The 288,358-nt window shown below is 38.1% G+C and overlaps 1 protein-coding gene and 1 pseudogene across 1 annotated transcript; one reads left to right on the top strand and one right to left on the bottom strand.

Annotated features, from left to right (window-relative positions):
* Positions 1–49,141: 49,141 nt before the first annotated feature.
* On the bottom strand, positions 49,142–268,265 carry MAN1A2 (mannosidase alpha class 1A member 2). Its single transcript, XM_072644497.1, has 13 exons — positions 267,914–268,265; positions 203,731–203,986; positions 191,570–191,666; positions 172,580–172,698; positions 155,921–156,001; positions 129,626–129,720; positions 111,675–111,798; positions 111,254–111,347; positions 77,131–77,246; positions 71,571–71,790; positions 62,509–62,681; positions 55,491–55,606; positions 49,142–50,493 (listed from the first exon to the last, which is right to left on the bottom strand). The coding sequence occupies exons 1-13, from the start codon at positions 268,219–268,221 to the stop codon at positions 50,361–50,363; spliced, it is 1,932 nt and encodes a 643-aa protein (XP_072500598.1). The 5' UTR covers positions 268,222–268,265; the 3' UTR covers positions 49,142–50,360.
* LOC140530436 (proliferating cell nuclear antigen pseudogene) lies at positions 156,909–160,283 on the top strand (annotated as a pseudogene).
* Positions 268,266–288,358: the final 20,093 nt, after the last annotated feature.

The raw sequence follows: 288,358 nt of genomic DNA, 5'->3' as shown, positions 1-288,358 counted from the left end.
CAATTTTTAAAAAATACTTAAGCAGCATCTACTATAGTAGATGCAAGGTACTATACTAGGTACAGGGATGAGATACAGACCAAAACTCTCAAGGACCTTATAGTCTATTGGAGGGATGGAATACACTACGCACAAGTATATACAAAATGAAAGAGAAAGAGAGAGAGAGAAAAACAGAGAGAGAGGAGGAGGAAGAGAGGAAGGAGGGAGGGGGAGAGAGAGAAAGAGAGAGGAAAAAGAGGAAGGAGGGAGAGACAGAGAGAGGAGAAAGAAGAGAGGAGGGAGAAAGAGATAGAGACAGAGAAATGAGAAAGACACAGAGAGAGAGAGAAAGGAGAAAGAGGAGAAAGAGTGGAGGAAGGGAGAGACAGAGACAGAAGAGAGAGAGAAAAAAGAGAGGAGGGAGAGAGACAGAGATAGAAACAAAGCAACTAACATCTAACAGGGCATTAGGAGAGGACTGGCACAAGTGATCATGTCATTTCACCTCTCTGAGCCTCTGTTTATTCATCTGTAAAATGGAGCTAATATTTACACCCCTGAATTCACAGAGTTGTTAAAGAAAAATAGCACAATGACCTTAAAGTATCATAGAAACGTGAGCTGTTGCTGCAGCATGGTGCATGGTCTTGAGGGAGGAAGTCGGGACAAGTCATTGAGCTGCATCTCCTGATTTGTAATATATTCATCCTCAGAGCTTGTTGGAAGGGCCCTCAGTGGGCATCGAGTCCCACCTCTCTGCCAAAGGAATCTCCATTTTCACATACCAGACAAGTAGTCATCACCCTTTGCTAGAAAAGTTCCCAGGAAGAGAGACTCAGGCCCTCTTGAGGCAAGCCACACACTCCACTTTTGAACCTCTCTAATTGTTACGAAACATCAAGCCTTAAATATTCTTCTTTGTAACTTCCATTTAGTTCATCCTGGTCTTAGCCTTATAGGGCCAATACAGAATAAATTGAATCTGTCTTCCTCATGGCAGCCCTTCAAATGAGGACAGCTGCCATGTCCTCCCTGGATCTCCTCTCCTCTTCTCCAGGTTAAATATCCCCAGTTCTTCCAACCAATCTTCATATAGCATGGACTCAAACCCCTTCACCCTCCCAGTTGACCTCTCCTTGAAGCTCTCCAGTTTTTCAGGGTACCTGTTAAATTGCTCTTTTTCTCATTCCTTGGCTTTAGAAATATAGCTCCAAAGTGAGGGCAGCTAGGTGATGCAGTGGATAGAGGACCTGTGAAGGAGTCAGGAGGACCCTGGGCAAGTCACTTAACCCCAATTGACTCATCCTGGGTCATCTCCAGTCACCCTGATGAATATATGGTTCAGATGGCTCTGGAGAAGAAGTGAGGCTGATGACCTGCACAGCCCTCCCTCACTCAAAACAAAGTCAAGTGCAAGTTATGTCATCATTTCTCTGATGGCATGGTCTTCTTCAGCAACAAAGGATCAACACATAGTTCCAAAGTCCTTTCTAAACAGATAGTCAATAGGGACCGAAGGAAGAACCATCTTGGGAAAAGATAGCATAGTACAAGCGGTAATGAGAGAGAATAACTAGAGGCTATAATATTCAAGTGGTAACAGGAGGAACATTGCCAGGGTGTGCCCACATACCCAGAAGATTCCCTATACATACCTATGATCTTTTTCCCATCTTCCACTTTGCTCTTTTCAGTTTAAAGGTCAATCCTCAGGCCATGATTTGCACCCACCATACCCTCTTTCTACAAGAGGGCTTTTTCTATAGGCCATGTTAATTGGATCTATTCATGTGCGTAAGTGAGGTCTTTAGTATTCCCCCAGAACTCTGGGTAGAGCAGAGTCTGGTTCTTCTTAAGCCTTCCCCCAGTAAACCCTAGCCTTTATAGTGAGGGGAGCAGAAGCCCCCTTTCCTCTCTCTGCTGTTGTCATCATATTGACTTTCATAACCCCAGCCACTTTCCCAGTCTTCTTACACCTTACTCCCTTCCAGGCACTCTGCAGTGATACTGACCCCTGTCATTTCTCACATGTGACATTTCGTTTCCTGACTTCAGAGTTTTCCCTCACTGTCCCCTATGCCTGGAATACTCTCCCTCCTCATTGACTCCTATATTTCCTGGCTTTCTTCAAGTCTCAGCTAAAGTCCCACCTTTTTCAGGAAGCCTTTCCCAGTACTCAATTTCAATGCCTTCATTTTGATACTGCCTTGGTCCCTTGGGTCCCATGCGATTTCAATTCCCCAGAGAGCATCGGTGTTCCATAATTTGTAACCACATAGATTGATAAAGCATTTATTAAACTAAAAACAGTATGCCAGGCAATGTGCTAAGATGTGGGGGTACAAATACAAACAATAACAAAGTATAATGTCAGTGCTTGCCCCCAAGGAGCTTACATTTTAATGAAGAAACACGTTACAGAGAGGGATGCTGGAAAGGGGAGTAAAGGAGGACTCTGATGGGCATCTGGTGAGAGGATGGCTGAGAAGTAGCCTGGCAAGATCAGGCAAAATCTCACCTTTCAGAACTGGAAGACCCAGTGGCAGAGTCCAAGATTCTAGTGGGAAGAAGGTAAGAATGATGGCTAGAAGCAACAGCTGGATAAGAAGAAGGCTTTAGTATTAGGTAGCAGTTTGGGAGAGTTGAAAGCACTGTATATTTGTGATTCACCTTTTTTTTTTTTTTTAAGTTTTAGATGTCTGTCCATCTTCAGGGAAATCCAATGTGCCAGTGCAGATTCTCCACCCTTGTATCAATGGATTAATTCAATGAACTGCCCATCCAGCTGCATGCCAGAGTCTTACCAATATCCATTCTTCATCTATTTAACAGCCAGTGGAAACAGTCCCTGGATGCCTTGTTGCTGAATGACAGCTCAATCAACCAATGACATGGGTAGACAGAGGAAAAGTAAGTAAAGTAGTCTTCTCTCCTTACATTTTAATATATTTTACAAAACTCCACCATATAACTCTATATAAGGTTGATGGTTTAGAGCTTACTGACCTTGCTGACTACCTTGCCTGATGACACCTATTCTTGTCATATCAGATAACCTTAACCTAGATACCCTGAGGGCTTCTGGCAAGTTATGGAAGCTTTGCCCTAGTCTGAACCAGGTCTCTTCATCCCTCACTGCTTCGCATCCTACACCTGACCTGAATGCTCATGTTACCTATAACTACAGAGGACATCTATATTTGTTATAGAGGCTAACTATAAATGATATAAATAAATTATATATGTATATTTCTATATGTATATATAAATTAAAGAGGATATCAAGAAATACATGAGAACAGAGAGGGAAGGAATAGAAGTCAGAAAGCCTTTTACTAACTCAACTCCATTAGTTGCTATTAGAAGCTGTTTTGAAGCAATAAAGCAAAGTGGTAAATAAAAGCACTGTGGGAAAGACAGATGTTCCAACAAGGTCACAGAGAAGAGATGTTTTCTTTTCATGGCAGTCCTATGCGCACCTTACCATTATTACCTCAGCTCAAGGACTCTTGACAGTCTATGTATTTTTATGTTTCATCTAATGGACTATTTGGAAGGTCATGGGGTTTATAAATAGCATTTAGAGTTGGAAGGGATGGGGAAAGTTCTACAATTTAACCCCTTTGTTTTGAGGTTAAAGTCTAGGTTAAAGTCAGCTAGGTGACTCCATGGATAGAATGCTAGGCTTGGAGTCAGGAAGACCTGCCCCAGACATTCATTAGCTGTGTGACCCTGGGCAAAGCATTTAACCTCTTTTTGCCTTAATCCACTGCAAAGGTAAATGGCAAACAACTCTAGCATTTTTGCCAAGGAAAACCTCACAGAGGGTCACGAAAAGTTGGATACAACCAGAACAACAGTCTGAAGTCAGCCCTTCTAGCACTTTAGACGAGAGCACAGGGAGAGAATAATACTGAACCCTAAGGAATGAATTTCTAATAGTGGGATTTTAAATACTTGAAGTTATTCTTGTACAGATCCCTGGAGACAGAGACTCTTCCAACAGCCCTTTGGAAGAGGGTAGGAGGAATCTCCTAAGAGGGAAAGGCTAGTTATACTATGGGTTCGTCAGGTAGCCATTCATCAATAGCTGTGATTGACAGCTGCTAGAGACTACCCCTTGTCCTGACATTCCCCTCAACCATGAACCTGCTGCAAATAGGCAATTTTTCATCTGTGTTACCCCAGAGTAGGAGATGGGGAAAGGATGTATATGGAAATGAAGGCATTAATTGTTTTTATTTTTAATGTTCTACAATCACTACCATAAAACTTATATTTTTTCCCCCTTACCTAACCCCCCACCACCCCCCTCCCTCCCCAAGATGGCATACAATTCTATATAGGCTCTACACATACTTTCCTATTGAATATGTTTTCACTATAGTCATGCTGTGTAGATGAACTAAAATAAAAGGAAGAAATCATACAACAAATCAAAACATAATGCACACACACTAAAATGATCTGCTACATTCTGTGAATGAATTCCCTACTTCTTTCTCTGAGTGTGGAAGGCATTTTGCCTCAGAAGACCATTGGGAATTTTTTTTTTTAAGTTCTTGCATTGTTACGAAGATCCAAGTGTACTAGAAAAAACTCGCACACTGTGGTCATTGCTGTGCACAAAGTTCTCCTGGTTCTGCTCCTTTCACTCAGCATCAGATCATATAAGTCTGAAGGCATTATTTTTTAATCTATACCTTTGAAACAAAGAATCACGTCATAAGAGGATCAGGTGAAGAAAATGAGGAGAAGATTTAGGAGGTATATGACAGCTGTCTTCCAGCATTTGAGAAACTGTCATGAGGAAGAGGGATTTTAGACTTGGTTTTTGTTTTGTTTTGTTAAGTTTTTGGTTCTAGAAGGCAGAAGAAGGAGCCAGTGAGTAGAAGTGATAAAGAACAAAGGTTCATAGATCTAGACAAGGAAGAGACCTTAGAGGTCATTCAATTCAACCCCTTCATTTTAAAGATGGGGAAAATGAGGTCCAGGAAGGTTAATTGACTTGAGAAAAGCCACACATTTTGCCTAAGATGGTGAACATCTTGGGCAAAATTGGAATCCAGGTAGCCCTGAATCCAAGTCCAACATGCTATCTACTCTACCATAACACCTCTAGTAAATTTCAGCTTTAATAAAATAAAGAATTTTCCAATAACTAACATTATTCAAAAGTAGATTGCGACTCTGGGAGGTAGCAGGTTCCCCCTCAATGGAAACCATTAAACAAAGGCTAGATGGCCATATGTTGCATTTGTTGTCAAAGTGATTATTTTTCATACATGAATTGATCTAGATGCCCTCTGAGGTTCCTTCTAACTGTGAGACTGTGATGGCAATAGTGTACAGACTAATCTGGTCTCCTTGCTTCATCTCCTCTCCTTGGGCAATTTACTCTGTACACTTTTAAACTTTCATTTTGGGGGAAAATTTCAATTTATCTACCTCTCTATGATGGTACACAAGAGGCAATGCGTTTCACATTCAATTCAATTCAATAAGCATTTACAAAACACTCACTATGTGCCAAACATAGGACTAGATCCTGGGATCACTTGAATATTTCAATAGATCTGTGATCTCATTGATCATTTCCAATGATGTACATTGCATCCCATCCATCGTTGTTCAGCCTATGTGATTTTTGCCCATGTATTCATAAGTTTGCCAAAGGAGATTCACCCAATAGGATGGGGGGGGGGTGGAGATGGTGCAATTTCTCCCAACATCATGAGATTGCAAAAAATAAAAATGAAATTAGTTCTTGCCCTCAAAGAGTTTACATTGTACTGGGAAGGAACATTAATATTGTTGTTGTTCAGTCATTATTCAGTTGTATCCAATTCTTTGTGACCCCTTTTGGGGTTTTCTTGATAAAAATATTGGAGTGGTTTGCCCTTTCCTTCTCCAGTTCATTTTATAGATGAGGAAACTGAGGTTAACAGAGTTAAATGGCTTGCCCAGGGTCACACAGCTAGTTAAGTGTCTGAGATTAGATTCAAACTTAGGAAGATGAGGCTTTCTGACTCCAGGCTTGGCACTCTATCCACTGTATCACCTAGCTGCCCTCTCATAACATTAATACAGATTAGAAATGTATATATACATATATATGTATACACACATGTATATGTATATCGTATATATGTACTTATACATGTGTGTACATGTGAAAGGTGTGTGTTACTCATCCAGGTTTCCTGTGCCCAAAGGGGTTGTATAAATGTGACTCACAGGAGACATTAATAGTTATCTCTGAAACCTTGCCTACTGTTTTCTAAGGAAAACTGTGATTCCTGCCTTGATGGGAAAAGGAGATGGGACTGTGAGTCTGGCTGTGCTGTCTTCCTTTGAAAGAAGTGATATCAGAGAAGGGGAAAGGGAATAAGCATTAATTAAGCACCTACTACATGACAGTCACTTGCTAAGAACTTCATAAATATTATCTCTTTTGATCCTCACAACCACCCTGGGATATAGGTGCTGTTATTATCATGCCTTTTTTATGGTTGAAGAGACTGGGCAGACAGAGGTTAAGGGATTTGCCCAAGGTCACACAGCCAGGAAGCGCTTGAACGTGGATTTAAGCTTAGGTCTTCCTGACTCCAGGTTCAACACACTTTTCATTGTGCTCCTTGGCTATCTTCAGGGCACTGAGCTGTACCTTATGGGTACAAGAATTACATCTATCTATTTCACTAAATATTGATGCTGTAGGGACATGCTTCATTCAGAAAAAAAATTCCCTACCCTGGCCATTATCTCTTAAGGAATAAGAAGGGTCCCCCAAACCTGCAGGTTTGACTCTTTCCCACAAAATGCTCTCTGCCCCAAATATCATCACAAATAGTCAATAGAAAGTAAGTCCATTTGCTCAAGCAAACAGAAATTGGCAAAGTTACATAGATTAGAACATACAAGAACATTTCCCATTTGTGGCAGTGAAATGAGTTCTCAAAAGAAAGACTTCAATCTCATTCAAGGGGAAATTCTCTGAAGTTTCTAGGGAGGTTAGCTGGAAATCAGGGACACTAAATAGTCAGTCAGCTTCCCCTACATGTCTTAAGTTGGAATATTTCCCTTTTTCTTGAGTAGGTTCTAAAGAGATTCTGGAACCTCATGTCCCTCTAAAAGAAGGTATGAAGAACATCTGCCCTCTCATTCTTGTGCCAATTCTGCCCTTATATTAAATATAAACACAAAGTAATTCAAGGAGGTGGGATGTGAAGGAAGGGTTGACCATTGTAAGGATAGTGAAAGACCTCTCAAAGGAGTTATGGGAATTGAGCTATGGATTTCAAGAGATGGAAAAGAGAAAAAGGAGCATTCTAGGATGTTCTCTGACAACAGAAACATATTCCATTTCCATTCCCTTGGAATGTTCATTCCTTTGACCAAAGAGAAAACCTCAGGAAAGTCGAGCAACATATATTCACCTAGAAAAGTATAATGAAACAAACAACATGTTCTTGTTAGTGCTGATGCAAGTTAACACAAGTTCATTTGCTAAAATTGCATGTTGGGATATCAGGAAACACTGCTCTGAGCCTACAGCTGCTCTGGATAAAGCCTCTAGTCATGTCCACACAAAGTGAGCAGAGCTTTCTCAGTCTCCATTTGTGTCTTGCTGGATGAAGTCATTCAGAGACTTGCCATAGATCCTCTTAAATTCATTCTCAATTTTCTATATGTCTGTCTCGCTATGGGAGACCACCAATTATTTCAGGATTCTGCCTACCCTTACCCTTACCCTTTATGACTTTCCAAGTTATTGACATCTGCCCTGTCTACTCACTGAATCATAGTATATTTATTTTGTATGTAACCCCACCTCAAAACCCATTTGCATGAGACTGATCATTGGTTGAGATTGATTATTCAATGTTCCATGCCTTCATGAGGAGGAGAGTCAGGGAGAGTTGGAGAGAAGGAAGATCTTGGTCTTCTAGCTTCCAGCTTTGATTGAGAAGAAACATGGCACTTTCATGCTGCTTCTTCAGCAACTCGAAAAAAGTTTAGAACTCATGTTTATTTTTTTCTCTTTTGAAGACCAGGATCTCTCTTCCCTCAAGTGCTCATCAGTTCAGCCCCTAACATAAGTATGGAACATTGAGTAATCAATCTCTACTACTAAGGAAAAGTCCCATGTAAATGGACTTGTAGGTATGGGTTACATATGTATAACTTGCTTTTACTTATCTGTGAACATACTATGTTCTCTTCCTCTTTAGAATATACTCCCCTTGAGGGCACCTCTGTAATGACAGCCTCAGCAGTTAGCAGGTGGTAGACCTGCTTACTGTTTCCCCTTACCTAGCATTGTTTCTCCCACCTCTATTCCTTTGTACATGTGTCCCCTCCCCTTTGTCACCTCTTCCCTTTAAATTCACCAGCTTCTTTCAAAGTACAGATCAGGTACCAACTCCTAAGCAAGATTTTTCTTGAGCCCCTAATCTTTAGTATACTTTCACTTTTGAAATTATACCACATTGAATGGGATAGATAGATAGATAGATAGATAGATAGATAGATAGATAGATAGATAGATAGATAGACAGATAGATAGATAGATAGACAGATAGCTAGAGATAGATACATAGATACTTAGATTAGATACATAGATAGATGATAGACAGTAGTTGGTCAATGAGGGAATTTGTTCTGCTTGATTAATTATTTTCAATGCAAGGATTGTGGGGAGTTTTTTCCAGTGGGAGAGAGGGATATGGGAAGGAAAGAAAATTGATTTTTGTTCATTGAAAAAAATGAAACCATTTTCTAAATTGAGATGTATTGGACAAAAGAAATTTTACTGTATTCCCTTGTATATGCTTTGTATTTACTTCCTTTTGTACATGCCGTACCCTACTGCAGCAGAATGTAACTTCTCTGAGAGCAGAGAATATTTTGTACCAGTCTTGCTTAATAAATGTTTGTTCAATTGAACTGAATGCCAGAATTGCGTAGTGAAAAGAGTGCTGGACTCGGAGTCAGTCTGTGTCATTGTGGGCAAGTCACTTCAGCTTTCTAGACCCGAGTTTCTTCATCTGTTAAGTAGGAGCAATAATAGGCTACCTCATGGTGGTGTTGTGAAAAAAATCCATTTTGTAAGCCAGAAAATGTCACAGCTCTTACTGCTGTGGGTGGTTTTGGTTGCTGTTATGGCACCTGAAGGATATTCTTGAGAGAGGGAGAGAGAGACAGAGAGACAAAGAGAGAGACAGAGAGAGAAAGACACAGAGACACAGAGAAACAAGACATAGATTGAGACAGTGATAGAAACAGAGAGAGACAGAGAGAGAATGTGTGTGTGTGCATGCATGCATGCGTGTGTGTGTGTGTCCTGGGAATAGCTATGCCTGGTTTAAGGTACTTTAAGAGTCTGTATTCACTAAAAATCATAGCTCACAGCACTCTCTAATATAGTTTCTTTTTTCTTTTGTCAGAGAAATCAATTTTTTTCAAAAGAAAAACATCTAATGAAACAGCATAGTAGGAATTAGAATGCAGAATGAAGCAGACTATTTTCTCTTATGTTACGCTTTGTTTAGTTTTGGGTTTTCTCATGGTTTCTCACATTCAATTCTTCTATGCAACATGACTAATATGAAAATGTGTTTTATAAGAATGCATGTGTAGAGCCCATATCAGATTGCACACCATCTTGAGGAGGGAGGGGAGAAGGGAGGAAGAAAATTTAAATCTTATGGAAGTGATTGTTGAAAGCTGAAAACAAATTAATTTTTAAAAAACAGCATAGTAAGCAAAGTCATAATAGAACATTCTTCCTATTCCTGGGGAATTGTACTCTCTCACTCGTATATCTGTTATGAGGGTTTTATTTTTATTTTCCAGTTAAGGAGAAGGTTATGGGAGGGAGAGAAAATCTATTTTTGTTCATTGAAAAAAACAGAACAAAATTTTTTAAAATGATACACCCTAGGAAAAAGAAATTTCACTGTATCACCCTATGTATGATTATTTTTTCTTGTTATTAATTTATCTTATTTATTCATGATCATATTTATGATCAGTGGGGAGAATGTGTCATATGTTAGTGATCACATGTAGAGAGGGAACATATGTGTAGCTTGTGATACTAGTGCTCCAGCAGTCCAAGAAGATCAGTGTTTTCTGACACTATCACCACACAAATCTCACCTCCCTGTGGATGTGCTGTCTTCCCTCGGTATGTTGCTTATCTGGTCCCTTTTGTCCTCTGATGGGCACATGGTCTTCGTCACGTACCATTCTTCTTAGAGTGGTTGCTGGGCACAATTGGCTTTGTTGAGCATTGCTTTCCTGGTTGTAGATGGTTCTACCATGGCTTCTGGGCTTGTAGCTTCTGTTGGATATTGCTTCCTGATTCCAACTTTTCATCTTTTCAAGGCTACCTGCAAGGCATCTCAGCTCCAGTCTCCTAGGATACAGTGAGTGGCTAGAATCTTTTCTCTAATATAGGCACGTGGATAACTCTTTAGTGCTGCCCACCAGACCCAGATCGTGAAAGCCGGGCAGAGTACTCCTAGGTTAAGATTAAGTCTTCATTAACCTTATGTCTGAGAGGTTGAGCCCTCTTCTTCAGACAACTATCTTACCTAGGGTTGGACATTCCTAAGTTTCTCTTTGGTTTAATATGGAAATGGATTTGGACCAGAAAAAAAAAGTTAAAATAAGGGAGAAAGGTCATCATATAGAACCAACCTAGCCTGTATTCCTGCCTTTCTTATGGATAACTGTTAGCAGCAAAGTCCCTTTGAGTTTGATGCTTGTATTTTAGCCAATGAAAAACCTCATTGTCTCTCTATGTCATCAGGCCTTCACTGCCCTTCTAAATCTCACCTCATGATTACAGTATAGGTAGCCCTATGGTTCTAAGAACCAATCTCTGGCCTTAGAGAGGAACAAATCCTGCTCCATGAGTGCAGTGGGAGTTTATAAGCTCTCAGAAAATCTTAGAGGTCACACTGGGACATCATGGTTCTTTGATTCCTATTGAAAATGAAGCAAATTATGCTTACCTGAGATTATGGTAGCATTTCCCATATGTTCTTCCTCTATACTCCACGTGGCTTGAGTGACCAAAGTAGGCACTGCCAAAAACAGTAGGAAAAAAAGCCTTTGATGACGGTGAGGGAAAAGGATAGTGGAGGGGAGGAGAGAATTCAGTTTTATTTATTGACTATTAAAATGTCAACTCCATCGGCCTCATTCTTAAGTAAATATTTGCTGTTCTGTGGCTAGTTCAAATACCTACTAATTCACTCTATCAGGCTCATTCTTCCTTCACCTGAGTGAAGTCCCTGGTCCATAAATATTAAGCATTGCCATTATGTTTGGGAGACATGGGCATCCTGCCCAAATTCACTGTGATGTTTCTGAGTGTAGATCTTTCAACAGCCCATTAACAGGCATGGTGATTGCCTGTGGGAATGGATTCTTTTTTTGCCCCAGCAGTGAGGCAGCTGTGTTGCGCTATCTGAGCTATGATCAGGAGGGCGTACAGGTCCAAGGGCACTTTTCCTCTGGAGTTTTGCCTCTGTACCCATGTGCTTTCACTTTCCCACCAGAGAGAATTCTCTCCACTTCCCTAAATGGGATGTCCATTGGATTATATGAAGAGGAGAAAGGGGACTATTTTTGAGTCAGAGGAACTGAGTTCACATCTTAGCTCTCTCATTTATATCTCTGTGACTTTGGGCATGTCCTCTCTGGGCTTGATTTTCTCTTCTTTAAAATGAGTAGATTGGACCTGAGGTTTCTTTCAGCTATCACCCTATAGGGGAAAGAATAGGAAATGGGATGTCTTTTTTTCTAAATATTTACTTATTTAATTATTTTAGATATTCTTTCCTTTTTAAATTGAGTCCAAATTCTCTCCCTTCCTCCCACCCACTGAGAAGGCAAGCAATATGATATTAATTATACATCCAAAGTCATGCATGTTTCCATATTAGCCATTTTTTTAAAAAAGCAAGAAAAATAAAGTGAGAAAATAATACTTTAATTTGTTCTCAGAGTTCAACAATTTTCTCTTTGGAGGTGGAGGGCACTTTTTTAAAATAATGAATCTTTTGGAATTGCCTTGGATCATTGTATTGATCACAGTAGCCAAGTCTTTCACAATTGATCATCATTACAATATTGCTGTCACTGTGCATAATGATCTGGTTCTTCTCACTTCACTTTGCAACAGTTCATACAGATCTTGTCATGCTTTTCTGAAACCACCCCCCTCATCATTTCCCACAGCATAATACTACTCCATCACAATCATATACCATTATTTGTTTAGCCATTCCCCAGCTGGTGAACTTCTCCTTGATTTCCAATTCTTTGCCATCACAAAAAGAGCTGCTATATTTTCATACAGGTGGGTCCTTTTCCTTTTTCTTTGATCTTTTTTGGGGTACAGAACTAGTAGTGGTACTGATGGGTCAAAATGCACAGTTTTATATCCCTTTGGGCCTAGTTCCAAATTGTTCTTCAGAATGGTTGGACCAGTTCACTACTCTACTGACAATTCATATTTTTCTCTCTGACATATTTATTTTTCTCTTGTCCCTTCCAGCAGTTGTCATTTATGTGAGGTGGTTAGCGAGCTGTTTTAATTTCAGAACTGTTTTAATTTGCCTTTCTCTAATTGATAGTGATTTAGAACATTTTTCATCTGATTTTAGCTTTGATTTCTCCATCTGAAAACTGCCTTTTTCCATCCTTTGACCATCAATTGAGGAATAGCTCTTATTTTTATATATTTGACTCAGGTCTATGCTCAGTATATATTTGAGAAATGAGGCTTTCATTAGAGAAACTTGCTGTAAACGTTTTTGACATTACTTCATTGTCTATGGTACTTTTTCACAAAATGTAGTTTTAATTAGGTCTATTTTTGTTTTGAATTTGTCTGAGATTGTAATTATCTCTGCTTTTTTCTTTTTTAAGTTTAGCTGAAGCATATTAGATTCTGCTCCAGCCCTTTATTTTAACTCTACTTGTGTCTTTTTTTTAAAAAAATGTGTCTCTTTTAAATGGCATATTGTTGGATTCTGGTTTCTAATCATTCCGCTATCCATTTCCATTTTATAGGTGAGCTCATCCCATTTACATTCACAATTATGATTACTGTGTATTTCTCTTCATCCCACTTTCTTCTGTTTCTCCTTCTTTCTCTGTTTTTATCCGTTCTCTCCTCTAAAGTCCATTTTGCTTCTAACTACTGCCTCCCTTAATCCATCTACTCTTTTATCATTCCTTCTCCCTTTTCACTTATCCCCCTTCCCCTCCTATTTCCCTATTGGGTAAATTAGATTTCTATACACAACCAAGTGTACACACACACACACATACACACACATATATATACATTATATATAGTCTTCTCTCTTTGAATCAATTCCAATGAGAGATTTAAACATTGTCTGCCACACCTCCCTTATTTCCCCCTCCATTGTAAACACTCTTCCTTGCACACCTTTTATATGAGAAAAATTTCTCCATTTTACCTTTCCTTCCTCCTTCTCCTAGTGCATCTCTCTTTCTCACCACTTCATTTATTTTTTTGAGATCATTCCAATATAATCAACTCACATCTATGCCTTTTTTCTATGTAAATTCCTTTTAACTGCCCTAACAATGATAAAGTTCTTAGGCATTATATGTATCATCATCTCATATAGGAGTGTAAATAGTTTAACTTTATTGATTTCTCTTTTATATTTACCTTTTTATGCTTATCTTGAGTCTTGTGTTTGAATATCACATTTTCTATTCATTTCTGGTCTTTTCATCAGAAATGACTGAAAGTCCTCTATTCCATTAAATATTTATTTTTCCCCTGAAGGAAAACAAAATCCCCAAAGGATTATAATCAATTTTATTGGGTAGGTTATTCTTGGTTGAAACCCTAGCTCCTTTGCCTTGCAGAATATCATATTTCATGTCCTCTGCTCCTTTAATATGAAAACCACTAAATCTTGTGTGATCCTGACTGACTCCACAATATTTAAATTATTTCTCCACCACAAACCCCTCCCATGCTTAAAACATTTTCTCCTTGACCTGGGAGCTCTGAAATTTGGCTATAACTTTCCTGGGAGTTTTAATTTTGGGATCTATTTCAGGAGGTGATTAATGGATTCTTTCAATTTCTGTTTTACCCTCTGAATCTAAGATATTGGGACAATTTTCCCTGATAATTTCTAGAAAGAATTTTTTTTTTTATCATGGCTTTCAGGTAGTCCAATAATTCTTAAATTATCTCTCCTTGATCTTTCTTCCATGTCAGTTGTTTTTCCAATGAGATAGTTAATATTTTCTTCTATTTTTTCAATTTTTTGATTTTGCCTTATTGCTTCTCAATGGAGTTATTACCTTCAAGTAGCTGAATTCTAAATTTTAAGGAATTATTTTCTTCAGTGAGATTTTGTACCTCCTTTTCCATTTGGCCAATTCTGTTTTTAAGTTGGTATTTTCTTCAATTTTTTTCTCTTTTACCAAGCTGTTAATTTTTTAAAATTGTCCTTGCATTACTTTCATTTCTTTTCCCAATTTTTCCTCTAATACTTATTTCTTTCTTAAACTCTTCTAGGAATTCTTGTCAGGCTTGAGCCCAATTAGCATTTTTCTTTGAGGCTTTGTTTATAGCTATTTTCAGATTGTTGTCTTCTTTGGAGTTTATGTCTCAGTCTTTGCTTATGTCTCAGCCTCCCACTGTAGTAGCCTTTTATGGTCAAATTCTTTTTTTTGTTGTTGTTGTCATTTTTCCAACCTGTTTCTTGAACTTTATATTAAAGTTGAGCTTTACTCATCTAGGGGTGGGGAGGGACCGTCCCAAGTTTCAGGCTTTTTTGAGATGTTTTCAAATCTGCAAGTCTTCCATGCTTGTAACGTAGTGTGATCTGAGGAGAGGTGTGGTCACTGCTCTCTCTCATGCCCCCCATTCTGGTCTTTACTCAGAAATGGCTCCTGCTTCCCCACAGTCACACATGTTAGCATTCCTCTTTGCCATGGAACTGACCCTAGGGCCTCTGATCCTTTGTGTTCAACCTCTAGCACTCCTTTCCACTCTGGAAGAATGACCCAGAACTGCATACCCGGGCAATAGAGTTGCCAGTCAGTGCCAGCAAAGGGTCCCCTGTAATTAATCAGTTGTCCAACTCCCTGTATTTGGGCTGAGAATGCCAGAAGCTGCTGCCACTGCCACTACCACTGCATGTGCGGATACCCTACAGACTTCCACCCCAGTGTCACAAACTTCTCCCGTTGATACAAGTTTTCTCAGGCCAGAAAAATGCCTCACACTTACCTTTTGTTGGCTCTGCTGGTTCAAAATTTGATTTGAGGCATCATTCTGAAGTTATTTGGAGGGGAATATTAGGAAAGTCCAACTGGGTTGCCTCTTATCCACCATCTTGACCTGCATATGTCTTGCCCATGTTTTACATTATCTGACTCTGCCAGAGAATAGTGGCAGTCATCCCTAAATCATTACCTCAGACACAAAAGGAATGCTCCAATCCCCTGTGAGCATCTTTATCTAGTTTACTCAGGATTGGTATATAGATAGAACCTGGGGATTAGACTGGTGCTTTCAGAAACAGCTCTAGCTCCCTTTGTACTTCTAGGATAAAACAGTCATAAGGAAGAATAGAGAAGCATTAAGGGCTAGGATGGCGTGCAGTGGCAAGTCCATGCCAGAACTTCAGGGAAGCCTGTTCTCTGAGACTGTGCTCATTATCAGCCAGTATTATTCTCCATACCCCCTGGATGTTGCTATCTCAGTGAGATAAACAAGAGAACTACAGAGTACAAGGGATATGTAAAAATGAATGCCCTCTTGGATAACATTCCTGAAGACAATAAGACTAGCCAAATTACTAGGACTGAGAAGGAGCAAATTGTCACGTAGACTTGCAGTTTGTGTCTTTTTAAACCCGGACCCTCAGATCAATAAAGCAGAGTTGTCCTATCTTCTTCCACCTGCCCATGTCTTTCTTCTTCACTGCTTCAATGAGCCACATGGGGATGCCAGCAGTCCACAGATCAGCTAGGTGGCTCAGTGAATAGAGTGCAGGGTCTTAAGTCAGGAAGAACCAAGTTCAAATCTAGCCTCAGGCACCTAGCTATGTGACCCTGGGCAAGTCATTTAACCCTGTTTACCTCAGTTTCCTCATCTTTAAAGTGAGCTGGAGAAGAAAATGGCTAAACTGCTCAAGAAAACCCCAAAAATGGGGTCATGGAGAGTTGGACATGACTGAATAACAAATAATAATAAATAAAAAATAGCTGTAAAACATACATGTTAAATATGTACCTGAAAAGAAAAGCAGTTGCACACAACAGAAATTTGCAGTCTCATATAATCCTTTTTTCCTGTTCTTTGTATATGAAAATAATCATCTGAATTGGCTTCTAACATCATTAAAAGCAATTTTTTTTTTAATTAAAGAAAACAGTGTTAACTCCAATCCCCTCTGGGCTACTCACAATCAGTCAATTCTGGTTAGGTTTGGTTCCCTAGGACTATTGTGTATGCTGCTTCATCTCTCCATACCCAAACCAACATTGAGATACAGGTGACCACAATTGTTTTAGTACATGTCTTCTTGTATCCTTTTTGGGTGTTTGTACACTCTCAATAAACCTGGCATGGAGGAAAGCAACTAGGTGGCCCCATAGTGGATAGAGTGCTGGGCCTGGAGTCAGCAAGACTCATCTTCCTGAGTTCAAATCGGGCCTCAGACACTTACTAGTTGCGTGATCCTGAGCAAGTCATTTAACCCTGTTTGCCTCAGTTTACTCATCTATAAAATGAGCTGGAGATGGAAAAGGCAAATTACCCCAGTATCTTTGCCAAGAAAACCCCAAATGGGGTCATGGAGAGTTGAGCATGACTGAAAAGTAACTTAAAACAGTATCAACAATAAACCTTGAGCTTAGATTCTCTGAATGTGGGGCTCTGCCTCTTTTCCTTCTTATAATCTCACCAAAATAAGCAAAAACAACTCTCCATCTCCATGCCTCTATACAGGCTTGTCCCCATGCCTGAAGTGTACACCATCCGTCATCACATCTGACTCTTTGAATACCTCATTTCCCTCCAGGCCTAGCTGAGATGCCAGTAAGAACATAAAGTCTTTTCTGCTCCCTCACTTCCTAGTGTCACCTCCCCACCCATTACACTGTGTTTCGCTTCACATGCCTCTACTGGGCTTGCGGTCTTCCCAGGCTACTCCCTGGGGGCAGGGGATGTTTCCATTTTGTCTCTGTTTCCCCATTAACCTAACACAGTGCCTTGAATCAGCTATTCCAAGGAGAGTGTGTGTGTGTGTGTGTGTGTGTGTGAAGGGTTTTCCAGATGCCATAAGAAAAATAAATAACAATAATATTTGTTTAATAAATATCTATTGATTCATTAGAATCCAAGACTGGACTGCTATAGAAGTGACACCTGACTTTTACTAAAAGACAAAAGATTATCATAAGACTTAGAAAAGACTTTAGGCCTCTAGACCAGTCCCCACATTTTATAGATGAAGAGACCGATGGTCAGAAAAATTAAATGATTTACTTAAAGTGGCAGAGAGGGGATTTGAACCAAGGCCTTTTGACTCTCAATTCTGCAGTCTTTCTGCAACACTTTTGATTTAGTCCAGGGGGATAATGTGAAATGAAGTAGAAGTATAGACACTGTCATGCTATGAATATTTACGTTAAAAGTGATAAGACTACAGAAAATATTCATAGGCTACCCACCAGTGGTCTGTGTGCTATATTTGGAGAATTACTCAGTCAACTAGTTGAGCTAATGATAATCTCACTCTAAACTGGAGGGAGAGCAGGTGGTACAGTGGATAGAACACTGGACTTGGAGTCAGGAAGAGTCCTTTTCAGGAGTTCAAATCTGACCTCAACTGGGTGACCCTAGGCAAGTCACTTAATCCTATTTTGCCTCAGTTTCCTCATTTGTAAAATGAACTGGCAAAGAAAATGGCAAACCACTCCAATATTTCTGCCAGGAAAACCCCAAACAGGGTCACGAAGAATCAGATATGACTTGAACAACAATAACAAACCAGTGGTCAGTAACAACACAGTACTCCTATAGGCTTCAAAGGTTTACAGGTTTATGGATGACAAGTAAGAAAAATATGGATGTTTCACTTGGATCACAATAACTATTGAGGTTATCAGCAAAAAGCACTACCATGGTATCCCAGAACATGCCCCCTGGTACATAACCTACTTCAGAAATTAAACACTAACCTGGGTGAGAGTACGGGAGCAACTCAATGTGTTAATTCTTATGTCACTGAAAACTGCCTAACTTTACTCACTAAGTATATGCCAGAGAGGGCTTAAATCAAGCATCCTAAGTGGCAGGCCTATGTGGAGTGCCCAGGACATACCACCTTAGAGCTCCCCTTAGCTGGGGCTGTGGGGCCTGCCCCTGAAGGCTAACTACACCCTTATTTGTCAACATTCAGGATTTGATTGGGAAGATAGATGGGGTTTGGGTGTAGGGGAAATGAGGGAATGCAATAAAAACCTCTGGTAGTTTCCTAGCTCTCAACTAATGTTTGCATTAAAATAATTAGTTTTCACAATATACAAAGAATATCCATACATCTTCTTTTTCTTCTTATCGAATTACAGTGACAACTCTGTGATAAAATCATACCTACCTATGCTGGATGAGTTTGGTCAGTTGTGAGATTTTACTCTAGACTCATCTACTCTTAAGCTGGAAGGCCCATCGGAGATCATTCAGCGCAGTTTTCTCACTCAACCCAGGAATTTGCTCTAATATTATCTCTTATAACAGGTCACTTCTAGACCCTCCTTGATTGCTTCCAGTGAAGTAAAATAGCTCACTTTCCACTGGTAGCCAGCCTTGCTTCTTCCTCTTCGACAGAGAAACATCTGTCCCATCACTGTTCCTCTGAAATATCTACCCATTGCTCCTAGTTTCTCCGTCTAGGGCCAACCAGAAAGATCCTAATCCATCTTCTGTATGATAGCCCTTCTAGGGCTCAAAGCTAGCTATTGCATCCCCCATCCCAACCCCAAGGTTTTTTCTTTTCTCAAAAGAAACATTGCCTGCCATTGACCAGCAGTGGGAAAATAGAATTTCAGCAGCAAAGGACCTCACAGCCCTGCTCTCTATGAATGTAAGGTCCATGAAAAGGTGGAGACTCATCTACTTTTGCATTTTTTTATCCCTAATCCTTATTTCAGTGACCTGGCACATGGTAGGCACTTAATACATGTTTATTATGCGATTGGTGGATTGAACCAGGAGTCAGTTAGGGATGCCTGCAGCCCAGGGACAGCCACAAAGAGGACAGATTGCTGTACGAGAGGGAATACTATGAGTCTCTCTTCCTTCTAAAGGGTGTGCGTGTGTGTGGTCAGGAGAAGCATGCTGGTTGCATTCCCTCCCCCACTTAAAGTGAGCACCATACTGAGATACCCAGTTCCTTAAACCCTCCCTCACATAACATATTTTTGAATATCTACATCATCCTGGTAGATTCTTCTGGACATGCTTCAACTGTCAATGTCTTTTCTGAAACAGAACTGAGAAATAACTAGAGTGCTCTGACTGAGATCCAAACAAGGCAGTGTACAGTGGGCCTGTCACCTCTTGTTCTGAACACAATACTTACAAAAAGATGTAAGATCAAGCTGTCTCATTACACTGCTGACTCATATTGAGCTTGCAGTCAATTATAACCCTTATATTTTTTTCACATGGTAAGCCAGTTATGAGATTATATGACTTTTTTTTTTTAATCTTTCCGTTACATTTTCCTTGTATCTCATAAGTAGGGTGAAATACTTGGGTACAGAAAATAGATTCTCAAATGGCCATGTTAGAAAAGTTTCGAACTTGACACATTGACAACCACCTTCCAATTCACACCCCTCTGAGAGGAGGATTAGACCTGATCCAGCCTACCCACTCCCCAACCCCTCCAATCCATAGAGGTTGAATTCCTAGAGTTCCTTCTGGGGAAGAGGTCATCTTGAAGGATTCTCTGTACCCAGGCCATAGTAGTTATATTTCCTCATCTTGGAATCAGAGCACCTCCATATGAGAAAGACCTTCAGAAGTCATGTCTTCTGACTCCTTCCCCAAAGCACAAACTAGCTGTACAGAATTTCCCCATCAAGTCATTGGTCACCCTTCTCTTGACGGGTTCTATAATCTCCATCTGTTGTCTCTTAGTATTTTTAGCAGTTGGGCCCAGACTTGGATGTCTTTTCCTTCTTATCTCTGCCTCTTGATTTCTTGGGTTTCCTTCAAGTCAGTCAGTAAATTAATAAATATTAAATATAATTAATTAATTAATATTAAATACTGAGAATATAAATACAAACGAAAACAATGAGAGTCCCCGCCTTCAAGGAACTTAAAATCTAATATCGGAAGACAACAAAAGGAAGGGGGGACGAGTTACTCATTAGAGGAGGGAGAGATACTCAGTGCTGGGGGGATGGTGGAAAGTTCCAATAGCAGCAGAAAAACTGTGCTGAGCCCTGTCCTTGAACAGAGGCCCTGTAATCTATGGACCTGCCCTCTAGATAGATGGTTGAGTCAGAGGAACAGTGGATATTGAGGAGCTGCGAGTACCAGGCAGATTTCATTTTGTAGGATAATGAGATTTCCCAATGATGAGTTTTCTGGGGAGGACGCAGAATCCCAGATAAAATCCTATCCTTTACAACAAACCTTTCCCAGTTCCCCTAGTGCCTTCCTTCTGTAGATTATTTCCAATTGATCTTACATATCTATTGTTTTTAGCTAGTCATTTCCATGTTATTTCTCCCATCAGACTATAAATTCCTTGAGGGTAGGAATTGTTTTGTTTTGGGTTTTTTTGCCTTTCTTTGTATCCTCATCCCTTAGCACAAGACCTGGCACATAGTTGGTACTTCATACATGCTTATTGACTGGAATGCTTGAGATATTAATTTCTAAATGTCCAAGGGCTTAACACCCTCATTTAGGAGGATGACATCAACTTTGCCCTCCTCAGAGTACCCAGAGATGTTTCTGCTGGTGATAGGCAAAGGCCCAACTCACTGAGCGCTCTCAGCCAACCTGCAGTGGGGAAGATCTGGTTGGTTCCCCTTGTGCACCACTTTACTGAACTAAGGAGGTAAAGGCAGACTGGTTGAGAGCTATAGGCAGGGATTCTAGCTTAACTCAGCAATCATTTGGTCTGTAGGGTATTTCTCTGCTCTGAGATGATTCTCTTTCAAAATTTAGCTTCATGGCTAGAATGACCATATGAGGTCACATAGTCCACTCTCTTCATTTTAAAGATAAGGCCCAAGTGACAGTAAGCAATTTACCCAAAGTCACAGGCAGTGTCAGAGGCAGAATTAGAACCCACATCCCTTGACTCCAGAGACAATGTCCTTCCCACTCAACTAGGTTACTTTCAATATCTGTGACTTCATTGGTGAGGATCTTGGCCATCAGAGCTCAAAGACTTAAGATTGTTTCTGAGTTTCTTTGGTCAAAATGAGTCATCCCTTGGTGGCTAGCTTTCTGTTGAAGAGTTTCTCTGCTCCTAGCCAGGCTGATCATTGGGCAACGTTGTCTGTCACTGGCATCATATTTGAAGCCTTTTTGCCTGGGCAGGATCTGCTGGTGTTTGGACTCTGCTGACCTGAGAATCCAGGGGTCAACTCCACAGCACAAGAAGGCATTCAAGGAGTGCTCCAGGGAAGGCCTCATTAATTGTAGGAAGCAGACAAGTTTGGCTTTGATGTACAATTTCATCCATTCAATAACCAATCATTATTGCCCGAAAATGCTATGCTAGGCACCATGGATACGGAGACAAAAAAGGTAGTTCCCTGTTCTATGGAAGCTTAAGGGGGATGGAGAGAATGGGAGAGGACAGGAAGACACACCTATTCACAAGTAAATACAAGATAAGAGGGTGGGGAACAGGAAGAGACACGTACTTATCAGTAAATACAAGATAATTTGAGGAAGGAGGGTACACTAGCCACTGGAAAAATCAGGGAAGGCTTCTCAGGAGATGTGGCACCTAAGCTGAACCTTGAAGGAAGAGAATAAGAATAAGAATGATGAAGATGATGATAGTATTTATGTAGAGCTTTAAGATATATAAAGCATTTTTACATGTTATCTCATTTGAAACTTAGAACAACCCTGGGAGATAGGTGCTGTTCTTATCCCCATTTTACAGATGGGGAAACTGAGGCACAGCCAGGCTAAGTGACTTGTCCAAGGTCACACAGCTAGTAACTGTCAGTGGCTAAATTTGAACTCAAGTCTTCCAATGAGATGGATAAGATGAAGAAGTCACTGAATGCACATGAGTATGAGTAAGCAGAGATGGGGGTAGGGTATAGAGTTCAAGTCCCTTAGGAAAAGAAGGGCACACACAGAAGACCATTGTAGCTTTGTAGTCTTGGTCCAATGGCATGTTCAAGGATCAATAGTCAGATCCTCCCCAACTCCCTGACAGAGCTTTTCAGGAGTGATCTTCAGAGAGGACAGAATTGTTTAACCAATCAAGGCAAATTAATGGAGAGTTGGAATCAGGAGACTTGGGTTTGAACCCTGGCTTAGGTAACTTAGGTAGCTTTGGGTCCCCAGGATAAGCCACTATCCTCTCAGAGCCTCAGTTTCCCATCTGTAAAGTGGAGATAATAATGCCCAGAGTCTATTTCACAGAGCTGCCATAAGGGTCAAAGGAGATCGAGGACAGGGGCTACACTTGTGATTTCATTGGTATAGGGAATTCCCATGGGAGGAAACTCTACCAACACAGGTCTGCACCCTGATTGAAATGTATAGTCCTTGAGAGCTGCCCAGAGCAATGAGGATTTTGGTGATGTACCCAAAGCCCTTTTTAGCCATTCAAGTCTTTATCTGTGCTGCTCATTTTTGTCATTATTTTTAGCTTATTCTCCAGTTCTCTCCTTCATACTGGAGAGCTGTCCTTGGTCCACTTTGAAGCCCGTCTAACGGTGAGCTACAGCTAATGCAGCCTCGATTAAATCTCTGCCTCGGAAGAATTCTCATCTCTGCATAGGCCACACAAGCCAATCATGGACTACTGCAGCAGGAGGGAGGAGGCTGAACCCCGGGCCTCCCAGGCTGCTGGGGGGCCTCCCTCCCAGCGCCTTTTCTGCCCTTGATTGCTGTTTCCCTAATTACTGTTTCTCAGCAATTGACAGGAAATTAAATGACAGTACTTACTTAGCCAGGGAAGGAAGCAGCAGGTCTCTTGTTGTTTTTAAAGAAAATATTGACTAATTGAAATGCCTTTAATGTGGGTTGATGAGTTGTGACTGTGGAAAAAGCTCAAATACAGCCACTCAAAGGCTGGCACAAGCTGCCTTGAGGATGGAGACTTCTTTTTTTTTTCCCTAATAGTCCTCTCATCCCCTTTGGGGGCCTTCAGCCCCCTTGGGTCACCTGCCAGCTACTCAGGTCAGGCTTCATTCCCTGGACCTTTCCAACCCTTCTCTGTCCCCCATCTCCCAAACCTCACACTGACTGGTACTGCATTCCGTTTTAAGGAGGCAGCCAGTTTTGTCATAAGGGGATCCAGTACTATTGTAACAGATGTATTTTAACTTCAATTCTGCCTCGTACATAGTAGGAACTTGATGAATGTTTATTGAATTTAATTGAATTCTAAACCTAAAAATGTATCCCCTAGTACAGAGATGTCAAGTGTCTGCTGGGCCACATTCACCCCTAAAAACCCCTGAGTGTGGAGGGAACCAGATTAAGATGTAATTGGAAAATGTTTAACAAAATAAATTAAAATACAGCAGAACACAGATAATGTTAGTATGTGGTTTTCAGAATTAATCTATGGCCCATAGGGATCCTTAGGTACTACTTAGTGGTTAGGGGGCGCTATAGTGCGCAGAGCACTGGGAAATCAGGAAGACCTACATTCAAATCCAGCTTCTGACACTTCGCAGCTTTCTGACTCTGGGTAAGTCAATTGACTTCTGTTTACCTAAGTTTCTTCTTCTGTAAAATATGAATGACAATATTTGTGAGGATCAAATGAGTTATGTGACCCTGGGCAAGTCATTAACTTCTATTTGCCTCAGTTTCCCCAACTGTAAAATGAGGATAATAAAAGCACCCACTTCCCAGGGTTGTTGCGAATTTCAAATGAGATCATATTTGTAAAGGGCTTCGCACAATGCCCAGCACAGAGTACGTGCTATAAAAATGTTAGCTATTAGCTATAAGTGACATTTTCCAAAGAAATCAAGAGAACTCTGTTTTGTTCTCCTCAATGACATTTATTAGTTAATAGCTTACTGTGAGTAAACTGCTTAACCAACCACAGCCTCAGGTACTTCATCTGTAAAATGGGGTTAATCACATCTGCACTACTTACCTCATAGAGTTGCTGGGAAACCAGAGCTGTGTGGTAGAGTGGAAAGGGCCCTGGATTTGGAGTAAGAAGACCTGAATTCAAATCTCAACTCTGCCAGTTACTTGTTTCTCTGGACCTCAGTTTTCTCCTTGAGAAATTGGGGGTGGGTTCTACAGTTACTAAGGTCCCTTCCAACTCTAAAGCTGTGTTCCTAGTGTACTATGCTTGACATGAAATGTAACTTAACTCTGGTAACAGAGTGGCCTGAACATCTTTGCTGGGATTCCTTGAACTATTAACAGTTGAGCCTTTCCACAAAGTCACCCTTAAACAAATAAGGTTTTCTTCTCCTGGGTAAGTAAATACCCTTTCTCCACCCAGTGAGCCTCAGGAGGGCAGTGACCTGGTCTTTACCTTTGCATCTACCCCCCAGGGCTCAAGCTTAGTGCCATATATAGAGAAGGTGTTTGTTGCCTGATTGTTAGGATCAGAGAGCCAGCAGAAATAGCCTAGGGTGGGAAACCAAAGTGGACAAGGGAGGGAGGTAGGCAAAGTGTGTATTTGAGCATTGGGGAGCCCTGTGTGCCCCAGACTTAGCTCCCAAACTCACTGTTCTAAGCTGGTGACTTGTGAGGTCCAACCTGGTTAATACACCCTTATCATTTCCTTTTTCTTAATCAAAGGATATCAGAATTCGAAGGGGCCTCAGAGGCCATTTAGTGTAACCTAGAGCTCAATTAGAGTCCCCTCTGTATATTATTCATCCTCCATTTTTGAAGAAGACCAGAGTGATGTCTTGAGTTTTGAGTGAATTGGATTTAAGTGAGGCAAAGTTGTACAAAGCCATCAGCCTCACTCTGTCTTCCTGAATCATCAAAATTCAGTGGCAGGACAAGTCAAGATGACTGGTCATAGCCTGGGATGCAGTGAATGACCTTCACATCTTCAGTGTCCCAATCAAGCTCTAAGTGCTCCACAGGACCTACTTCAACCCCTTTGTGGCCACTGGAGGAAATTGTTCTCATTCACCCATTATGCCAGAAAAAGCCTTCATATGCTTCACTCACTAACAGATTTGAGGCCTGTTTGTTCTCCTCAGCCTGGTTTAGTCTGTCTGCTGAGACAGTTTACAAGGGAGGCTGCTGTGTATGCTACAGCTTCTTGGAGCCACAGGTGACACGTGGACACCAAAGGTGGATGAGCAGCCTGAAAGAGGGCTCGATATACCAGTGGTACTAGTCCTCCCTTAACACCCCATATACCCCCAAATAAATACATAGTGATTGGAAGGGCACTAACAGACTGGGGCTATGAAGAAAGGCCTTTCAAAGAAGGTGGTATTCAAATTCAGCTGTCAAGGGAGCTAAGAGATACCAACTCATAGAGCAAGACCGTTCTAGGCCTGGGAGACACTGACTTTGCAAAGAAGTATGGAAGCAGGCGAGCAGGCAGCAGACCCATCTGGATGGAATGTGGGGTACATGAAAGGAAGTAATACACAGAGGGCCAAGATACAGTAGAAAAGCTAGGCTGGGGTCACATTGGAAAGGGCTTTGGATACCAAACAAGAGTCTATATGTTGTCCAAGAGATGATGCAGAGCCCCTAAAGCTTCCTGAGCAGGGGGTGACATGGTCAGATGTTCACTTTAGGAAGGTCATTTTGGTAGTTGTGCAGAAGACGTACTGGGAAAGGGAGCGACCAGATGTAAGGAGATCAACTAAGAATCATTGCAATAGGTCAGATGAGAAGGTCATAGGGCCCTGTATTATGGGTGGTTGTAGTGAGTAAAAAAAAAAAAAGGAATGAATAGATTCAAGAGAAATTAAGAAGATGGTGCCATCCACATGATTTGGATTAGATGTGCGAATGACAGGGGAGTGACTTTCTGTTGCAAACCTGGACAGCTGGAAGAATGGGGGTTTCCACAATAGAAATGGGTAAGTTAGGAGAAGAGATGGGGTGGGAAACCTGTGACCTCGAGACCACATGTGGCCCTCTAGGTCCTCAAGCACAGACCTTTGTTCTATGAAATTTAGATTCAGTCAAAGGACCACACTTGAGGACCTAGAGCGTCACATGTGGCCTTCAAGGCTGCAGGTTCCCTACCCCTGGTTTAGGAGGAAAGATAATTGAGTTCTGTTTTGGACAGTTGAGTTTGATACACCTATTGGAGATGTAGCGATGTGATATTCAGAGAAATGATGCTGGAGCTCAGGAGAGAGATGACATATGGATATATAGATTTAAGAATCATTGGATCTGTGGGAGCTGAGGAGATCCCTGAGAGCGTGTATAGTGAGAGACAAAGAGAACTAGAGCACAGATGTGGGGTACACCCAGAAAATGGGACATGCTCCTGTTGTAATGTGACAGGGAGGAAAAAAAGAACAACCAAGAAATGTCAAAAAAAAAAAAATCCAGAGAGAGGAGTAGTTAGAAGAAAGGAGTGGTCAACAGTGTCACATGATACAAAGAGGCAAAGAAGGATGAGGACTGGAAAAAGGCCACTGGATTTAGCAGTAAAGAGGATCCATGGTGACTCTGAAGAAATGGGATCATTGAATGGTAGGAAGAGAAGTCAGATTGGAAGGCACCAACAGGTGATTGGGGAGGAGAATTGGAGGCAAAAAATGGAGACAGCCTCTTTTTGGTGTTGGGTCCGGTAAGAGAGGAGAGATGATAGGATAATAGCTTAAGGGCATGTGAAGGTCAAGCGTAGATGATTCCCAGGTAGCCCTGCTCTTTCTGCCCGGTTCCTGTCCCACATTATCAAATGTCTATGGATCATTTCCAAACTGGATGTCTGTAGTCAAATCTGACTCAATGTGTCCAAAACAGAACTCACTATCTTTACTCCAAAAAACTCATTCTTCTTCCTAACTTTTCCATTTTTGTAAAGGGCATAAGCTTCCTCCTCACTATTCAGGTTCACAACTTGAGGGTCATGTTTGACTCCTTCCTTGATTCTACTTGTATGATATCTCTTGAACTCATAAACCCTTTTTGTCCCCCTTTCCATGACTACCACCCTAGTTCACAGATAAATTGATAAAGGATTTTACTTAGACTTCCTATGTGCCAACCCTTGTACTAAGTGTCAGGAATACAAATACAAGCAAGCAAGACCTTTCCTGCCCTCAGAGATTGATTCCTTCCTTCCTTTCTTCCTTCCTTCCTTCCTTCCTTCCTTCCTTCCTTTTCTTTCTCTCTTTCTTCCTTCCTTCTTTCCTTTCTCTGTCTCTCTCTCTTTCTTCCTTTCTGTTCATATCTTCCAGGCTAGAAGTGCAAAGATTCCATGGCCAAATTCCATGACCTTCTCAGTTTCCAATCTGAGTCTCTTTAAGTAGCCTGGTGGCACCCCTCTCTTGAGGATTCATTATCTTGGTGCCAGGACCCAGAATGGTGCCAGGTTTAGTGTAAACACCTGATCACCATTAGCTCATCTTCAGCTCAGAACTTCTGAGCTCAAGGGACCTGACAGCTTCCTCCTTCCCTGTAGCAAGGAGTATGGGCATATGCCACTATTACTGGCAGGACCCTACATTCTAATGGGAGATGAAAATACATAAAGGAGTATTGAAAAGGGTGAGGGACTATCAAAGGAATCCAGTAAGGAGATGGCCACAAAGTGGCACAGAGGCTTAGGCCTCAGCAAGATAAACTGAAAGCTCACCTATTAAGATGACTCTGGGATAGGGTCCAAGTCTCAGGTGAAAGGGGTAGGATATCTCAAGAGCCGATGACTGAGCAAGGAGGTGTGGGGAAGTAGGGGAGCCCCAACACTCCTCACCTAGTCTTTTGCCATAGCCACTCCATATTTACATTCTCAGCACCTAGCACAGCACCTGGTATATAGTAGGTGCTTAATAAATGTTTGTGGATTGGATTGGTTTCCCTGCCTCAAAACTCTCCCTATTACCCATCTATTCTCTACTCAGTTACCAAAATGATATTTCTAAAATATTGATCTAACCATATTTAGGACGTATGTCCAGTGCAATGGACCTGCTGGTCATACCTGGTCAAAGGGAGTTGGTCTCCAGCCTCCCAGCTGTGCACAGGCTACCTCTTTCCCACTCCTCAGGCTCAGAATGCACTCCCCTGCTCTGCTCCAACTCTTAGAATCACCACCAGCTTCCTTCAAAGCTTGGGTTAAATGCCACCTTCAAGAAGCCTTTTCTGATCCTCCAAGTTAGGAAAGTTCTCCTTCCAAAAAAATTGGCTAGTATTTACTTTGAGTATCTTTTCTATTTGTTAAATGAGTAACTTTATTTTCCACAAATAGAATGTAAGTTCCTTGAGGGCAGGAGATGTTTGTTTTTTGGCTTTGTATTCTCAGTGCCCACCAAACCCGCGCTTAGTAAATGTTTGTTGGGTAAACAAGAGGGAATTGGCAAATCTAACTTGTAATCTGATGCTGGCTGACCTTCCCTAAGCTCCTTTCCTGGTCCAACAGTATCAGCGAAGCTCAGATGTGACCAGGTGAAGACCCTGCTCAAAATCTTCCCATACCTCCCTATCGTCTCTAGAGAAAATATCAACTTCTCAGCTTGACATCTAGATTTGTTCCCAGTCTAGGGTCAGTCTACCTTTCCAGGTGTTCTAAACATCACTTTACACTCTCTGTATTCCTGTGAAACTGGCCTGGTGCCTGGTCCTTAGAGAGGACAGTCTACCTCCAGGCTCCATGCCCTTGCATACACTGTGCTCATACCTGCAAGATGTTCCCTTCTAACCTTCACCTCTTCAGATTCTAAACTTCTTTCCAGGATCATGCAATCATAAATAGAGGTCAAAGGGACTTTCAGAGACCATCTCAATCAATGTTCTTATTTTCACAGATGAAGAAACTGAGGTCTAGAGACTTGCCCAGAGTCACACAGGTAGTAAGGATCAGAGGCAGGGCTCCTAGAATCAGTCCTTTTTTTTTTTTTTTAACTGTTTCATATTAGATAAATTCATATGCCACCTCAGGAAACCTTTCTTGATCCCCTAAATTCTTTCAAATTATCCCATACATACTTTTAATGTTGCATGCCCTCAGTGGAATGTAAACTCCTCAAAGACAGGGGTTATTTTCATTTTGTTTCAATAAGCAAGGCTGCTTAGAGGTAAAATAGGGAGATCAATGGATAAAGTGCTGGGCTCAGGAGGATCTGAGTTCAAATTTGGCCTCCAACACCTCTGTCTCTGTTTCCTCTGCTGTAAAAAGAGGATCACAATAACACTTCCCTCCCAGGGTTGTTATGAGATTCAAATGAGATATTTGTAAAGCACTTGGTACATAGCAGGCATTTAAAATTAGCATAATAAATGCTTCCTTGTTTTCTTCTAAGTATATTCAAATGCGCTCAGGGCCTTGTACATACCAAGAAGTTGATGTTTGCTCTATTGGAATGAATTGGAGAATCTAGTCTTAATCTCCTCGTCTTTCAGCTGCCTCAGATAGAATTTCCAGACCCAGGGGGCCTCAAGTCAGAGCAGCGAGCACGGAAGGAAGGTTCCTCAGGACAATTCAGGGATATTTTCTTGAAATGGCCACCTCTTTGGTTAACACATCCCTCTGGAAATCTGAGAAAGGTTTTCTGCTGGGAGGGGAGTTGGTGTGTGTGATTTCTGCAATTCAAGAACCAGACTGGTTTGTAAACATTGGCAAATTAGTTGACCACAAAGTCAAAGGCTTATGAATTAAGAGACGTAGAGACCTACCTCCCATTTTGCAGATAAAGGAACTGAGGCCCCAGGAAGCTAAGTGACTTGGCCCTGATCCCAGTAACAGGAATAGCAGTAGTAGCCCTGGCCCCAGGCCTTCTGACCCTAATCGCAGCAACTCTTTTGCTGGGTCAAGCTGTCTTTTCCAATGGTGGTACAAAGGAAAATAACAGAGGCTCTGCTCTGAGGAAGGGAAACCCAGATCTCTTTATCTGGCCCCCCCAGGAAGAGATTTCTCAGAATCTTCAAATGAAACATTCCAAGTGTTTTGTATTTTTCCACTTGGCAGACCTTCCTGTTTTCCCCCTTCACAATTTATAAGGCACATGGTGTTCCTTGATTCCTTGATTTCCTCCCTCCACCCACACTGCTGTCAATTCAGCTTAGAGAAGAGACAGAGGCTGGGAATTCACTGGTGCCACCTGAGCTAAGGAAGGCCACTGGGGTGGAGATGACCATTTTCTCAACTGTGGTCAAAGGGGAAGATGATAGAAACAGGACCCATGGTCTGTAAAAGGTGTGACACCACAGTGCCTCCCACTGGCCTTGGGGTAAACTCCTTGTGATGCCCTAGAGCCATCAGCAAGAAACCACTTCAGAGCTGGGGCTCCAGCATTTCTGCAACCAAGACAACGTCAGGTCCTAAGGGACAGGACTGCTCTGGGTTTCACTTTGCATGCAAACGCCTAGAGTACTGTGGGGTTGTTCCATGATTTTTCAGTCATTTCTCACTCTTTATGATCCCCTTTGGGGTTTTCTTGGCAAAGATACTGAAGTCAGTTTGATATTTCCTTCTCCAGCTCATTTTACAGATGAGGAAACTGAGGCAAACAAGGTTAAGTGACTTGCCCAGGATCATACAGCTAGTAAGTGCCTGAATTCATGAAGATGAGCCTTCCTGACTCCAAGCCCAGTGCTCTATCCACTGTGCCACCTAACTGAGTATCTCTTTATACTATCACATTATAATCTGAATTATAATGACAATAATAGTAATGTTACTGGAGTGCTTTAGGCCTTGCAAAACTCCTTCCCCATTGCCACCCTCAGAGCCCTGTAAGTAAGACAGTTACTCCCCATTTTATAGATGAAGTTAGAGTTAGAGTTCTGAAGTTGTTTTGTTCTTGGAATTGTAGCACATGACTATACCAAGGTAACTTGTCCATACCCACTGTGATAGTTGAGGTGATGTTGAATCCCCCACCTCCTCACTTCCAGGCTCATGCCCTGTGCATTATATTATCTTCCTAGTCAAAAGTGGGCCAAGATGCCTCAGGAAGTAATAGGTTCACCTAGGATTAATATCTTCAAGCAGAGAATCCTCCAACACTTGTCAGGCAATGTTATAGAAACTACTTCCTGTTCTTGCGTAGATTAGATGGTCTGTGAGGTCCCTCAGATCCCTGAGATCCTGTGATTCTATGAACCTATTTTCCTTTAGGGAAAGGCTAAGATGGTTTTATACATCAAAAGAATCTAAGGGATCCTAGAGGAGGCCATCAGTGCCCATTTCTCCATGTTTCTGCTCTCTTAGTTTCACAGGGGAAAATGGGATCCATCAGTCACCATTGTGATTACTGATCGCCAACACCAGCATGAAGACCGTGCCAGAGGGGTCTCGGTACCATTTCTTTCTCTGCTTTTCAAGAGACCCTGTTTCAGTCACACACCACTCTTGCCCCATCTTTCATTCAGCAAATATTTGTTAATGGTAATGCAGAGGCATGCTGCAAACCACTCCAGAATCTCTCCCAAGAAAACCCCAAAAGGGGTCATGAAGAGTCAGACAGAATGAACAACAAAGTGATAAGAGGGAGTCATTATAAAACTATGACCTTTAAGAAGTGTTGTTCATATTCAGCTGAACCTGCCACTGACACATCTGCCCAACTCTGAGGTCAGGTAGAACAAGACCAACCCCTTTTACCATCTGACAACCTTCCAAATACCTGGGAACAACAAGTCCTACCTGGGCTTTGCTTCTCAAAGCCAAACATTTTGAGTTCCTTTAAACAAATTGGAAGGTATCTGAGAGACCATTTAGTCCAGTCCTCTCATAATTAAAGAGGAGGAAGCTGATGGAAAAGATCTAGCTCTGCTTAGCACAGTTCTAAAGGAAGGAGGAGTAGATTCTTCATCCAGTGTGGAATAAAATGAAAGAAGGTTCAGATCTGACACTTTCACTTTTGAGCGAGAGATGAGGATTCATCAATAGAATGGGGAGAACCCTTGACCTCCCTACAATAATAGCTATATATTATATATATATTACATATATATATTATATAGGTCTTACTATGTGCCAAGCACTGTGCTAAGAGCTTTACAAACAGGATCTTATTTGATTCTCAAAACAACTTTGGGAAGTAGGTGACTTAATTATCTAAATTTTACAGATGGGGAAAGTGGGGCAGACAGAAACTAAGTGACTTGCCCAGGGTCACATAACTAGTAAGTATCTGAGGTCAGATTCAAACTGAGGTCTCCCTGACCCCAAGTCTGGTCCTTTATCCTCTAGGTGAAGGAGAGATTGTTCCAGGCATCTTTGGGAACAGCCTTGGAAAGAGATAAAGCGTCTTGTTTAAGGAACAACAAGGAGGTCAGTATCACTGGACCATAGAGTATGTGGGGGGTAGAGTGTAAGGTCTAAGAAGCCTGGTAGTGTGTGTGTGTGTGTGTGTGTGTGTGTGTGTCTGCATGTGTGTATGCATGTGTGCATGTGTATGCGCGTATGTGTGTGTGTATGCGCGTATGTGTGTGTGTATGTGTGTAGCAGATTTCTAAGGACTTTGAACGCCAGACAGGATTTTCTAGTTGATCCTGGAAGAGATCTGTACACAAGCAAAATTGCTTTGGCAGTTGAAGGGGGAGAAAGACTGGAATGGGGTGAGACTTATGGCAGGCAGATTAGCCAGGTAGTCCACATGTGAAGAGCTGGGAGCCTGCACCAGCATGGGGCAGTATTAGAGAAGAAAAGGAGGTGCACATGCTGAAAGATGGCATTGATAGGCAATGGCCATAGATTGGATATGGAGACCAAGAGATGATGAGGAGTCCTGGATGAGGGACTGGGAGGACAGAGCTGCTCCACTCATTCACTAGGGCTGTTTTTGAGGAACAAATGAATTTAATACACAGCATGTCCCAGAAGTCTTAGTGCAGTTTGAAGCTCTACCAGCTTACTAGAAGCTCTGACTGAATTTAAACTTAAAAGCTTGAAACTCTACTAAGACTTTTGTGATACCCTGTAAGTAAGGCATTCTATCTATATAAACATAGGACTTGGACTTTTCCTCCAATACATTCCAAAGCCAGTTGAGACCTAAAATTTTCACAGTAGGAAAAAAAAAGGCCCAGAAAGCAATCAAACTGCAGATATTCAGATCAGGAACATGTTCTTGGAGCATATATAGGCATACGTTAGCTGCACTCCAGGAAAACCCAATCCACAAGTATCCAAATTTACAAAAGAGAGACTCGGTAGAGGAGACACTGGGGTGGGGAGAATGGGCTATTCCTACAAAAGGAAGCATAACAGTTTTTCTTTCAATTATAAGTTGAACCACAGAATCTTAGAGATATAAGAAATAAATGTTAGAGATCCTCTAGTCTGACCTACGTGTTTTACATACATGGAAACCGAGGCCCAGAGAGGTTAGAGGATTCACCAGAAGTGATACAAATTAGTGGCAGGGTGAGGATTTGAATCTGGGTCTCCTGACTTCAAAGCTTCGTACCATTCATTCCATTATGCCATACTACATTACTAATGCATTTACATTTACAATGCATTTGATAAAACCTTACCAAAAATTCAATATACATAATTTCCCTAAAACACGCCTGTTATATAGAACAGGTTACACCTTTATTTAGTATATTTAAGCCACGAGTAGAGTTGAAGTTAGAATTTTGAGACTGATGCTTGCAGAGGCATTCTCTGATGCCTTAGAACAGGATTGGGGAACTGGGGCCTTGAGGCTACAGGCAGGCCCTCTAGATCCTCAAGTGTGGTGGTTTCCCCACTCCTGTCTTAGAGGAATTATATTTTCATCACCAGATGCACCATAGCTGTCAGCCTCTTTGTTTTGGAAGATGGCTTGTCTTTCCAGACAAAAACTATTTATGGCAAACCACATTTATGCAGCACTTTTATTTTATAGTAACAATAGCTAACATTTATGTATCACTTTTATATATGTTATCTCATTTGGTCCTTACTAATACTCAGAGAGGTCAGTATGACTATCCCCAATTTACAGACCACAGATGAGGAAACTGAGGTACAGAAGTTAAATGATTTGCCCAGGGTCACACAGCTGGTGTCTGAGGTTGGGTTTTAACTCCAGGGCCAGTTGCCTTAGCCATCTGTACTGAGCTATAGCATGAGAGGTGGTAACAAAGCTTGCCTCAAAGCCAGGAAGCTTTGGGTTAAATTCTATCTTTGATACATACTGACTTGGATAAATCAATTAACCTCAGAGCTATAAGGAAACATTCTAACACAAATTGAAAGAGAAGAGCTGACCTACACAAGTGGGGGGAGTTTCCTTACCTGGGAGTTCCCTATCCCAATGAAATCCCAAGTCCAGTCTCTCTTCTTGAGCTTTTACAAAGCACTTTCCTCACAACAACCCAGTCACACAGGTGGCTGAGTTCACATTTCATCCGATTCCTTTTAAAAATCTGCACCATTAAGTTAACAAGATGTAGGGGAAAGAGTCAGAGGGTCCTGGGTTCTAATTCCTCCTCTGACACTTGTGGGCTAACCTAAAGCACGTTCATCTCTGAGCCTCTGCATGCATGTGTAAAAGATTGGAGATAATGCACGTTGTGCTCTTTAAAGGAGAGTTACGATTGTTTATGACTGCTGGAGGTGAGACCTTTAAATTAAGTAGAGCTCTGTTCCAACAAACCCGCCCTTGAGTGGTGGGGGCTTCCCCAGTTACAGTGAGATAACTGTTCAGGATATCTCCAGGGATCCAATGGACGTGGCTGAACTTCCCACAGATCATCCCCAGTAGAAGGAGGTGGCCAATAGGAGGTTTTGCCCTATCTCCCTGCTGGAGAACTGCCCCTCACCCAGATCCCAGGCTTTTCAGGCTCATTGTACACTATTGCCCTCTACTGGCAGAAACACCTTATTGTCTACACCTTATTCTCCCCAAGTGTAATCTCTTCTTTAATCAGCTTTGCGCTCAACTAAAAGCCACTTTTATGATTTTTGTTTATCCCTTTTTGTCCCTGGAATGTGATCCTATTGTTCCACACCACTCTCTCAGGGGCTTTCCCCCCATCCTATTAGATTTCAATTCCATTCAATAAACACTTACTAAGTGTCTACTATAGTATATGTTAGGCTTTGTGCTAAGGGCTGGGGATAAAAAAAGAAGCAAAAGACAGTCCCTGCCCTCACTGAGCTAATGGAGAAAATAACATGCAAACATATGAGATATATATATATCAAGCTATATAGATAGGATAAGAGGGAAATAGTAAAAAGAAGGCAGGCACTGGAATTGAGAGACTGAGGAAGGCTCCCTGTAGAAGGTGGGATTTTAGTTAAAGTCAGGGACTTGTTAGATAATATATGTAAAGTGCCAGAGAAATCACATCATCATCATCGTCGCCATTTTCATTATCGGCCAGGACGGTGATTCACAATCTTTTTTGAATCGGACCCTTCATTTCAAGAGGACTCTTGCTCAGCTCTGGTTTGAGCTGGAGGGTTTCTGAGCTTCCTTCAACTTGGGATAACAACATAACCATGGAAAGGTAACTCAGTCTTCCTAGACCTCCCTTTCCTCAGATGCAAAAGAGGGAACTGCCTTCCCTAACTGCAGTCGTGGCAGGACAGTCTATGAGGCTGTGCTGAGAGGAAGCTGGGGACTTGTCTGGGGAGGAGGAGCAGAAGAAAAATTAAGGTGAAGGGGGAAGAGGAAGAAGACAACGGGGGAGCTGCTGGAGCAGGGGCTGAGAAGCAGCAGCAAGGGGGAAAGGACAGATACAGCGGACAAAGCATTTGTTTTTGTTTGGACCTAAACCAGTCTTTGGGTTTGGTCTAAGAATGGGAAACAAACAGAAGCAAAACAGTGAGTAGCAAAAGAGGAATCAAAGAATGGAGAGGTGCAAAAGTCCGTCAATAAGAGTTTATTAAGCATTTACTATGCTAGGTGGTGCAGTGGATAGAGTTCCAGCCTGAAATCAGGAAGACCAGAGTTCAAATTCAACCTCACTCACTAGTTGTGACCCTCAGCAAGTCACTTAACCTAGTTTGCCTCAGTTTCCTTATCTGTCAAATGAGCTGGAGAAGGAAATAGCAAACCACTCCAGTATCTTTGCCAAGAAAACCCCAAATGGCGTCACAGAGTCAGACATGACCAAAAAAATGACTGAACAAAACAGTATATGCCAGACACCATGCTAAGCACAGAAAGAGCTGAAGATGGAAAGGGAAAAGTCGTTGAAGACAGAGGCAGTACTTCTGGGTTTTTCTTTCTTTTTTTTTTTTTTAAATCTCAGAAGCATACTTGTTAACTGGAAAATAAACTGAAATGAAGACAGTTTGAAGCAAAGCATGGTTTGGTCTTTGAAAGACAGATCTATAATTTCAGTTTCATGCCCCATGTACATCATATAAATGCCTATTTTAGTGAGTCAATAAACATTTATTAAAGATCTACTATGTGCCAGACACCATCCTGAACACTGTCCCTTTGCCATGAAGGGCAAAAGACAGTCCCTGCCCTTGAGGACCTCACAATCTAATACAGGAGAGAACACACCAATAGAAATGTGATAAATGAGTGTAAAAATGAAAGTAGAAACAATATAAAAATCAATACGATAAATATGAAATAATCACCCAAAGGAAGGCACTCAAATTAAGGGAGAAAATGATAAGCTTTCTGTAGAAGGTAGGATTTTAGCTGGGACTTGAGACATGGGGAACAGCCACTGAAAACACCTGGAGACAGGAGATGACATTTCTTGTCTGAGTTATAGTAAGACAACTAGTGTTACTGGAGCACAAAAGACATGGAGGCAGATTATGGGAGGCTTTGAAACCCTACGTAATTCAGGATAAGATTAATGGACATCATGATATTATGGTATAGGTGATCATGGCATCACAGATGTTAGAGATAAAAGTCAGAGAGATGGATAGATGGATGGATGATATAGATAAGCAGACAGATGTGTCAAGAGATTGATAGGTTGTAGATACAAAGATAGATGAGTGGAGAGATTGATTAGAAAACTGATATCTTGGGAAATGGAGTGGCTTGTAAACAACATTCTTGGAAAGGTTGAACTTGACTTGAAGGTTGAAGTTGACTTGAACTTGGGACCCTGGACTACAAATGAGACTTGACTGAAATTTCAGATCTGCAACCATGTCAGTGAATTCTGCTTTATAAAGCAGAGATGGGCAGAATCTATTGGTGAAAATAAATACTGCAAAGATTTTTCAAAAAATGCGTTACTCGGCATCTAAATTCAATCTGTGGCAATAAATAAATGAGATTCCTGGAAAGAAAATTTAAGGTTCTACTTACATAGAAAAATATTCACAGAAACATGCTTCTGCATAATTTCCAGGAAAAAAAAATTAAGATGCATGTGAGTAACTGTTATTGAAGTGACCTTAATATTTTACATTGATCATAGCTGGCACGACTCCCATAGACTCCTAGAGATCACCTAGAACAAATTGCTGTTTTACAAATGAGGAAAGAGGACTAGAGAAGTTATATGACTTATTCAAGGTCATATAGCTAATTAGTAGAGCCAGTTCTGTGACGCCGAACTAGCGCTCTTTCCAATACACCACACTGGCTCCGTTCCTCACACGTGGTACACTACCTCCCACCTATATAGATTGTTATGGGTAACACCAAGGAATTAAATAGCTCTATGTTGGTAGACCTCCATTGGATAGGTCTCTTTCTCCCCATTTGGCATTTATTTCCCACTGGCAAACTCCTATTTCCTGAACTTTGATCCTAGGGATTCAGGTCATCCTAGGCCATCAGACCATCCCCTGCAATGCACTCTCTTCTCATCTTTACCTCTCAATAACCTTGTAGTCTCTGAAGGCTCAGGTCAGGTGTTAACTTCTTCTAAGCCTTTCCTGAAAGCTCTAATTGAAGTTCTATCTCCCTCAAATTTTCTTACAGCATTTTATCTCTCTCCTTATTATGCCTTACTATGTATTACTGTCTGTCTACTACCCTCCATTCCCTTCCCCACCTCAGAATTTACAGCTCCTCCCCCACAATATACAAATTCTTGGGGACAAGGACTGTGTCATTTTTATTTGCTTGCTTAGTGTAAGTGGTGTAGGCAGGCACTTAATATTTAATTTGTCAAATTTTATTGTCAAATTTATTTAATAACAACCTTTTCTGAATCACAAATTTCAGGAATAGCTAATAGTAGGAGATTGAACAGCAATAACTTATGGGGGGGAAAACTGCTTAATGCCAATCAAAAATCTAATACAGAAATATTGAAAGAATAAAACCACTTATTTGTAGAAAACTTTAGATCAAACATACCTCCCACTTGCTAGCTAGGCCACCTTGGGTAAGCCTCTTCAATTTTTGGACCTTGGTTCGTTCATAATAAGAGCTAGCATTTGTACAGCACTTTAAAATTTGCAAAGTGCTTTATAAATATTATATCACTTTATTCTTTATTTTTTTGGAGGGAGAAAGGCAAGGCAATGAGGGTTAAGTGACTTGCATAAGGTCACACAGTAGTAAGTGAATGAAGCCACTTAGTGAACTCAGGTCCTCCTGACTCCAGGGCTGGTGCTGTATTCACTGCACCACATAGCTTCCCCAGTATCACTTTATTCTCACAAAAACCCTAGGAGATAAGTGGTCTTGTTGTCCTCATTCAACAGAAGAGAAAACTGAGGCAGACAGAGGTCAATTGACTTGCCCAGGATTACACAGCTAAGTTGGTGTATGAATCTGAATTCAGGTCTTCCTGACTCAAGACCCAGTACTCAAGACTCAGTACTTGTGCTATTTAAATGAGCTGTTGCAGGAAAAAATGAGATTAACTTGTAAAGTGCTTTGTACCCCTTAAAGCTTTACACACATGCCAACTGTCACTACTGAGGGGCTTATAACCATGTTACTGCCTTGATGTAATTTATATATCTGGGACTTCAAGACTAACAGATAAATAATAATGAGAAAATACCAGGTAGGAAATGCTCCATAGGTCACATTTGAGAGAATCATAGCTAGGAGGGACCTTGGAGTTAATCTAGTTCGGCACTGTAATTTTACAGAGAAGAAAACTGGATCACTGAGAAATGAAACAACTTTTTCAGAATCATACAATTGATAAGCAGCAAAGCTGAGACTAGAACATTTGCTGTCAATTGTTGTATCTGACTCTTTGTGACTCCATCTAGAGTTTTCTTGGCAAAGATACTGCAGTGATTCACCATTTCCTTCTTTAGGTCATTTGATAGATGAGGAAACTAAGGCAAACAGGGTTAAGTGACTTGCCCAGGGTCACACAGCTAGTAAGTGACTGAGGCCAGATTTCAACTTAGGTCTACCTGACTCTAGGCCCAGCACTCTATCCACTGGCTCTGCCACTTACATGTTTGACTTGGGTAAGTCATAACCTCTAGGATTCAGTTTCTTCCTTTGTAAAATAGAAAGGTCAAGATCAGATAAGCTCACTTTTAGACTAAAACCTAAATCTCTTAATTCCTGCTCCTATAGGTGTTCTATACTCCTAACTGCCTCCCTATACACCTATAGGTGTATCATATCAGTGCTACTGTTCACCAAGGTTTGAGAAAGTAAACAGCATTTTTTCAAGCTCTAACCTTTCCCCAAACTTACATTGCTCCACTAACAGAATTTCTCTTTTGTAAAGAAGAACCAAGAATAAGATACTACTTTTAATTGGAGCAGCATAAGTGGGGGGGGGAGAGGGGGGAAGAAGCACAGACCTGAGAGAAAGGAGGCTTTTATTACTTGTTAAGACTTTTGGAATGGACAACTGTTCACCTGTTCATTTAATCACTATTCATTACGCACCTGCATGTGCAGGGCACTACGAGTTCCAAAGGGAAATAAGACAATTCCTGTTCTCAAGGACTTTATATTTAAGTAGGAGAGATAAAATAGGTAGATACATGACTGGAGAGGTATAACTAAAATTCCATGGGGGTTCAGAGGGAGAGCAGACCTGGCTGAGGGGAGCAGGAAAGGCTGAATTACCTTTTCCGGGACTCAGTTTGCTCATTAGTCGAAAGGGTGGAATAGGACAGACGTTTTCTCAAATTTCTTTTAGTTCTAAATTCTATGAAAAGAGAAGCAAATTTCAAATAGGTGGAAATGAGAAGGAATTCCAGGGAGAACAAATGGCATGAGTTACAACAGAAGCAGGATATCAAAGGAGATAGTTGTTTAAGGAGACTCTACATTTTAAGCGGGAGCTTAAAATATGTGCAAGGGAGTAGAGAGATGTAAGATTGGACAGGTGTAGTCATCTGGTCAAGGAATTTAAAAGCTGGAAGAGATCCTGTAGGTCAGTGAGTCTATATTTCTCATTATAAATGAGGAAAACTTAGAAGGCTAAGTCACATCCAAGGTCACACAGTTAATTAGATGGCTGAGCAAGGGCTTAGAATTTAGATCTTAGGGCTTCTAGTGGAGGCCCTTTAAAGCAGACCCGTGGGTGTCAAAAATGAGGTTCTGAACAGGGAAATGACATGGGTCATTTAAATCCATAAAACATGAGTTTTAGGAAGATTGATCTGGCCATGGTGAGAAAGGAGGCTGTAAAGACTGGATGTTCAAACACCACTGCAATTAAGTCCAGGTGAGAGGGAATAAGGATTTGAACTAAGATGGTGACAGTGGGATTCTCCAAGAGGAAGTTATGAAATTCACCTTGGGTTGTTTAGGGGTGAACTACTACACACATGGTCTGCATACTGGAATGATGATAAATAGTTAAGAGTAATTTTCAGCTTCACATCAGCCTCTACAATGGCTCCACCTCAGTCAAGTTTTCTATCAGTCAACCCCAAATCCTACCTCCAGACTTTTCAAACTGCTCGAGTCATCTTACTTTCCCCAGTGGATTTAGTTTCTCTGTCATATTAATTTCTGACTGTAGGGAACTAATTTAAGTATGCAGAACTCCAATATTTCTTTATATTTTAAGAATGGACTTCTAGTAAACCAAAAGAAGTTTAGCATGGGAATTTCAGGTACCTATTCAGTTGGGTGAGGAAAATATCTGACAGTTGAGAAGTTCATATAATCCAACCACTTCTTAATTTTCTTAGTGGTGAGCAAGATGGGTTGGAGGGAACCAGAGCTTTGATTTCATAAGCACAGGGACCTTCACAGTCTGAAAACTTTCCCCATTAATAAAAACCAACAACTCTACTGCAACTTAGTCACAAATAGCTGGTTAGGGGCACTGAAAGTTTAAGTGACTGGTTCATGGTCTCAGAAAGAGTTAGGTAGCTCGACAGAGTTGAAATACTGAACTTGAGGATATGGGATCCGAGTTTAAATTCCAGCTCTACCACTTACATGTTTGATTTGGGAAACTCATAAACCTCTGGGTCTCAGTTTCCTTCTATGTAAAATGGAAAGGTCAGATTAAGTCACTTGTAAATCTAGAATCTTATGGGTAAGAGGAAAGGCTCTGAAACCAAGTTCACCTCATTTTAAAGAGGAGAAAATGGAGGCCTTGAGATGAAATTACTTGTCTCTAAAATGAGAGGCAAACCTAGGTTCTCAGTCTCTAAATGTGTTGCTCTTACACATACAACAGCAACCTATAGGACTGACTCTGCTCTTTTTCGAGTCTGATTTATAGATGATTCAGGTAAGTTATTTGGAAAGTCCTATAATGTAAATTTAAAGCTGTCATAAACGTGAAACTTGTTGTAAAGGATGAAACATTCTTCTCAAACAATAGTCAAGCAGAAACATGCAAATTTTCAGGAACATGAAATTTTCAGGAACATTTTGTCAGGTTTTATGTTTTGCTCAGAGAGCATCCACGTACACTTGAGATTTTCTCTAGGTTCAGTTTGATCCTATCCTTCTGGCCCTCATTGTAGTTCAACAAGTGATTATCAGGCCAGATTTGGAAGTGACAAAGGAGTGTAGGGATGTGCTGGGGAGTGGGGAGGAGGGGGAGAGGGTATCTGTTGAATAGCGATCTGTTTATTTGTTAATAGTCCAATCAGACGACCCATAAGTTGCTATAAGTCAAAGCTAGGGCATTTGTCCCTAGTTGTTTTGTCTTAAAATCAGTTAACCATAGAGAATTTTTTCACCTCCTCTTAAGTTCTTAGTAACTTCAATTATTATAATGAGTTAAAGAGGGAAGCTAGGTAGCACAGTGGATAGAGTGCCAGGCTTGGAAATGGGAATTCATCATTGTGAATTCAAATCTGACCTCAGTTACTTAATAGCTATGTGACCCTGGGCAAGTCACTTAACCCTGTTTGTCTGTTTCCTCATCTATAAAAGGAGCTGGAGAAAGAAATGGCAGACCCCTATAGTATCTTAGTCAAGGGCTGCAAGGATTCAAACACAACTGAAAACAACTGAATTAAGACAAATTTATCTCAATTTGGGAGAGGAAGACAAGCAAACATTCTTCGAACTGGAAAAGGCACTATTGGCAAACATAATTGTGATATGAATGAAGGATGAACAATTTTTTCACTTAAAGAACATCTTTATTTGATCTTTTATATACAATATTACTTTTAATCTGTAAAAATTACACGTGAAGGACATGACTGGAAACCAGTTTTGGAGCAGCCAGTAAGTATCTCATTTAGGTTAGAATCACAGAATCCTAGAATTGGAAAAGGCCCTTGGAAGTCATGGAATATAATTTCTTGTCCTAATGGATAACCCCTTCTTTGATATCCTTGAGATATGGTAAATTTTCCTCTAGTTGAATACCTCCAGTGATGGAGAATATGAAACTCGTTTAGTGGCCCATTCCATTTCAGATAGCTTTAATTGGTAATAAATTCTTCCTTGGACTACTAAATGTCCCACTTATATTTTGTGGGAAAAATGTATTTTAGGTAGCAGGGCTGCCATCCCACTAACTGATAGTGTGCACTGGCAGTCCAACTCACAAAAGCAGTCATTAAAATTAAGGATCCTCTTTTAAACCAACCAAATATTAGTCACCAGATCCATGATGACTAATTCTTTCTTGACTAAGCACTTGGTCTCTCCCCACCCAGTTCTAGGCTGTGTAACTTGCAATGGATTGTTGTGAAGCTTATTCCACGTGTGTGTGTGTGTGTGTGTGTGTGTGTTTAAGCACCCACAGGCTGACACTAGAGGTAGACCATGAGGATCCCAAACACCAACTTATTAATAGAAAGGGGATGGTGATACCCTGCTCACTCTGAAAACAAACTTTTACTTAAGAAATTTAAGAAAATAGCAAAACATTTGCTACATCTCATGATGAAAAATCTTATCTCAAACACGTTGTGCATAGAAAAGTATGTCCTAGCAATACAGCGATCAGGCTATAATTTTGCAATGAGTGCTGCAATTATTGAAGCCAAACCAAGTTAAAAATGGGTCCATTTTACACAAGGAAGATATGATGGGTAAGGATGGTAGGACCTCTCTTGGACCAACTATATTACCTGGATAACGATGAGCATCAACAAAGCAAAGGCTGAAATGAGTGGAGGAAGATGGAAAGGGGGAGACTTTCTGAAGGATATGCCTAAAGAGGGGTCATCAGGTAAACTTAAGACACAGCAATTTCTCCAAAGTTTTTAAAGTCAAGCTTATTGCTAAAGACATGGGGACCAAGTCAACCTTTGCAGCTCACAAAATATCAATATGCTGACCAATAGAAAACAAAAACAGATGTCACTCTCTTCCATGAGCATTGCTCCCTTCTTCCATCCACAAGGCATCTGTTTCTCTGTAACACTGAGATCAGAGGTTCTCTGGGACCCATGTATTTGGGTTCTGAGAGCAGTCACAGGGTATGGAAGTCTGAAAATGTGAGCTTCCGGGGGGGGGGGGGGGGGGGGGGGTTAGTTCAAAGAATAAAAGACATTTTGACACTGGGAGAGCCTTTTCTTATCAAGAAGGATTGAGAGATGTGGCATCAAAATGACATCACACTGAAAAGGACAATATGGTCTTGTTTTCATGAACATCGGAAGTGAAGCTTTGGGGAAGGAGTAGTTGGCAGTTGGCCCCACCCCCACACAGTTCAAATGGCAGCCACACCTAATCACATGACATCAATGGATTCTGTTCTGAAGACAAGGCAAAGTTTACCTGCAGAAAAACCATACACACAGATATTCCTTTGTTTAAACACATACACACAAACACACAAATTAGGCGAACCAATGATTAACATAGGTGTACGCTCTAACAAAAAATTTCAGCTGGCTCTCGATATAGTTCAGCAGAATAATGTCCATCCTGCTGATCTGAATGAGCTGAGGTAATGAAATCACCTTGAAAATGTACTTTATCCAGAAGGCCTCCCTCTCACTATTTGGTTACTGTAAATATGCTGCTTGGAGTCTATGTAGTCAAAATCAATACTTCTGTGATCAGTATGCCAAACACAGACTGTAGTTAGCTTAAAACCCCACATACTTATGTCTACACACATATACACACACACAGATGTATCCCTATGCAGTCAGCCATGTACAGTTTGTTTTATGAAAAGGACTATACATTCCAGAGTAGATTAGGCTGGGAACTACTGAAATGGAGAGTAACTAAAGATTAAAGTATTTCTTATAAATTTTATTTAAAACAACTTTATTTCCATGCTCAAAAGAAATGGAAGTACAAGGCAGTTACCGAGAGGTTAAAATGACTTATCTGAGATTGTGGACTGAAAAGCTAACATTCTCAGTAGTATTTAACATAGTTTGATTTTTTTTTTTTTGAGGACAGACATTTTAGTGAAGTTTCTCCAATAAGAATCATATATTATTCCCTCTTCACCCCAATCAAGGTATCTGTCCTTAGGTTAAAAATAAACTACTAGCCATTTCTTAACTTCCCAGATCTCCACTGGGAGCCTGGTGACTGGTTTGATGAATATGCTTCACTTGCTTAAGTTATATTTCTATAGAGAAGAATTACAGCATAGGTCACATCTCATGTCAACCTTCTATGGGAATCCAAATATACAGAATTATTGGAAATAGATTAATAACGTTATGGAGTAGCGCTATATTACTAATCCCTCCATTAGCAAACAGTCATAACTGTCTACTAGATTAAATAAAGTTTTGGGTTTCTCCTATACTATTTTTAGTCATAAATCTCTTTTACCCCAAGACAAAGAAATCAAATGATTCTTATTTGAAGAGACCCAGAAAAATTTCTTACCAAAGGAACATAAGATGATCAGATCTGAGTAAGGAAACCCTTGGAAAGAAACAGACTGATGCCTAAGACAGAATGGGCATCTTTAATCTAAAAGAGGATAGATCATCCCCGAGAAAATGAAGATTTCGGTGTAAAATCCCTCTTGTTCTTCACAAAGAAGCAAAAGTTGGGATTCACAACGTCACTGAGAAAGAGACATAGGAGTTGTATGAGGCATTTCCAAGCCTCTCAGAGGCATATTTGATGACATGAAATTTAAGGGGAGGACACAAATCAGGGTTTGCTCAATAATGGGGCAATCTTACTGTAATAAAGAAAGCTAGGAAAGAAAATTCCCCTTTCAATAAGTCAACAAGAAATATAACTGATATTGTATTAAACAAGAAAAAAAAAAACCAAAACCTTAGTCTGTAAACCCAAAGGAGTGTGTGATATTTGAGCAGTTGCCTTGGGAAGCAATGCCCTCCCTCATTCATTCCAATAGTGCAGTTACTGCTGAACACATTTCTGAAACCTATCTTTTAGAAATGCCTTCTGAGACAATTTCTTGTCTTGCTGTAGCCAAAAATAGTGCCAGTTTCATCAACAAACCTTTTCACCAGACTTGGCTCTGAAAGACTTTTGGCTCTTTCTGAAAAACCTACACTCAAAGGACAAAGCTTGTTCACCTCAGAAGACAGTCAAAAGTCATACCTTGTATCAAACTAACTTAATTTCTCCTGAGTCGATAATGAAAGCCTTTTATAGAAATATTTTGATAGGCATCTTACTGTCTGCCTAGAGTTTATAGTCACCTATGACTGGTATTTCATAATGGATTAATTCTATAGAGGTGCCTGAAAAAATGAAATGATAAATATACAACAGGTTTTATTTTTACTATTTGTTCTTTACAACAAAGGATTATCACATAGACACTATTGGAAAAATATTTCTCACTGTGCTTAATTAATTATTAGCAGAGTTTAGTTACAACCAGGCCAATGAAGCACATCACCTTTGGCTAGCAGCCGAGGCTTAAAAATATTTGAAAAATATATTCACTTCAGTTGTGCTAGAATTGAACTTGGTGGGGGTGGGGGTGGGAAGGAGGAGAAACGGAACCACTTTAAACTATCAGTTTATCCATGATTATAAGTAGCTAGTTAAATTTATTTTTTCAAGGAAAATTTTTCAAGAAAATTAACTGGTTATATAACTAACATGGAATGTTATGATAAAGAATTTTTTTCAGCCAATTCTATGATCTGAACAAAAATTACTAAGATTTTATAAAAAAATTTTAAAGTATGAGCTGTAAATTATAATAATCATTACCAGGATATGGTAATGTTGATACATTTTCTTAAATGTATTATAAACTTTTGTTTCTCCAAGCTGCAAATCTCAATTAATTATGGGGAATGTTTGTTTATACCAACAAACATTTAAAAGGATAGAAATAGCTTCAACATAGGGAATATTCAATGTATCCCTATGCAGAACAATTAAAGAAATGCAGATTTAAGGAGGAAATTACATAGCAAGAATCACAATCACAAGACTTGAAAAGGGGTAAATTTCAAAAAGCTTTGGCACTGGGTACTGGAGTGAATGAATCCTGGATTATGAAATACTGAGACCACAGTGAAGAACCAGGTAGCACAAAATGTTAGAATGAGCCAAGTCAACTAACTATCCACGAAAGCTTTCTCTTCTGTTCTGGAGCGCCGTGGTGCTTGCTCTGTGGCTCACTTGGGCACTTACTTTCTCTCCCCCATATTCCATGTGGCACATATTAAGGTAGATTCATGCTTCAGATAGGAATTGGACCGCATAACCTCTAAGGTTCTTTTTACCTCTGAGATGCTGTGAGTTGTTTCATTCCATATGAAAAGATCTACTCCCCAAATCAGATGACAGGCACCTAAAACCACACATACATGCAGGTCAGTGCAGACACATCACCTCCTGCAACAGTCCTTTGTTTTCTCAGTCTGCATTCAGTTTATTGATTCCTCATTGAATAGTAGCATTCCCCTGGTTTTTAGGATATCAAATTGGCTGGGTCCAAGAAAATCCTACAACCAAATCCTGGTTTGTTTTGTGCCCCAACTGATAGCATCATCTGTTACACATATCCCTGGAAAAAAGCTCTCACCTCTAAGGAGGCAATACATGGAGAACTACTGATCTTTCCCCAGCAAGGACAAAAGGACAGGATTTTAAAGTCAGAAGAACTCAAAGATCATGTAGCTCAAACCCCTCATTTGATGAGGAAGAAGTGTAGGCCCAGAGAGGTTTGTTAACCTATTCAAGGTCGCATAGCAAAGTGGCAGATGGCCCTGACCATTGCAGGATGGTTAGCCTGAGAAAAGAACTTTTCTACACAGGAAAAGTACAGAAAAAGTCAAAGAGGAAAGCAGGGAAGTCACTAGTGAGCCAAGGTTGGGAGGAAAATATTTTTGTTTGAGGAAACAATTTTCAAATTCACAACAAAGCAAAACATGAAACTGGAGAAACACTCTGTAATTGAGTTTAATTGCCTTTGGTATTCCAAGAAGAGAAAAAATGAAAATATGTTTATGATCTCTATTCTCCCAAACCTTTGTGGTCCCTCTTCTATGCTTACACTAAGCTCAGCCTCCTGGCAGGGGCGATGGGGAAAGGAGAACATCACAGAAACTCCTATCTGTGCCCAAAGAGGTGGGTGGGCAGGGAGTTAGGGAGAGTCTCTTTGTAATCTTAGGAACTTCTGGTGAGGCCCAAAGGTATATTCCCTCTCTTACACAGCAGAGGGTCCAGGCACTGCCATATGCTGATCCACTTTGGATCTAGGTAAGGTCAATTTTCATATCCATTCCATGACTTACATATGGTAATTGTCATATGTTTAGGAAGAATAACTTGGAAAACCAAATATTTTCCCCCAAATCTTCTAAAATCACTCTTAAACAAGTGTACTTAAATTACACTAATAGTACCTGGTGTTCATGGTATTTCTTGACTTTCAAGTAGTAAAACAACAACAACAAAGGAAGGAAGCAAGATTTCAGAATCTGGAAGTATTCCGTGCACTAAAATTAACTCTTATATGAGGGCTTTAATTGTCTTCCTCACAATATAATCTTAAATGCATACTAAAAAAAACTGTCTAAAAAAATATATATCCAGTATTCTGTGGACTGATACTCTATGACTGAAGGTAATCACACAGGATTGAATTAAAATGAAGAACTGAAACACACATTATTTTCTTGGAATCTTTTCCACTTAAATTCATCACACATTAAGTAGGGAGTTTAAAAAGAAAAAAAGATTAAAATGTTTTAGATCCCAATACAGGCTTGAGCAGGTAGTTTCAAAACCTAAATACTAATAAAGGTAATATGAAAATGTCAATGACACTAACCTCATCTCTCAAATGCTTAATGGGAGTTATTTGTAAAATAAAAGAGTAAAAAATTATGTTCTGTAATGTGACAAAAAATCTGTAATCCCATGATAACATTTATCTTGTTATTTCACGGATAAAATTTATATTCTCTCTCAGAAACAAACAGGGCCGACTAACAATATGATTATCAGTGCAAAATCTTTCATGACTCAGTGAAAGGAGAAGATGCCACAGACACATCTCAAATCGAATTATTATATGCTTATCTGCACCACACCTTTATTGTTGAATTTTGACAATTTTTGGCATCCCATAAATGTCTCCAGAGAAGGCTGAAGTGATTTGTGGTGGGACAGTCCATCCAGCTAATTAGACAGGGGCTAAGAGGTGGGGGGTGAATATCAAATAAGTTTTGGTCTTATTTTTTCATAAGTTAGTTGAGTTATAATAATAATTTAGTTCATTCAAGGCAATGAAGAGAAACTCAGAACTATAGAAGAACATTTTGAACAAAACAATTCACAATCGTCAAAGGCAAATGACTGATTGTACTGAGTTTATCATGGAGGCTAAAGATATTTACCTGATGGATTTGCTGCTTGAGGAAAATCCTCCCCCCAAAACGACAAAGCTTTCTCTTAGAATAGGTTTCAAGGAAATATGGAGCTTTTTTAGTCATGCTACCAATACTTGACTGAGCTACATGCACAAAATTCCCAAACCTAGGTTGTCAAAAGTAGTGAATATGAAAAATACTGCAGATTTGATGACTCCACATGAAGACAAAGATGGGAAAAGTGTTTCCATGTCCCAGAAAAAAATTGACTCAATCAAGGGGTATTAATGAAACAGATGAGATGCTCGAAATGGCTGCCAGGCTGGTCACCGAATGGGGACTTGATAATTTGGAAAGACGCAGGGACCACTTTTCTTTCCATTTAAAATCCTGCAGTTGTTGCTATTGGTGCAGTTCTGCTGCGCTTATTTCATGGTTCCTTCCAATATCAAAATAGGGGAGGGAGGGAGGAAAAATAAAGTATTTAGGATCCATTCCACGTCAGAAGAAAACAAATCCATAACTTGCTGCAAAGGCCACCAGTAACTCCACAGCACAGAGCTCCGTGTTTCTGCTCATTCTCAGGAGGCCATCCTCCTGATTCCAGGATTCTTAACCAATACAGTACCAATAGGCATTTCCCCCCATATGACCTTCTCATTAGGATTTAAAGCACATGAGGTCTCTGTCCTGCAAATAGTGGAGAATATTTTGGTCAGGTATAAAATGGAATAATTTCAAAGTTAATTTTCTATAGGTTGAAGAGCTTCGAATGGAGTAGTCACTTCTCACCCTGACTTCCTGACTTGGAGGCCCAGGTTTCCAAGAGTCCCCCTCTCCAGCCTAATTTCTGCATTGGTTCATGTAAACAAAACACAGGTGAGTAAAGTCTCTCCTCTTGAGCTGCTTTTACCGTAAATCAAGACTTCCTGAAAGTGTGGTGTTGGCTAAATGTAACACAGGCAGAGGGTGGGCTTCTGTATTGAATACCCAGTGGTCTAAAGGTAAAAGGTCATCATTGGAGAAAAGCAGATACAAATACCTGAAAATGAAAGAAAGAAAAAAGTAGTGTTTGAATCACATCAATTAGAATTAAACAGAAAGGATGAATGACACATCCAGATGTTAATACAGAGGAAACCAACATCCTTTTTTGAGCAATGTATATGTACATTTTACCATGAGTAATTTGTAACATAGTGATGCCTTTTACTATGACATATCTAACAGATGAAAACTTTAAAATTTATTTTCTTTTCACATACCTGAATCACATACAATAAAAATACATGTGAAATTCAAAATTCTAGAATGAGAGCCATCATAAAGCAATTTTTGGGTGGCTATTTTTTAACATTTAAACTATGTACAACTGCAATAACATATTTTGGTGGTATGTAGTACAATTAAAGATTGCTTCATGTTAATTTCCCAGAAGGAATGAAAACTAACAAAATATTCTTTGAAGGCAGAATAAATCTGGTTTTGAACAGAACTTTTTGCCTAGCTGGTGATACCTTAGGAGGCTTCTGTGTTCTCAGATCAAATTACTAAATAAGGCTCAAAGGGCACTGATTACAAACTCTAAGGTTTTAAGGTAGGTAAAATCCACTAATAGTAGCACTGCTCAAATTGACACAAGGAAGAAAAAGTAAAGAGGTTCTGGCCTTCTTGGTGGTGATACAGTATCACTGCAGGAGAAACATTCTAAGTTATACTGTGTTACTTAAAGGGACTTAAAATGTCAAAACTGAAAGATGTATAAACTAAGTTTGATTTGTGTTTGGCAAATTCCAAACTGTACCTTCTTGGATAGTCAGGATGATGTGGTGGTAAACAGTTTTGGAGTCTGCCAGTCTGGGTTCTAGTCCTGGTTCTAATTACCAGGGAACTATGGGCAACTCATTTAACCTCTGTCAATTTTCTCATCTCTAAATTGTACTTCACAGAGGAGCTAGGGATTACAGAAAGAGGTAGACATCAGGCTCATCACCTGCATTCTATCTTCAAATTTGACAGACAGATCATAATTACAGTACCAGAAGGGTGCTCAAAGAATATCTGATCCAATGCCCTTATTTTACGTGAGAAAATTGAGATCCAGGGAGGCTGTGACAAAGTCATGAAGTCAGCACTAAGGATCTGCACCAAGGTCAGAAAGCAGGCTGGAGGAATGAGCAAAAAAAAAAAGAACCTGACCATAAAGAACTTTTATGGTGATAGGGTGACAGGACTCTCAAGACACAAACCCTGAAGATTATAACCTGACTCCAAAACAAGTACTATCAAAGCTAAGTATAGCTTTGGCACAAACTCAACTAAAATTCCTAAAAAAGATGGAAGACTTCAAAATGTTCCTATAAATAAAATGAGAGAACTACAGGAAATAACTGAAAAAGAAAAAGAACCATGGAAGAAAGATTTGGAAAGATAATCAACAGTGTGGCCCAAGAGGTAAAACCTTGCCTAAGTAACAAACTCCACAAACGTTAAAATGGCTCAAATCAAAGCCAATGAGACAACAATACTGAAAGAAATGGGAAGGCAGGGGGGTGCGCAGAGTGGGAGAACGAGGAGGAAAAAGAGAAGGAAGGTATCTCATAGCAAAAAAAGCTAACCAGGCTTTTAGGGGATAAGCCTCCAAAAGCTGTGGTGATATCAATTTATAAATAAGATATTATGAGAAGGGACAAACTTGGAGGGAAAAACAATCACAGTTTGGGACATGCTGTCCAGCTCCTTGGCTTTCTTGATCCTAAGGTTGTAAAACTGTAATAATACTAACATTTATCTACTTCACACTGCTGTTATGGGAAAGGCACTCATAAATTGTAAAGCATTATGCAATTGTGAATAGCTATTATTACTGATCTTAAATGATGGCTGTCGATAAAAAAAGACATAGTGAAACTGTTTTCAGAGAGAAATTGAAGTCTTGGTAGTAGAATTTTTAAATCAGGTAGAGTCCGTTAAGGGGATCCCTGAACTCTTTTTGAGTAGCTAAATTTTCTAGAAACACTGGATCTAGAGCATGCAGGCAGCCTTGAATGTGTCAAGGATACCCCCACCTGACATAATTTATTGTTTGCACCCCAAGCTGAATTTTCTGTGTGTCCTTGGGAGGCAAGGACAGGTGCCAGTTATTCTGCGGGAAAAATGCTTGTGTGTGTGTGATCCTCCTCTCTTCATAGTCTAGAGATTCCCAAGGGAAAAGAATGGGGCTTTTGCCATCAACTTGCTCTTTCTTTTCAGGAGGGAACCCCGCCCAAGCCACATCCCTTCCTGCTTCCTCCTCCTTTTACTGTACTGTCATAAATAAGTAAAATTCTGTAAGGACTATGAACTCTTTGGGTTTCACATGCTTCACAAATAGTATGAAGGACAGCAATCAATCAAGGGCCTGGAAAGGTAGGAAAAATATATGATAGGACTGGTAACAGGGAGCCACTACAGGAGGGAGAGTGAAGCAGAAAGAGGGAAGAGAGGGAAGGAGGCAAGAGGAAAGACAGACAGAGAAAAAAAAGTGTAGAGGTGATATGGTCAGATCTTTTGTTAGGAAAATAGCTTTGGTAGCTATATAGAGATGGATTGGAGTGGGGAAAGGCTTGAGGTAGGAAGACCAAATAGGAGGCCATTGCCAAAATAGTATAAAAGAAAAAATTGCCACCCAGCTAGATATATAGAGTGGGAGAGAAGGCAAAGATTCGTTCTTGAGTGACTAGAAGGATGGTGGTACCCTTAAGAGGAATAGGAAAGTTTGGAAGAGGAGGGGGATTTGGGGGAAAAGATAACAAGATAACAAGTAAAGTAAAAGATAAAAGTAAGATAAAAGTTAAGAAGTTCTGTTTTAGACATATTGGCTTTGAGAAGTTTACAAGAAATCCAATTTAAAATATTCAAATAAGCTGCTGTTTTTGCAAAAATGGAACTTAAGACAGAGATGCTTTGATAGATCTGGAAATCACCTGCAGAAAGATGATAATTGAATCCTTGGGAACTGATGAGGTCAGGTAAGATAGTATTAGATGGTAAGCACAGAGCCTCAGGAAACAGCCCTGATTAATGGGTGTGATGTGGATGAAGATCCAATAAAAGAGACTGAGAAGGAAGTCAGACTGATAGGAGGAGACCCAGGAGAAGAAAGCTGTGTCATGAAACTTCAGAGAGGAGTGATCAACAGTGTCAAAAGCTGTAGAGAGGCTATTTCCCCTCACCCCTTAGCTGCCCATTTCTATTGAGAGCATTATTTGTCTCCCAGGTCTTGAGGTTCAAAACCTCAGAGTTATTTTTGACCCTCCCTTCTGCTCCTATAACTAACCAGTAGAAAAATCTTATTGATTCTCTCTTCATCATAATCTTGCACTCAATTCTCCTAATTCCACTCTCAGTGCCACCAGCCTTGTCTAGGCCCTAATCACCTTGAACATAGACTACTCTAATAGCCTTTTTTAGTTCAACTTCCTGTTTTCAATTCCTCTCATTCTTCAAATATGAGGTGCCAAAACAAGCTTTCCATGTCTCTCTATTATTCAAAAACCTTCAGTGATGCTCTTAGTTCTTTGATGCATTCTAAACTCTTAACCTGGAACTGAAGACTCTCCACAATTTGCCTTTTCTAGTCATATTTTGCCTTATTCTCCTTCATAATTCAATGGGTTTTTCTCTCATTTTTTTTTTGCTTACATTTCAAGTTCCAACACACATTCGCTGTTTAGAACAAACTGAACTATAGCTATACTCCAAGCTCACTTCACCATTTCCAACACCAATGCCTTTGTACAAGGCATGAAAGGCAATTACACATCTTGTGTCTAACATGTGCCAGACATGAGGCTGAGTGTGGCGTTAACATAAGGATAAAAATCGAAGAGTTCAAGCCCTCAAGAATATTACATACTAACATAGGAAACAAACATGTCTTAAAACATTACAAGTTTTTACAAAAGAGTGGCCAGATTATGGGGAGAGGAACTGATAGCCACCGTGTTACATCCTACATACACAAGCCTTTTGCTGCTCTTCACAGCTGCCAGGGCATTCCCTCTGAAAGGCCCCCACATTTCTTTTGCATATGTTCTGCATTTACCTACAAACATACATGTATGTTCCCCTCCACTCCCATTAGAATGTAAAATCCTCAAGGATAGGACCTATTTCATTTTTTCTTTTTTATCTCCAGTACATAGTGTAGTGCCTGGCACATATGATAGGTACTTAGTGAATGTTTGTTGATAGACTGAAAGAATACATTCATTTCTTATCTTTACTTTCTAAATTTTTTATCTTTCTTTGAAGTTCAGTCCAAGTGACACATCCTCAATTTCCCTGACTCTCCCAGTTGGAAATGTACATTCCTCAAAGGATTGTTTTCTTTTTGTCTAGTACAGTGTCTTACATAATAAAGTACCTTACGATAAGCACTTATGTTTACAGAACTGAACTGAAACTAATACAAAATACAAGAAGACCATCCTACAAAGGATTACATTTTCTGTCTTGTTTGTTTTACACTTTTTCTAACTATACGTCTATTCTGCACAAAGTATTGCTAAGGGCTATAAATACTTTCAACGAATAAGAGGAAAAACATGCTTACAAATGAAATAGTTATATAAAAAGTTATTTCCAGCCTCTCCTTGTAATCATTTGTTAATGTGGTCTCCTAATCCAATGAGTAGCATCTTGATTCCTGTCTGCCACGTATCCTGTTTCTGAATTATGCAGTCTGTTTATGACTTCACTAGTGCTTGGTGCATCATGCTGACTTATAGTCATGCACTCCCCTGGTTCCCTTTTTGTTAGAGGGTAGACACAGCTTTCCAGTTTTGCCATGGTGCCCTAACACCAAGAAGTGAAGTCAATCTTTTATAAAGTGTCTACTATATAGGATATTCATTCCTCACAGAATTTATCTCATCTGAAATCTGTAGAAGTTTACTATTCTATCTAGAAACACAATCCATTATAATTAGGATGCATCATCCATTAATAGATCACACAGTAAACAACTTAAAATCACAAGAAGGGACATCTCCTTACTTCAGTGTCTCCGCAAGGAAGAAGCTCTGCTGCACGTCATCATAAGCAGGAGCAGAAGAATACACATCCTTGATCCCAGAAAATCCACCTCTGACCCGACAATACTTTTCTATAGCCTGTGACAGAAATGAAAGGAGAAAAAAAGAACAAAACAATTCCATAGAATTCAAAATTTGATGGCACAACTTCAGCTAATCACAATATGCTGAAAGATTTAATAACTGAAAGTAGGATCTGAGAGTAGGATCAAATGGAATTTCCATAATGAAAAGCATTAATTGAAGTGTCTTTCTTACAGTATAATCTGTTTAACCTTTTAACATTTTGAAGAAATACTCTACCTTTCTATTCTGAAAATCAAAGTAGAAGGGTCTCCAAAGGCACTGTCTCTCTGGTTAAAATGCTTTACTTCTCTATTTCAATCTCCAGAGCTGAGCCCAGTGCTTTGCACATAGTAAGCACTTAATACTTGCTTCATTCATTCACATAGGAACTTTAATGAAAATAATTTATAGTTAGCATGTCAAGTGTATAAAAAATTGGGGATGCTGAAGTGCTTAAATATTTGTTTTTGAAAGTACCAAGTATTTCTCTCTCATTCTGTTTTCATACAGATATGTTTGACACCAAAAGCTTTTCAGACCCTGTGGGGCCCCACCCCAAGTCTCCTTACACTTTACAGCGCCACCCACAAGTACTTTATAATCCAGTGACACCAGCTTCCTCGCCATTCCTCAAAACAAGACATCCCATCTCCCAACTCTTAAGTGTTTTCCCAGGCTGAACCCCATGCCTAGCATGCTTTTCTTCCTCATCTCTAGCTCCTAGCTTCCCTGGCCTCCTTCAAGTCACAACTAAAACTCACCTTTCACAGGAAACCTTTCCCAATTCTTCTTACTTCCCTCTGCTGAAAATTTCCAATTTATCCTGTCTACAGCTTGCCTGTCCACAATTGTTTGCATGTTGTCTCCCCCACTGAGAGCAAGGGCAAGTTTTTGCCTTCTTCTGTACCACCAGTGCTTAGCACAGTTACTCTCATATAGTAGTCAATTAGTAAATACATATGCACTTCCCGCTAAGGAAAACAATGGTGTGGAGCTCCACCTTATCTACAAAGCACTGCACAGGAAGATAATGGAAAATTGTAATAAAAATCACCTCACAAATTGGAAAAACCGTAAAAGAGGAAATGAACCTCTAAAACATGCAGCATTAAGACCTGATTAAACCAGACCATCCCAAGAACACTTACAGATGAAAACAGAAAGACAAGAAACAGACACAAAGACTAGTGTCAGCATTTCTGTAGTGCTTCATTCTCAAGACTGAGAGTAGTGAAATCACTAAAGCTGAACTGTCACACCTTAGTACCTTACATATGAGGAAGCATAACTAGTACTTAAAACAGAAGACATTTCTGCTGAAGGTGATAATTTTGTAGCGATAGAGGGGCTGACTTTTCAAGGTATCTCAAGAAAGAAGGATAATAAAAGAATGTGAAAAAAAAACCCCAAAAAGCCAAGGATGATGCTGTTTAAATAAAAAGGTGACCAAGAAGACATAACTCAAAGCTAAATTACTCATCTTTTCTCTATAAAATCTTTGAGAATAACTGATGAAAAAATACATTGAGAGTATCCATAAAGAAAACATGGAGACAGGAAAGCTTTCTTTACGACAAATGACAACTTCCCAGCAATAAAAATAACAGAATAGCACGGTGAATATATGTATTCGCATGGTTTAATGTTCTCTGGTTTAAAAAAATTCACTAGAAAAAAAAAGACAACCCAAAAACATTGTGCTTATTCATAGTTAAGATGATATAATAGGTAGAATCACAGAGATAACTTTTCCCCACACCTGCCACAGGTATTCACTACAGTCATGGAACTTTTCTACCAAGTCCAAAACAGGGATTCCCTATAGATAATAAAGTTTTCTGGATGCTATCTATTGTTTGCAAACACTATTCTGACTACACCAAGGACCATACTACAGGGTTTCCTAAATGAGATCCATAAACACTTATAAGAGTGTTAGCCAAGGATTTCAAAAACACCTTGGACTTACATGAACTAATGCTGAGTGAAGTTGGCAGAACCAAGAAATCACTGTACACAGTAAGCGCAAAACTGTAGGATAATCAACTATGACAGACTTAGCTCTTCTCAGCAACATGAGGATCTGAGACAATTCCAAAAGACTCATGACAGAAAATGCTACCTACATCCAGAGAAAGAACTATGGAGTCAGAACGGCTATCAAAACATACAACTTCATGTTTTTTTCTTTCTCATGGTTTTTTCCCCTTTGGTTCCATTCTTCTTTTACAACATGACTTAATGTGGTACAGTGCATAGAGCACCAGTGCAGGAGTCAGGAGGACTTGAGTTCAGATCTCACCTCAGACACTTGACACTTACTAGCTGTGTGACCTTGGGCAAGCCACTGAACCCCAATGACCTCATCCTGGGTCATCTCAGTCATCCTGATCGATATCTGGTCACTGGATTCAGATGGTTCTGGAGGAGAAGTGAGGCTGGTGACTTTGCACAGCCCTCCCTCACTCAAAACAAAGTCAAGTGTAAGTCATGTCATTATTTCTCTGATGGCATGGTCTTCTTCAGCAACAAAGGATGAACACACAAATGTGGACTGTACATGAATTGTACTTGTACAACCTACATCAGACTGCCTGCTATTTTGGGGAACGGGGAGGGAAGAAAAGGAGGGAGAAAAATTTGGAACTCAAAATCTTACAAAAAATAACACTGAAAACTATCTTTACATGTAATTGGGGGGAAAATACTATGGGGGGGGGGGGGGAGGAGTACTAGTCAAACAAACCAGAGAGGAAAAATCATTAAAGAAAAAGAAAACACTTCCCTGATTATGCCATGTGATTGGATAACTTGGCTCAGTGGGTAATTTTATCAATGTATAGATGTATATCTTGGATAGGCACTGTCCAGATGGACAATGAGATGAGCCCTTGGACCTTCCAATTACCTCTTTTCATTAGTAGAATGCCTCTCACCCATTGACTTTAACTGAACTCATTTTCTTAATAAAGAGTGGCATTCAAGTGCCAAAGAGCAAAATCTATCTCTGAATCTTGCTGTCCACTTGCTCATTCAATCTCAAACAATCCAAACCTTCACCACCCCCATATCCCATGCCAGATATACCTGCCCCTTCCACAGTACCCTTCAGAATTACTTCTCACATACTCCCATCATCTTGCACTCATTGTGACCTGGATTTCCTCATATTAATGCACATTTCTGGCCATCCTTTCTTGTATAGGTTGAATTTTCTCTCATGCCCTTCAATGGTTCCAGTGGATGAACTTGCAAACACTTTCCTTCTCATTGCTATTTCTAGACATTCTCTTTAACATCCATCACACTTAGCCACCTCTTATTTGAGGTTTATTCTACCTAAATTGATTACTTAATTTTTATCCTGGTGGCTGTTACATTCAGCTACCCATGTCTTTGCCCTTCTTTTTCAAGGAGTTCAGTACCTGGCTCACTGTCATCTCTCTTTCTCAATTCTTACCCTTATACTAAAGAACTTGTGCTTTCTTAAAGATGCTGACTTCTCAGTTCCATAATCTACTCAAGTCCCATGAGCTGCTCTTTTACTTCACTTTAGCTACACACAGGAATGCTTATACTCTTGACCTCATCATCCCAAAATGTTCAAATTCTGTTACTAACTCCCAAACTCCCTTATCTTTACATAATTCATCATTCCATCTCTTCCTATGCCTCATTCTTGCTCACCCTATATATCTGATACTTATATCTGGATATCAGTTGTAAATTATATTTTTATACCCACAGTATGTCTCGCATATACTCCTTCCTCTCCACTTACCCAGCCAATAAACAGAAGAGAGGCAGTCTGAATGCAATGAGAAAAGGGGATAATGGACAGACAACCCAAACACCTCACCAGTACTGATAAGGAAAATTTTAGTGCTATTTAGATCCTTTATGGAAAATTTAGGGTTACACATGGATCAGAAGAAGAGGATGGGTTTTGACTACTGAAGTGATCTGACAGTGAATGTTCTTTAGGTCGAGATTTACAATTTTCTATGAAAAAAGTGTTTAAACACAAGATAAACTTTATTCCTGATCTCGTGAAATTATCAAGTTGTGAAATGCTGGAATTTGATTTAATTAGCTTTATTTTACATATAAACACGTACCAACTCACGTACCAACTCAAAGTGGGGAGGTTAGCATCAAGACCAAGAACTGAGGTAACTTTGGCCCTAATTCAACTTTAATAAGAACTGTCTTGGGGAAAGGAATGAAGAGAAAGAGAAGAGAGGACCCTAAATGAGACATGCCTGTACTTTCCTGGCAGATAAGGAGGAAAAAAACCATAATGGAAAAAACAAATAAACAAAAGACAAACTGAAAAAAAGAGGGCTGTCGATCTTTTATTTCCCAGGTCTACATTCTTGCTATTCCATTCACATTTTTAACTTTATGATGCTTGACTCTAAGAAGAACTAAAGTTTCACTTCAAGAAAAGCCTCTAAAATGAACCACAGATTTATTATGACTCACTTATAGGGCTTCCTGGCACTTTTGATTTTTTTTTCCTAACTTCATGAGGCAGAGAACATAGTCAGAATAAGGAAGCTCTGTATTGAAAATTTCTTCTATTCTGTTTCAAACAAAATCAAAAATGTTCAGAGAGGAAGAAGTCTAGATCTGTTAAAAACATTTTCTGGTAAAAAGCAGCTTTGAAATGGCACAATTTAACTGAAATTCTTTCCATTTTAATTAGCAATTCATTAGAAAGGACAGGTATTTAGAGAAATTAGATACATAAAGAAAATAGGAACTACCTATTCTAGTAAATTAGTTGCCTAGGTAACCATATCTTTAATGGATGATGGATAACCTGAGGTCTTAGGTAGATAGAAAGGAGGAAATGAGCTTTTAACTTTTTGGAATATATCAATTCCACAAGGAGAAGCATAATGGTAAAAGCAAGTTGAATAGTTAAATAAATGATAGCTCTAATTGAATGCAACATATTCTATAAGAATAAAGCTACAATTTGAATACTAACCTAAGATTACAATGCCCTTTACATATATCATCTCTGTTGACTTTTTAATAACCCTTTGAGGCAACCACTATAGGTGTTAATAATATCCTTATTTTACTGCTGCTCAAGGAGGCTTACACAGAGTCAAACATATGAGCGGTCATTCATTATTAAGAGTGAGATTCAAACCCATATCCTTTCTGACTTCCATTACAGATCATGACTCCACTCAGCCAGCTGGAAAACAGGTTAGACTAAATTAGGGTTTAGACCTACATCTTATACTCCATACTATAACACACAACATGACCATTAAAGTTCCATCATAAAAAATGAGAACCACCAGATCTATTAATTTTTACAGTTTGTGGTTTTGGGAAGAGTTTTTAAACAAAAAAGGAATAGAGGCAATCAGGAAAGATAAAATAGATTAATTTGTATCACAAGAAACTGAAAAACTTTTTGTATGAACAAAATCAATGCATCTTAGGATGCAAAGTCAAATGAAAGAAAAAAAATCTTTGCAACAAATGTTTCCAAAAAGGGTATGATATTTGAGATTTAATAAAAAGATATGTGGAATTAACACAAATCTCTATGACAAAGAGGCATTTCCCAGAACAAAAATGGTTGAAGGATATGAAGAAAAAATTCTCAAAAGAACTGAAAAAAGCAAGAAAACTAAAAATTTTTATAAGTCATAATTAATAAGAAAATTACATTACAACAACTCTGAGGTTTCATCTCATACTCAGCAAACTGGCAAAAATATCAAAAGATGAGAATCATCAGGGGATTGGATGGAAGAGCTGTGAAACCACACACAGAAATAAACTGTTGTTGGAACTAGGAAGTTCAACCATTCTGGAAAGCAATTTGGTTATTATGATAAATAAAAAAAATTATGAAACTATCCATATTTGGTTCAGGGACCCTGCTGCCAGATATATAACTAAGGAGTAGGGGGTAGAGGAGTGGGAGGGCTTTTATATACACTAAATTATGCAAAGCAGCACTTTTTACGATAGCAAAGAACTAGAAACAAAGTAAATGTCAACTGACTGAAAAAGATAAACAAACTATGGTGTATAAATACAAAGAACTCAGAGACAAATAGAAAGAATCATGTGAATGATAACTAGAACCAGGAAAAGAACATACACAAATGAAAAGAACAAAAGAAACTGTTACATAATTGTAATGACCAAGAAGTTTGGTTCTGGAAACAGTTGGAGAACTGTACGTCTCTCCTAAGACAATGGACTTGCCTGATAGGCGGATTCATTTGGCTGAACTCTTTTTTTCTCTTTTTTTTATTCTTTGTCACGAGAGATAGCATACTGAATAAGGGACAGAAGAGGGATATGGGACATTGGAAATGAAAATGAAGCAAAATAAGAGATGTTATATTTTTTAATGGAGCAGGAGAAGGAAAGAATGTATGTCACTTTATAGCTTGTCCTAGTTCTTTGTTAAGTTTGGTTGCGGATGAAAAGGTGAAAGTGGTATCCTCATAAGCACAAATAAAGAGAGCCAGAACTGGAGTAGAGCAAAGACATATGCTTCAGGGTTAGCTGTAGCAATATGATACCAGGACAGGTAACAGAGATATGAATTTGATAGTCATTTTCTTAAGGCAAATACGCACTGGGCAAAAATTGCCTAGCTTCATGAGGCCAGCCATCTCTTCTGGCTTGCTATCAGTCTGCTATAGCTGACCACCTCCCAAAAGTTTAAATCTATTACAACAACTTTCTTTAAACTAAGCTAACATAAACCTCTGTCAGAACCACTTTTACTACCCTGGCCTCCCAGTTCCTTCATCTGTTAAATGAAAACAGGTCTTTAGATGCTCAATGGCAAAGATGAAGTCCAAGCTTACTGTAGGAAGGCTTTACTTCTTCTTTACTCCCCTAAGCTAAAGGGATTTTTCACTTACCTCAGTTGCCTCCCAGCCCCACTGCCTGTATTTGGGGTCATGAGTGAATCTCCACATGTACCAATAAGTTTCAATTACTTCTGGGCGGAGAATGTAATACTTTTCATTCTGCCGCACAGCTACGGCCTCTGCACCACCATCAAATTTGAATGCTTCAGGACCCAGCTTTAACACTGTAAAGAGACAAATAAACAAGATAAAGGACTCTACGTTAGGACGTTTTTCTTTCAAAGGATATTAAATGTGAAGTAGAGACCCTGTAAAATGTATCTTTAACAGAAAACAAATCTAGTTTTTGATTCTCTTTTTAGAACAGCTATTAAGAGTTTAAAGATGGACTAAGATTTTTAGGACATAGGATATAATTGTATTTCTCTTGAATAATTCACTCCAACCCAGTAGTTAATCTACCTATATGACAGGAGTACAGTAATCTTTTTTTTATAAATGATATAAACACCAAGATATAAACATAAGTGAATATACTTTCCATTTTATGCCCAAATAAAGTGTTAGGTGGATTTATCCTATGTGAAAAGAAAAAAATGTTTTGTTTTTTAAAGTAGGGAGAACTAGACAAAGGATCAAGAGAATTGTTAGCTTCTTTTTTAATGCATATGAATGGGGAAACAGTTTAAAAATTAAATTTCATTTTTAAGATTTCCTAATTTTCAATTAAAGCAAATTTTCTACAAGAAACACTGTATTTTCACAAAATTTAAAGAAAATAAAAAAGTTTAGAAACCTTTGGGTACCAAATATTTTTTAATGAGGCTGTAAAAATAATGTGTTTACCATAACAGAAGGTCTAAACCATCTTTAGAAGCTTGGGCCAGGGCCCGAATTATCTTTAAGTTAAGAATTTCATCAGTAAATACTCCAGTTATCAATTTCTAAACAAATGGCAACACTCATCTTTTAGGATAACAGTGTGTCAGCTACCAAGCAAATCAAAACTGCATGAAGAGAAAGAATTTTCTTCCCTATCTCCCAACCCCATCTTCTACTGAGATCCTATTTGAATGCACGCTGCAACTACCTTTACCTGCAGCTTCTTCTAGTTGTCCCTTTCTGATGATAGTATTCAGAAGTGATAGCTGTTAAAATAGTACATCTACTCAATCCTTCCTTCAAATGGAAGCGTTTTCCTACATATAGCAGAAATAGCCTCTCAGGGGATGAAAAGACAGGACTTCAGCTGAAGTAATGGCAGGAGATGCTAGAGCAAAAATATTGTGGGTCCTCTTGTATTTCTGTATCCTCTCTTTGGATGACCACATTGGTTCCCATGGATCCAACCATTATCTCTATAAATGATCTCCATCTCAGATCTATAGAACTAATCCTTGCATCTCTCTGCAGTGCTTATCCCATATTTGACAATTCAAGCTAGAATGTTCATAGATATCTTAAACTTACCATGTCCAAAACAATTCATTATCTTTCCCTCCAAATCTACTCCTTTTCTTACCCTTTTTTAGTGTTGCAGAAACTGTTACTCTTCTAACCAGCTGGGTATGTAACCTTAGCATCATTCTTGACTCCTGATTCTCAGTCTACTCACATAGTCAATCAGTTGCCAATTCTATTTCCACCATATCTATCACATCTATTCCTTTCACTCTACCGTCACAGCCACCATCTTGGTTCACTCTTAGTACCACTTATCTGAACTACTGCAATAGTCTCCTATTCTAATTAGTCTTCCTTCTTCAAGGGTCTCTCTCCTCTCAATCCATTTCCCATACAGCTACCAAAGTGACATTTATAAGGCTTGGGTTTGACAATGTCATTTTTCTGCTTCATAAACTAGTGGTTTCTAATTCTAACATAAAATATAAATCTTTGGAATGGAATTTGAAGTTCTGCACAACCTGTTTCCAACCTACTTTTCTAGGTTTATTATACCTGATTCTCCTTTCTCATTCATTCTTTAGTCTAGCCAAATTTGCCTTCTTGTTCTTCCTTACACATGGCATTCCTTTCCCCTACTTTGCATTTATACTAATGCTCCATGCCTAGAATGCAGTCCCTACTCACTGACATCATTAGAATCCCTGTTTTCCTTTAACAAACAAACAAACGAATGAATGAAAAAGTGTCTATTACACTAAGTATTTGCTAAACACTGTGTTAAGTGCTGGAGTCAGAAGCAGAAATGTGCTCTTAAGGAGCACATACTTTAATTAGATAAAATAACACATAAAAAAGAAAGTTCATTTGCAGAGCAGAGGGTAATTTCAATCCTAAGGGTATTGGAGTGAGGGTGGGGTAGAGGGAGGATTAAGACCCAGAGGTCCTTTGGTTGCATCAGTAGGTCAGATAACAATGTCATGGTTAATAATCACTATCTTTTAATAACAGGTTCTAGAATTCTTTCCAAGAATTAAAAGGCAAACTAACTAGTGTATAATTTTGAACATGCATTCAATTCAAGTGTCACCATCAAAATGAGGTCTATTATATTCCTGTTGGCTATTAGTCCCTCAAATAATTAGTTCACCAAATTATATTTTGAATTTATATCTATGTATTCATATGTATACATGTTATCTCCCAGCAAAGAATGTAAGCTTCTGAAGGTCAGATTTTTATATCATTAGCAGCCAGCAGAGTGCCTGCCTGGCACAGTGCAGGAACTTAAATATTTATTGATTAATCAAGTGAATAAATTCTAGGAGGAAAGCCTGCACAAAAGTACACACTTGAGTATAATGCCTATTTGGGGCAACAGCAAGGAGGCCAAAAGAGTGGTAACAGAGGAATATGATAATATAAGCATGGAAGGTGGTCTGCTGACAGATAGTGATGGGCTTTAAACACCGATCCATGAAGGCTGAACCCAGGTACACCATGTCCTTCCTCCATTGGACCCAGAAACAACCGCAGATAGAATTTTACAGGGCAGAGTACTGAGGACCATCAGCTCTTTATTCCTGGAAGTTATGTCTCCACATTGGTGACTTACACTGAACTGACAGTCTAATTTTATGTCATCAGCAATGTCATGTCAAGCATGTCACCTATTTCTTGATCAATCCAAGTCATCACCAAGAAAGTTCAGCATAATTCTTTATCCTGTCCATCTCTCTCCATGATTTCCACAAGAAAACTCTTGAGTTACTTTGGTAAATGCTTTGCTTTGAAGTCTAGGTAAACTACATCTCGAGCATTTGCCTTACCTACTAGTTTGGTAACCCTGTAAAAAAAGACAATAAATTGTTTTGGAATCAACTGTTCGTGATGAAATCAGATTCCATTTATGATCACCGCTTCCATTTCTTTACTAAAAGTTCAGTAGCTACCTTTTAATAACAGGTTGTAGAATTTCAACCAGGAACTAAAATCAAACTAACCAGTACATAGTGCAAAGAGTATTCTCTCCCCATTTTGGGAAACTTGGGAGAATAACTGCCCTCCTCTATTCCCGTGGTATGTCTTCTTTTCTTGACAACCTTCCAAAAAAACCTGAAAGTGGTTCTGCAACCTGAGTTGCCAATTCTTTTTGTACTAGAGAGTGCCATTTGTTGGACCAGTTGCTAAAGACATCAAGGACAGCCAGCCAATTAAAAGGTATTCAGAAGATCAAATGATTTAAAAACAAGCTAGTACTAAAACCTATAACCTTGAATGTTGATCCAGAAATGCACAAAGCATAGGAAACAAGAAAAATGAACTGGGATCTTAACTCAAAGAAGTCTTAACACTCACCTGTAACTTATTGGAAATGAAACCCACCACTGGACTTTGGCTCTGGAAGGGCAAATCAATTCAAAAGACACAGGATAAAGAGGGGGTTAGGAGACAGCAATGCACAGTGAGATGATACATGTGTATGAAGAGAGTTGCTTCTATTTCTTCTGCCAGACACAAGAAGAAGCAAATAAGGATCTTCAGAGCTCTGCCTCCTCTCTCTTCACGGTTGTTGTCATCCTACTCACCATGAAGTGAGGTCCTACCCTTTAACTGTTCCAGCTCTTCTAGACTTTCCATTGTAGCTGAGAAGCCTGACCTTTCTGTCTTTCATGCTCCTTACCAGCAGACACTCTTCTTGCAGTACCATACCACACTTTGGCTGCCATCACTTCTTTCAGGTTTTCATCTTTGGCATGTCTTTTAAAAAATTTATGCTGACTGGTCAGTTCCCTGTGTATGTTGGTCTCTTTAGAAAACTCTCCCTCATTATGTTACTTCTCATGTAAGAATTTAATTCTTGAAAATTCCCCTTCTCTTCCTAGAAAACTTAACCTGAAGAATTTTAATCTCCTGGATCTTCCTTCTCTTACTCTGAACCTTGTGAAATCTGCTCCCTCAAAACATGTCAGACTATGCCTAGGTTTTTTTCTATTCTCTATCACAAACCTGAAATGTGAGTGAGCAGAGAGTATCTCTATCATTTAGGTCCCCATTCCCGGCTGTCAGAATGTTCACTGCAGCCAGAAATACTTAGTTCTTCATAAGAGTCAGCTCTAGATTAAAATGTCTTCTTTTGGGTTTCTCCTTGTTTTGAAGTATGAGATTATTATTGAAGAACAACCAGGAAATTATTCGTTGCTCTCCTTTCAGGCAGGGAAAGAACTTAGGCAGATGTCTAGATACTTGCTGTCTCCCATCATTACTCTAATAAACCTCAGTGCCAGATTTGCCACTTGTCTCCTGACCCCCTAATTTGTTTCCTTTCTCTAGGTGGCCTGTAACATGACACAATGACAAAGTCATCTTCTGTTCCTTCTTCCATTCATCAGCACCCAAACACTCTCCACCATGCTTTCTGTCTCTGGTTCCTGGATTTCCTCATACGAGTTTATCTTCTCACTATACAATACTATCTCCTACTCCTTTCTTTATCTATCCTATCTCATTTGAATTAATTTTGCCCTTCCAGAGTCATAATCTAGTCATGGGTTTTATTACACTAAGGATCAGCTGTTACACCTGAGTGTTAGGACCTCTCTGTGTTGAGATCTCTATTTCATTTTGCTTGTTTCCTATACTTCGTGAATTTCTGAATTAACATTTGAGGCTACAAATTTTTACTACTGGTTCCTTTCTTGGATTTGGTCACCTATGAACTTCTAAATGTCTCAACTACTGTCCTTTCTCCTCTCCTACAACTATACTTCAGAGTATCCAGTCTGGTGAATATATAAGTACCTTTCTTCCTTTTTAAGTTGAGAGTTCTTGTGGTTAAAAATTTTAGACAATTAAAAAAAAATTCAAAGCTTAAAAAAAGTATTTTCATATGCAAAGTAGAGAGGAAAAAATGACTGTACATGAAATTGCAAATCCTTTTAAGAGTATAATAATGTCAACATACAACTTTTTGGATTCAATCTGAAGGTGATCAAAACCACATTTTTACTAACCATTGTTAGATGCATCCATACTGCTTAGGAGTTTGTCATTTCTATGTTTTAAGGCATAGTTCAGAAATTCGAAACCATTTGAAAATGTATTAAACCAAGATGTTGGTGTGTGTGTGTGTATCCATAAAGATAAGAACCCAGGGTACCCTACTAAAGACCTCATTCGACATGATATTAAGATAATAAAGACTACTTTTGAGGTTTTGGTCACTGAACAGTGACAAATCCAACTAGCTATATAATTATGTAGGCTTACATCTCTCTATCTTGTCCACAAAGGCAAATCTTTGTTGAAATCTAGATATACTATGTCTATAAAATTTCCATGCTCTACCAGTAGTTACCCTGTCAAAAAGGAAAGAAAAGATTAATTTGGCATGATTTGTTTTTATTCTGAAATATGCTGGGTTTTAGTCCTTTTCTAGGTGGTTTTAAGCATCTCTTTTGTAACATGATCCAGAATTTTGTCAGGAAATCAGTCTCTTTCACTGGGCTGTAGACTACAGAATCCATTATCCTTCTTTATCTTAGCGTCCAAGTAACGTTTGCCTTTTCCAGTCCTGCAACAAAGCCCTGTGCTATGATTTTCCCAGCATCAATGACAATAGCTGAGCAATCACACAGGGTAACTCTTTCACGTTCCTAGGATATAGGTCATCTAGCCTTAGCAATCTGAACTCACCAAGAACAGCTAGGTACTCTGAGCTCCTCACTTATCTTCAGTTTCAATTCCCTGTTAATTATTTTTTTCTATTTTTGTTCTATCCTTCCCAATCCAAAGTTCATTCTCCTTGGCGAAGAAAACAGAAGCCTGCTCATCGTTGTTGCTTTTTATCACCCCAACCCCCTTGAATAATGATTGATCCCTTTTTTGAACATACTTCTTTTCTTCTCTAACTGTTAGAATTCCTTTTTTGTTCTTAATTGCTCATCAATAATCTTAGCTCAGTCTCGGTTTTTGGGCTCTGAAAATAATTTTACTGCACTAAAATTCAAAACAGAATCTCAGAGTTGGAAGGATGCTTGGAAGTCATCTAGTCCACTTGCAAGGACCTGAACAAGAATCATCACCATAATATAAAATTTCTAATATGAAAACGTGATTTTTTGTGATATTAAACTATAGATGGATAATGATTTTTGTTGGTGCTGTCAAGCAGAAAAACACTTGTTTTATCACTACATATAATTTTTATAAGGCTATCATTAGCCCAGAATAACTTAAGTATGTCCTTTGAAAAAATGGAAGATAGGAGGTTTTCCCAGAAATTTTTCAGAAAAATTGCAATTATATAATAGAAATTTCCCTAGACTTTTATATATATGAGTTCAGTGTCCTTAGACGACTTGGGTTTGAATTCTAGTTTTGCCAATTTTGTGCCTGTGTGTGCATGTGTGTACGTGAGTATGTGCGTGTGTGGGAGGGAAAGAGAGAGAGACAGACAGACAGACAGACTGACTGACTGACTCATCAGGACAATTAGGGAACTTGACTCGAATCAACCTCTCTGATCAGTTCCCCCTGTAAATGTACAGTATCCTATGTGATATCCATCCCAACACAATTCTACTGAGCTGGAGAGAGAGAACAGCTCAAAACAACAGATATATAGGAAGCTACTGCAGTGAGACCTAAAATGTCATAATTTAAAACAAGGACAAAAAAACCATAAGGATACACTAAAACACAGCTTCAAAAATGTGTCAAGGATATGATGTGCAGCAATTAAAATAGGACAGCTCTATGTGACCAAAAGTTTTGGGTTAAAGATGAATCAAACAGTCAGAAAATAAAAAGGGGTGTCTAACAATAACAAGTTACGCAGATAATAGCTACAAATTAAATAACATCATTCATTTATGCACAATGATAAGTAAAGAAGGGTTTTTGCATCAATCTACACTTACAAAGACAAATGGTAATCACAACCAGTATTATCAAATATAAAAGACAGTGATGTAATTTTATAATAATGGTTATCAATAAGCTAAGTGTCAAATAAAAGTTTAAAATAGGCATATGAGCTGTTACTTCATATATTATATTTGATGTGTTTTGATAAGGGGAATTTGAATGAAATGTAACTGTACATCTAGCATGCTAATATGTAGTAGTAAACACATAGCTAGTGTTAATGACATATTTCAAAATCAGGCCAACCACAATTTTTATAACTGATCTGTATAGTACAATAACAACATCTGAAAACATATAGTACAGTAACATTGCAGCAGGATCCTAGTTCCTTTCAGATTGGTGGTATTTTGTCTAAAATAGAATTGTTAGTTATAAGACTTAGTTTGCAGGAAATTTCTTCATGAACTTTAACACTTTATCATAAATAAAGGTCTTTAGCTTTAACTTTGAAAGATGAGGCAAACTGGTTATTAAAACTATACTTTATTAAGTATACTTAAAATGTGAGGTTAACTGGTTATTCCAAATATATTTTACAGAAAGCACTAGGATTAAATAAAAATCTTACTGGCATAACATTTATGTCTCAAAAGCAACCTCAAAACATGAATTTAATTTATGAAATTCTCAAACAGAAATGATTTAATCTAATGCCTTCATTATCATATTACTCCACTGTTTGCATTGTCATGAAAAGTGTTTTGCTTAAATGATTCAGAAAATCAGTCATTCAGATAATAAGCATTTCTTAAGTGCTTCTTATGTCCCATAATGCTATGTCTCAAACACTGTGCTAAGGTCGAAACAAGGTCCATGCCTTGGACACCATTCCCAGGGCTGAAAGGAATCTCAGAGATCCAGTGCTTGACCCGGTACCTATCATCAGTGGAATCTGATAATTGCTAATACATTATCTAATCCAATTCTGCCCCTTTAAAGACAAGCAAACTAAGATGCAGAAAGATTAAGTGATTTGTCCAAGGTGTGATGAGAGCAAGCACAAAAATTAAGGTACCTATAACTACATCCCAATTGGGGACTTTCTTTTTAGACAAAGAAACTAGTAATGATGGAAAGCAATCAGTGGATTAACCAAAAACATCAATTTAGTAAAACAGGGATGGATGACTCAGAACCCTTGTTTGTTGCTGTCTTCTGAGTAGGTCACTGCTTATTACTACTTGCTCTGAGAATTGGACAAAGGCCCAGTGAGGAAAGTAATGACAAATTGGCTTTGATACTTTATCAATATTTTTGGTTTTGTGGAGAAAGAGGCAGTATTTGGATTTTAAGATGACTCAAATAAGCGATTCAGATTCAATTCAGATTCAAATGAACTGTGGTATGTATACCTCCTCTTAAACACACTTTTTGACCATTCTCTTCGCATGAATTCACATGAATAACTGAGAATTAAGTGTATTCAATTGGGGAGGAATCAATGGCAAGACTTTTAAAAAAGTATCCTGTTAAAGACTGTAGCCTGTTACAGAAAGTGAATTACAAAAGCAATAAACACTTTTGATATAGAAAAGATTCAAATTAATGCAAAAACTTCTAAACCCTTCTAAGAAGAAACTAACTTCTCATCAAACCCCAGTCCCAAAAGCAGTAACGATAAAAAAGCTGATGCAGAACCAAAACTTCAGAAACACCACTATTTACAAAGTAAAGTATAACTGTATTCCTGATAGTTCTTGGATATACAGTCACCTTTCCTGGCCGTATCATGATTATAAAGAGTATTATATAGTAACCAAGCTAGTGAAATTTCTTACCCGTTCTGTCATATGACTCATGACATGTATGTGCAATTTCTGCTCCAAGCTGTAAATAATGCCCAGCTTTATCCTTTCTGGAGCCATCTGCTCCCAAAGCAAACATTCCTCCAGCAAAGCAGGTCAAATGACCCATCTTCCTTTCCAAGTGTCCATTCTTCCATTCTCCAATGAATGTGAGGCCCCCATTGGATGTTCTAATAAGATGCTTTTCTATGGCCTGTATGAATAATCAATAAATGAAGATGAATAATTTCTGAGTTTCTAAAAATGTACTGGTTTTCAAGCCAATTCTATACATAAGACAATAATAATGACAGTAACTCATGTCCACACTGCAGTCCGCTGGGGCGGATATCCTGTTCGGATAAGACAACTCCTGTGCTCATCAAACTTACAGAATATTAGAAAACACTTAGATAACTATAATATGAAATACAGTATATATTTATTATATATATAATTATATATTATCTAACATAATATATATTATATATCATTATATGTCAAATATAATATGAAATACATGATAAATTTATTAGAAAGGAGTACAACAAAATAACATGTGAATCACAAAGGGGAAAATATGTAATCATCAGAGATTATCAAGGAAGGCTAATTTAAGAGTTGGGAGTTGGGCTGAACTTAAGAGGATGAACAGGTGAAAAAGGAGTAGGAAGGCTACTCCAGACAGATTAACATCATGAGAAAAGGCAAGGAAATGGAAAAAGAAACAGAATGTTTGAAGAGCAAGCAGTACAGGAAATATTCAATACAGGAAAAGGTTTGCAGAAAAATTAGGTTGTTGGTACCAGACTATGAAAAATTCTGAATATCAGGGAAAGGGATCTGAACTTTGACAAGTAGTAGGCAATCAAAGGAAGATTCTGAAGAAAGGTGTGATGTGACCAAATAGGGAATATTAGTTTGTTAAGAGCAAACATAATTTATTGGAGCGGAGAAGAGATATAGGAGGAAAGTCCAGTTAGGAAGCTATTACAATTATCCAGGTAGATAATAGTGAGGTATTAAACTGGGGTCATGACAGTGGAAATAAAGAAGAGAGGAGACAAGGGATAGTAGAGAGATAGAAAGTCTTCTTGATTATGGGTTAAACAGAAGAATTAAAAGAGACAGAAGATTCAAAGATAAATCCTAAGACTTTCACACTAGAGACTGGGTAGAACACCAGCTGGAGCCACTGGAAGAAAAGGTAAAGTCATGAGGAAGAGCAGGTACCAGAGAAAGAGAAGTTTGGTGTGGGTCAGGTGGCACTGCAGGTGCCATGGAGCAGGAGACAACAGTCTAGTGCTGAGAAAAGGGATTAGATATAGATACAGACTGGAGAATCAGATGTGTAAAGGGGACAGCAAAGGCCACAGAAGCACAAGAAAACACCAAAGGAGAATATGGAGAAAAAGGAGACTGCAGGAAGAAACAGTAAAAAGAGAACTGGATTTGGAGCCAGATGACCCAGGGTCAGATCTTGACTCTGTACTTTGCTAGACAACACTGAGCTAGTTGTCTCTGGGTTTTGTTCCTCGTCGATAAAATGAGAGGGTTAGACTAGATGAACTTGGAGGTCACTGACAGTTTGGAATTCCCCTACCAAGAACACTTACGTTGAAGAGTTTAGAAAAGAACAAATGATTGACCAAGGAAGCATAGAAGACACAAGTAATCCAAGACAGAAACTGCAGAGACAGAAGCAACAAGGGAACACAGAAACAAGATGAAGACTGGAAAAAGGGCAATTAGGTTCAGCAATCAGGAAATCTATGGTTATCCTCAAGACAGCAGTTTCAATAGTGATGGGGTCAGATACCCAAGTGTAGAGAGAGGACTGAGTGAGGTAATAGTAGATGATGAATTAGTCTAGAAAACATTTTAAAGATTCTTGCAAGTGGGGTGGGGAGGTGGATATAAATTACATACAAATGACACCCACTGGTAACAGAGTTTTTTGGTTTTCTTGCTTTCTCAATGGGGAGAGAGAGTGGGGAGAGAGAGGAAGGAGGGAAGAGCATGTTTACCTGAAAATAAAAAACATAATTTTAAAAAATTACTTCATGCAGTCAAGGAACAGGAGAATACAACATCTGCTCACTTAAGTAAAAAATGAAATATATGTCAAGTATTTCAAGAAGGAAATAATGCTAATAACTAGGGGATAATCAAGAAAGGTCTGAGCTACACTTAGTTTTCTTATTTTTAAATCTTCTTTTTAAAGTAGAGAATTTTTTATTCTTTTTTTGATCCAGTTCCAAATCCTCTCCCTTCTCCAACCCACTGTGACCCCAATACAAACAATCCATTACAATTAAGTGTACTCATATTTTTGCATTGACATTAGCCAGACTTTTAAAGAGTTCTATGAGGTGGAGGTGAGACCAGAGTGTCCATTATGTGCAAGGGACTGGGGATTACAAGGACAAAACAAAATGAAATGAAACAAATAAACAAATAGCTGCTGCCCACTAGGAAATTATAGCGACTACAGGGCGGTGTAAAATATATCTAGATGAGTAAATAAGAAATAATTGGAGGAAGCAGAGAATACTAATAAACTGGAGGTTCAGAAGAGGAAGGAACACTTGGCCTTGACATGTGAGGGACATTACAATTCATTAAGGGAAGGAGAGCAATCAGCTGACATTCTGGAAGGTGATCGCCGCAGCTTTGTTTTCACAGAGGACCAACGTCATGGGAACAGTGTAAAACTAGGGTAGCTGAATATGAGTTTGACAGCTTTGGCTCCAGATTTTTGTAGCTTTAAATTTCATTGCAATATGAATATAGACTTTCACAATTTAATTTGTAGCTTTCCATTAGTAGATAATGTTCAAAAAGATCACAGACCAGACTAGAATTAATCCACTGCTGTACAAGGAGAGCTTCTTCATGATTTCTAAGATTCCTTCTACAGACCTTAGCTCCATGTCTAGAAAGTATAGAAGCTTTTCACCCGTCATGTGTCTGCATAATGCCACAATGAGTTGAATGATAGTTGTATCACTACTTTGATTAGAAACAGCATCATATCTTTATGGTTGGTCTGGCCTAAAAAATGGTTTTCATTGGAATCCAAGGGAACTTTTTTCCATGGGGAAGAGGTGGAGAAGTTAGTGTCTTAAAAGGTTTAGGGAATGTTTACAAAACAAAAACTGAAATTTTTAAATTGAAGCTTTATTTATAAAGATTTTAAAATCAGTGTACATTTTCATGAAAGAAAAAAGGTCTTTTCTTTTTTTTAAATTTCCAACCCCTGAGCCATTACCTCAGCTCAGCTGGAAGTGGAGACAGATCTGGTAGGTCAACAGATATCTTCTGGCTCTAACTCTGGGGCTCTTTCCATAATACCAGATCTACTTAGAAAATGGGAGCAATGGACTTGTGCATGGCTAAGGTTGCTGTACTGTCTCATTTCAGGTCAGAAAACTCATACTGTATGTTTTAGAGGAAATATTTCATTCTGTTATCCCTCCAATTAGAAATTATGGGGTGTAGACAGGTTAAAAAAAAATCAGAAAATGTTATCTCTAAGATTCCATACAGTTCTGAGGTTCAACAAAATAGGTATGGATAATTTCTCAAGAAAGAAGAAATGTAAAGACAAGGAAGCACAGAATAACAAATGACACACTCATCAACTAAAATTGTTAAAAAAAGAAAAATTGTCTATGAAAGTGCACACTCACTTCTCAAGTCAGGGCACTCGCACCACAGTCCTAAAGACATGTCTAACTCTCTAACATATTCCATATTGTTTTTAAAAATAATCATTGGTAATGTTCACTATTGAACAAATATAGCTAAATTGACCCTCCATGAAAAACTGTCCTTAGTTGGGAACCCTATCTTGGTGTGCAGGCAACTCTGGAGCCTCAAGGTTTAAACCAGCAAGGCTGACAGTTATGACAGGTACAACTGATACAAGAAGGTCTTATGTATGAGCCCAGAAACAGAGTATGTCAGTCATGAGCCCAGCTGAGAGCAGAAAGGCTTCCCATCATCCATTAAGTGATGAATTTTTACTTTGGCAGCAGCAGCTCAGGAAGACTACCCACCAGGGGACTGTGATGGTGTAGAAAGGTATATTCCTACATGAAGGAACTGAGTTATCTAAGTGATGAAGATTAAATTAATATGGGAACACAAAGTAAAAAAATCTCAGGTAGTACAACCTTAAAAAATTGCTACGAAACACGACTCCTGTTTGGTCAGGCAGCAGCTTTAATTGTGTGCTCCTTGCATACAGACCACCGATTATACAGTGCTCTATACCTATAATACCTGGTCTGAACCTTCTTTGTGGCATGGACTCTCAGAAAAATGTTTTCAAATGCATAAAACAAAATGTATAAGATGGCAAAGGAAACCAAATAGAATGAAATATAGTTTATTAAAAACACTTTTTAAAAAAAAGTTTACAAGCCTCCTGAAATCACTGTGGATCTCAATTAAGAAGCTCTGATTTAATGTTACAATTTGCTAAAGAGAGATGCTAAAATAATCCTATGCTCGTCCTTCCACAGTTGCACATAAAACATCCAGAACTACACTCTTCTGGTTACTGAAAATATCTAATACACAATAGTGTAAACGATGTCTAACAAATGTAAAGATTTAAGCTTTTGGGATAAAATGAACTATTTGGTAAAAATTGTTGGGAAAACAGTCTGGCAGAAATTGAGCATATGTTGTAATATAGATTAGAAAGAAAGTAGAAAATTGGGAGAAAATTTTCATTGTCTCTCAGATAAAGGTCTCATATCTCAACACATAGAGAACTTTATCAGATTTATAATTATGAGTCATTCCCCAAATGAAAAATAATCAAAAAATATCAATAGATCATTTTTCAGTGAAGAAATTAAAGTTATCTATAGTCATATGAAAAAATGTTCTAAGTCATTACTGACAAGAGAATTGCAAATTAAAACAGCTTGGAGGTATCATCTCATAACTATCAGATTGAGTAAAATGATAGAAGTGGAAAATGATGAATGTTGGAGGGGATGTAGAAAAAACTGGGACACTGATATACACTTAGGAGAAGTGTGAACTGATCCAACTGTTTTGGAGAATTATGCCCAAGGAGTTATAAAACAGTATATAATCTTTGACCCAGCAATACCACTATTAAAGATGATCACTGAAAAATGAAAAGAACCTATGGTCTAAAAAATATTTATATCAGCTCTCGCTGTGGTGGCAAAGACCTAGAAATTGAGAGGATGCCGATCAACTGGTGAATACCTGAATAAGTTGTGGTATATAATTGTGATGGAAGATTACTGAGCTATAAGGTTGATTTTAGAAAAACATGGAAAGATTTGCATGAAACAATGAAAAGCGAAGTGAGCAGAACCAAGAGAACACTGTGTACACTAACAACAATATTGTTCAAAAAATAATTGTGAACAACTGAGCTCTTCTGGGTTCCATAAATACTCAAATAACTATAAAGGACATGTGAGGGAAGATGCTATCTACCTTCAAAGGAAGGGAAGAAGGAAGCAAATGTCTTATTAAAAAGTGATATTATAGTCATAATCACCTCAATTGCATCGTCATACATCTTCCTTGCCTCAATGTCTGTTTTATCTGACATCAACCATGCTTTCAGTAAGTATTCATAAAAACTGTCTCCTAGCCCACCAACTGATGTGTGATCTGTAACAAAAAAGAAAAAAGGAAGGTGAGGTTGGAACAAAAGAGGAAATATAGTAGAATTTTACATTTATCTTTTACATTTATCAAGGTCCAATAATAATACTACATTATTTTTCTCTGCATCACCACAACATTTAACACTGATTTTTATATTACCAACTAATTTTCTAGGAAATCTGTCAGTTCTGTACACATATCCCTTCTATTTATACATACAAAAATCCTTTTCCTATGTCACTGGAGGCATAGTCATATGGTTATGGTCTCTAAAACCAATTTTTGTTCTGTAACAAAAAAAAATAAAAATAATCATTTCACACAGTTTAAAAAGGAAATTCAATAGGAAGATTATAAATACCTCAGTAACTGAATCTACTGATGCCAATAACCATAAAGAGTTCATTCTCTTGGTACAAATGCATTTTTATCTATGGAGTGGTATTTGTGCCACAGGAAATTGAAGAAATTATCACACAGATACATATACAGGCACCACATAAATGCCAAGAATTTCTTTAAAATCTAATCTTTATCAATAGAATATGCTTTCTTTTTTTCTTGTCTGCTGACCTAGATTTGCATTCTGTTTGTCTATGAATTTGATATTATTATTAAATAAATTATTATTAAATAAATCTCATATCCCCTAAAAATTGAATCTCCTGATTTTTAAAGTAAACTAAATAATTTTATGTAATTCTGAAAGAAATTCTTTTCTCTCTACTTCTCTCCAGGACTTTCTTAATAACTCTCTCTGACAGATCAGGAGATTTCCCTGCAGTCTAAATTACACAAAAGTTAGGAAAATGTTTTAAGAATATTCACAACAAGAACACAAGTCATTCTCCAATTGATAAATGGTCCAAGGATATGAACAGGTAATTTTCAGAGAAAAAAATTAAAGCCATCTATAATCATATGAAAAAATGCTCTAAGTAACTATTGATTAGAGAGATGCAAATCAAAGCAACTTTGAGGTACCACATCAAACCTATCAGATTGGCTAACATGACAAAACAGGAAGATGATAAATGTTGGAGAAGATGTGGATGAGTTAATTCATTGTTGGTGGAGCTGTGAGCTGATCCAACCATTCTGGAGAGCAATTTGGAACTATGCCCAAAGAGCTACAAAAATGCTTTGACTCAGCAATATTGCTTCTGGGACTCCATCCCAAAAAGATCACAGAAATGGGAAAGGCTCCCACATGTACAAAAATATTTATAGCAGCTCTCTTTGTGATGGCCCAAAACTGGAAATCAAGGGGATGCCCATCTATTGGGGAATGGCTGAACAAGTTGTGGTATAAGAATGTAATGGAATACTATTGTGCTAAGAGAAATGATGAACAGGAAGACTTTAGAGAAGCCTGGAAAGACTTGTATGAACTAATGCTGAGTGAAAAGAGCAGAACCAGGAAAACTTTGTACACAACAACCACCACAGCATGCAAGGAATTTTTCTGGTAGACTTCATTGAAATGCATGGATTTAAAAAATTTCCAATGCACTCTGGCAAAATGCTTTCCACATCCAGAGAAAGAACTATAGAATTGGATCGCAGATAGAAACAGACCATTTTCTTTTGTATTATGTTTTTTTTTTTTAATGGTTTCTCCCATTCATTTTAATTCTTCTATGCAACATGCATTCTCGAACCTATATAAGATTGTATGCTGTCTTGGGGAGGGAAGGGGAGGGATGGTGGAATGAGTAGAAAAAAATCTAAGATATATGGAAGTGATTGTAGAATACTGAAAACAAATAAAATAATTCAATTTAAAAAAAAAAGAATATTCAGAACACTTGCTTGCTAAAAAAACTCTGCCTTCAGTGCTGGGAAATGGAAGGTAAGTGAATCTAGACATATTAAGTGTATGTACGTTTATGTAAGGGCTGGAGTTAAAACAAACGAGAACATCAAGGAAAGATCAAGGCCTGGAAAGGTACTTTCTCCTGCTTCACTTCTGTTTCCCATGGTGAAGTGTCCAAGCACAACCTTTCTACTTGTTCAAGTGATACCACTGCCCCTATCTCTTCCCTTCTGTTAGTCTCACTCTTTATCTTATTTTCATTCTTTTACTCTCTACTGGCTCATTCCCTGTTGCCTATAAATACATTCATCTCTCCCCTGATGCTTCTTTCCCCACTCTATTTTACCCCTTTCAGTCACTAAAGAGATAGATCCAGTCTTGTCATTCCCCTACTCAATAAAATCCAGTGGCTCTCTATTTCAATCCAGTGGCTCTCTATTTCCTCCAGAAGCTAAGACAAAGGACCCGGTTGGCATTCAAAGCCCTTCATAACATAACTTATCTCCGCCTACCTTTCCACTTTTCTCATACCTTACTCTTCTCCATGTACTCTTTGAGCTTTGACATGGGCCTCCTAGTTGTTCCAAGAACAAGACACTCCATCTGGGCATTTCCATTTGGCTAGAACACTTCCCTCTGAAGTCCCAACTTGAAACCTCACCTTCTACAGGAAGATTTCCAGTGCCTTCACTCTGTTAATAATTACCTCTTTAGCCTGTATACAGCTTGCTTTGTATCTATGTACTTGCCTCTTTCTGTATTCCCAGTGCTTAGCACAGGTCCTGGCACATATTAAGTGCTGAATAATTACTTACTGATTAAGGACAGAGACTGTGGAATTGCCACAATACCAACATTCTAATTGGAAATCAAAGAATTCACTAAAAAAAAAAAAATTGTCAAGCAGTTACTACTAAATATAAAGTACTGTACTTGTGAGAGAACAAAGGAAAACAAGAAAAGGTTCTTACATTCTACTGCAGGTAGTATGGAATGGCCACAAATTAAATAATTTCAGGAGGGATTGAGTATTCACAAAGGGAATGGGAATGAGGGCAGGATGAAAAAACAGATGAGTCTTTTCAGAGAAGGTAGCATCTGAGCTTAGCCTTGAAGGGAACTAATGATTCTAAGGTGGGTTGGTGAACAAAGAATGTATTCTAAGTAGGCAAGAAAGTCTAAGAAATGCTTAAAGTTGGAAGATGACACAGGCAATGCAGAGAACAAGTCAGCAGATCACTATGAATGTAACAGTTTTTGAAAGGGGATCACATGAAATAAATTTGGTAATATTAGGGAAAGAATTAACAAAACTGTTCATATAAAAAAACACTTCAAACAATAAGATTGCACTAATCAGATAGAGAAAAAGCCTTTTGAGAAGGTAAAGTGATCATTTATGCTTAAAAAAGAAAACAAAGCATAGGCAAAAAAGGATCAAAATATGATTAAAAGTATTTAAAATCAAAAGCTAGGATAATTTATAAAGAAAAAAATAATTTCCTGATAAACACAGTAATAAAGGAAGAATTTTCCCTTCCCTACAGTTATTTGACATCATTACAAAAGTTATATCTAGCATTAAGACAAGAAAACTATTGCCCAAGAGTAAACACAATTATCCCTATTAGCAGATAACATAATAGTTTTCTTAGAAAACTCCAAAGAATCAGTAAGGAAGGTATAAGACAATAAATAGCTCAATAAGTAATAACATTCCAAATAAATCCACAAAAATCAACATTTTTACATGACAACAATAAAATCCAGGAGGAAATGACAGAAAGGGTAATATCAAAATAATGATAAAATGCATTAAAAAAATAAATCTGCAAGTTAACCAGTCAACTATACCCACGACTTAACAAATGCGATTTGCAAAAAAAATTTAAAGATTTAAATAACTGCAGGATATTCACTGCTTATGTATAGATATACATCTAGATAAGAGAGACAGAGACATAGAAAAAGACCCATTCAGAAAAGTACTGTAAATCTTTTAGCTCTAAATTCTCAAACAATTTCTTCGATTCTAAATTTTCTATTTATCTGTTAGGACTTGCCCAACTCTGACAAACGAACAATTTTGTCTCCTACTATTATTGAGTCACCATCTATCAGCAACATACCCTTTCCCTTATTATTCCCCTTTGTGCTTTCTCCTCCCTCCTCTTCACAGGGCTTTCAGTTCCCTACCACCCACCCACTCCTCAGTTTTTTCAGTTTGGCTTCCCCTCCAAACTAGTCTAGTGAAATGTATCTGCAGAAAAGAATGATCTCCTTTTATTGTTCACTGCAATGTTTGCGTGTGTGTGTGTGTGTGTGTGTGTGTGTGTATGTGTGTGCTCTTATCTTCTCTGACTTCCGGCATCACACTGCTGCTCATCCACTTTTCCTTGACTCCCTGGTAGGACACCATAGTTTCAGGACTCTGCATCTATACATCTCTATCCTTTCTCCACTATTTGTTACCATACCTCATCTTCCTCCCCCTTACATATGATTGTCTTCCAAGTTTCTCTCCTTGGCCACCTGCCATAGGGTTAATACTCCTACATCTGCATCTTCCCTGACAACATCATCCTAGAATTAAGCCCCACATTTGCTCTACAAGTAGATATGTTAAGTAGGTGGTCAAGATCAATCTCTCTCTTCAGCTCTTTTCTCCCTTTCCCTGCTTTTGCTTCACATCCTCTGTAAAGCAGATATAATGGATTCAGTGCATTCTGCAAACATGACATTCTACCTCCTGTCTCCATCTGCACTGCCTCTCCCACCTCACATGCACTGCTTAGAATGCATGGCTTCCTTCAAATTTTAGCTCAAACATGACTTTTGGCAGGAGGCCTTAGATGTAGATATTCCTTATTCTTGCCCCCAAGCTCCTAGAGTCTTCCCCTCTGAGATAGCTCATCTCTTCATCTATTCTACATGTAGTTTGTAAGTACCTATTTATTTCCAAGTTTCGCACTGGAATGTAAACTCCTTGTGCTCAATGACTGTCTCTGCCTTTCTGTATATGTCCTATGCTTAGTACCTGTCTGCCACATGGCAAACATGCCACATTATCGGTGCTTGCTGGTTGATGTATACCTGTTCTGATAATTAAAAAAAAAAAATACTACATAACTTTTTCTTTTTTGGGGGGAGGGGCCTGGGGGAAACATGAGCATGCGCACAGGGAATTACCAATCTCCTTCACATATGGCTTGGGAGGCAAAGACAAGGGGAGGCATTTAGCAGCAGGGATGGGGCCCAAGGAGTGTCAGGATAGGTCTCGTGGTAAAGATGGCACATGAGAGGTTCTCAGAAAGAAGGCAGACATTAGAAAGCTGAAAAGAGTGTACCAAGAAGGCAGACAGAATACAAGAAATGTTTAGTACAGTTTTGCTAGAATATAGAACAAGGAAAGAGAAACAATGTGTAGTTAAGTCCAAAACTACAGGCTAGCGCTAAACTGTGAAAGATTTTAAATGTCAAAAAGAGGAGTTTTAATACAGAGACACTAGGAACCAATGGAACTTTCTAAGCAGAGGGAGAATATATTCAGACCTGTGTTTTCGGGAACATCACTTTGGCAACTTAGCAGAAGATAGACTGAGTGGAAAAAAAGGAGAGACCTGAGACCAAGTAGGAGGCTGTTACAATAAGCTCAGGAGAAAGACTCCAAGAATCTGAACTAGGGTGACTGTGATATGAGAGGGGAGAGAACTGGAGAGATGAAGTCAGATGAAATAATAAGATGTGACAAGTACTTAAAGGTGGGCAGAGGGAGAGAGAAAAATCAAATATTACTATCAGGTCATGAACCTACTTGACTAGAATGATGGCAGCAAAAATAGAGAAATTTGCAAGAGATGGGGTTTGGGAGGGAAAGACAATGACTCCCATTTCTGATATACTGAGTCTCAGATGTCTACAAAACAGAGTTGGTAATAGCCAACAGGCAGCTAGTGATGCAGGGCTAGAATTCAGGAGAGGATTGGGGTTGGCAATGTAGAACTGGAAGATAACTCACGGGAGCTAAAAAGAGGGTGGTCAATTGTATTAAATGAGGGGAAAAATTAAAGAGTTCCTTGGTAACTTTAAAGAGGTCAATTTTAATTGACAAGTTGCATAAGGTTGAGAAGCAAGTGTACAGAAGGAAAGAGACGCAATAAATTTAAATGGCTTCCTCGAAGGAGTTAGAATGAGAAAGAGCAGAGAGATATACAACAACTTAAAGTGATGGCAGGGTCAGATTAAAAAAAAACATTTTTGTAGGCAATAGGGAAAGAGCCAGTAGATATGAGAGCATGACTGAGGGAGATGTTTACTGGAGGAGATGGAAGACAATGAGATCAAGGGTACACAATTGATAGGGTGGACTTGAAGAAGATACCTTTTCATCAGAGATAAGAAGAAAATGGGGAATGATGTCAAAGGATCTGAGGTATAGAATATGGGAGAAGAGGGACCAAAAGATAAATGCCCCCTACAAAATTTCCTTTTCTTTCAAATAAACTGATATATAGTTATCTCAAAACTCATCTCATTACTTGCCTTCCAAATTAAAGGATTAAACTGCAGGTGGGGAACGTGCAGCCTTGAGGCCCCGTGGCCTTCAAGTACAGTCCTTTGACTGAATCCACACTTATTTTGTGAAGTGTGGATTCAATCAAAGGGCCACACTTGAGGACTTGAGGCTAAACCATTGTTAAGATACTAGGAGAAATTGTGTTTTCCAAAGCTAAGGCCCAGCATGTTTTGCCCTGTGCCCTGATCTTGGCATAACGATCCTTTGTGCTCACCCTCTGGCAAAATCACTTAACTATTGTATAGGTTTAACCAGCACCAGGTGTTCTCTGAGCTCCTGACAAGCTCAGGATATGCTTGGACCAGTACCCATGTTAATCAAACTTATCTCATTATTGCTAATACCACTACCTGGGGTGATAATGGTGTAGCCATACTATAAGTACGGAGATCTCCCCACATTGCCTCAGTTCCCCCACTGGGAGAGCGTCCTTGCTTGCAAGCCATTTCCCTCACTTTGAAATTAAACTTCTATTCCATTCCTGACTCTCCTGTCTCTGGCCTGTTTTGTTTGGTTCCAGCCACACATGGGTTAAAGGCTGGCTATAATGGTAATTAAATGTGCAGATCTTTCAAGTTAACAGGTCCATCGTACCTGCTTAAATCACATGGAAACCTAAGCCACATGTAGTTGGAGAAGCTTGTTGAATGGGTAGAACAGAGCTGGAGGAAGTTGGTCACGCTAGTCAGAGCTGGGAAGGACACAGGCAAGCAGACAGCTAGGCTCTCAGTGTATGTTTCTTTGTGTGTGTGTGGGGGGGGGGGGGGGGGGACACCTTGGAAAAGGCTTTGTCCCCTATGATGGTAATATGTATTGACTTCTTGGTCACTGGTGGATTTGGCTTTCTGGTGTCTGAATCTTCTGTCGGAGTGTGTTACACTTTGTGATTGAGAACTAAGCTGGCATATCCACAGTCACCACCACTGCTGTGAATGTTGCCTTAGCAATACATCGGTTGAGTCCAGTTGACCCTTTTGGATGTTATTTTTTCACCTAATAGCATGCAAAAGCAATTTTGAAAATTCATTAAAAATTTTTTTTGAGTTCTAAATTCTTGCCTTCCACCTCCTCCCCTCCCAAATGAGAAGGCAAGCAATTTGATATAGGCTATGTGCACTCACGCAAAATATATTTCCATATTAAGAATGTAAAACAAAACACAGTCCAAAACAAAACAACAGAACAAAAAAAAATCCCCAAGACATATAAAGTAAAGAAAAAGCAATTTTCAGTCTGCATTCTGGCTCCCTCCATCAATTCTTTCTTTGGAGATGGATAGCATTTTTCACCATAAGTCCTTCAGAACTGTCTCAGAACATTGTCCTGCTGAGAATAGCTAACTCATTCACAGTTGATCATCATACAATATTGTTGTTCTTGTGTACAGTGTGCTCGTGCTTCTGCTCATTTCACTTTGCACCACTTTATATAAGGTTCTCTAGGTTTTTCTGAGAGTGTCATGCTTGTCATTTCTTCTAAGACAATAATATTCCATCACAATCAAATTGCCCCAATAATGAGAAAGTGTTCAGAAGTTACAAGTATATTCCCATGGAGGAATGTCAACAGTTTTACCTTATTGAATCCCTTATGATTTATTTCCCTTTCCTATTTCCCTTTTTATGCTGTCTTGTATTTGAAAGTCAGATTTTTTTTGGTTTAGCTCTGGTTTTTTTCAAAAGGACTCTTGAAAGTCTGCTTTTTAACAGAATATTCATTCTTCCCCTAAAGGATTACACTCAGTTATGCTAGGTAGGTGGTTCTTGGTTGTAATCCTGGCTCACCTGCCCTTTGAAATATCATATTCCAAGTACTCCATTTCTTTAATGTAGAAACTGCTAAACCTTGTGTTATCCTGACTGTGGCTTTATGATATTTGAATTGTTTCTTTTTGGCTGCTTGCAATATTTTCTCGACTTAGGAGCCCTGAAATTTGGCTATAAAATTTCTGGGCATTTTTATTTGGGGATCTCTTAAGGAGGTGATCAAAGAATTATTTCAATTTCAGTTTTACCCTCTGGTTCTAGAATGTCAGGAAAACTTTCCTTGATAATCTCTTGAAAGATGATATGTAGGCTCTTTTTTGGATCATGGCTTTCAAATAGTAAAATAATTCTTAAATTATATCTCCTTGATCTATTTTCCAGGTCAGCTGCTTTTTCCCCCTCATTTTTTCCCCAAATTTCTTAAATTTATTTTCACTTTCCAACAATCACTTCATAAGTTCCAAATTTTCTCCCCCTCTTTCCTCCCTCCCACCCCAAAAGGAAATGCAATCTTTTACAGGTTCTACACAAACATTCCTATTAAATACATTTTCATATTAGTCACATTGCACAGAATTAAAATGAGTGGGAGAAATCATGAGAAAAACAAAACCTAACAAAGGAGAAAATAGTCTGCTTCATTTTGTGTTCCTACTCCAGAGTTCTTTCTCTGGATGTGGATAGCATTTTGCATCATTTTGGAAATGTTTTAGGTCCTTGCATTGCTGTAAAGGGCTAACTCTATCAAAAACAGTCCTAGCACACTGCAGCAGTTACTGTGTATAATGTTTTCCTAGCTCTGCTCACTTCACTAAGCAAAAGTTCATGAATCTTTCCTCTGAAAGCCAATTGTTCGTCATTTCTTATAGCACAATAGTATTCCATTGTATTCGTATGCCACAATTTATTCAGCCATTCCCGAATTGATGGGCATCCCCTTGATTTCCTAGAAGCCATGTTGCTAGGATGAAGGGTATACACATTTTTATAGCACTTTGGACATAGTTCCAAATTGCTCTCCAGAATGGTTGGATTAGCTAACAGTTCTTTTATTTTTTTTTTAACTGGGTATTTATTATTTTATTTGTTTTTAGTGTTCTACAATCACTTCCATATAACTTAGATGTTTTTTCCCCCTTCCTCCCTCTCCTTTCCCCCTACCTCCCCCTCCCTCCCTGAGATGGCATACAATTTTATATAGGCTGTGGTTGTTGCTGTGTACAAAGTTCTCCTAGTTCTGCTCTCTTCACTCAGCATCAGTTCATACAAGTCTTTCCAGGTCTCTCTGAAGTGTTCTTGTTCATCATTTCTCTTAGCACAATAGAATTCCATGACATTCATATACCACAACTTGTTCAGCCATTCCCCAATTGATGGGCATCCCCTTGATTTCCAGCTTTTGGCCACTACAAAGAAAGCTGCTATAAATATTTTTGTACATGTGGGACCCTTTCCCACTTCTATTATCTCTTTGGGATACTCCCAGAAGCCATACTGCTGGGTCAAAGGGTATGTACATTTTTGTAGCCCTTTGGGCATAGCTCCAAATTGTTCTCCAGAATGGTTGGATCAGCTCACAGCTCCACCAACAATGAATTAACTCTCCCACATCTTCTCCAACATTTATCATCTTCCTGTTTTGTCATGCTAGCCAACCTGATAGGTGTGATGTGGTACCTCAGAGCTGTTTTGATTTGCATCTCTCTAATCAATAGTGATTTGGAGCATTTTTTCATATGATTATGGATAGCTTTAATTTCTTCCTCTGAAAACTGTCTCTTCATATCCTTTGACTATTTATCAATTGGGGAATGGTTTGTATTCTTGTAAATTTGACTTAGTTCTGTATATATTTTAGAAATGAGGCCTTTATCACAGACACCATTTGCAAAATTTTTTTTCCAGTTTTCTAATTCCCTCCTAAACTTGGTTGCCTTGGCCTTGTACAAAAATTTTTCAATTTAATATAATCAAAGTTATCCATTTTGCATTTCATAATGTTCTCCATCTTTTGTTTGGTCAGAAATTCCTCCATTCTCCATAAATCTGAAAAATAAACTATTCCTTGCTACCCTCGTTTGTTTATAGTATCAGCCTTTATACTTAGATCATGTACCCATTTGGACTTTATTCTGGTATACCGTGTCAGGCATTTGTCTATGCTCAGTTCCTACCACATTTTCCATTTTTGTTTTCTTCACTTAGCGTTTGTACCTCCTTTTCCATTTTCCAATTGTTTCTTTTAAGGAGTTATTTTCTCCTGTTAGGTTTTGTGACTCCTTATTCATTTGACCAATTTTACTTTTTAAGCAGTTGATTGTATTTTTTAAATCACTGGTCAACTTTTCTTCTAATTTGGCTTTTAAAATCATTCTTGAGCTCTTCCAAGAATGCTCTTTGGGCTTGAGAGCAGTTCATATTCCCTTCTGAGATTTCAGGTGGGGGTATAGTGTCAATGCTGTCCTCTTCCAAATTTTTTTGTATTTTGATCTCCCTTGTCCCCATAATAGGATTCATTCATCTTTGCTTTTGCACTTCTTACTCATGGTGAATGCCTTTTTCCTGGCTTTTAAAGTAGATCTCTGCTTCTGGGGTACAGGGGACTATGTGCCATGTTTCTTGTGATGGGAGCCAGGGGCCTGGTTACTGGCTTTGTATGCTGTGGCCTCTGGTTCTTTGAACTAGAAGCTATATAATCCTACAGTTTACCTGGTGTTGAACTCACTGGTGTGTGCCAAGGCTGTGGCCAGGTGAAGACAATCTGAGTTTCCCAAGGTTACACTGAAGTTCAAGGTGTGAGGTGTGGGGGACAAGTGGTCTGGCCACTGGAGGTCTCCTCCATCCCTAGGGCTGCATTAGAGTACAGGCAGGCTCAGTGGCTGATGAACCCTATCCACACTGGTGTCTGTCCAATTCCCCTGTCTGGGCTAAGGAATGCCTGGGGTCCTGGTGTTGGCGCTTCCCAGCTCCAAACCCCTGGGGCTCAGGATCTCCTGCTAGTTCGCTGAGATCAGGCTTGCTGGGATGCTTCTGGTCCTGTACTGGTCCTCTTTAGCCACAGTAAGAGGCACCCTTCCTGTCAATCTCCCCAGCCTACAGAGTTAAAAAACTGCTATACCCCTTCTACTGTCTCCACTATTCTCGGAATTTTCCTGGGGCAATATTCTCTAGGTTTTCAAAGTCAACAAGGGAGGGTGAGATCACTTGAAGTCTACTTAGCTATCTTGGCTCCCAGAAGTTCAAATAGGTCTGAACTACTTTTTCTAATGACATTTTATATTTTGTTGGGTTTTTTTCATTCTTGTGATTTTGTTCTATTATTTCTTGATGTCTCATATTAAAGTCATTAGCTACCACTGGTCCAAATCTAATTTTTCTTCGGTGAATTTTTGCACCTCCTTTTCCATTTGGCCCATTCTGCTTCTAAAAAGCATTCTTCTCTTCAAGAGATTTTTGTGCATCTTTTACCATTTGGCCAATTCTGGTTCTTAAGGTGTTACTTTTAACTCTATGCTAAAGTGGGGATTTGTGTCCAGAGTGGAGAAGGAATGGTCACAATCTTCAAGTGTTTTTGTGCAGCTTTTTCAGAGATAATTCTGGTGACTTGTAAATTTTTGGTTCTCCCAGGGTGGTATGATCTAGGCAGAGGTGTGTTTACTCCTCACCTGGTCTGTGAGTGACTAAAAGCACTCTTTTCCATCTGAAACCATGATCAGGGTCCCTGCTCCCCTGCAGCCACAAGTTCTGGTATGCTACTGTTCTTTCATGCTCTGGGATTGAGATCCAAGAATGCAACCAAGATCCAAGTATGGGCAATGTGACAAAGTCCTGCCCCTGGTGCCAGCAAGGGAATCCCTGCAATTTTCTTCTGACCAATTGTCTGACCCTCTTACTGTCTGTGGGCTGAGAAGGTCTGGAAGCTGCTACTGTTGCCACTGATTCAGTCACTCCCCAAAACCTACTGCCAATTTGCTAGGGTGAGGCCTGTGAAAGATTGTGTTCCACTCTCACCCCCATACAACAGACCTTTCCTGCTAACATTCTAAGTTGTCTTGGGTTAGAAAATTTTTCACCCTGTCTTTTATGGATTCTGTCACTCCAGAATTTGTTCTGTGGTATAATTTTAAAAGTTTTGGAGGGGTTTTGCAGAAAGCTCAGGTGAGTCCCTGCTTTTCTCTGCCATGATGGCTCCACCACCCATGATGTCTCTTTTCATAAAATACTGCCAAGAATGGAATATTCCCAAGAGCTTCTAAATTACCTTACATTGTGGCACTCAAATTTTATGAAAATCAGAAGAAACAAACTGATATTTATAAAAGATAGTACCAAATACAGGTGTGATCAATACATGATGCTCCTTCTATTTACTAATGATCCCTCAGAAAGAACTGTTTATTATATGACGTTTCCTTAGAATGGATAAAGACTATGACTACATAGAATTATTTTTCATAAATAAAGAAAATTTAAATTGTCAGCTTTCCAAATCACAAAAAAAACCAGATTATTAGTAATAATGCTGCTTTTCTGTCATAGATGTGTCTAACAGTTTTGAAGTGATTAGTAATGAATAGTAAACTTAGAAGAAGAAATAGAAAAAGAGAAATAATCAATAGTAAACATCATCTATGGTAAAAGAAAAAAGTTATCTATAGTAAAAACAGAAATTTAGTAAATTAGTTCTGAAATTAGCTATTGCTAATACTTTAAAAAGGAATAAAACCATTTCCTGTCACACAATTTAGGTTAATTCTCCAAAGAATCAGCATGAAAGCAATGTTTTCAATCACACATGCTAACCTCTCTTATGTTAAGTATCTTAAGGATACTGAAAAAAATGTACACAAACTGTTCTGTAAATATCTAGGTTCTAAAGGAGCCAGTTAAGTCCAAATCCTTTTCACACAATGGACATAAAAGTCAAATGACACTGGAAGCTGTCAATTTCTTGTTATCTGAAGCTCCTAATACAGGGGCTCTTATTCCCTTCAGTCTACATAAAGCTAGACCATAATATTCTAAGAATAAGAAAACAATCTTACTATATTCCATTTCTAATGCTAAAAATTCCCTTCTCTGAACAAAACTCGATGTCAAACAATGGCAATGAATCTTTATGGGAAAATCTAATCCCTGTTCTTAAATAGTTGAGTCATTTCATATTTTAATGCTAAGACAATTACATCTACTTAAAAAAAGATAAAAAACTCTTAAAAAGAATTCTTTGCAGTATTATCATTTAGTAGGTTACACAAATAGCAACTTCACAATGTGACAAAAATATTAACATCTTTAATGGATATATACTTGACAGAAAAGAACACTGCATAGAGCGTAGTATGCATAAGGATGTCTATCTCTTAAGAAGAAGAACATGAAGATCCAGCAATCAAATATGTACCAGGCATATACCACTATGTATGATATACACCACACTTAAGACATTCATAAATACAAAGAAATTTAAGACCCATTCCTACCCCCAATGAATTTTATAATGTAGTTGATAACATAACATATATTCACTTGAAAAGATTAATACAAGGCAGGAAATAATAAATTTCAAATGAATTATTAGTCATTAAGTAGTAATCATTAGGTAGTTTACAATTTGGAAGGAAAGATCATTGCCAGAAGGGAAGATGCAGGAGAGGTTTACTTAACATGGAATCTGTGCCGGGTGTTGAATGATAAGTAAAATGGATAAAAACAGAGAAATGGAGAAACTTACAGGAAGGAAATGGGCAAAGATAAGTAAGATAGGAATCCTACTGAAAGACAATAAACAGACTAGTTTGGGTAAGTTTGAGCTTCACTCAACAAAAACAATTATTAACTGTCTCCTAAAAGCCTATCCTGGGGACACCAAGATGAAAAACAACAGAATCCCTGAAACCTAAGAGTTTATTTGTTATCTACTAGGATGAGAAATCACATTTGCAGAAATGAGGATAATACAAGCCATAGTATAAATAAGAAGCAGAGGAAAGATTCAGAAAAAGCACTTTAAGGACAATTCAAAGAGAAAGAACACCATAGCCAAAGGGATTGGACAGTAGTGGCCAAATAGCATAGACAAGGTCAAAAAGGTAGATCAGGGCTGAAATGTGAATAACAACAACAGACTAAGAGGTTTAGGATTTATCTTGTAAGGCAATGAATGAATCAATTAACCAATCCAAAAACATTTCTTAAATGCCTATAGGACAGCTAGGTAGCACAGCGAATGGAGTGCTGAGCCTGGGGTAAGGAAGAACTGAGTTCAAATCCAAACTCACTTTCTAGCTCGATGACCTTGGCCAAGTCACTCCCTCTGTCTGCCTCACTTTTTTCAACTGTAAAATGGGGATAATAACAGCACCTAGCTCTCAGACTTGTTTTGAAGTTGATATATGATATTTGTAAAGCTCATAGTACCTTGCAAGTAGGTGCTTCATAAATGCTTGATTCTTTCCCTTTCCCTACTATTATGGCAAGCAAAAGAGATCACTAGAGGTTAATAAATAAGTGCTAATAAACAAATAAAACTTTAGCCATATGTTGAAATACAACCTTTATGTCCTCAACAGGAAGAACAAGATGGCATGGGAGGAGAGAATGGAGCCATGGGAACTATTTAAAAAATTAATTCATCAGGCACGGACTAAGGGCCTCAAAGTGGGAACAGAAAAGGGTATAAGAGGCATTGCAAATAAAGAATCAAAAGAACTTGATTGCTAAGGAATGTTTGGGAGAGGAAAGATCCAAAGTTGATTGAAATTTCAAGTGTGGATGAAAAAGAACGATGTGATAGCAATGACAGAAATGAAGATGGCAAAAGGAATGTTTAGCGGTAGATATGCTGAGTTTCAGTTTCCAAGTGGAAATGTTCAATATGTATTTAGAAATGAAAGACTGAAGTTGAGGAGAGATGTGAGGGACTGGACATAAAAGTGCATTTTTAAGCTATTAAAACTTAAGATTTTTGAGACACACTGTACATACAGATTTGGGAGACAATCTTAAAAGAGCTAGTAATTGAAATCTTGAGAATAATTAAGAATCTCAGATGTGGAGGGACATCAGAGGCCATCCAGTGCAATGGGTTTTATTATTATATTTACCCCTGAAGTTGTTAGCACACTATACTTCCCTAAATTCACTATCAAGCAACAAATAATAAAGGGGAAATTTTAAAATCTGTATATCAACAATGGAACAAGAACATTATTTACAATTGACAAGATCTAGACAACTATAAAGGTGAACCTAAAAGAGGAATTATTACCTAAATGACAAAATCAGGAGACCATTAAAAAATCAGGCCTGCCACTGATCAAAAGAGAATCACTGAACTCCATAGTCTTCCCACCTTCCCATTCTTAAATTATGAATGGATCACTGATATATGGAAAATAGGGTGGTGTAGTGGAAATGACCCAAGATTTAGAGCTGAAAGACCTTGAGTTAAGATCTGACCACCTCATGCTTTCTACATGGCCTTGGGTAAATCACTTAAACTCCCTGGCCCACAGTTTCACCATCTGTAATTTAAAGGATCTAGACTAGATAAGGGGTTAACTCCTTTGAGCATCATGGCCTCTTTGGTATTCTGGACCCTCAGTATGGGGCCCTTCTCAGAATAGTGTTTTTACATGCATATTTATGCAAATAAAATGCATAATTATTACTAATTATTATTACATATTTATCATTAATTTAAAAAACAGCCTTAGTAAGAATATGGCAAAAGGAGTGCTTTATCTATTTCCCTCCCATTTCCCCCACCTCTTAAATTCTCATTCATAAAATTCTAAGCTGACTTGTATGATTTTTCAATGATCTTCTTTGTAGGAGGCATTAGCCCCTTCAGCAGCAAGCATTCGGTCATATAGAATTGAGGGGAGAGAACAAGAAGGCCTAACCTACAGAAATAAAATGTTAACTGGAGGTTATCATTTCTTCTCTAGGAATTCATCTTTATCAACTCCACATACTTCTAATTACACATCAAATTGTAACTACTTATTTTCTCTTGGTATACATTTTTATGCTTCCATGAGTATCTATTTTATCCTGATGGAAGAATGTAAGATTTTTGAGGCTGGGGAATAAAGTGCTCTATACAAGTGCACTTAATGCTTATTGATGACCAATGAGTGTCCATGTCCACACTAGTACAAGTGAATTTTCTCTTTTTATAAGCCACTCCCTACTCCACTCCCCCAGCTCCACCTAAATGGTAGTTCTATTGCGAAGCAAAGTCATGTATTAGTCATGCTATTTTTCATTTACATAGAAATACTACCAGAAGTAAGAACATCTCAACATTCTACACATGAATTTAGAAAACAAAAGATAGTTACAACTCGAAGGAAAGATACATCACATATTTTCCTTGAACAAATAAAGGAGTTGGCATATTGTGTTTTATCATGTAACTAATGGTAATAAAAAACAATTTCACAGCACACTTGGTTGTGCTGAAAATAAATACTTGCTTACATGTACCAATATTTACTGTAGAGAATGAAGCAGTGAATTCAAGAACTACATAAGACCTTCCAAATTAAATCAAATTAATAAAACTTAAATACTTAGTGACTTCACTGCAACAGTGTACATATAGAGGATGGAAAAAATATGTTGGAAAACAGGGGGTAAGAATAAAAAAAGAAATAGGCTAAGATTTGACAGACTGTATCTGTGCATCCTGATTCCTTTGCTTGAAAAGCGGGGAAAGAGGCAATGGAAAAATACATTGATAAGCAAAACAACATTAAAGAAAACAAAGACAGGAAGAAAAACTAGACTAGGACAACCACACAAAGAAGAGGTCTATCTCCTCTTTTGGGTGTTGACTGATTATCTTGCACTTCTTCCTTGTAACAAAAAGTTACTGAAAATATTGATAACCACTGATTCATTAGCCTACCAAATTCTTCATTTTTCCTTCTAAAATCTCCCTTCCTCTTAATCACAAAAGATAATTTCAATTACCTGAAATTGTTGCATGAGCAAAGTCAATGCAATTATGATAAAGGAAGATACTGATTGTGGGGAAAAAAAAAATCTTTGCATCAAATATCTCTAAGGGGAGCCTAATATTCAGGATATAAGAGCAATTTGTAACAAGAATAAGAACCATTCCCCAAATATAAACAAACAGTTTTCAAAGGAATACAACTACTAATAATAATATGAAACATTGTTCTAAACTGCTAATAAAAGAATTGTAGAGTCAATCCTCAATATTCATGTTTTTCATGACTTCAAGTATTTGTGGCATTTTATTTGCAACCTCATTTTCACTTTCCCATTGGCAACCACACACATTTGTAGGTATAGAAAAGTTTATATCTGCAAAAAGAATAAAAGTGTTTGTAAAAGAGCTAGTAAATCTGCTCCAGAAAGTGCTAAAGAAACCTCATCAGTGTGCAATGAGAGAAGGGAAAAAATGGAAAAACTACTAAATTTGTGGAAAAACCTTCCCTGTTCTGTTACCACCCAGGCCAAGCAACCTCTTGTAAGCAACCCCTAGCTCCTGAATATCCAAGCCACAGGCCCAAAGGGCCTCGGCAGGAGTTCCAGGCTCAAGATTCACCTCAAGCTATGTTCTTTCATCATTGAACAGTTCAATCACCAACCCACAAAGGAGATGAAAGATGGCAGGAGATTGTCCCTTTCACTATTTTACCTCGGGTTTCTTTTGACATTACCATGCCTGTCCCTCACACTCTGAGTCCCTACCTGGCACTGCCTCTTCTCTCCTATATTTTATGGGTTATTTCAAGGTTGCTGTATTAGGAAAGGTGCATATTATCAAAATTAATGATTTATTACAAAGAAGTATTGCAAAGAAGAAGAAGTGTAAAGAAGTATTTTTTCAACAGTCTCTAATACTGAAAGATCAGTTTTTGGGGGCTGCTAACCACCTGTCTCCCACAGGTTCAAGTGTATCAACATTCATTTTCTTTTTACTTTTACACCACTTTCTAAAAACAAAAGTTGAGGAATGACTGTTTATCAAAATAACTCTGAGGTTTTGTGCACCTAGGGGAAAAAATGACAAAAGATAGTTGTCAATATTGGAGATGTTAAAGCACTGGCTCTGAATTTCTTCAAGCATTCTAGAAAATCATGTTGAAAACACGCTATCTAAAAAAAGTGGGGAAATCCTCCTATTCTGCGTAACCAAGAGATCCCACTGTTACAGACATGACATGAGGTGGTCAACAAAAGAAATCTAAAGGTCTCATACACGCCAAAATATTAATAGCCCTTTTTCATGGTAACAAAAGGACCAGAAACAAAGTAGATATCTGCTGACTGTAAAAGAAATAAATAAATTATGGGGTGTAAAGGGATGGAACATTACTGTGCCCTAAGCAGTAATCAGTAAAAACTCATAGAAGCATGCCAAGATTTAGTGAACTGATGTCAAGTGAAAACAAGCCAAATTAAGACAGCCACATCAGAAAAAGAAACTGGATGCTGTGTAACTGCAATAATCACAAAGCTGGGCCGTGAAAAAATTAGAAAAATAAATTTCCCTCCCTTCCCTGCAAAAGTGGGAGAATTCAGATCCTCAAATACTGCCAGACACATCATTAATATTTTAGTTGTTTTTCCTGAACTGCTTCCTCCCAGTCCCACCCCCAGCCCTGATTCTTTTTCTTTATTTTCTTGGTTACAATTGATGACTTACTCTGTAGGGGAAGGAAATTTATTTAGTAATGAAAGTGATGTTAAAAGTAATATATATGTACATGCATATGTGTGTACATAAACAAAATACATAAACATATGGAAAAATTATACTAAAACAAATGTGTTGGAAAGGTGAGATAAAATCCATGCTGGGGTCAGGAAAGACTTTGTATAGGAGGCATGCTTCTGTGTGTGTGTTCATCAGTAAAGGAAGCCATGACTATTAAGATGAAGCTGTACAGAGGATAACAACAGGATAGGAGCATCTACGCAAGAAGAGGGACAAGGAACAAGAAGGGAGTACCCAAAAAAGGATGGGAATAAACGGCCAATAATTTTATTCATCAGGTTTGCCTTGGGACCCTAGAGGCAAAACCAGTGCTTAGTTCTCAAGGCCAAAAATCTGCTTCTTCTAACTCAGCCATTTCTCTTTAGTCTAATCCATGTCAGTCAGATATCTGCTTGATCGATCTCTGAAGAGATAAAAAATAAAAAGGGCTGTGGGGATATATGTGTATATATTATATTTCTCCTCCCACTTACTAGCATGTCACAATAGGATTTCCTATTCAGGGAGACTTTAAAACTTACCTCCTAAGAACTCAGGGTCTTTTGCATTCATAACCAGAAAGACCAATAAGCAGCTGTCAATGAGCTGAAAGGTTTATTTGATAGAGAATAACTTAGATAAATTTTATAAATGGTAAAGTCAACTATGAGATTAAAGGACACCATAATTAGGTAAAATTCATTGGTCAAGTGCCAATTTATAAGACTGGAAAATTCTAAGTTTTTTAAATAAATTTCTAATATTTAATTATATCCAGTCTCTGAATGGGAGATGCTTTTCTGTACGTATAAAACCAAAATAAATTACCCATACACAGTGGAGAAATAGCATATTATTGTAAGTAGTAACTTGAAACTTGTCTTTTCAGTACTAATTTTAGAAAGTCTGGTCAACTTTTTTGTTGTTCACTACTTTAGACCACTTTGAAAAACAAATTCCTACTTTAAGACTTAAAAACTTCCTTAATGCACCTCTTTTCCTTTTAATGATGCACAGAACTAATCCATAAATTAAAATGTTCATCTTTGGAATAAAAGATGTTTTCAATTATCTGACTTTGAAGAGGTAATTTGGCTTACAAAATGTTCCAGAAAACTGAAATATGCCCATATTTTCTCTATGATACATGATAATAAAGCAAAAGATCAACTTAATCCACCTTCGCTGTTGGGATACGTGAGCACAATATATAACGTACCTGTTCTTCACCTCAGCATGTATGCTCACTTCTTTCTTAATATTTGTAAATGATATTTTCTTTTCCCCCCATTACATCCTTTCTTTACATTTTAAAATGACATCTGTAATTGCCATAACTTTCCATCTTTTGTATCCTAATGATGATCCGGAAATGAGAAGTCAAGGTGTAAAAGATAGCAGTTAACACAGTGGCTGGCAATACTAAGTGCTTAAGAAATATTTTTTAATGGATGTAGGACTGGAAAAGGCTCTGTATAGCAAACATGAGAGAACACACTAACAGCCCAAATGACGCATTAATTCTCCTAAGATACTAAGAATAACATGGAGTTCTCTACAACATTGAGCAGATATCATTTGGAGGATCTGAGGGCATATATGGACAAAAACTACACAGAATGAAAAGGCAAAGAATGGGTGTCCACTTCTATCGGTAGAAGAAGTTCATTATGATGGTAAGCTAAATGATTTAACATGTATGTATTTTCATCTTTTTAAGGGGTAAAAAAAAAAAATACACGTTTTATAGTTGTGCCCAATTTAAAAAAAAAACAAACAATCCCACTTAAAATTTTAAATAAAACCAATCATGATTCAGTGTAGTAGCCTTCTAGAGCCACCTGTGTCTTTAAAATGGGTGAAACTGAGTCAATCATCCTTTTCAGCTGCATGACTTTTGGTGACTTTTATCCGCTGCACCCAACATGGGCAACATGAACTGAACCAGTGGGAAGGGAAGAACGTGTCTCCCCAGCTGTCTCTCTTTTACTCCAGGTCTGGTGGTGTTTGTTTCTGGTCTATATTGTTGGTCCTCAGCTTCAAGAACTGGAGTTAACCTTCATGGTACCAGGAAGAAGGAGCCCAAGTCCAGGTGCCCTTGGCACCAGGACTGCAGGCAGGGCTGCTATAGTAGCCTGAGAAGTCAAGGTGCCAGAGACTCACACCTGAGGGATGTGAGCAGGAGGCTGGACAGAGAACCAAGTTAAACTATGAATCTGATCCTCCTCCCTTCCCCAGAGACTATGATAAGACTGGGGAGGAAGAAGATTGTGCCTCATGGTGTTAGGGGAGTAATTCTGTATATTTGAAATTATACTTGTTCACTATATTCACTTGTAAAAGTTCTTGTGTAACAATTAGAATAGACAATATTATAGGATTAGTACATTCAAGAGTTGGAAAACCAAAAGCTACCCCAGGTCTGAGGGCCGGAGATTTTAATGAAAGTGGATGAATGAGGAAAGTGTTATTCTCACAGAATCTGACAGAAGGAACAGCTTTGGAAGTCACCTGGTCCAGCCTTCTGCTGCCACACACAACAGTGGTTAAGCTTCTGCATAAAAACCTCTAAGATGGGAGCTCACCATCACTGGGAGCAGCTCAGTCAACTGTCTCACAGCTCAGGAAGCTTCTCTTTATATCAAGCCTAACTGGGAGCCATCACACCACATACCCATTACTCCTACTTCTGACCTTAGGGGTCAGATAAAACAAGTCCAAATCCTGCTCTGCTCACAGCCCTCCAAATGCTTGTTATAAAGAGCTTTCATATGATCCATGCTTTCTGTGTGTGTTCATCCTTTGTTGCCAAAGAAGACCATGCCATCAGAGAAATGATGATATGACTTGCACTTGACTTTGTTTTGAGTGAGGGAGGGCTGTGCAGGTCACCAGCCTCACTTCTCCTCCAAAGCCATCTGGATCCAGTGACCAGATATTGATCAGGATGACTGGAGATGACCCAGGATGAGGCAATTGAGGTTAAGTGACTTGTCCAAGGTCACGCAACTAGTGAGTGTCAAGTGTATGAGGTGAGATTTGAACTCAGGTCCTCCTGACTCCTGCACTGGTGCTCTATCCACTGCATCACCTAGCTGCCCTTCCATGCTTTCTATTATCTAGGCAAAGTGGGTTGAACTTTACCCTGTAGGCCAGTGGTATAAAACTCAAATGAACAGATCCCCATAGACCACACAGACTTAGAAAACCACAAACTGACACTATCACTGTATTTTTATTTATTTTGTTAAATATTCCCAAATTATATTTTAATCTGGCTCAGGTCCCTCAGAGTTTTGCAGGCCCCACGTACAGGAGATTCAAGTTTGACATCTTTATTATAGGGAATGGGACCCCTGAAGATTTCTGTTTTGTCATTAAAAAAACAAAACAAAACAGGAACATAATGAAATTTAGTATAAAGACATATAATAAGATTTTTAAAAATCATACATTTCTGAGCCTCCATTTCCTTATCAGTTAAAAAAAATGGAGAAAGTATTTATACCTACTTGTCTCACATCTGGCTATTTAGACAGTCTAAACAGGTGGCATTAAAACTTACATTAGGGCAGGGACAATGAAAAATAGTGAGAAGGGGAAGGAAGAGATGTTGAGGAGGTAGAATGAAAAGGATTTGGAAATAGTTACATGTGGATTATAACGGAGAAGAAAGGTGAAGGGGGAAGTTGTGTCCCAATACATTGTTAAAGAGAAAATGGTTCCATTTCTCTTCTGATTTCTTAAGGACTTTAATAAATCATGCTACTTACTTCCAAGTACATCAATACTTGGTGAGAATCTTAATTCCTTATGAATTTGATTCTTGCCTGCATATAAGGCAACAAATAGTCTACAAGTACACACAAGCAAAGAATTTAACCCAGGAACCTATCCTTCGCTAATCAACCAGAGAACTATTTAAGTAGCCTGTGACTTAATTTGGCTTCTAGCTGTGGCAAGGAATCAACAAAGAATCAACAGCTAATGCTTCCTCCTCTAGCAGTGAATTTATCTTATTATTTATATAGAGGCAGAAGTGATGCAACTCAAAAAAAGGAATAAATTCTTCCTCTTCCACAAGAACCCTCAAATAACCCCTTTCTAAAGATATGTGAGAGACTATTATCCTAGGTAAGCCAGAACTGGCTAGATTAGACTTCTTTCCAGTCAACCTATAGCTCATTTGCAATACTTTGCCACCTTATTCCGTCCCCCCTCCACCCTTGTATGTGATCTAAAAAATGTGAATCAACTTACTATTTATAAATGATCTATTTTAAAGTAAAATTCTAATTACAAGTATTTAATAAAATGTTGGTTATTGGTGTTGGTTCCTCATTCTGAAAAGCCTAATTGAATTTAAATATGCCATTTAGATATATTTGTCAGAAAATACCATATAAGAAGCATTGAAGAACTACAGAAATACCAAAATTTTCAAAATACTTAAGAAGATGAACTTCATAAACTATAACCTGTTAAGTTTAACAAAGATTTTTGGCTGAATCCTAAATGAGTAACTTCAGCACCTGCTCAACATAAAACTAACTTAATCACATTAAAAAAAAAGGGGGGAACTAAGCAAATGAGGAAATGAGAATTGATATTCCAAAAACATCAAATTCTAGATTTAGAGGATGAAAAGACCTTAGCAGTCATTTAGTCCAACCTCCTCCTTTCAAAAAAAAAGAGAAAACTAAGGTGAAAATGCCTTTAATTTGACTACAATGACAACAGGTAGAATTTATGTAGTTTTGAGGGTTTGCAAAGTGCTAAACATATATTAAACCATTATTTGATCCTCATAACAACTGAGTGAAGGAGGTGCTATTATTATCCCCATTTTATATATGAGGAAACAGAGTGAGAGAAGTCAGGTAACTTGTTCAGGGTCACAGAGTGAGGTAAAATTTAACTCAGGACTTCCTGACTCCTCTTCCCCTCTCTACCATTTAGGTTCATCCAACTCAACCACCACTTGGAAAGAGCCAACCACTGCAAGGCATTCTCACTGAAAGTCACACCATCTTCTTTACCCAATTTTCAGGGACTAATATCTTTGCACATAAGAGATGTGCCTCTTTCCTTTAGATACTGCTGCTTGCATAATAAGTAAACAAAATTGTCTTTCAGAATAGCCAACATATTCAGCATAGGCTTTTTATATTTTATTTTTTTAAACAAAGCAAGTTATAAGATTACTCACAAATCAACAAGGTCAAATACAACTTGTCCCAAGGAAAACAAAAACCTTGAAACCCAAACCATACCATTTACCTACTTTGTCCTTTTAAAAATCAATGGATAGATGGCTTGGCTTGAGCAATTTCACCCTCAAAACTATAAAGTAGTAATTCAGAGTAAAAGCTGCTTCTGAAACAGTAAAATTGGATCAAAAAAAAAGTTTAATGATATTCTTTTAAATCTAGGCTCCTTATAGATTATTCTTTTTTGTATAACTGTTATCAAATGCTTTTCTTGAAGGTAATTACCAGTGATTAGTCTCTGTGATTGCTATGTGCAAGTCACAGACATTATCATTACTGTGATTATAATAGTTAGCCAAAGCTGAATTGTTAAATTTTATTTCAATCCACCATTTGTTTAGCAGACTATTTTTGGTTCTGACAGATGTATACTGCAAAGGGGATGTGATATACTTTTCAAATATACATACAAAATATGAAAAAAAGTAAAAAGGGGCAAGCTGAACTCTCTCAGTAAGGAATGCAGCTGCTAAAGCACTATCAGAAAGGTTCTCTCAGGATTCTAAAGAACTAGTACCAAATAACCAATGAATCTGTAGGTGTGGGTGTACATGTGTACACACACACACACACACACACACACACACACACACACGTGCCCAGTGTGATATAGACAGTAATCTGAAGTTACTTTGAAAGAAACAAGTATGGAAGACAAAACAAAAGATCTTTTTAGTAACAATGAGATCAGTCTAAATTTATAGTCTCTGCATAAATGCTGAATAAACTCTGTATTACTGATTCTTTCAGGAAGAATAGTTACTGTCCAAATTGAGTTTTCATTTTAAGTGTCCAAGGATTTTTCTATAATAGGTGGAAAAAGCATTAATAACTAGGGGAATAAGGGCAAGTTTAATGGAGGAGGTTGTAGCAATTAAGAAAGATAAGGATTATGAGAAGCAGGTATGAGGAGGGAATTCTTTCCAGACATTTGCAGTGTCGTGTGGGTGATAAATAAATGATAAATAAAATGTCATTATCAGGAATAGCCAGCAGCCCAAAGTGGCAGAAGTTTGGAGAGGTAGACCAAGGTAGTAGATCTTAAATGAGAGAATGAGGAGTTTGGATTTTAATATAGAGGCAAGATTTTGAGTAGAGGTTTATATACAAAACAGTGCTTTAGGAAGATTATTCGGCAGGGGTATGAAGGATGATTAGTGATGGTGAAGACTAGAGAAAGACAAATTAGGAGGCTATTGTAATAGCTTAAGCAAGTGATACTGAGGGCACCTAGGATAATGGCAATGTGAAGTGACAGAAAGAAACCACTTCAGATACTACATAGGCAGAAATGACAGGACTTGGAAAATAAAAAAGTGGGCATGAGGAAGAAAATAAGTCAAGGAGATCTCAGATATCTCTCAGTTTCTAACTGACAGAATTAATTTTGAACCTATTTGGCTTCTCCACCATGCCCCCAATGATAAGCAATAATTCGAGAAATTTGATCAATTTGCAAGATCAGATTAACTTTGTGACTCACAACTCTGACAGGAGGATGGAGCCACAAACTTTTCCAAGTAAGGGAATAGGACTGAAGCCTCATTTCCCACAAAGCTGTGCTCACTGAGCTTACTGAGTTTCTCCACCACAACTCCCCTTTTCCCCTTTCTTTTGTGTTTTATCTTTCTCCATTAGATTGTAAGCTCTTTGAGGGCAGGAATTATCTTTCTTGCTTTGTATTCACATTCCCAGAGTTCAGCACACTGCATGGCACATAGTAGGTACTTAACAAAGGCTATCCAAAGAAAATTCCAAGGTATTATAATAATCTGGGTAACTGGGAGAATAATGTATCTCTCAAAAGAAACAGAGAAGTTGGAAGTAAAGTATGGGCAGAAGGTAGGGATGGGAAGTTAGGATGAGTTTAGTTTTAAATGTGTTGAATTTGAAACCGCAATGGAGATATCCAAGAGGAATTATCCAGCAGACAGTTGGAAATAAAAGACTAGAGTTCAGGAAAAAGGTTAGGACAGGCCAGGTAGATGTGGGAGTCATCTGTGTAGAAGTGACAAGTGACCTGCACAAAGCAGATGAGATCCACAAGAGAAAAAGGAAGTTAGCCCACAAGAGTACTCTGATGGAAGCCCATACTCAAGGGGTATGAAGGAACAACTGTCTGGGTAGGAAAACAAGTACAACATGCCACAGAAGACAAGGGAGTAGAGAGGATTGAGGAAGGGTGGCCAACAATGTCAAAAGTTGCAGAGAGGTCAAAGAGGATGAGGAATGAGAAAAGACCAAAAAAATTAGCAGTTAAAAGATTGTATGGTAACCACTGAGAGACGTTTTTAAATTAGAAAGGAATTGGAAACCAGATTGCAAAAAGCTGATGAATGTACATGACTTTCTAGGATTTTGGTAGTGAAAGAAAGAAGATATACTTGAGGGGATGGAATGATTAAAAGAAGACTGAATAAAGGATAGAAAAGAACAGATCTGTATGTGCCCAAGTAAATAGCTAATAGATAGGGAGAGATTGAAGACAAAAGAATAAAGGATTGATTAAGGGCACAAATAGAGCGGTTAGTGCTGACAGAAAGAAAATGTCATTTCATTGGTAGAGAATGCAGTGAAGGAAAAATGGAAGGAAAGGAAAACATAAATGGGTTTTGAGGGGCAAAGATGGGGAAATTTATGATTGATGACCTCAATTTTATCAGCAAAATAGGAGGTAAGAACATTAAGTGGAGGTGAGACTGGAATGAGGGATGGTGCTGGGGGTTTGGAACAGTGCTGCAAAGAGAGTGACATCATGGATCAATCAAGGAAGAGTAAAATGACTTCTGGGCAGCAGTGAGAGCAGGGCTGAGACTAGACAATGAATCAGGTTTAGGGTATACCTTGTCAGCGTAAATGTTTGACTTCCATCAGCTGGGCTTCTCTCAGGAATAGAAACAGACAAAACAAAAGGTACAGAAGACAAAAGGTTTAGAGTTGGCAAGGCCATAAAGCCAAGAAAGGAAACTAGGGCATAAAAGGAGATTAGGTATTCAAAGGTAGAAGACTGTGTATAAAGTGGCTAACTAGAATGCCAAGGCTAGTACAGCAATGATGGCCTTGGAAAACTGGAGAGGAATTGGATGAAGGTCATAGTGAAAATGAAGAATATGGCTTAAAAAGAATGAAACTGAGGGACAGATTGGATGACAAGTTATGACTGGTAAAGGGGACTCTAAGAATTCAAAATCACAGAGAAAAAAATAGGTGATAGTCAAAATACAAGGCCTTTTCTGGTAGGTAGCTGAGGTATAACAAAGATGGAGGTCATGGGAATTAGGATTTATCAACTAGGAGAGCCCTGGGTGACATCACCATAAACCCTGGAATCTCTAAGAATAAGTCCAGAGGTTAGGGCAGAGAAGAAGATTATAAATAAGCTCTCCTTGAGAAAGGAGGGAATGTAATATTGGGACTGAGAGATGACAGAGAGTAATAACATAGCTTTTAAATCACAATCTTAAACAAAAAAAAAAAAATCACAAATAAATACTGAGCAGACCACAGAACCATTCCCTGCTTCATTCCCCATCAGGAACCATCCTCCATCTTCAAACCCTCCCTCTTTGGTTGCCTAGAAAGTATGAAGGAAGAGCAAGCCACGGAGCTCTCTGTCATGACCCAAGATCTTATAACTAACAATTTTACTATATCTCTTTCTTCCTGAATCCCAATGAGAATAACTCTCCAGCAGCCTAAGTGTAAGCCACACCTTCCCCAACTCCAACATTACCATTTACTTCCCTCACCTGCCAAGTCCCAACTCCAGGAATGCATTCCCCTTAGAATGAAGGTCCAATGGACCTTCTACTCCATAACAAACAAATATTTGTTCATTTTAGATTTGTCCTTTTAGTCACCTTCCATCTACTCCCACTCAGAGACGTGGCTCTATTCATGTAACACTGACAACCCACCCCAACACTCTCCAACACTGGCTGTACTTTTTCTGATCCCCTCCATCATGTATCCAGGAGAGAGATAATGAGAATACTTCTGGCTCCCCACTCTTAATTTCCAAACTATACCTCTTGCTGCCACCACTCATAGCCTCACATCCTTTGAGATTCACTCCATTCAAATCTGCCTCTCAATCAAGATCTTCTTCCTAGTTATCTATCAGCACCTTAGATCACATCCCACCCTTCTTGGGGAGTTCAGTCCCTGGCTCACAGTGTTCCTCTCCTTCCTAACTCTTGCCCCACATTATAGTACTTTAATATATGTGATGATGTGCCTTGAAACACTTCAACAATCCAAAAATATCCTATCCTTTTATCAGATAATAATTTCTGATTATTGTCTCTCTCCCAATTCCTTACCACTTCTAAATCTATTCCTTGCCCTTTCTAGGAGCCTCTGATCAGTTTATCTCTTAGTTGCCTCCCCTAGGTGATCATTCCTGTTTTAACCTAAACCTTCCCAAATTTAACCTATAGTTAACCACCTCAGGTCTACACTGTCCTCTATTCCTGAATCCTTTGCCCAAACACCAAAGATTTCAAATCTTTCCAAAATCCCAAAACTATAGGTTATATTCAACAGAAAATGTTCTCTCCAAAGTTACTAATAATCTTTTAATTGCTAAATCTAATGATTTTCCCCTCTCTTCGTCCTTAACCTGTTTGATGCAACATGGGTTAGGTTAGATTCTCTCAGTCAGCATTTGATTGGGTGGGGGAGAAAGGTCAGTGGAAAGGGCATCCATGTGCAAGTTTCAAGCAGTGCCCCCCTTGACCCAGCTTCCTGGTAGCTCTGGACGACCTTTACTGATGTGGCTGCTTGGACACATAGGGGAATAAAAAACTGCATGGCTGTGAGATCTGTACCCTTAAGAATTGGTGAATATTGTAAAACTACAAGAGTCACAACACCCGGACTTTTTGATTGGACCAATTGCTGTATGGAGATGAAAGAGCTTGAAGCTAAGATTCAGTATCTTTACTAAATATCTTTTTCCATAGCAGGGCTAAGTAAGCCTTCTGTAGTAAACTTTTCAATAAGCAAGGAGTATTTCATTTTGTACCAACATGGAAATGAACTAACAGGGTACTGGCATCAGGTCTGCCCTTAAACAACTCATGATTCAATAATTGCTTTCTTCAAAGTTGTCAATGATCTCTTAAATGCACTCCCCCTCGCAAAAAGCCATTTTTCGATATTCATCCTTCTTGAACTCTACATCATCATTTGACAAAGAATGGCCTTTTTTAACTTGTTAAAAAGAAAAGTCAATTTCATTATTTACCCTACCTTAGTCACTGAATGGATGTTGCATCAGTCAAACTGAGACCTTGGGAAAACCTTAGCTTAAAAAGTACAAAAAACTCCCACGTCACTGGGGTCCACCTCCAGTGGTCTTGATCTCTATCTTGCCACTGCGCCCAGATGGCTTCAGATGAGAAAGTGAGGCTAGTGAATTTGCAACTTCTCCTGACTTTATGACCACTCCTGCTTGGTCTCGACTATCATCAGTATCATGTCCCCTAATTTGTAGGTGTACCCTCATCCTATGTCCTGGGCATCCTCTATCTCTTTCTTCTCTACAGTCTTCTCAGTACCCATGAGTTCAATCATCATTTCTTTTTCAATGATTCCCACGTCTGTGTATCTAGACCCAGTCTCTCACCTCAGCTCCAGTCTTATATCATCAACATTTTGTACTAGTTATTCCATATGTATCTGATTAAAAAACAAAACTCATTATCTTTTCATCAAAACCTATCCTTCTTCCAAACTTCCCTATTCCACAGAGCGTAACATTATTCATCCTTCTATATATGACAGGAATTAAACTCTCTTTAGAATTCCACCTCCCATCATTAAACTTTTACACACAGTCTTCAATGTTGAAATGTACTCCTTTCCCAAATCATTATCTAAGAGTTTTTGGTTTCCTTTGAAACTGTTCAAACATACCTTCCACATGAAGTCTTTCCTATATCCTCATTTCCTAGTGCTATCCCTTCAAAAGAAAATTTACCTTGTATATACTTATTCATATAAATGTTATCTCTCCTGGAGGGTAGGAACCACTTTATCACTGTCAAAATCCGTTAACACTTAACATAGTATATATATATGCATATCTATGCATACCTTTTTATATATGTGCACTCCCATCTGGATTAACAGCTGAAAGTGTACATGTTTCTTTGTACAGGGGAATATATGAATGCATGTGTGTGCTAATTGCCCAATAAATCCTTTCCACTGTTACATACAATCACTTAAGTATTCACTATAAGCTAGGCCATAAGTTCCCAAAGAGGGCAACACCACCTCTCAGAGGGTGCTGGAACAATGAGGGGCTAGGGATGAGGAAAGAGTGGTAGTTGGAATGGTGCAAATTTAAAAAAAAAATGAAACTTAAAGGCTTAAAAGACAATAAATTTTCAGGGAGTTGCTGAGTAATTTTTTTTTTGAAAGGGGGTAGTATATCAAATAAGTTTGGGAACATACATTCCCCTATACAAAGCACATATAAATATATACACACATACATTAATATGTGAATCAAGAAGGGTGCGCGTGCACGCGCACACACACACACACACACACACACACACACAGAGAGATATACACACATATACTGTAGAGTAGGGGCCAGAGTGTGAGAATGTGACCTATTACCTCACAGTTAATGCAAACTACCTTTAATGTAAACAGCAAAAACTCCATCTCATGAGAAAACCTGCATATGGCCCTTGGCCATTCCGAGCACTATGTCCTCCTCTGTTCTGTTTCTATAAAATATCTCAGCTACTTTAAGGATGGTAAAGAGAGCTATCACTGACGTGCTGTCTGCCAGTATGACCTTCAGGAGCTTCCCCTAATAAAATGTATTTACTTCCATGATGATGCGGACTGCCCTTCTTTCTTAGGTATCTCAGTATTTTCTCAGTGTCTGCTACCCTACACTTGGTGTAATCAGGACAAAACAGATCTGACTCATTAAAATTGGCATAGTCAACAGGTTACCCAAGAAATGGGCTTGAAGAGAAAGGTCTCTCCTGAGGGCAATCCAGGGCTGGTTCCACACACCCCTGGAAGGAGGAGTGATCTGAATGCCATAGGCCTGCCCTGGGCCCAAAAGAAAGGCTGAGGGACAGCAGAGGGAGGGTGTTGCAGCAAAATTCCCAAGGTTGTCACTCATCCAGAGAGAAAGGGTTGCCCAATTGGCTTGTGTCACTTAATGGAAGATTTATAGCCTGGCAAACAGAAGACTTTCAGCACTTTATGAGAAACTTTGAAATAGAAATTCTTCTCATAGGACAAAGAAGAGAATAACGTAGAGGCAAAAGATGGAGGTGACTCAGAAGACAGAGGAAAAGGAAGAATGTTCCTCTCCTCTCCCTCCCTATCTGACAGCAGCCAAGTCAGAGTGCTGTCAGAAGAGATACAGGAAAAGAAAGACTCAGTATAGGGAAGATCTTTTGGAATATGAGTGGCAAAGAAGTGTTGGATCAGAATATGCACAAAACAAGACAAGAGGGATTTTGAAGGGTAACAATTTGTTAAGGTGTGTGTACGTGTGTGTGTTGTGTGAGGGGGGCAGGAGAGAGGGAGAGAGAGGGAAGTGGGGAAGAGAGGGGGGCCGTCTGGAGACATATAGTAAGGACTAAATTGAGAATAGCAACATGCTTGTGAGTTTTGCTTATAAGGCAAAGAGGAATAAATATTCAAAAGGCTGGTAGCTAAAAAGCCTTGCTACCAAGACGGTATCACAGCTGTTGATCTATTTGTGTGTTTTTCTGTGCCATTATCTGTGTGCCTCTGATGGAGCTTAGAAAAACACCTGGCAGGAAAATCTATCTCTCAGTGTCTTGTGAACTGACCACTCTGGGAAGCTTACAAAAAGATTTCTCCTTTCCCTTTACATTCCTAAATGATGGCAAGATTCAGGGAGTGAGGGGACAAAGGACAAATATGTAAGGGAATCCTTTCCCTCAGACTATATAATGTTTTTACATCATAAACTAATTATATAAACTATTTGGGACTAAAATGTATATTCTCAACTGTGAATCCCTAAATTGTGGTTTGAATATTTTTATTAATATTGAAATATTCCAGAAAATTATGGGTAAACATTCTGTCCCACCCCCCAGAATGACAGATTTATTGTTTTACAGTTAGAAACGGTCATCTGACTGATGATATAGAAGCAGGGGTGCCATCAATGAATTTTCAAAGAAAAAAAATTAGAACTGACACTAGAAACTGACTGCCTATGAATTAATAACATTCCTGGATCACAAAAATGAGGAAAAGGTTTGTGTACAGCAGGAAACCAACAAAAACTAATTAAGCTTGACTGGAATATTTAGTTAGCTACTTGAAGGAGTCTTACAAACTAAAGTGAAGTAATGATCAACTTAAAAGTAGCTTTTTAAATTGGTGTATGTTCTGAAATTAGAAAGTTGATTTTATACAAGACACATTATGTCCAATTTGAATTTTCAGAACTGTTTGGCTCCCTCCCTATAAAAAGAGAAGCTTATTTAAGGGAGCAGGAAGCGCAAGCCCAAGCCCTCAAGAAATTCCAGATAGACGAGCTATAATAGCTTGAGAAAAATTCTATCAGATAAGTCCATTACTGAGTGATGACACTCAAAAAGCACTGGAAAAATTATAGAAATTATGGACACCACTTCAGATCTGCCCTGAGAACAAGACCTACTGCAGAATGTCCAAAAGAAGATGTTTCCAGAGACCAGACAACCATGTGGGACATCTAAATTCAAAGATGAAATGTCTTGGTTAAATGGGAGTGGGTTACTAAAATACTTGATGTTAGTTAATGGTGATGGTCATTCCTATATTACTTTGGCTTTTTGTTTCACTGTATCCAAATACTGAGTTCTCTCAGTTATGTTGTTATCATGTGAACTTCCACTCTAAATTCTAGTCCACAGCTTTAGATATTCTTGTACTATGGTTACTCAATCTTGTCCTTACAGCGACTAGTTTGGGAAAATTATGGAAAGTCTCCCAGTGACAAAAAAATGGGGAAATGGAGAAAATGAAATGATCCTGATTCCATTTTGTAACTGATCCTAATCAGTATCACCCCATTGAATCCCCTTCCCCAAGTCCCGTTAACTTCAGGAATTCACTTCTCTGATTAATCACCAGGTGTGTACAGTTGTGCGAGTTCTCTTGTCCTGTTATTCCCCTCTTTATGCTAACGCTGCTGCTGTAGATTGTACCTTCAATGCAGTTCACAGGTAGGCTCCTCTGCTTCCTCCATGCTAATGAAATCACTCGTGCACTGCTCAGGGAATCAGCATCCCTGGAACTATGCCTTCTCTGTACTGTTTCTATATAATACCTGATCTGGCCTAAGAGTGGCATGGAGAACAAACACTGTTATACTGTGCCATCCAGGACAGGCCTCATGAGTAAGCTTCCCCCCAATAAAATCTATTTACATCCATGCCAGCATGGAATGCCTTTCTTTCTTGGGTATTTCAATGTTCTCTCAGAGTGAATGCCACCATACAATTGGCATAATCAGGACAGAACTGATGTGCCACCTTACACATATTGAAAGCACATATTAGTATACAAGTTCAGGCAGGATACAAGGCTCTATAGTGGGAAAATGGACAAATGAATAACAGACATAAGATAAAAGTTAAGCATGAGGCCAAGAGTGCCAGGTATTAGGAATAGGGAGCTACAAAAACATATTACTTCTCATATGATCTTATGCCTGAATCTTTCTTCTAAAATAGATATTGCGAAATATTTTCAATATTAAGTATCTAAAAATATATTTCAGAACACATTATGTTTTAATAAAAATGCAAATGCCAATTACGCAATAAATACTTACGCTGACCCCATCGTCCCGTTTTGGGGTTCAAATAGTTTGGATAAAGTCCATCAGGGCGATCCATTTTCTGAAGCAGTTTCCGAATATGCATGACCTGAACAAAACAAAATGCAAACAACATAAAACCACAATGTAAATACCATCAACTGTTGGCATTAATTTAGTCTTTTTTTTCTCTCTTGCATTCCATGCTCTCTTTGTGCTATATATTCAATTAGATTTTTGCAGAGATTTTTTAAAAATTAAAGTATACTTATGTAACAGAAAATCCTGATGTTTTCCTAAAAGAAACAGTCAATTTTTAAAAATAAAACAAAGAACAAGCTACTGACAAATTCTCAGAGAGTCAAAAACTTTCTGCTAAACAAATTTTATTCATTTTTCTAAAGTTATAACATCTTCAACTCACTGAAAGACTGACCTTTTGGTAGTAGACTGGATCCCCTGTCAAATAGCTGAGGTGGACAAATTCCATATGTAGGGTACCAAATTCAGCCAAAATGCTGCTACCTGCAGAGGCCCAACCCCAGTTTCGCCCAATTCCGCTAAAAAATAAGAGGGATTAAAATTAAAACAGTTGGAAAATCTGGAAAAATCATCAATGAATACACATAATTTAAACATAGATATTCTTACTGATTATGGCACGTTATAGTTTAAAATGCAGTTTGAGTATGACCTGGAAAAACTTCACAAGAAGTGAATAGAGGTAAAAAAAAGAAGTCTCATTTTACAAAAAAATGTGAACCATATTAATTTCCTGAATTCCATAACAGGAGATTATTCAATAACAGTATCTAAAATGAAAATTATGTTTTTATAATCTCCACTTAATAGCAGGATGTAATAAAGATCACCATCATTATCATGTGAGTCAGGGAAACTTTCAAAGAATCTTAATAGTAGGATTGAAACAAAAGATGGGTAACATTTCAGAGAAAGAATATGGGAGGAGTTAAGAATCTCTATGACATGTTCAGGAAATAATGGGTAGACCAATTTCATTAAAGGTGAACATTCATAAACATAAAGGGTAGAAGCAGGAAATAAAAGAGTGGCAATGAAATAATTGAGATGTAATGTGATTAAGGGCTAGGCTAGGATGATAGTTTGAATGAAAAATCAAGAATAGCTACAAAGAACATCACAAAAGTAAGAACCTAAAAAACTGGAAAAATGGAAAACAAGATCTGGTTATTAGATAGATATGAGAGAAAGATATGATGATAGAATCAGGGGATGAAGTCAAAGATGACTCCCTAGGGATCAACTAGCTGATTTCTGAAGACCAATTATGAAAAACTATCATTTTATTACAGATTTTGAACCAGTGTGATTGGAAAACTATGGTTCGACTTTAAAAACAGAAAAGTCCAGGGGAAGCTTGCCTTTGAAAAATGATAAGTTTGTTTTTAGACATGCTGATTTGGAGACAGGAATGACTATCCAGATTAGCCATCCAGTGGATGGAGATAGAGAACTGAAATGTAAGAGATGTGGGCTAAAAGATACAGAAATGAGAATGTTTACCTAGAGATAAAGTTGAATCTAGGAGACTGATATCTCTAGGGTTGAGGGTACAATATGAGAAGAGGGCTTAGGACTGAGCATTAGTCAGTCAATACCTATTTAGAAGTGAGCACACAAAGAAACACCACGGAAGCAATGAAAAAGATTGATCTAAAGAGTAAAAATGGAACCAAGATAATGAGTGTCACAAAACAAAGGAAGGAGATTTTAAGGATGAAGTGGGTAATAACATATTCAAATACAATAGTAAGGTCAAGGAGAATGACAAAAGAACCCTTGAACTTAGGAATCAGAACTTGACCAGTGCCTTTAAAGAGAACAGCATCAAAGTTTTTTTTTTTTTTAAAGAAATGACTATGTATTCCACATAAAATTTTTAGGAGTTCAACAGTAACAAAAGGGAAGGGTACTAGATCAGTGGATAGCCTAAAAGCACTCTTTATAGACTGAGTCGAAAATGCATACAAAATGACTGAAACCAGATTATAAAGATTGGCTGAAGGGCGAGGAATTGCCAGAAGTGAATGGAAAATGAACTGTTTAGAATTTGGTAGTGAAATAAAAGAAACAAAAGGACAGTAACTTGAAAAGCAGCAGAGAATGGTCTTTGTGGTGTTTTTGTTTGTTTGTTTGTTTGTTTTTTTACCAAGAGAAGGGAAGCGAAAAGAGAGAGAAAAATAGGCGACAAATGAGAGAAGAACAAGCTCTTGGTGGAGCTCATGGATCTGAGGTCTATGCACAAGTGGAAAGAGACGAGAGTGAATGAATATATGCAAAAAACTCTGTGATGACAGGAAAGATGAGAGAGATGATGCCAAAAGCTCCTGATCTGAGGGTAAGTTCTATTTACATTCATAACTACGTAGCAGGTTTTTTAATCTTGGTTAATACTTTCTGTTTAAATAACATAAAGACATAAAAGCTAAACGCTAAGTATAAAAAAATTCACAACCAATTCCTCTACAGGCATTTACCGTCATTACAATGTTTGAGTCATACATGAATTCACCTCAGAGCAAAAGCTGCCAGTTTCCTTCTAGGAGAAACTCTTATGTTACTCTTGTTCCACCTCAAACAACATAGTTGCTCCTTAAAAAAAGATTGCTGATACCCTTTGACCCAGCAATATCGCTACTAGGACTATATCCCCAAGAGATCATAAAAATGGGAAAGGGTCCCACATGTACAAAAATATTTATAGCAGCACTCTATGTAGTTGCCAAAAACTGGAAGTCAGGGGAATGTCCATCAATTGGGGAATGGCTGAATAAATTATGGTATATGAATGTAATGGAGTACTATTGTGCCATAAGAAATGATGAACAAGAAGACTTCAGAGAGGCCTGGAGGGACTTGTATGACCTGATGCTGAGTGAAAGGAGCAGAACCAGGAGAACTTTATGCACAGCAACAACCACAGCGTGTGAGAGTTTTTTCTGGTAGACTTAGATTTTTGTAATAACACAAGAACTTCTGAAAAAAAAAAAAAAATCCCAATGGTGGACCTCAAGGCAAAATGCCTTCCACACTCAGAGAGAGAAATATGGAAGTCACTCACATAATGTAGCAGATCATGTTTGTGTATGTGTATCTGTTTGTGTATCATGTTCTGATTTGTTATACGGATTCTTTCATTTATCTTAGTCTGACTACATAGCATGACTGTAGTGAAAATATACTCAATAGGAAAGTATATGTAGAATCTATACAGAATTGTATGCAGTCGTGGGGAGGGAGGGAGGTAGTGGGGGGTGGGTGGGGAGGGATAAAATCGCAATTGTATGGCAGTGATTGTTAAACATTAAAAAAAAAAAAAAAAGATTGCTGGAAGGAGCAAATGACTGTAAGAAAGCTAGTTACGACAGACATAAATCATTTTAAGTTACTCTCAAGATAATGCATGCCATACATCAACACTCAAATTCTTTAATATTTAGAATGAATGGAGACAAAAATACATACCAAATTAAATACTTCTGGAAAATGCAAATGACTCTTTAAGGAGGAAGTTAAAATTAGGCAGAATTCAGGTAATACAACCTAAATTGCGCCCCCTACCAACTCTATCAAAGGATACAGTGAAAAGGGATCACTTCCTAATTTCCTAAACTCCCTCACAGAAACAATGCAAATAAATCATCCCATTGGAAAAATCTTGTGGTACACATAGTGTTTAGAACCTTTGAGCTGGAGGACTTGGGGTTAACAAAATACACGCTTTCTGAGGGCAGGGACTGTTGTTTCTTTTTGTATATTTCACTGGAACCTGGCACAGTACATGGCAAGCACTGCTGAACTGAATCTTGTTCAAGTCACTTAACCTCCGAGTCTCAAGATTCTTCATGTATTAAATGAAAATGAAGGTCCCATTCAGTGCTAAATACTTGATGTTATAGTTTTCTTTTTCTTTAGTGGATATTAAAATCTTGGTATCAGAATTTGAAATGTCTTGGTGGAGACTGAATTTTACCATAAATGCTCAGTGCCATTGCAGGACAACAGGTTTTTCAAGAAGATAACTTTGATTATTAGGAGTACAATCCAAAATGAGGGTTTTTTTTCCTCTTGAAATATTTTGGATTATCCACGAAGATTGAGGGGAGCCATTTATAAAAGGGAGAGGAGAGGGGAGGAGAGGGGAGACGAAGGGAGGGAAGGAAAGGGGGAGGGGAGGGGAAGGGAGTCCAGCCCCTTGGATCATATCAAGTTCCTTCTAATCTTTAGATTTTCCAAACTATGTAATGGTTTCTTCCCTGAAGCTACCAACATGACAGGTTGCCTCCAAACATAGCACAAACTTTCACTTATTCATCCCAGTACCTTAAGCTATTGTCTTCTATTCGGTCAACATTTTATTAAAAGATATGAGTCTTCATTGCCTCAAGTTCCTCTCTGACATCACCAATTAATTATTCTCTTCAAGGTTACTAATGCTGTCTTCACCACTCAATTCAATACCCTTTCCTTGGTCCCCATCCTTCTAGACTATTCTGCAACACTGAACACTGCTTACCATCCCTTTCTCCTAAATACTCCCACCTTCCTGACATTTTCTAACATTGCTTTATCTTGGTTCTCTTGCTACCTATTCAATCAAATCTTTTCATCTCCTTTGCTGCATCAAGAAATGGAATGACAAAACATTTATTAAGTGCTTACTATATGTGCCAAGAACTATGTTAAGTACAGTGGCTACAAACAGAAAACCCAAAAACTGCTCTCTAGGAGTCTGCACTGTAATTAGGGATATAGCACATAAAGGAGGGGCTCATGTTCATATACAGTTTTGGGCAGACAGGAAGGTTGGGTAATTCTTAGGCAGGTGAAGAAGCATAGTAGAAAAGGCCCAGATAATGTGGGGGAGTCATAGCAGGGCAGATGGGCCCCCTATCAAGAGTATGGTGGGTTCAAGGGCTACATTGGAGGGTGTTCTAGGATAGGTATAGAAGGAGGTAGGAATTGGGCAGTAGCCAACAGATGTTTACTAGAGAAGGTATGAATCTGTAACTCGTCCCAATGGAAGCAGGTATTGCTGGTCTACCTTTCTGCTGTCTACTGGTAGTCTGGGTTTATCTGGCTTTTATATCCATTTATATGAATTTTCTGGCTTTCTGCTCTGATGCTCTATGTACATGGCTGGTCCATGTAGTAGATCCAGCAGAAGGCAAGCTGGGGCAGGGGACATTCATCATCTTTGTCATGCCACTAATTCTGCCTGCTTCTGATCCCAAGACTTTGTCCTGGGCACTTTTCTTTATGTCCTTTTCTTGCTGATCTCATCAGTGCTCATGTGTTCAAAAATCACCTTAACGCATATGATTACTAGATGGTAACCTTAATCTTTCACTTGAGTTCTACTACACATCAACAACTGACTATAGGATATCTCCAACTAGATAGTCCTCTTTTGGGGGGGGGGGGGGGGGGGGGCGCAGCAGGGAGATAGGAGGGAGAGACAGAAGAGATGAGCTTTCACCGAGTTCCCTAATACTAATGCAGATGGGCAACTATTCTGTAACACTGTCTCTTTTATGTCCCATAAGTATTTATACTTCAGCATATCTAAGAAAACTCATTAAATCCCACCCTCCAAATTTCCCCTACACTAGTGAGAAGCACTCTTTCTGCCACTCACATTCATAACCTTAGACTCAACGTTTACTTCCCTCTCCCTTACACTCCATAACAATCATTTACATAATATCATCAACTCGACAACCACAGTGCAGTTTGCAATATAACAACAGCCCCCCACTTTTGCCTTCTACCTTTTAGCCACCACTTTAGTAGAGGCCCTCATCAATGCTAACCTACACTAGTAAACACCTTCCAAAGTTACTAATGATCTCTTAATTGACAAATATAATGATCTTTTCTCAGATTTCATCCTCCTTGACTTCCCTGCAGCCGTTAACACAGCCAATCATCCTCTTTTCCTCGATGTTATCTTTTTTCTCTATAGGTTTTCATGACATTACTATCTCCTGATTCTTCGCCTGTCTATTTGACTGCCCTTTTTCCGTCTCCTTCACTTATTCCTCATCCAAGTCATGACCACTATCCTTAAGTGTCCCACTGAGCTCTCATGGGTCGTCTCTCCTCTTTCTGATATATATTTTACTTTATTTTCAACATTCACTTATATAAGATATTAAGTTCCAATTTTTTCTTCCTTCCTGCACTGCCCGCTCCCCAAGATAGCATGAAATCTGATATAGTTGATACGTGTACAATCATATTAAGCATATTTCCACATTAGTCATATTTTGAAAAAATAAAAACAAGTGGGAAAAACCACAAGAAAGAAACAAAAGAGAAAACAGTGTGCTCTGATCTGCATTCAGACTCCATAGTTCTTTCTCTGGATATGGATAACATTTTTCTATAATGAGTCTCTTGGAATCATCTCATATCAATGTATTGCTGAAAAGGGCTAAGTCTATCTAAGGTGGTCATTGAAAAATGTTGCTGCTGCTGTGTACAATGTTCTTATTTTGCACACTTCACTCAGCAAGTCTCCTCTTTCTATATTATTTCATGTGGTGATATCATCAGCTCTGATGGATTCCAATATCATCTCTGCTGATTACTCTCAAATCCTCTTATCTTGCCCTAACTTCTCCCCTGACTTCTAATCATGCAACTCCAGCTGCCTGTTAATTACCTCAAACTGGATGTCCAACAGATATCTTAAGCTCAAAAGGTCCAAAACAAACTTATTATCTTTTCCCTTAAACTCTCCTACATCCTAACTTACTGCTGAGGGCAACACCATCTTCCCTGGCTCTCAGGCTCAAAACAAAAGTGTCATCCTTGACATTATTTCTCACCCCCTTCCTACATCAATAAATGTCACTAGAAATGTGCAGCTATTCTCAATAGAAACTTACATTCTTTCAATCATACTTTGATACATTTGTTAAGGATAATTCCCTTGAACAATTCACAATAAAGGCATCAGTTGTTAATTTATTTAGTAAGGCATATGAATACACATAGAGGCATGTCTGGATTTAATGAAGACCTTTATATGATTAAAGACAAGATTTAGATTTAGTAAACAATTCACTGCCATTGAACAATTATAGTAGATATTTACTAAGAATCTACTAAAAGCATGGCATTTAATAAGTTGCAAAGATAAGCATAGAATGGTCTCTGACTTGAAGATGGTTAAAATCTAGTAAGAGACAAGACAAATCTAATAATCATAATGCAAAATAAATTGTGAAAGGTGAACAATAAAGGAAAACAGAAAGTATTATTGTAATCTGGATGGAAACAGAACACTCTCTTGAGAGTGGTGTAAGTTAGGTCAAACTGATAAAAGGTCTCTTGATGACTAAGAAGGAACTTGAATGTGTGAGATTGCAATAACCAGTGCTTTGGAACACTGTGATTGTCACTTCAGGAAGTGGCCCTGGTTCTCTTCTATTTGTATCTTAATATATAGATGCATTTATTCAACAAGCATTTAATAAGTACACACTGTGTGCTATGCAGCTGGTACATAAAGATAAAAGGGACAAGGCCCTTGCCTCTAAGAACTTTAAATTCTACTAGGGAGAAATAACATGTACACAGTAAGTAAATACAAAATGTACATGAACAAAGTACTAAATAATTTTTTCAGAGGAGAAGTTAGCAGCTGACCTTATGTAGAAGGTGGAAATGAGGGACACCAGGCATAGGGGTTAGTACAGCCTGCGCCAAGACAGAGACAGGAAATAGGAGATAAAATGTAATACCAAGAAGGCCACTCTGGCTAGAATGTGGAATACATTAAAGAGGGTAACATATAATATGCCTAGAAAGGTTCATGAAGCTTAAGTGCTAAACATAAGTACTTTATTTTATTGGAGAGGCAAAAGAAAGTTTCTTGAAGAGGGGGAGTAAACATGGTAAGATTAGTGCTGAAGAACATCAAATGAATAGTAGTACAGATTATGAATTAAAAGAGAGACTGGAGGGTAGAAGATTAATTGGTAAAGCATTAAGATAGTATAGGCTTGAGTTTGGGTAATGTCCATGTGAGTAGAAATAAGTGGACAGAAGGAAAAGCATTGTGGATTCAACAGAAACCAGACCTGACAACTGAAGAGACATGGTGGATGCATGAAAAGAGTCAACAATGGTAAAGACAACTAAAAAATTATAAACCTGGGTGACTGGAGGGGTAACAGAACATGAAGAAGAGGGGGAGGGCTGGAAGACAAATGAGTTCTGCTTTGGACATTTTGAAATTGAGCTGCCTGCAGGCCCTTTAGTTGGAAATATCAAATAATAAATTGCTGATATGAGGGTGGAGTACAGCGAAGAGAACGGTCAAGTCAATCACTGTGCCAGGTGTTATGCTAAGTGCTAGGGACACAAAAAAAGTGCAAAAGACAAGTCCCTGTTCTCAGGCAGCTCACAAGCTAATTGGGGAAATAACACACAAACAGCTATATACAAACAATCTAGATTACAGCATAAATAGGAAATAATCAATATTGGCAGGGAACAAGAACTAAGGGGGATTGGGAAGGTTCCTAAAGAATGTGGGATTTCAGCTGGGAGTTGAAGGATGCCAGAGAATCCAGGGAGCAGAAATGAAGAGGGAGAGCATTCCAGGCATGGAAAACAGCCAGTGAAAATGCATGGGCCAGGAAATGGCGAATCTTATTCAGGGAATGGCAGTAAGGCCAGGGTCACTAGACTGGAGGACATAGGAGAGTCAAATATAATAGACTATAAAAGTAGGAGGGAGAGTTTTGTTATCAAGGCCTCTGAAGGACAAATGAAGGATTTTCTATATAAACTTAGAAGTAATTAGAAGTCATTAGAATCTGAGTAAGGATTGTGACATGGTCTAAACCTATGCTTTAGGAAAGTCACTTTGGTGGCTAAGTGAAAAGATATACTGAAACGTGGAGCCATGTGGCAGGCAAACTCACTTGCAGCTACTGCAATAGTCCAGACACAAGGAGATGATGGCCTACACTAGGGGAGTGGCTATATCAGAAAAGGAAAAGGGGAACATTCAAGATGTTTCATTAGTAAAATCAATAGACCTTAGCAACGATTTGGCTATGGGGGATAAGAAACAGTGAGGAATTTAGGATGACACCTAGCACCAGAGCCTATATAGATTTGCCAAAAATAGGGAAATTTGGTAGGGGGAAGTGTTTGGAGGAAGAAATGAGTTAAGTTTTGGACAGGTTACCCATGTAAGATGTCTACTGAACATCCATATTGATATCCAGGTAGCAGGAAACCAGTGGAGTGGTCAGTTAGATAAGCAGATTTGAGAATCAAATCTGGATATGTTAATCTAGAAATCATCTTTAAAGAGGTGTGGGGCAATGGTGACAAAATGCTAAACCTATGGCAAGTGATGAGAATGTAGAAGAGAAGAGTGCCCAAAACAGAGCCATGAGAAATGCTCAGACAGGGGAACTGGGATAAAGAACAATTTAAAAACAAGGAAAGAAGGGGAAAAAATGCACAGTTGAAAAAGCACTAAGGTCAGAGTACCTAGGTCCAAATCATATCTCTGACAACTAAGTTAGGAATTAGGACTAGCTGGCTTTCTAAGGTCCCTTCCACCTCTCAATTTGTAATCTACGAACAATCAAAAAAGCACCACTAAGGCTGAAGAGCTTTTTCAGTTGAGTGATAAAGTTGGGCATCAGACTGTAAAGGACTGAGAAATGAGGGAATGGAGGTAAGATATATTATAGATAACTTTCTGTAAAGAGGGGGAAAAGGCTGATAAGAGATATACAGGATGCATTTGACCCCACACTTTTTTTTTAAAGATATACCAGACTTGATCACATTTTTAGGGAGCAGGGCAGAAGTCAAAAGATAAGGAGAGATTAAAAGTTAGAGATAAAAACATTCCCTAATATAAACAGTCAAAGGACATGAACAAACAGTTCTGATAAGAAAAACCTTTAAGTAACAGAAAGTGTTAAACATTAAATTATTAGAAATTTTGCAAAAAGTTGCTTCAAATGAGTGAAAATCAAAACAACTCTGCAGTTCAATCTTATATATGGCAAAACTGACAAAACTGACAAGATGACAGAAGTTATTAACAATGATGCTGGAACTACACAGACAGGATTGACAATACACTGTTATTGATTTATAGCTATAAATTCATTCATTCTGGAAAGCAATTTGAAGTTATGCTAAACAAAGTGACTAAAATGACTATATCTTCTGATTAAGAAATTCCAAACCTAGGCATATATACCTTAAAGCAGGTCAAAAGAAAAAAAAAGTCTTATATTTTATACCAAAGGATTCACACCTAGTCGTATGCTTATTGCATACCTGTTATGTGCCAGGCAGAATGCAAATGGGCAGTTAGCCAGACCTAAAGTCAGGAAGACTTATATCCTCAGATACTTCCTAGCTGTGTGACCCTGGGCAAGTCATGTAAGCCTGCTTGCCTCAATTTCCTCATCTGTAAAATGAGCTGGAGAAGGAAATGATAAACCATCCAGTATCATTACCAAGAAAACTTCAAACGGGATCATGAAGAGTCAGACATTATTCAATAACACTATTGTACTAAGCACCGGTAATACTGCCCACCTCCCCCCCCCCACTTTCTCAAAAAGAAGACAGTTCTTGCCTTAAAGGAAAAAGACACCCACTGTGGGGACTGTGGTAAAATGCATGGTACAGTCCTGCAGCTGGATGGAACATGGACAGATGGCTGGTCTGAGCACCTTCTTTAAATGGAAGTTCTGAAAAGAGCTTCTATCTCTACCCTCTAAATCAGAGAAAGAGGTTCTCAAGTGTAGAGTATACACCGTAGCCATGAGTTTCAAAGGTAAAGTGATCTTTCAGAAGGATCAGGTGACTAGGGCATTGTACAAAGCATCACTTATTACAGAAGCAAAGACCTGAAAACAAACATTGACTGATAATGGTTAACAAATGGAGTACACTAATGTAATGGAATACTACTGCAGCACAAGAAACAACGACAATAAGGAAATTCAGAGAAGCAGGGGAAGACTTACATTAATGGATACAAAGTGAAGTAATCAGAACAACAATAATAGTAATTGGGACAATAAATATTTTGAGTACATTTGAAACAGAAAAAAACCAAAAATCAAACCTGAATACTGCATAATTGTAATGATCAAACCCAGCTCCCCAAAAGATGCAAAAATGCACTGTCCTCCCTTCCTAGTAAAAGTAGAGGACTCTAGGTTTGGTAAACAGTATTTATTATCAAACTTAGTTGATATATTGTTTGGTTTCACTGAACTGTCTTTTACCTCTTTCTTATTTTATTCTTTATTACTAGAGATGTCTCACTAGGTAGGCAAAGTAGGAAATTATATTCAAAAGTGATATTATTGAAAAAAGAGAATACTGACTGTGAAAACAATCATTGGCTAGAATGAATGAGGCAACAGGATCAAGGCAAAAGTAGACAGTTGACTTTAGCAAGGAAAAAGATCTCCTTTTCATTTCTGGAAAGCAAGAAGAGCCTGAAAGGTTCAAGGAGAGGAGGTGTTCAGGGTGAACGGCCTCAATTTCAAAGTAAATTATGAGACTAGGCCCTCTATTGATAGACAGTAGGAGGACAAGAAGGATGGAAGACTTGAAAAGAAAAGATTCAGAACATATACCTTCTCTGGGAAGTATAAAAGTCAATTAGGGACAATAAAAGGATTGCCTTGAAGCAATTCACTTGAGATCAGTGAGGTTAAATTGATCATGCTTCCAGGCTATCAGGTTGTATGACTTCCTCCAGCATTCTTCAGTATTTGACTTCCTTATGAGTAGGCTCTTCAGAGTCTTTGTGGTAGAGTGGAAAAGAGAGCTAGATGTGAACATAAAAGACAAGCAATTGACTTGGTGCTGATTCTTACTAGGGCTTATGCCAGGGGAAAAGCCATTTTACCCACTCTAGCTCTCAGATGCCTTAACAAAAGTCAGTGGAATAGGAGTTGATAATTTTTAAAGTTGCTTACAACAGTTCCAAATCTATGGTTTTCTGCTCTTGATTTGTTTTAAGTGATTTTTCTTCCTGATTAATTTCACCTTCAATTTTGTCATCACTACAACTTATTTTCCTTCATTGTAAGTTGAGAAATCCTAAAGTGTAGGTGTGAGGAAGGCCACATAAGTTAGTATTTAAATTTAAAATAAACACTTAATTATCCATACAAATGGAAGAAAATAAGATACCTTGATAATAGCTATAAAATCACCAGATTAAGATGAAAAATATATAGCTTTATACTGATAGCACTGATTTTTTTTTTTTAAAAAGGATTTAAACAGAAGTTTCTGTGTTCTGAGAATGCATAACACTTAACGGTAAATAATGAAATCATACTGATCAAGGAGAGGATATTTCTATGAGATGGGCAGTATTGCCAGAAGAGGAAGCTGGACAACATTCTACTTGCTGACTGAGTTATGATTTCTCTTATCTTCCAAATATGTTTGGAAATGAGTATGATATCTAGAGCTCCCTACACTCAACACTACTGTGGAAATTTATGCAAAGAAAACTAAGTTTCTGATATCTCAAGGCAGATGTCTGACCACAGAGACTTTTACATTTGGTCAGTAGGTTCCATAATAAAGTGTTGCATTAAAAAAGCACTATAAAGACCAGAAGTGTTTTCAGCCTTCCAGTCTGGTACAAGCTGCCTCTAATTTTCCAAGATAAATGGATAATGACATTTATATATTATGAGTTTACTCAAGGACAGATGAAAATTTGTTTATATGGGGAAATGCTTCTGGAATTCAAAGGATCTAAGTGACAGATGAACTCCAGAATGCAAATGACTAAATGGATATTTGTCTATGTATACACAGGTGCACATACAGTCATAATCTTTTCTTATTTCAGATTTTTGGTCTGCAAAAAGAAGTAGTTAGACAAGATAAAGTTAAAATTTAGTATTCAGTAGATGGGTAGGAACCTGTGATTTTATGAGTGTAGGGGACCTTTAGAGTGAGGAAACTCCCTCTTCCCTTGCTGGTCGACATGTTCTCTGCAACATAATAGCCTTAAAGAGCTGCCTGCCAGATCATATTACCCGTATGTGTCAGAAGCTGGACGTGAACCAGTACTCTGTTTCTTTCCACCCACCTAGAGGTATGCTGGGTAAATGTACAACCACTGCCTCTCTAGGGGGAAAGTGTACTGCACTTTAAGAGTCTAATCTGCATTAATAACATTTTCTCCATCACTTTACTTCTTGGCAATACAGCCTTAATATGTAGCATTTGCAGTTTTCCAAGTAAATGCTCACACTAAGAATTTAACTGGTTCTCCCAGACTATCCAAACCACCTGCAGCATACCCACTGCCCCTCAAACACACATACATAGACACACCCTACAATTCTGCCCACACACCTGAAAAACTGGAGGAAGAGAAGAAAAAGATTCAAAATAGGTTGCAGAGGCATGGGATAGAAAGGAAAGGGGCAGGAAAACCAGCTAGGAACAGTGCTTTTATATCCCGTTACTTAAAGCAGGGATTTTCCTTCAAACCTATTAGCCTGATATACTCATTGGGATATATTGCTATTATGTTGATAAAAAGGCTGAGATTGAGGATTGAGAGTAATGGTTTGGGATGGAGGGCAAAAGGAGCCACAGGGAACATAAAAAAAGATGAAACAAAAAAGAGGAAACAAATAAAAATGAAGCACACAAAATAGATAAACTCTATTCCTTGACCTCTCTGCAGCATCTGATACTGTTGAGCGCCTTCTCTTCTTGGAGAATCTCATGACAATGTTCTCTCTTGATTCTCCTCCTGTCTGTCTCATCACTGCTACTTAGTCTCCCTTTGATGGACAGCCTCACCTCATCACATCCCCATGTGAAGTCCCTCCAGGCTCTTATCCTAAGCCTTCTCTGCCCTTCTACACAAGCTCATTTTGCAGTTATCTATTCTATGCACATCTACAAATAAATCCTACCCTAATTTCCCTCCTAAATTATAATCTCACATCATCCACTAACTGTCTTTTGGACATCACAAACTGAATATTCCATAGTAATTTCAAATTCAACATGTTCAGGACAGAATTCGTTGACTTTGACACCACTTTCTTCTCCCAAATGTCAATTACTGTTAAGGGAATCATCATCTTTCCCAAGTTCAAAACCTTGGTGTTCTCAACTCCTCAGTCTCACTTGCACCACAGACCCATTTCACAGATCACACTCCAACTCATCCTCCACATGGATATAAGTGACTTCCCTAAAGTGTAGGACAAATCATGTCAACCCTGCTCAATAAACTCCACCGGCCCCTCTATCTCCAGGATCAAACAGGAAGTCCTGTTGGGATTTTAAAGCTCTTTATAACTTGGACTAGTGCTACCTTTCCCATCTTCTTATACTTCCCTGCACACAATCTAGGAGGTAGGCATAGTAACCTACTTCATGCTCCTAGCATATGACACTCCCTCTCCTGTCTTATTTCTTTTCTGGCCCTCTCCCATATCTAGAATATTCTCCCTCTTCCTTTCCACCTCATGATATTTCTGGTTTCTTTTATGTCTCAACTAAAAGGCCACATTCTGTAGACAATCTTTTTGGTCTGCTTCCAGTTGCCTGAGTCTCCCCTCTAAGATGATTCTTTATCTACCTTTAAGTCTTGTTTTCATGTTATCTTCCCCATTTGTCTGAAAGCTCCTTGAAGGCAGGTACCATTTCTGAGTTTTTGCCTTTTTTGTAATCAGCTGAGCACAGTGTTAGCCACATAGAAAGCAATTAATAAATTGCTTGTTGGTTGCTTAATTAAAAAAAAAATGAATAAAGTGAAACCTCAAAGAGAAGCCAAAATATGCTAAGCAAATATTGGAAAAATAAATCAGTGACAAAAGAAAAAATTCTAATGACTCCTCCGGGAACATGAAACAGCAAGAAATTCCAAAATAGTTCAAGAGAAATAATACTGAAATAAATTAGAAAGGAATTAAAGTTAGAAATACAAGCTCTCAATGCAGAATATAAAACTAATATCATCAGGCGAAAAAAATGGATCAATAATAGAAGAACCTCCCTAAAGACATGGAAGTTTTGATAAAAAAAAAAAAAGTTTTAGAAACTGGCACTCAAAATAGTAAGAGGGGCACAGAGTCAAAAACAGGATTACATTATCATAAGAATGGAGGCTGATCAAAGACAGAATGGTCAGAGCCCTGGATCTGAAACACAGGGCAATTTCTACCACAAGGTACTATAATTTTCTGATATTACTTCTCTCATGAATTAATCTTACTAAAGGATGCAAGGGAGTAAAGTGATAAGATTTTTACAAAGACACAAAAATACATTAAAACTCAACAGAAATCAAGAGTTTAAACCTGATACCATAAAAGCACAGCACCTACATTCATGAGGGATATAGGGATAACAAACAAGGAATATGGAAGTGTATAAATTATGAAAAAGAAAATGAAATTCAGAATGGACTGGAAGTGAAGAGAAATAATGAGGACAAAGTAAAGAAAAACTTCCTGGAAAATTACAATAAGAGAAAGCTATTTTTTAAAAAAAGTTGGGAGGAGTTGAAGGAAGCACCTTTCTTAACTAGATGAAGACTAAGAAGGGACCAGAGAAAGGGAATACAGCAAAGGAATATAAAAGAAAGGGAAGAAAACAAAAGCCTTTCATTTTAAATATGACAATTCAATAAAAAGACAGAATGGATAAGGAAACAAAACCTGACAATTTGTTACATACAAAAAAAAAAATCTAAAAAGTAGGCACATTGATGAAAATGAGATGCTAAAAAAAATTAAAAGGCAACAAAGTAAATCTTAAAAGGCAGGAGTTGCAATCATGATATCAGAGAAAAGAAAAACAGACAAAAAAGTTCTATTAGGCTTAATGACACTATAAACAAGGGAACCAATATCGGCTGCAAAGATACATTCACCAAATAGCATATAAAACCTCAATTTTTCTAAAAAACTAATTGTCAGCTATCTTCAATACCATCACCTCTACTCTTCTCCTACTCTTTCTCCTTCTCTTCCACCGCCAACACTAATAAGTGTCTACTTTTATATTATACTGTGCTAGATCAGTTACATTGCAATAATAATCACAGAATTCTAAGCTAGAAAGGACCTCCAAAAGTCAACTCATTTATACCTAGTCTCCATGAAAACTTCTATGCCAACCATCAAAAGTAAAAAAATTTTATTATATTATTAAAGATTTTCAGGAGTAGAGAAAACTAGGTTGGAATTTTCTAGTAATATAGTTCAGGATATAATTAAATTTTTCTTCCAACAAAACTGGCTATATTTCCATAGTAGTACTAGTATTAGGAGGAATAATAGATTTATGTACAGTTTTAAAGTTTGAAAAGTACTTTGTAGAAATGATCTCATTTGAGCTGCAAAAGAACCCTGTGAAGTACATACTATAGCTATTGCTATCCTTATTTGACTGGTGAGAAAACTTTTGTTCTGTTAAACAAAGCACAGAAAGTTTAACTTGCAGATGATCACAGAGTTAACGCATCAAAGCAGAATCTAAAAGCACATCTTTGTGATTCCTATGTTGCTATGCTCTGAGGCCCTCAAAGTAAGTCCTCTATGCAGACTTCATGGCTTTGCAAACAAAGAGATCTGGCCTTTAAGGTCTTTCTATATCAAAGCTAATTTGAAATTTTATTTTTAAAGTTATCTTTTATGATCATGCTGCTGGTGAATAAAACACCAAAAACTTAATCATGAGACTAAGTTAAAAGAAAACAGGAGTGTCTGCACTGTCACACACCTATGTCTTTAAATGCAGCTGCTATGTAGTCCTGCTCTGATTTTGGGTTTTTTTGGGCTTCTAATTCACGTTATATAGTGAGCATAATCAAAACAGTAAATTAGATTCAATGCACAACAAAGAATTTTGGCTTCAAAATGTTCAGATGTATACTCTGGCTGAGATTTTGCTAATGAACGACTCTGACTTTAAAATGGTAAAATTACAAATCAAGTCATACGGAATAACATCCACCAGAAATTACTACTCTTGTGTGAGGTTTTCTTTGTACATATACATTTTTTTTTTAGTTTCACAATTGATTATTACATAGTTTTTTAAGTGTAAACATCAAAATAAATAGTATGGCTTTTTTCCCAAAAAAAGAAAGATTTTAAAGGAACAGTTAGATTTCATAGCATAAAACAAATCATTTAAAAGATTTAAAAGATGACCGATAATAATCTCTTTTAAATCATGTTCTTCTTGAATTCAAAGGGCAACTAGCTAGGTGGGCAAAGTAGATAGAGCACTGGGCTTGGAATCAAGAACACTCATCTTCAAAAGTTCAAATCTGGCCTCAGATACTTACTAGCTGTGTGACTCTGGGAAAGTCACTTTAACCTTGTTTGCCTCACTTTCATCTACAAAATGAAATGGAGAAGGAAATGGCAAACCACTCCAATACCTCTGCCAAGAAAACCCCAAATGGAGTCAACGAAGTCAGAAAGCACACTAACACAACTACAAAACTAACTAAACTAACACAACAACAAAATACCTTACTTGTATAATGTTGTATGAAATCATTTAATCTCTATGGACCTTCATTTCCTCATCTATAAAATGAGGGGATTGCTCTAGATGACCCTTAAGGTCCCTTAGCTAAATCTATGTCCTGTAGTGAAGATGAAAGCAAGGATATGTTCTAGGGGGAAAAGATGTGAAATAATGAAAATTTTTAAAAGGGGTAACAACCTTCAACTTCACTCGTCAAAAGAAAGCATTCAAGTTCTAAACAGTGGCCTAAAGCTTCCCTTTTCTTTAATAAACTACATAGCTACATTACATTACAGGAAGCACTGTTTTCAGAATGTCACTTTCATTCTCATTTGGAAGAGGAAAGGTAGGTAGCACAGTACAGAAGGGGGAAATTCCTTTAGGTTCATAGAATGGACTAAAAGAACCACTAGAACTGGAAATGCATAAGGGAATAATGAGGAAAGCAGACATATTTTTGTGATCATGCAGAATGAGCCAGGTGAATAAGAGAGAGTTGTATAAATCAGACAAAATAGGACAGTAACCTGGGATTTAGTTAAAAATTTGAACTGACACACAAAAAAGGAAAGAAGATAACTGGAAGAAAGGAGGCAAGGTAGAGGTAAAGAAAATTCTTTAAAGACACAATATAAGAAATAAACATCCGTTCATATGAAGAGGAAAAAACTGAAGCTTCAGTTTAAAAAAGAAAATGAAAGAAAAAGTAGATTCATAGGATTTCCTATACTTAGAAAAAGAAGATAATGGTTTATTTAATTCTTCAGGCAAAGAATAACTGAAGAAAACATATTTTACCTTTTCAGATTCACCATTGCCCAGGGAATCCCAGTAGGTGTGTTAAAGGCAGGAAGGAGTTTCCCTGCCAACTGCACTGCTTTGTTCTTGAATACCTGAGACAAAAATATGAATAGTCATAAATTACACCTTCGATTAGTAGCTATAAACTGAATACTCAGAGTGCATATGACACTGAACTTAAGGGCACAGGAAAAAGATGAGACTCTTATATTGCTGAAAAGGTGGACATTAAGGACTATGGCGGTGTTAGGGGAAACTACTGATGTTGATGAAGAAAGTCACCTGAAGAGTTAAATACTGAAATTCAATTTATAGGAAGAAAGGAGATGGCCTGGTATTAGTGGTATTTGTATACTTTGATAGGCAAAAACTTAAAAGGAAAACAAATATTCTGTGTAAACAACTGTATGCCAGCTTCTTCCTTACAAAACTATTTCAACTCTGACATTAAAGTACTAAAAAGAAATTGAATATTGAAGACATGCACTAACGAACTTAGATTCGTGTAGAGTCATTTATTCTACCCATTTCTCACCACCAAAGCTCAACCAATTTCATGCAAAGGAGCCAGGAAGGTAACTCCTATTCTAAGAATGCCTAATAAGAATAAATTTATGAATAAATAAATATGAAAAATTCCATTGTCACATTCTCATTGCCAAACAAATAAATTGAGTAACCCATAACTAGGTTTTGGCCACAGTATTTAGACTGAAATATATAATGCCACACTGATCTAACCTTGGTTCAAATTCCTTTAAACTACTATTTCTCAACCTCTGCCCCTGAGAAACCTTGTGATGTCTACGATATGAACAAGATCTCCACGAGACCATATCAATGTTAATTCTATTTCCCCAAAAGAGGGGGAAGGTGAAGGAAGAGGGCACAAGAGAGAGGAAAAGAGAACCAGCCGGAAGAAGCCTGGTCTCTTGACAAAAAAGTATGTGGACCTGCCCTGGGGGAGTCCTGACCAGGAGAAAAGGAGGGAAGAGAGAAAAGGAAGACAGCTGAGGAACAGTGTTGAGCACTAGCGATTCTGGGCTACAGAAGGCAATTACTGGTGAGTAATGAAGTGGTCAGCTATGGAGAAAAAAGTACAGCATTGGGGAGTTCAGAGATTACAGAATAAGGGAAGAGTGTGATAATAACAGAACTGAAGGGATGGAGGAGAAAGGAAAGGAGAGAAAGGGCTTTTTCATTTAGTAGCTTCTCCCCTTAGGTACAATTTTGTTTGCTTCATGGAGAAGACAATGGCTTTTCTCTCTACTGTGAGACCTGCCTAACCTCGCTTTCCTCCCTCTTCCATCATTTCATCCTGCTCACCTATTTACCTGCCCAGGACTGCCAGACAAAAATGAGAAAACCTGGCAGAAAATAAGAATGGGCCCATCAGTCCCCTCCCTCTCCTCCTCATTCCTTATATGCCAGTCATGATTCCCCAAAGTAATCATGGATGAATTAGCATCTTTCTCCTATGTATACAAAGGGATACTTTAGAACACTGGCTAAGTTGTAAAGGATTTCCTTCCCATTAGCTTGTTAAAATTGCCTTTCCTCCTCCCTAAACTCAGTTATCCGGTCCATACTCTAGTTTCTAAACAAATAAAAACAAATCTGACAAAGCTGACTTGTTCTTTTATCCAGACATCCTCCTACCCAACTCAACATTCCTACTTCAAGAACTAAAGCAAAAAAAAAAGTTTGGAATACCCCACATTTATCCTATTCCAATGATCGCTGTTATTATTGTTGGTCCCTCATTGTCAGTGGGACAACGACATCACGGGGGATGTCTTGACTCATGGGTGAACTGGATTTATGAGAGCCAGAGCTGCACAAAGTCATCAGCCTCAAGCTCTCTTCCTGAGTCATTGAATTCCAGTAGCACAACACAAGTCAATAGGACTGGAAATGACCAGAAATCCACATCCCATTCCCACTATTATCCTGTTTATATTAATACGGTGATTACAAATTTTCATCATAGCCAATTATCTTTGGCAAACACTGATGAACTAAACAGATTGCCCAGGATAGGATTAGCGTACATCACAGAGGTTTAATAGACTAGGATAAAGATGAAACAAGAACACATCTTACAAAAAAAAAAATTAGACATTTAGAAGACAAATGTAAAAATGGACAAGAAACAAATGATTCACATCACTGTCCTGTTATGGAAAGTGAGAGACTATATAAAGGCAAATCTCCTTTTCCGTGCTGAGATTCCATAGTCCTATGTTTATAGCTTTCCTATTAAGGTTATCAGAATGGTAAACCATATTTAAATCAAGTTATACAGGGATACTTTTTTAAAGTTTACAAATTTCTGTTTTTTAGAAGAGATTTATTCAAATATAGGAATCACAGGAAAAATAAGAATGGAAATCTCAATTAACTATTTTTCATATACTCCACTTTTGGGGTCAGAAAAGTCACTTTCAAAAAGCTACTTTTCAAAGTTCAAGACTGTATAAATACTTGTATTTTGGTAGGCAAACTGAATGATGTTCTACATAGAGGAATCAGTGTGAGTCAGGGTGCTGATTCTTACCAAAAATCTAATGGGGACATTCTGTAATATACTCACAATTTTCTTACCTGGCATCATAGGATCACACACCTTTAGCTGGAAAACATCTTAAAAGTCATCATTTTGCAGATGAGGAAACTAAGGCTCAATGAGGTAATGATTTAAACAAGGTCACACAAATAATAAAGGGAAGAGCCAGGATTCAAACTTGGGTTCAGAGACTCCAAGAGTAAGAACTTAGAAATGATACACAAAGTTAATGTGCTATATGTGAATATTTTAAATTAATTAGCTTAACTCTGATGACAATGTACACCTCAGATGTATTTTAACTAGCTCCTACTCCAGATTCTAACTATGTGTGTACGTGTCTGTGAGTGTATGTACAAATACACACACATATACACACCCAGGGCAGGAAGAAAATGGACTAGGCTGGGAGCTGGGCCTGTGATCTCATCAGTATTCTCAGAAGCAACTTCCTCTACCAATGCAAATGAGCACTTTCATACATTATTCTTCTTCATGTTCTTCATTATGTTTTGGGCAAACTGGCATTTTCCATAAAACTGAACAGTAAATAGTCAGTACCCAGTCAGTCAACTACTATTTATAAAGTGCCTACCATGTGCCAGACACTGTGATAAGCACTGGGTATACAAAGAAAGGCAAAAGACATTCCCCGCTCTCAAGGAGCTCAGGCTAAAGGGAGAGACAAGATGCCAACAATTATGTATAAACAAGCAACAGATGGTAAAATTGGGGAATAGTTTCAGAACTGGGAAAGGCTTCTTAAAGAAAGGGGCACTCTAGATGAGACTTGAAGGAAGCCAGAAAATCTCAAAGGTAAAGATGAAGAAGAATGTTCTAATCATGAGGAAAAGCCAATGAAAATGCTTAGTCAGTAGATGGTATGTCTTCTTGGGGGATGTAAAAAAGCTGGGAAAGTAGGAGAAGCCAGAAGTATGAAGTCATTTAATCTCTATGGACCTTCATTTCCTCATCTGTAAAATAAGGGAACTGGTCTGGTCCCCTTTAATGTCCCTTAGCTGAATCTACATCCTATAGTGAAGATGAAAGCAAGAGGATGTTTAACAGAGGGAGTTTAAGACAAAAAGAGGATTTTACATTAATCCTAGAAGTAAACAGAGAGCACCTGAAGGTTCTTTAATAGGATGGTGACATGGTCAGACTTGCTCATCAATTTGACAGAGAGTGGAAGAAGGAATGGAGTAGGGAGAGACGAGGCCGAGTCTATCTGTTGAACTGTTGCAAGAGTCCAAATCTGTGGCAATGGGGGCCTGCATCACAGTAGTGCCACTGTCAGAGGAGAAAGGGGGAAATACACAAGTGATGTCATGAAGGTAGAATCAACAGGACTTGGCAACTGACTAGATATGGCATAGAAAAGTGAGAAGTTAAGAATGAAACACCAGTTGCAAGACTGGGTGACTGGGAAGATGGTAGTATTCTTCACAGTAATAGTAGCAGTAACAGAAGGAAGGAAATAATGAGTTCAGTTTTACACATGCCTAACTTAAGAGAGCGTACAGAACATCCACTTTAAAATGTCCATTAGACAATCTGAGACGCAAGGCTGGAGGTCACAAGAAGTTAGGGCAGGACAAAAATATCCAAGTTTTGTGCTTCACAGCTGACATGATGAAACCAAAATTCAGAGATTCATAGACACAGCTGCTCAGTCCCACACTCCTTGTAGAAAACTAATGCTTCCCTTTTCTCCATCAGTATTGACAGGAATCTGGTACTATGCTACTTTCTCAAAAATGTTCTGTGTTCTCAAAAACTAGCTTGGAAAACGCTGGGATAATTAGGCATTTTAAACAAATATTTTTTTCTTTCCTTTCAGTAAAACCTTTTGGGAAAGTTTTATAGAAACTATAAATGACTGGTATTAACTTTCTCATCACTGATAGAACTTGTTAATCCTCTAACAGAGGAAATGAAAAAGGGTGGTGTCTCTGAATGAGAGAATCTTAATGAGAAAGGAATTCAAAAATTGCTTATTCTAACCTATGCTCTCAAAATCACTGACTTTAAAAACATCAGCTACAAGTAGTCATCTAATTTACACTTGAAGATATCTATGTACTAAAGCCATCCCACTGCATACCAGGAGAATTCTAATTGTTAGGAAAATTGCCTTACATTGAAAAAAACAAAAAACAAAACCACAAACAAGCATCACAGGAGAGAGAGAGAGAGAGAGAGAGAGAGAGAGAGAGAGAGAGAGAGAGAGTGTGTGTGTGTGTGTGTAAAATTTAAATTAAACAAAATAAACTTTCTTACATCAAATCTCTTGTCTGCTTTTAATAGGGGTGAAGATGATGGTAAAGCTACAATTAATATGGCACTGTGTAAGGCATGAATGATCTTTACCTGGACTATTTCACATGACTTGAAACAACCCTGGGATGTAGATGCTATTATTATTCTGATTCTAAAGACAAGGAAAGTGAAGTTCAGGGGGAGCTTCATGTTATGATGAAATTTCAAAAGCATCATGGTAAAGAGTGCAGGATTTGAAGCTATAAGAACTGGGTTCAAATATGGTTTTGCCAGCTTTGTGTCACCAGCAATGAGGAAGTCACTGAATCCCTGAGCCTCAGTCTCATTATCTGTAAAATGAGGGAGCTGGAGTATCTGACCTCTAAAGTCTCTTTCAATTCTAAATAAATTCTACAATCTCAAGCTTCTTCAAATTCCAAGTTCAGTACCTTTTCCCCTATGTCACTGTTTTTATCACCTTCTATATCCATTACCATCTATGCCCTCTGGAATCAAAAACAGCAAATCTGAGATTTCTTCCATATGAGCATTCCTTCTTATACTTGAAGACGGCTATAGCATGTTTTAAGTCCTTGATTTTCTAGGTTAAATATCCCCAGATCCTTCAACAGAGCTCACTGAGGCACAGCTCTCCAGTACTCTTACCACCTGACCAGGCTCAGGTGCACCTACTCTAATCAGTCAGTGTGATTCCTAAATATGGCATCCAGTATTGAACACAATGTGTCAAATGTTGTCAGATCATGTCAGAATATAGTGAGACTACTGTCTCCCTCCCTGTCTCTGAACACAAAAGAAAAAAATATAAAAAAAAAGAATCCTCAATAAAACCCATGACCTCATATGCTGACACAGAAAAGCACAAAATATGAGTAACTAGAAAACTGAAATAAAGACCCTAGAAAGCAAATCTGAAGTCAAAGACATCACTAAGTTTTACTGGTATGAAGCTTGTAACTGAAAAATGGCTCAAGAATGGCACAATATTAGTATATAAGTATAGTATATAAGGTAGTATAGAAGGGACCGGATGTATGTGCTCGTCCTTCGCTGCCAAAGAAGACCATACCATCGGAGAAATAATGACATGCCTTGCACTTGACTTTGTTTTGAGTGAGGGAGGGCTGTGCAGGTCACCAACCTCACTTCTCCTCCAAAGTCATCTGAATCCACTGACCAGATATTCATCAGGATGACTGGAGATGACCCAGGATGAGGTAATTGGGGTTAAGCGATTTGCCCAAGGTCACACAGCTAGTGAGTGTCAAGTGTCTGAGGTGAAATTTGAACTCAGGTCCTCCTGACTCCTGCACTGGTGCTCTATCCACTGCACCACCTAGCTGCCCAAGGAACAGGATAAGAAACACAAGAAGGCATAATAGTATATTATGGAAGGTCTTGGTGGGTCTGTCTGTCTGTCTCTCCCTCCCTTCCTCCCTCCACACTCTCAGACTCGCTGTCCATAGATAATCTCCACATGTAGATATATCTGTCTAGAGTAATATCTATAGTTATTGATATTTAATTATTTCTCTATATACTGATTATATATCTAGTTCTAGATGATATATTAAAATCTCTACCAATACAGATATATTGATTTTTTTTTTTAGTCAAGAGGAGGCATGTGAGCAAATCTGGGAACCCTATGGAAAAGAATGATGGTCCTCATTTCAGTGAGAATCAAAGAATGTAGAAAGAGAAGAAACATTTTCATTAGACTTTATACATCATGAAGAAATAGAAAAAAATGGATGAAGAGTTAAGGAAACAGATCATGAACCTAGAATATGATATAAGAGATATGATACAGATATAAAATATCTGTATAAATCTCCCATATATGATAGGAGATTTCAATCTGCTGGGGCAGCCTGTTCTTTCTGCAAAACAGCAGGGCAGCTAATTAATTCTTGACTTACCTTTGAATAATATCCTTTCAAAAGTTGGAGGAATCGATGAGAGGAACTTCTATTCTGAAATCTCACCAAAGACAAACTGGTTGTTACAGTAGAAATGCCTGGAACTTTGGAGGGAAGTGAATGGAATGTGAGGAGAAGGAAGAAAATACAGAAACAGTGTAACAGGTACCCTACACTTAGGGAGAATATCTTTCAAAAGGTTCATAAAGATAGATAGAGAATCTTATTGCCTAAAATTGTACATGTTAAGTCAGCACAGAAAGAAAACTATCCTTAATAAATTTATTGGGGGGAGGGCAGAGCCAAGATGGTGGAGTAGAAAGACACACATATGCAAGCTCTCTCCACACAGCCCATAAAATACCTGCAGAGAGGGACTCAACAAATTTTGGAGCAGCAGAAGTGGAGAACAACAGAGTGGAGGAGATTTTCAGCCCAGGGTGACCTGAAAGACCCACGGGAAACGTCTGTTGCACCCTACAAGGAGCGGAGCCCAGCCCAGCCTTGGCCGCGGCTCTGGGAGGAGGACATCTCAGGGGTGGAATCTCTAGTCGCAGCAGGTTCACAGATCCCTCAACACACAGGTGCCAAAGGTCAGTGACGGGTTTTTTCAGTTGGCTGAGAAGGGAGAAGGGCCTTCCCATAGCTCCAGCCTCAGGCAGCAGCCACAGAGGCCACATCAGGCAGGGGGCAGCAGTTCCCATGGTAGCCCCTACAGCAGCCCGCATCCATTGTTGGATCGTAAAACCCCTGGAGGCATTGAGGAACTGAGTCTTACCTCAGCCCAGGTAGAGGCCCTGAGGGAGTTGATCTTTATTTCACACTGAATGGCAGCCCTGTCCCCACAGCTTATCTGAAAATCAGCCCCCAGTGCTGGCTTGGCTTAACTGGAGGCCAGGTGGCTGTGGGGAGGAAACTCTGCTAAGATTCTGGGCTCAAAAATCTCTCCCTGTTCCCAGACCAGTGTACACGCTTGATTGTACAACTTTGGAGGAACTGAGATCTTATAGATTCCCAGAGTATACCCTACTCTTGACAAAGGACCCAAAAGTCAAGTAACTGGTTGGGAAAATGCTCCAAAAAGGGAAAAAAAATAAGACTATAGAAGGTTACTTTTTTGGTGAACAGATATCTTCTCCCATCCTTTCTGATGAGAAAGAACAATGCTTACCATCAGGGAAACACATAAAAGTCAAGGCTTCTGTATCCCATGTCTCAGGCCATGGAAGAGGTCAAAAAGGATTCTGAAAATTAAGTAAGAGAGGTGGAGGAAAAACTGGGAAGGGAAATGAGAGAGATGGAAGAAAAGCATGAAAAGCAGGTGAACACCTTGCTAAAGGACACCCAAAAAAATGCTGAAGAAAATAACACCTTGAAAAATAGGCTAACTCAATTGGCAAAAGAGGTTCAAAAAGCCAATGAGGAGAAGAATGCTTTAAAAAGTAGAATTAGCCAAATGGAAAAGGAAGTTCAAAAGCTCACTGAAGATAACAGTTCTTTCTAAATTAGAATGGAACAGATGGAGGCTAATGACTTTATGAGAAACCAAGAAATCACAAAACAAAACCAAAAGAATGAAAAAATGGAAGATAATGTGAAATATCTCATTGGAAAAACAACTGTCCTGGAAAATAGACCCAGGAGAGACAATTTAAAAATTAGGGGACTACCTGAAAGCCATGATCAAAAAAAGAGCCTAGACATCATCTTCCATGAAATTATCAAGGAAAACTGCCCTGATATTGCAGAACCAGGGGGCAAAATAAATATTGAAAAAATCCACCAATCACCTCCTGAAAGAGATCCAAAAAGAGAAACTCCTAGGAACATTGTGGCCAAACTCCAGAGTTCCCAGGTCAAGGAGAAAATACTGCAAGCAGTAGGAAAGAAACAATTCAAGTATTGTGGAAATACAATCAGGATAACACAAGATCTAGCAGCTTCTACATTAAGGGATCTAAGGGTGTGGAATAGGATATTCCAGAAGTCAAAGGAACTTGGACTAAAACCAAGAATCACCTACCCAGCAAAACTGAGTATAATACTTCAGGGGAAAAATTGGTCTTTCAATGAAATAAAGGACTTTCAAGCATGCTTGATGAAAAGACCAGAGCTGAAAAGAAAATCTGACCTTCAAACACAAGAATCAAAAGAAGCATGAAAGGGTAAACAGCAAAGAGAAACTGTAAGGGACTTAGTAAAGTTGAACTATTTACATTCCTACATGGAAAGACAATATTTGTAACTCTTGAAACTTTTTTCAGTATCTAGGTAATTGGTGGGATTACACACATATACACACACACACACACACACACAGCACAGGGTGAATTGAATAGGATGGGATCATATCTTAAAAAAATGAAATTAAGTGGTGAGAGAGAAATATATGGGGAGGAGAAAGGGAGAAATGGAATGGGGCAAACTATCTCTCATAAAAGCGGCAAGTAAAAGACTTTTCAGTGGAGAGAAAAAGAGGGGAGGTGAGAGTAAAAACATGAAGCTTACTCTCATCACATTTGACTAAAGGAAAGAATAAAATGCACACTCATTTTGGTATGAAAATCTATCTTACAATACAGGAAAGTGGGGGAGAAGGGGATAAGCAGGGTGGGGGGATGATGGAAGGGAGGACAATGGGAGGAGGGAGCAATTAGAAGTCAACACTCTTGGGGAGGGACTGAGTCAAAAGAGAGAGCAGAAGAAATGGGGGGCAGATAGGACGGAGGGAAATATAGTTAGTCTTACACAAAACAACAATTATGAAAATCATTTGCAAAACTACACAGATATGGCCTATATTGAATTGCATGCCTTCCCAAAGAGGATGGGTAGGGAGCAAGGGAGGAAGACAAGTTGAAACTCAAAGTTTTAGGAACAACTGTTGAGTATTGTTCTTGCATACAACTAGGAAATGAGAAATACAGGTAATGAGGTATAGAAAGTTATCTTGCCCTACAGGACAAAAGAGAAGATGGGGATAAGGGAAGGGAGGGATGTTAGAAGGGAGGGCAGATTGGTGATAGGGGTAATTAGAATGCTCAGTGTTTTGGGGTAGGGGAGGGGAGAAATGGGGAGAAAATTTGGAACCCAAAACTTTGTGGAAATGAATGTTGAAAACTTAAATAAATAAATAAATTTGTTGGGGGTGGGCAAGAATGAATAATAATTTGAATAAAGAAAAGGTAGAGTTCTTTAAAAAGACCTAATATGGATGGCAAAAGAAACTCAACATAGAAATCAGATTTGAAAAGTCATGTATGAGCAATACATTAGTAAATATAGGTAACATAAAAACAAATGACAAATAAATATATCTTAATGACTGCACAGAACATGAAAGCAAAGTCAGACAACAGATACATGGAATGAATGGAAAAATGTGGTGTGGTCATGTAAAAACAGCCAAGAATGCTCAGAACAACCTGAAGCTGAAAAGAACTAAGAGTTTTAGGTTATTGTTTTTTTAAATGACTTGTGGGAAAGGGGAGGATCGAAAAAAGAATGAAGAGGCTCGGGAAGGGTGAAATGATTCAAGAAAATAAACATCGTACTACTGTCCAACTCTGATTTTACTTCTGCTTTCTCTGTCCGAATGGTTCTGGGCCTGCTGAGATGCTGATATCCAGCCACTAGGTCTTTTTTAGCAGAGGAGTGACATGGACACACCTATGTTTTAGGAACATCAGTCTGACAGATGTATGCATAGCCTGGAGAACCCAATTAGAAGTCACTACGATAGAATACGCTGGAGGTGATAAGGGCCATAATCACAGGCTGTGCAGGGAGAGAAGAGGAAAAGTGAAAATATATTTTGAAAGTAGAACTGACAAGACTTCACAACTACAAGGTTATGTGGAAGTGGGATGAGTCAAGGACAACTCCAAAGTTTATAAAATTGAATGACAAGAAGGACAGTGCTTGTTGTGGACAGAAATATCTAAGTTAAGAGTGAAATAATAAATTAAGTTTTGAACATACAGGCCATACAAAGATCTACAATGGACAATTAATGATGCATGACTACAGTTAAGAAACACTGAAACTCCAAACAGAGATATCGATGACTTCTACATAGAGTTCACAATTGAACCCATGGGAGCTGAGAGGGAGCTCCAAGTTAAAGATAGGCAAGGTATGTCTCAACTTTCAAAAAGGTGGAAAGAATGAAGCTTGCAAAATATAAACCGGTTAGCTTAAGTAGACACCTGGCAAAATCCTAAAGCATTATTGGATGGAAAACATTAGGAAGAAAAGCAACAATTACCAAGAACAATATGGTTCCTCAAGAGTAGGACACAGCAGAATAACCTCTCTTCCTTTTTGTGATAATATTATTAGATTTATCAGGTAAATGTTTGTAAGAGAGTTTACCTAGATTTTAGCAAAGCATTTGACAAAGTCTTTTATATCATTTGGGGAGACAGATAGAGTTATGGCCAAATGATGGTACAATCAGGTGAAATGAGATTGATTTGGAACGTGTTCCACAGAATGGGTTTGTCCACTGGACTTTCTCTTCAGATACAGCACACGCATCACTAATCCATTGTCCTCACAAGCAGGTAAGGCCATTTCTTTCTTTGAATTCACATCTGTTACTTGCTTTATTCTGGAGTGAGATGTGTATCTCACATTTCTCATAAGCTACCACAATTCTGCTTCACTCATAAATCCCAGCACCTTCTCTGATACAAGCGAGCACACCATGCTGGGCAGTCCAGTGCCAGCATCTCCTGTGTCTCACAATCAATTCCAAGGTTCTTCAGAGAGACCTTGTGTCTCTGTATCACTTCATCTGACCTCCATGTGAGCCTTGCCTTATGTGAGTTCTCTATAAAATAGACTTTTAAGCAAACTAATGTTTAGCATTTGAACAATGATTGGAGTTGGCACTCTCTGCAGCAGACTTCGAACGCTTGGCAAATCAGTTCAAGAGAGGATCTCAGAAAACTATGATGACAGTTTTTCAGTTTATGGAAAATTGCAAAGCTCCTTTAGGACCCCAAACTTCTCCAAGAAACAAAGGCTCCTATTTTCAATATCAACTGATATGGCTAAGAATACATTTATTAAGTATTATAATTAACAAGTAATATTTGGATTCACAAAATCAACTTCATAAAAAGGTAGAGGCATGGCTAGAAATGAGATCTAAATCTTTTATTGAGGGGACGTGAATCAAGAAGTGGAAAGGTAGCTGTAGAATAAACTGGAGTTAACTATGATAAGAAATTGGAGGGAGCAAATGAAATCAGGAATAAGACAAAGCAGAATAAAAATCTTTACTGGGATGGTTTGGCTAAATGGCTTGTCTGAGATATGTCAGGTCCTGGTCATTTAAGCAGGAATTAGCAGGTCAATAATGACAGATTGGAAGGAACAAGTTGTACCAATTAAGACTTTCTTGAAGGTTGCAATCATTGAATAGGGTCTGGTTCCTTTAATAAATGGTTACTGGGGGATATCTTTAATATCCACTTTCCAAACAGGAAAACTGAGGCAGACAGTGACATAGCTAGTAAGTGGCTAGAGCAGGATTTGAACTGCAGTCTTCTGTCTGCAAGTCTAGAGCTCTACCCACAATGCTAATTAGCTATTGATTTTAAGGGAACAATTCTGATATTTCAGGCTCTGTAGAGTAGTGCCAATTTCTTTTCTACAAGCAGCTTTTATAAGCTTAATGTCTGCTAAATAAATATTAACTAAGCATCTACTATGTGCCAAGCATAGTGCTAAGCACTGAGTCCCTGCCCTTGAGAAACCTCCAACTGAACATGGAAGAAAACACAAAAGGGGGAGGACCCCCTAACCCCCATGGGCCAGAGAATAATGAGTCCAATATCACAAGTCCACATGAGAAGTGTACCTCACAAGTATTAAGATGAGGGAGCATGGATAGATAAGAGTCACAAGTCACATCTTATGGTGATAAACTGAAGGAACTAGGGTTGTTTAGTCTATAGCAGAGAAAACTGAGTGGGACCATGGAAACATGATGATTGTCTTCTAATATTTGAAGGTTGTACAGAAGATAAATTAAACTTCTTCCATTTGACTCCAAGAGGAAGAACTAAGAACTGCAAAGAGGATAATCTAGGCCTGATATCAGGAAAAAGTTCTTAACAATTTGAGCTATGCGAAAGTAGAATGGCTACCTGACAGGTGGTGGGTTCCCCTTCCTTAAAGATCTTCATAAGCAGGTTGGACAGCTACTTATCAGATATGTTCTATTAACATTCACCATTCTCACACTAAAGTTTTTGAACAATCATCTTCTCCATTTGCTGCCATGAATCATGAATTAACTCAGTATAGGGGATTTAAAAATTATCAACTGACACCACTGGAATGCTTGCTCTCATCACAGATTAAAAGTAAACACACATATATAAGATAGTAAGATGAAAAGGGAACAAGATGGAAGTGTCTCATTCAACAACCTAGACCACGGGATCTTAGAGTTAGAAAGGGCTTTAGAGGTAATCTAAGCAAATTCCCATTTCACGGATGACTAAACTGAATGCTAACAGGAATTGTCAGTTTACAAATTACAATATTATTTTTGTGATATTCTAGAAGATTCCCATCTCCTCCATAGGTATCGTAAGAGATGAATTGAATTCGTGTTTCCACAGAAAATATGCAATCTGTAATACCAGTGATAATCATTTAATATCATTTTTGAATCCTCAATAAGGGCCAGAGCCTGAACCGATCAACAAGAAGAGTCTGGACCTAATAGCTTCTTTGTTCTTTGTTCCCTGAGCAAACTCAGAGAATACCTTCCTATGTCAACAAGGCCAGATGGGGCTGACGTAAGATAACTTTTGGGTTAAGATAATCCAAAAAACTATCTTGAATAAAGGAACTTTCCACATCTTAATATTTTGTGGACAAATACTGTTATGGCATGTTAATGGGAAAGAAAACACAGATACCCTGGGTCATAATTTCAATTGACACTTTGTCAATTCTCTTATCATTGTATTTACCTCCTACTCAATGAAGATATCACTTAGCCAGTTTGCCTCTTTTACCAAACCTTCAGGTCAACGCCAGAAAGATTGTACATCAATTAAGGGAATTCCTTTAAAAGAATTTTTGTCATTCTATAAAGAAAATGATGAATGTGTAGTGTATATCCACATGGGATGAGGTTTCGTGAACCCTGGAATTCTGGCCAATGACAGGCAGGAAGGAAATTCGAATTGAAAGCAGGGCATTTGTCTGAAAAAAGTTCCGTAGTCCATTAGGAACTACCCATTCATTCATTCAGGAATGAATGTAAAAATTAATAAAATCTTTCCTGACTTCACAACGGATGTTGTCCTTTTAAAGTGAATATGTGTCTAACATGAATCATGAAATTCTCAGAAAGAAATCAATTTTACTTTATAATCTACAAAATAACTTTACCAGAGGGACAGGAAATGTGATTCAACAAAGAATCCTGGATTTATAGTCAGAAGGACCTCAGAGTTCAAATCTTGGCTTTCCTATTTACTACCTTTGTGAGCCCACAAAAGTTATTTTACCCCTCTGGGCCTCAGTATCTCATCTGTAAAATTAAGGCGCTGGAAGAAATAATCTCTAAGGTCCCTTCTGGGCAGCAAGGTGGTGCAGTGGGTAGAGACCCACACCTGGGATCAGGAAGATGCATCTTCCTGAGTTCAAATCTGGCCTCAGACACTTACTAGACTAGGTGGTCCTGGAAAAGGATCAACTTAACCCTGTTTGCCTCAGTTTCCTCATCCATAAAATGAAGAAGGAAACAGCAAACTATTCTAATATCTTTGCCAAGAAAACCCCAAATGCGGTCAGGAAGAGTTGGACACAACTCTTGTATAACAAGATCCCTTCTAGCTCTAAATCTATCATCCAACAAGTATCTAGTAATCACGTACAGAACAAAAGGCTGGAAATCATTGTATATAAACATTGCGGAATTAAAGAATAAAAAAATTTGCTTCACACTTACCCCCAACCATGAGTACTTTATTCTATTAAACAGTAAATATGGAGTCAACAGTATTATAAAGTCAACAAAACTTTCTGAAATGAGTACACTCTTAGAAGCTTTTATCAACTGGTCTCAGGAGCCATATTTCTATATACTATCTAGATCTTTTTTTTTAAATTCATCTTAAGCTTTTTTAACACTTTGTCTTAAAAAACAAAGTACTTCCTCTTTAATCTATCCTTAGGTTAGTTGGAGGAAGAGGCAATTTTTGAGTCTGGAATCAGGAATTCAGATCTTATGTCTGGTCCAGGAATGCTGCTGATTGATAATCATTTCTTTAAGGTGCCATTTATCTGAAAGAATACCCTAACATTAACAGTTATCTTCTAAAACAGCAAAGAAGGAGTGCAACTTTTTAAGAGTCTTTTGGCTCCTTGCAAGTGCAAGAATCATCAGGCCCTTCAAGTTCTAAATCTTGAAAGTGAGGAAAGTCACAGTCAGAAATCATGACAGCTGTCCAGATAGGTACCAAGCATAATATTCAATCAAAATCAAATGTCATGTAACATTACTCAGCATAAAAAAGGACCACTACCCTAATAATGGCCCTCCCACAAATCCCCTCATTCCAACTATCATTAAGTGCAGCCAGATTAAATTTGCTCAACTGTGAAAGATGAAGAGGCTGGATAAGATCTCCTGGAAGAGGGTTCTCTTCCAGCTCTAACTCCTATGATCTGGGGAATCCTGTGAAACAATCTTATGGCACAGAAGAAAAATATCACTCAGTTGCTGTTATTTTTCATGCTGTTATTATACTCTAGATCAAGGGTTCTTAATCTTTTTGCGTGATACAGACCACTTTGGCCATCTGGTGAAGCCTTGGACCCCTTCTCAAAATCATACTTTTAAATGCATTTAAGTTAAACAGTATTGCAAAGGAAAGCAATTATATTGAAAAAGTCATCAATAAAATTCTTAAAATCACAAGTTCATGGACTCTAGGTTAAGAATCCCTGCTCCAATTGAAAGGAAAGAAACAAAATCTCACTTAAGTATCTGCAAGCTAAACCAGACCTTAATTACCCTGAGAAGAAGTTGCCCAAAGTAAGAAGCAGCCTCCCAATCTGAATTCAACTGTCTTTCAGATTAATTCCACAATGTCACAGACATACATAGAAAAGTGGGACCCACCATGAATTTTCCTCTTTCTAAAGACATATATACATACACACATGTACGTGTGTGTGCGCGCGCGGTGGGATGGGAAAATGTCCAATCTGTAACAAAGATAACTTCAGCAAAGCTCCAACCCAATAACCATTTATTTAAGGGACCAGACCCCATTTAATGAACAGAACCTCAGATTTTCTTCAAAGTGAAAAGCCTCCTTTCTCCAGGACATTAGTTTTACCAAGTTTGATACCCAGATAATACAAATGAGGCAAAGTAAAATTCAGGATTTCACTGGCTGACAGGCCCACATTCTGACCTTTTGAGAGGGCCAAGGGCTGGTAAGACAGTCATGATGACAAAACACCTACATGGTTGTAGGACAGATGTGGCAAGTCATAATCACTGGACACATAAAGTCCTCTTCTCATGTTGGGCAATAGAGAGACAGTAAGGGGGGAGGCTTTCCATATCATCAAATCATCTCCAACACACAGGGCTTCCACAGCATAGAAGTTCTTCATTTAGCTTCCCATGATTAAGCACGTGAACTTATAACTTGTAGTTTAAAGTTTTACGGTCTAATACAAGAAAGGATCTATCTAACCTTATTTAATTATCCCTAAATGTAAGATGTATAAGTATAACAGAAATAATCACTACTCCAATAAATCCTGAACTGATTGGAATAAAATAGGGATTAATCATTTGGCATTCCCCCTCTTTGATCCAAAGACTCATCTTTCTATGGATCATCACAATCTAGAGGCATAGATCGCAGTCCTCTATGGGCAACACAAATACCAGAGGGGGGCACAGTCCTCTACTGAGGGATGAGAATGATCCTTTGGGGTTATTAAATAATCTATTCCCAATGTATATTTAATTGTATATTTAATCTTCAGTAGAGGTTCAGATGTCTCAGGTCTTCTTGTGGTCCCTTGGAGCAACTTCTCATGAAATGGCTCTCAGTTGGTACTGGCCCTAAAGGGGCTTCTTCCTCCAGATTTTCTTCTCAGGCTCCAAGAGCGTGTAGAAAGACTTACTACAAACTCAATATAAAATAGAGCTATAAGAAGAATCATCGCATTATAATTTATCTGGAACTTCAGATTATCCAAACTGTTATACCATGAAAGCCTAAATTGAAAAATGAGTCTTGTTCTTTCTTAAAATTAACAGAGAGATGCTTCAAAATAATTCCACCTTCTTCACAATCAATGCAGTTTTGCATGTAAAATTCTTAATCCATCTAAGTTTGAAAATTGCATCACAGCTCTCACTTAATCATATTTCTCACCAATTCCCCCCATTATGCTGATATTATTATCATATTAATGTAACAAAAGGGTGTTGTAGTATGATCTCCTAATGCAGTCCTCTGGCCCTCTGGAAATCTCTCCTATTAGGCATTCTGCAATGGGTGAGGTTTCAGAGCAGCTTCTAGAGGATTTGTCTCTCAGGTTTGGGTCATTTGCAGCAAACCCCTTCTCAGTTATTGGCCAAGTAAGCTTAATGGATCTTAATACAATTCAAGTTTCCTTTGCCAATAAATAGGTCAGGTAGTGAAGGCTAACTCAAACCTTATAGGTTCTAATAAGAGCATCGAATTAGAGACCTCTAAGCTAGAGAATTTTACATGTTAGCAAATTTAAAGAACAACATTAGAAAATTCTTTACACATGTATAATTATCTAATCCTGTCATGAAAAATAAGTTTTCTATAAAACAAAAATTCATTCTAGGACGAGGATAAGAATCCATCTCTGCCCCACCCTCCCACCTGGCCAAAAGGATGAGACTCTGCTAAAGAAGTAATAACAGAAGACTTTTAAAAGAAAATGGCCGCTAATATAAAAACGAATTTGAAAGTTGCCAAATTAACTTCAACTGTAACAAAAGGTTCTGGAATGAGATGTACAAATACATTGAGTTATAAGTTGTTAAATAATAAAACATTTTCAGTTACTGATCATATTCAAAATGAATAACCCTGAGTAAAACTGACTCTTTAAGGCAAAACAAGATAGATCATACATCCCTCTTCTTTTAAGACAACTAAACTACAACTGATTTCCACAAAACGCACTCATCAGAGATCCACACCAAACTTCCTTGCAAGGTTAAGGAGGCAGAGGAACCTAATCCTAACAACAGAGGAGATAGTTATGCAGCAAACACTGAACACACACATACATCAATGGTGCCTGAAGTACTTCTAGCTCTCTAAAATAAAGGACTTACCTCAACTACCAGTGAAAGTTCTCTGCTGTTTGGCTAGTCAATGGCAAAGCTGTAAAAGTACTGGACTGGGAGTCAGGTGGTTTGTATCTAGTACAGTAGAAAGACTGATGAATATGGAATCAGAGGACCTGAGTTCAAATGTTGTCTCTGCCACTATATGATCTGGGGCAATCTGTCCCAGCTATCTTGTTATCCACTCAGTCAAAGATCAACTTCTTCCACCTAAACGGAATACTAGAAAAATGCCCCAAATCCCTGGGAAAGTTAAATCTACTCACTTTTCAAACTATGGCCCAAGCTCTATTGACGGGTGAATAAATATGTACAAACTCAACCTTCTCACTTTCTATAGCAGGGACTAGATGAAACTATGCTTCTCATCTCACAACTGTCTACCACCCACCATCTTACCCTTTGTCCAGGTCATTTAGCACATAATTCTTGTTCTTATATTTACTTCTTATTCTTTGGCGGGCTCAATAATCAAATCTATACCACTATACTACAACTGTTTCTAGAAAGGGCATGTGAACAGATTTCTTTGTGTAACTCCCAAGACCATCCCCCACCCCACTCCTCCCTTGGTTCTCATTCCAACATATATGCCATTTCCCCTTTCGGAAGGCAAGCTTTGTATTCCTGGCTTTAGCATAGTTCCTGTCATAGAAAAGTCCTGAATAAATGCTTCTTTTACTCATTCATTCATTTGATCAATGATTTAACCTCCATGGACCTCATTTTGCTCATCCATGAAAAGGAATGACTTCTTAAGTCCCTTTGAGGCCTAAACTTTTATGATCCTATAATCCTTAATCTGACATTTTTTTAAAAGTCAAGTCAAAGGACTTTCAGCCTCAGTTTTTTTCATTTATAAAAATGGAAGATAGTAGAATATGAATGATGTTTCTCTCCAGGGGAGTGAAATCAGGGGGACAAGACTGTGACAAATACCTGAACAAAACACACAATTTCAATGTATTAGATGTTATTCTATGGGGAAAGAGCTTTCTTTTAAAAAATTTTCCTTCTTTACACTGACTCAATAAGAGTAGTTACTTTAATCAGTAAAACAAGCATTCTTCCTGCAAAGAATCAGATTTTGAATAAAGTGAGTCTGTTAGCATCCAATATATAAATTTTACTTTTACAAATTAGATACCAATATACATTTAAATTGCTTCAATCTAAAATGTACATTTTCTCAATAACTCTGCAAGTCTTTTTAATGTTAAACTCATTTACACCCCAAGCCTAAGCAGCCAATTCATTTACTTCTTACCAAGCTTTAAAAGATCAAATAAAGGGAAAACTACATCCCTGGTTTGAACAAGGCTGGATCAATCACTCTATCCCAATATCTAGTCTTATCTAATTCAGTGCTCTTTTCTAGAAATACTAGTCCAATAATTCTAAAATACCCTTTTTTTCTAAAGTAGCTCATTTTTTCATTACTTCAATCTTTTTTTCAGATTAAAGAATCACAGAAATTTGGAGCTGCAGAGCACTTCAGGGTCTACCTACTCGAACCCATTCATATCTAAAGAATTCTGACTACAGCACAGAGGATAGGTGGCCAACTACTTAGGCCTCTGCCTTAAAACCTACAATGAAGTGGAGCCAGTACTCTTTATTTCAATCATCCCACTTATGGAAGAGTTCTCAATGTGAAGGGGTCTCTCTCGACATCCAGCTTTAACTGGTCTCTCTACAGCTTCTCCCTGGTATTCCCGCTTCTGACCTCAGGGGTCAACCTGCAAAAATCTAACCTCTCTTCAATGGAACAGTCCTTCAGATACTTGAAGACAGCTGTCATGTGCCCCCTGGGGCTCTGAAGGGGTGTATTAAGTCAATTTAAAAGCAGATACGTTGTGTACAAAATTGTAGAAAAACAGTTGTTGTTGTTGTTGGCGGGGGGGGAGGGGCTGTTGGAGAGCAAGTTATATAAAGGAAATATGGAAGGAAGATATTTTTACTGCAATGGTTCTGGTAGAGAATTGGGCTCTTAACCTATTTATTTCTTCAAATCAATACCTTTCTGTAGATGGTCTGACAGTAAAGATCAGCTAAACATAACCAACGTTAGTAAATACTTGAGACTTTTAGGTTGAAGAGATTCTTTTTACAACAATAAGATCTTACTGAGGATCCTCTTGCACTAAGGCAATAGTGTATATTAGTGTTCTAGTGAAGGGTTCTTTTTTTATTATTATCTGTGACCAGGGTATTAAATATGCCAAGGTACCATTTCTCTATTTTATCTGACAGATTTCAGAGTGCATTTATCCACAGAAATTATGCTGTTATCTTATCCAGGAAGGGATGCCACTTTGATAGCTATTATAAAAATGAGAAGAGACAATCATGTAAAAGAAATGCCTTCTATTTAGGACAAGGATCAGTAAACAGAATAAGTCATTCAAGTTTTTTATCCTGTGAATATTTAATATAAATAGTCTTGTTCTGGAAGAAAATGATAAAGCTCGCATTTATGGTATAAATACATCAAAAACAAACAAGAACATTTTGTTAGGGTGGTATATAGCCCTCATTTACTTTCCTGCCCTACAAGGTATAACTGCTATAAAGTCTTCCTCAGTCTTAATACATAATTTGCTTCCCTTAAAAAATTAGCAATTTATCATGGTATAAATTAGAATTTGTATAAGCTTGTGCAAGACAGGAGAATTAGTTTCCAATTCAATTCTAGAATCATGTCATTCAAGTAATTCTGGAGGTTCTTGTATGCTTTTAGGACCTCACTATTTGCTCTCCAAAGCCAGAAACTATTCATAGCTTCTGATACAAAATACCAAGAGGAAAAGTAAACATACTTTGAATTTTCATTTTAAAAGAAATGAAGAAAGTTTATCTAGCTCTTAATATCTCACCATGTAGTTCACTTTACTAAGAGATCTTCTCTAGTGTCCAAGCCCCATGATTTCACTGATCCACACAGAGCTACTACACAAATAAACTCCTACCAAGTGCAAATCAGCAAGTAACCAGAATATTCTACCTGAAAAGAGTGGCCTGGGATGATGAGCTTAAGTGGTTCCTAGGACTGCAAAGTCACCATACCTCGTCAATCCAAGGTAACCTGACCCAATACTATCTAATCTACTATCTCACAATGTCTCTCAATTATGTCAATTATATTGTTAAAAAATAATGAGTGTATCTCAAAGCAAATCATTCCAATCCCCTGGGCAAGTCTGAAAGGCCAACGGTAGGAATGGTGCTCCTGTCACTGCTGTGCACAGTGTTAAAGTGCTACTTTTACTCATGTCACTAATACTTCAATCATTTGATACGAATCTAACACAAAAGAGCCAGTGCCTAGAAACCTTTTCACAATCCCTTCACAATAAATGTTTTGTAAACGAACCGGTGAAGCACGTGCCATAAGCACCCTTTCCTGGTATCTTAAATAAATTTTGACACTTAAGGTCAAATAACTTCCTACTTTTAAAAAGGCCTGATAATGCCTGGTACAGTGCTTGCACTTAATAAATAGTGAGCTGAATTTCTTAGAAATTCTGAATAAAATATTTTTAGGTTAAAAACACTGTTGTTCAGTTGTGTCTAACACTCCATGAACCCATTTGAGATTGTCTGGGCAAAGATAATAGCGTGGCTTGCCATTTCCTTCTCCAGCTCATTTTACAGATAAGGAAACAGAGGCAAACAGGCTGAAGTGACTTGCCCAGGGTCACACAGCTAGTAAGTGGCTGAAGCCACATTTGAACTCAGAAAGAAGAAGTTTCCTGATTCTGCTCTATGCCCTACAGCGCTACCTATTTCCCCTAAAAATATTAAAAGAGACCATATTCTAATTTAAAGACCTTTTTAGGTCAGATCATCCCCCAATATAGACTATTCATTCCAGGCAACCTAGAATCATGTAAGTACAAGCTTTATGTTGCTTGCATATACATGACTTTTCCATTCCTTCCTCCACCTTGTCTTTTGTCTGAGTAGATTCACTCTGCTTTTCTCCCCTCCTCATTTTTTCAAAACTAAATCAAATATCTCTCTCCAGAAAATTCCTCAATGACTAATCCCACCTTAGACTACTCTTCTTCTCCGAACAATTTCTGAATTTATGTGCCATGTTTTCTGTCAAAATTCCATTATAAAGAACATTACCACCAACAAGTGCTATGTAAGAGTGCAGATGGCTCCTAACAACGGGGTTCCACTGCTTGAATTATTCAACCTGCGTTCACACTTTATGTGGTCCATATTTTTCAAAAAACCATTTGCTGTAACAAAAATGCCTCAGTGTATGCCATGCTGCACTGCAATAAGTAAAAGGGAGAAGCCACCAAGAGTCATCAGACCTGGACAAGTCCTAAAAATTCTCTCTAGAACAGTCTGCATTAGCATGATCGTCTCTACAACAGCCCTGACTGGTGGCTGTTCAGGATGTGTGAACACTTCACATTGAAAGCCCTGTCCACTCTATCTTTCCACCCTTATTATACAGTACTCCCCTCCACACGATCTAGACAAATCCTGTTTCATACATGACACTCTCTTTCATCTCTGTACTTTCGCAATGGCTGCCACAAATTCTTAGAATGCATTCTCCTCATTTCTGTGCCTTAACATCACTCAATTCCTTCGAAACACAATTCCGGCACCACCTTCTACATGAGGCATTTCCTGGCCTTTCCAACTTTTCATGGCTTACTCCAGAAAACGAGATTGTTGCTGTTGCCCACATACCCACTGCATGTTATCTTGCCTCAACAGAATGTATGCTCCTCAAAGAGAGAGATTATTTCATTTCTACCTTTGCATCTCCAAAACCTACAATAGTGCCTGATATGGAGTAGGCCTGTAATGAAAAAATACATCAGAAAATGCTTTCAATACTATAAGCTATTATTAAAATGCTATTTGTTCTAAGAGAATATCATGAAGAATACTTAATGACAATAATGTGACTGAGAAACCAAATCCTCAACTAAAAGTCCAACATCAATGTCTTTTCCACTGATGGTGGTGATCCAGGTTCTAGAAATCTGGAAAATCTGGCACCAACAAGGTGGGCAAAGGGAAACAGAAGTGCACAATAGCTACTATGCAAAGAGTGCTATAAAGTATTCAAAGTACTTCATACATACAATCTCATTTGACAGAGAACCAGATGAAGGGTCCCATCCATCCCTTCTGAGGTGCATGGCCTGGTGTGATTTCTGTGGCCTCTCGGTAGCTCAGCTTCCTTACCGGAGAAGCACCTGAAATGGTTGTTCTGACAGCTCCCAGGCCTGCCAAGGATCATCTAAGATAACCTGGGGGAGACCTGGAAGGTGCTACAAAAAGTGAAGTCATTTGTAGGCCCCCAAGTCCCTGCTGACAGCAGCCCCCTCCTTCCAAAGGTATGGGTAGCTGCTCTCTTCCTAAAGTTTTCCTTATCCACTGAGCTGGAAGAAATCTCTGTGAAACTCTCAGAGCAAACCCAGATGGTTTACTTTTTTGGAATTACGCCTACACCATAGGAGACTCTTATTAAGTCTGTATTGATTGATCAGCAATGCTCTGTATTACCCTATATGCCAGTGGTGGTGGGTTTCATCATGTCCAACTCTACATGACTCCGTGGACCATTCTGTCCATGTGGTTGGCAAAGATACTGAAGTGGTTTGCCATTTCCTTCTCTAGTGGATTAAGGCAAACAGAAGTGATTTCATGACCCCTTTTGGGATTTTCCTGGCAGAGATACTAGACTAATGTGCCATTTCGTTATCCATCCTATCTTATAAATGAGGTAATTGAGGCAAACAGGGTTAAGTGACATGCCCAGGGTCACATAGCTGTTAAGTGTCTGAAACCACATCTGAACTCAGGTCTTCCTGACTCCAGACCCAGCACTTACCCCTTACTCATTCTAAGTTTCTAAAGGGCAGGATCTGTATTTATTTTTATCAAAACAGTCCCAGATTACGGCAGATTACCTTAACTTAAAAAATTAACGCCTAAAATGTAAATAGGATATGTGGCTCAAAACTAAGGGGAGGAGAGCATCCTCCTGCTTGTTTCCCTGTTCTGTTTAATATTTTCTTTTTTTAACTGTTAGCTATTGCCTTCGACTGTAGGGGTGTCTGCTGTGACCCTCATCTTCTTGTCCCTTTGATGTCTCTTAGCCAAGCCATGTGCTTTGCCCGTCCATTCCCCAAATAAAAAGGTCTGTTGCTTTCAGCACTGGCTGGATCTTGCGATGCTTCTGTAAAGGCCCTTTAAGTCTAAAGCAACAAAGTCTTAAGCTACAAACCTCAAAAGATACTTTTTAAAAATGCAAACCAATATTTAAGCAAAATTACAAATCCTTAATAAATTAATCATAAAGTTCTTATATTTCTTCAAATTTTCTATTAAGAATAAGATCATAATCACTAGGAGGAATACTGATTCTGATAATCTTGACATACTTTAGCATGAGAAGAAAAATATACCTGGCTACCCCTTCCAGTACCCAGGGTACTTTCACTCATCCTTCCCCATCCCCATCACATTAGAGAAATGCTAGCACTCCTTCCTCCCCACTGTGACTTCCTGACTCTACTACCATCATTATGCAGTCAAACTCTCCTCCTCTGAGGTTCATGCTATCCAGATCCTGGTGGCCATTATTTATGAACCCCCAGGACATTCTCCTTTCTTCCTTGGTGACTTCAGTGCCTGGCTCCCAGGCTGTATCAAGGGATACTTCTACACATGGATATTCCCTTCAATGAACCCTAACATCTTAGCCACTCAGTTCCCATGATCTCCTCCTCCAGTCCACCTCAGCTACACAAAGTCATACTCTTGACACTGCCATCACCCTCAAGTATTCTACTTCCACCTTCACGAACCCTCAAATTCCTTCATCTAATCACAATCTTCTAGCATTCCACTTTGACCTAAACTTTATTACCATGAAGTCTATTCTTCAATTTTACCATATTATCTGATCCTTATCCCTCCTGGTTCTTTCTCAGGTCATTGTCCCTGCATTGGCTACCCTCTTCTTCATTCCCTCCCTTGACCTCTTGGGGAATCAGTCTAACGGTATACTACTAACTGCACATGGCTATGCTTGCATAGGGACTGGGCCCCTTATTATATCACAAAGCACACCATGACAAATTCCCAAACTTGTATCACTCTCACCATCTGTCTCATTCTTTCCTATCTGCAGGCTGCTGAATACAAACTAGAGAAAATGATAAAGTCATACTGAATTGGCTCAGTAATAATCTAATGTATAATCTCAACTAGACTGCACTTCAGCAAAGTAATTCTTTTAAACCTCCCAAATCAATTCACTATTTCAGTCACCATAGTTCAGGATCCTAAAGGTAACAAGAAGTCACTGGGGTCAACTGAATAGAGGAGTGATATGGTTAGACTTGCACATAAGAATATCACACATTCGTGTGGAGAATGGAATGAAGAAGGAAGAAAGTAAAGGCAGGGAGACTAAATTACTAGGCTACTGTAATGGTGTGAGAGAGAGGAAAAGAGCACTTGACTTAGGACAGAGATCATATGAGAGGAGAGAAAGTAAATATATGAGATACAGGGAAGTAGAATTAATAGAATCTGAAAACTGACTAAATGTGGAGTGTGACACAACTCCTAGGGCTGTGAGCCTAGTAGACTGAAATAATGGTGGTGGCCTTGCCAGAAATGGAAATTCTGAGGAGGGGGAAGTTAGGGAGAAACATAATGAATTATGCTTTGAACAAAATAAGTTTGAGATTTCTCTGTGACACATGTGAAGAAATCTATCCTAGTAGTTGGTGAAATAAGACTGAAACTCAGAAGAAACATGAGAGAGGTACTTCTGAATTATCTACATAAAACGGAAACACTTTTTTCAAATTGTATTACCTTGTAACAAAAACTGAAATACAACACAAAATCTCTCTAATTTATCTGCTTCTTATGAAGACCCACAAAAGGAAAAAAATCACTATCTTATTTTTCTTACTTATGAACTACTTACCTAGAACAACTCTCCCTCAAACATCCAGTCCTTTGACAATCATTCTAATTAGGCAATCTAATGTATTAAAAAGTGCTTTCTTTTCAGAACCTATGGATAAATATTTTATTTGGTAGGTGGCAAAATGACATTACTTAATATTTGTTACCTCCTGTCCTGAAAGGTAATATGCTGCAAGAAGTCCTCCAATGAAACGAATATTGACCTCAAATACAGACACCTCCGAATTCTGTGGAGAAAAAAGAATGAAAATATGTAACTTTCAAGGCTTTAACAAAAAAAAAAAAAAAAAAAAGCTGTTCCTTTCTGAAAGCAACAATACTGAAAAACTTCTGCCAAGGCCATATAGTATGTTTGAGTAATGCATCCCCCACCCATTAAAAGAAAAATAAAGAAAACCACCCTCCAAAAAAACAATAAAGTCATCTTTCATTTAACCTCATTATTTGACAAATCAAAGAGAATTGCAAAGTAATACATATATACCTATTTCTACCCCCAGGCTCTGGTATTCTATACTTTCTAAACCATCATCATTTTCTAGGATTCTACTGTCTTGATGGAACAGATTTAAGGATTGTGTGCTCACTGTTATACAGGTCCATACTTCTAACTCTGAGGAGGAGAGAAGATGGCACCAAAAGGAGATCTATGACTAAGACATCCCAAAGGAGGCAGCAGGGGCTGTGAATTGTTTGTCCAGCCTACTTCATAAGACTGGTCCCACTGAGCCTCAATCTTTACGAGAAACACAGAAGCAATTGGTAGATTTTTTTGATGAGCTGCAGTTACACATGTGAATAAATCAAAGAGAACACTACCCATGGTCTCACTGGCTATACCACTGTCAGCCTATAACAAAACAGGGGACAAATTCTTGTTCATGGAACACGTATGACAATATAGTCTCTAACACTTTTAGTTAAAACACCTTCTGACTTCTATGAGAAGAAGGCATAAGATAGAAGAACTTGAAAAAAAAAACAAGGAGAAAGAAACTAGATCTGATTTGGACAAGTTTGAACTAATAAAGAAGTCCAAGATTAAATTTGGGAAAAACTGAAGAAAATATCAAGGAAAACAATCTTGGTGTCAAGTACCGATATAGTTTCTACTTTACATTTCTATAAGTAAGAATGAAGGAAAAATATGGGATATTAAAGGACCCAAGAAGAATCAAGAAGGTAGCTGGCAAGACTAGGCAATGTAAGTGAAAAAAGGTAAAAACACAAGCAAAGTCAAGCAACGTGAGGGAGGACAGTGCTGGGAAGGGCGCATCAGAAAAACAGATGAGAAGATAGACCAAGGCCAAGGTCAAAGGGATGAAGGAATATGCCTAGGGAAAAAAGCTGGGGGGGGAAGGGGAGACGGGACTTTTTTCCCCAAGTGATTAAAGTGGAATTACAAGTAATTTTTTTTTAAGGCTGAAAATTCCAACTATGCTTGAGAGTAAGGATATATATGTGCAGTGACTTGCATCAAGATGGAAGATGACATTCTGTGCTGGATTGTGAAGTTTTTATGGCCTAGCACATGGTCAATTTTTGTACGTGTGCCATGTAATGCTGAGAAAAAAGTATATTCCTTTCTTTCCCCATTCAATTTTCTCTAGAAATCTATCATATCTACCTCATCCAGAGTTTTATTCACCTCCTTAACTTCTTTCTTGTTTATTTTGAGGTTAGATTTATCAAGTTCAGAGAAGGGGAGGTTGAGGTCCCTCACTAGTATAGTTTTGCTGTCTATTTCTTCCTGTAACTCCCTTAACTTCTCTTCTAAGAATCTGGATGCCATACCACTTGGAACGTATATGTTTAGTAATGGAATTGCTTAGTTGTCTATAATGCCTTTTAGCAGGATATAGTTTCCTTCCTTATCTTTTTTTGATTAGATTGGTTTCTGCTTTTGCTTTGTCTGAGATTAGGATTGCTACCCCTGCTTTTTTAACATCAGTGGAAGCACAAAATATTCTGCTCCAACCTTTTACCTTTACCCTGTGTTTCTTGTAAACAACATAATGTTGGATTATGGTTTTTAATCCATTGCGCTGTCTCCTGTATCCACTATGTTTTATGGGAGAGTTCATCCCATTCACATTCACAATTATGAATCTGTGTCTTTTCCTCCATCCCCTTTCCCCTTGTTTGTGCTTTTAGCTCTCCCTTCTCCTCCACAATAGTTTTAATTTTTGACCACTGCCTCCCTTAGACTTCCCTCCCTTCTTTCAGCCCCCCTCTCTTTTAATCCCCTCTTCCCTTACTACTTCTTCCCTCCCTTTTAGTATCCCCTCCCTTTACTCCCCCTTCCCTTCCTATTGCCCTCCTACCCGCCTTGAATCCAATCAGATGAGAGTACCTCTCAAACAACACTTGTCTCCCTCCCTTCTGTTCCTCTACTGTAATATATTTTTGTGCCTCTTCCTGTGATGGAATTTATTTTTTTCTGGCTCCTACTTTTCACTTCTCCAACTACAATCTCTTCCCACTCTTAAAATCATATTTGTTATCATCGCATTATTTACTTTATACACACTCTATCTATGTATTTCCCTTTTATATTTCATAATAAAAATAGAATTCTTAAGCCAAACATTCTGGAGACCAATTTGGAACTGTGCCCAAAGGGCTACAAAAATGTGCATACCCTTTGACCCAGCAATATCGCTTCTGGGACTCTATCCCAAAGATATCATAGAAATGGGAAAGGGTCCCACATGTACAAAAATAGCTCTCTGTGGTGGCCAAAAACTGGAAATCAAGGGGATGCCCTTCAATTGGGAAATGTCTGAACAAGTTGTGGTATATGAACGTAACGGAATACTATTGTGCTATGAGAAATGATGAACAGGAAGACTTCAGAGAAGCCTGGAAAGACTTATATAAACTAATGCTGAGTGAAAGGAGCAGAACCAGGAGAACTTTGTACACAGCAACAACCACAGTGTGTGAGGAATTTTTTTGGTACACTTAGTACTTCACTGAAATACAAGGACTTAAAAAATTGCCAATGGATTCTTGAGGCAAAATGCCTTCCACATGCAGAGAAAGAACTATGGAACAGGATCGCAGATAGAAAAAGACCATTCACTTTTGTTTAAAAAAAAAAAAAAGATGAAGATGATAGATATGGATGTTAAGTCTGTAGACTAATCTCCCTCCTGGAGAAGGTGAAGGGAGACTCAAGGAACTCATCTCCACATTCTAGGTTTTAGGAATAAGGAACATTCCACAGAATCAGAAGTGAGACTTCAATAAGGAAAAGAGAGGGGTCTGAGGCACAGGGAGAGAGTCTTGGCACTTGAAAGAAAAGCTGAGGCGAAACAAACAAAAAGGCAGTTGTATACTTAGAGCTCAAAAAAGATAAGGTTCTTCCAGAAGATGGAGAAATGGTACAGTATAGCCACAGAAATGATTAGATGACAGGTTATCCAGAAGGGTTACAAAAAGAAGAAAAGAACAGTAAGAGCAGCAGCGACTCCCTTGCCCAAAGGTAGTTATTACAAAACTGATAACGACAAGAGGGGTTTTCTTCGTTTCTTCTTTCTTTTTTCCTGGAGCAAGTATCAAAGATTTATCACAATGGAAGACAAGCCCTTGTTGTTAGAGTTAGAGGCAGCCATTGCAACTGCTTTTCTGTGCCTGAGTCTTCTCTCAGGCTGAGGACTTTGCTTCAGAGAGCCCAGCTCTCTACCCTCCCCTCAGGCCTATGGCAGCTTTATTTTTCTTAGCTTCTTTTAGGGTTTCTTCTGTTCACTACCACATTTAAGGAAAGGCTAGTTCAGGGCTCCATTCTTAAGAAGGTGTTAGAGACACTAAAAGACTTCACCAATGCATGGACTCATCACACATCTCCCTGGTACAACTCACCTTCTACTCGGAGGGCTTAAATACCTGCCACTGCGACCCCCAGCCTGGCCTAGGGCATTCTTCTTAGCAGCATGTCCAAAAATATCAAAATGTGCCAGCAATGAAGAGATCATTACCTGAGGCTTAAATACAATGTAAATAAATTGGCACTGAAAAAGTTTTCAGACTGAAGCTAATTGAGTTAGATATTGAAAGCTGGAATTCTAGAACAAGAATACAGCTGTATAGTGAAAATACCTACTGGTGAATCTGTACAATCTGTCTAGTTCTGAGTCATAGTGGAAAAGATGGTATAAACTTTTCCATCAATGGAGAACTGGCAAGTGGAAACATGAAACTGGACCACACAAGTAATGCTGTTACAACAGAGATTAAATGAACCAGTTCAGTTGACCTTTGCACTTCAATATTTGACTTTTTTTTACCAAAGTCACTCCATGTTGTCCTTCAGTAACACCCAGCAGAATTATAAATAAGCCACTTCTTCTGGAGTATAAGATGGCAGACATGGGATATATAAAAGATTACTTGGCTCCCAAGAAAGAAGATGAAGGAGGAGCTCAGACACATTTTATCTTTAAGAAGAAGGAGGAAAAAAAAAGAAAACTCTTGAAAGGAACTACTTTTGAGATACAATGTGTTTAACTGTTAAGTCTTTCAGGCCTTAGCTTTCAATTTTACTTTTATACATAAAGATAAAATGTAAATGTAGTACTTACTTCTACCTTATAATTTATTCTAAAAAGTTCAAAAGTTAGATCTTAATACTATTAACCTAGACCATGCCATACTTCAAAATTCTATTTTAGATGTTTTGACGCCCACAAACTCCTTTTGTAATTCTAACAGGAAAAGGGATGTATTTTCAATGTAAATAAAATTATACGGTAAGTGAGCTCTTCACTGAGTAGTACCTTCAAACAGGTCCCTGGTCAGATACATAAATCTACATGGATTCTCAGCCATAGCAAAGATTAATGTAAAAATTATTAATGTTTTTATTTTTCACTCTGGAATTATTGACTATAAAGCACAATAATAATAGCAATAAAGGAACTAAAATATACACACACACAACCCTCTCCCCTCAGAAATGGAGGACAGCTATCCACTCTTGGTGGTTCACATGAAGGAAAACGATAGTGAGACTGCTAAAGATTACAAAGTCTTGGGTAAGAAAATGCAGATCACAGTGACAGATTTGGTTTTCTTCATTGTTTAAGTATGAAGGGTAGGGATGCAAAATAGAAAACGATATTTGAGATGAAAACAGGTACCAGAAGGTGCTATGTGAGAATGGAACTTGGACTTTTGAACCACAGCATAAAATATGAAGATCTCTGATAAGAGATAAAATCCACCTAAAGAGAGCTAGCAAGCATGTGAGGTGTCATACAAATAGAATCTGAAAGACTTTAAATGAAAAAAGGCAGTGAAAGAATAAGAAAGTTCATGAAGAGTCGAACACTGTGCCATCACTCATGAAGCAAAGAGAACAGCTATAAGGAAGAATAGCGACGGAAACGGGGAAATTCCAAGGAAGCAAAAACCCACAGCCTCAAAATTCTGTATATTAATTGACAAAGTTTAAGCAGCAAACTAAGGGCCCAAAGGGGCAACTTAGACCTCCCAGGTACCACAAAGACTTGGTGGGATGAAACTCATGACTGAACCATAGTTGTGGCTGGGTAGAACTTATTTAAAATAACTGCTGGTGGTGGCAGCAAACATTTATACAGCATCTCCATGCCAGGTACTACGGCAAGTAGTTTTCACAAATGTTATCTCATTTGATCCTCATAGCCACTCTACAAGGTAGGTACTAATATTAACTCCATTTTATAGATGGGGAAACTGAGAAAGACAGAGGTTAAGTGACTTGCCCAGAGTTACACAGATAATAAGAGTCTAAGGCTGCATTTGAACTCAGGTCTTCCTGACTTCAGTCCCAGCACACTACCCACTATGTCATTAGCTGACTCTCCAAGAGAGGTAAAAGGAATATAACACTGTATATGAAGCATGTATATTCCCTTAAGGAAATGCAGAAGGAGAAAGCAGGGAGCATCAGGCTGAAGGTCAACAGAAGGAGAAACAATACGTGATTTTGACACTGGCCCATACTAAAGAACATCTAGACAAAAGAAAGACAAGGAATTTGAGAAAAAGATCACAACACTAGCACAGAGGTATATTGCACAAATGAAGAAGGACTTCAAATATCCACGTATTTGCTTGAAACTCTGTCAAAAACTGCAATAATAACTTTTTGGCTTGTCTTAGTGATAATTTCATACTTCAAAAGATGGAGAACCCAAAAAGGCAAAATTCTACACTGGATTTAATTGCTGAAGAATTGGTTACTGAGAAATAATGAGTAGCCTGGGGAGAAATAATCACTTCATTTCAGATTCTATGAAAAGTGAAAAAAAAAATCTGGGCATAATCTAACATATGCCCTAGATTTTGGTAAAACAAATTTAAGAGGGTTCAGAGGAAGGTCAAAAAGGATCCCATAAACAGAAACACAACAAGGCTCAGGATGGATGGAAGACAATCAAATACAAAATTCTGAAGCTGGAATAGGAAATAGCTCAATGAGGAAGAAAAAGGCTCTTTTTGAAGAAAAAACCAATGTGGATTCATAGGGAACTCATTCACCAATTTAGATTTTAAAACAAAATGCCACAGAATTGAAGATGGGCAAATGTCATGATTTTCAAAAAGAAATAACAGTCTTATTGGCCAATGAGCTTGATTTCTATTTCTAGAAAAAATCTGAAAGAGTTTATTAAAGAGATAGCTGGTGACAATCCGAAAGAAGATCTGATTATCCATAGCCAGCATGGCTTCATCAAGAATAAGCCAAGACTGACTAATTTGAATTCTTTTTATAGCAGAAGTTACTAAACTGCTAGAACAGGGATACTCTGCAGCCAGACTTTTACCTAGATTTCAGCAAGGCTTTTGCTATTCTCATGAAGAATGTGTATGGAGAGATGGGAATGTAGATGGAAATAAAAGTTCGATAAAGTGCTAATGACATTGCTGGAGTAAAAGAGAAGTGGAAAACAGAGTCTCAATGACAGAAGATCTCCAATACAATATCCCAGGAATCTGTGTTTCAGGACCCTATTTAACACTTTTAGCAATGACTTGGACAAAGGCACAGATGGCAATTTATCAAATATACAGATTACAATAAGCTGGAATGGGTAACTAACAAATCTAATAAAATGAAATTTAATAAAAACAAATGTAAATTCTTAAACTTGGGTACTAAAAAAAATGAGATGGTTAGATCAAAGTTTGAGAAGATTTGGGGATGGGGTGGCATTAGTGAATTGCAAATTCCAATGATTCAACAGTATGATGTAGTACCCCAGAAAAAGCCAATGTGCTCTTTGGGCTGTATTAAGAGAAGCATAGCTTCTAGGGAAAAGGAAGGGATCCTTTGTCTATACTTGACCCTTGAAAGATCTCGTTTGGAATACTGTATTCAGTTTTGACTAGAAAATTTTGAGAAGGCCACGGATAAGACAGACCAGGAGGGCATCCAAGATGGTGAAGGGCCCATATCCATGTTAGAGAGATTGATGCAAAGCACAGAGAATGTTTAACCTAGATAAGAGAAGACTTGGGGGACACCATGATAGTCTCCTTCCAGTACATGAAGGGCTGTCATGTGAAAGATTAGACTTGTTCTGTTTAACCCTAAAGGACAGAAACAAGAGCAATAGGTAAAATCTGTAAAAAGGCAAATCTAAGCTAGATGTCAGGGAAAGCTTCCTAACAAAGGAGCTATATAAAGTGGCAGGGGATACTTGGTTTTCCTCCTGGAAGTCTTCAAGAAGCTGAATAGTGACAAATCCTCTTGGGTATCGGTTAAACTAGGTGGCTGCTCATATACCTTCCAACTTACCAAATTATGTGACTTTGTGACTTTTAACTCTCAAGGGGTCTTGGGGAGCATTGCTAAACTAGATGTTTCATTTGGGAGAGGGCATCAAACAATCAGCAAGAACCTACCATATGCTAATCATTATGGACAGAGATTTTAAAAAACAAATCTCTACTGTTAAGAAACTTATATCCTATCTGGGGAGACATTTTCGTTTACATAAGTATGAAAAGAATAAATAAGTACAAAATGAATACAAAATAAAACAAAGTAGTTAAATACAAGGGAATTAGAGTAAGTAGGCCTTAGCAGTTGAGGGATCAGGAAACACTTTACAGAAAAAGACGGTGCTTTGGCTGCATCTTGAAAGAAAAGAATTCTGTGAGAATAATAAGGAAGAAGTACATTTCTGGCCAGGATAATAGGAAACAGAAGATGAAGTGTCATGTGGTAAAGTACAGAAAAGATTCTGGCTGGATCAGAGTACAGAAGCAGGAGCAAAATATAGCAAGTTTAGTAATATATCAAAGGGTTATCATTATGGAATCTGAATTCCAAAGACCAGGTGGTCTCAAAGCCATATTGAACAGTGGAAAAGGTGGGCAATTTTTGGAGTGGGACACGTAGAGAAGAGTTGACAATGAGGATAAGATAATAGGAGGGGGCAGCTAGGGGCAGCTTGTTGCATAGGGAGAGCCTCATAGTCAATTCGATAAATGTAATGAATATATGCAGTATGACCTTCAAGTAGCTCTTTTACATCAAGATCATTCAAGATTCCTTAAAAGAAGCTGACCACAGAAACCCTATTCAATGACGCTCTGACTGTAAACATCAGACTAGATATAAAACTAGAGCTTTGTGCTTGCCAAATGAGTCAGGACTGATTCAAGGATTTCAGGGTAGGGTTCAGGTAGAGGAAGGTCTCCTGGTGGATGATGAGGTCTTGTTGATGCTCCTATTTGCAGAATGCACTGTATTGACTGAATCAAGCATCAAGGCCATAGCAGAAATTCCTGTAACAAATATAATCATCCCAAGGAGTGTGACCTATTCCATTCACATATGAAAGATGAAGCAGATGAGGAATGCTGCTTCCCCTGATTTCAAAATGCTATTAAAGAGATGCCCTATAGAAATTGCCCAAACCTATACTGCACATACAGAACAGATGGACAACAAGCTGGGCCTAGAGCTGAAAAAGAGGAGTGGGCTGGGCTACTTTTGCTAACCCCAGCTTTCTATGAAATCAAAGGTTGACGTTTTTCAATATAAACATTTTACTTAGATAGCAGCAAGATCTGGAAGACCACTGCTTCCAAATAAGCGAAGCACCATATAAAGGGCAAAGGAAAGGTACACCGTAAGTATAAAGAGGCTGCAACATCTGACCAACAAGGAACTAGGAAAAACAGGAGTAAAGACAGAAAGACATGGGCTGAGCACCTCCCAAAAAGTGATAAATGAATTAATGAATGAATAAATAAATGAAAAGCATTTATAAAATGCTTACTACATTCCAAGCACTTGTGCTAAGTACTATGAATACAAATAAAAAAAGCCTCTGGTTCAAAGGATCTTATACTTTGACAGACAGAAAGGCCCAGAAGTCCTAAGGGTTCAGTAGTAAGGATGCTGGGGTACCCTAGGCTACAATGAGGTGAGATGATAGTGCCAGGAATCTTCAGAGTGTGGATGTAGAGCAGATGGCAAGGGCTGGCAGCCTTGGTATCACCAGGATAAAGGAATTTCCACCTCTTCTAGGATACATAAGCAGAGAAGCAGCCTGAAGGGATCCTGGGCAGCTAGGACAGGGATTGCAGGAGAAAAGATAAGAGGGTGCTTTCAATGGCAGTGTCTTCCTACTTAGTAGTCACAAATGTGTCTTGGACAGCCCAGGTCAGGGGAAGGGGCAAGACAAAGAAAAGACATAAAAGCAAAGGTGCTGCCCAATGGTAATGGTTCTTCCTGCCAGCTAGTCACTCCAGATAGACATTGCATGACAAGTAGATGTCAGGAAAAAGCAAAAAGGCCATTAACACACTGGGAGGACACAGCTGAGAATCACACAGGCTAAGCAGTTATGGATGGTTTGCTGCCTACAATGCCTGGAGAGAACTCCCAAAGAGATGAGAACTTCATTATTTGAGGAAGCTATATGACACAATTAGGTGTTTTATATTCTCTCTAAGAAAAGGTATCAGCCCCTTCCATTTCTGTGGCTCTCACTCAGTGGTACCAAATCAATGACAACAACAGTTCTATCATTCTTCTTCACGTATTCTTTTTGGGGGAATATGGGGAATACTGAGAATTCTGGGATATTAGACATCCACCCTCCCAAACTGTCTCCAGCTTCACACTCAGGGTGACAACCTCAGGAAAGCTAATTAGTTAGACAAAGCCAGAAATTCACAAAATCATGGAAATGTGAGATATACAAGTTTAAAAGAAAAAAAATTAACACAGAGAAAATAAAGATTAATGAAAAAGATACCCCCAAATTAGAATAAAACTGGAAAAAATAACTGCAATGAAAGAATCTTGAAAAATTAAATATGGCAGCCAGAGCACGGTTCTTCACTGGCAATTCTGAGGGAAATGCTCATCAATAGTAAAGTCAAATGGTCAAAATTTGTTTGCAAAATAAAATGCAAAGAAAATGAAAAAGGATCAAAGCCTACAAAAGCAAGATCACTGTTGATAGAAAAAGCAAATACTACTAGGGCTATTTGCCTACTATTTTCTTGAGCCTTAACTTATGTCAGTTAATATGGGTTTACAATTAACTATCCCACCTTAAATCTTCTGAATGAATTCATGAAGCACAGAATCTTTATGGGGAACCAGGCCAAAATCCTGTACTAGACCATCTTATCAGAGGAGAGGAAACCAAAGCATACTTTAATCTAGCTAGTCCTTACCATTCAAGAAAATTAAAATCATTAGTTTATCAAATGAGATGTTCTAGTTCACTGGCCACCTATTATTATAAGCTATTCTGTTGTTGGCACCTTGCCAATGTACATAATAGATCTGAAAATACACAGTAATTGCTCCAAAAGATTATGTTGTAATATTCAATGATGTTCTCATACATTTAAATGTGTTGCTATGGTTCCTGGGTCTGTTACCAAGTGACAAGCCCGAACATTTCGTTTTCAAGCACTTTGCAATAATTTAATCATGTTAAAAGAACTAAGAGTTACTCACGTATTTGAAAATTATATTAAAAATTGCAAGAAAAAAAAGAAATTTTAACCTAAGAAAGTGGAATATAGAAAACTTAATAACTATCTGCTTTAGAATTGACAATTATGTCTGTCTGGATGCTTAACTGGTTATATCAATCAAAAAACTGCCAAAAATTCTTGGAAACTTTTACTTCCAAATCACCCAGTTCCTTCTAGGACACATGGACACATACCATGTAACTGCCAAGTGTTTCAAAGTATGTTGGTGGATTATCAGAGTCTGTCAAAATTAGTTAATCTCTTGAAAATGTTTTAATGTTTCCAATATTTAAAAGCAAAAAGTAGGCACAAAAGAAGAAATTACTCTAAAATTAAAGAAGGAAAATATTCTAGAGTGTTTAAAGGGGAAGGTGGTCAATTTGGTACCAGATATTAAGAACAGGATAATCTCTTCCAAAAGAAACGTGCAATGCAAATAGTCTAAATCTTGTGGTATTTTCAGATACACAGATTGCATAAGGAGGTACTGAAATTTTACGTACAGGTAAATAAATACATATGTCCTTGCAGATCAGATCAACTACTCAAACAGATATTAGGATTTAAATCCATTTGCAGAATGTTATAAACAAAGTAGAAGGTTACAACTGGCAACACTTCATAACAGAGTGAGAAGCAGTGAAAGGAAAAAGTTTATAGAAAGCCTGGTGTGATAACAAATTATGCCAGGTCATCCTAAGTGTCTAAGGATGAAAGTGGACAGACAACAAAAGATGAAAAATGAAAACAAGCTGTCAAAATGTCTAGAAGAATATATTCCTCTATCAATGACCATAGAACACTGGACGGTAAAATCAAAGTCGCTGGCAAATTGTATGATAAACTAGAATTCAGCCTAAAGAAGTAGCTATATCATCTAAAGTGAATCCTATATCATCTAACCCTGAATTGTGGAACCAAACAAAATAAAGCTATGACAGTCCTTCAAAATATCTGAAATCAGCAATTCTGTTGCCATCAAGCAATTCTCCCTACTAGGTTACACATTTCTAGTTTTTTCAACTCAAGTTTTTATGATGAGGATTTTAGCTCCCCTTACCATTCTACAGTCATTCTCTTTTGAATATGCTACAAACTTAGTTTGTCAACACCCTTCCCAAAATGATACTCTGAACCAGGGGTGAGGAACTTGCCATCTCAAGGCCATATGAGATCCTTTAGGTGCTCAAATTCGGTCTTCTGACTGAATCCAAACTTCACAGAACAAATCCCCTTGATAAAAGGATCTGTTCAGTAAAACTTGGACTCAGTCAAAAGACTGTAGCACCCAAGGAGCTAGAAGGCCACAGGATCCCAACCCCTGCTCTGAACTATAATACTCTTATATTTGACCACAACCAAGTACAGCAGTTCTTAGTCTAAGGTCTATAAACTTGAAAATATATATTTTGATAACTATATTCCAAAATGATTGCTATCCTTCATAATCCTATATATTTTATTTCATGCATTTAAAAACATTATTCTGAAAAGTAGTTCATAGGCTAGACTGTCAAGGAGTCCATGACACAAAAAAAGGCTAAGGATGCCTGCTTGAGACTCTATTTCCGTTAATATTGCCTAAGACAGCACCGTGATAGCATGGCAGAGGGGATAGAAAGCCAGCCTAGGATTCAAGAAGTGCTTTAACCTCTAGATGCTTTAATCCACTGTCTAATACTAAGCTGCAGAATAGTTGCCAGCCTGCATGATTTCAAAGAATTTCTTTACCAGGAGTTACCTATATTAATGAAACTACAGATTTAGTCCAAAAAAAGAGAAGTTTTTTGGGCTACCATACTATATTAAGGTCCTTATTACAGGCAAAGTATAGAGTGTTGGACCTGGAATCAGGAGAGAACTGAGATCAAAATCCACCTCAGTCAATTCATATGTGACCTCAGGCAAGTCACAATTTCTTTCAATGGTAAGAGTTGAGCTCATGTTGCAAGAGTTAAATTTTAAAAAATAAAATAAAAATAAAAGTAGTAAATGTAACTATTATTTTAAATAGTTACTAGAAAGAATAAAAAGGGATAATAGCTGGATTGGTTAAAAGGCTGGGAGGATTCTTACCTATTCTATTATTCAACTTCCAGAGATGACTCTGATACATCTGGCCAGCCATAATCACACTGACTCACAGGAAAAATAAGTAACTATCTTTCAACAGTTAATACTCCCATTTTACACCCAAGTGACGGGTATACATCTTCTTTCACTGGCAAAAAGCCAATAACTATGCACTCTTCTTGGACTAAATTATTCCCTAAACCTTACACCTCTCTCTTATACAAATATGCCTTTTTAAAAATTATATCACTAAGAAGACTGTTAAGTTTATATGATGCTGTGGAAATGGCCTTCATTTTCACAAGGGAAATGGGAATATAAGGAAAATATTGATTAAGCATGTTAAGAATGAGGGGTGAAAGCTTTTAAATAAGACAGTTTGCAAACCAAAAAAAGCTCCTTTTTTACAGCTTAAAATTTCTGTTGTCAACATAAGTTAATAGATAATATGCCCTTTGGAGGAATCTATTTCTATTCCTATTATTTACCAAAATAATTACTACTTAACACAATATCTCAATTATTTATTATTTGGCAACACCAGAATTAAGCAATTGACAAAACGAAAATACTAAAGATTTATAAAAATACCATCATGACAATGTACTCTTGCAGCTTTTTTCACCCCCAAAATGTTCAAAGAATTAGTTCAGTAGTTCAAGCTCAAAATAAAGGGGTAATAAGAGTAGTAAGTGTCAACAGGAAAAACAGACATATAAAATTTGAGAGCCAAGTTATACTCCTAAAAGAAGAAAAAGGCTTACTTCTAGTATTCTTTACCAGTTGCTAATAACTCATACTTATGAGGAGCTTTATATTCTTACAAAGAGCTTTTCTCATAATAATCCTGTGATGTAGGTGGAACAAGTATTATTATTCCCATTTTATAAATGAGAAATTAAGGCTCAGAAACGTTAAGGAACTATCACATGGCCATATGTCAGGGCTTAATTTCAGATTTCAGGCTATAAGACTGAGTCTCCTTCCTATAAGGAGAATCTCCTTCCACTTTGTCACACTGGCTTCCTATGATGTTATATAAAACCACCTGAAGTATAATTTCGTGGGGCTTTTCAAAGTTGTTTTAAAAGATCAGTAAAATCAGCACAGCCAAGATGGAGGAGTAACAACGTGGACTTTTCAGAGCACTCCCGCCAGGCCCAGCCAAATAGCTGTAAAAAATGGCTCTAAACAATTTCTGGTGCAGCAGAACCCACAAAATGACAGAGTAAAGCAAATCTCCAGCCCAAGACAGTCTGGAAGGTCACCAGAAAGTATCTATCACGCCATGCTGGGAGCAGAGCGCAGTCCAATGTGGGTTGCGAGTGTACAGAGGGGACCTGAGCAGGCATTGGGGAGACTGAATCTCTCACACTTGTGGTGGTTTCCAGACTTCATGATCCCAAAACACTGAGGATAAATTGGAAAGTGAGTGGAAAAAGCCTGTGGGACCAGTGTAGGAGAGTGAAGTGGTTCAGGCCCAGCCCCAGGAGGGCAGAGGGGGAAGGGGGCAGGGGGCTTAGGAACCAAGGCAACCACAGCAGAAGCAGGGGCAGCAGCAGCCACTGTTTCTGGAGCTCTAGAACCACAGCTCTAGGCTAACAGTACACCCCCCACCCCTACAGGAAGCAGAGAACTACCTTGACAAAGAGCTCAGAAGTCAAGTAAATGGCTGGGGAAATGAGCAAAAGCCAGAAAAAGAATCAGACTATAGAATCTTATTTTGGTGACAAGGAAGACCAAAGCATTCAAACAGAAGAAAACAAAGTCAAAGCTTCTCCATCCAAAGCCTCCAAGAAAAATATTAATTCGTCTCAGGCTATGGAGGAGCTCAAAAAGGATTCTGAAAACCAAGTAAGAGAAGTAGAGGAAAAATTGGGAAGAGAAACGAAAATCATGAAAAACAAGTCCACTGCTTGCTAAAGGAGACCCCAAAAAATGCTGAAGAAAAACTCTCTAAAAAATAGATGAAGTCAAATGGCAAAAGAGATCCAAAAAGCCAATGAGAAGAATTGTCCTAAAAAGCAGAATTGGCCAGATGGAAAAGGAGATCCAAAAGCTCAATGAAGAAAATAACTCCTTATAGATTAGAATGGAGCAGATGGAAGCTAGTGACTTTATGAATAATCAAGAAATTATAAAATAAAACCAAAGGAAATGAAAAAATAGCAGAAAATGTGAAATATCTCATTGGAAAAACAACTGACCTGGAAAACAGATCCAGAAGAGACAATTTAAAGATTATGGGATTACCTGAAATCCATGATCAAAAAAAGAGCCTAGACATCATCTTTCATGAAATTCTACAGGAAACTGCCCTGATATTCTAGAACCAAAGGGCAAAATAAATAATGAAAGAATCCACCAATCACCTCCTGAAAGAGATCTGAAAAGATAGACTCCTAGGAATACTGTAGCCAAATTCCTGAGTTCCCCAGGGTGAAAGAGAAAATACTGCAAGCGTCCAGAAAAAAACAATTTGAGTATTGTGGAAATACAATCAGGATAACACAAGATCTAGCAGCTTCTACATCAAGGGACTGAAGGGCTTGGAATATGATATTCCAGAATTCAAAAGAGATAGGATTAAAACCAAGAATCACCTACCCAGCAAAACTGAGTACACTTCAGGGGAAAAAAATCATTATTCAATGAAACAGAGGACTTTCAAGCATTCTTGATGAAAAGACCAGAGCTGAATAGAAAATCTGACTTTCAAACACAAGAATTACGGGAAACATGAAAAGGTAAACAGGAAAGAGAAAACATAAGGGACTTACTAAAGTTGAACTGTTCACATTCCTACATGGAAAAATAATATTTCTAACTCTTGAAACTTTTCTCAGTATTTGGGCAGTTGGAGGGATTATATACATATACACAGAGGGCACAGGGTGAGTTGAATAGGAAGGGATGATATCTAAAAAAGTAAAATTAAGGGGTGAGAGAGGAATATATTGGGAGGAAAAAATGGGAAATGGAATGGGGCAAATTATGTCTCATAAAAGAAGCAAGAAAAAGCTTTTTCACTGCAGGGGGAAAGAGAGGAGGTGAGAGGGAAAAAGAGAAGCTTACTCTCATCACATTTGGCTTAAGGAGTTAATAACATGCACACTCAATTCGGTATGAAAATCTATCTTACACCACAGGAAAGTAGGGGAGAAGGTAGTGGGAGGGGTGATAGAAGGGAGGACAAATGGGAGGAGGGGTAATTAGAAGTAAACACTTTCGGGGAGGAACAAGATTAAAAGAGAGAATAGAATAAAAGGGGGGCAGGATAGGATAGAGGAAAATATAGTCTTTCACAACATAACTTTTATGGAATTCTTCTGCATAACTACACATGTATAACCTATATGGAATTGCTTGCCTTCTCAGTGGAGATGGGTGGGGAGGGAGGAAGGGAGAGAAGTTGGAACTTAAAAGTTTTAAAAACAAATGTTAAAAATTGTTTTTCCATGCACCTGGAAAATAAGAAATACAGGTAATGGGGTACAGAAATCTATCTTGCCCTACAAGAAAACAGAGGAGATAGGGATAAGAGAAGAAGGGGTGTGATAGAAGGGAGGGCAGATTGGGGGAAGGGGTAATCAGAATGCACAGTGTTTTGGGGTGGGGGGGAGGGAGAAAATCTGGAACCCAAAATCTTATGGAAATATGCTGAAAACTAAAAATAAATAAATAAAAGTAGGAGGGGGGGGGGGGAAGATCAATAATCATTATTATATACTTACCACACTGAAATCAAGATTGTGGTCAATCCACTCTTGTCCTTCTTTGAATTCATCATGGAGTCCCATTATATAAAGAGTATCCAAAGCATCTACTATAGTAGCACCCATTTTTGAACTTCCTAGAGTTAAGAAAATACAATTTCATAGTAAGTATTCTTTTCATTACAAGTGATTTTTTTAATGGAAAATTATATAAAAATTAAGTCTGACAGAGCACCTATCTTAAAAACACAAGAAACGATAATCATCTATATCAATGTTTCAGAAATATATATTCTAGTTAATTATCTTGACCCAGGTGTGAGCAATTTATCCTCACAGAAAACCAAAAAAGCAGAACAAGGGAATTTTAAAATCTACTGTTGCTGTTGTTTTTAAGGGAAAGAGGCAGAGAAAGAGAGAAGATTCAAATCTCTTTTGTAATATTTAACATAATGAAAAATATCAGTATTCTTCATAAAAAATAAAATTCAAAATGTCTTCTATATCCTTGACATGAAGAATGAAAAAAACTTTTCATTTCACAATTTTTCAATTGTTTTGATTCCCATTTCTATAGCACTTTGGAATTTACAATGGACTTTCCTTACAAAAAGCTTGTGAGGTCCTTCAGTAGCACAAATATTATTATTCCAATTCTTTAGATGAGGAAACTTCAATTAAGAGATGTTTAAGGGAATTCTATTATGGCTAGAGGAATAACTAAGACTGAACTATTTGTGTCCAATATACCTTGGTTTGGCAACTAACACAAAGGTGACACAACATTGAGAAAATCTGATACAAAAAGGTAATATCACTGAAAAATTACAATTCAGGGAAGGTTCTTACCATAGTGAGTTACTTTTCCCCCACTGCATATGATTTGCAAATTACTCTATAACATCAAGGCTTACATAGCAGCCATAATAATGGAAGTACTTGGGAGTCAACGCCAAATGAAAAAGCAACAAATTAAAGCTAAAGTATACACGAAAATGTGTCACCTTCTATATGAAGCTTTTCATGACCTTCCCCCAGCTACCAGTGCCTTCTCCAAAAATTATCCCACATCTACTTGTACATACATTTGTATGTAGACATCATCTTACCTCACTAGATTTCAAGCTCCTTGAGAACAGATAGTTTCACCTTTAAAACTAGCACAATGTCTTGCACTTTGCAGGTGCTTGGTAAGTGACTGATTAAGTCAGTAGAAAAGTGATTCAATCGTAAGTCAGTTCAATTTCATAAGCCATATTAGGTAATCAAAAGTAAACTAGTAATCTTTAGGAAAACAATACAGTAGTCCTAACAGTAGGTGGCAGTGTAAGTTAAAATTAATGCTTAGCTTCTTTGACCCCTTTTCCCAGATAAAACCTACCTAAAATGCTTCTAAAAGTTCATTCAAAAATGTTTGAAAAATCTAATGACGATATGAGCAACTGAATCTTAACAGAGAAAAATATCACTAAATTGCTAAAAAAAATGTGAGAATATCTTCAAAATACATTTCTGCTTCAATTTTTAACAATTGTCGTTCATTCAACAATCATTAAGTGTTTACTATGGGCTAAGTGCTGGGAATACAAAGAAAGGCAAAAACATGGGTTCAGTTCTCCAGATGTTCACATTAAAATAGGGGAGGCAACATGCAAACAATTAATATCATAAAACAGCAAGTGGGAAACTATGGATGAGAAACAAGCTGAGAGAAATATTCCTGCCTGACCTCACTTTCTTACAACAAAACAAATTTCTAGGAGACAGATGCAGGATTTCCCTAAACTCTTACCTCACACAAGAGAGAGACAGAAAGGCAGACAATATAAATACCACCAACCCACCCCATGTCCAGAATGTCACTACAGCTAATAAGGAGGTGTGAGTCTGACTACATATACACAGATTCCATTTAAGTTAGAGATCTCCTGGATTCTCAAATTTCCTATCCAGCTATAAAACCGTTACATGATTGTCAACCAGATCATCCCCAGCTTTCAGTGAGTTTTCCCAGATTCTTTCCTCCTGTGTAAACAAACAGCAGCAGGACACTCTATATAAAGAGAGGGCACTCAGTAGTCAAGAGAACCAAGTCCACATGTGAGCTCTGCTACTGACTGTGGCTTGCTACAAAGATGGATGAGGAAGGATTTGTGGGGCTTAACAAAACATGTGGAAATGTGGAGGAATGAGAGCTGTGGAGATTCCATTTTTTAAGAGTCATTACTTTCCTGAGGAAAGGGAAGCAGGTATCAGCAGCAGTCAGGAGTAACAATGATAAAAACAGGAAGAGCAATGCAGTTTGGCAGTCAAGAAGTTAATGCCATCCTCCCCTCTGCACTAAATAAGGCACCGTGGCTAGACAGAATGAGGGAGGTGATAGTTCCACTGTACCTATACCCTTGTCCAACAACATCTGGACTGTTGGGCTCATTTCTAGATAAAACATTTCAGGGAAAGTACTGACAAGCTCCAGTATATCCAGATGGCCATGATTAGGACAGTGAAGGAACTCTAAACTCTGCCATATGTGAAACAGCTGAAGGAACCGGAAATGTTTATCCTTGAGAAGAAACTTGGTGGGAGAATACAATGAGAATTATCTTCAACAATATGAAATGCTGTCATAAGGAAAATTTATTTTGCTTAGCTTCAAAGAACAAATTAAAAGCAATAGGTAGAAAGGCAGAGACATTGGATAATTATTAATTTAAATTTAATATTTTCCCAAGTACATGTAAAAACAATTTTTAAAATTCAGTGTTAAAAATTTTGAATTCTAAATTCTATCCCTCCCTCCCCTCCGCCCTCAATACAAAGACAAGCAATTTGATGTTATACACATGCAGTCATGTAAAACATATTTCCATATTAGTCATGTTAAACATATTTCCATATTATCATGTTGTAAAAGAAAACACAGACACCCCTCCCCCAGAAAAATCCTCAACATAAAATTGTAAGAAGATTCCTAGCAATCAAAGATGTCCAATTGTGTAATGGACTGCCTGGGAAACAGAGAGGTGGCTGTAAATGTAGACTTTCCAGTAGAGGCTAGATAAATACTTGTAGGGGATGTTACAGAAGGAATTTAATGCATAGGCTAAACCAGATGGTTTCTGAAGTTCCTGCCAATTCTGAAACTGTCTGCATTAATGAACTGACTGCTCTCTTTGGGCAATTTCTTTTCTTGTTCAGTGTATGTGACAACTTCTTTCGAACTCATCAGTTTTCTAAACTATAAAAGACTCAGATTAGATGACTACCTAAGAACTTCAACCCTCTTCAAGTAAATTCCTTTTAATTCTAGTGCAGTTCAGGGATACAGGACATGATCAGTAGTATATTTCAGAAGAAATGACCAGCAATGTTCTTTCTATATTCTTCTTTATACTTGTCTCTTTTGCTTACTTTAATAATTAATATTCACTTCACCTTTCAACAGACATTAGCAGAGTATCGTTTCCTACTATTTCATTACAAAAAGTACAAATTTCAGTTACATTTCTGTAGAAGCAGAATTTTGTAGGATATCCTGGCTACCTAATCAATATTTATGATACTGTTTCTATGTTCCAAACAACGACCTTGCAAATATGGAGTAGAGGTTCTGTACTGCCTACAAAAATGCCCATGTGTCTCCCCATCCTCAAAAAATCCTCACTTGATCCTTCCATCCCCACTAACCATATGGTCCACTGACCATTTTGGCTAAAGTTCTCTACAATGGGTTGCCTCCATTTTCCTCTAATTCTTTTCTTAAACCCTTATAATCTGGCTTCTGACCTCACTATCCCACTAAAACTGTTCCCTCCAAAGTTACACGTTAGAATTCAGTCATTTCAGTCATGTCCAACTCTTCATGAACCCATGATCACTTAACTGCCAAATCCATTGGCCATTTCTCAATCCTCGTTCTCCTCAACCTCTCTATAGCCTTTGATACTGTTGACCACTCTCTCCCTTCTCCTTCATATTTTCTTCTCTGTAGGTTTTCCTGATACAATTCTCTCTTGTTTTTTCTCATACCTATTTATTATTTCTCAGTTTCCTTTGCAGGATCCTCACCCAAATAATATAGGTACCCCACAGGCCCTCTTCTCTTCTCCCTCTACACTACTTTAACTGACAATCTGATTATCTCCAATACATTTAATTACCACCTCTAGGTTAATTACATCTATCTATCCTACCCTAACCTCTCCCTGACCTCCAATAAAGTCCAAACTCACTGTTTCTCTCTAGCCCCACTCACCTCCTACCATTACTGTTCAAAGATAACACCATCTTCCCAGTCCTCAGGCTCACAACCTAAGTGTCCTCAACTCCTCATCATCATTCAATATTCCCCCAGGTCTCCAGGTCCAATCTATTGCCAAGGCCTATCAATTTCACCTTTGCAACATCTCTCAACTACATCCCCTTCTTTCCTCCGATGCTGCTACCCACCTGGTGTAGGACCTCATCATCTCACACCTGGACTATAGCAACAACCGCTAATAAGTCTTGCCTTCTTCAAGTGTCTCCCTACTCTAATCTACTCTTCATTCAGTCACTAATATGACTTTCATAAAACAAAGGAAAGATCATGTCACTTCCCCTACAAAATAAACAACAGTGGCTCCCTACTGCCTCCAGGATCAAATGCAAAATACTCTGTCATTCAAAGCCCTTCAAAACCTAGGCCTCTCCTACCTCTCCAGTCCACATCTTTCTCTCCTCCCCCTATACTTCAACCCAGTGACATTGGTCTCCTGACTGCTACACTAACAAGACACTCCATCTCTTGGCTCCAGGCATGTTCTCTGGCTTTCATGCCTAGAATGTCTCCTTCCTCATCTCTGCCTACTGGCTTCCTAATAAATTCCCATCTTCTACACAAAGCCTTTCCTAACCCCTTCTAATGCTAGTGCAGTCCCTCTCTTAACTACTTCCTCTTTATTCTGCCTATAGCTTGTCTGTACATAACTGTTTGTTGTCTCCCCCATTAGACTGTGAGTTCTTTGAGAGCAGAGAACGTCTTTTGCCTCTTTTTGTGTCATCAGTGTTTAACAGTACCTGGCCCATAGTAGGCCCTTAATAAATTTTTATTGACTGACAAACCTAGGGTTTATAAATTTTAAATATATATATACATTTTTATAACTATTTCATTACAATTAGTTTCCATCTCCGTAATCTTGTGTATACTTTTTTTTATGCTTTTAAAAACATTATTCTGAGAGGGGTCATCTGTACCTTTCAGACTGTTAAATGTGTCCATGAACAAAAAGAAAAAAGTTAACAACCCCTGCATACAGAGAAATATGACTCAACTTAATACAAACAGACCAGACCTTATACATCCAAAAAAGGGCAGTCCTCTTCAAATTGGTCACTTAGGGAGGCCACACAATTATTCAACAATGCCCATTTGTGACTCTGACAGTTTTTCTAGTGAATATTTTCAAAAGCACAAAACTACTGTATACAATTTCATTTTATTTGGGGAAAACAGAAAAATTCTTCTAAGTCAAATACTACAAGACAGATGGAATAATACATTTTTATTAAAGTGGAAAGCATGACAATAAATAATATGGATTATTTCTTAATGTGGGCCATAAACTGATAGTGAAAATAATTTTTAAAATACTAGCTATATGCTGGTCTAATTAGTCTATAAGGTTATCCCCTTGTGACTAAATAAAGACAAGAGATGTAAAAGGTAAATGTATACTAAGAAAATATATTCTTCCTAAATAATGTTATTATGTCTGGATTAATAATATTCTGCATCATTAATGAGGAATGTGTGACTATGTATGATACATGATTATACATTGTCTTCTACTTTACCTACTGTAATTACTTTTAAATCATGTTCTGTAATAATAATATTGTCACTACAAAATGTTATTCTTTCTATACTCCATGAAATTCCCATTAATGAAAGTATTTAAGAACCTGCTTGATGACCATGTACCAAAGATCTTGTACACTAGAGTGGTACTTAAAGTAGATGACCACTAATGTTCTTTTTTACTCTAATTCCATGACTCTTTAATGTACACTACTGTATAAAGAAGAACCTAATTTCAAAAGGACATTCCTAGGCCACTGTAAGATGCTGATTCACCAAAAAGAAATTAAATACTATTTCTTATCCTCTCTCTACAATGATACGAAAGAGTCAGGGAAAAAATCTGTAATTTCAGTGGGAACAAGTGAGAAAACTCTCTATACTAATATAGCATCTTCTCTGTAATTTAAGAGCCTTAGAAGGGGCAGCTAGGTTGACACCACTGTGTTGGAGTCAGGAGGACCTGAGTTCAAATTGGGCCATATAACACTAAAATGTTATATGATTTGCCCGCAGGAACACAATCAGTATGCATTAGGCAACAAGCATTCACTAAGTGCCTACCATGTGCACAGCATGCTAAGGGCTGGGGATAGGTAAAAAAGACAACAGCAGATACTGTTCTAAAGGCATTTGGTGAGCTCCACGTTGCCCCAGGGTGTTAGCACAGCACTGAAGTAAAGAACAGTCACTCCCCTTTACAGCAGTGTGGCACAACAGAGACAATCAGCCTCTGATACACACTGGCTGTGGGACCTGAGCAAGCCCCTTCTTCTTTCACTGCTCCAAGTAATTCTCGAAGACTTCTGCAGAAGACTTACTGACAAAAATCTATGGAGGCAATTTCCTCATAATAGTTCTCTATACCAATGAAATTACAGGTATCAACTAAAAAAATAAGCTCTACTTACTCAATCAGAAAAGTACATTAATACATTTTCAGAATCTTTCCAGAAACAGTCTGTCAGTCCTCCACACAATGTTGTTGCTGTTGTCTAGTTGTTTTTCAGATACATCTGACTTTTCACAACCCTTTTCGGGATTTTCTTGGCAGAGATACTAGAATGATGTGCCATTTCCTCTTCCAGTGCATCTTACAAATGAGGTAACTGAGACAAACAGGGTTAAGTGACTTGCCCAGGGTCACAAAGCTAACAAGTGTCTGAGGTGGGGATTGAATTCTGAAAGATGAGCCTTCCTGACTACAAGCCCAGCTCTACCCATCGTGCCACCTCACTGTCACACAATAATCAAAGTAATTTTCCTAAATATCAATTTGACCTTCAAACTCTCCCTACTCAATAAAAATCAATGGCTCCTCATACCCTTTAAGATCAAATGGTTGTGCCTTTGGCATTCAGAGCTCTTTACAATCAGACTCCAACTTAACTTTCCACAGCTTTGTTACACATTACACCCTCCATGCACTCTATAGTCCAAGGCAAACTATCCTTGTTGCTCTTCCAATATGACCTTTCATCCCTTGTTTCTGTTAGCACAAGACAGGTCCTATACACGCAGTAAAGGTTTAACAAATGCTTGTTTCCTTCCTTTCTAGGCCTTTGCTCTGGCTGCCCCCCATGCCTGGAATACCTCTTACCTCTAAACACTTAGAATGATGTTGGCAGGTGTTGGTGATATGAGAGAATTAAGGGAACTCAAGCAAAGGAAAATTCTTGGAAAAGTGGGTAAACCCAGAAAACAAACAAGAAATAAATGTATGAATGGATCAAGAATTTATGCAATTTCTGTGTATAAGATACAATGAAATGGAAGAATTCAATGGAAAATAAGCTTTTATGAAATGATGTTGAATAAAGTAGAACCAAAAGAAAAATTATATACATTGACTCTAAGTATAAAGTTAAAGAAACTGTAAACTAATTTTACATATACAATAAGGAAGATAAAGGACGATGACCAAATCAGTATGACCATCTTGAGCAGTCAATATACAGATTTCCATTAGAGCCAAGCCAATGGGAGCAAAACAGCACAATTACTACACACATACTGCTTAAAACGTAAAGCAAAAGAGAGCCAGGACAAATAATTATCCCTTCCACATCACAACTTTCCCCATCTTGGTTTCTATATATCACAGGTCAGCATACACACACACACACACACACGTGTGTGTGTGTGTCTGTGTGTGTGTGTGTATATATATATATATATATATATATATATAATTGTATAATATCAACCTAAATTTTACACTAAAGTACTGTAAACACCCCATAAAAGAAAACGAAAAAATTCAGACTTCTTCTCTGGTAGGAAGGGAGGGCAAGCCCCTCCCTTATTTATATAAAATTTTTATGCAAATTTTCCAGATCAACACTAAAGCCCTAAGCCCCACCAAATGCGGAAGGGATAATTGTATTAGGTTAATTAAAAAAAAAAAACTTAAGTGATACCTCCATCCAATCTATAATGACAAAATATTGATAATGACAAAATACAATGTAAAAAAAAAAAAAAAGATACCCAGAAGCCTGAAGACTCGGAGGGGAATTAGGCAAAGGATCATTGGTGAGGCATGGACAGTGGTAGGAGGCCTTCTACCTCACAGGCTTCTAGCACTCAAATACAACCTGAGACCACAATATCAGAAATCTCCTTGAGGAATCCCTTAGGGCAGTTAAACAAAAGCTTCATAGTTCCTAGTGAGAAGGGACCCACTCTACAAGTTCTATGGGCACTGAAACCATGCACATACAAAACTGAGCCTGACCCTGAGAGCCTAGAAGGCCAAAACTGCATCAAGAAGATAATGTCTTGACTTGGAAATGAACTGGATTAAGTGAGGCAGGGCTATGCAAAGTCATCAGTCTCACTCTCAATGGCAATATAGGTCAGGATGACAGGCGATGGCCCCAGATGCAGTGGAAGACCCTGGCCTTTTTAAGCGAGGGTCTTTCCCAGGTCTCAGTTTCTCTGAGGCAACACCCTCAGAGGCCAGGTAAGAATTGAGGCAAAAGATAAAAGATGGCCTAGTTTGCCTACACAGAAAAAAAAAAAATCTGGGAGAGAAGGACCTGTTCTGGCCAGAACAGAAACAATTGCTATTTCTCAAAATTGCTAAATCCCAAAAGGGATCATGAAAAGTCAGATGTGAATAACAACAATAACATTGTGTGGAGGACTGATACACTGTTTCAGGAAATATTCTGAAAATGTACTAATGTACTTTTCTGATTGAGTAAGTAGATCAATTTTTTTAGTTCAGACATATAATTTCATTGGTATAGAGAACTATTATGAGGAAATTCCCTCCATGGAAGGCTAAAACACTCTACACTTGGGTAATATAATGAGGCTGGGAACTACCAGCATATTGTGCAAAAGAGACATCAGCAAACATGAGAGTTAGTGACAAGAACTCAGACAACAGACAATACAGATTTTAACAAACAGGTGCCTTCCACCCCATTCAAGTATGTAGGAGTAATCAGAGGCTATGCCTGAGAGAAAGGCTCAATTCAGGAAGGAAAGCTTAAAACATAAAGACTATAACATAAAGAAATGGTTATGCCTCGTGGGATGTCCAGAACACAATCCTAAAGGAAAGTGTCTAGTATCAGAGCTTCAGATAAAAGGTGTGCTTTGCCCACAAAACCCTAAAATAAATGAAATATAAAATGAAAAGGATATTGTCAATGAAATGGGAGCCCTAGATGAAATAATTTCAAGGATACTTACTAAACGGCATACTACACGAAGTACATTACCCAAGTACAAGACTTCCTGAAAATGAGAATGGATCAAGAAGAAATAAAAGACTCTATAAATCCAAAAGGAAAAATCTTAAAAACAAATTCAAAAGACCAACAAAAAAAAGAGAAAATGTAAAGTTATCTATCTCTTATCAAAAACATCTGACCTAGAAAACAGATCAAATAGAGATAATCTAAGGATCAATGGAAAACTAGAACATTACCCAAAGCCCAGGCAACAAAATGAAAGTAAAAAGAATCCACTTGAAAATCTAAAATTTTCCCATACAAGTCAAAATCCATTGTTCTAAAGATAAAGACAATAAAACATTTGGAGCAGTCAGAAAAAATTTGTGTATCAACAAATAAAGACTTAGTTATCATTATAAAGACAAAAGAGTTTGTAATGATATTCCAAAAAACAAAGAATTACAACTAAAAATAACTTCAAACTGTGTATAATTCTAAGGAAAGGTATTTAATGAAAGAAACAGAGAACTTTCAAATATTTCGAAAGAAACGATGAGGCTTGCTGAAGAGAATATCTGGAATGGAAACAGCAAAGAAGAAAAACCTAGAAAGGTACATACATTGGAGTAATTAAAGGATCTACATAATGGAGTATTTACATTCTAATAGGAGAGAAGAAACAAATCTTAAGATCTTATTGACTTCAAAACTCATAAAGAGAAATAGGAAAGAAGGAAACACTACTGTGTTTCAAGAGGGAAAAGGAAAACAAGAGAAAAGAGGGGAGCAGCAGAGTAAAATTTACTATTCCACATAATCAAGGTACACAAAAAATATGCAAAAAAGTACTATAAATTTGGAAGAAAGGGTGGAGGAAGCAGGTATCTCACGAACTTTACATTCATCTCAACTAGATAAAGAAGGGTTTAACATACACAAAGAATTTGATGTAGTAAAAAAAAAAAAAAAAAACCATGAACCTCAACAGGGAAATAGGAGAACAGAGAAAGCATAGTGGTTTAAGAGGGAGAGTAAAATAAGGAATTAGACATTTTTTTTAAAACCCTCCAACAGTATATCATGAAGAGGGCATAAAAAGGAAAGGGAATTAATGTATAATTAGGGACTACATAAAGGGCCAAGATTTCTGCATGAGAGCAGAAATAGAAAGCTCATCAGTTACTAGAACACCTTTTTCCCTCATCATGTTTTTGGAAGAAAAAAAAAAAGTAGACGTAAAAGAAAGAAAAAGCATAAGAGGATACGATAGAAATACCTAATTAAAAATCACTGAGATGAACCTGAATGGATGAACTCAACCATAAAATGGAAAAGGTTATCAGAATGAATAAGAAAGTAGAATGGGACTTTTTTTTTAACCCAAGAAACACACTTGAGAAAAACAGATTCAGAAAGTTAAATAAAAATCTGGAAGAAAATGTATTACGCTGGAGTTGAAATTTTTTAAAAAGCAGTTGTAGTAATCATAGTCTCAGACAAGGAAAACCAAAAGTAGACTTGAAAACATGATATAAAAATGGAAACTACATTATGTTTAAAGGTACAATATAACACAAATATATAGCATGAACAAATGGCATAGCATCTAAATGCTTAAAGGAATGTCACAGGGGAAAATAGCAAAACAATAAATGAACCCATTTCAGACCTAGACAAAAGTAAAAACAAAAACCGTTCACATCCCACAACTATACATGTACAAGATATATAACAGTTTTATTTAATAGCTTAAAGATATACTATGAGTTTTAGAACATCCTATATGGAAAGTAAGTGAAAGATAAAAGAAGGGAGAAAGTTCTAACGGTGGAGAAGAGTAGAAAATGCCTTCTGCAGAAGGTAGAATTTTGAGCTGAGTCTGACAGAGGGCAGAGGTGAGGATTACGTGGCAGCCAATAAAAAGGAATGGAGTGGGGAGGACTACTGTGTATAAGAAACAGCAAGTCAAGTTTTATGTAAATTGTAAGAAGACAAAAAAATTGAGCAAGAAGCAAGTTTTGCAAAGGATTCTAATGGACGAACAAAGTATATTCTATATGTAATGGAAAACTATTAGAATTTATTGATTATTGGGGCTGACTTGTCAGATTTGCACTTTAAGAAAGGTACCTTGGCAAATGATCTATGGATGAATTGGAAGGGGAAGAGATATGAAGCACAGAGAGTATCCAGAACACTACTGCCGCAGTTTAAGGGTGAGATGATGAGAGCCAGCACCAGGATAGTGGCTTTATAAGACAGAGAAGGGGGGATATATATAGATAGATGTAGATCTACATAGATCTATAGACATAGAGAGATATAGATATAGATATATGAAAAATGTACACATTTTTTCGGATGTGTATTTGGGCATAAAACCTTCACAAAATATGTAGAAAAGCATAAATATTAAAGTCTTTACTGATCACATTGTAATAAAAATTAAAATGCCACTTTAGTCTCTGAAAAGGGACAAAAATTTAACTGCAGACTAAATAACAATCCTAAAGATTTGGTGAGGAGAACAAAGCATGGAAAACAACAGATATTTTCATTAATAAAAATGACTGCTATAATGTGACAACACACCAAAACGGGTTGGGGGAAGCCTAAAGAGTACTTAGGGGAAAATTTATACCTCTAACATCATCTGTCATCAAAACAAGAGACAGATCAATGATTTAAGTTTATAGTTTAAAACAATGACAATCTGGAAACTAACAAATTTTAAAAACCTAAACACAAAAGTAGGAATTATGAAAATCTAGTAAAACAGATGAACTACTAATAGGTTGAAAGATGTAAAAAACCAAATTGTTCTTGCAGCAAAAATTAAAAAAGAATGCAGTACATTAAGGGAGAAATAAAATCACCTGAAACTATTTTGTACAATGAAATGCTAACAAAAGGATAACTTAGAGGGAAAAAAAAATACTCGCTTATAAAATATAAACTATCCAGATTAATGTAGGAAAAAATAGGCTATTTAACTATCAGAAAAAGAAAATGAACAAGCCATAAATGAATTTTAGAAAGAAAAAAAACCCTTCAGGATCAGATGATTTGCCAGTTATTTCTACTAGAATTTCAAAAAACAATTCCCAAAATACATTAAACTGTTTACAATAACAAGAAATAAAAGTATCCTATGTATGAAAAGGAAATGACATAGGAAAAAGAAGGGATGGTTAAATCAAGTGAGGATTTTTGTAATCTTTTTTTTATTTTAGACTTGAATGCTAAATAGTAAATATATACAAAAGAGAAATATTATAAACTTAAATATTAAAACTTGAATACAAAATAAGCAAAGAAAAAACATGTCATGTACATGGAAGAACATGAGAGAGGATTAAAAATATGTAGCAATAAATTTCCATTTTAAGAAAGTATATACATTAAATCTGCAGAGTGTTAAAAGTTGTCATATTTTCTTTGCTTCCTTGTAGGTTCTTTTGTTCTCTGCTGTACATTTTTAGCTTTTATTTTTTGCTACCTTCCTCCTCCCTTGCCCCCAGGCTAAAATTAAGTGTGGACATACACACACACACATACATTCATGCATACACATATAAATACACATATACCTACATGTATATGCATAAACAAAAATTTTTTCCCTAACAGACTCTATTTTATGTTTGTGCAAATCTCTTATTTCCTATCCCACCTCACTTCTTTATTTCTACCCTCTATTGCTCTCTGATTACTTAAATTACAGCCACCACCCAATGCCTCCCTAATCCTCCCTTTCTGAAAACCTAAACACCCCTTTGGCCCTTTTGGTAAGAAATACTTACCCTCCCCTCTAAATATCCTTCCCTTATCCTCCCATTCCCATTAGTCTAAAGACCCTTCTATATCCCCCTATATTCCCAAACCCTCCCCTCTAAAGAATCCTGCCTGAACCTCTCCCTGCACATGCCCTTGAGGTTTTCTTTCTTTCTAAATTTAGAAAACTTTTATTCTCTTTTAGATAATTATGTATTGTTCTCAAATCTATTCCCAATCAAAGTACCAGCGCTGTTCCCCCCCTCAAATTCCTAGGTGTCTGTTCTTCCTCTCCCACCTCATTTGTACAGGATAATTAATTACTCTTTTTAGCTTGTTCCTGAACAGTTTTATTTTTTGGAGTCATATCATGCTCAGGTTTATTACCCCAATCTTTCTTACAAACTACCCAATTACTATTAACAGTTTTGAGACGTATGTTTTACGTTTTACATAAATAAAAGGTAAACAGTCTGTCCTAAGTTCCTTGTAATTAGTCTTTGGTATGTACCTCATATTTCTCTTGACTCTTGTATTTCAAATCTTCTATTAAATTCATGCTTGTTTAAAAAAAAAAGTCTTGAAAGTTTGACAATTCATTAAATATCTAATTTTTTTTTCAAGACTATGCTTTGCTTTGCTGGGTATGCTTTTCAGCCAGAAGTCCAGTTCTTTTGCTCTTCAATATAAAGTGTTCCAAGATCCGCAGGATTTTAGTGAAGTCTTTTTTTACATTCTTCTATGAATTCTTTTTGGACAAGTGACCATTGGACGTTACTCTTCGGGTTGGAAGAATGTTTCTTTACTATCCTCCTCTGAAGAATTCGTTCTTCTATACTGCCACAGTAGCTCTCTATGGTTAGATTCTTTCTCCTTTGCCTGGGCAATTCTCTTTTTTTAGGAGGGGCAGGGCAGGACTGAGAGGAGAAGAATAGCTCAATTTTTTTTATAATTACCTCTACTCCTAGGGTATGGAGGATGGTGCTTCTGCCCTCTTATCCCCCCTCTAGTTCTCCTCTCTGATAAGTGCCCATATTGAGATATGTCCCCATCCCACTGTTTCTGTACTCATCAGGTGTGTGCTGGTCCCTTCTAGCCTGGCAGCATCTCCGCAGTACAGCTGGGTCTGGTGTTCCTTGTCAGCAGAGGTTCCCTTGATTCTCCCAGACTCAGACACCCAAGTCCCCTCACTGTGCCCAAGGGTAAAAGTTCTTATGGCTGAGTCCCAAGGCAGCCTCACAACTCAACTAACTCCAAGGCTTTCAGCTCGCTGCTTAAGCAATCCCTAGCCTGGAGATGTTTACCCTGCACAGGGCCCAACCTCATCCTAGGATTTTTCTTCAGATCTTCAATAACTGCCCCAGGAAGACCCTTGTTTTGCCCTTTCTCTCATGTTTGCCCTGAGGCACTGTTTTATCTCTTCTATGGAGGAAAATCTTAAAAGCTTGGAATTTTCTGACCTACTCAGTCATCTTCCCAGAATCTTCTCCAATAGAGGACTGTTTCAAAGATGGGGGAGACATTGGTATATTTACAGGTCACAAGAAAGGAGCCCGTAGATAGAGAAAGTTTGAAGTTTAATGAAAAACAAGATATAACACTCATTACTGTTACAAACACTAGAAAGAACCACAGAAAAGCAACAAAAAAACTAACACAATTAATAACTCAGTGAAGTTGCAGGATGTAAAATAAACCTGACAACTCACCGCATTCCTGTATATAACCAACAAAATCCAGCAGAAAAAAAAAAAGAAATTTCATTGAAAATAATTAGAGAGTACAAAACTCTTGGGAATCTACCTGTCAAGAAACATAAAAGAACTATATGAACACAGTCAGGAAACACTCTCTACATAATAAAGACAGATATAAATAAATAACAAATAAATAAATAAAAGACAGAGAACAATAATTGCTTGTGGGTAGGCTGAGTCAAAACAGTAAAAATGACAAAACTATCTTAATTTATAGATTCAGCACCAATCCAATTACAAAGGAATACTTTATAGAGCTAGAAAAAAATTTTTTAAGTTCATCTGAAAGGAAAAAAGATCAGCAGTATCAAAGTAACTGTGGCAAAAAAGTGAGAAGGGGGCCTAGTAGTATCAAATCTCAAACTATACCATAATGTCACACTCATCAAACAATTTGGTGCTAAAATACAGAACAGCTCATCAATGGAACAGATTAGGTACACAATATATAGAAGCAAACAAGAATAGTAACCTACTGTTTAATAAAGCCAAAGATCTTCATTACTGGAGCAAGAATGCACTATCTGACAAAGATTGTTGGGAAAACCAGAAACTAATCTGGCAGAAACTATGTAGAGACCAACATTTCACGTCGTATACCAAGACAAGGTGCATATGGGTACAAGATTTAGAAACAAAGGATTGCATCATAAACAACTTAAAAAACATGGAAGAAATAACCGGTCAGATACATGGATAACCAGATATATGGATGACCAAAGCAAGAGTCAGAGACATTCACAGAAACTAAAATACAAAGTTTTGATTTTTGTTGTTCAGTCATTTTTCAGTTGCATCCAACTCTTCGTTGACCCCATTTGGGGTTTTCTTAACAAAGATACTGGGTTGGTTTTTTTTTCCCATTTCCTTCTCCAGATCATTTTACAGATGAGGAAAGTGAAGCACACAGAGTTAAGCAACTTGCCCAGGGTCACACACGTAGGAAGTGTCTGAGGCCAAATGTGTACTCAGAAAGAGGATTCTCCCTGACTCCAGGCCCAGCATTGTACCAACTGTTGTCATCTAACTGCCCCAAAATTTTGATTATATAAATATAAAAGTTTGTGCACAAGCACAAAGTCATCCTAACTCTGAGCCTGGCTCTTTCTATACACTTTGTTACATAGGTACTACATGTATGTATGTATAATATCATACACACACCCTTTATAATACTAAAGAAAATATAAACAAATATGAAACACTCTCTATCACTAATGAGTTTATAAAAGTAGTTGAGAAAATGAGATTCATATATATATATGTATACACATATATATATATATATATGAAAGATAAAATAATAACTTCCAAGGCATTATTTTAAGTGTAAAACAGCACAAGTAAGTGCCATGGGAATACAAAGTAGTCAAAGGCAACTTCAAGAAACCCTTACTAACCCTTGAAGGATTAATAAGATATAACTAAGAAATAAAGAGAGGGAAACATTTCAGGCTAAGTGGTACAAGTGAGCATGGTATATTTAGAAAAATGTTGAAGAAATCACGCTAGTTGAGAGAGAAGATTCATGATATTTCCACCTATAAGAGAAAATTGAAAAACACAAGTTTTATTTTGTTTTTAAAACACATTGCTGGAATTATACTTTACCCTGAAGGTAATAGGAAGGCTTTTGAGCAAGAGCAATATGAAAAAACAACATCTTAGGGGAAATTAATCTAGAAGTGGTGTGCAAACAAGAAAGAAAATAGACAGAGGTTTTGCAATAGTCTATGATGTTTTGTATTATAATTATAGTGCAATCTATGCTCCATATGGAATTTACAATTAATTGGGCATCAGAAATAAAGGTAATTAGAATCTATTTTTTATTATACTTCTGTATACCTTTAAAGCACTAACATTTCATTAGATAACTGAAGCTCAAATCAGGGCACTAATTACATATTATTATATTTACAGGATTCTGAAGCAGTGAATAGTTTTCATGTTAGTCAAAAACTAATCACTATGAAAGATGGACCTTGCTATGCTACCTAGTTTTATCCCTCTGAATAGCTTTTACCTGCCACCAGAGTTGCTCTTCAATGGGGGTCTTTTTGAAAGACCATGGATCACTTTTTGTATAGCACATGGTTTTCTCCCCAAACACTGATAATAAAAAGTCAATTGCCATTACACTAACTATTACAATGTAAAAAGAATCTTAGTGTATATTATAAACTATGTATCAGATAGCTAATTTACAGGTACGTTACTTTAAGCTACTCAACTGAGTTTGTGGGTTCACCAAAAATAAAATAAAATTAAGTAAAATTAAATTAAATTTTAAAAACCATACTTTTATTGTCAGTTCCAGTTACTTTTAAACTCCAATATGAGTTCTGAATCATTCCAGGCTCCCTGACCACTGTTGAAATGAGAGCTCTTTACATTCAAGCTTCAAGTTTACCCTTCCATCACAAATGGAAACCATTCTCCATCCAAACACCCAAACCCTGAACTAACTTCAATCTTTCTAGGGAAAGAGTCCCTAGAGAGCTCCTCTTCTTACTTTTTAGCCTTTGGAAGCTATACACTAAAACTTTATTCTTCTTATGCTCAAAAATTATTTCCTTTCCGACCCATTTTGTGAATGCACAATTTCCTGTTTATCCTGTGTTTATTCACAATTCCCATTCAACATAGCATCATCATATAGCTCCTCATTCTAAGTTTCCACAAACCTCCTTAGAGAGTTGCCTATCTAGGGATCAGACATATACACACGTTTGCATAAAAATACATTTTTTATATATATATATATATATATATATATATATATATATATATATATATATATATATATACGTATTAGTGTGCATACATGAGTACAAAAACATTTATTGTAAACAAATTCACCACATTCTGATTAAATTGGAACCACATTTGGAGTTCTAAAACAAACATGATTTAAGGAGGGTGCTTTGTCCTATTCATCACAAAATATTTGTTTAAAGAAAAGATATATTTAGGGGGCACAGTTCCGGATTTCATAAGAGTTTCAAGGAATTTCTAAGGACTGGTCCAAGGCTCCACTGGCTCTGAGTGGCCAGTGCTCAAGGGATCTGGGTATTCTAATTATAATATGAGTGCAAAGAGGACTAAAGGTTCCAGAGTAAAGGCTTAGTTCAAGACATAGTAATTTATGTAATAAGTAGTGCTTTGCCACGTATGATTCTGTCTGCTCCTTAGAGCAACCCTTTGGAGTAAATACTGTGAATATAATTGCTACTTTACAGAAGTTTCAAAGGAGTTACCAAAACTGACAAAAGTCACATCTCTAGGAAATGTCAGAGCCAAATCTAAAACTCCATTTTCTGACTCCAATAGCCCACTAGATGGTATAGCATCCTGAAATATCTAGAAGACACCTGAAGGGGTCAGTTTACTCCCTTGAGGTTCTAAGTTATAAGCCAAGGAAGAAAAGAGCAGACTCTATAGATTAAATGAAATGAAGCATGTGAATTTCATTTCATTCCATTCCATTCAGCTGTTAAATGCTAGAGAGAAGAAGACAAATTTCCCTTGACCTCACTTTCCCTTCAAAGATAACAATAGAGCTTCTAAGAAGACTGGAACTGATTTATGCATCCATAGGCTCTTTCGACATTTCCCCACAGTAAGAGCTCAATCCAGAATGGAAAAGATTTCAGGGACCTATGATAACACTTAAGTATAAGACAATGCTGAGAATCAACCTCTTATGTTGCTTTTTATTACAAGAGAAAAATGAAGCAAATTTTAGCAATAGTAATTGAATAAACAACCTCTTTTCCACAAGACATTTAGGACAATCATTTATTTATGTATTGCACTGCCCATAACTACAGGAATGCTCATAAAAATGAGCATGGAACTACAGCACAATACAGTTAAGTTAACTTTAATTTTTAAGGATCCAGGTTAAAAACTGAAATAATGCAATTTGACAAAATCAACTTACCAAATATATTAGTGGAATGTCCTTTCATAGCAATGGGTTTGAGTTCATTGTGTCCCCAGCCATATTTCCTATAATTACTCCAGGCATGTTTCATCATCTGAAGGGACAAAAATGTTAATCCATCACTCAAGATATCCACAGCACATCCTTTTTTTAAAAGGTTTATAACCTGTAAGTTTTATTTTTATTTCCTATTTCTTTTTAATCTATTATGATCCTAAAACAAAACTCCCATGAGTCAAAGTTGTGTATCATCGGAAAGAACAACGTACAGGATTCTACAACAATCCATTTTCAAAGTAGCCAGTTGAAGCCACCATCATAATGGACTGGCATTCTAATTCACTTATCACTCAGGCTACACACCTCAATATCCAAACTACATAATACTACTCAAAATTTATCCTTATAATATAAATTTAGTTACAGTATTACATTTTATATACAAAGATGATGTAACCTGCCATGAAGACAGCATGCATTGCAAATTATTTTCCCAGTATTTTCTTTGGATTTATTTTGGTATCTCTAGATTCACTATCCTACATCTACAATCTTATTTCATACTCTTCTACTCTATGAACTCTAACCTCCAGCCAAAAAGGACTATTCTCTGACTCTCAAAATAACTCACCCTTTCTTACTTTCAAGCTTTTACACACATGATTCCCTGAGGCTGGATTGTATTCCTCCCTCCCTCACTCTGCCTATTCAACTCCCATCTAACCATTAAATTCCAAAGCAAATTCCTCTGACTCTGTGAAGTCTTTTCTGATCCTTTTTTCCCCTAGTAACAACCATGTCTCCCATCCATCTTAGGATACTTCCCCCTGAACACTTTACTTTGTACCACTTCAAATCACTTTCATGTAATACTGCGTATTATACATATGTTATGTCTTATCCTTCCATTCAACTGAAGAGTCCTAAAAGAACCAGAACTTTCTCTTTTCTGAACCTCTCTATAGAAGGTTTAGCACAGAGTTCTCCAAAGAGTAAGTGATTAGTAAATATTTGTGAGGCTGAACTGGCCATTACGTCTGCTTCTATACTTTACAGGCAGATGATTCCTAAAGCTTTATCTCTGAAACTAATGTTTCTATAAAGCCCCAGGTCCATATCCCCAGCTGTTTGCAAGATATTTCTTCTTGTATTTCAATACTTCTATGTCAACAATCACATCGATACTAGTACTCCCACCAAATATGCAAACCACAAGCCATCCATAACTTCTTATGCTGTGTGACTCAACTTGGAAAGAGAGAAATAGAAATGAATCACAAACCCTGATAAAGAAGCACGATATAGCATCAATTGGAAACTTCAATGATCCAGTATCCCTTACGAGTCATTTCTCTGCCAATAGTAGCAGAGAAACAAATAAATTCTTGACTTGCTTTACTGATAATTTCACTCTATAAAAAGCAAAAGAATCAGCAAAGCTATTATTCTATAACTCATTGTGACCAACACAAAATAATCAGTTGCTACACTAAAAATGGTAAAAACTTTGAGATAAAATGAACATTATATCTTAGATACACATTAGAGAGAAAGGAAAACTGCAGCCTGAAAAACTCAGTATTTCAAAAGAGATATCAAAGAGTTTAGAAAAGACAGGTAGTAGTTCATGATTTTAAATGTTTTTGTTTTTCTTTTTCCAAAAGGAAAGGGTCACCATCAGTGCCAAACGCTAATAAGAAGTTAAGAAACATGGGAATTCAGAAAAAGTAACCAGATTTGACAGTTAAGGGATCACTGAGTATTTTCTTTTGAGGGAGAAGTTAAGAGGCCAAATTGCAATGAGAGGACAGGACGTGGAGGCAAGGAGAGCAGACAGTTTTTTCAAGGAGTCTGGCTCCTTGTGAGTGAAAGAAGAGAGATATGATCAAACAGCTTAAGAAAATAATTAGGTCATTATTAGGGTTTTTTTTAAGACAGTTAAGAATTAAAGGTGCTTCTAGGCACATAGGAAAGAACCAACACATAGGGAATAAATGAAAATTCGAGAAAAAGAAAAATGATTACAAGGACAATTTGGTACAAAAAAAATAGGAGTGGATACAGATATGGGGGTGGGGAGTTAGCCTTGGCAAAGAGAAGGGCCCCACCCTTCATCATACATCTTCCTAGAGTAAGAAGAGAATGGTGAATGATGTCAAGAAGTTTGGGAATGTAGCAAAAGAAGCTTATTTTTCAGAAGTCTGGGACAAAGGGCCTCCATTTTCTCAGGAATGCTGCGTGACCATTCTCTGCTAGGATGCTGGGCAGAAGAGACGTGTGGAGAAGACTTGAGGAGAGGGAGGTTAGAAGAACTGCTTGGGTAGTGTGACAGAGCTATACAAACACTGTCTTCCAAGTTAAGGCCCAGTTGAGATTAGTTAGTTCCAATCTGCTGTGCTCCCAGTCAGAGCTGAGCAATTTGGCTGTATGGTACACAAGAGTCTAATCAAGTTCAAATTCTGCCTCAGCCACTTAGAGCTGAATGCCCCAGGGCTAGTCACAGGCCCTCAAAAGCCACAGTTTGCTTATATGAAAACAGAGATAGTAATAGTTCCTTACATTAGATAAGGTGTGTAAAGTGCTTTGCAAACCTCAAAGTGTCAAATGTTAGCTATTTTTAGAATTCTGGCAGCTAGGCTGAGCAGTGGATAGACTATTGGGCTAGAATTCAGGAAGACTCATCCTCCCAAGTTAAAATCTGGCCTCAGACACTAACTAGCTATGTGACTCTGGTCAAGTCACTTAATCCCAACTGGCTCAAAAAAAAAAAAAAAAATAGGATAGCAAGGTGAGTATACAAACTATGAGTTTCCCAAACTTATTTGGCCTACAGTCCCCTTTTCAGAAAAAAAAGAAAAATTACTCAGATCCCCCCCAAATCTACTTTTTTCAACCCCTTCAAGTTTTTTTTGAATTTATCCTTTCAACCTATTCCCACCCCCATGAATCATTCCAGTGACCCCCAGGGGCAGGGGTCCCCCACTTTGAGAATCTATGTAGTACAGAGCAATGAGCTTGCTCTAAACAATTCCTGGTAAACTTGTTTAATGCATAACTAAAGAGATAACTATCCCTATCATGAGTGCTGTAAGTGGAAAACAGCAATCAAAGGCCAAATACAGCTTCATCAAAAATAGTCACGCCAAGCAAGTCAACCTCATTTCCTATTCTGATAAAACTTACAGACCATGGAATAAATACCACAGATTCAGTATGCCCATACAGTATTTTCAGCAAAACTCTAGAATGCCCTAGTGATTTGCCCTTGGTCCTGAGTTACTGAACAAAGGGCCTGACAAAAGGCACAGATAGCATGTTCATAAAATTTGCAGTTGACACAATGCTAGGAGGGATGACTAAGAAGTTAGATGATTGTCTTGGAATCCAAGGACAAAGTAATGCAGCTTAGAAGAAAAGCAGAAGGCTGGGAAACAATTCTGACAGCCAGTACTTCTGAAAAAGGCCTCATTTCTAAAATATATAGAGAAGTAAGTAGAGTTTATAAGAATAAATCATTCCCAGATGAAGAAATTATCTAGTCATGAAAAAAGTGCTCTAAATCACTATTGACCAGAGAGATGCAAATTAAAACAACTCTGAAGTACCACCTCACACCTCTCAGACTGGTTAATATGACAGTAAAGGAAAATTGGGACACTAGTAGAGTTGTGAATTGATCCAATCATTCTGGAGAGCAATTTGGAACTATGCCCAAAGGACTACAAAACTGTGCATACCCTTTGACTCAGCAATTCCACTTCCAGGTCTATATCCCAAAGAGAACATAAAAAGGAGAATGAGTTGCATTCTTGTACGTTTGATTCAGGGAATTTTCAGAGGAAGAAATTAAAGCTATCTATGATCATATGAAAAAATGCTTTAAATCACTATTGATTACAGAGATGTAAATCAACAAAACAACTCTGAGGTACCGCGTCACACCTATCAGATTGGCTAACACTAATAAAACAGGGAAGATGATAAATGTTGGAGAAGATGTGGGAGAGTTGGAACACTAATTCATTGTTGGTGGAGCTGTGAGCTGATCCAACCATTCTGGAGAACAGTTTGGAACTATGCCCAAAGAACTACAAAAATGTGCATATCCTTTGACCCAGCAATATTGCTTCTGGGATCCCAAAGACATCATAGAAATGGGAAAGGGTCCCACATGTACAAAAATAGCTCTCTCTGTGGTGGCCAAAAACCGGAAATCAAGGGGATGCTCATTAATTGGGGAATGGCTGAACAAGCTGTGGTATATGAATGTAATGGAGTACTATTGTGCTATGAGAAATGATGAACTGAAAGACTTCAGAGAAGCCTGGAAAGACTTATATGAACTGATGCTGAGTGAAAGGAGCAGAACCAGGAGAACTTTGTACACACCAACAACCACAGTGTGTGAGGAATTTTTCCGGTAGACTTAGTACTTCACTGAAATGCATGAACTAAAAAAATTTCCAATGAACTCGAGGCAAAATGGCTTCCACATCAAGAGAAAGAACTATGGAATTGGATCACAGATAGAAACAGACCATTTTCTTTTGTATTATGTTTTATTTTGTTTTATGGTTTCTCCCATTCATTTTAATTCTTCTATGCAACATGCATCTAACAGGAAAATAAACAAATAGATGAATGAATAAATAAATAAATGAACGAATGAATAAATGAAAAGGGGAAAAAAGAACATAAAAATGAGAAAAGGATCCACATATACAAAAAACATTTATACCAGCTCTTTTTGTGGTGGCCAAGAACTGGAAATTGAGGGAATGTTAATCAACCAGGGAATGGCTGAACAAGTTGTGGTATATGAATGTTAAGAGAATACTGTCATTCCATAATAAGAAACAATGAGCAGATGGACTTCAGAAAAACCTGGAAATACTTACATGAAATGATGCTGAGTGAAGTGAACAGAACCGAGAACTTTGTACACAGTAGGAGAAACATTGTACAATGATCAGCTAAGATTGACTTAGCTCTTCTCAGCAATACGATGATGTAAGACAATCCCAAAAGACTTGTGATAGAAAATGCTATCCACATCCAGAGAAAGAACTATGGAGTCTGATTCAGTTCGAAGCATATTGTTTTCACTTTTTTTAATTTTTTGTCTCATGATTTTTGCCTTTTGGTCTGAGTCTTTCAAAATATGACTAGTGTGGAAATGTTTATATGATTATATATGTATAACCTATATCAGATTATTTGTCATCTTGGGGAGGGAGGAGGGAGAAAAAAAATCTGAAACTCAAAATCTTATAAAAGTAAATAAAAGTAAAAAAGGTAACTATCTTAACATGTAATTAGAAAAAATAAAATACTTTTAAGTTGGAGAAGGATAAACCAATGAGCCAAATCCAAAAATACAACATTCTGTAAGGATAAGTGTAAAATACTACTTCTTCACCACTTACAGGACCCATTAACAGGGTGATGCCTTCATAGGAGGAAGGACTGATAGCACAAAGATGACTGAGTTCAGACACAAAATAATGGGCTGCATTAATATGAAATAATGAAACAGAAATAAAAGTCAAGTCTTAAACCTGACTTTACAAACACAAAGGGGGAATGAGGAGAATGGTGGAGTTGGGAAGGGGCAGGGTTAAACAGCAGTTAAGAAGACAAAACACCTGCCATTAAGTGGACTACTAGCTCAACATGAATTAACTGTGACTTAGCAGTCTAAAGCATTACTACAACCTTAGGCTGCATTAAGAGAGGAACTGCCTCCCAGAATGAAGAGGTGATCGTTCTATACTTGTCCTTGTCAAATCACATCTGCAATTTTGTGCTCCATTCTCCCTAGAGCCTGGCACAGAGCCTGGTTCTTAGGAACCGCTTAATAAGTGTCTCTGGATTGATTGATTCAGGGCATCACATTTTAGGAAGGACAACAAAAAGCTGGAGAGTTATACAGAGTAGAGTGAAGAGAAAGGCCCTTGAGTCCATACCATATGAAAACTGGCTGAAAAAATGAGAATGTTTATCCTGAAGGGAAGACTCAGGGATGACACACACATTAGTTCTCTATTGCTCTGAACTAGTTGTTCTCTGTAGTCCCTTGCAGCTATGATTCTAAAGTTATTCAAATGAAAAACATTATTAAGTTCTATAATCTAACCCTAATACAGTCCTGTTCTTACCTGACATTTCATTCGTTTTCTCAGCTGGTCTTGTAAAATAAGTCTTGATTAATAAAAATTATTGTAAACTGCTGAGCCTATATTGAATTTTCCCCTTAAAACTATCACTAACTTGATCACACACAATAAATCCACATTTTTATATAATGGAATATGAAATGAGCAATTTTGTTTCCATTCTGATATAAAAAATTATCAAATAAGCCAATGTTACATGCCCCCAAATACATCTTCCAGTTTTACATGACTGTCAAGTTAGCTGTCACAGATTTAAAACTTTACCAATAACCTAATTACCTCTTCTCAATCCACATCCTTTTGACCTCTCTGAAGCCTTGAACACCACCATACACCTCTTTTCCTTGACCCATTCTTCTCTCTAGGTTTCCACGGCATCATTCTCTCCTAGTTCTTTCTTGTACCTATGGGTCCTTTCTCAGTGTCCTCTGCTGCATATTCATCAAGGTCACGCCAGATAACTGTGAGTGTCTCAGCAAGGCTGGCCCTGGGGCCTCTTCTCTTCCAGCTCCATGTTTATTTCACTTGGTGATTACATCAGCTCCCATGGATTCAATTATCATTTTTATGTAGATGATTCTCAGAACTAATTGTTCAGCCTCCACAAGGAGAAGGACCACAGTGGGAGTAATCCTGGTCTAGGGGTTTGGAAAGGGTATGACAGACAAGAGGGCAAGGAACTTCTCAAAGGAAGAAGACTGGTTCAAGTTGAACTAGCTAACTATAGCTCCAAACTCTGAAGAGAAGATAGTTGAGTCCAATGGTGAAAACAGTGGAGTGAAGTGACTGTAGGTTGGAATTAGGACAAAGTAGTTTAGGAGTGGGTAAAGCACTCCTTAATAGTTAGAAGAAATAGGAAATTCATTTATCATCTCTATCATGATGATGATTTTCAAGTCTCTTCATCCAGCCCCGACTTCTTTCATGACCTCCAATCTCCAATTACCTACTGGACATCTCAAAATCAATGTCTTGTAAACATCTTAAATGGGACATGTCCAAAACGGAACCACCATCTTTCCTCCCCTCTACTTCTTATTCCTCGGGGGGACCACCACCTTCTGTTCACCCAGGCGCACAACCTAAGTGTCTTCCTTGACTCTTCATTCTCTCCCATACCCATCTCTCACATATGCTACCTTCCCTTCCTGTACTGCCACCACTATGATGCATGCCCCCATCACATAACACCTGGATTATTACAATACCTTCTGATTGGTCTTCCTGCCAAGTCTCTTCCCACTGCAGCTAATTCTCCAAGTTAGCTGTGAACTGATCTTCTAAAGGACAAGTCTGCCTCTGCCCCCCTCTCTCTCTCTCTCACTCACTGACACACACACACACACACACACACACACACACACACACACACACACTCTCTATCTCTCTCTCTCTCTCTCTCTCTCTCTCTCTCTCTCTCTCTCTCTCTCTCTCAATAAATTCCAATGGCTCTCTATTACCTCCAAGATCAAATATAAAATCCTCTGTTCAGCTTTTAAAGTCCATCCTAACCTGGGCCCCTTATTACCTTTCCAGCCTTTTCACATCTTCCTCCTGCCTCCAGGTACTTACTCTGTGATTTAATGACACTAATCTCCTTCATGTTCCTCACATATAACCTTCCATTTTCCAACTCCAGGTTTTTTCACAGGCTGTGCTCATGCCTGGAACTCTCTCCCTCCTCAACTCCACCTTTTGGTATCTCTGGATTCCTCCCAGTCTCAGCTAAAGTTTCACCTTGCGCAAGAGGCTTTTCCAAAGGTCTTCTTGAGCTTAGTTCACAGTGATGTTCTATTTGCGGACCCATTAATGGATGCCACTATTTCAAAAGGCAATTAGGAATTCTACACGCAAAAAAAAGTTACTAATCAGTTCATGCACCTTGAACTCAGCTACACCACTTATTGCTAGGACTCTAACCTCCCCTATTGCCCAAGAGAAAAAGTTATATATGTACAAAAATATTTATAGCAGCTCTTTTGGTGGGGTCAAAAAATGTAAACTAAAGGGATATCCATTAATTGAGGAATGGCTGAATAAGTTGTAGTACATAAATGATATAATAAGGGGGGGGGGGTGTTTGCACATACACACACATACATATATACAACACACAATATGTATATATGCATGTGTGTGTATTGTATATATGGATATGCATGTGTATATGTATGTTTGTGTGTGTATTTGCACTATAAGAAATAATTAGATTATTTCAAAGAGCCATAGAAAGGCTTAGGAATGATAGAGTAGAGTGGCAGAAGAACAATTTATATTTTAACATCAATATTATAAGAATGAACAATTTTGAAGACTTCTATAAACTGATGAAAAAAAATAAAATGAGAACCAGGAGAGCAATTTATACAACAAAAATACTGAAAAGACAATTCTGAACTACAATCAATAATGACGATGATTCCAGAAGACAGATAATGCAACCTATTATTTACCTCCTGACAGACAAGTAATAATTTAGAGAACATAATTTTCAATTCAATGAACATTTACTACGCACCTTCGATACAAGGAAACTGAAACCTAGATGAATAAATGATCAACTAAGGTCACGCAGCTAGCTAATGGTAAAGTAACTGGTAAGAACTGGGCCTTCTGACTCTGAGGTCAGCACTTTTTTCAAATTACCATTGTAGCTTCTATTCATCACAAAACAGGTCCCTAAAATAAGACTAAAAACACACAGAGGACTGTGTGCAAAGAATGCTAGATAATACACAAATTAAGCTTCAATCTGTATAGAGTTAATCATATCATAGGATTTAGAGCCAGAAGGCAAGTTTGAGAATTTTCTAATTTAACCCTATAGAGAGTTATGGAAAAGCAAATTGGGATAAGTAGTGTTTTACCCAGCATCACACAGGCTTTAAGTAAGTAATAGAGCTGGCGTTTTCAGCTGGGTCTTCTGACTTCAAGTACATGATGTTTCCTACAATACAATGTAAACTCCTTGATAGCAGTGGTTATTCACTATTATTTTTACATCTCCAGTACACAACACAATGCCTAGCACATAGCAGGTGCTTACTGACTGGCTGAGTAAGGTCATCCTGACTCCAAAGACAACTATCTACTGCACCATCTAGTTTTCTATTCAAGAAAACATGAGGTAAGTATCTACCATAGGCAAGTTATCCCAGGAAGGATAGAAAACTCACAAGAATGAGTTTCTGAAGATATAATAACAAAGCCAAACAATTCTGATAAGAACAAAAATTTGAAAGTGTCTAAAAAAGACCAATGTGGAAATATAGGGACTGATCAAGTTAAAACTTTACATGATGTGTACAGAAGACTGAAGCAAGATAATGTAGCTATCAAACAAGGATTTTGTTAAAAAACCACTATGTCACAAGATATAGACCAGATACTGAGAAAATAAAGACATAAACAGGGTGCTTACATTCCACAATGGGAGACAAAATATTTCAATATAAGTCCCTACACCATATATAGAGTAAATAAATACAAAGTAATTACTAGGAAAGAAGGCAATAGTACACCATGCACCAAGGGTAGGGACATCAGGATGGGCCACGTTTAGGATATGTTTTTGAGATGGTGAATACAGAAATACAGCACAGCTCGATAAGAATACCGCGTATCAAAAGAACTGGGAGCTGTCTTGTTTTGTTTTTCAGTTATAATGGAGAAAATAGAAATAGCTAAAAGGAAATATCAGACTGCTGCTACTGGTAAATGGGAGAAAGAAAGGAAGGTGAAGCTGTCTAACTCTTATTCTGTGGATTTTTCCTTTACCAATCACAATGTCTCCATCTTGAAAAAGACAGAAGACCAGCTAATATGGATCTGATGTACAAAATATGGAGGAGAGATAAAAAAGAAAACACATATCTGACAGTGAATAATGGTATTTTCCAGGTCAGGAATTCTCAAAGTGTGGTCCCTGGAGCCTTGGGGAGTAGGGGGGCGGTTATTGGTTCCTTTTCAGCAAAGCAAAAACTATTTTCATAGTAATACTAAGACATTATTCACCTGTTAAAACATTCTTCCCTTTTCCAACTACAAATCTGTGATATAAATGAAAAACCTGAGAGGCAGAGTTCCTAGGTAACTAACAATTAATTTATTGATTAGGCTAGCTAATAATCAAAATGTCAGTGATTTCTCAAAAACTCCTAATGGAGATACTGAATGCCTTAATATACTTTTAGAAAAGTGGGTGCCCTCACAGTTTAAAAAAAAAAAAAATCAACCCTGACTGGTTAACAATTAACAAGGAGCTAGGCATTTAAATGAGAAGGTGGGCTAAATGTTTTTGGCTCCTCCTGCTGAGAATGTGGTTTGGTCATAAAATCCAGCCCTTTCCAGCAGTCTGGACAGGGGAATCCATCTCCAGTCCAGACCACTCTGGGTGGTCTTCTTCAGGGGCTGGGTTACCCTAAACTCTGGGTACAAAGACATGGGCTTAATGATTTGGTGCTGGAATTCACCTAGATCAGACTCCATTTACACTCTAAACAAAAGTTAAGTCTCCTACTTGGGCAAGGTCCTGCACAAGATGGAAGACCACGTTCCTGGAAGATTTGAGCAATCTCACCTATCAGCCTTGTCCTTCAGAAACTGGCTGACTGACCTACAGGGGCAGGGCCCCAAATGAGGAAATCAAAAAATAAAAGCCTGGATCCCACTTTACTAATTAGTTATTAATATAATAGAAAAACAACAGTTTTTCTCATCTGTGAGACCAGGTTTTCTTCATACTAAAACAATGCATCACAACAAGACTCAATGTAGAAGCAGATGAGAAATTTAGGTGTCTATTAAACCATTAAAGACATTTGCAAAAATATGTAAAATGTCACTCTTCTCACTATAATTACTATTTGGAAAATAGTTTTAACAAACACTATGTTATTTATGTTAACATAATGAATGTTATTTTTAATTAACAAATATTGAAATAATTAAATGTTTTTCACAAAAAAAGCACTTAGCACAGTGTCTGGCACATACAGGCACTATATAAAAACGCTTATTCCCTTCCCTTTTCTCATATCAAATGGGATAATATGTAAAACACTGCAAACTTTAAAGTGCTATATGTTATGTATTATTACTATTATTACTATCCTTGTTTTTGCCCTTCTTTGTACAATTAATAAATTGTCCAGCACATTAGAAGTAATCATAAATGCTTACTGAACTGACAAAAAATATGAAGTGTGCATGTGCATATGTGTGCAAGGATACATGATATTATGTTATATTATTATGATAACCTGATATTATGTTGCTATTCTTTCCACTACTACAGACTTCAACTACTCTATAACTTGGCAGACATTCTTTCAGAGTAATTGTGGGCAAAAAATGTATCATCTTATTCCCAAAGTGCATACAATCTTATCTGAATTTAGCTAAGGAAGTCTTCAGAGAGCAGTTCACATTTCAAGCCTTTCCACCTTGACAAGAGTTGCTAGGGCTTGTGTTCAGCTGTGTTTAGGAAACCAGGGTCGCCACCACAACAAAATGAAGCAACGGAGGAGGAGTTTGCTAGATGAATGTTTTTAGATTATAATCACCTAGATACCATGTCGAAATCACTTTATATAGTATCTTTAATGTCATATATAATTAAATATTCAATAAATACCTGAATAAATGATGACAAGAAATGAGTTTTAGATAGGGTCAATTAGCCATTAAGCATGACAAGTTTTCTGAATGACATAGTGACATAAGACAAGTTAATAATACAAGAATGACTACAGCAACAAAAACACAGAATATCCACATTTCATATTACTATTAACATTAAAAGAAATAATCCTATTTATAATTATCCCAGAGTGAAAAAAAAAAGAGAGAAAACAGTAATAAAGAACTTAGGGGCTTCCCTCTAAACAAGGGCATACCATACAAAGCTAAACAGTTATCAGTTCAAAAATGTACAAAATACATATCCCAACCAAATCCCCAGTATAAATTTCAACTCTTTACCTCCTTAATTTTTTCCCTCTTTTCTCTGGTGTCTTCATCTTCTGGTTCTCCACCATTTATTCCTATGAGGTTTGGTAAAGGGACTGGTGGCAGTGGCTTGGTTTCTTTCTTCTTTATCTCCTGGGCTACCTTATTTTTTTCTGTTTCAATCTCTGCCTGTATTGTCTCTCTAGACTTCTTTAGTTTTTCTTTTGCCTCTTCTAGGGCTCGCTCATGATCAGCACGAATTTTATTTCTCAGACGTTCCTCTTCTTCCCTGGGAGATAAGTAAGGAGAAAAAAAATGGCTTGATCAGAAGCTAACTTCCTAAAAAGGAACATAAAGAGACAGACAGACACAGGGACACAAAGACGGAGAGAGATAAAGAGATTCTGTTGACCACCTTAACCTCCTTGATACTCTTTCCTCTCTAGGTTTTCATGACACAGCTATCTTTTGGTTCTCCTCCTATCTGTCTGACCCCTCCTCAGTCTTCTTTGGTGGATCATCATCCAGATTCTCTACTACCTATATGAGTATACTTAAAGGCTCTATCTCAGGACCTCTTCTATTCTCTTTCTATATGCTCTCATTTGATGGCCTTACCAGTCACACACCACCAACTGCACTAGCAAACATTTTGAACTAGTTCTCCTGTGGATATCTCAACCTCCACATGTCCAAAACAGAACACATCCTCTTTTCCCCAAAACTGTACCCTTCACCTAAACTTCCCTATTTCTACCAACCACCGCATTACCAAACCTTCCAATCACCCAGGTCCACAACCTTGGTGTCATTCTTAACACTTTATTCCCATTCACCCCACATATCCAAATTAGTTAGTAAATCTCATTTCTATCTCCTCAATATCTCTCACATTTGTCCTCTTCTCTCCACTCATATAGCAATCACCTTAGTTCAGGTTCTTATCTCTCTCACCAAGATTATTGTCATATGGTTCTAAAAATGATCTCTCTGCCTCAAGTCTCATTCCACTCCAATCCATTCTCTACACAGATGTTCAAGTGATATTCCTGAAACACAAGTCTTAGGATGTTGATTCCCTATTACCTTGAGAATCATATATATTCTACCTGACATTTTAAATGCATTTCACAATCTGGATTCAACCAACCTTTCTAGTCTAGTACTAACCTTCAAGTACTCTGGGTTCCAGTCAAGCTAGCTGCCATATTGTTCCTTATACACAGCCCTCCATATGGCATCTCTGAAGCCTCTTCTATGGATGATCCTCTTGCCTGAAAAGTCCTCACTGCTCATCTTTCTTCGAGGCTAAGCTCAAGTACACCTTTTGCATGAAGCCTTTTCTGTTTTCCACTGATACTGCTTCCAATCACTTTGTGTCTGCTTTGAGTATGCAGATCTGTCTGCCTCAAAAGAATGCAGCTCTCTGAGGGCAAGGACTACTCTGTATCACCAAAGCTTGGCACAATGCATGGCACATATGTGCTTAATATATGAATATTGACTAATTTATTGATATTAGGTGATGAGGGGAGAAAAGGCTCATATGGCATAGAACTGTCTAAGAAATATTCATAGTGGATGGAGGTAGGTCTAACTTGAATGCTTCAGGATGAGGAAGATTTGAGTACAAATAAGAGAGAAGAACAACTGGAAAAATAAAGAAAGCCCTCTTGAAAAAGGTGCCAAATGATTTGACTGTTAAAGAGAGCTGAGTGTTTCAAGAGACAAGTACGAGAGTTCCATCTAGGGAATGGGAGGACAGCCTATGCAAAAGACACAGAAATAGGAGACAGAATGTCCTGTGGGAGAAATAGCTACAAGGCTGCTATGACTGGATCATTTAGCAACTAAGAGCCAAAAAAAAAAAAGAAGACAGATTCTGATAAACTTTAAATGTCAGAGCGGTTTTTATCTTATCCTAGAGGTAAAGGGAACCACTGGAATTCTTGAGCAAAGTAGAGGCACAGTTAGATGTGGGTGCTTTTGTAATATCAACGTGTCTCAGAGAGATGGACTGGCAAGGTGAGGAGATAGGTGCAGGAGAACCAACTAGGAAGCTGCTACAGTAGTCCAGGAATAAGGTGATAAGTGCCTGAACACAAGAGATGTTGAGTAATAATAACAACAAAACAGTAAAAACTGCCATTGAAATTTTATGTTTACAAAAAGATTTGCATACATATTTTAACTCTAATGATTAAAGGCTGATTAGAGAGTACGGGTAGGGCCAGATTATAGAAGGCCTTCAATGTGAATATAGTTTCATCAAACAAGCACAGAAAGTTAGTAAAAGGTTCCAAAACAATGAAATTACATGTTAGAAGTCATATTCATAGAGAACAGACTACCAGTATACTAGATACTCTATTATAAATTACAGTATTATGCTTTAGATGAGGACAGTTAGGTGGCACAGTGGATGGTTCAAGACACTCAGACACTTATTAGCTGTATGACCCAGGGCAAGTCATTTAACCCTGTTTGCCTCAGTTCCTCATCTATAAAATGAGCAAGAAAGAAATGGCAAGCTACTCCAGTATCTCTGCCAAGAAAATCTCAAAAGGGGTCATGAAGAATCTTAGCAACATTATACTAGATAGATTAGAACAGGGAAAGGCTAGAGGCAAAGAAAGAAATTAGAACAATATTCAATAATTCAGATGTAAAAAGCCTGGGGCAAATTGTTATCTCTGAGGAAAAATTCACTACTACAGTCAGCATCTAAAAAGTCTAGAGGAAACAAACAAAAAAGAACTCCAGCAATAAGGCAAAAGGTGAAAAAAATGCCAGGCTCTGAAAAAGATTAACCAGAATCAACCCAAATAGATAATATTTGTAAATCTGTGGATATTTCTCTCGGAAATAACCCATTTAAAAGATAAAGTATAAAAATGTTGCTTAGATAGGATATTTCCTAAATCACTTTAAGGAGTCTAGAGTTTCTTCTAAAAATTCAAAAGACATACATGTAGATACTGTAGATTCTTTTACAAGTATATTACATACTTCAAGGGTATATAAATCAGTGTGGATATTCTTCCCTACTGCAACCCCTTCATACTTTAATAGAAGTCTTCATTTGTTTCTATGGATGAAAAAAATGTAATCTGATGACTAAACCTCAGGAAATAGTGTCTCCACATTCAACTAAGCTTGTCCTTGGTGTGACAAGTCCACCTGCCCAACTTATACTCTATTGGCAAAGCCTTGGAAAATACCAATCCATCATGAAATCTCAACATAGGGAATTACTTTAATACTTAGATAAACTAAATACTGTTAAGAAAATTACCTATACTAACAATCTGTGGTTAGAATTTTTTTAAAAAGAAAAATGAGAATGAGAATTGATATTTGTTCACCCAGCACTGCTCACGAAAGAAATAAGTTGTATCAGATGGATTCAATACCTCCTTCCCCATAGGGAAAAGCAGGAATAATTCTTTATGTTCTCTCAATAACTAGAATGAAAGACCCCTTAAGACTATTCAATTCCTTTTTTTGATTCTATTGTGATGGCTAGTGAAAACTTCTCAAGAACTTAAATCTGAAGTAGATCAGACTCTAGTCCTAAGTTTCAATTTCTCAGAAATCATATGATATAGGGAAACCTGAAGTTGTGAAACCACCTGTTGTCCCTCTCCCAGGATTTGTTTAACCCATTTCCTAATCAAATTTCTGAAAATAAGATTGCTTGCTCAGACCCTGCCTCCCATTTCCTTATTTCTGAAAATAAGATTGCTTGCTTAGGCTCTTCACCAAAAGGGTAAGGGGGCATTTTGTGGTTTTCTGATATATAACCATGCATCTGCTTCTGGATTGTGCCTTCCTTTTCCAGGAAACTGGTGAGGATAATGCCTGTTTCTCAAGAGAACCAAATAAAGGTCTTTCTGTTTATACTTTGAGATGCCTCTGAGTAGTCAATTTGAGTAGGGGGTCTCATCATCCCACACACTATGGATTTAATTTAAATGCTACAACTGCAACCATCTATACATAAAATGTCCGGAGACCTTTACCACAGCTACAGCAATGCAAGAGACAGACTACTCTACTCAGCTCCAAAGTGGTATAGTGCCTTCTTATCCAAGTTTCAAGATTTATTTTCATGCCAGTCAGTCAAGACAGTCAGGGAAGAGGGACACGCAGAGAGAAAGAGGGGAGAAGACAGGAAATAATAAAAATGAAACTGAAATAAAGGTCCAGGTGATGGGGTTCAGACTCTGGGAACTTCCTTGAGCTCCCCTGGAATCTCCTCACTTAACCTGGCTTTTCATACTCAAAGTAAGCTCTCCTTGTATCTCCCCACAGAACCTGGCTTTTCATACTCAAATCTGTGACCACTGTCTGTTACCTCGGGATTGCCCCACCTGCTTCCCACCTAGGCACCCCCTAGTCTGATGTTTGCTGATTGCCTCCAGCTCTTTCCAGCCTTTGATTCTCCTGGGATTCCTTTACTGAACTTCTTCTCCCATCACTCTAGACTACCAGACTTCCCCACCCCCACCCCCATCCCGCCTATAGTCTTTTTTGTATAAATTCCATTTTGCCTCCATGAAGGCGCTCAGATTCAATCCAGCTCAGACTCTGTCTAGCTGGGATTCTATCTGGCCCGCTTGTGAATACAAGCGTCACAAATGCTTAGGCTCCTTAAGAGGCAACCCAATTTGGCGAATCTTTAATAAATTTTGTTTTCTTTGGCTTTAAGAAGGCTTGAGTCAAATTCATTCGAGCACGACGCAAACTGTCGGTATTTTGGGGTACCCATCACCCCAAAACCTCCTCACAAGGAGCTCAAGAAATCTTTCTCTGGGTCTACTAGAACTGCACAGGGCCTCAGTAAAAAGGCTAGAAATGTATTGATCAATATCTACCCACGGTCACCCCAAGCAATGTTAGCAGAGGCAATGTTATGGAGAAGTAAAAAGTTTCCATTTAAAGAAGTCCCAGAAGAAAAAGTAGCAAAAGTAAGATTCAGAAGCAAAGGGAAAAAGCAGTGATGCGACTGTGAGATGTTCCAGGTACAATGTTATCCTAGGAATACAGTTGAATTTACTGTAAGTATACAATCAGCATTTATTAATTATTAAGTGCAAGGCACTGTGCTGTCCAAGAAATATTCACTCTTCCACTGTGGAAGATGTAATATTTGGAGGGCGCAGGGCGACTGGAGGTGAAGACAGGGTGGCAAGTACACCAGAGAAACAGAGAATGAAGTACTATGGAAGCAAGAAGAAAATTATTTTACTACTTGATTTTGTCTTGTTTCATTTTATAATTTGTCCTATTAAAGGTTTTGCTATTTGAACTACAATTCCTACTCAGTTTGTAGGATATAAGCTAACTCATATTTGCATAGCCATGATTCCATAAACAAAACAGGGAAAGTAACAATTACAAATAAGAAAGCAAATTAAAGATGTTCATATAGAGTATTCAAATGTAAAGAGGCCTCGGAGTAAAGAAATAATTAATTTGCATTTGGCTGTATTTTTTTCCTATGTTCAAGGTTTGTCTTTACAAATGTTCATTTCTAACTGCATTCAAGTCATTTTGCAAAAACTACATTTACATGCCCCACTCAACCTTCCTACTCAACCCCAAGTTGAAAGTTTCTACAGGTTTTAAATTACACAAAGCCAGATGATACAATGAAATGAATTAAAGAAATCCTGTAATACCATCTACAAAAAAGCCTGCATATTGACTAATTTAAATGTATTTGCATCTTGCCAGAGGAGCTAGAGGGAAGACTGACAAATTTAAAAGTAAAAAAGCAGCTGCAAATTAAAGATAAAGCAGGTCTATAATAAAAATACATTTGAAATCAATGGAAAAATTTGACAATTACAGCAATGATTTATTATTTTTCAATAACTTCTCTATCACTTACAGTGAGGTATTACATCAGCATATATATCCAAAAAGTTTTACATTTTTTAAAATTCCTAGAAAGTAATACCAAAACAATAAAAAAAATTGCATATCTTTAAAGATACTTACAATTTAAGAGTCATTTCTGGATTTATCTATTGATATCAAAGCCTATCCGTCCCTACAGATCTATTCTATGCTGACTTTAGCAAGGTCAGGCTAGGGATAAATCAGAGACCCCCAAATAGGGAGGGGGAAAAAAGTGGTATCTCCAGATTCTAGAGTTAAAAATCAAAAGAATGGACTCAGACTTCTAACATTTCTCTAAAGGTCCCCTTCTACGAAAATTGATCACTAAGATCGCTCCTAGCCCTAAATTCTAAAATCCTACTAAATCTAAAAAATCTCAACTACTAAACCCAGGCTCCCCAACTCTTCCCTAAGTCGAATAATGCCTTCCCAATGGCTCTCAGAAATCTACAAGGCAATAGTTCCCCAAAAAACTATCTCTTATGAGATAAAAAATGTTTAGTTCTGGGTCTTATTAAATCATATCTAGGTTTTTTGGGATAGTCAGCTAACTGGTCTGTCTCCACCTTCAACCTCTCCTCCAACCCTATGATCCTCTCTACTGGGGGTTACCAGATTAATTTTTCTATAATAGTTTCAAATGCTGTTACTCTTCAAAAAAAACACTTCACAAAGCTCTAAGACTCCAAAGCCTTAGCACTGGAGGTCCTCCAAAATATAGCCCCAACCTACTTTTCTCACTTTATTTTATACAACTTTCTCACATATATTCTATGCTCCAGCCATACGGAATTATTGGAGTTTTTCCTCTCCATACATTTTGTTTATGCTAATCCCTTCAGGGAAAATTCCCTCCCAATTCTCAGCTTGTTGAAATATTACTTCCTTTAAGACCCATTAAGGGATATTCCCTTCCACGAAAAGTATCCCCAGTAAGCTACTATCTCACACCAGCTCGGAAGGCTTAGTGTTAATGACCTATCACACACTGTTTTGTATCCTAACTACTGGAGTACCTAGAAAATTCTTAAGAGGGCTATTCAACTTGGAGATCCCCATGGATTCAGTCAGTAAGCATTTACTAAATGCCTATTATATGGCAAGCATTGTGCTAAGAGCTCAGGATAACAAAAGAGGAAAAAAACAGACACATTTGTTGGAAGTGTAACAGACCTCAAAATAAGAATATGGCTGACTGACTAAAAATTAAGGTGCCAATGATCTGAGAATTTTATTTCTTCCTAGCTTGGGAAGAAAGGAATCTTACCAATAGACAGTTAATGCCTTGCCAGAGTTTCGTTGCAAAAGAATGTGTTGTTATCAATACATAATTAGTTTACTTTCTATAAAGAGTCTTGTTCATTATCTGAAAATCTCAAACTAATCCTCTAATGTGCTTCTTCTAAGCCTTAGGAATGATATGCCTGGCAAATAGTAAGCACTTAATAAACGATTATAGAGAGACAAGGTAAAGTGATATGCCCAGGGTCACACAGTCAGTAAGTGTCTGCGCAAGAACTGAACTGAGGCATATATATGACGTATGCAAATCAAATACAAAGACGCAGACTCACAACCTAAACGAGGTAATTTACCTTAGAAATAAGGAGCAAGAAAAGTAGTAAAACAACCAATGTAAAGCTAACACAATGCTCATAACCTTATTTGGCATGCAGTATGCTGAAGTGGCACTCCAAGGGGGGTTAAGTTTCAAGTTTCTTCAAGGTCACGTAATTTCTGGGAGATAGAAACTTAAGCCTAACTACCTACTAGAAGCCTATTGTCAAGTACTGAGAAGTCTTCACTGACTCTTTCACTCACAACCAATTTAGAAGCCATACAGATGAGGAAACTGAACTCTGATAAATCAGAGAGTTTTCCAGATTAAGGGTTGAAATTCCCAAGAAACTTATGGAGAAGTAGAGCACATAAAGACTGTCGACAGACAATAGGTATTTGGTGGTAGCAAACCTTGGGCTATACAAAACAGAGATTCAACCTTTACTTCCTAAATCTTCATAAGTCATTCCTTCTACTCCATCATTAAAGATGTGCAGCTGTATTTTAACAGTCAAACATGGGAAAGCAAATATTCAAGTAAGAAAACTAAACAGAATCCTATACAACCCTAATACTGCATATAACTGTGAACTAAGTCAACATACAAAAGTGTTTTATGTGAAAGTGACCATAAATGGGAAAAAAATCTATGCACAAAATAGGATGTACCTATTGATTACTACCTGTAAAAACATACATACGTTTAAAAAAATTGTGATGAGTTTATAGTGACAAATGTAGTTTAACATTCATTAGGTTTTTTTGTTGTTGTTTTTTTGGTAAATAAGTGAAAATTTACCATGGAACTTTACAGCACTTTAAAATATTTGAATGATTACATGATCTCTTCAACATAAGGACATCCTCTAATAGAGCAGATAACTATCCATTCATACCTTCTCATCCTGTGACTCTTTTCCATATTATCCCATAAGTTTTCTACTCCAAAAAAAGTTCATACAATGTGGCAGGGACAATCCCCTTGAATTTTCGAGATCATAAGAGTAACAAAGCAGAAGAGGGGCTGTCCACTGCTTATCCCTTGCTCAAGCTACAAAGGCCTATCTCCATTACAGAAGCCAATTTTCTCCCAAAATTACTCTCTCCACTGCCTTTTTATATAATGTACAATTTTGATTACACAATTCATTGCAACATATCATTACCAAAGACCAAAGGTGAGAATTTCATAATAAAGGGGTAGGGAGGGTGGGGATGGTAGGAATCCACAAACTTTGTCAAGAAGCAGATTCAAATTATAGTACTCAGATCAACTACTTGATAGTGGCAGCACCTAAAAGACAGTCAATTTCTAATTTTCACAGAAGGATATAGTGAAATTTAAAGAATCATAAGACTAGGTAATGAGAAGATCTTAAAAAAAAAGAAAAGAAAAGACAGGAAAGGAAAGGAGAAAGAAAAGGAAAGGAAAGGAAAGGAAAGGAAAGGAAAGGAAAGGAAAGGAAAGGAAAGGAAAGGAAAGGAAAGGAAAGGAAAGGAAAGGAAAGGAAAGGAAAGGAAAGGAAAAAAAAAACCACTGGAACTGACAAGACTTTAACCTTTGCCTGATGAGGGTCTCACATTGCACAACAGGAATAATGTGGGAATGTGTTCCATTCTCCTTTGCTCAAGAAGTCTCAAAGGACAGAGACTGGTAGCTAAGGAGAAAGATATCAAGGAATGGTACGAGACCCACACAAGAATAAGAAAAGGATAGAGAGGGAGAAGGAGTTGGGTTCATTTCCTTTAGAAAGACTTGGTGATAGAATAAAAAATGAGCTACCACATCAGTAGACTACAAACTGTCAGACAGAGAGTTCACATTAAATTATTTACATTCTCTCTACCTACTTGGCTCTAGAATTCTCACAGGGCACAGACTAGTAAGTAGTCAAGGAGAAGGAAGTAGCAATAAGAAGAAACTAGCACAGGGAGAACAAGAGGGCACAGTGAAAAGGAAGACACAGGGAAAGAGTAAAGTTTATTATTTTAAATATGTAGTTTTTAAGTAATTAAAGGCCTCTAATATTTAAATATGTCAGACTATCTTTTGGCATGTTCTGGGACACAAAGTTGGAACGTTATCACAGAAGAAATGAATTAGCTATCTCTTCCAGCTTCCTATAATTCAAAAATTTGATTCAAGTGTCTTCTGTATCTTTATCAAAGTCATCAATAAAATACTGAACCAGGAAAGGTGCAGGGAAAGAGCCTTTTATCATACCACCAAAAAATTTCTTTTAGGCTGAAATCAGCTGATGAACTTAATTTACTAAAGATACAGTCTAGGTTTCTTCTGGGTGAATCATTGCTCCCAATGCAAATCAGATAAATTGGGCACATCTAATAAGTTTCAGTAAGTTCTTCATGTCTCAGATAAATATTCTGGGAAGACAGCACAACTATCTATTAACCACAGCAGCTCCATATATTGTTGTACAACTCATTCATCAGCATAAACATCTTTACTCATTTCTTCTTCTGTGTCAGTAAACCCAATAATGTAGATAGAAGCAAGATGGCTACATTTTTCAAATTAGCATTTAATCTGTCTCTAGACTAGTTGGAAAGTACTAGCCTGAAAATCTGTTGTTAAATAAACTCCTAGAAACAATTATAGGCAACATACATATATAAGGTGCCTGCAAATCCTTCAAGCTTGTAACATTTTTGAGGCCCAATGTTATAGTTCTGTTAAAGCAAAATTGTGCTTAAGAATTCTGATGACCTTTATGGCTACAGCTCATGATATCTACCCTGATTAAAACTTTCTGTGAGTTGTGGGGGCTACCTACATGGAATCTGTATGTATTCTATTTGTAAAGTCAGAATTATGGGAAAGTGAGAATCTAGGGAGCTCCCACTCATGTCATTTGTCAATTGGTGAAGGAAGTGGCCTAGGAGAGAGAGACAGAGAGAGAGAGAGAGAGAGAGAGAGAGAGAGAGAGAGAGAGAGAAGTATTAATTACATCTATCCAAAAAGATTCCATATTGGATTTAAGACAACTAAGTTTATAGCTGTCTACGGGAACATTTCTCTCCCTTGAAGTCAAGGTACAATAATGATGAAGCAGCGAAAATGGACATGAGGTGTACAGTAGTCTGTCTAGCTTATTGATCTCTCTATATAAATCCTTGTTTGGAGTTTGGGGAGTTGCTGCTTATTTGAAAGATATGAGGCTTTTCCCTCCTTTCCTGGGTTTTCCCCTCTTTCTGAGGAACAGACCCTCCTATGTACTATATGGATCCAGAGAAGATGATGTCTTCACTTGTTCCTCTCCATTTTATTCTTTTACTTGTCAAGCTTTTGGCCCTGATTTTGTCTCTCTACAATACACTCAAGACTCTTTTTCTTCCCTCTTTTCTTAAAATCCTTCATCTTCTTTACTAAAGCACAATATAAAAGTGAATTCCTCAAGTGCTTTCACTTCCTAAGGAGCAAGTGCTTTGGCAGTAAGACAAACACAGCAAAGACTGTAATGGATGGTCTGTATAAAGAACATAGAGCTCCATCATTAAACAGCCTTCAATTCTTATTTCATTTCTACTTCTCTGCCAACAAAAACTGGACTGGAAAAGAAACAACAAAAATAGTTAATACAGAGGTAATACCCAAGATAAGTAAAAAGATAATAAGAGCGTTCTTAATGAATTCAAGTCCCCAAAGAAGTGACATGTGATCACTGAGCCTCTATCAGTGATAACTAAAAAACTGAAGAGAATGAGAGTTGTACCTCAGGACTGGAAAAGAACAAATATTGGTCCAATTTTCAAAAAACTGAAGAGATTAGAGTAAGCAAACTACAAACTGGCAAGCATGACTGTGAACATTTTGGCTGGTGGATAGCTAAAAAAGGAATCAGTGAGATCACAAAGAGTTTAACTTACATACGACTAAAATGAAAGGCATGGGAAGGAGGTGATAATCCTCTACACTAGAACATGAGGGTGACAGTCTTCTGTGCTCTGTCTTTGTCAGAATACATGGAGTATTCTGTTCAGTTCTGGCTGCCACAATTTCGGAAGGGCATTGAAAAATTCCAGTCAGTATGTCCAGTAAGAGCAACTAGAATGGTCAAATTCCTTGAGTCCATCCCATCAGAAGACTGGCTGAAGGAACTTGGAATATCTGGCTTAAAGAGGAAAAAATTAAAGAGGTAGGGGGGTCCCTGACAGGGGGATGACAACAACATGATAGCTATCTTTAAGAATTTGAAGGGCCAGCTCATGAAAGGGACATAAGACTTCAGTTCATCAATCAATAAACAAACATTTATTAAAAACCTACTCTACACCAGTACACCAGTCACAATGCTAGGCAGAAAAGACAAAAAAAAACCACACAAACACAATCCCACATCTACCCCACAACCCAAAAAACCACTTTTCTTCAAGGAATTTACAGTCTATAAGGAGAGGCAACATGTACATATACAAGTAAATACAAAACATAAACAAGGAAATTGGAAGGATTAAAGGGGTTGGCCAGTAACAGTTAGGTATGTCAGAAAAGGCCTCCTGGAAAAGTTCTATTTGGCTTCAGAGGGTAGAACCAAGCAAGAGTAATACAGAGAGTATCAAAGAGGCAAATTTGGACTTGAAGGAAGGGCAGGAAGGAAGGACAGGAAAAGCTTCGTAACGATTAGAGCTATACATAAGCAAAATGGGCTATATATATATATGAGTGAAATTAGAGCTATACGTAGGTGAAAAGGTATTAGGTTGTGATCACTGAAGGTCTTGAAATCAGAAGACAGAAGGCCACATATCATATCAATCAATTATATTCTAATAGGTATTCATTTTCCAGTGTGGATTGAACTCTATTGCTTCTAAAATAGCTTCCAAAATGAAAAACAAGTCTTGTTTTCAAGGAACTTACAATGGACTACATGGGGAGGTATAACATTTAGACAGGTAAATAAATACACAATAATTTATGATTTAGAGTTGGAAGGGCATCTTGAAAGACAGTCAAGTTCAACTCTCTAATTTTACAGATGAGGGAACTAGGGAACACAGCCTGACCAGGTTCACAGTTACTAAGTATCTAACGTAGGATTTGAATTAAGGTCTTCCAGACTACAAGTTCAGCACTTTAGGAGCACTTTAGGAGATCAGAAAAGGAGCTAAGCACCTAAGCTAAACTTTAAAGAAACTATGGATTCAGTGAAGAAAAGGTTTTTTTCCATTCCCAAATTGTTTTTTGAAGCAGATGGGTTGAAGGCTCTCAATGAGACAATGCCAAATACTTGTTTTTCTAGATATAGTACCGATAAATCACTAAAACCAAATGACTTTACTTCGAAACTTTTAAAGAACTCAAGGAAGAATGAAATTAGCTAACAGCTGGTCAAAATGTGTAACCAGTCATCATCAATTATAACCACGACAGACAGAGCATTAGTGGATAGACAATGTAACTTATACCCCTAAGATGAACAATGAAACACAATAATCATTCCAGCTAGGTTGTTAAGATTAAAAAAAAAAAATGTAGAGATAACTACATAAAAACAATTAGAGCAAAAAACATATCATGGTTTCTATACAGAACCAATTTCATTACCTCTTTAAGAACATATAACCTATTTAGACTTTCGCAAAGCTCTGAAAAGGATTTATGAATAAAGGCTATTTTAAAAACAGATTTATCAGATTAATTTTCTCCTCTCCTCCAAACCTAATTTTCTTGGCCTTGACCCATACTTCCCAGGCCACACCACTCCAACCATACCACCATAGAAGAGAATGTGATCAGCCATAATCCCCAGCTACGAAGATTTACCAGGTTTGACACCTGAATCCTGCAAGGACCTATCTGAAACAAGGTCATTGGCCCTAAAAAATTATTTTAATAAAAAGTTTAATAAAAAACTATTTTAACATTAAATCTATGTCCAAATTTTGAAAGCCAAAAATCAGCTACTGCCTGCTTCTAAAAGACTAGAGAACTGAAGCAATCTATTATTTTCCTTTCCTTTTTGAAAGAGTTGTATTACTATTGAGTTTATCTTGCTTTCATCGAAAGTTTTGGTTTCTTTGATGACAGTATATGGAAGACAAATACTGTGTTATGAATTCAAATTTCCCCTTATGCTGAAAAGAAGATTTATTTTAAAACCCAAGCAAATATTTCTACATCTAGATCAATTAGTCCTCAACTTACATTTTTAACTTCTGCTTTGGTATCACCTAAAAATTCTGGTGTCATGATAATCCAAAGAAATAAATGAACACTAACTGATGATGAAGTTAATGATACTAGACAAGTAACAAAAATAGTCTCTAATAAAAGGAGAAAAAGTTCACTGATTAAAAACTCATCATTTTTACTACTCAGTTTGGATAAAATGCACAGCTTATAAAAGAAATGTAGCCATACAAAAAAGTTACCCATTCACACAAAGAAAAAGATGAGGTTATGAGAAAACATTGACTCAAATTTATAAGAATAACAGAAGTCATTCATATAAAATTATGATTTACAGAATGTTCTTTCTCTGGGATCTGCGTGTTTCCAGTAAGAAACTACATTTTAAGTGTACTGCCAACTAAAACCCACTATATCTAGTGCAAAAGAATAACAGACTTTCTAATTTGGAAACAAAATCACAAATTTCTTAATTGACCTAAAAACAGTTGAACAACAAAGGGCATCAAGGTGGTGCACTGGATAGTGCCTGGAGTCAGGAAGACTCATCCTTAGTTCAAATCTAGAGATGCAATTTTGAAAGCACCAATTTTTAAGCTATCATAAGGAGACAGTTACAAATATAAGAGTGCAGTATAATTAATTCCCCAAAAAGGAAGGTAAGAAGTCTTCTTTCATCAACTGACTGATAGTCTGCTTTCTCAAACTTCAATAGATCTGAGATCTCAATGTGTGAATGCCCTTCTATAGTACAGATTGCAACCCATCTCAAAGAGAAGTATCTTGTAACCTCTACAACTTTCAGGCTGGAAAAAAAATAATTCAGAAAAGTCTTACTCTAATGCCTTATTTGAAGACAAGTTCTGGCATATTCTACCAAGCTATCATGTTTCTATTGACTGTCTGCTGTCCAAGGACTAGATTCGCTAAGTATGGAACAACTCAATGCCAGTAGGATGGCCGCTGGGTAAGGAATTCTTTATCCATAGCAACATATTAGACAAATAAAAATACAAAATAATACTGAAGTCTATCTGCTCTCTTCTGCTGTGATAATGATAATGGTTAAGTGGAAGAAAATAACAAAATGTGAGATCCTTAGTCAATGATCAGCAAGTTAAGATGCATCTTAAGAATCTAAATCATATTAAAATTGAAAATCTTGCTAAAAATGAAACTAGGATATATAAAAAATAAATAGCCCAGTAAGCGAAGGATTTATATAAATTCTCTTTGGAGAAGTAAGAGATTTTTCAAAGGAGGTCTCATGATATTATGTAAAGGCAACAAGAAACATCATTTCATGGTACTTTTGTCATATTGAGTAGCAGCGCTCATAAGCAAAAGCAATATTAAAAACCCACCTTACAGGTAATTACAAATTACATATCAAAATCTGCTTAATAGGTGGTACAATGGATAGAGCACTGGCTCTGGAGTCAGGAAGATTCATCTTCCTGAGTTTAAATCTGGCCTCAGACACTTACTGTGTGACCCTGAGCAAGTCACTTAATCCTGTTTGCCTCTGTTTCTTCATCTGTAAAATGAGCTGGAGAAGGAAATGGTAAACCACTATCTTTTTTTTTAAACCAACATCTTTGCCAAGAAAACCTCAAATGGGATCACAAAGAGTCAGACACAACTGAAATGATACAACAATAACAAAAGAGAAATTTATGAAAACCCTAACAAGAACCATCAAATTCAATATATAGACTGATTATTGCTAATTTAAACAAAAAAGTATAATACCAAAAAAAAAAGCTGAAAATTGGCTGAGAACTGAAAAATGAAAAAAAGGACAAAAGGTTATATGTTACTCAAAAGCATAATTGCTATGTATCATGAATATTTTCTTTGAAAGTTAAAAGATGCAGTGGACAAAACATGCTCATAAACCCTTCTCCAAAATGAAACTGATTACTTTAACAGGACATAAATGCTTACTTTCTCATCATCAAAATATCTGTGAGATTAATCTACATACAAATTCAACAAGAACAAGTAGACTTTTATAAATAATCTTTTTGATCATACCAACTTTTCCTACTCAAACAACTGACTCAGAGGTACAAGGAATACAATACCTTCCCGTTTGCTAGTTTGGGTTTGTTTTTAATTACAAAATAAAAAAATTATTCTTAGACCAAAACAAGTCTTAAAGTTTTTTCTTTCAACAAATGTCTCCTACAATCACAATAAAAATCATACACAATTCCATGATGGATAGAACTAAAGGTATCTTGGTACCAATACAGATCAGTATGAAACAAGGCATAAAAGAGAAAGATATGTGCTATATATATATTCACCAACTATGTTGATCACTATCATGACAAGAATACTACACAAATCACACAGAAGAGATTTCTTGAAAATGGTCAGATTTCTTAGGCATCTTTTTCCAGATAACACTATATAAGAGTCTTCTCAAAACTAAACCATTTGGCAGTATAAGGGGGAGAATCACACAACCTGGTAAACCACCCAGTTTGGGGGAAAAAAGTTAGATGGAAAATACACATTGCCTGGATTATAGCAAGCATAGTAAGCTTCTCATTTAATTAGTTAAACTGTAAATGTACCATGGATAAGCAAAACAAAGGGGCAAGAAGCTGAATAGAGCTGATTAAGAGAACAGAGACCCTTGCTGGATTTCATTTCAGAAACCATGAAGTGCTTTGAATGAATCCAGATGCTACCAGACACAAAAGCACCATTTTTTAATACCCATCTCTCAGTGAAGTTAGAAAGCTGTGACTCACAAAACATATAACAAACAGTCTCAGAAGATCAAATTATAGGTAACCCATAGGTCAATGGAAATATTCATGGGGAATATGAATGGGGCTGTAAGAACCTATTCCCAAGAATGACTTAACCATAAGAAAGTGCATGACAATGCCAGCAAGTGCTTGTTTAAGACAGAAAAGGAAGCAGACTGGTCATAAAACAAGAGCTCAGGGAAACAGAGAACAAGTAGGCCCAGGAGTTGTGGTGGAAAAACTCCAGCATTTCAGTCACATCCACAGCAGCACTAACTCTAGGGCTCCAGTAGCCAGCCTGTCATCTGTTCTAGCAGAGAGGGTGCCCAGTCCCAAGGAAAACCTACACCTGCCAAAGGATCAAATCATAGCAAAGGACTAACAAGCAAAGTTCAAAAAGAGGGGGCAAATACCTAAAGCAATGTTGCCACAACCTCCTCTTGACTCACAGACCAGAAACAACAGCCTCACATGCCATAAAACCTGTAATCCTTGTAATCAATTGCTTCAAGTCACCAAGGAAGACTTGTTTTAAATTTCATTTCATTGTTAAAAAATTCAAATATAAAAGGTTTTTTTGGAAATAAAGTAGGTCTTTACAAATAACAACTAAATACCTCTTATGAGGCAAAGGAAAAAAAAAAAAACCAAGACAAGCAGAAACACGATAGCAATTAACCACAGGTCAAAGAACAGTTTTGTTTCCTGTCCATAAAAATGTAAAGTTCCTTGCTATCCACCGGTATTTATGCAGAAACTCAAAAGTAGAAATACCCTCATCAGGATTATTTATTAATATAAAGTTTTTAATTAGTTAGAAATAAGCAGAGCTCATTGTTCTATAAGAAATTATGAGCAGGCATATTTAAGAAAAACCTGGACTTAGATGAACTGAATGAGTGAAATAAGCAGAACCTGGTGACCACTGTCCACAGTAACAGCAACGTGATGTGATGATCCATGATGACAGACTTAGCTCTTCTAAGCAATACACTGACCCAAGACAATTCCAAAAGGTTCGTAGTGGAAAATGCTGTCCACATCCAGAGAAACAACTATGGAGTTTAAAGGAAGATGAAAGTATGTTACTTTCACTTCGTTACTTGCTTTTTTCTATCTCATGTTTTTTTCCTTTTTCTTCTGATTCTTCTTTCACAATATGACTAATGTGGTAATACATTTAACAGTACTGTACACAGATAACCTATATCAAATTTCTTACTCTGGAGTAGGGGGGATGGAAGGGAGGGAGAAAAATTTGGAACTCAAAATCTTAAGAATGAACATTGAAAAGTATCTTTACAAGTAACTGGAAAAAATAAAATACTATTAAGTGCAAAAAAAAAGAAACAAACAGTTCTTTTGGAAATTGCTGACTTGGTCTGAGAAAGATAATAAAATGGATGCATATAACTGTCTTCTATAAAATACTTTTATAAAAAATAGTAACAAATGACATTTATATATCACTTAAATTTGCAAAGCATGCTACATACTATTACATATTATCACATAATTAGCAATTATTATTATTATTACTTCCATTTTAATAGACTAAGAAAAATTGAGGCTGAGAAATTAATGGGCCCAGGGTCACATAATTGGAGTCAGAGGCAAGAGATGATTCCAAGTTAAGTACCTTACCTTACTTAATAATATTGTGCTATAAGAAATGATGAACAGGAAGACTTCAGAGAGGCCTGGCAAGACTTATATGATCTGATGCTGAGTGAAAGGAGCAGAACCAGGAGAACTTTGCGCACAGCAACGACCACAGAGATTTTTCTGGTAGACTTGGAACTTCATTGCAATGCAAGGACTTAAAAAAAATTCCCAATGCTCTTCTAAGGCAAAATGCCTTCCACATCCAGAGAAAGAACTATGGAATTCAATCGCAGAATGTAGCAGATCATGTGTGTGTGTGTGTGTGTGTGTGTGTGTGTGTGTGTGTGTGTGTGTGTGTGTGTGTGTGTATGTATTGTGTTTTGGTTTGTTAGATGATTTCTCTTACTCATTTTAATTCTTCAACACAGCATGACTATAGTGAAAATGTATTTCATAGGAACATACATGTAGAACCTATACAAAATTGCATGCCGTCTCAGGGAGGGAGAGGGGAAGAATGGAAGGGAAAATAATAATCTAAGTTATATGGTAGTTATTGTAGAACACTGAAAATAAAATTAATTAAATAATAATAATTAATAATAATAAGAGGGGATATCCTCCAAGCTTTAAAAAATAAATAAATAAAGCCTTCTCTTGATTCTCCCATCCCCTCAAAGTGTTGTACTATATCTATGCTCCCTTTCACAGCTGCATTCTACATTTTTTGCCTCCATTTCCTACCCTCCCACTCTCTTCTCAACCTTTTATAATCTGACTTCAGAACCTCTCTATTACTCACCTGAAACTGCTCTCTCCAAGTTACCAGTGGTCTCATAGTTACAAAATCAACAGCCTTTCCTCAGTTGACATCCCACTGGAGCTGAGTTGCATTTGACATTACTAACTCCTCCTTCTCAAAATACTTCCCTGACTCAGCTTCTGTGACACTGCTCTCTCTTTCTGTAACAATATCCATCTCCTACACCCTAGTCAGGGGTGTCCCCCAAGATTCTGCCCTGGGATCTGTTTTCTCTACATACCTTCTATCTTGGTAACCTTCTTTAGACATACCACGGGTTCATCCGTGTGCAGATGATTCCACAATTATATAGTCAACTCTAAACTCTCTCCTGAAAGCTCTTGAACCCTGAACTCCTACTGCCAACTGTCTGCTGGGTATGTCCACTTGGATATGCCACTGGCATCGCAAACTCACTATCACTAAAACAGAATTCATCATATTTCTCCCTACTATGCATGCTCACAGTCTTCCAGATTCACAGCAAAGGAAACATTCTTAAATCTTCCCCTTCCCTTACCTCCAACATCTAATTATTTAGCAAACCTTGCTGATTTTATATCTACAACACCTCTTGCATCTGTCCCCTTCTCTATGCTCACAGGGCCTCCCCCCCACATATTGCCTCATCCTTATAATATTACAACAGTCTTCTAATTGGTCTCCTGCCAGTTTGTTCTTGAATCCACAAAGCTAACAAAATAATACACTCCATGTCACTCTCTGTTTAAAAAATCATCAGTGGCTCCCTAGTGCTGCTAAGATAAAATACAAACTCTCTTTCCTTATATTTAAAGCGCTAAAGAATATGCTTCCAAAGTCTTTTTTCAGACTTATTTTACATTACTTGCCCTTCATGCATGATGATTTGTCCTACTAACCTTATTTAGTTGATATTCCCCAAATTTTGTATCCAATCTCTTGCCTCAATGTCTTTGTACTAGCTGTCTCTTACATTTAGAATGTCCTCATTTCACCTCTATCTTCTGGATTCATTTCAAGACTCAACTCAGTTGCTATCTCTTACTCCATGTCTTCCCTTACTCTCCTACTTTTTGTTAGACCTCTTTCCTTTCTGTACTCAAAAGATCTGGTTCATCTGAGACTTAAGACGAACTCATAGATGTTATCATCGTTTCTTATCTTGAGGTTTCAATGAGCAACATTTTCTAGTTTGAAAAATATTTTCCTTTCCTCTTGAAGGGAGATGACAGGTATTAGTCCTTTTCTCTCCATGACATAAATCGACAGAACATTATTTCTTTTAAATAGTGAATCAATTGCTTCCTTGATGTTTTCCTCTAAGCATGACTTTTAAAAAATCTTTTGGACTGGGGAAGAGCCATAATGGTGGAGAAAAGGCAGAGATTTACCTGATTTCTCCCCAAAACTCCTCCAAACTCCTCAAAATAAATTCTGGAGCAGCAGAAAGCACAAGAAGATGAAGTGAAACTATTTTCCAGCCCAAGACAACTTAGAAGGTCTGCAGAAAAGGACTGTTGCACCAGGGTGAAAGTAGCACCCAGTTCAGTACAGACCACACCATTTCAAATCAGGAACAGAATGACAGAACTGGGGGTGACAGAATCACTGGAAAGGTAGTTTTTTGACATCTCAGCCCACAGAAGATAAGGGGTCATACAACTGTTTACAAGAGATTACAAGGTTCCCTTTACTGGAAGCAGGAGCATTGTTCACTCCTGGTTCTGGGTCTCAGTCCCAGGGCAAGAAGCACTAGGTACACCAGAGCTTACAATGACAGGGGAGCTAGGACCTTGCTCACAGTGTCAGGGCAGGAAAGAGTGCTTGTGGTTCCTCACAAATCAGAGCACAGTCCAGGAGAGCAGTAAACACACCTCTCCCTATATCATACATACCACCCTGGAAGGATGGAAAACACCTTGGAAAAACTGAAAACTTACAGGTCCCCACAATTATCTCAGAAAACAGCTACACAAAAAAACCTGAATCTTGGGACAGTCATTTCAGTCTTTTCAAACCCCAAACTTCTGTTACTTCCGTAATCTTCTATCTTGGATCCTATTCACATACTGTTGAACTGAACTGAAGAAAAATAAAACCACATTAACTAGGTACACTTCAAATTTATATTTTTATTACGTAATCTCAAATAGGTTGTAGTAAGGCAGTCTTTATAAATCCCCTTAATCAATTCACTATCCCATTCACCACAGTAGCTATTCCAAAATTTTTTTATCCCTTCCACAAGCTTCCCACTACACCATTCATTCCCTTTCCTCAACCTTCAGGGCTAAGAATCTTTTTTTCATACTTCATTTTTTAAATTATTTTTTCAATTACCAAGAATTCTTTTTTTTTCAGCCTACCCACTGGAAGAAAAGGCAAGAAATAAATACAGAAACTCTGCATCACAAAAGTACTGTCAAGTAAAACATTTTCCCATATTGCTCATACCCAAAAATTGAAGGGAAAGCAAAGAAGAAAATAAGCACTTCTGCAGCACCTATTATGTGCCAAGTACTATGGTAAGGACTTTATATACATTAACTTATTTGATCCCCACAACAACCCTAGGAGGCAGGTGCTATTATCTTCAGTTTACAATATAGGAAACTGAGGCAAATTGAGCTTAAATGACTTACCCAAGGGATTACACAGCTAGGAGTGTCTGAGGCTGGATTTGAACTCAGGTCTTCCTAACTTTAGTCTCAGTTATACCACCCAACATTTTTAAATTTTGCTCATTAGTCTATCATCACTATCATGGGATAGATGGAGATCTTTATCCTTCTGGAATCATGGCTGATCATTTAGTTAATCAGAAATGTCTTTCAAAAAATGCTAAATCACTACTGATTAGAGAAATTCAAATTAAAACAACTCTGAGGTACTGTCTTCCACCTATAATATTGGTTAATGTGACAGTAAAGGAAAATACTGGAGGTGATATGGAAAAACTGTGACACTAATACACTGATGGTACAGTTGTGAACTGATCCAACCATTCTGGAGAGCAATTTAGAACTATGTGCAAACAGTTATAAAACTATGCATACCCTTTGACCCAGAAATACCACTACTAGGTCTATATCCCAAAGAGATTTAAAAAAAAAAAAAGGAAAAGGACCTATGTGTACAAAAATATCTGTATCAGTTCTTTGTGTGGTGGCAAAGAATTGTAAATTAAGAAGATGCCCATCAATTGTGAAATGGCTAAACAATCTGTGGATATATGACTATGATGGAATTACTACTGTGCTATTAAAAAATAACAAGCAGGAAGGTTTCAGACCTGGAAAGACTTTACGAACTAACACAAAGTGAACTAAGCAGCATCAAGAGAACGTTGTACACAGTAACAGCAATACTGCACAATGATCAGCTGTGAATGACTTAGATATTCTCAGTAATACAATGATCCGAGACAATTCCAAAGGACTTATAAAAAATGCTATCCACCTCCAGAGAAGGAACTGAAGAAGTCTGAATGCTGATCAAAGCATACTTTTATTTACTCTATTTTTCATGAGGTTTGTTTGTTTGGGGGTTTTTTGGTCTGTGTTTTCTTTTGGAACATGGCTAATATGGAAATGTTTTGCATGAGACTGCACATGTATAATCTTTATCAAACTGCCTTCTTACAAGAAGGGATGGAAGAGCGAATGAATGTGGAACACAAAATTTTTTTTTAAATTGTTCAATTGTTTTTATGTGTACCTTGAAAAAATTTTTAAAAAGAATTCTTTCTAAACTGTTCTTTTGTATATTGATGTTATATCATAAAACAATCTTTTGGTTTTACTCACTTCACCCTGTAGAGTCATACAAGTCTTTCTACATCACTCTGAAACCAGCACAATAATATTCCATTACATTCATATATCAGTCAGCCACTCCCCAATTAAAGGAAATCCCCTTAGTTTCTAGAGTTTCACTACCACAAAAAAAGTTGCTGTAATTATTTTCTATACATTGTTTTTTGTACATATGGAACCTTTTCCTCTTTCTTTAATACATTGGTGGTATGGGCCTAGTAGGTCAGAGTAACTTTTCTGACCATAATTTCAAATTACTTTCCGTAAGAGCTGGACCATTTTACAGCTCTACCAAAGGTGCATAAATGGCCTATTTCTACAGCCCCTCGAATATCTGTAATTTCTTCTTTTTTGTCATCTTTGCTGATCTGCTGGGTATAAAGTGGAAGCTCAGAATTGCTTTAATTTGATTTTTTCTAATTATTAGAGATTTGGAACATGCTTTTTCACACAACTACAAATAGTGTGGTTTCTTCCTTTAAGGTCTGCTCATATTGTTAAGACTATCAATAGAAGAATGGGTCTTATTCTTGTAAATTTTAATCAGTTACTTATATATTTTGAAAATAAGCTCTTCATCAGAGAAAACTTGCTACAAAGCTACCCCCTCCCATTTTAATTATTTCCCTATTGGATTTGTTTGCACAAAACTTTTCATTTTATTTAATCAAAAGTTCCCATTTTATATTCTATGATCCCCTTTGTTTGGTAAGTAAATGCTTCCATGTTTCTCTAATTTTCCTCATAGTTCACAGAAAAAAAATGAACGCCATGCACTGAGACCTCCTGATCTCGTATCACTCAGACACCTTACACACTTGTCTCTTTTCTTCACTCCTGTCTTCTATGAAGAGGCCTTTCTCCCTGCCAAGGCAAAGACCTCCACATGTGTCCTTGATCCCCTGTAATGCTTTTTTCTCCCCTCTGTATTTCTCTACAATTTATTCTGCTTGTATCTTGTTTGATGACAGATATTTACATGCTTTATGTCTCCCCATTAGACTGTTAGCTCCTTGAGAGCATGGAATATATTTGTTTTCCCTTTTTCTGTCACCAAGACACACAGTGACTGGCAGATAGGGACTAAATAAATACTTGTTGAATGCCTACGATTCTAATTTTCCCATTCCAAACAGCATACAAAGATAGAAAATTCACTGAGATCACGAGCTCAAAAGATACTTCTCCTGACTTAGGTCAAATATAAATTAAATTTGATCCAATTTCTGAAGCCCATTTATCAAAGATTAGTATTTGGGATGCATTTAAAACTTTGCACCCTCTATGAACTCAAGGAAAATCCAGTTACATTAAAACAAGTCAAGAAATAATTGGTTGCTCTGCTTTTGGCACAGCCTGTATGAAGATGTATCTGATTAACTAGAATATTATGCTTCTGTGACATGCCTGTGATCTGTTTCCCAAACTCCTCATTTATTTCCTTTTGTGATAGAGGAAGTCTACAGCATAGAATTTGTCAGATAATTTATGTTTTCTGACCTCACCTGGGCTTTTGCTAATGCACAGCAATCCATTTATTCTTCCCAAATTTAATATCACAGTCTCCATCTAATTACATCACTCATATAATGCAATCACTCTGGCCTTTTACTTCTTACAATACTTACTTCCCTTCAAGGATCCAGTTCAACCTTTTCATTTGTTCTTTTAGTCCCTTGCATTAAACATATCTTCCTCACAACAGAATATAAGCTCCACAGAATACTACAGGATCTGTGGTCCCTATGATGAACATCATGCCTTACTCATAGTAGATATTTTGAGTTGAATGCTATGTGAAATTAAAATTTTAGATGTAGGGCAATTCCTCACTTCATCGAAGTTACAACCAAGGAGGGGGATATGATATATACGCACAGATAAATAGAATGTATCAAGGACATGTAAGCAAAGTGCTATGTGCAGCCCAAAAGGTAAACAGTTACTACTTTTTTGGGGGGGGAGGGAGAGAAGAACAAGGGAAAGTTCACTTAAGAAGGCAGTAGTTGAACAATGGTAGCTACTAAGGATCCTGCCACATTGGCCAGACTAGTTAAAAGACAGAAGCTGTCCCAAGACTTGATTCATTTAGGTGATTATTAAATGTCAAGCAACTTCCTGGTTCCCTGGGGCATAAAAAGACCACTCCATACATAGAGTCCAGTAGCCTCCAGCTTGGATGCTTACTGCCCCCTCTTATACAATTCAATGTATCCTTCACACCAAAAGAACTTCTATGAGAAGACAAGGTGAAATGTATATACCTGAATCAGTGCTGTATATTTGTTGAGCGGAATCTTTCCTATGCTATCATTAAAGAATTTTTTTTTAAATGTTGGATGGTCCAGTATCTCATTTCTTTCTAATTAGAAGTCTAAACTCCTGGACAACAAAATGGACACTAAATCAAGTAGAATAGGTTGGGTTACATTTGGGAAATTGTATAGGTCTTTTAATGGCCCCAAGTTTTTCCCTGAACCCAAGGCCCATATGTTTAACATCAATATTCAGTAATGCTGTTATGCCTACAAGTCACACAATACTAACACTCTTCAAAGAACTGAAATTGCAAGTCAGCCAAAAAGCACTGAAGAGATATCTGTAAAGGAATAAAAGAGGAAGTCTGATACTTTTCTCACATTTCATTCTGGAACCACCTTATGAGAAAGGAATAATAGTAGCAATCACTAACCCTCTGTCACAGTTGTCATTCTGAATGAACAGTTAGACCTCTTGGACAAGAGTTAGCCCATTTCGTTCATTCTTGAGTTTTTGATAACTTTTAGAGGAAAATTATATGGTTTTAATGATGCATTTACAGTGGACTTAGAAAAACTTGGGCATTTGCCATTGTCTCTTTGATTACTTCTAAGAATCTGTCTGCTTCAAAAAATACTCTGGGAATGGAAATGTATACACACCTTCCTCGTATCTACTTTCTTCAAGGCCCTGCTGGCAGCCTCCTATAGACTTACTGATCCCCCTTAGTGTTGGCACTGGGGCTCTCTCCTTCCTAAAATTATCTCATAAGCTTATGGATGCTTATCTTCCAGTAGTAGTAGCTCTTTAAGGGTACATACTGGTTTTTAGAATTTCCTGTGGATCCTTAACACTTGGCAGAGTGTCTTATATGTGCTGTCTATAGTTCAAAAAAAGCTTATTGACCTGAATGGACTTGTAGGTGTGAGCAGGTTATAGCACATTACTAACAACAAAAAAAATGTACAGAAATGGAAAAGAATATTGTAACACAAAACAGGAAAATTATAAATGCTAGAGAAGATGTGGGAAAATTGGAACACTAATGCATTGCTGGTAGAGTTGTGAATTGATCCAATCATTTTGGAGAGCAATTTGGAGCTTTGCACAAAGCGTTATAAAAATGTCCATACTCTTTGATGCTGCAATACCACTTCTAGGGCTTATGCCAAAGAAATCATACAAATGGGAAAAGAACCCACATATACAAAAATATTTATAGCAGCTTTTTTGGTAGTGGCCAAGAACTGGACATTGAGGGGTGTCCATCAACTGGGAAACAGCTGAACAAGTTGTGGTATGTGAATGTAGTGGAATACTATTGTGCTATGCGAAATGATGAGCAAGTGGACCTCTGAAAAACCTGGAAAGACTTACATGAACTGATGCTAAGTGAAGGGAGCGGAACCAAGAGAACAGTGTACACAGTTTAGCCACACTGTGCAATGACTAACTTTGATAAACTTGACTCTTCTCAGCAATGCAAGGTTCTAAGGCAACTTCAAAAGGCTCATGATGGAAAATGCCATCTATATCCAGCGAAAGAACTATGGAGTCTGAATGCAGATCTAGCATTCTATTTGCTCTTTTTTGTTTTGTTTCTTCTTTCTCATGCTTCATTCCACTGGTTATAATTCTTCTTTGCAACATGACTAATGTGAAAATATGTTTAATGTGAATGAATATGTAGAGCCTATATCAGACTGCATGCCATCTTGAGGAAGGGAGAAAATCTGGATCTCAAAAGCTTGCGGAAATGAATGTTGTAAACTAAAAATTAATTTAAAAAAATAAGAATAACATCACAGAGATATATACTTAGATGAGGTGAACCAGTAAGTCATGTATTGAGACAGAAGAATAATCAATATACTCTTGGAGATCCCATAGCCCACAGTACACCAGACTTTTCTATCTCCCAAATCCAAGCTCATGTTCATTGTCCTTGTCTCAAGAACCTGTGCACAGTATGGATACTGACGGAGATGCAAAAATAATTAAGGCAAGGTCTCTACCCTAATGAAGTTGGCATCTGGCAGAAAACACATGCCATACACAAATGCAAAATAACTAATAGAATGTGAAAGGCTCAAAGCACTATGTGACAGGAAAGAAGTGCACGGTGCATGAGGGAGGAAAGACAAGAACTGTGCGAAGTCTAATAAACAGTACTTCCAGAAATGACTATGCTCTATTTTTTTCAATCCTAGCTATTACATAATATCTTCTCTTCCTTCCTCCTTTAATTATTTAAAATGAGTTGAAAAAGACCAACCGCATTAAGAGCAATACAATGAATAGGATATCTAAAATAAGTATTATTTAAAAGATTGTGATCTCTTATTATTCCAGAGCCAAAACTAATACGTATACAGTAGGATTCTCATAGATTATATATAGTACTTAGGAACATTTTCTTTAATGTTTTCAAAGGGTTCTTAAAAGATGAGGCATTCCTTGTAAAATATAAAATGCATATATTAAAAATTGAAGATTTTTTTATAAACTGCTAAAAATATCTTAGATCAAGGTAAAAATGCATACCAGTTTCAAGAGTTCTCTAGCAAAGACAACAAATCCATTTCTATTATTTCAAGAATAAAAGCTAGAAGAATTTTAAGTTGCTTAACCATTATTAAGTGGTCTATTTAAGTATTAACTAGTATAAATTCAGTCAACAAGAATAAGATTTCTAAGCTATGACTTTTCTTGTTTATATCTTAACAGTTGAAAACAGGATCCTTAGTGGATATATATATACCTCAATACCTCAAGAAGGTGGCACAGTGGACAGAGTGCCAGGCTTGGAATCAAAAACTCATCTTCCTAAGTTCAAGTCCAGCCTCAAACACTTACTGGTTGTGTGATCCTGGGCAAGTCACTTAACCCTGTTTGCCTCAGTTTCCTCATCTGTAAAATGAGTTGGAGAAAGAAATGGCAAACCACTCCAATACTGATCTTTGCCAAGGAAACAAATCCTAAAAGGAGTCATGAAGAGTCAGATACAACTGACTAAAAGTGACTGAAGAACAACAAAGAATACATCATCTGAAGTAATGGAATAGGAATATAACTCATTTCACACATGTCCTTAATACTTCTAGGATATCTGAATGCTAGGAAAAATTTCCTAACAATCAAAGCTACCCAAACTTGAATATAGTGACTCAGGAAGTAATTAAGTTATTAAGCAGAAGCTGGATGGCAGGATAACAACTTATTGGGAACTGTAGTGTAGATTCTTTTTTAGGATACAGGTTTGACTGAATCCATATGATGACCAGCCATTACTACAGGGGACCAATGATGAGGGAGGACATACCTCCTGACAAAGAAATGAGAAAATGAGGGTGAAGAATATGTCATATATTTTTTGGACATGATCAGTGCAGAGGTTTTGTTTTTTGTTTTTTTTTTTTTAACCAGGAAGGGTGGCCGGCAAAGGGAAAAGATTTTAGTTAATTGGAAAAATGTAATTTTTAAAAATATGAGAGCTGCTATATTTTGATATAGATGGGAAAAGAGTCTAATTCTTCTTCTATTACCTATTACTAGATCTAACAAGGATATGTCTCATCACATTGAATAAACTAGGATATGTGTGTAACTACAAGTTACATCTTCAGTTTACAGACCTTTCATCAGATTAGGTAGTCTCCACGTAAATACATTTATTGCAGTCCTATTGATGTACTTTCTTGTACAAAGTTTTATACCTAAGTGAACCAAGAAATATTTACTGAGTAATTACTTACAGCCAAATAACTAGGATATGTATCCCTTGGAGAAGGAACATAGTACTATTCTAGAAAAGATGGAATTACCCTCTAGAGTGGAATATCTGAGTGACTTTATCTGAGGCCCAAACTAAATCAGTCACAATAATCCCCTCCACAGACATACACATCAAGTACAGGAGAGGAGTAAAACTTCAGCAAAAATAAAAAGTCTGTGAGGGGACAAAGAACATATTCAGTGTAACTAAAAAATCCATGAGTAAATAATAAGAGGGAACCATCTTAAGACAACAGTGCCTTTTCTAACAATTTAGTGTAACAAATGAGACTTTGCCGAAAAAGCTAATGAATGGTTTCTTCACAAGACGTTTGAGACAAGGTTTCACTTAAAAATATACCACAAGAGAGCTTGTAGACTTTTACAAAAGTAGGAGATGGACAGGGTACTAAAAGGTGGAAGCCAAGCAGGAACTCATGAAGCAACCTAAAACAAAAGACCTAGGACCCATATCAACAGGACTTCCACCAGCAGAGGGTAATGTGGTAAACATTACTGGAGAATGACAATTGTACTTCTACATGAGCGCAGAGAACAATGCAATTAATCTAAGTTCAACTGCATTTCAGTGTTTTCAGATATATTACTTCAGTCATACACACACACACACACACACACACACACACACACACACACACACACACACACACACATACACACACAGTGTTAATTGGCTCCACTTTATTACCTCTGCATAACTTCACAGGTCTTCCAATATTTCTCTGAATCCATCCTATTTATCTTTTTTTATGGCACATTAAAATTCCTTCACATTTATGTGCACACTTGTGCACATGTGCCTCCCCTTCCTCCTGTAAAAAAAAAAATCTAAGTTTCTGGAGAGCAGGATCTATGTAGGTCCTAGGGCTGAAGCTGGTTCATTTCTTTCGTTTTGCTTTCCCTTTGTATCCTCAGCATCTACCACAATGTCTCATACACAGTAGGCACTAAATTACAATTTGTAAAACTGGATTCCATCATCGCCTCATTGGGATATATACCTCAAGTGAGGCCAAAAGGCACAAATAGGTCAGTGACTTTTCTTACTTAGATCCAAATAAACTATTTTATAGAATGGCTGCCACCAATCCAAATTTCTCTGATACTGAATGGAGACTAATTGGACAGTATATTTGATACTAATATATCTGACTTTCTACAATTAATAAAAATGACTTATCTTTTTTCCATATTGGCCAATTTAATGAGTATGAAATCAAACACTATTTTAATATATATTTCTCTTATAGTTAGTGGTTTAGAGCATTTATATGGTTGACAAACGTTTCTTCTTCTGAAAACTATTCACATCCTTTGACCTCCATTCCCAGTTATTTTCTGCCAGTATAATGCACACCTCCACTGTTACTCTTCTGTCTTACATCTCCTCTTCACAGTGTCCCATTAAATAGCTATATCCAGGAACTCTTTACCTTCCTCCTCCATTTTCTGCCCTCTAGCTGCTATTGCTTCACTCTACAAAATGGACCTTCAGAGACCCTGTAAACCACTCACCTCTGAATTCCCAGGAACTGGGCTTCTTCACCTAGGACAGTTTCTGCCCTAACCAAGGCATATCCCCTCTTCACACACTCTCACCTCTTATTCTCTGAACTATTATCAATTAACACTATGGTAGCCTCTGGAAAGGACATATCCATTAGTGTCCTAAGATTTACCAAGACTAAAACACTTTTCCCAAGTCACTATTCTCTCCCTATTAGAACGTAAGTTCCTTAAGAGAAGCGGCTACATTTGCAACCCCAATGCTTTCTACACAGTAAGCATGTATTAAATAAGCCTTTTTATTCATTCATTTTCAATTAATAATCCTCGTCATCAGGTCTTTATCAGTTAGGTCTCCAGCTAAATATGTAAAGACAGATAGAGATTGCAGTCCTAATTTTCTCATAGAAAAGCTAAATCTCAGTAAGCCCAGAAATACTTATTGAAAAATTTCTTGTAACTAAACAATATTCTAAGATTCTGCAAAATTTCTGCCAAAATCATGAACAAAAAAAATGAAAACATAAAATGTTTGGTGCTATCTTGACAAAACATCCATAATAATTTTTTAACCATTTCTCTCTGTCCTTTCAAAACTAAGCCAAGTAGAGTCTTGCTTCCTCATATCTCTACAACTCAGGTATTCCAGTAATAACAGTTACCTCTATATGGCAAACAGTTAGAGTGATGAACTGATTGGTAATTTAGGAAGGTACCGTTAAAATGTAACTGTCCTTTTGTTGTAATTATTGAGAACTCTTTTATAAGACACAGTCTGTAATCCATTTTCCATTCTTTGTGAATTGCTGTGGGGCATGGCTGTTAATAGAAGAAATTTGCCCCCAATGGGGATAGTGAATTCACATGGATTTTAACACCATAAAGAGAAAACTGAAAATCTTCCACTAAAATAAGGCAAAAGAGTCACTAATGCATTGAGGGATCAAATTCAAATTATCTGATATCTTCATTCATCCTCTCCCACATTACTACCCCTCCAACTCCTCAATGGCAGTGATCTTTCTTCTAAATTCCTTATAAAATTCTGCCTAGAATTCTCATTTGCACTTACAAAATTCTTGGTTAGCAGCAGTGTAATTCTCTAAATCTACAAAGTAAATTGTGAGCTCAAGCAGCACCTCGCTCCTAGTTTAAACTTAAATTAAATGTTTCCTGAATTGGTCTGATTTTCTTAAAAATTAAAAGAGCTGGGGCAGAGCCAAGATGGGGGAGTAGAAAGACAAAAAAATACAGGCTCTCCCCACACAGCCCATAAAATACCTGTAGAGGGGGACTCTCAACAAATTTTGGAGCAGCAGACGTGGGAACAACAGAGTGGAGGAGATTTCCAGCCCAGGGTGACCTGAAAGGCCCACGGGAAAGGTCAGTTGCACCAGACGTGAAGCCAAGTGCAGAGCCCAACCTTGGCCACACGGGCACAAGGAGACTCCGGGAGGAGGACACCTCAGGGGCAGAATCTCCGGTCCCAGCAGCAGGTCCTCAGATCCCTCAATCCACAGGTGCCAAAGGTCAGTGACTAGGGTTTTTCAGCTGGCCAGGAAGGGAGAAGGGCCTTCCCATAGCTCTGGCCTCAGGCAGCAGCCCACAGAGGCCACATCGGGCAGGCGTCAGCAGCTCTCAAGGCAGCCCCTACAACAGCCCAAGATCATTGCTGGATCACAAAAACCCCTGGGGGCACTGAGAGAGCTGGTCTTTGTCTCCCACTGAATGGCGGCCCTGCCCCCACAGCTTGACTGAATCTCAGCCCCCCAGAACTAGCCTGGTGGAACTGGAGATCAGGTGCCTGTGGAGAGGAAACGCTGTTAAGATTCTGGGCACAAAAATCTCTTCCTGCTCCCAGACCAGTGTACACGCTTGATTGTACAACTTTGGAGGAACTGAGATCTTATAGATTCCCAGAGTATACCCTACTCTTGACAAAGGACCCAAAAGTCAAGTAGCTGGTTGGGAAAATGCTCCAAAAAGGGGAAAAAAATAAGACTATAGAAGGTTACTTTCTTGGTGAACAGATATCTTCTCCCATCCTTTCTGATGAGAAAGAACAATGCTTACCATCAGGGAAACACATAAAAGTCAAGGCTTCTGTACCCCAAACATCCAAAATAAATATTCAATGGTCTCAGGCCATGGAAGAGCTCAAAAAGGATTTTGAAAATCAAGTAAGAGAGGTGGAAGAAAAACTGGGAAGGGAAATGAGACAGATGCAAGAAAAGCATGAAAAGCAGGTGAACACCTTGCTAAAGGACACCTAAAAAAACGTTGAAGAAATTAACACCTTGAAAAATAGGCTAACTCAATTGGCAAAAGAGGTTCAAGAAGTCAGTGAGGAGAAGAATACTTCAAAAAGCAGAATTAGCCAAATGGAAAAGGAGGTTCAAAAGCTCACTGAAAAAAAATAGCTCTTTCAAAATTAGAATGGAACAGATGGAGGCTAATGACTTTATGAGAAACCAAGAAATCACAAAACAAAACCAAAGAATGAAAAAATGGAAGATAATGTGAACTATCTCATTGGAAAAACAACCGACCTGGAAAAAAGATCCAGGAGAGACAATTTAAAAATTAGGGGACTACCTGAAAGCCATGATCAAAAATAAGAGCCTAGACATCATCTTCCATGAAATTATCAAGGAAAACTGCCCTGATATTGCAGAACCAGGGGGCAAAATAAATACTGAAACAATCCACCAATCACCTCCTGAAAGAGATCCAAAAAGAGAAACTCCTAGGAACATTGTGGCCAAATTCCAGAGTTCCCAGGTCAAGGAGAAAATATTGCAAGCAGCTAGAAAGAAACAATTCAAGTATTGTGGAAATACAATCAGGATAACACAAGATCTAGCAGCTTCTACATTAAGGGATCAAAGGGTGTGGAATAGGATATTCCAGAAGTCAAAGGAACTAGGACTAAAACCAAGAATCACCTAACCAGCAAAACTGAGTATAATACTTCAGGGGAAAAAATGGTCTTTCAATGAAATAGAGGACTTTCAAGCATTTCTGATGAAAAGACCAGAGCTGAAAAGAAACTTTGACCTTCAAACACAAGAATCAAGAGAAGCATGAAAGGGTAAACAGCAAAGAGAAATCATAAGGGACTTAGTAAAGTTGAACTATTTACATTCCTATACATGGAAAGACAATATTTGTAACTCTTGAAACTTTTTTCAGTATCTGGGTAATTGGTGGGATTACACACACACACACACACACACACACACACACACACACAGAGAGAGAGAGAGCACAGGGTGAATTGAATAGGATGGGATCATATCTTAAAAAAATGAAATTAAGTGGTGAGAGAGAAATATATGGGGAGGAGAAAGGGAGAAATGGAATGGGGCAAATTATCTCCCAGACAAGAGGTAAGTAAAAGACTTTTCAGTGGAGGGAAAAAGAGGGGAGGTGAGAGAAAAAAACATGAAGCTTACTCTCATCACATTTGACTAAAGGAAGGAATAAAATACACACTCATTTTGGTATGAAAACCTATCTTACAATACAGGAAAGTGGAGGAGAAGGGGATAAGCAGGGTGGGGGGGATGATGGAAGGGAGGGCAGTGGAAGGAGGGAGCAATTTGAAGTCAACACTCTTGGGGAGGGACAGGATCAAAAGAGAACAGAAGCAATGGGGGACAGGACAGGATGGAGGGAATTATAGTTAGTCTTACACAACACTACTATTATGGAAGTCATTTGCAAAACTACACAATATAGACACAAATATGGTCTATATTGAATTGCCTGCCTTCCCAAAGGGAATGGGTGGGGAGGGAGGGATGGGGAGAAGTTGGAACTCAAAGTTTAAGGAACAACTGTTGAGTATTGTTCTTGCATACAACTAGGAAATGAGAAATACAGCTAATGAGGTAAAGAAAGTTATCTTGCCCTACAGGATAAAAGAGAAAATGGGGATAAGGGAAGGGAGGGATGTTAGAAGAGAGGGCAGACTGGTGATAGGGGTAATTAGAATGTTCAGTGTTTTGGGGTGGGGGAAAGGGAGAAATGGGGAGAAAATTTGGAACCCAAAATTTTGTGGAAATGAATGTTGAAAACTTAAATAAATTATAAAAAAAAATTTAAAGAACTAAATCTAGAGTAGTAATTACATATCAGTTTGCATGTTATATGACTTCATCAATGTGAACATACAGTACAATCAGAGTCTGAGGGTCTGAATTTTAATAGAGGCTTTTTGTTTACAATCTGTGGCTTAAAGTCATTTAATTTCTCTGGGCCCCATTTCCTCATTGGTAAAATTAAAGGAGTTAACCAAAATAATCTCTAAGCTCCCTTCCTGCTCAAAATTTGTCATCTTCTCTATCAGTGTAAATCCCAACTCATTTATGCCTTCTCTCATATGACTCTTGTTAGCTTTCTTCCAATGCTCCTACACTGAGGATCCAACAAACATGCTAGAGGCCTTTTCCGGAGTTTCCATCATTTAACGGATATTGCTGGATCACTTCGGCCGTCCATATATCCTACACATTGGCCACAAGATACCTTATACTACTTCCTCCATGTGTTTTCTTTGGAAAAATTAAAAGAATAAAAAATATCCCATTTCTCAGAAATGCTAGTGGATGGCTAGTCAGTTGAATTAGTACACACGCGCGCGCACACACACGTTAAGCTGGAACCAGAACTGAATAGGAGAAAGAGTAGCAGTAAAATCTGTAATAGGGAAACCCACACAATACTTTTCAAAATTCCCAAGTTCCACTGGTACAAAGAGCCAAATTTTTAATGAAAAAACCTATAAACAAAAGGATAGGGATATTTATCAACTCTTCCTTTTTCCATAAAAGTTCTGCTGTTTCTTTCAGATCCTGAAATTCCAAAATTCCATAAAGAGGGCTAAGTGGTTAATCACAATTAGCATTAATATAGTGTTTTTCTTCCTCTCCAGGCTCTGTTCCTGACTCTCAGGACTTTTTCTATTGCGACAAAGAAGCCTCCTCCTCACTTTGTAAGGTATTCTACTCCTAGACTTTGCCCCCTTCTCACTTCACCCACAGAGACCCTTCTTTTAATTAGCTGGTCTCTCCCAAAAACTCCATTTTAAGGAAAATGTCCAGGTCAGTGATGTCTTAATTTCTCAGAAGGCTCTCCAGACTCACTGTACTACGCTCCTGTAAAGGTACATCCCTCTATTTTAGTTTCCTTTTATGTGTTGTCTTCCCTCGTAAGGATGTAAGTTCTTTGAGGGTAAGGTCTATCTTTCTCTTGTTATTTCTATTTCCAATGCACAGCACTGTGTGTTGCCCAAAAGTAAGCATGTAATAAATGCTTGTTGACTAAAGATTTACAAAGCATTTTACACATACTTCATTTACTGCAGAAAGTCTGTCAGTGGATAATTGATAAGTTGAACAAGAAAGCAAAGTAATACTGTTGAATAGCAAAATGAGAAAAAAATGCACGAAATAACTCAATATACTCATTCTATATAGCTTGGAGTCATAGAAAACTTGTAGAAGTGCCAGGAAAGCATAACGAAAAATAATTCAATTATTCTGTTTCACAATAAAGCATACAATAGTGAACAGATGTAAATCTGAGTCAGGAAAATCTAAATTCAAGCCATCCCTCTGATCCACAGTGACTATGTGACCATGGGTCCAAGTTCTCAATGTCCCAGGCAATTGTCTTATGTCTAAATATTATAACACAATTGCTAATCTTCATTTGTAAAGGGAGTTTTCTCATAATAGCTCCTTGTACCAAGGAAATCACAGGTTTAAAGTCTTCCCACTCTTACCTCACAAAGTAATCACTCAGTGTAATTCTGTTTTTTCAGACTAAAAACATATTAGTAACTAAAGAGGAAAATCTCATGATGCAATAAAATAACTGATAACTGTATTTGTCATGAAGGTTCCTGGATTTGAATGATAGTTTTATTATTTTATAGCTGTGTGGCTCCAAGGAAGGAGCCACCTTTGTGAGCCTCAGTTTGTTGTAAAATATTTGTACTACCTCTCTGTCACAGGGTTGTTGTGGTAAAACTGAATAAAATGTGCAAAACAATTTTATAAAGCAAAAAGTACTATGAATATTTACTAGTATCACATTGCAAAGAGATTTATGTATATTTACCACAAAGATCTGTGGATTGTAACTGGTGACAAGCTCAATGAGCTGGCAAAATAACAGCTGCCTGGCTTGTTGCACCTCTGGGATCAGCCCAATACCTGAAGCTCAAAATAGGTGTTGTCTTCCTCTTTAAGAATGTGATACATTCTTCTTGAAACAGAACTGACTTTTCTATTTGTATTTGCAGAGCTTGGTTGCTTGGCATATAATAATCTCTTCATAAATGGTTTTTTTCTTCTCAGTCATATCTTCATGAATATAATTAATTGCAATAAAAGTCTTAATAATGACAGGATTCTGGCCAGCAATGGAATACTTAATATGGCCTAAACAGAACTGTATTTGCCTAGAATCTTGCATATCTAATCAAAAGATGAGGGAGGGGAAAAGCTGCTTAGTGCAATTCCAGAGTAGCTAGATACATTATAAGGATAGTTTCAGTGAGAACACTTACAGATACTCAAGAAGCTCTCAGGAGCCAAAATCAAAAAAGGTCTCAGAATAAAACCCATGGTCTCAGATGCCTATACATATAAACAAAAGTATGTAGATAATAATTGAGGTAGATGAGAAAGCTTAGTAGAACAAGTTTGATACCATCAAGACTTTATGAATCAAGACCAGACTGATAGGAAATGGTTATGGAATGCTGTAATTTACTCAAAATGAAGAGGATTCATAAAATTGTATGTACGTGTGGATGTTATGTGTGCATAAGCTTACATAATACCAAGGCAGCACTAGTGGCACCTGAAGGTACATTCACAAGGAAATCCAACAAAGCAGGCAAACAAGATAGAGGCATTTCAATGAAAAATCAAAGTAGAGAAAAATTGAATATTATCCTGAGTATAATTCAAACCACATGGGCAGAAAAAAGAAATAGAAAGTTCAGAAACTGATCACAAGTCTAGGACAGACATATGTGATAGAAGGTTGGAAGTCAGACTTCAATTATCTGGACATCTGCTAAAGTTCTACCTCCACCACGAGCAGACTAACTAATAAAATTCATGACTTGCTTTAATGATAATATCATCCTTAAAAAAGTAGAGAAACTAGTAAGAGGAAATTCTAGTCTGCATCTGATTCTCATTGGCAAGGAAGAAGTGTTTCTAGGATTAAAATTACTGGAATTTTGGTGAAGGTGGCTTTTCATTTCTAGAATTTGTGATACAGAAAGGAAAACCTTAAAGCCTCTATTTGGGGAGAAAAGATTACAAAAGGTTCAGAGAAAGAGGACACACAACAGACTCAAATTCTACAAAGGAAACCAGTCCAGAAGGTCTATCTAGGAAGAAACTGAAATAAAGTTCTAAAGAGGCAAAAGGAGAGTTTTGCCTGAAAAGACCAATGTGGATTATATGGAAGCTAACTAACCAGATAATTTTAACGAAATTAATCAACCACCAAGAGTTAGTATAACTGATGTATTTTGTTCTTACATTGGTCCTTTCTAGATATACACCCTACAACAAATCAATGTGTTCTCCACTTGTAAACAAAGAAAAAAACTTGAGTAATGTCAAATAACGCAAAGACCCTATCTGACAAGCGTGTGAAACATTCCACACCTGTCAGGGAGGGAAATGCTTCCTCCTTTCTTCTTCAGAGTCAATACTATTTATTAAAATTACTTAGCATTCAGATTCCTTGTAGTGTGTACACTGCTCTCCTAGTTCTGATGACTTTACTCTGCATCAATTCCTAAAAGTCTTCCCATGTTTTTCTCAGCTCCTCTTCCCTATTGTTTCCTATGGTACAAAAATATTCCACTGCATTTGTATATCATAATCTGTTCAACTGTTCCCTAGTCAATAAACTCCTTTGTTTTCAGTTTTCTGCTACCACAAAAAGTGCTTCTATATTTTCATATATGTGGTATCTTTCTTTCTGTTTCTGACCTCCATGAAAATATACCACAAATAGCAGGATGTTTCTATCAAGGGTTTTTAAACATTTAGGTAATTTGTCTTGTAAAATTCCCAAGTTTTCCGGAGCAGCTGGACCAATTCTTGGTTCTGCCAACAGTCGGTGTGCCTGTCTTCCTGCAGTCCCTCAACACTGGCTACTTTTACTTTTCTATCTGTTCTCTCCGCTTCTTTTCCAAGTGAGCTGGAACCTCAGGGGGTGATTTTCATTTGTAGTTGTTATTAGTCATCTGGAAGAATGTTTTATTTGACTGTTGAGAGTATACATTTATTCTTTAGAACGTTTTTCATAGCTTTTAACCACAGATCTAACAATGGAATGGATCTTAACCATATACATATTTCCTTTCATTCCCTTCCATTTTTAAAAAAAAGATCTGACCTTTTTACGTTTAGGCTGCATATCTATATGCTCAGCTGGAGTAATCTTTGAAAATTTAAGGTCACTTCTATGTCAGTGATTTCCTATCCCTTGACCATTAAATTCTCAAATTCATGACAGATGCTGAACAATGAGTTATTTTTAAGAATATAGGCTACACTGATACAGCTTGTTGACTTAGTAAAAAGTGACTTACCTCATGAGGCTAAAGACAAGTCGATTTTGGATACAGAAGTTTGATATTTAATGGATGTCTGAGTACAAAGGGCAATATATATGCAATTTTAATAGAGTAGCTTTTAAATTGCTAGCATTTACATAATCCTTTAAGGTTTACAAAGTGCTTTACAGATATTTCATTCTATCCTTAACAACCCTGGGAGGTATTACTCTTATCCTCATTTTACAGCTGGAGAAACTGAGGCATGGAAAAGTTAAATGACTTACCCAGGATCACACAGCCATAAGTGTTTGAGGTCAAATTTGAACTCAGGTCTTCCTGACCTCAGTTCCAGCACTCAATTTACTGCATCACCTAGCTGTTTCTTTAAGGACAGAGGTTAATTTAATCAAATTCCTAAGAGAAAGAAAAACAACAACTAAAAAATATCAACTCTATATCTAATTAACCTAATGGTGGATGCTTTCCTTAGGCAACAGATATCTCATGTTCAATTCAGGAGTGTACAAGTTTTAGCAACTGGAAGAATCCCTTCCATGTATCATTCAAAAATATTAAATAAGGGGCTTCTATATGCCAAAAACCTGCACTAGACACGGACTGCTTTCAAGAAGCAGACATTCTACTGCAGGAGTCTGTAACATATTCACAATTAAATACAAGCCCCAAGTGGTTTGGGGGTGAGGGGAGAACTAACAGTTGGGGAATCAGGAAAGGTCTTTTGAAGAAAGTGGCACTTCAGATGAGTCTAAGAGACCTACAGTTTCCAAAGTGAAGGAGAATGTTCCAGGCATAGCGGATGGCCTATGCAAAGGCAGGGAGATAGAATATCTTGAACAGGGAGCAACAAGGCCAATTGGGTAGAGCACAGTGTATGAGAGAGGAAGCAGCATGCAGCCAAACTCGAAAGAGAAACTGACTCTAGATTCTGAAATGCTGAACCTTGAACTTGTCTATCATCACTGTGGAAATGGAGAAGCACTGAAGCTTCTTGAGAAGAAAAGTAACTTGGTTAGATCTGTGCTACAGGAATGTCCTTTTGGCTGCTACATGGGGACAGAATGGAGAGGGCTGTCAAAAACAGATACCTACACTTCCTCCCTTACTCACTCTCTTTTTAATTCCTTACAATCCGGTTACCAAATTAATCTTTCTATTTAAACTGCCCCTCCAAAACTGCCAATGATACTGTAAGCACCAGATCCAATGGCCTTTCCTCAGTCTTCATTCTCCTTGACCTCTCTGCAGGCTCTGACACTGTTAATCACACCCTCCTTCCTGACACTCTCTTCTCTCGATTTTCAGAACATCACTCTGTCCTAGTTCTGAAACCTATCAAACTACTCCTCAGCTGAATCATCAACCAGATCACTCAAATTAACCATAGGTGTCCACAGGGCTCTGTCTTGGGCCCCCTTCTCTTCTCCCTCTATAACTACTTCAACTTGGTGATCTTCATGAGTTCCAACAGATTTAATTATCATCTCAATGTTGATGATTCCCAAATGACCTAGCCAGTTCTAATACTTCTACTGATTTCCAGTCTCTCATTTCCAACTGCCTTTCAGACATCTGAACAGGATGCCCAGTATTGCTACTCACACTCAGTACGTACAAAACAAAACATTTTCTCACTTCTCTCCCCACCCCCCACACTTCCCTATTATTGTTCAGTGTTATCTCCATCCTCCCTGACCCTCAGGCTCACAACCCAGGAGTCAACTCCTCAACTCTCCACTCTCTCTTACCCTTCATATCCAATCTTTTGCCAAGGCTTGTTGATTTCACCTTTGCCACATCTCTCTAATACATTCCTTTCTCTTCTTTGACATAACCCCACTGTAGTACAGACATCACCTCATACTTGCATTACTGAAAGAGCCTGCTGCTGGTGAGTCTCTCCCTACTCCAGTCAACAACCACATAACCCTCAAACTCAATAAATTCCAGTAACTCCCTATCATGTCTACGATCAAATCCTTCTATTCTTTAATCCAGTGGCAATGGCCTTCTGGCTGTTCCATGAAGAAGACACTCCATATGTCAGTTCTAGGTATTTTCTCTGGATGTCTCCCTTGCCTGAAACACTCTCCCTCTTCTCCTCCATCTGCTGGCTTCCTTCCAAGTCCCAATTAAAATCGAACTTGCTACCAGAAAGCTTCCTATTAATCCTGCATAGCTTACGTGCATACATTTGTTTGTTTGCTGTCTCCTCTTGTTTATTAGCTCCTTGATGGTAAGAACTGTCTTTTGCTTATTTTTTGTATTCCTAGCACTTAAGCATGAGGCCTGACACATAGTAGGGCCTTCATAAATGTTTACTGGCTACATTAGGAAGAATCTTGTTGGCAGCAGGTAAAAGATTTAACAGAGCAAAGTGATAATCACTTCCATGTTCAAGTTTTCAATGATTCCCAAGTGCCAACAGAATAAAGTCTAAATTCTTTCTCACTCTAGTTCCATGATTCTTAGTTCAACATTCAAGGATTATTATTAAATCCTCCAAACATACATTCTACACAATTTGCTGTTGTTGTTTTCAATTGCATCCAATTCTTTGTGATGCCATTTGGGGTTTTCTTGGCAGAGATAGTGGAATGGCATGCCATTTTCTTCTCCAGCTCATTTTACAGATGAAGAAGCTGAGGCAAACAGAATTAAGTGACTTGCCCAGGGTCACACAGCTAGAAAGTGCCTGAGGCCAGATTTGAACTCACAAAGATGATTCTTCCTGACTGCAAACCCAGCTCTCTATCCACTACACCACCCAAGATGCCCTATATACTCTGCACAAAATTCTACTCTTAACATCTCCTCATTATGTGGGGGTTACAAAGGGTTATGCCAACTGAAGGCAAGGCCTATCATATACTATTACCATGCTGGAAAGACTGAGTGTGGTCATGGCAACAGACTAATAAGTCTGCTTTCTAAAAAGCAACCTAGATAAGTATAGAGAAGCTCATGAACTGGTCACTCTGTGTCACAGTAAACCATAAAATAGAAAAAAATACAGAATGGCCCTCAGCTCTGCATGGACCCATTTTACTTCTGCAGAGATGATAGCAAAGTGCCATAAAAGGGAGCAAAGGTCTTTAACAACCATACCATTTTTAGGCTGTCTTTTACTTTAATCTAACTTTTGCTATTCTAAAAGTGATATCTCTGTCCAATGATCAGCAAGCAGATGTACTGTCAAAGAAGCTAAACCACACCAGTCATGCCATTCTTGCTATAAACAAAGAAGAATAAAGGTTCAGCTGAATGGAAGAATGGCTCACAGATACTTCTTAGAGAAGAAAGAATAAAGGTGCAGTTCAATGCAAGAACAGCTCACAGACACTTAGGAAGGCAAAGAAAAGTGTCTATTAGGTTGGCATAATGGTATGCTCAAAAGCAGTAAGAAACATGGCATTGATCATATATGGTCATTTCATAATGCAATGCTAATGAGTATTTTCAAAAAGACCATAAAATTAAATACAGCTTACAAATCAACATTAGCTATAGAGGACGACAAAAATTATATGAAGAATTCAATAAGACTCTCCAAATTAAATCAACATACACTTTGTTCACCAATCAAAAGTCAACTTCAATGCCAAAGTGGGGATAGGAAAGGACGGGGAGAAATATATTGGAATGCATGAGTTAAGAAGAAATGAAAAAGGATAAAAAATTGCAGAATCAACCTTTACAGACCTTTTTTTTAACATTCTCATTTACACAGTCTTTCTCTGTATCTTTACACAGGCTATCCCTGCCCACTCATTCAATTCCTTTACTTTGAAAGCACTCACTCCATATCTCCATCTCTCAGAATCCCTAGCATCCTTCAAAATCCAGCTCAAGGTCACCTCTTACAAGAAATCTGTCAACTACTAGTGCTTCTCCCTGTTCATCAAAATTACCTTGCAGTTACTTTGCATATTTTGTACCCCAATAGAATAAAGATTACAGATGTAGAGCTTTAAGAGATCTCAGAGGCCATCAGAAGTCCCTTTAACTCTACAGATGAGGAAACTGAGTCCAAGGTAATGTGACATAAGGTGACAAAGGTGAATGTCAAAAGTGGGATTTGAACCCATATTCTCTAATTCAGAGTCTGCCGCACCACCCTAGTCAGCGACTATTTCATTTTTATTTTCTGTATTCCTAAGGCTTTATAAACACTTCCTGATTGCCTGCTTAGAATAAAGGTTATGATCAGTGTCGCAGGGAGTACCCACTCATGAAATCAGAGGTCCTTGAAGTCTTGAAGTATTAATCAATATTTGCTATAAGACAATGCTAGGGAAACTTATAAAACTGGCATCTTCAACTCTAGCAAAGCCAGAATCTGTTTTCTGTCCCTTTCTCCACTGATAAGTTATCAAGAAAGCTAAGAAAAATGCATAAGCTAGAGAGGTTAATGGAATGAATATATGAATATCAAAATCTAAAGCAGAATATGTACTTTGTGCCCTCTGGAGTGCTACTTTATATCCTTTGTTTTTCTTCACTATTAATAAGCCTTATCTTTTCCCAACAGTGCCTGTTAAAAAGCATGAAGACAGATATTTAAATTGGCATTCTTCATTATTGAGCTTAGGGAATTCTAACCCTGAGTTAGAATGAATTCTCCCTGGAGTACAATCAGGACTTTCCTTAATTCAAATAATGCAGAGTTCCATTTTCCTTAGAAAGCACAGAGATCAAATGTGTAAATGACAAATTAAGAGAAATGGAACACTCACAAGGAGGAAAATAATGTAAGACTAGTGGGTAGTCTGGTCAGAGAAAAGGTATTTGCTCCTGGTAGGATTCAAAAAAAAAAGTGGCTTCAGTCTTCATGGATGTTAAAGAAAACATTTGACAAACTACATTTTGACACTTATAAGAAACTGGAAGCTTCTTTATGTATTTGTAGAAAATTTTCCTGAAAAAAAGGGGCATTTTCCCTAACAGGTTTTTTAAAGCATGCATCTAGTATTAGTCTACTTCATTATATTTTTTAAAATCACATTAAGTTCTATTATATGCAAAGATGGGTCTACGGACCCACCACCTTTTGATAAAATGTGCTTTTGTTTCAGTGGCACCTAGATTACATCAATGTGGGCATGCCCTCCAGTGGTGCAAAGCACAATCCACTCATGCCTTATCATCCTACACAATTCTTGTTCAGTGTCTTCCCATAAATTTTCCATTGATTTATCCACCCAAGCTGGGGTAGGGGGTGAGGGTCCTCCTCTAACTCACTCTTGCTACATAACCAACCCAGCTCTTGCATCTATCATACTCTTTCCTCCATGATATAGTGGAATTTTATGCCACTTCTTACATAAGTCATATCTTATAATATGCTGTAGCAGACTACTTATAACCAGGATGGAAGCATATTTAAAATCTCCTTTTTAGTTTCTTTAGAAATATTAATAGTATTTCTCCAGGCTAAACCCCTTTCCAGATTTTTCTCTTTAGGAAGAAGGTACAATAAAAGGTTAAAGGCTTTCCTAGGGAAATTTGGGTAAAACTCAAATTTAATTCTGGTCTAGCTAAGATCAGTGCCTCCTCGTTCACCTAAAGTGACTGGGCAACATGACCCATCTCTACTGTAGAGCCCTTTTTTGCATTCAAGGTTAAAATTTCTGTCACAGGAAAAAACTATTTTCAATTCTTAAAGGGAGTGGTCAAGGAAAGAATTCAGTGATAACTATTCTGAAACGTTAACCCAAAACTGCATTTTTACCTATTGTGACCTTTTTCTTGTTTAAGATACCTGCGAGTATTAGCTGAAATCATCTTGGGGCAGAATCATGTCATAAAGAGTGGGGTGGGGGGGATGTCAATTTGGATATGTCTCTCTCCAAGCTATCAATGGCTCAGATATAGATTCATGTGAAATTAAACTTGTTTCTGTAGACCTAAATCTTTTCAATCACAGTGCAAAATTAGGATTTTTTTTCCTTCAACATGACCATATATCTTTATTTTATCTTTTGGTCGATTATCTTAAACTCTGATTCTTTGGAAATTGTGCTGGCCTATAATTTACTGCTATATCCAGGATCACTAGGCTGCTTAAAAAAGAAGTGCAGAGGAGAGTAGTATGGTGAGGACAGAACTTGACTTAAGCCCAAAACGACTTCAGCTCTTAATCAGCTACTTGTTGGCTCTGTGATCTTGGGCAAATTACTTCACTGCTCCAATACTTATTAGTTCCTCACAGGATTGTTCCAGTAATAAAATAATACATGTAAAATGTTTTGTAACCAGTTAGCACTAAATAAATTCAAGCAATTATGTGTATGTGTGTGTATATGTTTATTTTTTTTAATAGCTTTACTTCAAGAATAGGAAAGCCTTTCAACCAAAGTACTTGTATATATGTTATATTGTGTTGTGATTAGATTTTCTTTCATGAATGTATATGTAGGTCAAATGGTGATAATAAAAAAGAGTAGTGCTTGACTGGGAACCTTCACCCTACCAGCCCCTTTACCAACAACATTCTTTTATTACTTACTTCAATACAGAGACACTGGCCTCCTGGTTATTACACAAACAAGACATTCCATTTCTCAATTCCAGGCATCTTCTCTGGCTGTCCCCTTCCCCCTCATCTTTGCCTCATGGCTTCTTTGGCTTTCTTTAAATCTCAACTAATATCCTAACTTATACAGGAAGTCTTCCTCAACCCCTCTTAATTTCATTTGCCTTCCCTGTTGATTATTTCCTATTTATCCTATTATAGCTTATTTTGTATATTTATTTGCAAGTTATCTCCCCCATTAAACTGTAAGCTCTTTGAAGGCAGGGATTTTCCTGCCTTTTTTTGCATCCCCAGTGCTTGACACAGTGCCTGACACAGAACAGGGATTAAATGTTTATTGAATATTGATTGATTTTGTCATATTAATTCATTACAGACACTTTAGGCAGTTACAAGTGTTCCTGAAAAGTTTGATATAAATATAAATTTTGATGGAATAATTTTTCCATTGACTTAACACTGTAATTTTCAAATTGCTTGAACTCCTCATTTTTGGTTGCTCTTCAAATGGATAATTGCCAATACCTTAGCCTAAATTCCAACCACATTATATGTTCAGGAAAGGCAGCACCAATTTGTGATTTATGGGTTTGTGCCCCTCCACAACTCCTACAATAGGACCTTATCCATGGGACAGTACTCAGTGAGAAATGCATTATGTATTGAGGAGAAGAGAGAGAAGTGGAGAAGGTTCTTCTATCAAGCAAATAATTACCCTTGAATTTATCTACTTAGTAAATTCCAGTTTCTAATTTTTTATTTGGAACAGACATAATATTAATTTCTTAAAGAAAAGGCATTACCTCCCTTAAAAATGATACAAAGTAGTTTAATAAGATCATATTCTGATTCAAAAAGGAGAATATGCTAATGTTTCATGTTGACTTAATGCTGGAATTTAATCTTTTGTTGTTATTAACAATCTTTAAATAATTACAATCAATACTGGCTATTTTATCTTTAACCAATTATGACTACACCATACACAAAAATGGTAACATACTATGAAAAAGCTTGCAAGCCCTTATTGTCCTATATTTAATTACAAAGTGCCCATTTATAGAACAAGACTACTTCTATAGTTTATAATGGTTGCAATATAGTATCTAATACAAACTATCCTCATACTTACTATGAGGATTCCTTAACCTCCTTTAGTAAACTAATCAAATCATCTAAAACCCTCAAATTTAGCACCTATTATATATCTCATACCCAGCAAGTCTTTACTCTTAAGGAAATTGTCCTCTTCAGTTTTAATATCAATTACTACCAACCCCTAACTATATAAATACAAATTATCTGCATTGTGATCTATGCAATCCACTGATTCAAAACCCTTCAATCATTCCCTAAAGCAAAAAAAAAATAAAATAAAATAAAGGCCAAACTCTTTAGCATGGCATTCAAGGCCTTCCACAATCTAAGCTCAAATGTAGCTCCCCTTCCTAAACCCTGTATTCCAGACAATCTGATTCACTGTCACTTGAACCCATGTGGTGCTTTCTTACCTTTGTGATTTTGCTCATGACATTCCCTACTCTCAGAATGTATTCCTCTCTTCCAACTATCCAAATCTTATCCATCTTTCAAGATCATGACTCCCAAGTACTCTCTCCTATGCAAAGCATCCTCAATACCACCACAAACCACATGATGTCCAAACTCTGAGCAATTCCTACAATAATTACTGCCCATAACATTTATTTGGCAATTAATCAAGTATTACAGCACCTACCTTCCAGGGTTGTTATGAGGACCAAGTGAAGTAATAATTATAAAGTACTTAGTATAGTAACTGGCATATAGCAAATACCATATAAATGTTAGCCATTATTATGGATGTTGTTGCTATTATATTGAACTCTTATAGTGAACTTTTTGTATTTGTATCTTGTTTCCCTGATTAGACTGTAAACTCCTAGAACACAAGGACACAGACTATATTGTATCCCCTACAGCTCCCACAGCAATAGATGATCAATAAATATTTGTTCATTTGACCCACTCTAAAAGTCCTTCCAAACCACCCCAAACCAACACTTATCCCAGCTCAAACAAGGTTAGGTCCACAAGCTCCCTTCCAAAGGTCAAATTCCTTTGTGTCAAATAGATATGACCCCTAGAGCTACAATCTGTGGCTCTGCCACAACTCTGATGCAAATGATCATCATCCCCTCATGCCTTGATTACTAAAAAAGCCTTCTGCTAGATCTGCCTGCCTCAAATCCCTCCCCAACTCAATCTATTCTGCATTCGATCACCAAAATGGTTTCCTAAAGGGCAGTTCTGACCATGTCACCCCCCACCCCACACAATAAATCCCAGTGGTTCCTTATTACCTCTAGAGAAAATACAAAATGCTTCCTAACCTAGCCCCCTTCCACCTTTCCATTCTTCTTACACCCGCACATACTCTTAAATCCAGTGACACTGGTCTCCTGGGCTGTTTGTTGCATGAACATGACACTCCATCTCTAGGCTCCAGGCATTTTCTCTGTCTGTCCCCCTTGCTTGGAATACTCGCCCTCCTCATCTGTTCCTTTTGGTTTCCTTCAAGTCCCAACTAAACTCCCATATTCTACAGGAAGCCTTTTCCAATATTTCTGAATTTTAACGCCTTCCCTTTGTTACTGCCTACTTATTCTTTATTTATAGGCTGTTTGTAAAGATTTGTTTGCTTGCTGTCTCTTCCTTGGATTGCGAACTCCTTGAGAACAGGGGCTGTTTTTGCCTCTTTTTTGTTTCATTAGCAATAGGCAAAATGTCTGGTATACAGGTCCTTAATAAATGCTTACTGATTGACTAAGTGGTGTGTTCAACAGTAAGATTTGCTTTCTTTCCCTGCTAGGGTGGGATGAATAGTGGAACTACTGATCAACAGATAATTCTACTACCACTGCTACAACCTTCAACCCATCCCATAATATTTATCTAACTGGCATAATTGAGAATTTATTACATTTTAAAGAGAAAACAAGTACCTGGATAAATGAGTTCAATGGTGCACTTAACGTGCAATGAAAATCTACCAATCAAAGCCTGAAAAGTGCATCTCCCAACACAGAGCACCCTGAAGTAAACAGCATCTGAGACATCAAGATGCTAGCTACCATCCTCTACTCTTCCAGGGATTCTGCTCTAACAGGAAAAACCCAAGAAGGAATCTAGTTCTAAGCCTCTAATACTAACACCAATAGACTCCACCACCTTGGACAAACTTCCCGTTTTGACCTGGCGATGAAATTCCCAAGGCTGATCCACAGTCAGAACAGAAACTCCTGAGCAGCTATAGACTAGAGCAATGCAATTCAACTAATCTGAGATTTGCACAGCTAATGCTACTTTTTAACAGCAGTTGTTTATTGGGCCAATTTTAGAGCAAGAAAATTAGGAGGCCCAATTCTCCTAACTGGTTAAAAACTATCTGCCAGCTTTCAATGTTATGTGTCGCTCTTTAAACCTATTCTTTAGTGTACTAGATCAATTTCCATTTTTAATATGATGAAAGGTTAATAGTAATTGGAAAAGGAATCATTACCTTCAGAGTACATTATGTTTTTATTTGAAGAAAAGTATTTCTCTGAAGTAGCTATTACTAGATTACAACATTAAAAATTGTAGTAAACTGTAACATTACATGACTTAATTCTTTGGAAGTATCATGGTGTTGTGTGTGTGTGTGATATTTCTAAGGAACTGGATGGTCACTAGAATGAAGAAAATAAGCATCAAAAATAAGAGTAAAAAATGCTCACCATCTACAAGGTTCACAACCTCAGTATTATTCGGGATTCCTCATTCTCCAAACACTTGCCCAATCTTGCTCCTACGACCTCTAAAACATCCCTCATTGCTCAACCCAATTCCTCCCACTCACAGTTCGAGTTGTCATCACCTCTGGCCTAGAGTAGTGTAACAGCCTCCTCATTTGGTCTCCCTGAGTCAAGTTTCTCTCCATTCCAGTCTAGCCCAAATACTGCTGCCAAAGCAATTTTCCTTAAACAAAGGACTGACTATGTGACTCCCACCTCAATCAGCTCCAGTGGCTCTCTACTGGCTCTGAGCTGAAATGTAAACTTCTCCGTTTATCTTTTTTTGGGGGGGGGGAGGGGAGCCGAGCCCAGGGAATGTGAGAGAGAAAGGGTGAGGAATTGGGGTTAAGAGGTTTGCCCATAGTCACACAGCTATTAAGTAACTGAGATTAGATTTTAACTTGGGTCCTCCTGACTCCAGGGTCAATTGTTCTATCCACTGCACCACCTAGCTGCCCTCTATTTATCTTTTAAAGTCCTATCTTCCCACCTCAAAAGATATAGGTCTGTCTCCCTTCTGAATTCATACCATCCGGTCAAATCTGCCTTCTCTCTGTTCCTTACAATATGGAGTTTCACCTCCTAAATACACACTTTGGTACTGACCACCCCCATGCCTGGAATAGCTACCCTCATTAGCTCCACCTCAAAGAGTCCCTTCTCTACCTTTAAGATGCAGGTCAAGTACCACCTTCCACATGAAGTCCCTGATCTGCCCAAAAGCATATATGTGTGTATGTAAATACATATGTACATGCACATATAATTGTATGTATTCATTTAATATTTATGCTGCATATAGTTATATATGGGTAGCTGAGTGGCACAGTGGATAGAGCACTGGACCTGCAGTCAGGAAGACCTGAGTTCAAATGTGGCCTCAGCCACTTACTAAGTGTGTGACCCTGAGCAAGTCACTTCACCTTGTTTGCCTCAGTTCCCCATTTATAAAATGAGGTGGAGAAGGAAGTGGCAAACCACTCCATATCTTTGGCAAGAAAACGCCAAATGGGATCCCAAAGAATAGGGCACAAACTGAAACAATTCAACAGCAACATTCATAGGCATATTTGTTGTCTCCCCTCTTAGAATGTAAGCTCCAATGTAAGAATTGTTTCATTCTTTCTATTTGCATCCCCAGTCCCTGCCTGGAAAATAGTAGGTGTTTCGATACTTACTGAATGAGGATAACAGTAGTAACACACAATTACATACAACTTTAAGATCCATAAAGCACTTTCCTCACAGCATAAGATTAATGATATATTAGTATTACTTGATTTTACACATAAAGAAATAAATAGTGATCATTTAAATTATTTTCTCTCGGTCACCTGATTAGAAAATGTTCAACAGAATCCCGGAATCAAGAGTCTTCAAAAGTCATCAGTCTCACACTGAAAAAAAACTATCTCTACAATGTCCCCAATAAACAGTCATTCTTCCTTGGCACAACCAAATTTGTAAAAGAATTCTACCAAACAATTAAAGAGAAATTTATAAAGGTTACAAAATAATTCTTAATAATTAATAATAGACTAAATTCTATCAAATTCATTTTACTAAACAAATATGATCGTGAGTTTAAACCTGAAAGGAATAAAGCAGAGAAAGAAAATTATATCCCATCTTCACTAATTATTTATATAACAAAATTTATTTTCTTGGAAAAGGTACTATAGAAAAGGAACGTACAAGAAATTATTTCTATGACTAAGTTGCACTTACAACAAGGAAACAAGGATGATTCAGATTTAGGGAAACAAAATTAATCATACAAATAACAAAAAAAACTGAATCATATAGCTACGGAAAAAAAGGCTTTGACAATATAGTATTCATTTAAGCTAAAAATCTTTAAAAGCACCTACACAGAATATGAGCAAAAGTATATACTTAAAACCAAGAGCCAATATTGTCTGCAATGGCTAAGCACAGGGTTAAAGTAGGAAGTGATTGTGTTTGCTGAATAGCACAGAAATAAGAGCTGTGGAAAGATAATTCTCAGTGAGTGAAAAGTTGATTTAAAGACTGGCAGAAACTAAAAAGCAAGTAATACCAGCACAGTTGGAGGGGCAGGGTGTGGGGGGGGGGGGGGGTATCCATTTGTGTGTCTGTCTGTCTGTCTCTGTGTGTGTGTGTGTGTGTGTGCGTGTGTGTGTGTTTAAGCTTCGCATAATGGTCACACCTCCTACTTTTTCTGCAAAAATTGTCATGAAATTTGTTGACAATTACACAGTGAAATACAGTACTCTGAAGGTTTCTGGAGAATGAATTGGTGACTAAGACTGAAACCAAAAAAACCTAATTAGGAGGCAGCACAGTGCATAGGGGCAAGGTCAACATGTTTTGATAAGAGATCGGGGGGAAGGGGTAAGGGTGAGGAGGAATAAAGGATGACTTTGATGCTATAAACTTTGGTAACAGGAAGAAGTATATCACTACCAAGAGCAGTGGGGAAGTTTGGAGGAAACATAGGTTAAAAGGGGGAGAAGAAGGGAAGGAAATGAATTCTATTTTGGGTAGGTTGCATTTGAGATGCCACTAATACATGCAGTAGACTGTTAAGGCTAAGGATATGGAAATTAGGATTAGATATGTAACTTTGGAATCATCTACCGACAGATGGTAATTGAATCCATGAGTGGGGTGGGGAATCCTTATCACCTAGAACTGTGGAAAACAGAACTTCCTTGTTTCCCACAAACTCCCCCCTTTTTCTCTTTATTAAAATTTGTTTCCACACCTAAATTAAATCAATACCTCTTCACATTCTTTCCCCTATGAATTCTTCCCTTCATCTATCTCCCCTTTATATGAATATGGGAAGGGAGCAAAGTTGACCAATGAACTGACAAATTACAAGAGGGCAGTCCCCTTTCATAAGTACAGATACAGAGATTCAAAAGGAAAAGGTAAATCAATGAATTGTCCATTTAGAGGTTTCATTTCATACTGCAGTCTGGGGAAGAACATCAGCAGATGCAGTTTTCTGGTCTAGATGTTCCTTCACACCGTCTTCAGCACAGCATCTCAGGGTCTTCTTTCCTTTGTCCTCTTGTGGAAATCCAGATGTCTATTCTCCTACAAAACTACCTTGATACAATTTTAGATTACCATTCCTATCACTCTTACAAAATCAAAACTAGAACTTTGTCCAATTGTCATGTTTAAGAAATTCACATTAGAACCCAGTTTTTACATTTTACATTAATTCACTATTCCTTTCCCCCATCAGGAGGATGAAATTTCACTAAGGAATTAAAAATAGGTTGAAGTACATACATGAATACAATAAATAATCATTTTTAACACAGTACATATCACCTCATAAAACAATTCCAACTTCTGGTCATGTGATGCTTTTTTTAAAGCACTTACAATGTAGAACACAAATTATTTTTCTTTTAACATTTACCAACTGAGACAAAAAATAATATTAATTATGCATGCTAGCTTCACAGGCCCTTAATCTGAATGTTCCCATGCTATCAAAAGGAATTAAAGGACCCTAGCTTATTGTACATGGAAGTTCTGTTTTCCACACTATCTAAAGGATTAAGTCCAAATGCCTCATTCTTATATTTATGACTCTTCATAACAAAACCTCGCCTTACCTATCCAATATCATCTTCCACTAATTTCCAACAGAAACCCTCTTTCTCAGCCAGGTCCAGTCTTCTGCTCTTCCTCCTCTTCCTTACTATTAGATTAAAATAATCTGGCAGCTTGGAAACATGGATTGGAGAGGGGAGAAAAAGGTTCCAATAATCAGGATACTTACTATAATATCAGCATGTTTATGTAAGCACATAAGTATTTTAAAGCCCTTTATCTGACATGCTATATATTCATTCCACAGAGTCCAATGATGTGGTTTTCACTTCTCCCCCAAATTCCTTTCCTCTCCCCTCTACTAATCCAGATCCTGTCCAACTTCAAGACCTACCGCTTCCTTATAATGACTACCTTCAACCACCCCTATCTTCACTGATCTTGCTATTTTCTGAACTCCTATAGTATTTTGTACATCACTTACTGTAGCATTTAGTCCTACGTTGTCCTTGTATTCTTAATTGTTTCACAAGAGCACATGTGAAATTCTTAGACTCTAATCAAAGAGCCTTAGACAAGCCTTTGGATGAATGAATAAAAGAAAAAGCATTTATCACTGACTTCTTACTGGTGGCAAGTACTGTGCTAAGTTCTAGGGACACAAAGCAAAACAGTCCCTGACCTCAACAAGTTTTCATTTTAAAAGGGGAAGATGGCATACAAAGAAAAATGGTGGACAGGGAAGAGTACTTTGTTCTAAGAAGTCAGAGAGATAGTGAGTGAAATCCTTAGAATTAATTAAGTCTTTTCTATAAATGTTTATTACTGTTCCCAGAACTAGAGATTGGGGAGAAGGGGTTCCAGGAAGGGGTTCTGGCACACTCAAAGGTAATGGAAAGAAGATATCTAGAGAAGCATCGTGTGCTCAGATGAAAAGATAAAAAATTAATATTACCTCTAGTTCCTACTGTATGGATTTCTATTGTATTGATTCTACAATGTAACTAATTTCATACTGTATTAACTTTTTAACTGAGTCTACATCTGCCTAAAGTCATCTATGTCTTTGAGTTGACTTCAGAAATTCAGCTTTCCCTCTGAGTTAGTTTAAAGTTAAAAGTTAACTCTGTACTATTCCCAAAAGATATGTCATCTGTCCTTGCCTATCCTCGGGCAATTACAGGAGTTTTTCATCACTTCCAAGGAGAGAGCAAGCTGAATAGTTCTGTTCCCCTACCAAAGATTACAAGACGCAGATGGATGGGTCACATAAAACAATATTTCTTGTCCGAGAGGGATGGTTACTAGCCCCATTTGGGTGCTAGCTAACCTGCTTTCCTTGATGTAATCAATCATGTTGTCCCCATTCCCATGATGCCATCTACTCTGTAACCAATCACACTTTTCCCCACCTACTCAACTCTGCACTCCTCAAAACTATAAAAAGAATGGTGAGCCCTAGCTCAGGGTCTTTAAGTCACTGAGAGAGGACATTTACCCAACTTACTGGTTATTGCTAGCCCAACTAATAAACTGATCATGCTCAGACCATTGTCTCAATTTAACTTAATTAAAAAATATATCCCACATGTACAAAAATATTTATAGCAGCACTCTTTGTAGTTGACAAAAACTGGAAATCAAGGGGATGCCCATCAATTGGGGAATGGCTGAATAAATTATGGTTTATGGAGTACTATTGCGCTATAAGAAATGATGATCAAGAAGACTTCAGGGAGGCCTGGAAGGACTTATATGATCTCATGCTGAGTGAAAGGAGCAGAACCAGGAGAACTTTGTGCACAGCAACGACCACAGTGTGCGAGAGTTTTTTCTGGTAGACTTGGAACTTCATAATAACGCAAGAACTTAAAAAAAAAAAATTCCCAATGGTTTTCTAAGGCAAAATGCCTTCCACACTCAGAGAAAGAACTCTGGAATTCATTCACAGAATGTAGCAGATCGTGTGTGTGTGTGTGTGTGTGTGTGTGTGTGTGTGTGTGTGTGTGTGTGTATTATGTTTTGATTTGTTATATGATTTTTTCCATTTATTTTAGTTCATCTACATAGCATGACTATAGTGAAAATGTATTCAATAGAAAAGTATATGTAGATTCTACATAGAATTGTATGCCATCTTGGGGAGGGAAGTGGGTGGTGGGGGGTAGGTGTGTGGGGAGGTAAAAATCTAAGTTTTATGGTAGTGATTGTAGAACATTAAAAAAAATAAATAAAATATAAAAAAAAATTATAACACAGGGTAGTCTAGATATAGTAAATTCTCAACAATCTGGCCCAAGGCCCCAGAGTGGGAACTGAAGTGGCAGGTTCAAGTCTGAGAAAGAGTATAGCACAGCAAAAAGATGATAAGTGGATGACACTATCTAGGACAAACTCCCAACCAGTACAATATGATCTTTACTTTTTAATGATCTCTAAGAAAGCTGCCCACATTTTCACCCAATATTCCCAAAACCCAATGCTTGTAGGAAAAAACCCTGTCCCTGGAGAATTTATGCGCAGAAATGAAGAAAGAGAATTAATACTTGGCTCTGGTCTCCTAGTTGTTGAGTTTACGATATCTAAGACTACCCTAGTTACATCGTACTTTCCCTGGCTATATCAGAAAACATCTTGGAGAAGAGGGATCAACTCTCAAGCAAGGTTAACCTACCTATGGTTCACTCTACTCAAAATATATTTACTAAGATTATCTAAGATGTTTCACTTCCTTTTGTTATTATCTACTACATATGTGGTGTTTTTGGCTGATCGAATCCTCTTTTGGAAATGTAAATTACGAGAAGACTCTAGTTCAAATTTTGCTTCTCATATTTACCATTGTTCATGAGTAAACTGCTTAACATATTTAAACTTCAGCACTCTCATCCATAAAAGAGAGAAATTATTGACTTCACAATGAGAAAATAGAAATTTTTATTTTTTGAAAACGGGAAGCAGTAACTTTGGCACATAGGTCATTTCAATGATATGGAAGATCAATCCTGTCCTATCCTCTTCTCCCTCCAAGCAGGGATTCTGCAGTAGGAATACTCGTGGGCACAGGATCTTTAGAAAGAGTTATTATTAGGAAGTAACAGGAAGAAGCAGAAAGGAAGGGAAGGTACAAAACATAAACTCAGGATTGTTTTGCAATTTCACTGAACATACATTTCATAGGAAAAGAAATCACTTTTCTCCATCCTCCTTTCTCCCACACCATATTGTGAGAAACAAGCCCAACAAGCCCCAACTGCTCATCCTAAACAAAGAACAATACTGGCTCTGAAATCAGGAAAGCTGTTATTAATTTTTACATCCATTCCCCATGAATGAACGGTAGCTCCTAGGAGAGTGCTACAATTATTCAGACCAAGCCTTCTTAGACTGTTCCAAGTTTCAACTTCCCACCATGCCCTCCATTGGTCTAGAAGAAGCCTCTTGAACACCTCACTTCATGTACTCCTCTCTAATAGGCTTCCCATCAAACAGCTCTATCAAGCCTACACACAAGGTTCTGACCTTTCACCTGACCATCCTAGCTCACAACTCTGATTAAAAGCTGGGAGGCGTTTTAACCCTGTGGAAGCAAAATCCTTTTTTGTTTCCTACAATATGACCATCTCTAATTCTAGCACCTAAAACTAGGGCCAGTACTCTTAAGATTGTAATTCCACTACAAGTATGAGCTAGTGTGGGAATTTTTGTATCTTTCCATCAAAACAATGTGTGGAGTCCCAAACTCACCCTTCTTCCTCACTGCCACATCTCATTAGTTGTCAAATCTTACTGATTCTACCTCTCAAACATTTGTTTCTGGAAGGTCTCCACTCCTTTACGTTCTTCTCTATCTACTCTACTGCAATAGCCAAAGGACAAATCTGATTTCTATAATTCTTCTGCTATAATGGCTCCCTCCAGATTATCAATTAAAATCCACTCTTCTGTTAAGACATTCAAGGCCTCCACAATCTATGCACTTCCAATACTACTGCATACAACTACCCCTCCACTCACTTTGTCATTCAGTAGTTTTCAGTCATGTCTGACTCTTTAAACCCCGTTTGGGGATTTTTTTGGCAAAGATACTGGAGTGGTTCGCCATTTCCTTTTCCAGTTCATGAAGAAATTTGAGACAAACAGGGTTAAGTGACTTGCTCAGGTTCATAGTTAGTAAGGTCACATTTGAACTCAGGAAGATGAGTTTTCCTGACTCCAGGTCTGGCACTATCCACTATGCCACCTAGCTGCCTTTCTACTTATTTTACAATCCAGGAAAGTGAACTATTTGGCAATGCACACACACACTCACACACTGCCCCCTTGCTTTTTGTTTCTTTCTCTGTGCATGGACTCCCTTTCCCACACACCCACCCCCATCTCCATCTGTTAAATGTTGCTCAGCCCACAATGGTTAGTACAAATGGAGTATGTCTTTCATAAAGCCTCCCTTGATCCCATCAGTAATGATGCTCCCTCCTCCACTCTCCAAGGTCTACTGATATATTGTGTACATTTCTCCTATGCTCTATCATATATTATTTAAAGTAATTTGTGTACCTTAAATCTTTTCATGACATTGTAAAGCTCTACAAGGACAGAAATCAATTTTTTTGATAAAGACAACTTTGAAACTATATTTCATATTTATAAAGTACTTTAAAAAACATGCTGTATGTAATAAAGATGTTTTCATATATAATTTCTGTTCTTTTGTAACAAAATATATTTGTTGATGTTTCTCAGGTACATAATTAAAAATTTTTTAAAAAAATAAAGTGATAATAACAGATATTTTTGTGTCACCCTCCCCCTTCCAATGAATAAATGACTTTTAAAAGAATCTATTACGCAACACAGACTACTTGCATCAGGCAACAATTCTTGTTTGATCTCTATACCAAACCCAACAGCAAGATTCTGCACCTACTAAGCATCAGCTACATAGCATATTGCTTAAAAATACTTCATATATTATTTCACTAGACCCTCAAAACTCTAGAAGTTACCAGATCCATTTTGCAGATAAAGAAACTGAGGCTGAGAAAAGCTAACCTGCACCAGATCCCTCAGTCAATGAGTGTGAGAAGCGAGATTTGAACCCAGATTTTCCTGACCCCAAGTCTGGCCCTCTGGCCACTCCACTGGGCAAAATGAAGTTCCTTGAGATCACAGCATACAAGAATTAGCTGCAAGAATTGGAAATGCTGAGCCTGGAGGGGGCATGACAGTAATCTTCAAGTATCTGAAGGGGTGTCATATGTGACTTGTTCTGGCAGCTCCATGAACAGAATGTAAGAATGAAAAAGTCACAGAAGAACAGACTTGAACTGAAGAGGAAAAGCTTTCAAAAGAAAAATGCTGTCCCCAAAGTGCAATTGCCACTAGAGGCTTCAAGGAAAGGATGAATGATTACTTACTTACTGGGGATACTTGCTAAGGTATAGGTTGGGCCACATGGCCTCTGAGGCAGATGCCTTCTAGCTCTGATATTTTGAGTCAGAATGGTAAATACATATATTTTAACATCATCATTTTAACTTTATTTCAGTGCATACTTACATGCATTTTTTTTTTCCTTTCAAAGAATCTCATTTTAGGGGTGTGACTCATTTGTCAATGGCTTATATTTGGACCAATATTAGCCTTCATTTGGTCACTTGGCAACATACTCACTTTAACTGGTGCAAAATGTACTCCATTCACATAAGAGTTTGGAGTCTGGTGTTAAGACAAAAATAAATAATGAAAATCATCATTTTTATGTCTTTTTAACAAACAAAAATTCATGATAAAGAAAAACTGAATGTTAGCTACAGGATTTGTTGTACATAGTTACTTGGAGCAAACCTGATTACTTGTATTGAAATCTGACTTTTTTTTTTTAAATAGGTGACTACACTATTTATAGAAATGCTCAATTTTATTTTTTTTTTTGAGGGGTTAACAATCACTTTAATCAAGCACATGTATCATTCCTTTAATCAACCACATATATCATTCACTTAGTTCAGGGGAGTCAGCAAGCACCCTAAACTTCAGAGAAAGTTCCTCTGTCTGACCATAATCAACACATATATCACAAATCAACAGACAAGTCCAACTGTCTGACCACAGTTACCAGAGAGGGAAGCACCAGCCTCTGGGTTTTCAAAGCCAAGGGGGGCTGCTTTGTGGCTTCCCAGAGTCTCTCATCTGGCATGCAAACCTTTCAGAGATTAAGCCCCAAAGTAAAACCTCACCCTCAGAGTATTTATATACTTTTCAGAGCCAGAGGGCATGACAGCATGACCCAGTGACTCAATAGAAAAAACAAAAGGTACTTGGGACCCTCCTACAAAACAACTCCCCTAATCAAACTTCCCTCAATGGGCAGACTCTACAATGAGTGAGAAAGATCCTCCTTGATCAAATTATTCAGAGCATTATACTTCTTTTTTTTTTATTTTATTTTACTATTATTATTTTTTAATGTTTAACAATCACTGCCATAAAATTAAGATTTTATCCCCCCCACACCTACCTCCCACTACCCCCCTCCCTCCCCACGACCGCATACAATTCTGTATAGGTTCTACATATACTTTCCTATTGAGTACATTTTCACTATAGTCATGCTATGTAGTTGAGAAATGCTCAATTCTAAATAGCAGGTTCCAATATGCATTCAAAATTATTTAATATCCACTCAACTTTTCAGGAACACTATCATAAAAAGCAAAAAAGAAAAATACATTGTACTTTTTCTAAGTTTTTCTATATCCCAATTCATCAATAACATTAAAACAACTATTTATTGAATATCTGCAAAGTTTTTTGCTCTGTAAAATAAAAGTAGGTGGGGGATTAAGGCATAGAGAGACAAATATTTACTTTGCATCGTTATTCATATAGATCTTTTGCAATAAACTTATTAGGAAGCAATGTCTCGGGGGAAAAGTCATAGTCAATCAATTTTTCTGGTATGATCTTGCCTAACCTTTTCCATAAAAATGGAATTTTTCTTTATTTCTATGATTAATGTATATTTGACATACTAAATTCACACATTTTACACCTCTTTGAAAATTACCTCTTGTCAATAAAACTTTATTATTCACTAAGTTTTATCACCCCAGATGTTTTTCAGATATGATTAAGATATAAAAAACATCCATTCAGATATAAAATACACGCAAAGGGCAGAAACTCAAAAGAGTATGTTGGCAGATTACTCACAGTGAGTAGAAAATAGAATAGGTGGACAAAGAAGGTAAACGCTGAGTGGCAGACAGGGAATGAGGTAGATAAGAGAAACAAGAACTTAAGTTTCCAAGTTAATAAATTTCAGATACATAATCTAAAATGTTCATTGTATTTCCTCCTGAAAGAGTAACATCAAGTCCTTCTCAAGTCTCTTTCTCAAAAAATGTTAACTGGCTAAAGGCATAAACAAAATACCTTTCCTTAATTACTTCTGTATTCAGATTTCACTCATTTGCAAGCAACATTCCATTATTCCAGAATAAACTCTTATACTGAAATAAGAAAAATACGCAGCAAATGGCAGGCATCTAACTCACATTTTACAAAGTACTTGAAGATTTACAAAGCACTTTCCTCATATCAAAGAGACCACTGGAAACTACGTATGCCAGCATTAACAGGATTTATTTGAAACTCATCAAGAACTTGGCATTCATATCATCATCAACAATCACCCATGAGGGTTCAAAGGATGCCACCATCTTTTGTTTAAATATAATGTTTAACCAGTTTCAAATTATACTTCATACTTTTAAATTAAAGGCCTTTAATTCTGGAGACCTAGGTGAAAATCCCACTGCAGACACTCATCAGTTGTATAATCCCTGAAACAGTGAAAGAGTGCCAGACTTGCAGACAGAGGACTGAGGTTCACATATCAGCAATCCTACTTACTGTCTGAGCCCTAGAGCCAAGTCATCTCTCTGAGCCTCCATTTCCTTATTTGTAAAATAAATAGATTGGATTGGATAATTTCTAAGGTCTCTTCCAGCTCTGTAAGCTAGAATTCTGTAATAATTAGCCAGTGACAACCTCTCAAAGCCGAAATTTTCTCACCTGTAAAAAGAGTCAACTACCTATCTCTAAGAGTTGTCATTATGAGAAAGGCATTTTGTAAACTTTGACACTAAATAAATGAGTTGTTGTCCATACTGGATCAAGTCATTGAAACACTGACAATTTCATAAATGCATTGCCTTCTTCATTTTGCTCTGTGCTACCACTAGCTGAGAATACATACTTTAAATGGTTGAGTATCCTACAGAAGCAAAAGAACATGCCCTGCAAGAAGTTCAAGGAAGAAAGAAACCATGTACTTACTCTTGCTTTTCACTCAAAAAGAAAAAACGGAGCATAGTAACCAGTAACAAATTAAATAATATAACAAACTGACAAAACAAACCAAGAAAAGAACCGTGGAAAGTTAAAAGTACTACACGGATAAGGAATTTTTGTGAACTTATTCCTGCTTATAAAAATGAGAATGCACACATTCCTATTTTAAATCAAGCTTTCTACTTTTAGCCTTACTTACACTGTCTAAATATTTTGATCTACGCTGCATAATAACCACTTATTTTAAGTTAACACAGAAACCACGATAGAAAGTGTCTAGAAGATGGCAGGTTCCTGTGATGCCAGTGTCACATGCTGTCACTTAGACGGGAATCATCACTCAATAAGAATCTGGACTTCAAAAGGCCCTGCAGATTTTGTGGTCCAATCATCCATTTTAAAGATAAGACATCTGAAAGGATAAGGGACTTCACCAAAGTCATACTGATAGTGGTCAGATCAAATTGTAAACTTTAAAGAGTAAACATGCTTTTTAAATTATTATAACAATTTATACAAATAGTGCTAAAAAAAAAAAGTAGTACCAATACTTTTATAGTGAATATTGTGATACCACTACCATTGTTCCATAGCAAAAAAGAGTGATGGACTTGGAGCCAAGGGATAGTCTGGATCTAATCATCCCTTAGGAATTCACTAGGGGTATGGGCAAATCACCTGAATTCCCTGGGTCTCAGTTTCCTAAGCTATAAAATTGATATTGTACCTACAGTACTTAACTCCCAAGAAACCTGTAAGTCTCACATGAGATAACCTATGTAAAGTGTATTGATTATTATACCAGTCCTTTTAAAAATGTGTCTATTAAGTCCAACTTAAGGACTTAATAGACAAAGGAACAAATAGAAAGGTTAACAACCTCCAAACTAAGCTATAGAAGAGATATTGAAGTTACAAAAATCACCATTCACTCAAATTGACCTTAGAATTGAACAAGTGGTAAGTGGATTAAAAAATGATATTCAAAAACAAAATCTTATTATTAATACTGTATTTTTTCAAGTATTAAACTCGATTCACCTTTAAAATTTAATAAGGATAAATGTAAATTCCTTTTAAAAAAACAAATACCAAAGTCCAAAATAGAGGAGGCATGACTAGAAGGGAAAGGAAAGGGAATAAGCATTTACATACAGTGTGTACTATGTGCCAGACATTGTGCTAAGTGATTTTACAAATATTCTCATTTGATTCTCACAATAGCCCTGGGAAGTAGGTGCTATTATTAAACCCTCATTTTACAGCTGAAGAAATTATGGCAGACAGAGCTTACAATGAATGACTTGCCCAGAGTCATACAGCTAATAAGTGTCTGAGGCCATAATGGAACTCATGCCTTCCTGACTCCAGGCTCAACACTCTATCCACTGGGCCACCAGCTGTCTCAGACAAACACCAATGTCTCAAAGGCTCAAGGCTCTTATTGAACTTTTAAGTTCAACATCAGTCAACAGCTCATTCATGTCAACAGATTTGACAGCCAAAAAAGAGCTGATGGGATCTTAGGCTGCATTCATACAATTAGAGTATCTAGAAAGAGAAGGGTGAAAGGTCAGCTTTATGCTCTAGTTCTAGTTAGATAAAACCTAAAATACCTTGTTCAGTCCCGAGGGCACCACATTTAAGGAAGGCTGCTGACAAGCTGAAGAAGTGGCTGATCCAGAGGAGGACCACTTGCTATTAGGGAAGTAAAAATCATGCCATAAGGGCATTACAAAAGGAAGTGGAGAAGTTTGCCAAGAATAATGAAGCTTAGAAGGGGAGCTATCCTCAACTTTCTGACAGACTGTCATGGCCCCAGAAGCCCAAACTGATAATGAGTATAAGTCTCAGAAAGACTACTTTTGGGGAGTAAAAATTTTCCAACAATCATAGCTATTGAAGTGTTCCATCACTAGAGGTCCACAGAAGTAGCCACTGGATCAGGAAGAGGGGATTCCTGCTCAGGTACTGAGTAGGGGATTTCTAAAATCCATCTAATCTTCGAGTTTAGAAACATATGGAGAAAGTTTCTCTCAAAAATTAAGGCTTCATTATATATTGGGCTTATCATTTTTAAGCAAACGAATCAGTTATCTGAAAATAAGTCTACAGGCTTTGACACTAACTACAGTATTTCAGAAATAAAATTTAAGCCTCTGATGTTTCCATTTTTTTCAGAGGTTCAACAGGAATTTCCATTAGAAAACGGTGAGATAATCCAGTTAATAGTGATAGTCCAACTAAATGAGTTTGGAAACTCCAACTGGATATAAACTACTCTAGGAACATATTTTTGACTAGTAATGTAAATATTATCTAAAAGGATCATAATTTGGTTTCCCATTGTATCCTAACAGCTGTATTCAGCTTAGTCTTAGTTTTCTAAATCTTGACAGGCACAGCTAAAGCTCAATAAGTTACAAAAGAGTGGATTAAAAAGAACAGCTCATTCAACAGAGTCCACCTTTCATCTTTTAAAGAGATAAGTTCATGAAATCAACATCAACACTAAAAATAAGGGGGAGGGGTAGAAACGAGCAAAAGATCAACCAGTATTTTTGTTAAACACGACTCATATCAAAGTGAATTTAAAGTCCTGATTTTTTTTAACTGCCTTACAATACAACCCAACCCATTTTTTTGAATGTGGAAAAAAAGATCAGAGCCTAATTTTAATACGTAAATTTTGAAATAGATACCTTACCTGCGTGTCTCTCCCATGACAGATTAAAAGGTGAGGTACAGAATTAAATCTTAATTTGTCCGATCATCATCACACCCAACCAAAATAAGAGGTACTGGCAAATACTCCTGACTAAAGTACAAGATATGCAAAGTTTTCTTAAAGAAGGGATCTATCCCATCATTTAGACAGACATATTTTCTTTCACATCGCACACCTTAACAATGACTCTTCCAGGGCTTCAGTTTCCTTATCTGTAAAATCAAACGGCTTAAAGAAATGATTTCTGAGTTTAAATTCTGATTCTTGTTTCAGAAAATCTAGAATTTACCCAACAATTGTCTGAATCACTATTTATTACGTGACCCAGCGGGGGGTATGGGGGGGGAATCCCCTAATACAACAAAACCTTTTAAATATCATGCTATACTCCAGTACTTGCGCAGCGTCGTCCCACCGCTTTCCCATCTGACACCAAAAAAATACCTGTTCTATACCTGTGTCTGTGTTCATCATGTCCCAGTCCGTGGATCAAGAAGCCTCCAAGGTCTTTTTCTCCTTTGCTGGTATCTACATGTGGAATCAACACATCCTCTAGACCCAGGTCAAAGCGTTTGTGTTTTGAAGAGTCCGGAAGGAAGAAAAATGCCCCAAAACAGAGGGTGATGAAGGCACTCAGAATGAGGAGAAGGATAAACTTCTCGGAGAGTCTTAGCGTAGCCCTGTGATGGGAGAAGGAGGGCGGCCCCAGGTTCAAGGGCGGTATTCGACGTCCGGATAAGGGCAGCAGAGCCGGGGTGGTCATTGTTTTCTCCTTCTAGGAAGTGGTTTAAAAGGCCGTCATCTTAGGTCAAGCAGTCGTCAGAAGATCGGCCCAAGCGGAGAGTCTCGGAGCCTCGGCGGACCGGAGGGTTATTGTGCTTATTCAACAAGGACCAGCTTGGGCCCCGCTTCCAGTTACATTCCGCAGCTGGCGACCCCGCGCCCCCGCCACCCCCGCAAGAATCACAGTTGGAGGTGCCGGCGGATTCTCTGGGCACCCCGCGAAGCAGCGAGCGGGGCCCCGCGCATTCCTGGGGGGAGGCCGAGCGGCGGCTCCTCCGATTCCTTGGCTCCCCCGGCCCCCCGGGGGGCTTCACACGCCTCTGCTCGAGATCCTCCCAAGTTTAAAAAAGGGCGCGTGGGGAACTTGCTCCGGCGCGTCTCGGGGCTGGCGGGCGGGCGCCGGGGCCTGGGCCACCCCGAGGGCTGGGCAGCGACCGCACGGGCTCGTCACAGGGCGCCGGGCTTCATGGGTCACCGGAAGGGAAAGCAGATCGGGGATCCTCGCGCCCCCGAGGCGGCTCCCGCCGCACCCGTGGTCGCGGCCGTGGCCGTGGCGGCTGCGGCGGCTGTTGGCCCGGGCGGGGGAGGGGGTGTACTTCCTGCCGCGGCCGCGGCTCGAGACCCGGCGAGGGGGCGGGGAAGGACGCGGCGGCCCCGGCGGCGGCGGAGCTAGACCCGGGGCCGGCTCCTCTCGAGGCCTGGGGCGGAGCGAGGCCGCGGCTCCCACACGGGGCCGGCCCAGGCCTGCTCGCGCTCGGCGTTGGCGGCGTGGGAAGCAGCCTGGCCCGGCCCGCTTGGTCCCGGAGCCCGCGGCGGGCGGCTGCTCATGCCCCTCCTCAGAGGCCGGGAGGAGGACGAGGGCGCCGGGCAGGAAAAAGACGACGACGAGCGGCGGCGGCACGGGCGGTTACTCCGGCCTCCGGGGCGTTCGCTCCCGGCCCGCGATCGGCCCCTCACCTCCACCCGCCGCCGCGGCTGCTCGGGGCCAGGCCGGGCCTGCCTCCGACCTCCTTGCCTGCCCGCCCCCCGGCCCCGCGCGCGCGGCAGGCAGCAGGGCGGCTGGGCGGCTGGGTGGGGGCGGGCGAGCGGGCGCGCGCCGAGGAGCAAGGGCGGCCGGTGGAGGGGCGAGCGCGGCCTCCGCGCCTCGGCTGCGAGTGGGAGTCAGGAAGAGCGAGAGTGTGTGCGGGGTGAGCTGGCGGTGCGCGCGCACGCTCTCCGTACCCCTCCCCCTCCCCTCCCCGGCGTCCCAGCGCCCGCAGCCCGGACTCGGCCGCCGGCCCCTCCTCCGGTCCGGACCGCGGCCAGACCCGCCTCGGCTCGGGATCTCCAATGAGCGCACGCCCCACCCCCGCCCCCACCCCATTCATTTCGCCCTCGGATGGCGCTGGTGGTTCCGAGGTTCCCCAGCCCGGGCTGCCAGCCTTCGTTTGCCACCTGCACCCGTCGGTCCTGCCCCGGCCCCCTGGGGGCGAGCGGAGCAGGGTCCGGTCACTGCCACAGCCCTTGTGTCCGGCAGCCTCCCGACCTCGGGGCACCGCCAGGCAGAAGGCTGAGGCTGGGCACGGAAGGTGACGGGCACCCTTCATCCCAGCCGGGCATCCTTTCCGAAATCCAACCATTGGGGCACCTCGGGTATGTGGGAGAAGGGAAGGGCGAGTCACCTCATTCCAGCTGCTGCATTTGCCCAAATCCAACCCAATCCAACGATTAAACTTGAATAATCTCACTTCCATGTCGATCTTGTCTCTCCTCCCCCTTTCCCTAACTAGGATGCAAATTACTGGAGAGTCGATGCCAAGGTAGGGTAACTAGCCTTAGCACCGGGGTGGCCTTCGCGTTGTCTCTTACCGGCTCGGTAATCTTGAGCCAGTCTCTTCAAACCTAGTTGGAGCCTCAGTCTCCCTCTCTGTAAAATGAAGGGATTCAGCGGGGTGTTGGATACATGATTTTACAGCTCCTAACAGCCTGTGTCTCAAACTTTAACTACAGAGCACCTTGACAGGGCACTGGCCACACAGCTAGGCGTTTAGATGAATGGAAGGTTCACCAGACCCTCTACTTTATTGAGCTTCCCCTCCTCATCATACATCTGCCTTCCTCTTTCCCCACTGTTGCAATGATCCAAAAGGTCTCCCCAGTGTTCACTCAGACCTGTACACTTGTTAGTCAGGACCAGTTCCCCATCCCCACGTCTGTGAGCCCCAAAGCTTGTCCTGTCCCCAGGGGTATTGTGAGGCTCAGATGAGAGAATGGATAGAAAACACTTTGCAAACGTTAAATGCCAGTTATGACTATTATTATTAGCCCACAGTCAGCAGACCTCCAGCGTGCTGATGACTTCATTCACTGAGCCTTATCCTTTGAGCACACCTCCTGTGCTCAAAAAATGTTTACAGAACAATACTAGGCTTTGCAGGTAAATATTTGGGGGTGGGGGAGGATCTTAAGCATAGGTATTTTAAATTTAATCTGCATTGTTAACTCTTAAATCTAGACAACCAACCAAACACATCTAGTCCTGATTTCTGTGTTGTACACAAAGGAGCTGAAAATTTCACAGTGGCCCTCACAGCCCAGTTAGAGCTGGCTCCAGCATACTCATCTCTCTTAGTTCATTGCTAATACCTTCCTATCGACTGGGTTTTTTCACACCTAGAGAGCCTGTGGAACAGATTTCAAGCTCCCATTTGATTCCCAGCAGTGTGAATACTTCTGTGGGTTTGGACAAGTCACTTAACAATTCCTCAACTGTAAAAAGATAGTTGGACCCCATAAGTTTTAAGGGTTCTCCAAGCTTTAATGCTATCATCTTTTAGTTGTTGGTATCCCTCTTGGCCAGAATAATGGTCCTAAAACCATTAGTTTCTTTTTTTTCTTGTCTCTGTGAATCACAGAATGTTAGAACTGGAAGAAAATGGAGTTCATCCATTCCAATCTACTTAATTTTCAGATGAGGAAATAGTCTCAGAGAGGTTATGTATCTTACCTCAGATCACATAATCAATAAATGATGGGGCAAGAACTAGAATCCAGGCTGATGCTTTTATGCCCGTAACCTTTCCTCGATATCAGTGATTCTGAAAGTATGGTAGACGACCCTTTGGAATTTCCTGAGACCCCTTCTCGGGGTCCTCAAGGTAAAAACTCTTCATAATAATATAATGTATGTTTTAATTTCTTGTATGGTAAATATTAATAAATATAAACCACATAGAAGGTCTTTGGAGGGGCCTCAGTGATTTTAAGGGGCCTGTGACTAAAAATATTTGAAAAAAATGGTTCTACGTCATGGCCTTTAAATCTGGTTAGGGACTATTGCTAGATCTTATGTGATTTTCTAGCCTTTCCTATTTCTAAGTGCATTTGCTTCTGAGAAGCTTCATTAAGACTGAAAGCTAATGATTTGGACCTATATCTGGATTTGCAATTCCAGGATCACTGATTAACAATTACTGGACTATGCAATACCCTATACCAAGATCATATGTTTTCTTACAAGGAAGGGGCTTCTTCCTGATGATAAAATTATGACTCCCTTATCTTAGTGTAGTGATGGTAGAAAACAGGTTCAAAATGATGTATATACTATTAGGCCTATGTGAGTTTATTTTGTTTATTTGGCCTTTTCTTGGTTGCAACATAGGGAATCTGTTGAAGGGAAGGGCAATATTGAAAAATTATAGTGATGGGGGGAAATCAACAATAAAACTTCTTTTAAATGGACCCCTATCCATTGGAGTTTTTTAATCTGCGATAATTGAGGGGACTGAGGTCATATCTCATGCCATTTGAATGATCCACGTGAACAATAATGTACACAAATATAGGAAACAATTCACTTTGGAAAATCACGAAAAAGTCTTTTGCCCACAAAGAATCTTTGTGCTTTGATCAAAGATACAGACAAGTTTCAGAAGTGCAAGTACAATTCTTTCACTTACAATGAATATTTTTATAAAAATAAAATCAATGTAGTCCTACGAATCACTGCAAAACAAAATTGACATGTATGAATTTCAGATTTATAGGTTCATTCCTGAAAACTGCTTGTCTATTAAAAGTAAAACTATACTTTTTGTTGTTCAGTCATGTGTTGTTTCTTTCCAGTACCAATGCATTTTTTAACACCCACGACAATATAAAAAATACAACTCCCAGCTCTGTTAAGTGTTACTTGAGTCATAATTTGACTCAAGAATAATTCTGTTGTTATTTAAGAATGTCAGTTCCCATGTATGTATTCTCCCTTTTAATTTTCGTTGATTACTGTAATACTAGAAGACAAAGGTGAAGAGGAAAAGACAACACCAACTTAACGAGTTTGTGCCTCCTTCATTCTCTTCAGAGGAGCGTGCTCCCCTACTCTTTAAATAATGAGGAACCTAGAAATGCAATTTCTGTTTTATACAATCTCCCCTTATTATTATCAGAAACTTTCATTTGCTTTTTCAGCCCAGACCAGTTACCACTTCCCATCTCCAGGTTCTTCTGACTGCAAACCTCCTCTCTGCTTCCTTACTCGGGCAAACAACCCTCCTTTATCTCTACTCCATCCCACCTTGAACTTGGGATAGGAAAATTGTAGGCCCCTTCTTACTCTGCTAGGGAAGCAAAATTGCCTCTGAATGGCTGATAGAAAATCATATTATCTAAAATCGGAAGGCCTGAATTTTGTCTGTAGATATAGAGTTTTTAATTATACAGCTCTTGTTACAGGAGTCTCTTTGTGATAAGGAGTACTTGGGCACTGTTTGGGGTGGCATCACATTTCAATCAAAAACCAGGGGAGGAAAATGGCAACATAAGACTACAAACAAGTCCCTGTTTGCTGTTATGTTGGTCAAAATATTAGATGCATTCATAGAATCTTTGAATTGAAAGAGACCTCAAAGATAATCTAGGAGACAGAATGGTCTGAAAGAAAAAGACAAATGAGGTTTCCAACTAAAGAATTCCTTTCACTGAGGTTTATCTTTTTCCTGTGCAGGTCACTGGCCTTTGCATGTAAAGACAACAACAAAGAAACAAAAATCACTCATCTAAGAGATCTTAATATCATCACCTCAAAGCATATACTCGATCTCCTTGGAGCTAGTTCTGCATCTAGACTGAGATTCCCCCAGGGGCAGAATCTTAAAGCTATTTTTGCAAAATGAAAAGTCAGTCAATGTACTATGGGTCTGGCCCTGTGTTAAGCACTGAGGATACAAGGAAAGGGAAAAAAAGGCATTATTCTCAAATTGTTTTTAGTATAATTGAGACTTACATGGAAACAGCTATGTACAAACATAGACTTTAACTGATACTTAAAGGAATTCTTACCAAAGGGAAGACTTTGACTGATACTCAAAGGAATTCTTACCAAAGGGAAGACTTTGACTGATACTTAAAGGAATTTGGGAAAGCCAGGAGAAAGATGAAGAGAGAGAATATTCCAGGAATGAAGGACAGCCCACAAAAACACTCAGAATCTTTTTGTCATGTGCAAAAAACAGCAAAGAGGCCCCTCTCACCAGATTAAACAGTATGTGAAGGGGAGTCAATATAAGACTAGAAGGGGAAGAAGGACCCAGATTATAAGGGGCTTTAAAAGCCAAAGAGGAGATTTTCTATTTTATCCTGGAGATGATGGAGAGCCATGGGAGTTGTTGAATAGAAAGGTGACATGGCAAGACCTGTGCTTCAGGAGAATCACATTAGTGTCTGAGTGGAGGACAGGCAGGAGTGGACAGATACTGGAGGCAGGGAGACCCACCCTCGGACTGTGTATAGGCATGGGGTGAGGAAGGCCTCCCTGTACAGGGTGGTGTCAGTGTTGCAGGACAACTAGAAGAAATGAGGGAGTAGATGATTTCAAAAAGACATGGAAAAATTTATCTAAACAAATGCAGAGTGAAGTAAGTAGAACTAGAAAAATACTGTCCATTATAAAAAGGTGATGAGTTAAAGGTGCAGAATGTGTATGTGTGTACACACATATGTATATATATATGACCAAGTACGTATATAAGTGTGTACATATGTATATATGTATGCATATACATATGTGTGTATACACATATCAGCCTTGAGATAATTTGTTTTACTTGACTACATATTTGTTATATGAAAATTTTTCTTTTTTGGGTAGGAAGGAACAAAAATAGATTTCTATTAATTTTTTTTAATAAGAGGTGTGGAGATGCTACAAAGCATTTTCAAATGAGGACTCTGTACTATTAATTTTACTTAACTTTTATACTTTGCTACAAGAGATCTCATGAAGAGGGAATAATTTATAATAGTTTAGAATACAAAAACAAAACTTTAAAAAAGTGAAGGCAAAATTGACAAGGCTTGACAACTGATTGGATATGGGAGATGAGAGAGAATGAGTAGTCAAGAATGATGCTTGGGTGACTGAGAGGAGAGTGTCACTCTTGACAGTTACAGAGAAGAAATTAAGGGAAGTTCTGAGGTGAAAGATAATGAGTTCACTTTTGGAAATGTTGAGTTTGAGAAGTCTACATGATGGAATTTGAGATATCTAATAGGCAGTCATGGATGCAAGACTGGAGATCAGAAAGGTGATTGGGATTGGACAAATAGATCTGAAAATCATCTTATAATAGAGATGATAATTGAATCCATGGGAGCTGATGAGATCACTAAGCAAAATAATATCAAGGAGAAAAGGAGAGGCCCAGGACAGAGCCTTGGAGGAACACTCCAGGTTAGTGGGTATGACCTAGATGAGGATCTAGCAAATGAGATTGAGAAGGAATGGTCAGATAAGTAGGTGGAAAACCAGGGGAGAGTGATACCCTGAAAACCTAGGGAAAAGAGAAGTCATAAGTTGGCACTGTCTATAAGCCTTAACAGGGTTGCATTTATAAAAGTTATGATATAAGGATCCCATGTGTTGCTAAGTGTATATAACAGACACATATAAAGCAGCACGCATTGGTATAGCAAAAGAGAAGTACACTAAGAGTTAGAAGACCTACGTTCTAGACATGGTCATGTTACTAGTCACTTAACTAGGCTATATTCTAGCTACACTCTCTTTGATTACCTATATTGACCCCTTAGTAAAATACTTCATCTCCATATTAAGTTCTACTTTTGAATCACTTATTCCTTTGTCCTATTGCTTCTTTCCCAACCAAGCCTCTGAATTATTCTCATCATCTGTCATTTTTACACCTGTTCTCATGTTGTTGAATGGAACTGGAGGAAATCACACAAATGGGTCCACACCAATTTTAGGCTATCCCATCTCAAATGGGCCTTCACAGCAGCAAGGCAATCTTTTATTGCTCCCTCCTTGATTCTCTGTCCCACTCTCCACAATAACTGTTCCTAACTGTTCCTCAAACCTCTCATAGCATACTCCCACACCTGCACTCTCAGTTGAGGACTTCCTCTCTTAATCACTGGAGAAAACAGAGGACATTTACATGAAGTTCACTCTTCTGCCCTCTTCCTCACCTCACAGCTCCTTGATTTCATCCCCTACTATTTTCTCCTGTCTTCCAGTCGCTGAGGTGAACCCTGTTTTCATCATGCCAATTCTTCTACATATGTGATTGGACACATCTCCTCTAGTCTTTTCCAGCTGATTGCCACCCCCACTCTTTAATCTTCCATTTCTCCCTATGTATAGATTACTTTTATGTTACCTATAAACATGTCTATATCTTGGCATTCTTAAGAAAAAAATCACTAGGTTCTACCATTCCTGTTATCATTTTTTATGTCTCCTCTTTTCTCAGATAAAGTGCTTGAGAAAGTTGACCATATTCAGTGCCTACACATCCTCTCCTTTCATTCTCCTCTTACCCTTCTACAATCTGGTCTCTGGCCTCATCACTCAACTGAAACTGTTGTCTCCAAAGTCACCAATTATCTTTTAATTATGAAATTGAATGGCCTTTTTTCAGTCTTCATCCTTCCTGACCTCTCTTCCTTCAACCTACCTTATTTGTCCCCTTCTCTTCAGGAACATCCTCTCCTTTCTACATTTTTATGACTGTTCTCTCTTGGCTCTCCAACTACCATCTGACACTCTCTCAGTTTCCTGTGCTGGATCATCATCCTTGTCACATGTTCTTATCACCTTATCATCTCTTGCCTGTAAAATTTCAAAAGCCTCCTAACTGGTCTGCCTATGTTAAGTCTTCCCACTCTATGAGTCCTCCTTCCACAGCTTCCGACTAGTGATTTTTCCCTAAATCTTAGGACCATGTCACTCCTCCCTATTCAATAAACTCCCATGGTTTCCTACTGTCTCTAGAATCAAATTTAATTCTTCTAGAATTGGCCCTTTCCTACCTTCTTTACAGTCTAGTCACACATTGCTCCCCACTCTGATCTCCCAGGTCCAGACATGGTGATTATTTACTTTTCATCGAGCGTAACACTCCACCTCCCATCTCCATACCTTTGCATTCCTATGCATAGCTTTGCATACCTATCCCATTCCTATGATATTCTCTAATCATACCTTTGCCTCCTGGAATTCCCCAGCTTCCTTTAAGCCTCAGCTCCAGCACTACCATCTCCATGGGACCTTTTCTGGTGCCCTCAAGTATTAGTGCCTTCTTTTCCAAGGTTTCCTTGTATTTGATTTGCATATGTCATATATATATATGTATATATATATAATGTATATACTACATATGTATATATGTGTGTGTATATAGTATGTGTGTATATATATATGTATATATAGTATGTATAATATGTGTGTATATTTTCTCTTCCCTGTTAAAATGTAAATTCACTGAGGACAAGTATGGTTTTGTTTTTGTAGTTATATCCCTAGCACTCAAGCATAGAACTTGGCTCATAGTAAGCCCCTAATAAATGCTATTTCATTCATCCATTCATCAACTAATACAGTGTCATTTTCCTTCCTGATCAATGCTGAAATTAGTCATATTTATTGTTCCACTGTTACTTATCTGAAAGAAGTAATTTAGCTTGCTCAATAATTATGTATCCCTAACTCTTTTAAACATCTCTCATCATCTCTAAATAATTCTTTTAAATTATCAAGAGAGACTCTATGGTTTCAATGATCATCAATTATTTTTCTTGTCCCCAAAAACTGTTAATCAGCAAAAATGACCTTTCAATTTCAGCACTCCTTCCTGGCACTAAGAGGATGAATTCACACATTTTCTTTACAGTTTGAATACTAATGTTCTCATGATAAAAATCCTTAAGTATATCAAGCCATCTCTGATCTGTAAGTACTATTCTTTCATTACATTTGGCTTAGAAATTCTTATTAAAATATGATCTAAGGACATAAAATCTATTTAAAAGATCATCTTACATCAAAGTGGAAAGAGGATTCATCACTCCCCCAAAAAAATCCTCCCCAATGCAGAACTGCCCTATTCTTTTTCATGGCATGTACTGCCATCTTCCCAGTCCCTCAGACTGGATACCTGGGCTTCTTTCTCTCCCTTCAGACCCTACACACAATCAATTGACATTTTCTATTGAATCTACCACAACACCATCTCTTGCATCTTCACTTCTTTACTTATACAGATGTCAACCTAAAATCAAGTACTCCCTCCTAAGTTAAGCTCCAAGTTAAAAGCGATCTGTACCTTTGCAAATTTTCTTCTAGCATTTTGCTGGACTCTCTCCTTTGCTCTTAACTTCACTATATTGTTGCAAAGAAAGCATCTTAACAACACTACAGAATTATAGAAACATGAGCTATTATCACATTCAATCTTCTTTTTTAATCTTTTAAAGTTTTTTTACTTTTTTCCAACCTAATATTTTATTTTTTCCAATTACATGTAAAAATATTCATTTTTATAAGATTTTGATTTACATATTTTTCTCCCTCTCTTCCTCCCTACCCCCTTTCCCAAGACAGTAAGCAATTTGATAGATTATGTGTGTGCAATCATATTAAACATATTTCTACATCAGTCACGTTGTGAAAGAAGAAATCAGAACAGAAGGGAAAAACCATGAGAAAGAAAAAGCAAAAGAAAGTGAAAATAGATGCTTTGATCTGCATTTAGACTCCATAGTTCTTTCTCTGGATGTATCACATTCAGTGTTGAATCAGACTTGTTTGTGCATATGTCATAGCTCCCTTGAGAAATTCTAAGCTCCTTGAGGGCAGGGAATATTCTCTTTTTCATTTTTGTTCATTAGTACCTGCTAGAGTGCCTTACACATAGTAGGTAATTAACAAAGGGCTACTGGCAGCTAGTGGCTCAGTGGATGAAAGGGCTGAACCTAGAGTCAGGGAGATCTGAGTTCAAATCTGTCCTCAGACACTAGTTGTGTGACCTTGGGCAAATCACCTACCCTCTCTGACTGCCTCGTTCTCCTCAGCTATAAAATGAGAATGATCGCACTTACTTCCCTGGGTTGTTGTGAGGATAAAATAAGGAAATATTTATAAAGCATTTTGCAAATCTTAAAGCAACATATAAATGCTAGCAAGTATTATTATTACTGAGTTAAACTGAATTGTACTTTCAATAAGCGTCCCTGTCTTCTCCAGATTCTTGTTGTTCAATCGTTGTTCAGTTGAGTCTGATTCTTCGTGACTGCATTTGGGGTTTTCTTGCAAAGACACTGGAGTGATTTGTCATTTCCTTCCCCAGCTCATTTTACAAATGAGGAAACTGAGGCAAAAAAAGTTAAGTGATTTGACTGGGGTCACATAGCTCGGTGGGATTTGAACTCAGCAAAATGAGTCTTCCTGACTCCAGACCCAGCACCACCACTTCTTCTCTAGATAATCTCTTTCAAAACTATTTTTTAACTGAATTCAGAGGAACTGATAAAGGCTATCAAGATTCTACCTCCAAAGCTTCAGATCTTGAGAACTTGTAATCAATGGAGGTCTCCATTTGATGGGGTGATGGGACCTGAACCCCTAAATGTCCCTAAACTTTCCCATACTGGTGTCTGGCCAGAGGCATCAGGCCTGTCCCCAGTCTACCTAGATCTACGCAATAATCCTTTTAACTGCCCTTTCGCAATGATTTTCTGACCACTTAACTCCTTTCATTGTCTGCACTGGCTCACCCCAGGCTATTTACCCTCTTTAATCCCATCCAGATTTTCTCACTGTCTTGTCTAGTTTATAAGTAACAGTTTTATCCCTGTGCCTGTGTTTGTCTTTCATTGCTGAAGACCATGCCAACAGAGAAATAATGACATGACTTGCACTTGACTTTGTTTTGAGTGAGGGAGGGCTGTGCAGGTCACCAGCCTCACTTCTCCTCCAGAGCCATATGAATCCACTGACCAGATATTCATCAGGATGACTGGAGATGACCCAGGATGAGGCAATTGAGGTTAAGTGACTTGCCCAAGGTCACACAGCTAATGAGTGTCAAGTGTCTGAGGTGAAATTTGAACTTGGGTCCTCCTGACTCCTGCACTGGTGCTCTATCCACTGCCCCACCTAGTTTTATCCCTACCAAATAGCAGATTTACTAGGAATCATGTGCACTGTTAGAAATAACCATCTTACCAAGAATTCTACCTGGCCATGAGTGAATTTAGAAAAAAAGATTTTTATTTCACCTCATTATCTGAATTGGCCTTTAGGCCTTGGTGAAGAAAAGCCAGGGCCAAGCACACTTTGTGTGTTTGTCCTTCCTCGTCAAAGAAGACCATGCCATCAGAGAAATAATGACATGACTTGCACTTGACTTTGCTTTGAGTGAGGGAGGGCTATGCAGGTCACCAGCCTCACTTCTCCTCCAGAGCCCTTTTATAATTCATTCAGATTTCCCACCTTGAATTCCCTTGGCCAGCATTCCAGGGTTCACTAAATCTCACCCCTATATATCTCATTTCCACATTTCAATTTCCCCCTCCCCTTTCATCTTCATTTTTCTTTATATTTAAATAAAGGAAAGGCCCAAAATGCTTTTAGTCTCTTCCCCATTTATGTATATCACATAGCACAAGAAAGGATTTTCCTCAATTGCTAAGAGAATTGACAGAGTTTGAAGATTCCAATTTAGGATAGCAATGATACAAGTCCCTTTATCTAAGACAGGGTCTGGGTCTACAGGCTTCATTGTTTGTGAACCACATCAGGTCTGGAAGGTCTTTTGATATACCAAGAAAGGCCCTCTCAGTACAAAAAAAAAAGTAGGAGATATGCTGATTTTCAGGGGGCCAATATCCCCCACTGCCCCCTAAAAGCAATTTTTTCTTTGACATTAGCCACCGGTATGACTTCAAATCATGTTTTCACATAATTTCTGTGGAAATAAAATTCAATCATACCTTATATCTGCCATACTGGTGTTATAATAAAACCTCTCTACTTTGAAAGAAGACTTAAAATCAGACACAAATTCTTTCAAGCAGACTCACCCTGTACCCTTACATTTCAGGGTTCCCAGCATCCCAACTTGCAACACATTTTCACATTGCAAAAATGAGCACCATTCCTAACAATTTTCTTCTCAAACTATCTTCTTTGAGCAGCAAAGCCTTGGAATTCCTTCTCCAAAATTCTCATATAACTGCAACTAATGATGTGTAGATTCTGATGCTGATATGTTGAGCTTTTCCCTGTTGGAAATGGCATCATGGAAAACAATAGCACCATTTTGCAAAAAACAAACAAAAAAAAACCCCAACAAAGTAATGATGTAGAATATTCAAAAAGCTGTTAAGAATAAGAGTAACATGATTGAACATATTTAACCCATGTCAAATTACTATCATAGAGAGAGAGAAAGTGAAGAAAGATGAGAGAAAATTGGGAATTCAAATTTTTTAAAACATAAATGTTAGAGATTGTCTTAACATGTAACTGGGAAAAAATAAAACATTAAAACATTAAATAATGATAAAATGAATAAACAAAAGAATAACAGTAACATTTTTAGCTGAACAAACAAATCTCTTTGTTAGAATTCTTTCAAAAATAGCCTATCTTCTCAGAAATCTTGTGTTGAAGTATGATAAACTTTATCTTGATGGGGAACAAGCCCAAGCTGAGACACTGGTCCCTCTGACCCGGAGAGTTTTGTCTAAAGGGCGCTGGAAAGCCTGGCCTTGGGGGCTCCTGGGATTCCCCTCACTTAATTTAGCATTCTTTTGGTATTCCTCCCTTTTTTCCTATTACAAGCCACTACTTAGCACTTCCCTGAGGTCCAGCCGGGACTGTGGATTGTCTGGACTACCAGCCACTCCCATCAGGATCCTCCCAGGGTTTGATCTACCTTCCAGGCTGACCTCCCCTATCAAGACTATCTCTGGGACCCGAGACTACTTGGGGACACCTGGATGCTTCCCTCAGTCTTTTTCTGTATTTAAGTTCCATCTTGCATCCATGAAGGCACTCATATTCAACCCAGCTCAGACTCTGTGAATACAAGCCTTACAAATGCTTAGGCTCCTTAAGAGTCAACCCAGTATGGTGAATCTTTAATAAACTTTGTTTTTCTTTGACTTTAAGAAGGCTTGTGTCAAATTCATTCAAGCAGGACCTGGCTTGTTGGTATTTTGGGGTCCCCTCCACCCCAAACCTCAGCAGTCTGTCCTCCACTTTGACAGATAACAAAAGAATTTCAGTGTTTTCATTGGCAATGTATAAATGTGAAAAAAATGAATATTTTTACAATCTCATCTTCCATGTCAGCTGGAATATTGGATGTTTTAAGAATCTAACTGTTGCAAATTTATGCAACAGAACCACTCCTCACCAGAATTCTATTGCAGTTAATTGACCTTTTCTGGAAAAAGGGATTCAGACTTGTACTTTTGGCACTTCTCAAGTCAGTATTAGCTGATATGGCTGCAATCTTATCAACAAGTCTTCTACAACTCAGAATAGAGATCCAATAACCAAATCGTTACCTGCTTCACCTGGCAGGGTATCCTATTCAAGAATTTTCACATTAAAGTTAGGATTTCCATGAAAATATCTCACTAAGAAAAGAACATTCCTATGATCTTTGGAATGAGATGAATCTTTTGTAAAGCCGAGACACAAATTCTCACTCAGTTCTAGCCATAAGATATTTTGAGATTCTGAAGCAAGAACATGTCTCAAAATTGCCTTGCTCAATTTTTATGGTAGCAAAAATCTGGAAACAAAAGTGGGTGTGCCTTGTTGGGAGAATGACTCTAAGGAACACAGTGGCAGGCACATGAATAATTCAAAAAAACATGGAAACACGTATCAATTGTTTCAGAGATGGAAGCAAAACCAGGAGAATGATGCGTACAACAGCCCTGATGCTGTAAATGAAAAGAAGACTAAAAAAGAACTGCATTCAAATTAAATAGAATTACCAGTCTTTTTCACCAGAAGACTACTTACCTTCGCCCTTCTCTGGGTAGATGGTATCGACCTGAAAATTTGGTTAAAAGAGGCAAGCAGGCTAAAGTCATATGTTTGTTCCCTTAAAGTTGGCAGTTACATGATCATGGAGCCAGAAGGAAACTTCTGACTGTTACAAGAATGAACAGGCTTGTTTTAGGACAATCCAAGGATGTCTGTGTCCCTCAGATTTATGGTCTCTATTTTAACTATTCCATGACAAAGGAATTTTCTTAATTGAATGAGTTGTAAATACAATAAGATAAAGTTGACAACATGTCAACTGAAATCACAACCCAGGATATCTGTGTTTTCTTTACCATTAACATGCCATAACATAGTATATGCCCACCAAATATTAAGATAAGAAAAATGCTCCATTATTCAAGATAGTGTCTCGGGTTAAGGGTCTCATAAAGAATGTTGTCAGCCCCATCTAACCTTGTGGACATAAGAAGAGATATTCTCTGAGTTTCCTTCAGGGAACAAAGAGACTGTTAGGCCCAGGCTCTTCTGATTAATACATTCAAGCTCTGCCCCTTATTAAAGTCCAAAAATGATATTAAATCATTTTCAATTGTAAAAGAATAGAGATGTAAAATGTTGCAAACATTGTAAATTGCAGTTTTATGATTCAGTTTTTCTTAACTGTCTTTTGTTGCAAAGAAGCATTCTGGTGGAAGAAGGTGGGATATGTCAGGAATTGATTTATAAAATGCAAAAAGCACCAATAAAACTTAAAAATGAAAATGCCTTCTTTTTATTCATGCTAATGGAAATTTAGATTCAAGCAACGTAGGAAGAAGTTCAATCTCAAAATGTGAAACTGGGATTATGTTTTACAGTGTGATATACAATTACTGCTTCTCTTCCCACAAACCCTATTTTAATAAAATCATCTTTTAGAAGAAATTCCTTTATTGGGAAACTAAAGTTACAGAGTTGACACCTAACTGATGTTTCTTTGATTGAACATTTAAATGTCTTGTTGCCATGAGCAACATTTAACCCAGTACCATTTGGGTGTAAAATGTTAAGTATTGATCCTCATGTAGTCATGGGGTGCAGGCTCTGGAAACCCCCTTGAACTCTCCTTGAATCTTTCCACTTGATCTGCCTGAGGCATCTGCCCATTCCAATCAACCCACCTTTCATGGTCCCACCTGGTCCCATCCTACACTTTCTACCCTTGATCCTATTTAGACCTCATCTCCCTTGGCCACGTAATCCAGGTCCCTTGGTGTTCCTGGCCCTTCTCTGTTACCTCAGAGTCACCCTAACGTACTGGCCATTCCTCTCCAGATCCTCCCTAGACACCCTCCTCCAGTCACCCCAGAGTACTTGGCCACTCCTACATCTCTCTCACAGTCTTTCTGTATATAAATTCTGTCTTGTTTCTTGAAAGTATTCAGATTAAATCTGGCACTCTTGCATTAATAATATAAATGTCCAGATTCCTTAAGAGTCTACTCAATATGACAGATCTTTAATAAATCTTGTTTTTCTTTCACTGAAAGAAAGATTGGGTTAAATTCATTTCCACAGGACCCAGCACCCCTAAAACTCAAATGTTTCTTTTTATTTTTTTCATATTTCTTTTTAAAAGCACATTGTTTTGTAAGCTTTGCATATTGAAATTCTACTTTCTTTTCTTGACTTTGGCATCTCACTAAAGTGAGATTTTAAAATAATTTGAAATGCATTTAAAGCAACTTCAAAAATATGACAAAGTAACAGCATGAAAACAATCACTTATCATAATCACTCATATTTGTGTAGTATTTTAAGGTTTGCAAAGTACTCTCCTCACACCCATCCTGTCAGATTCTATTCAGATACTATTATTTTCATTTTTAAAATGGGGAAACTGAAAATCCATTGAGTTACCCAGGACCACAGAGCGTCAGGGGCAGGATTTCAACCCAGACCTTCTGACTCTAAACTCCTCACTCTTTGCACTTCACAATGCTGCAGCTTCACAACTACGATTGCATGAGTTTGTATATTGTTCCATACAGTACAATATCCATGGACATTGTGACTAGAAATAGAGTGGCTTTTTTCAATAACCACCAAACTTCCCACACCAGGTGACTTGGTTCAGGTCCCACATGGAAATATTTTTCCTCATACATTACTATAAACATACATATTATGGGTATATACATACATATGTGTGTTATTAAATAGATGAGTTTTGGCAGCTTATGTTTTGACATTGCTCAAGTTTCCAACTATATCCTTTTACGATCCCCTTCCAGGGAAGAGTCTCCTTTATTAACAAAGAATGTTTTTTTAAAGAGAGAAATAAGAAAAAAATCTTTAAAAACCCATTCAGTATATCAAAAGAAAACTGACATTTTATACAATGTTCTGATGGGGTTCAGACTCTGGGAACTTCCTTGAGCTCCCCTGGAATCTCCTCACTTAACCTGGCTTTTCATACTCAAATTAAGCTCTCCTTGTATCTCCCCACAGAACCTGGCTTTTCATACTCAAATCTGTGACCATTGTCTGTTACCTCAGGATTGCCCCACCTGCTTCCCACCTAGGCGCCCCCTAGTCTGAGGTTTGTTGATTGCCTCCAGCTGTTTCCAGTGTTTGACCCTCCTTGGATTCCCTCCTTGTACTTCTCCTCAAGACCTTCCTAAACCCCTCCTCCCATCACCCTGGACTACCAGACCTCCCCCCCCCCAGATCCCTCCTATACTCTTTTCTGTATTTAAGTTCCATCTCGCCTTCATGAAGGCGCTCAGATTCAATCCAGCTCAGACTCTGTCTAGCTGGGATTCTATCTGGCCTGCTTGTGAATACAAGTGTCACAAATGCTTAGGCTCCTTAAGAGGCAACCCAATTTGGTGAATCTTTAATAAACTTTGTTTTCTTTGGCTTAAGAAGGCTTGAGTCGAATTCATTCGAGCACGACCCAGACTGTTGGTATTTTGGAGTCCACGATCACCCCTCAACCTCGTCATTTATGTTTCCTTGACCCAGAAAAGCTGCTCATCTCAAGTTCTTCTGCTACAACTGGAAGGTATGTAAGGCTCTCCTTCTCCCTATCCCCTACTTGCTCTCCAAGCACCTTGGAAGCAGATTTTCGGACCTGGCTTCAGGTCCCAGTATCACGCAAAGTCTCTGAATTTCCTGGGCGCGAGAGAGTTAGAGACTCAGGTTGTCCGTCCAGTGGTTGTGTTTGAGGCCATGGACCTGGGCATGCCCTCCAAAAGTGGGTGCCCAATTCTCTGGATTTCCTGGGCGCAAGGAAATCGGGGAAAATTCGGTTACTTTTTTAGTGTGTGTCTAAGTCTCTGAACTTTCTGGGCGCTACAGAGTTAGAGACTCGGGTTGTTGGTCTAGTGGCTGTGTTTGAGGCCGTGGACCTGGGCATACCCTCCAAAGCACAATTCTCTGAACTTTCTGGGCGCTAGAAGGTTAGAGAAACGTCAGTTAAGTGGGCGCCCAATTCTCTGGATTTCCTGGATGCAAGGAAATCAGGGAAAACTTGGCTATTTTTGTCCTCTTGTGGTTTTTTTTTCTCAAGGCATACTTCCACATCCTCCTTTAAGGAGGGGGGGACTTCTAGCCACACACCAAGAAATGGGTCAAAATTCATCAATTCCAAAGAATTCGCCTTTGGGCTGTCTTTTACAAAACTGGAAAAAATTTAGCTTCTCTAAAGAACTTAAAAAGAAAAAGTTAATATTCTGTTGCAACACACTTTGGCCTCAGTATCACCAGGAGGGCAACGAAGTGTGGCCCACGTTTGGCACCTTACAGTGTAATATCCTTTTACAATTACAATTATATTGCCTCCAAAAGGGAAAATGGATAGAAATACCTTACATAAGGGCCTTTGTCGAACTCTCTCAGGACCCCATTCTCAGAACAGATTGTAAGATGCTTGTAGCTAGAGCTGCCCCACAGAAAGGAAATGGGGGTGAATTGGATGTTTTTGATGACCCCTTGTTTATGGCTCCTAAGGTCTCGGCCTCACTTCCTCCCCTATCTCCGTTCCCAACCCCCACTCAGTTCCCAGCCCCGGGGCTTGCTGAGGTGCCTCCCCCTGCAGCCCCTCTCACTGGGGCAACATTCACTCAGACCTCAGGCCCCACCCCCACGGCAGTCTCTACAGTATCACTGCCTGTAACCCACCCCTCCTTGGGGACTCTACCTCAGTCCCCAACTACGGGCCTTGCTGCGGTGCCTCTCTCTGCAACCCCTCTCGCTATGGCAAACTCAGGCCTCTGTGGCACTCTCTGGGGCATGTCCCCCTTCTACCCCTACTCTTCCTCAGGTACCAGCGGATCTTTCCCCTTGCCAGCCAGATGCTCTGGCCTTGCAGCCCAAACCAGTTGAGTCAGCATTCCCCAGCCTGTCTCTCACCAGAAGTGGGACTTCCTATCTTCCTCCACAATCCCCTGTCCCCATTGTGCCGTCAGAGCTGTTTCCCTTGAGAGAAATGCCTACCCCACCCAGTGGGACAACCAGGTTGCATGTTCCATTCTCTCTTTCAGATCTCACCCAGATTAAAGAGAAACTGGGGAGATACTTGGAAGACCCCACTAGGTTCACTGAGGGTTTTAGGGACATATCCCTACAATTTGAACTTTCTTGGAAGGATCTGCATATTCTTTTCTCTGTCTGTTGTACCGTTGAGGAGAAGGGGAGAATTTGGGAACATGCCCAAAAGTTTGGGGATCGTATGGCTAGCAATAATCCCATAAAATACCCCCCAGGAACAGCTGCTGTTCCCGCGAGTGACCCCAGATGGGACTACCAGAAGAGTGAGGACAGGGAAAAGAGAGACTTTATGGTAATTTGCCTGTTAGAAGGCCTAAAAACTGCATTTCAAAAACAAGTAAATTTTCAAAAAATTAGGGGAATTACTCAGGGAGAAAAGGAAAACCCTGCCCTTTTTCGGCTAGTAGAAGCTATTAAAAAGCATACAAATTTGGATCCTGACTCCAAAGAAGGGGAAGCAATCCTTAGCATGTATTTTATTAATCAGTCTGCCCCAGATGTTAGGAGGAAACTGCAGAAATTGCCAATGGGACCCCAAACACCTCAGGCCCAGTTACTAGAGATGGCCTTCGGAGTCTTTAACAACAGAGACCTCGTTGCAGCAGAGGAAAGAGAACGAAGGAGAAGGGCCAAGGCCAGGGAGCATGCTCAATTCTTGGCTGCCGCCTTGGCCAGGAAGAGACCCAGGGAGCACTCCTCCAGGGCACCCCCTTGGAGGAAGGCTGGCTACTTGGGCGGTGGAGGGACCTGCTTTCGTTGCCACAAGAAGGGTCACTGGTCCAAGAAGTGCCCCTCCAGGGCACCCCCCCAGAGGGAGCCCCAGGAACCAACGCCTGTGGAACCATGCCCATGTGACCAGAAGGGATATTGGAGGGAGGATTGTCCCCAAGGTTGGAAAAGTGGTGGAGCCGCCCCCCAGTACCCTGTCTTCCAGTATTCTTAAGACTTGGAACGACGGGAAAGCCTGGGTGCTGGCAGTGCTCCCACTTTCCCCACCTCTCTCGCCAAGCCTTGGGCAAAAATGAAGGCTGAAGGTAAGGTTACCCACTTTAACATGGCTAAGTTCTCTGCTTTAACCAGTTACTCTGGCCCTACCTGTCCCTTGACCCCTCCGGTCATAGGCATTGAAGGGGAAACTAAGGAATGTCTCGACATACCCCCTCCCCAGCCTGCTTGAGGATCTGTTGTTTAAACACTCCTTCCTTATGCCCTCCTCTGACTCTGCCCCCTTGTTGGGAAGGGACCTGATGGTGAAATTGGGGAGCCAATTTTC

Source organism: Notamacropus eugenii, chromosome 2 (assembly GCF_028372415.1).
Source record: "Notamacropus eugenii isolate mMacEug1 chromosome 2, mMacEug1.pri_v2, whole genome shotgun sequence".
NCBI classification, from domain to species: domain Eukaryota; kingdom Metazoa; phylum Chordata; class Mammalia; order Diprotodontia; family Macropodidae; genus Notamacropus; species Notamacropus eugenii.
The sequence above is the reverse complement of the archived record's forward strand: the minus strand, read 5'-3'. Positions and strand labels throughout refer to the sequence as shown.

What these genes read in the sequence shown, in the direction of transcription:
- MAN1A2 (XM_072644497.1), bottom strand. Translation starts at nt 268,221, where the DNA reads ATGACCACCCCGGCTCTGCTGCCCTTATCCGGACGTCGAATACCGCCC. An exon ending in GCAATGGTGAATCTGAAAAG is followed by an intron (nt 111,799 to 129,625) that starts GTAAAATATGTT and finishes CTTATTTTTTAG; the next exon opens with CGGAATTGGGCGAAACTGGG. An exon ending in ATCCAGTCTACTACCAAAAG is followed by an intron (nt 111,348 to 111,674) that starts GTCAGTCTTTCA and finishes TGTTTTGTTCAG; the next exon opens with GTCATGCATATTCGGAAACT.